Source organism: Cupressus sempervirens, chromosome 2 (assembly GCF_028749045.1).
Source record: "Cupressus sempervirens isolate cs-2001-9-10 chromosome 2, ASM2874904v1, whole genome shotgun sequence".
Classification (NCBI taxonomy): Eukaryota; Viridiplantae; Streptophyta; class Pinopsida; order Cupressales; family Cupressaceae; genus Cupressus; species Cupressus sempervirens.
The window spans coordinates 777,543,731-777,832,088 of NC_143119.1; the positions used below are offsets into that span (position 1 = coordinate 777,543,731).

The following is a 288,358-nucleotide window of genomic DNA, read 5'->3' on the forward strand; positions in this document are numbered from 1 at the left end:
TTACTTGAATGCCCTAAATAGGCTTAAGAGGTCACGACATATTAGATGCAACCTTAGATTCAAGTGTTTGGGAAGCCAAAATTTATTTATTGCTAGAAGATAATGTTATCAAGGAATGTGGTACAATTGTTGTGATTGTAACTGTAGACACCCAAAAATTGGCAAAGACCTAAAATAATGCAGATTTTGATCAAACAACACAAATTAAGACAAAATCAGATAACTAGATAAAAATAACAAACTTTCAAATCAATGGTAACATCAAGTCATTAATCAATTAAATCACCTATCAAATAAAAAATGACTTAAATCACTTTAAAAAGAGGAAAAACAATTCATAAAATCATAGAATGAAATAAAAAAAGAAAAAGACAAAATTTGAAAATAAATGGAACATTTAATAAATCAATAAAAGCATTTATCCTCACAAAAGTGAAAATCCTCCTTTTTACATTTAAAAGAATTGAAAAATCTTCTTGTATCCTCACAAACTAAGTCTATTGGACTCTTCCTCTTGGTGTCTTATGAGATATTTATAGCTTCACCATTACCCTCCAGTCAAAAGTAAAATCATGATCCTTACTTCAACCCCCTTTTGAAACCTTATAAATAAGAGGGAAATTCAAGAGCAAAAGGGAGCCAAGTTTTAAGAATCTGCACCATAGGCACATTTAGAGTTATCATCTCCTTTAGCATTGTTATTATAGAGAATTCATGTCATTTTGATATCACTTTAGCGTTCATTTCATGTCATTTAATATCATTTAGGCTTACATATGCACATGTTTCTAGCATTCTAGTGTTATTGTCTTCGTATAATCTACATTTTCATATAGATCTAGCACATACTTTGAGAGATTTACATTCATAACATACTCCTGTTCTAAAATTGTCACTAAGATGCTACCACTAATTAAAAGCTAATTCTTAGAGAAAGGTTAAGGAATACCCAAACAAAGAAGGGAGAAGATGCTACAATTTACCTCATCGATATTAAACTTGTCAAGGAAGAGCTAAAATTTGTTGGAGATAAACTGGATGAAGACAAACTAGTATGAGAAGCCTTGAATGGGTTTACTCAAGAGGATCTTAGACTAAGTCTTGTTAAGGGTCCCAATAGTATAAGTAAACTAAAGTGAGATGGAATAGGAAAATGTTTCCATAGCAAGAAAAGGGAAAGCGATGAAGGGGTTTGGCAAATGATCAAATCTAAAAGCTAAGAAGAAGAATAATCTATCTGAGATTAAATGCTATGGTTGTCATGAGTCTAGCCATTGTCTTAGTGATTTTATAGAAATGAAAGAATCAAACATCAACTTGAACACACACATTTGAGCTTCCTAGTAGAATGATGTGTTTTCGCTCATAGTTTGTATAGTTAGCTTTCCCTCACAGGAGTTTAGTACATTAATAGTGGGGAAAATCTTCATATGATACAAGTAAGAGGATACTTCTCTACTTATGAGGAGGAGGGCTTTAGAATTCAAAATTCTATAAAAACTTGTCTAAACTAAATCCAACTAGGAAAGCAATTGTTCGATTTCAAAGGGAGAGTGAAAATTTGATTCCTATCGATGATGTGTTGTATGCACTGAGATTGGGTATGAATTTGATTTCTATATCTACCCTTCATGTACTCTTTAAAGGCATCCATGTGCTAATCCAAAATAAGGAGAAAATATCACCTATAGCTATTGGAGCTAGAAGCGGTCGTCTTTACAGGTTATAGTTTGATATACCTAAAACACTTATTAGCAATAGTGATCCTAGTGACCAAGGATAGATATGGCATATGAGGACATTCCATATTCACGATGGAGTACTTAAATTGCTTTGTGAAATAGTGAGAAGTGCTCCAGAAGTGAGCACAAATCATGATGATGTGTGTAAGGAGGTTTGTTGGAGAATTTTGTGAAAACAACTTTTCCAAGGAGTGAGACTAGATCAAAATGTGATATTTATCTAGTACATCTAGATATACATGAACCAATGTCCACAAAGTCTCTCAGAGGATACAATTACTTTGTTAATTTTATTGGTGATTTCTCTAGGAAGACTTGGATATACTTCTTTAAGACCAACGAAAAGGCCTTTAGCCAGTTTCAAGAGTTTAAACAATTTGACAAGAAGGAAGATAAAGGTTTTTTATTCTGATAAAAGAGGTGAGTATGCAAGAAAATGGTTTAAGGAGTTATGTACTAGTGAGAGAATCAAGACAGAGTGTATTATCCCTTATAACCCACAATAAAATGGGGTTGTTGAGAGAAAGAACTACTCTATATTAGAGGGAGCAAGGGATATGCCTTATGACTAGAATATACCATTTTACTTATGGGAAGAGGCATCTAGTACAATAATATACATACAAAACAAGTTTTCGCATAAGACATTATAAAAGATTACACCAGAGGAGACAATAACATGGAAGAATCCAAATGTCAATGACTCTAGGATACTTGTGTGTTTGGCATATTGTAATATTCCAAGATCTATAGTTCTAAATTATATCAAATGAGAAAAAGAGGATACCTTGTGGGGTAGATTGAAACCTTTATGGAATATCAAATATTTATTATAGAGACCAAGAGGATTATAGATAGGTGTGATGTAAAATATTATGGAGGACAAGGTATTTAGGAGGTCTAGAGATTTTCCAACAAATGATCAAAGTGAGAAACCAACAAAAGCTCCACAAATTAATCAACCAAATCAGGGGCAACAAAAGCACAATTATTTTTACTATATGAGCATAGAATTAGGTGTTGAGAATTCATGTAAGATGGATAAACAAATGCAACATATCCAAGAGATGCATAAGGAGGAGGTTGATATTTCATCCTTTACAGTTAGCAGTAGGAACCAAGAGGTTTAAAAGACATAGAAGGATACTTGAGAGTTAGTGAGAGCTCCTAGGATGAGTACAAGACAACAAAGACAAACAACCTGACTTAATAATTATACATCATTAGTTAGTTATTCATAGATAGAAAGCCTTCCAACTATAAGGAGGTTGTACAATATTAGGTGTGGTGAGATGCAATGATTGAGGAATATACTTTAATAATGCATAATGATGTATGGGAGATTCATGATGTAGGGCATGAACATCTTTTTAGACCAATAGACAGGGTTGTGGTTGGATCACATTGGATCTACGAGATTAATCACAATGCAGATGGAAGCAATAGAAAAATACAAGGCAAGGTTTTTGGCTAGTGATTCTCTTAGAAGGCGAGAATAGACTATGACAATACATTTGCTCTAGCGAGAAGATATACTTCCATATGAGATGTGATCTTATTCACATCACATATGGTATAATAGATCCATCAAATGGATGACATGACAACATTCCTTAATGAGAAGTTGAAAGAGAAGGTATATATAGAACAACAAGAACATGACCAACATGTGCAAATTGAAGAGATATATGTACATACTAAAGGACCCCAAGGTATGGTATGAGCACATTGATAGTTACTTGCAAGGAATGACCTTTGTGAAGAGTAAGACAAATGCCAACCTTCATTACTTGGTGGTTGAGGGTGAAGTTCTCATTCTTGTTCTAAATGTGGGTGACATGTTTTTAATAGGTTCATTAGGGCTCATAGAGGAGTGCAAAAGGGACCTCGCAACACAGTTTGAATTAATGGATTTCAAATTTATGCACTATTGTCTAGGCATGGAGGCATGGCATACAAGTGTAGATATTTTATTTTGACAAGGGAAATAACCATCAAAATTTGAGGAGGTTTAGGATGGAGGATTCTAAAACCATGTCTACACCCATGATCACAAATTGGAAGATGATAGAAACATATAGGGATAAGGATGCATATCCCACATCATATGATAGTTGATTGGTTCTCTCATTTATTTAGTCAACACCAAGCCAGATATATCATTTATAGTAAACTCTCTTATATTGTTAATAAATAAGCCAAAGATAGTGCATTGGACAACGATAACACATATGCTACAATATTTACATGGTACAATGGAGTACAAGATTCTATATACTCGAGGAGGGAATCAACTTCATTGTCTATACTGACGTAGATTGAACAAACCATACAATGAACAAGAAAAACACTTCAAGGTGTTTTAATTTGGGATCAAGAGTTGTCTCTTGGTACAATAGGAAGTAGAAGTCCATGGCTCAGACTTCTACATAAGAAAAATATATAATTAAAGGGCATTTGGAAAACACAATGTTTGTAATTAGATTTGCAATGATAGAAAATATGTTTGCAGTGATAACAAAGACGCATTGAGAGCGTAGGATATAGTAGTAGAGGAGAGGAATCACAATAGTAGAAATTGAGGGTAGAATTCATGTATCTTTTAATTTGCTGAATTAAATAATATTTCTCTCCCATTGAATTGGGTTTCCCTTTGGGCTTTTTCCAGGGATAATTAGTCCAAAAATATTGTGTCTATTATTTTAGACATTTTCTATGTTCCTGAGATTTAAGTAGTGAAATTGTGGTTGCGTTATTTTTTAGTAGTAGTAGTAGTAAATTAACTTTTTTAGGAGTGAAATAATCTATTTAGATAAAACAATCAGTTGCAATAGATTTTTCACATGTATTGGATATAAATATTAGAGAGAACAAGATTGGTTACCAACAAATGTATTGTGGTCATTTAGGTTGCATAAATTATATTTTAAATAAGAATATGTTATTGTACTAACAATAAATGATTTTCTTTAGATTGTTGTAGATATCAAGTATCAAATGTAACACCTCTATAAATTGCAACATGCCTTCAATTTTTTTAAACTTGATGAGTGATGCTAGCATGTAATGTCTTCCAATACCACATGGGCTGGAGAGGTTCAACCTAACAACCTTTTGCTCTAGGTCATATGAGTGATTAACAAAGTTAGATCCCAAACCCTAATTTATATGAGTTATGAAAAATATATATTTAAAGTAATAATACAATTAAATTCCTTAAATTATTTTAGTCCCTTAATGTTTTTAAGTAGAAAATGACTCAAGAATTATAGCACCCACACATGTTTCGACTCCAGCTATCAGTTTTCATATAATTTCATTTGATTTTCAGATGTACAATTTTTAGTTCCTGATACTTATGCATTCATGTAAGTGTTAATATCACATTAACACTAACCAATCAAATCAAAAAATTTAAAAGATTATATCAAATCTCAAATGTTTATATCTTTTTCTAATTTTTCATAATTTTATAAATCATATTTTTCGTTGGTCCATATTATTTTTGGTAGGGGAGAAAAATAAATTTCTTCAACAAAAATACAAATATTTTCTAATCATTAATGTATGCATTAATTACAACTTTATCTTTTCTACATTTATGACAAGTTGATAAGATTTTATTTTTTTTCAATCATTTTATCTTCCACATCACACAGTATGTCTAATCAATATTAATTCTTAATAGCAATATAATTTCAATATGTTATATCTTTGTATTTGAATTTCTAATTTTTTAAAAACTTTGATTTTTTAATAAAAGTAGTTAAATTATTACTATTATTTTACTTTTATAAAAATAAACTAAACAATATTATTTTCTAATTATATTTTATAATAGTGTTTGTAATATGTATAATTGATAAGTGTTACAATTTATAAATTATATAATTTATTATTAGTAATATTTTTTATTTAAGCAATTTATCATTTAGTTTAAATATATTTAAAACTTAAATATATATTAGGCGGGGGCCCTAGCTCGGTTGGCTAAATCTTCCCTGTTGCAGGGGGTTGGTCACGGGTTCTAGTCTCCCCTATCCCCGTGGTACCGGTGGGCGTGCACCCGATTCCTGCAGTCTAATAAAAAAAAAAAAAAAAAACTTAAATATATATTTGAATATTAAATTAATAATTAAATTTTACATCAAAAAAATATACTAAAGAAAATAACCACAAAAAAGAAATAATTCAATTCTAAAAGATATATAAATTATTATTAAGTTTTTATAAACTATGTATTAAAATTAAATAGTTATATTCTATTTCTTATTTATTATATCATATTTATTTATCAACATCAAATTTATATGTATTACATTTATTTATTATTTACAAATGTACATATTAATTTATATAGATATTATTTCATAATTAAAAATAACTTAATTTTATGAAAATTTTGGAAATATAAAACATTAAATAGTGAATCTTTTCTAATTGTGTAAAATTAAACAATTAGTTTTACTTATAAAATATTTTTATATTTCAATACATTTCATTTTTCCTTATACAAATGTGAGTTTTAATATAAAAATTAAATTCTTAGTTTCATTAATTAAAATATAATATATTTTAATTTTTTATTATAACCATGATTTGATTTTGACTATTTGTTTTATTAATAAAAAATAATTATATTTAATTCTCTCTCTCACAAACACACATGCACAACTTATGTTGGTACCACTCTATCTTACTATTTTATCTCTCTTTATCTTCCTCCTCTATATTATCTATCATTTCTTCCTCGACATATATGTTTATGTTATTATTGTTCTATACTGCTATTTATCTCTATCTAATGATTAAAAATAGTGCGACTTTCATTTGATAATCAGGATGAGAATAATACATAGTTGGGGGAGTTTTCCCAACTACTTATGGGTCTATAGTAGCATGCATAACATGCTTAAACATATAATGTGATACTCCAAATGTTTCATCACTTTTTCAAATTCAATAATTCAAATATTGGTATGAATATCTTTCCTCATTGCATATATTATAAGTTGTCAATGTAAAAGGTGCAAATTTCTCTAAAGCATATGTATTGATCGTAGTATGATATTAAGTACTTAGTGCCATTTTAGGGACTTTGGCCTCTTATTCTTGGACTTAAATGTCCAAAGATATAATAATATAACACGAGCTTAACAACAAAATATGAGCCATCTTATGAGATCATAAGTGCAATTTTTCGGAGGAGAATTTAACAAAAAATATGAGTCATCCTATCAAATCACAAGTTCATTTGTAAGAAAAAATAATCCATTCACAATGTTAATTTAAAACTATTTAACTTTTTTTTTTCACTCATCTGCACCTCTACAACCATTATGCATTATGCAGGAATTCCTATGGCGTCTCTTGTTTTTCACAAAACAGAAACCATAAAACCGGTTTTCCAATTGTTGCGGCGGGGCATCTTTACTTCTGTTCAACGAAACAAGCTGAGGATCTTTAATAAGCTGAGTATTGAGAAGAAGCATTGGCTGAGGTGAGCTCATATTACCAGATATCATATTATTCCAATCCAATATAAGATTCTAAAAATACCAAACGATTTTTCTTTTGGGAGATCAAAAGAGTAGCCACAAAACTGTCTTACTTGGGAAATTGTCGTAGGATATGTTCTTGATCTAGGGCTTCAACAACACCTTAAATCTCTTTTTATGTTGAACTTTGCAAAATTTCTGCATTTTGCTTCTTGTTCATTTATTGCTCAATTCAACATGTCAAGAACCTAAAATATTAGGGTTCTTAAAATGCGAGGACTACGGTCAATCGAACACACGTTTTGCATCCTTTCGGGAATTCAAGTCTCGCATTTTATTCAGACAAGTAGGGTTTTAGATGTGTGCTATTAGAAAAGGCTTTTGGAAAAGCCGTGTACAAGTTTTCGGCTGTTGTTTTTAATTTCAAATCATAATCTATGATGAAGATGAAGAGGATATGAAAACGCTTAAACTAGTAATAGCATTGAAAGTTGTTATTAGAGTGACCCAACTCAATTCGCCTAAGGATCCATCTCTTTCTTGATCAAAAGTCCAGGTTATATGACTGTGCAAGTGACCCGACTCCAGCCGAATAGTAGGGGAGAACTATCTCTCCATTGATCATTGTTCTCGCGGATCTGACTGTGAAAGTGACCAATGATACAAATATTTATAGATATGCTGTTCATAAATCTAGTTACTTCCTTTAGTATTTGGTGGACAATCCCTAACTTACAGGTCTGGGAGTGCGTTCATTAGTACAAAAGAAATGTAAACAAATAAAGACTAAAATATCACATATCATCAGATAAACAACAAAACCATCTTAAATTTGAATATTAAATAAATTATAGAACATGCATGAGAAATAATATAAATGACAAAACCATCATATATTTGTGTATTATTTAAATTCTAAAACATGCGTGAGTGTCAAAACAATAATATCAAGTTTCAACAATAAAAAATTTTAAGTTTTGATCATCAAATGCATTCTCTAAATCACCAACGTCAGTATTTCCATCACCTAGATGATGTAGGTATGTTAGATGAACCAAAAGCAATGCTGGTACCAACTGCACTAATAGTGTGCACACTTTCTGAGTCCTAAAGTGCAATATGCTGAGAAGTAGAATTATCAAAGCGAATATGCTCTAGCTCTATAATCTACATCTTTGTATCCCCTTGCTTGTAGTCATGTTGTTTGTGTGAAAGGAATGCAAGTTGGATTGCACATGTACTAAATTTTTCTGCTCTTTTTAAGTGTAATTTATTGCACTTTTTATGGAGTGGATAAAAGAATAAGTGCTCCAATTCTTTTGTGATGTAGATGAACTAAGAACCTATGAACAGAAAGTGAAAAATCGAAGTTATACATTTATTAACAGCATTTTGAAAAAATAAAAATCTATAAACAAAACCTTAAGTACTATAGAATAATAAATTATTAATTGATAAACTAACTTGTGATAAAATTTTGATTGTGAGGGACTGCAGGTGTTGAAAGAACTGGCTAGGGAAGTACCACTAATCATGAGCATGCCTTTTAAACCTATCACGAAGAACCTCAACACTTGGATCATTGTAGTGCACAAAATCTGTGAACACGTTCGCAGTTGTATCTTGAAATTCATCTTCAAGGAAGAGTTCGAGGAGTGTTGCCTTGTACCCTTCTGCCACTTCAAAAGCTCTATATTTTTATAGGCGAGAAGCCTTCTTGGCACAAAACAAAGATGATTGTTTTAGTATTCAGGTATCAATGCAAAGCCAAGAACATGTAATGGAGTGATCATCTTGTTCCATGTCTCCTTAGGGTCTTGCTTTTTCACATTTTTGATGCTCTTCATCTTCTCAAGCATTAAGTTGATACCATCATATATCTCTTCAGTGCAAGGCTTGCCCATGTTAGTATAGTGAATCATGCTCAAGATGAGCTCAGTGAATCTAAAGAGATACTCCACACAATCTCAGTACAAGTCATCTACTATCCTCTACGCAATTTTTGCTACCATCTCAACGCTAATTTGTTTCCATATAGGCTAGTTTTGGCTAATCATCATATTAGAGAGTACCCCTCTAACTTTCACAAGTCATCTCATGATGATTATGTTATAGGCAAAATAAGTCTCTACAACCTATCATACAGATTAAAGCCAAAATGATTAAAAAAAAACTTTAAAGAAGTCAAATACACAACCTAATAATGAAAATCAATTAATGTAAATTTTTGTAGTATTTTTTTTTGGTCGATAATATATTTTTATATTATTAGAATATCATTTTTACAATATTACGTCTAGGCTTTATATTATAGCCTTCCTTTGCACAAACAAGTTTCATATCAAGAAACCACCTAACTATACATAATAACACTTCTATCCATCCCCTAAACCTTTTACCTTAAAAAACTAAAAACAAATACATCGTTGCAATTCATAATTGGCCATCGACATAAACATCAAAGCTGAAACAGAGTGTTCGCCACCTGTTCTTTTGTACTTTTTTCCGTTTTCCACTATCCATTCCATCACTCGGCCTTTGCTTTTCCTTGACGTCATTTCATTATCGCGCTTCTCTTCTTTTTTCTCCTTGGTCAACCAAAAAACTGCCCTAAAAACTGTCTTTTTTTCCATTGAATTGATCTGCATCGATGCTTTGTTCTACTATTCATCCTCAAAAAATTCCTTCTGCTGTCTCGTCTATCCTCCTCCATTGAAATTTAGACAGAAAAAATTTAAACTAAAATGGCTACTTTAGTTCTTCTTCATCACTCTTCCACCCTCACTGGGAATTACACCCTGTCCATCCTCCTAATCCTTCTTCTTCTTGCACTTCTCCACTTCCTTGGGTGAGCAATAAAAAAACCCCTAACCCTTTGATTGCTTTGCTCTAGGAAGATTCTTATTTCCTCCACCAACTTTGCCCGTGCCAGCTTTATCTTGGCTTTATAACTTTCCTTATCCACCCCTGTTGGCCACCAAAGAAAACCCACCCTGCCAATTCTGATGCCTTCCTCATAATTTTCGTAACATTCACTATAGTCAAAGCCTTTCCCCGGCCATGCCCATTCTAACAGGGATTCCATTTCCACAATTAAATTATCCGGAAACAAGTTTTTCATTACCCACTTCACCTCTTCCTCCGGACTTGCAATCTCTAACCCCCATGCCATTATTATTGCCGCAATATCTGCGTTAATCTTCCAATGATGGGAGGGGTTTTGAAAAAGCTCTCCAACTATTTCCTTAACGGCTTCCATCACTCCTGGCGTTGGGCATTTGAGCAGCAATTTCAACCTTTTGTCCTGCACCGGTCCAAACAAAGCCTTTTGCTGTCTACTAGTTCTAAAGGTAAACATCGCCTCTATTTGCCTTTCAATTCAGTCACTATCACTTCTTTAGATTCACTGTTCAGGTGGTTAGAGTAGAGTTTCTACCATTACTATATATTGCTTTCAGATTGCTTTCACACTAAGGAAAACGTCCCATCACCCATCCACACACATCAAGCGAACCCTTTTTTTACCTCTTGTCATAATGAAACCATTTATTGCTGATTTTCCATATCTCTCCATCAGTTTTCTGAGAGTCCTTTATGACGTCAGTCATCATTCCTTCATTTCTCAAAAGCATTTGACTAGTCTTAAACAGAACACCATTTAATCAATGCAAAAAACCACTTCATCCAATACTTCCCAATGGCTACAAGTTTCAAAAATTGGCTTTCCATCATCAATTAAACCTATTGCCCATTTTGAAAGAGCATCCGCGTCTCTATTTGCTTCTCTAAAAACATGACATATTTGAAATTCCTCAAACCCATTTAACTCTTCCATAATAGACGCTAACAAGTTTCCTAGGTGCTATGCGTGAATTGAGTTATTACTCACAACCTGCACAACAACTATCGAATCCCCCTCTAAAACAATTTATTTTCCTCCACATCTTTTTACACATTTTAAAGCTAACAAAGCTGCGTGGAACTCTATTTCATTATTTGTCCCATCCTGCAACTTTAAAGCTCCATACGCCACTGTCTCCCTTAAATAGTCCTTAATAATGCATCCTGCACCTGATTTCCCCGGGGTTTCCTTTAGAAGCCCCATCAAAATTCACTTTTAACCAACCTTTTTCAAGAGCTACCCATTTTGCATCCTCCCTTTTATTGGTTTTAGACATTTCTTTACCTTTAGCTCCTGCCTTTCCTATTTTAATCCCTGGCCACATTTTCCGAATTGCCTTGTCATAGTTCGTAAACACATATTTTGATAAATTTTCCTAAAGACTGCTACATTCATCACTTTTTCAATAGAATGAGCAATCCGTCTTAGAAGCTGATCAATTGTCTCTGATCTATCTTGAAATATCCTTATATTTCTTTCCTACCAAACCTCCCATATAAGAATTGAGGGACTTACTTTCCAAATGCAATCAAATAAGTTTCTTCCTCCTCTCGGCCATGAAATGAAGAAAGCCTTTAGAGAGGGGCTCCAAGGCCCTGCCCAACCTAATTTTCCTTGAAGGCAACTCGAACACTTTGCTGCTATGTCACAATTAACAATAAAGGATCAACACTCTCCTCTTCTTTTCCACACATAACACTTTTTGTAGGGCCCTGAAAACCAAATTTTCGCCTTCTATCCCTTGTTAGGATTTTGCCTTGTATTGCTAGCCATGCAAATGTTCCAGCCTTTAGGAGAATTTCTTTACTCCAACACAAATCCCCAGCTTCAAAACATTCCTCCCCCTTAGTGTCTAAAATTTCATATTCAAGCTTAACTGAAAATTTACCCTAGGCTGCTGCACACCAGCTAATCTTATCTTCCTTATTAATTATGCAAACTTTTCTTCTCTTAAATATCCCCCTTAGGGATTGTTGCTGTCCTTCAGAAAGGCCTACCACTGTCCAATCCTTCCACCATTTTTTCCAGATATGCCATCAATTTCCTCCATATAATTTTTCACATTCCTGCCCCACAACTCACATAATCTCTGTTTCATATCTTCATCCCCTATCTCCTCATCTAAAGATTTGTTTCCATTCCAAGAATCCTCCCAAAACTTTGTCCTATTACCATTACCCATGACCCATGAAATATGGTCTGTTATGACATGTCTGCATGACAGAATAAAATTCCATATTGCAGAACCTCTTATCGGATTTTGAATAGTTAAAATCCTTATATTCTCATTAGAATCGAAATATTTAGCTTTAAGAATTTCCTATCCACAATCGCTTTGCATCATTTGCCATTTGCCACACTAACTTAGACCCTAAAGCTGTATTCATTGTATGCCAGTCTCTAATTCCTGCCCCTCCAAACTTTTTGGGCTTGCATATTTTTTCCCATTTAAGTAAAGGCCACTTTTTCTCCTCCCCCGCTCCACTTCAAAAGAATTTCCTCATCTGCCTTTCCACTAAACTAATCATCTTCTTTGGGATTTTTAAACACATCATTGAGAAAATAGGCACTGCTGAAACCATTGATTTTAGCATCAAAATCCTTCTTGCAGAAGTCAACCACTTACCTTTCCATCCTTCCATCTTCCTCAAACATTTTTTTGCCAATCCCTTCCAAACTTCACTTTTATTTTGCCCTTGAAATAAAGGGATTCCCAAATACTTACTCGGAAGAATTCCCTGCCTTATATTCAGGATTCTTCCAATAGCTCTTCTTCTATAAAGAGGGGTGTTAAAAAAGAAGATTTCAGACTTTGCCCAATTTATTTTTTGTCTTGATACTTTCCCATAGATTTCCAAAGCTTTTTCAAAATTCTAGCTTCCTGCTCTGAAGCTTCACCCGTGAGAAAAGTGTCATCCACAAACTGCAAATGTGAAATTGGGTCCACATCCCTTGCCACCTTTACCCTTTTCCACAAACCTATAACCCTGCTGTCTTTAATTAGCCTCCCTAATACTTCAGCCAAAATTATAAAAAGGAAAGGAGATAAAGGGTCACCTTGCCTGATCCCTTTTTCTAACTCAAAAAAACCTTGGGGACTACCATTAACCAGCACTGAAAACCTTACAGAGGTTAAACATCCCTTTACCCAGCTAATCCATTCCTCGTTAAAACCAATTTTTTTTCAAAACTTTAAACAAAAAGACTCAATTTACCTCATCATAAGCTCTTTTAATATCTAGCTTTACCATCACTTTGCTGAGTTTGTTTGTTCTAATCGAGTGGATCATTTCATGGGCAATAATCACCCCTTCAAAAATTGAACTTCCTAGAGCAAATCCACTTTGTTCTTCCGGAATTACATCATTTAGTACCACTTTAAGCCTATTGGTGACTGCCTTGGAGATGATTTTATACACAATATTACAGAGAGATAGGCCTAAAATCCTTAAAGGATTTACATTCATCCCTTTTTGGAACTAAGGCAATAAAAGTATTATTCAAATCTTTAAGAACAAACCCCCCTCTTCTTGATTCTTCCACCATCTCCCATATTTCCTCTTCTATACACTCCCAAATGAGTCTAAAAAAACTACCTGTAAAACCATCAGGCCCTGGACTTTTGTCTTTTCCCAGACCCCATAAAGCCTTTTTCACTTCCTCGTTGGAGACTTCAGCATTTAACCTTGCATTTTGTTCATTTGTAATGTAATTCTAAATGCATTCCAACACTTCCTCATCGGAAGCCTCCATCTCATCCTCAACTCTTCCTCTGTCTTTGAAAAAATCTTCTACTGCTTTCTTTATGAAGTTTGGATCGCTAATCTCCTCACCCTCTCCATTTTTGATTGAAATATTTTTATTGTGGGCTCTTCTGATTTTAATTGAATTATGAAAAAACTTTGTGTTCCTATCCCCTTCTTTTAGCCATGTTTCTCTTGATTTTTGCCTCCAGAACGCTTCTTCTTTTAGCAAGGTCTTAGCATACTCTTTTTTTAGCCTCTTTTCTTCTTTAAAATCATCCTCATTCATCCCCTACTTGATTATTTTTTCAATCAATGTTTTTAGTTCTGCTTCCAACTCCCTTTTTCTTTTAAAAATGTTTTGAAAAGATTCTCTATTCCACACCTTCAGTTTTCCTTTTATATACTGAAGCTTCTCAAAAATTTTCAAGGCCATGTTTCCATCCTACTCAGGTGCTCCTGCCTGCCCACCAACTTTCTACCATCTCCTTGAATCCATCCACCCTTAGCCACGTGGCTCCAAATTTGAAAGGGCATCGGTCAGGAGTGAGTTCTTCCTGTATTCTTAGACTAATAAGGAAGTGGTCTGATCCATGAATAGGCAAAATCTCTGCATCAACAGACCAATCAACTTTTGTCCAATCTCCTCCTAAAAGGAACCTATCCAATTTTCTAGCAACATTTACAAACCCTTGTCTCCTATTATTCCATGTAAAATCCTCCTGTTTAAAGGGAATATTGATAAGTCCATTTTCCATAACGAATGATGAGAAGTCCTCTTGTGTAGTTGATCTCCAACCTTTACCTCCTTTTTTTTCTCCTGGGTATAAGATAGCATTAAAATCTCCCCCAACTATAGTGATTTCATCTTGTAAAATTTCGAACATTTCTGTTAGTGTTTTCCGAAGTTCCCTTTTCTCTCTGCTTTGAATTGGGCCATAAACATTAAGGTTATTGAATTCATATCCTAATTGCTTTGTGGAGACTTTTAACCACTGCCAATTCCTGCCCATCTACATTACAATTCCATGCACTGTCTCTTTATTCCATAAAACACACATTCCTCCTGAGGCTCCCGCTGTAGCCATCTACTCACTTTCCCATCTAAGCAACATTCTCCTCATCCCCTCTATATCATCCAACTTCATCTTTGTTTCTTGCATGAACACTATATTTGGTTTTGCTTGATCCAGGCCTCTCCTGATCAAGTGCATTTTGTTAGGGGCATTACAGCCCCTGACATTCCACGAAATGATCTTCATCCCTTCCAGGAGGGGTTCTTTCCCCTTCCCATTTTTAGTTTACTTTGACCTCTAGCACTTCCAGCTATCTGGATCAATGCATTGATTGTTCTTCTTCCCCTTTTTTGGCTATCCCCAATATTTACTTTATGTTTTTCACTTTCTGATTTCTCAATAGTTTGTTTTTCTTTAAGGGTCATTGTTCCTCTAGCCCAAAGAAGTCATCATCACCCTCTAAATCTCTATCTTCTTCTTCCTCATTTAGGCTCTCCTCCGAGCTTGATTCCCTTGAGCTTCCTTTTAGGTTTCTTATTGGAGAGATTTCAATATCCTTAAAACACTCTCCAATTCCCCCCTCCATTTCTCCATCCCACCCAGTCATATACCCTTTATTCTCCTCCCATTCCCTTTGAGATTCTTTTGGTCTTTCTGACACCATTACTATTTGGCATCCTTCCTCTTGGGGTTTTTGAGTTCCCTCTACTTCCCCTTTACCCCTTATTTCATTTTCTTCTACAGTTCTCTCTCCCACCCTTTTCACACTGTCTTCCTTGTTGGGTGGATATTTTGCAACCGACAGTTTTGGGTAAAAATTCAGTCGCAAAATAGGATGACCAGCCATAGCGTGTGAGACACAGTCTCTCCTACCTTAAAGGGAAGGGTCCCCCTTCTCACTGTTCCTTGGATCAACTCAAGGTAAACAAGAAATTGAGAGATTTATAAATAGGGTGTTACTATTATCTTTCTTTTTAACTTTCAAGAAAGGATCCACTTATTCGTAAGGCGAATAATGGGCAAGGATCTCTAATTACACTTCTATCATGAGCTGGAAATAGTGATACCGATAAATTTTAACTAACTCAAAGGCTAGCCAAAACGTACCAGTTTGGCTCCAAGTCCTGTTGTACTTTTATATGGTAAAATCTCTACAATTAGGGCACAAAGACTCCTAAAAGTAAGAACAATCTAACTATTTTGCGAATCAAGATGAAAATACAAGTTATAGACAAAGCTTCTAGCTATGGATTTTCACAATTGCTCCTATTCAAAGCTCGGGCTTCAATTGTTTTTTAACTCTTTTCTATCAATCACAAGATACAATATCAATAACAAAGATAGTACGAATCAAAGATAACTTGAATGAATTATAGACAAAGCTTACAATCCATAAAAGCAACAATTTCACTTAATCAAAGTTAAGTTTCAAATGCTCCTTTGTATTCACTTTTTCTCAAAATAGTGCTACACAAACAAAGTTCTGCTGGCACAATTTCTCCAGAGCTCTCTTGCATAAAGATAATGATGATTTTACAATAAGGGAGGCACTCCTTTATATAGGCAAAGAAGTTGAGGAAAAAGGGGAGCAAAAAGTGGGAGCAACTCAACCAACTTTGACCAAGTCTAATTATAGAAACTAAAGGGTTACATGCAACTACACATGCAACTCGCATTACATTTTTTGCATACATGCAATTCGCATTACATGCAATTACACTTTTTCATGTAATGCATTCTAAACAACTATGAAATAGAAATTACACAACAATCTTAAAGATTGCTTCTTAATGCCTTGAATTTCACAATGATGTCATGCACTGTAGGAAGATCATCAATCTCCATAGTCTTTGATATGGCTTCGATTCTCACTGCATTTTCATATGCTGATTGCACAACTTTGGAATTTGTTGTTGTATTATCTAACAAGTGTTTTGTCAAGGATTTGTACAAGACGAACTTGTTCATTGTGTGCGAACCAAAATCTTCGAAATCTACATCAGCATTGATCCTGATTGTATATTTTGAATTCACTCTTTTTGTTGCCAAATGATTATCAAGATTATCAGTAACACGGCATCCCAATTGCTCCAAATCACAAGTAAGGCTTGTTTCAACTGTTTGACAATCTTCAAGAGCCACTTGCAATTTTGTGATCAATTTTCTTAAGGTCTCTTCTTTGTAACCAATGAGTGCTTGAAATCTGAAAAACATTTCACATGACGGAAGAACGTCACATGAGACCATAGCATTCAGATCAAACTTAATGATTTCATCCCAATCCTCAAGGATTTCCTTCAGGTTATCTGCCTCTTGAGTCAGAGAAGAAATTAAGCTTAGGTCCATTCTGTTCATCTCTTTAATACACCTTAGAACTGCAAGTGTTTCTATGATGACTTGAACTCCTTCAACAATGATTTCCTATATCCAGGACTTAGCAGCTTCAATCAACCTTCTTTCTTTAGATGTTTGTGATGCAACAACAACATTTTGAGAAGATTGCTTCTGAATGACCTCATTCAAACGAGTTATTTCATGTTTCAACTGATTCTTCTTTTCCCAAAGCTCATGACTACTTTTTGATACATAACTGTTTGTCGAACAGACACCTGTAATGTCCAAATAAGGCATCTTGGACTCTTTTGTAATGGTATTTATTGTTAGCCAAAGTGATTTGGTTATAGTATTCCCAAACAGGTACTTGAAGACAATCACCTTTGGTAGAAAGACCTGAAAAAGACCCCATGGCAGCAGCAATGTAAACTAGATATGAATTCATGTAAAAAGGTACTGATGTTCTTACATTGCATATCTGCTGACAGATTGCAGTACTGATAAGCTCTCCCCAAAAGATGCGTTCTTTGTTCTCTATGATTTGAAACATAAATTTGTACATCCACGGCTCGAAATCAGAAGAATCCTTAAGACCACAGATCCTGCTGAGAAGGATAATGAGATCCTTATATTCTTGTTTAAAATTTGACCGATGAAGAATCTTTGGCCATCTGGAAAAATTGTTTCTCTTCTTGTCTAACCAGTAAAGGTTGACATACTTTTGATAACTGTCCTTTTGCTTATTCCAACAGGCCAATGATGATCTTTTGGTCAAATCAACACATTCTGATTTTCGAGGAACTTTGAAGACTTGTTCAATCACTTCAGGATCAAGGCTAATGATAACCTTGCCGTCAGTGTCTTTAATATTCTTCGTCTTTGGAGTCAAGCGCCGAGCACATCCGCAGACAAAATCAGGTTCTATGGCTGCCATGGGAAATGTAGAAACCAAATGGATGTTGCTTCTTTTAATACGTTTCATCTCATGTGTAGTTGGAGCTTCAATCCTTTGTAGAAAATCAGCTACATCTACGTGACCAATCTTGGTGTCTAGCACATTATCAAGAACAGACGTAACTGAAGAAGGAACTGCATGTGCCAATTCTTTGTCATATTGATATTTCATCTTGCCCTTGGATTTGGAAGGCGAGGACATTGCTCGTACTGCAACACAAAAATCCCAAAACACAAATACATCATCAGAAGGAATCTCTATGCAAGTGAATATCGGAGCAGCAGTGAAGATTCGGAAAGGAATGACTTTCAAAGATAAAGCATATGCATATGCAATGGAATGAAAAGTGAAATGGAATGAATGGAATGTGGAATGAAATGAAATGAAAGTGTGGATATGGAAAATGAAACAAAATGGAATGGAATGAAAATGTGTGAAGGTGAAACGCATGGGAATGCATGCAAAGTGAAAGTTGATGATTTCAAAAGTGACTTAAAGTTTTCAAAGCTTTATTGAATGAAACATGTGTATATGTAAATGCAATAAGTAATGGAAAGTGGAAAGTGAAATGAGATGTAAGTGCGAATGAAACGTACACTTTACGTGTATATGCGGATGCAGATGAAAGGTAACATGTAAAATATGTTATGAGGTGGAAATATGTATTTATTCATCTAAGTGCGAATGCGTATATGAAGATGGAAATGAAGGAATGGAGGCGAGATCATGAATTATATAGTCACTTTTGGAGAAAGAAAGAAGTCAAAGTACACGGAAAGCGAAAATGACATCTTTTTGTCTTTTCAAAATATGACTTTTAATCAAAATCAGACCTTTTGGATGCAATTACACGTAAGGCATTTCGTGTAATTGTGTTGTGCGAATGGAAGTGAAAAATGAGATGGATGAAAATGGAAATGGAAAATGGGATTATATGCGTGTTCTGATGGCGAATGAAGTGAAAAACATGTAATCTCATTTGTCGGATGGAATGTGAGATGTAATGACATGGAAACGGAATGTGAAAAATGATAATGCTTTTGCATGTAATGAAGGAAAAACAAGTTTTTGGAAAAAAACTTGCAATTTCTCCAAATGGAGAAAAACCGGCAAACAAACACACAAAAACAAAGCAAAAGAAAAAACATACCTTTGAAAACAACTCAAAACATGCCAAGATGCAATGCATTCCAAAGATGAAATTCGAATTTGGAACTTGGGGAAGAACCAAAGACATCAAAATGAAGAAGAAATTCATATTTAAAGGAAAAATGCACATTCTAAGGCAAAGATTTTTACAAATGACATACATTCAACAATTTCATGAAAAAAATCAGCAAGGATAAGCATGAATTAAAATGCAAGAAAGAAAAGGTCCACTTACATGAAAAATATGTGCCAAAAATGAAGGAAAAGATGCTCTTTGTTTGAAATCTTTTTCTAAAATGGTGAGAACTTTTCAAATCTTCAAAATTCGAATTATGAAGGGCAGCAAACAAGGAGATTAGTTAGCAAAATGCCAAAACATGTCCTAGATTAGCTCCTCCTTGCAACATTTTAAAGATTGCATGTTCTTGGGACGTTTTTGCCAAAACAAGCAAAAAAGGTGATCTTCCAAGTAAAACGTTTTGATGATTTAACACCAAAATAATGATCCTCAAGCAATGTAATCACCTAATAAGGTAAAAATGACTTGATTCCATACAAAAACGTGATCAAACTTGGCAGATTTATGGAGTTTTATGCAAACTCGTGCCCTAGATTGGGAGTTTCAAACACGTTTTTGGGTGCAATAAATTGATTTTTGATGAGGGCAAAATGATCATCTCTCCAAAACGTTTTGAATGCAACTGATTTCATCCAAATCCATGGAGAAAATCAAAAGTTATGATCAAAATAGGAGGTTTTTGGAGCAAGAACATGTTTTTTTCACATAATAGGACATTTTTGTATTCATTACATATTTAAAAACATGTTTGAAGACAAAATAGGACCTTTTAGAGTCCATTGCATGTTTTAAAATGTCTTGAGATATAATCTCACTTTTTGAGACTCATTGCATATTTTAAAATGTGTAAGACTCTAAAATCTCACTTTTTGGAGTCACTTACATATTTTAAAATGTCTCACCTTTTTGATGCACAAGCATAAAGACTCAAACTTTTCATGTCATTGCATCAAAAAGGTCCACTTTTATAAGCATTTGATGTAATGACATGAAAAAAGTCCTCAAAATGAGTTTTTATATGCATTAGCATGAAAAGTTTCCACTTTTCATAGTTTTTTACATACATATGCACATAAAATGTCCATTTTAAGGCTATTTTGTTATGTATTTCATTTATTTTTATAAAAATGTCAACAATTTGGGTTAAAAATAATATTTATGCATCATATTAATCAATATAATTTATAAATATTAAGTTAACGTGACATTTATATAAGTATTTGATTTAAAAGTCAAAAATTAAAAAAGTAACTATATAGTTCTATAGTCACTTTAAGTGAAAAATTAAAAAGTAACTCAACTTAAAATTATAACATAAAGTGCACTATAGTCACTTTAAGTTATAAATTTAAATGAAAAGAAACTTCAAAACATAACAAAAAGTGAGTAAATGTTATATTTTTGAAAAAGTGAATGTCAAAATGAAAATATATTATCATTTTTTTAATTTGTGTTGTTGCACCTAAAATGTCTACTTTTGAGGCACTAAAATGACCATATCTCTTGATTGACAACTTCGATCGACTTGTAGGTTAGACCAAATCGAAGGGGAAAATGAAAGGCATTACATGAGCAAATCCAAAGAACCAAAAAAAAGCAAACAAAAACTCAAAATCAAAGAATGGATTGTGAAGGCTTTAAAAATCAAGCAAAGGCTCGACAGAAAGCAAAACAAAAACAACTTGACGAAGGCATTCAGTAAAACAATTTGATATCCGAATTGAAATGAATTGATTGATTAACACGAAGCAATTGAATATCAAAATCAAGCTTAGAGAAACACGAAACTAGCTTGAAAAAGTTTCGTGCTGTTATTTGCATTTTGTGGTGACAAAATGCAGGACAACATTCCCTTAGCCTCAGTTACATCCTTATTTCGGCAGACTTAATCACCAACTCCCTCTACAAGTCTTCGTCACTCTTTTTTCACTTTGTGGTATATTTTTGGAGCCCTCACCGCTTTTCATATTTAATACTTTTTCTAGACCCATATCCATAATCTCGCTTTCCCTAGACCCTCGTTCCTGACAGTTATTTGCTCTTGTTTTCAGCATCATAACATTCTCCACTTTCAGCATTATCCCTTTTCCTTAGATTTTCACTCTCTACCTTCTCGATTTCTTTTATCTTGGCTATCTCTATAACCCTTTGGAGCAGCCTTACCTCTTCTTTTTCCTTATTATGTCCTTCTTGTTTACAACTTTCAGAGTCATGTTCCTCACAAAGGCAAAACTCGCAGACCTTTAACCTTCCTCCAAAGACATCGGCTGCCTCCAAACTACCCCATCAATAAAGATTGTAATTAGTTCCGGGATTGGATGGCTGTCATTCCACATTATACATATTCTTGGGAACATTTGTAAAGTTTCTCTGTCAACTATTTCTACTGCCTTTATAAATGTTCCTAGCTTGTTTCCAATCACTTTGTAACATTATTCTTGCCAGTTATCCTGAGGCAAATTTCTCAACCCTAATCATAGAGGGAGTTCTTTTATTACCTCCTTTGTTGGATCAAAATTCATGGTCCATTTCTTCATGTGAAACCCATATCCATCCATAAAATAAGGGCCACTATTCAAGATCTAGTCCTTATCGTGTGCTATATCAACGATCACCATACAAAAACCATTTTCCAGTGCTTTAAAGTCTTTCACTTCATCCCATTTCTCATGACACCATTTTTTAACCTTCTCTATTACAAGCTTTGGGCCTCCCCACTTTAGAAATAATGCATTTTTTTTCTAGAAAGTCACTCCTTTCCTTTATCAAACTGCTGTCCAGCATAACTTTCTCCACCGTGCATCTAGTCCATTGCTGGTCTTCACTCATTTGCTTCTCCTGGTTTTTCACTCCCTGTGGTTTTCTCAATTTTTTTGCTATATTTTTCAAAAACCAGATTCCCGCCCAAATTCACAGATGTGAATCTTTGCATCGAATGTCTTCTTCAACCATTTTCATTCTGCCTTTCTCTTCCATTTAGCCGTTTTTCCCCATTGTTTTGTTTCACTTTTTTTTTTCATTGAAAACTTTCTTGGAAGTTTCTGTTCCCATTTTGCCATCTTCCATTCCTATTCCCCCAATAAAACCTTCCTTCATGTCTTTTGAAAGGCTCCCAACCATTTCCAAACCTCCCAAACCTCTCATTATTCCTACTATTCAATATAAACCCTCTTTGATCACCTGGTCTCCAACGCACCGACATTTTTCAGTTTTTGTAGTATTTCACTTAACTATATAATGGCCTATGAATAAATCATTATATGAAGAAACATGGCAACTCAATACATATAGAAATACAAATTAAAAAAATGTCCACATGGGAAAATATTTGGATGACAAATAAAAGGGTTTTCAGTAGATATAATATCCCTCAGGATGAGAGTTGCAAAATATTTATAGTTATAATTTAATTAATAAAACTAAGATCAATAAATCATAACATTATAAAACTAAGATCGATAAATCATAACATTATAAATATTAGGATCAATACATCAATGCCATACTCAGCAAATTATATTGCAAATTTCTTAGACATACTTGTAAATAACAATATTAAGGTGGGCCTTTCCCAATATTTCCAAGAGTATGTAAATGAGTCCATCCTTACAACTCCCAACCCACCTTGAAGGCAGTCATCCTCTTTACCAAGCCCAAGAGGATATCGAAGGTGGGTCATCCATTCCACTTCTTGGCACATGGGCATAAAAGGCTAGCCGTTCATTCCATCTCAGGGTCGCATACTTGATAAGAGCATGAGAGGGGTTGCACCTTATCACTTGTCGTGGACTTGGAAGGAGTGCCATCCTTCCTATTTGGAATGTAATGTCCCCATTTTTAGCAAGTTCCTACAGTTGGCTTGGTTAGTTCACCATCGCGACCCTCTTGAGGTAACAGTGGGATTTGAAGGTCTCAGTTGTGGGGTTATAGGCTTTGTAACAACCTATGGTGTGTTTTGGTTTCGTTTGAGGGATTTACTATTTATAGTAAGTTGACTGTTAGTTCTAATGAGCTCAATTGAGTTAGAAGAGTTGAGTGATGCTCTCGTTTTTATTTTTGGCTTATGGTTTGTGCTCCAAGAATCTTGGAGGGAGCGTCTATTTATAGTAAGTCACCTCTTTAGTATCATAGCTTGTTGGAATTGGGTTGAAAAGTTTTAAATCATGGGCACAAGACACAATAGCCTTGTGTGTCAGAATATTATGTTATGGTGGAAAAGGTCATTTTTGGGAGCCAAAAACAATTAATAAATTATATTATAATGACACTTTATTATATTTTAATGTTGTGATGAGGAAGCTTCTTAAGTGGAGTTCATTTGGGAAACTTGTGCCATTTGGAGATTATAAATGTGAGCCCATTTGATGAGAAAAACATCCGATCATTTGTTAATCTTATTTTCTTTTGTTATTTTTGTGACACTTCTGAAGTCTTGATTTATTGTGCCCTTGCTGAGGTATAAGGGTTTGATCTGGAGAGCTGAGAAGTGCATTGGATCACTGCTGAGGTATAGTGATTTAATTATACTTTGGATTTGAGTTCAATCTCCATTTCTGTACCACAGTTGCTTTGGGGAATATCATTGGTGCTGCGAGTTTGTGTAATTTTGCCATCACTTCTCTACTGTTTATTCTGTGCTTGAGAAGTGGATTTATGCCAAGAGAATGTACTGGTTTAGAAGACGTTTAATTATCTGATATTGCTAATGGAAGTCCTGTGTTTGGGTTGGGCAAATTTGCTGTGCATTTAGAGGGCTGCCGTGCATTACTGTGGCAGTGTTTGCATCTAATTGTGACCTGCGATTGCTAATATCAGACCTGCGTCAATTTCCATAGGTCTGCGAACTTCTTTCAGGCCCTGCGATTTCCCTGCATTTTTACTTTTGAAGTCCTGTGAATTATTGTTCAGGCTCTATGATCTTCATAGAGGCCCTGCATTTGCATATATTGGTCTGCGATCTGGTCTGGATAACCTGCAATTTGTTTTAGGGGTCTGTGTGAGGGATGCAATCAAATTGTAGGCTCTGCAATTGAGTGGGGAGAAGCCTAAAGCCAGCATTAATAATTCTGATGGTGTGCATTGGGCTGGGCAAGTTGGAAAATTCATATCAAGCAAAGTAACATGTTCCGTTTTGTAATCAATAAATCCATTGCAGCTCTATTGTGTTCAAATAAAAATTCAGTTAATTGTTATAGAATACTTTACAATTCAAAATTATGAATGCAATGACACAAGGAAGAGTTATCAGTTGTTTAGTATTTGTCTATTTAAGAGTCCTAAAGTCTGATTTATATGATAACTGAATTGCTCGCCAAATGTTTGATGAAATGCCAATTGATTGAATTGTGAAAGAAATTGATGTTTTAGCTATAACCATCAGAGGGTTATTACATTGGAAGATACTTTTATAAATTCAAAACTGATTGTTCAATGAGTTTTATAGAGTAGCACTGATTGTTGGATTTCTCTTTATTTTCCTTTCTTGAAGGATTGATAAGTGGCCAAGTGGATGCGTAATGATACTTAAATTAATTGATTCTATAACGATTGATATTTGAATGATTTGGCGATAGAATGTTTGAATGATTGATATTATACTAAATGAATTGGTGGAAGAATTGCTTGTTGTTTGTTTGTTTGGTTCCTTAATTTCCAATTGATGATTGATGGATGATTGAATGATTTCCTTTGATTTGATAATATGATAGATTGGTGAATGATGATTGAATGAATGTCGAGTTTATAGAGTGATGAATGATGATTGAGTGAGTGCTGAGTTGATGTGTCGGTGAGTGACGATTAATAAGTGATTTTTGAATGCTTGGAATGATTTCTCCTTATGATGTCACACCTCTTCATTTTATCTGCCTTTTGCAAGAGTCAAATCCTTTCAAATTACCTTCCTTTGAAAGAGAAACCCTTTCAGAATTTCTGCACTTTGAAATAGTCACTTCCTTATTTTCTTCCCATTCCATTCTATTAATCCTTCCTTGATTCAGATGCTCTATTGGTTTTTCTTCCTTTCTTATATATCTCCCTCCAAGGAAATGATCTCCCTTTTAATAACTGATTTTTATAGGGGTCAGAACTTTTCATTTCATGCTTTTTGACCATTCATTAAGAAAATCAAATTTTAATTATATTATATATACATTTTTAAAAATATTTTTATTTTATTATTAATATTAATTTAAAGGATGCATCTCAGCTTAAGAAAAGATTATTTCAAATGATTGCTTGGGTAGCCTCACCTTTTTCAATTCCTCATTTTTCCATTATATTAGCCAAAGCACTACAATTGTCATGCTTATATCTTGTTTAACCATGCTCTGCACCTCGCTCTACCAACTAAATGTTTAAAATTAGTGCATAATTAAGACATATAGAGAGGAATGAGCTTGTACAAATACTTAACACATAGGTTTGGCCATGGATTTCTCAACAATTGTGAGCATCATTCTATACCTGTCATGATTTGTAACTACATCCTTCAAATTTAAGACTCAAGAAGAGTCTAGCAAATGCTAACTTGTACCTTTGTTTATGTACACATCTTTATGCAATGCAACCCTCCTTGGAAAAGCAAGGATATCAGTGCTATCATCTCAAGATGATTGTGTTGGAGGGAAATTGGTTCTAGACTCTGAGCAACCTTTTTAAAAGTAAAAAAAAGAAAAGTTGATGACATACCTGAGTTTTAAAAAATAAATTACTAAAGTGAAACATAAAAATGTACTGTTTCACTTTCCTTCAACAGCTCAGATTTCGAGAATGATTTGCATATGCCTTGCAACATGTGGTGGTTGGTGATAGAAATTTGAATCTTTTTGTCCTCAACGTACACTTGTTTAATCCAATTAGTTTTTCCCAAGTTTAAGGTAGTGGAAAATTTAAGTTGTTTAAAAATGTGTGAAAAACATGCCTCAAATAACACACCGACTGTCCTACAAACTTTTTGTATTATCTTTTGTGACTTGGTTATCATTGTTAGGGCTTCTCATTGGCGTCTTGAGGATATTACCAATAAACTGTGCATCCTATATCCAATCCTCACATTTCACAACTTTCAAACTTTTTGCCAATCACATTGATCAAGGGATGATTTTTTGCATCTTTGTATCTATCGAAAATGATGGAAACCACTATTTCAATCCACAAATCCCTAATGGGCTATAATAATTTATTCTACAAGTTTCACCTTCTTCTTCAATAAGATGCTACACATCACTTCAGAACCTAGGCCCTTGTACCCTTTTGTAGCATCTTTAATTTTCTTCAATGTTTCTTTTTGATATGGTGATGTTGAAAGTCAAACGATTTGTATATAGGCATCTTGTGATTTGTTGATCAACAATATCTTGTGATTTGTATATAGGCATCTTTTGATTTGTTGATCAACAATATCTGGGGATTCATATTGAAATGACCTCTCAAATGTTCCTCTTCTTCCCTTGTGTATGATAGGAATGTTCTCCTTGTTACCTTAGGTATACTAAGCTCTAATTGTTGTGTGGCCAAAAATAGGTGGCTTTCCACCACATTTTTAGGAATAGATGGCGAAGGAAGGGGCCTTATTGCTTTATTTCCTTGCCTTGTGGAAGGATGACTTGTTCTTTAGTCAATTGCTTCTTTGCTGTGCTCCAGATCTAATTTATTTCAACACTTTAGATTTTATTTTGATCGCATCTTTCTTGCCTAGGAAAATTTTGATTTGATTGCATCTTTCTTGCTTAGGCAAATCTTGATGTTCATTTCAGGAATTCCACAGAAATGAGCTTTCACCCAATTGTATGCGCTTGTATATTTCTTATCAAACCCACTAAAAACCCAAACATATCCCTCACAACTTGGAACTTGTTGGATGATGTCAACATACACCCACAATAGTGCATTTGGATATCTTTTGAAGCAAGGCTGGTCCATGGAGCTAGAACTGGCTGCCATTGTATCCCTTTGGCAACAAGTTTGGAAAACTGTGTATATATTAAAAATAGAAGAACAAATACAAAACAAGAGAGTTTGTTTACAAACGAAGAAATGAAGAAAAAACCCAAAAGAACTTACCTCTAATTTAAAAAGCTCTTTCCACAATCTCCTTGGCAGTAAATGGGTTCTTTCAACTTATTGCATTTATAGTATTAGCAATACAACAATTTTGGAATTATCAATGGTCAATCTTCAGCATTATTTATGCAATGACAAGCAAGGATGGAAGTTCAGATGTGTATCTGGCATGTGCTTTTTGCTTTCAAAACAAGGTAAAATCAGATTGATTTTTTGTTTCAAAGTAATTTGAGGTCAATTGTAGGGTTAGAGCTTTTTTTCTAGAATAGTCAACCTAAAGGTCAAAAAAGAAAAACAAAGTATTGTATACAACAGCATTCATCTTGGGTTCTCTGGGACTGCAGAATGACCTTGAATTTTCTTGGCCATGCTGCAGACTGAACCTAGACAAATATGGATCCATTCTGCAGGCCCTGTCTGGATCCAGAGTGTCCAGTCCGAGATTGAACCATACTCAAATCCAGACTTTTCCAATTGAACTGGTAACTTAGGCTTATATGAATCGTTGATGTCAGAAAATGCATTATGTAGTATATGTTTCTCAAAAGTCCAATTCATTAGCAATTGAAGATGGGCTCAATGTAAATTACTAACTGGAATTTTATAATATTAGGATCAATAAATGTTTCTGATATAGGGTCCTGCATCAAATCATTAATTATATTCAGTAATAGTCTGTCACATAAGGGGGCCTACATTTAAGTATTGATAATGTTCAATGATATTCTGACATGAAGATTGCTTCAAGAATAAAATAAGAGGTTCAACAAGCCTACAAAAGTCAGGGGAATGAGACGATCTTGAAGAGGTTGTTCAATTGAGCTTTTAGCCAGGTTATAGCAGAAAAGTGTAACTGAATGAATATTTAAAACAACGCTCATCATTGCTGAAACTTTAAGATAATGGTAGCTGAAATTGAGGAATTCAAAAGGAAACAATTCTTCTTCTTGTCGCCTTTGAAATATTTGTGCTAAGAACTATTAAATTATTACCTTAAGATATCTTTGAAAAACAAATCAGTCCAATCTATTTTCTTTTTGGATCTCAAACCTCACTTTCCTGGCTGAAGCTACACTTTCAGCTTTATCTGTTTTGTGCAAATAAGATCTGCTCTATCTGTCAGTCACTTTATTTTACAAGTTTAAGTTTTAAATCTGATTGAATAATAACCGAAATTACAATTGGTGACTGAAGTTTGAATGCTGACCGTAACCAGGCTTTGCAACTCTAATTGCAGTAAACCATTTAACTCAAATGCTCAGAGGGTGTAGATGGAGATGGAGAAATTGAAGTTTGTGCGGCCTAAATGTGTAGGTGGCAAGTTGGTTCCAACCTCCCACCTTTATGTTGCCAATTGCGGACCAGCTTTAGGCTTGTCCCTTGACACTATTGCAACTGCGTTTGGCATATTTGGTAGTGTTGCAAGTGTAAACACAGCTGATGAAACCGGCACTCGTGTCATTGTTACCTATCATGGTCTAGCTCCAGCCGAGGCTGCAAAAGAATTGTGGGATGGATATCCCTGCAGTTATTTTGGTGGGCGTGTTTTGCACATACAATATTCAGTACCATGTGCACCATGCAAGGTATGAATTTTTATTTGCACGTTTTTGGATATCATTTTGCTAGTTAACATTACTTTTCTCTTTCTGCATCAAGTTTTCCAAATTTTGTAACAAAGTTCTTTGGCCCCTTTCTCTCCTTTTTCTGATGTGATTTTGCTCGCACTAACATTAGTGTTCTCTTTATGCACCAAGTTTTTCAATTTTTTAGTTTTAAAACAGAATTCTTTGGCTTTTTTATTTCTGACCTTTTTGGAGGCAAGTTGTCTGAAATTGAGAAAAAAAGTAGCCATTAAGACTCAGACATTGCCCAAAGTAATCAATAGCGCTTACAAGTGCATGCATGCCCAAAAGAGCAGCAAGGGAGTGCTCGAGGGACCTCTGAATCAGATTAATGTGGGAGTGCTGATGCCTTATGTTGTAATTATTGTTTGTTAACTCTGCATAGATGGTGTTACTTCTGGTTAGTATCAAATGTTTACTGGTCTGCATTGCAATAAGTGCTCAACATGTGATTTGCCCATCAACTACCCCAAGAACCGTACTGTTAACATTATCTGTTCAATTTTGCATTTGAGATTGGATACGTGAGCTCTATGAACTTTTTCATTGTAAACTATGTCCTCATTTCTACTGTGCTTCTGTCCTGCATCTAGAATCTCATATTCCTCCTTTCTTTCAACAGATTGTGCATATTGTTGGAGTTCTTTTTGACAAGGAACATACTAGGCCGGTCTGGGCCTAATACCAGGAACATAAGATAGGGACAAGCCTAAGGATTAGCTAAGTCCTATACTCAGCAGGGTTAAATCTTAGTTCTGGACCAACTTCAATAGAGTCACTAGGGTTCCCTTCGTTTTAAACTCTGCAGGGCCAAGGTGGCAAACCTTAGGGATTGATATGACAAATTTTATGATATTCTTCTCTTCAAGACTATCCCCTATAGCAGAAAATGGTCAATATTCTTCTATGATTTGCTTATAAACTTCCTGATTATAGTAGCTAACTGTAACCAAAGAAAAGTAGATGCAAATAAGTAACAACCAGCAGTTTTAGTTCTTCATTACATAAAATGGTAAATTGATTGTTTGATTTTAATATGTGCTCTGCAATTATATGAATCATCAACTTGCAACTAAAATTAAAAAGTGCCAGTGTCTTATCCATTGTTATATAGAGTCAACACCAGCAACTTGAACCTATTTAATCAACTTGTAATTAAATTTGTCAACAATGAGCTTTGAATTTCATTCTTACCATATCCTTCTCATAAAACCTAAACCCTATCACTTACAGAAAGCAATTACTTAATTCTTTGACTTAACAACAATCAGTAAGAGATACACAATTCATCTGAATTGATTTAAACTGAAAGAAACTTGTTTATTTCAATCTCAAGATCACAGATATATAAGGAAGGAGACAAAACTCTAAGACATAGATATGCAGGATTTCTTTTTTGTATTGATTTTCTCTGAAAATGAATACAATACTGATAAAACTCAAAATACAACCTAGAACTTGACAACTGATCCTTGGTATTCACTGTATTCTCATGTATACAAGACTGATTACATTCATATCATTACAAAAACTTGGAAGGATTGTAGAAGAGACATAAAAATGGAAAATTCTACAAACTTCCAACCTCTACTCCTCATCTTGGAAATCCTTATATAGGGTTGCAACAAGCTACAGATGGGAGGACACATGTCAACACCTTAATGGAAAAGAAAAAGGCAAGACATATACAAAAAGATATACAAAGCATTCTTCTGCACTTGATCCAAAATTGGAAAGGTAGTTGAAAAGTCAGCGGTTGGCACTTTACTGCAGCAACTCGAACTTTAATCCTCTTTGTCTTCTTCTGCCCTCTGTTTCCTCAAAAGTCTCAAAATTTGAAAGGAGTATTTATGAGAGATTTATCCTTCTGATGAACTGCTCAGTGTATCTGATCTTATCCTTAATCTCTCGTTGCCTTTAATCTCAATTATATCTCAGCTGCTTCCTGCTGGTAGAGCTTTTATTTCTCCCACCGCTTCCCAAACATAAATCTCTCGCTTGGTGGGCCACTCTATGGTTTTACTTTTAACCTCTTCTATGTCCTTCATGGCTTTTGTTCACTTGGCATCGGTTGTGGCTTTAGACTCCACTATGAATTTATCCAAGTCTATTTCTGCTCTGAACAAGGAATCAATTAAATTATGGAAAGGGGCATCACTGCTGTCTTCAAAAATTTTCACTGTGGTCTCTTAAATCGATATTGCATAGAATGCATCAGACCATTCATGCCATTCTTTCAACATGCTACTATTATCCAAAATTGGTGGTATGCAGGGCTCAATTCCCTAAGATAAAACTTTTAGCTTTCCTTGTATAATTTGTAATTTCCCAGTAAAGAAACCAATTAATTCCTTAACTATCTCCAGGCTCTCCTTCACTATGATTACCTTATCAGACAAATTTGACTTTTTAGCCATCAACATAATAAGCCTCTCTAAGAATTGAGTACATGGCCCCCACAGATCAAATGTAAGTGGTAGCCATGAAAGTGCCTCATTGCAAAATTGCTTAGCATCTTGTAAAGAAACACATACTCTATGAGCCTGTTGTGATATACTCCTTAGAGTTTCCACCCTATGGCCAATCATAAACCTGAGGACAGATGTCCTTACCTCACCTCCTTGTTGAGTTGGTGGAGCATCAAAGCTCATTCTCTTGGGCTCTGTTGCATCCGTTGCCTCTTATTCCCCTTGGTGACCCACAATGCCTTAGCAGGCTCTTCTTCATCTATTTTCCTGGAGTCACATCAGGTTTAGGGGTGTCAAGACACACCCTCTCTTCTTCTCCTATGGGTCCCTCTAATATTTGGGCCATGATTTCAGCATGGTTAGTGACCATCTTCCTAATCCTATGAGGATAGGGGATATCCATATAAAATCCCTTGAATTTGGGATCTACTCCCTTCATCTCCCTCTCTACCCTCAACATATCATCAAGTTTGGATAACTTATCTGCTGCCTCCCCCTCTGCAACAATATTGGGGATAACATCTTCATGGGGTAGCTCCTTGGTATTAGGCAACACATAGTTCCTTATTTCTTTGAGAGCGTTATTCATCCAATTATTAGGATCATTCATCTTGTAAGAACCTATTGACAGGTTGTAGTGGTGGAGGAAAGAATGAATATGATCTAGGGCCTCTTTTCCAATTGCAAAGTTCCCCAATCTTGAAACATCTACACAAAAATGTGCCCTATGAACCTTAGGCCATAGATACTCCCTATTAACCATAAACAATTGCACATAAATTCAATAATGGCCAGTCTGGAAGGAATGAATTTTGGAAATATGTGGGGTGGCTGGGGACAACCATATACTCTCATCAAGGAAAAGGTTGGAAAAAGGGAAATGTCCCCCCATTTATGGTCTAACTTTTTACTCTCAGGGAGCAGGGTTGGTCTCAAAAGACTCTTAAAGATCTCAGGTGCCCTAAAGTAGCCTAGGTCTAGCATTTTCATTATGACAGTACTAAAATTATTGAAAAAAGATACAGAATCAGAAAAGTGATATGAACTATCCCATACCCATGTCCACAGCTGAACTGACAGCTCTCCATTTGCATATGAGGTGTGATCAATGAAGTTAGGGCTTATGTACCCCATGTTCTTGTATAGGATCAGGTGCATCAACAGTGAGTAATGATGGAATTTGAAATCTTTCATCTCTCCATTCTGAGCTAGAGCAATATTTTCCTTCATCACCTCCAAAATATATTCAACATAATCATATTCTCCTCCATGGAATGAGTTTTGCACATCCCTGACTATGATGAATTCTGCTCCATACACCATATTTGTTCCATCCTTGCCAAGCACCTTGTGGACACCATACATTGTTTTGACAAAATAATTCTTAAATTTATCCAAAGGCATCATTTTCTCCACCTTCTTAGGGTAATCACCCACACTTTTTAAGTCCATGGAAATATGCTGTAGCATAGACTTCCCTCTGTAGGCCTTTGTGTTTCTCTCAAACTTCTTCTGTAGATCCTCCAAGTCTACAGGCTAGCCCATGACACCGTCCAATCCAAATGCTTCAATGAATGAGGCACGGTCCAGTGTACATAGAATAGTTCTATCTCTTCTATGGAATGATTTGGTGGTTGGATTGTACGACTTGATTAGGGCCTTTACCAAATCAACATCAATGAAAACCTCTGGAAAGATCAATTTCGCCATTTTCTTTTTCCACAGATCACACACAAGGGTTTTCTTCTTTCTGTTGTGGTAAAAGTATCTGAAAAGTTCACAACCTGTAACCCTAAGACATGTAGCATCTCTACATAGAGCATACGGGTCCACAAAAGCATGATCATCTGCAACATTAGCATTTGAGGATTTTGGGAAAAGCTTAATCCATTCCTCAACAAACCTATTAGGTTTCTTTTGTCTTGTTTTTCCTCCCTTAGAAGTGGAGGTCTCTATAATTTCCATTTCTGCGGCCTGAATCTCTTCAACTTCCTTGTTAGACATTCTAATTGTATGTTGGAAAAAATTGGGCAAAACTATACTTAGGCATTGAAAGTAATAATTTGTATGCACTGAAAACTTCTCAACTGCTTGGATTTTCTTCTCTTTGTGAATAGTAAATTGTAACTGATCAACATAAAATCTTTATTGTTCAATGTACATCATCAATGTTCTTTTGCATTGATTTTTAGCATGCTTGAGCTTTAAACTCAGTTTCTTCTGTCACCTCAGAGGAGCGTCGTCATTACTATCCAGCATTACATTTTTTGTACATTACTCGAATCTCATTGGTCGAGAGTTGCTTGTCGTTTCTAGCTTAGAAAAGTGAAAAATATATTCTCCGGTCAAACCTAGGGTTTACGATCCTACGATCGACTTAAAAGTCAAAACCCTTCGTAACATCTTAGATGGGGAACATTTGCTCTACGATCTCATGAAATCAGACCCTTTATTGCATCATTGTAAACCTTGAGAAAGGCCTTTACGATATCACGACACATTAGTTACCGTAACATTAGAGCTTACCTTTATCTCCTTTACGATCTTACGAGAGGCGACTTATACTCACTAGCGTAGCATTTTATCTCACTTTCCTTTTCCTTATGATCTTACGATTGCAGTTTAGTGGACCATTTCGTAACTTCAGCAATCATCCCTTCTCACCCTTACGATGTTACGAGAAAACCGTTATCTTTCTTCATCGTAGCATCGTTGGCATTAACTTTCAACTTTACGATCTCACGATACACTACTTCGTAGCGTCGTAACACTTTATCCATGCCCTTGAGATCTTTTGATATACTGTTTGTCGTAAGATCGGAGAACGGGATCTGTCATTTTGCCATAAAACTTATGCAAAGACATCTTTGGCCCCACTGTCCCGACATGACATCCACCTTTTATGCGATGTAGTTTTGACCAATCAGGATAGAATGCATGTCATTTCTCTGACATTGAACTGCCACCTTGCTTTGTCAATTATTACCTTTACGATCTTATGATCATCATCACTTGTAGCATCATAAGCTTCAAATTTTTCTCCCCCGATTTTACGACTAGGGCCTTAGCGTAACATTGGAAAACTTTACAAAGACCGTTACGATGCCTCGATCACTCCTTTATTGTAGGATCAACACTCTTTTCCTTCTTCCTTGTATTTTCACACTTCTACAATCCTACAATAAACTATTTATCACATGGTCGTGATCCTTCTTTTTTGCCTTTACGATCCCACGATCAACTGTTTGTTGTAACATCACACACGATGGCTTAAAAACATTTCCATCATAACTTACGATGACATGACACAAGGGGAATCATAAGATTGGAAAATTGAGATTTTAATCCTACGATCACTCGCCAACCCCTTTGATCATAAGATCATAAGAGATGATTCAAATTACAAACAATCTCTCGCTTAGAAATAAAACCTAGGGTAAGGGCTAGATTGTGAATTTTTATGAAATTTTTTGTGAGAAAGATGAAAACACAATCGTAGGGCATTACTTCATTAGACTAGGGCAAGAGTATGATACTGGGTTGGGGCAAAAATACCATGTTAGGGCCATTCTCTGGAAATGAAAATAAATAAAACATAAACCCTAACACACAACAGTCTTTCAAAAAACATTTTCACCATAAAATTTGAAAATTTAGCTTAGTGAAAATAAGGGCTATCACATATAACTGTTTCTTTTCGGGGCCCATTTTACCTACTACCCTTCACTTTTGAGAAGCTGACCATGAGACGCAGGCAACAAGACAATCTTGTTGGCAAAGTAAGTATGAGGTTGTCTTTTATGGCAACATATACCTTGTATAAAGTGAGCAAAGCATGGAAATACAGTTCTGGCAGTTAGACTTAGAAAATTGTTTAAGTATCATAGAGGTTATTTGGCAGTATAGTCAGAGATTTGCTTGGCACAGTTTACAAAGGCAATTCCTAGTATGCCAAGTTATGAATGGAACTCTAACAAGTGCACAATGGACCTGATCACACACTATTATAGAAAACAACCAAAGGAAAGAATGACAGAAGATATCACAAAGATGACGAACAGTTTCCAAGCAGAAATAAAGCAAAAATTTAGGATTCTACCATCCTTAGTTGAGAAATTCAAAGATGAGATTCGTTTCATGGTAGAAACTGATGTTACATGCATGGAGGTAGTAGAACCAAGAGTGAAGTTCATTGATGCTATGGGATATGAAATGACATAGGAATTGATTGAGGGTTATGTGAAGATAATCTTGGAATCAAAAAAGGATAAGGAGTGTCCTAGATGGGGCACCTATGAAGAAAAAGTTAAAGAAGTAGGCAATCAACTGCACAGTAAGGACATTAAGAAAATAGTTGACAAGAAGATAGATAGTATACTGAAGGAAATTGGGATGAACAAGGAAGAATTCAGAGAAGCCATGGGAATAGCAGTGGAAATGAAAGTAAGTGGGCAATCTGACATTCTTGTTGCCAAACCATTAGTCATTGATAGTGGATCTACGGAGGGAGTAATAGTGGTAGTCCCATTTGTGTAGACACCTATTGCACCATATGCAACTGTTGCACTAGTGCAACCACAGTTTGTCCATCGGTTCAAATTAGAGAGGAAGAAGATGTTAGTATTATAAAAGTTTAGACAACCACACCACCAAGCACTGGAAGGTCTACGAGGTTACAGAAGTAAAACAAGAACCAATTGAGCCACCAAGACACAAACGAGTCAAAGAAATCGCCATTGGTCTAGGCAAGAAAAGAGAAACATTACTTACATATGTGGGAAAGAAAAAGAAGAAGAGCCTAGAACAAGAGGCAGAGAAATTAGAGTCTGAGGAAGAAGAATCTAAGAAAGAAATAGAGAAAGCTAAACCTGAAGTTTCCACTGGCGAAAGGAAGAAATGGGAACCAAAAGGTGAAAGATTAATTTGTATGATAATGATGCAGACTTTGCACAATTGAACAAGTATTACCATCTGTATGATAATTTTAAGAAATTTCAGTTGGACAACGTAGTTATTAGACACATGATCTTGTCTAATAAGAAGTTTTAAGACATTCAAGGTCAGATTCCCAAAGATCTGTATGAGAAATTAGTGAAGGAAAAAGAGAGTTGTTAAAGAAGACAAGGCAATAAGGAAAATATTGATTAAGAAACTATGTGAGATAGAAAATGATGAGCACCTTGAAAGAATAATGAAGAGTATTGAGCCTTTACTAAGAAACAAGAGGAGTCATATTGATAATGGGAGGAAATAATGAAGAAGTTAATAAAGAAACTAAACAAACTATTATAAAGGTTATGACTGAAGTACAAAAGATTGAACCTAGCACAAGATCAAAAAGCAAAATGATAGGGGAAGCGACCCTTACTCATTCCACAACACAAGTACACGTAGAAGAAAAAGATAAAGCAATTTCTATACCAGCAACAATAACAACTATGAAAGACACAAAGATGGAAGATGCATTATTCAATAGATTGTTAGAGATACCTATTGTTGGCAATATAGTCAATTAGATGTATTGATGGTTGTCATTTATGGCAACATATACTCAACATTTCATTTATGCATTTAGAGACAAAAAATTGTCTAATTATCAGACAGTTTGCAGGAGTACAATTTACAGATCTTAACAGTACGGACGATGTGTAGACAATTAGCTTAATGCGTAGTTGAGGAAAGGTGGTAACATTGTCATGATGATGTGTACCAATGCGCATGTGTGTACGGTCAATATGGTGCAAGTTATAGTAAGTTTAACTGTGCTGGTATTTAATAGTGCATAATAGAGCAGTACGACTTTAGGAATTATTTTGATTTCAAAATAATTACTAAGTCATGTTAAGCTGACTATGTGGGTATTATTTTATATTATGTCAAGTGTGTGAAGACATGGAAGCCGACTGAGCAACAATTTGTGAATGCGCAAGGTATAAGTAAAGATCTTATGTTGCGCAAATAGTGTGTAAGTGTGTTGCGCAACGAGTAGATGTGATACGCAGATACTGTGGAAGTTGCATGATTAGATGTGACATGCGAACTATTGTGAGAACCATTTGCAAGACTTATGTGATGCAAACTCTGATGTAAAGATCAGAGCAAGTGCGAGTTACAGTAGCAAGCAAGTATTGTATGTATATCTATTCTAGGAAGGAATTGAATTGTATAATTGCATGTTAGGGCAGTGGGCTCTTCTTGCATACATTGTAATTGATCTACCAACTCCTAATAGGGTTGTAACAACTCCCAATAGGGTTGAGGCTTCTAACAAGGCCTAGTCCTCTAACAAGGACTCAACACACTATATGTGCTTCATAGACTCCTAACAGGGTCAATATCCTTAATCAGATTCTATTATTTAGTAAATCATCTAGTGGGTATCATCCCCACTGTGGTTTTCCCTTGGCTAGGGTTTCCCTAGTTAACAGATAATGGTGTTATGAGTTATCTATGTGTATGGTTATATTTACTGTTCAACATTGTTGGTTTACTTTTATATGCAAGTTATAAAGTAATTAACAATATTCAGTTGTGGGCAAAAGTTTGTAGAATATTGATTCACCCCCTCTTCTTAGTATTATCTATTTCTAACAATTGGTAGTAGAGCCCAGTTACTTTGAAGAGGCTTAACAACTCAATTAAGATCCCAGTGAATATGGAATAGTTGAAGAAGAATCTTGAAGAAGCTCTTGAACAGATTGACCTTCATACTGAAGAGAGAGACAACTTGAAAGATAGATACAAAGATGCAAAAGTTTACATTGACAATTTGAAAGATGATATTGATGGTCTGAAATTTGGCAAGGAATCATTTGTGCAGACTAGTGTTAATGATGATACAGAAAATCTCAAGAAAGAGAATGAGATCTTGAAACATGAGTTGAAAATTGTTGAACTTAAGTTGAGTCTTAAGACTGGTGGCAATAAGAGTGAACCTGATCTAAAATATGAGAATGCAGACCTTAGATTCCAATTAAGTCAAGTGATATCTGAATTAGATTCTATTAAGATAGAGCATGCAGAGTTGGAAAAATACAATATCATCGTGAAAGGAGAATTGACACAAGCAAGACAACAGTTAGAGAAACTTTACATAAGTTTTGAGAAAATTGATGAACAGATATTTCATCAAAGACCTTATGACAAGATAGACCTTGGATATTTTCTTGGAGAGAAGTCAACAAAGAAAGATGAGATTAGGATAGAACCAAATTCTATAGCAAAAATCCCTAAAGAAAAGTTCAAGTGGTCTGATGAAGTTGAGAAAACTGAATTGACAAAGAAGTTGAAGAACGTAAGCAAGATGACTCATCCAAAGAGGTAAGACATGAATTCAAAGGTAGATGTTTCATATGCAATGAAGTTGGACATATGAAGAGAGATTGTACAAGTAGGTCTTTTAAACCCATTACTAATTTCTATTGTTATAATTGTCATGGTTATGGACATAAGGCAGTAGAATGTAAGAAACCTAAATTTGTTGATGATAATAAGACTAGTAGAATGTTTAGAAATAATAACCCTGTAGGTAATGGAAGAAGTAGATCACAGAGTAGATGTAATGATGGAGAGAAACCTAATGGTAAGAGGAAGTAGTTTGTTTGTTACAAATGTAACAATCCTGGACATATTACAAGGAATTACAGAGCACTTGAGAGTCAGAATGGGAGCAATTAGAGGAGATATGCACTTGTATGTCAGTTATGCAATAATTTTGGACATACAACAAGATTCTGTAGAATGGGCAGAGGGAACTTTAACAGGGACCCTAATCACAGAAGGAACAACAGGAATGATAGAAGGAATGAAAATGGAGGCAACAACAGTTAGAAAAAAGCAGTCAAGGAATATGTTGAGGAATTCAAAGAAGCATTTGTGAAGGCTTGTAATCTAGAGAGTTAACATACAATATTGGAAGAGCAATTCTTTGATGCACCTGATGGAAAGAAGTCACAGATTGTTTGTGACTCAACCTGCCTAAATTAAACTATTGCAGTAAGTAGCAGAGCATTAGTGGTTAGAACTGATGTTAGAGAGTGAGTTAGAGATTGCGCAGTTAATAGAAGGTAGAAGACATAGAGAGAAAGCTACGTTTTAGTGTGCAAGTCTTCATGTGATTGCAATAAGCAGGAATTGTAAGATCAAGGTCATTGGTAAACAAAGATAGTATTATGAGTTTGTGGTAGATATGCATTTATTAATGCAATTTGAAATGATTTAAGGATCGTGAACAAGATTTGATGTACCATTTGTTCATGCGAAGTGTCTTGAGCGAATTGAAGAGCGATTTGACAACATTTGATGTGTGAAGCAAGTTTGTGAAGACAAAAGTTGATAAAGCCCTAAAATCACGAATTTGAGGTATTTTATAGTGTATCAAAACCAATTTCTTGAAGCATTTACAGTTGTTGAGGAATGGCTAGTCAAAGAGTGCATGATGTTAGTGACAGACCAAGGTATGAGTTCAAGAAACACCCATTTGTTTCTTTACTAGATGATCCTATAGGTGCATTTTTGCAAGTTCCGGAAAATTTGTTACATGTAGAGGATATAAGGAATTATATACATTGCAAAATCAAGAGTATAGATAATGAGGAGATTCACAAGGACTTAGGAGTCCTATGTAATAATGACTTATCCTTGAAGTTTGAGTATGCGCACCTTGAAGATTTGAATTTGGTGAAGTATATGTTCTACACAAAATTCGACAGTCACGAGTGGACCTGAATCATACTGATCAGTGTTAATGATGATATGTTCTGGTTAGGAGATGTATAGGTCGTCATTGACAATGACCTAATCCACAAAGTCACAGGATTCAGAAATGAAGGTTGTAATCCTGTTAATGAGAAAAGTGTCAGGAAATTAGTGGAGACAAACTTGGAAACCAAGTTCGATGGAAGAAATATGAGGGTTGATCCTATTCAGGATAAAGCAATCAAGTTGTTGACTAAAATCTTAGGGTACAAGTTGAACCATGGATCAAGGGTAAACTCTGTACTAGCTGGATTCATTCATACAACATATGTGATGGCTGTTGAAAGGAGAAAAGCTAATTTGTGCGACATTGTCATAGTGCAACTTTTGGACAATATTGTGAAGATAAAGAAAACCAGTAGCGTAGTATTTAGATTTGAGCCCCTATTGACTCATTTATTCTTTTATGTTACTAAGAAATTTCTTGGAGTAATTAATTGGGATAGCAGTGAGTGTGCAATGAAGATTGTAACTCAAAGCTACAAATCTAAACCTGAGAATGTCAGAGACATTGATATTGACAGAATGATGAAGCAATTTTAGTTTGAAATGAAATTGAGGTATAGGATACCTCCCTCTATGGTAGAGAAGTATAAGGATGATTTGTGCTTCATGGTGGAAACTAATAACACATGCATGGAAGCAGTGATACCTAGAGTGAAGTTCATTGAGCCTATGGGCTATGAGATGAGCGCAAAACTTATTGAAGGGTATGTGTAGATCATACTCAATTCTGAGCATGATACAAAATGTCCTAGATGGGGGAGATATGATGAAAGGTCAAGAATTGTAGAGTCTAAGCTCCACAATAAGGAGAGTAAAAAGAATGTAGAGAAGGAGATAGATTCCATACTCAAGGAATCTGGCATGACTAGACATGAATTCGATGAGATAAGGGGAATTGTGTTGGAAATGAAGGCTAGTGGGCAGACAGAAGTGTTGGCAACAACACCTATTGCAGTGACAGGACCTTCAAAAGGAGTAATGGTGGCACAACAATGTGTGCAAGCTCCCATTGCACCATTTGCAGTAGTTGCGCGAGTGCAACCTACAAGAGCAAGCTATGAGCAATCTACGAGGCAGTCAGAGGTGGAAGCACCTACTGCGCAACATAGAGGAAGTCAGGGAGATTGGTGAAGGTTAAGCAAGAACCTGCACCTCAAGCAAAGAGAAGAGTAAAGCAGAGCAGCAATGGGCTTGGCAAAAGAAGGAAAACCATCTGAGTGAACAGTTCTGAAAGCTCAGAAGATGATGATGATGATGAAGGTAAACCCGTTGAGCAAGATGCATAGGAAGCCAAGACAGCCATAGGCAAGAAAGCATGGAAACCAAAGGTAGAGAATCTAAATGTGCAGATTATAAATGATGAAAATTTTGTTCAGTTGAATAAATTTTATAGCATGTATAGTAGTATGGATAGGAGACAATTAGAGAATGCCTTAATTAGAAATATGATTCTGAGGAATAAATGATTTGATAGTATTCAGAATAAGATTCCAAAAGACCTATACAATAAGTTGATCAATAGGAAGAGAAGGGTAGTAGAAAATCTGAATATGAGGATCTCATCCATAAACAAGTTATGTGATGTTGGATCAAAAGAGGAATCTAAGACAATTTTGAAAGGTATTGAGCCCTTGCTGAGGAACAAAGAAGAGCAATTCTTTTGATGGGAGGCAATTATGAGGAGGTTAGGCAAGAAACAGAGGAGGCTATAATGAAATATATGTCCTCAATACCTAAGGAGAGTGCGCAAGCAAAGGTTGACAGTCTAGTGTATGTATAGGCAGACACACCTTCTAGTGAAGAGGAAGAGGCAACACAGACACAACAAGCACTATCTCCACCTCACATTGTTATTAGTACTAAATCCATGCAAGTGGATAGTACGCACATAATTGCGGACACAAAGGAGAATCCATTTATAGCGTATGGGGCAAATATTGTTGGCAATATCACTGCCTATACTAGTTTTGATGATGAAGAGGAAGAGAAAAAGAAGGAAGAAGAAGAAAAGAAGAGAAAGGAACTTGAAGAAAAGAAAAGGAAGGAAGATGAAGAAAAGAAGAGGAAAGAAGAAGAGGAGAAGAAGCATAAAGAAGAAGAGGAAAAGAAAAATTTAGTGGAAGAAGAGAAGAAGAAGAAAGAGGCTGAGGAAAAGAAGAGTGCAGAGGAACAAATGAGAAAGGCTACTGTATTTTAAGTAGTATCAGCAGCTTGAACATCAGCAGCAATACCTTTTCCATCTGATGATGAAGACCGGAAAGAGCTAGTGGGTACTTTGAGCAAATTGTTTGAGAAAAACAAATCTGTAAGGTCTTTGGAGAAGACGCTTGCTGAAGTCTTGGAGCGCATGCAAAAGACAGTTTCTACAACTGTAGCTAATCTAGACTTGCAAGCTAAGGCAAAAGAGTTGGTGAAGACTTTTGATGAGGAATTCACAACCTTAACTGAAGTAGTAGCAGCGCACGCATAGAGTAATCATGATGCAACACTATTCAACACAGTGTACTCCAATGTGTGCAATGATTTAAAGGCACTTGATGAAAACATCAAGGAATTGAGATAGTGTATTGCTGAAGGAAAGAAGTTATATGGATAGTGTGCAATGTCCTATACTTATCTGATTTTGATGTAGAGATCAAAGGCCATGTGAGTGACTTCAGTCACTCACTACAAGATTGCAGCAAACTGAGATCAGAATTGAAGATTCTGAGAATGAGATTGAGAAGATCCATAATGCTGTGAGAAGCATTGAATTTGACAAGGAGAAAGTAGTAAGAAGATTCTCTGTTCTCAGAGAATATCTAACACCCAAAGTTGTAATTTTGTAAAGGCAATTGGAGGAATGTCTTTCAACAAAGAATTCCTATGACAAATTTTCCTATACTGACTTGAGTGCAGTTGAAGTGGCATCCTATGCACTTTGCATACTCATCAATATATCAAATACAGTCAAAGGCAACTGGAAGAAGGACTTTGACAGGCTGAAGATTGATTTTGCAGATTGCATATCTAGATTGACGAGTTGATCAACAACAGGCAACAAGTTTTTGTGATACAGTTTTTGACACCTTTGCCATTGATGTCAAAGGGGGAGTATTGTGTAGAGAAAATTGTATAAATGTAAATACATATGTAAGAGGGAGCTTATGTATGTATCAATGTAAAGGAGTGATAAGGAATTTTTGATTGTATAAATGTAAATATATATGTAAGGGGGAGCTTATGTATGTATCAATGTAAAGGAGTGATAAGGAATGTAATGATCCATCAAAACATGAATAAAATTGTTATGTTTTGAAGAAAATTTGTGTGTAGTTATTTTATTTGCTTTTGTTTTGTATGACATCATTTAGGGACTTAACCAATCTTCCCAAATTTTGCCATCAATGCCAAAGGGGGAGATTGTTGGCAATATAATCAGTTAGATGTATTGATGCTTGTCATTTATCGCAACATGTACTCAGCATTTCATTAATGCATTCAAAGACAAAAATTGTCTAAGTATTAGAGAGTTTGCAAGAGTACAATGTATAGATCTTAACAGTACGGATGATGCGCAAGTAATTAGCTTAATGCGTAGTTGAGGAAAGGTTGTAACATTGTCATGATGACATGTACTAGTGCGCATGTGTGTACGGTCAGTACGGCACAAGTTATAGTAAGTTTAACTGTGCTGGTATTTAACAGTGCAAAATAGAGCATAGTAGAAAACAAAGCTGTACGACTTTAGGAATTATTTTGATTTCAAAATAATTACTAGGTCATGTTAAGTCGACTATGTGGATATTATTTTATATTATGTCAAGCGTGTGAAGACATGGAAGTCGATTGAGCAACAATTGGTGAATGCGCAAGGTATAAGTAAAGATCTTATGTTGCGCAAATAATGTGTAAGTTTGTTGCGCTGCGAGTAGATGTGATGCACAGATACTATGGAAGTTGCATGATTAGATGTGACATGCGAACTATTGTGAGAACCATTTGCAAGACTTATGTGATGCAAAATCTGATTTAAAGATCAAAGCTAGTGCGAGTTACAACAAGAAGCAAGTATTGTATGTATATCTTTTTTGTAAAGGAATTGAATTGTATAATTGCATGTTAGGGTAGTGGGTTCTTTTTGCATACATTGTAATTGATCTACCAACTCCTAATAGGGTTGAGGCTTCTAACAAGGACTCGAGACACTATATGTACTTCATAAACTCCTAACAGGGTCAATATCCTTAATTGAATCCTATTGTTTAGTGAATCATCTAGTGGGTATCATCCCCACTAGGGTTTTCCCTTAGCCAGGGTTTCCCTAGTTAACAAATAATGTTGTTATGAGTTCTCTATGTGTATGGTTATATTTACTGTTCAACATTGTTGGTTTACTTTCATATGCAAGTTATAAAGTAATTAACAATATTTTGTTGTGGGCAAAAGTTTGTAGAATACTGATTCACACACCCCCTCTCAGTATTATCTATTTTTAACACCTACATCAGAAATGCCACAAGTTACAATTGGTACAAATACAATGCATGTGGACAACACTAGGATCACAATGGACACAACAAAAGATCCTTTCAAGGATTTTGGGCCTAATGTTGACAATTTGGTAGGTTACCCAAGTTTTGAAGATAAAGGTAAAAGGGAAGACGATAAAGATAAAAAGGATGAAGAGGAAGAAAGAAAGAAGGAAGAAGAAGAAAAAGAAGAAAAACTTAGGAGAGCTGTTGAGAAGATGAAGGACAATAGGAGAGTCATAGTCCATGAGACTTCTCACTTCAAGCCAGAGATGAAACGGGTTGTAACAGAGAAAAAGGAGGCACCCTTACAGCTAGAGACAAAGAGTAAAGAATCGATTAGTGACAGTGCAAACTGAAGAAGGGAGAAAAAAAAGACAAGAAATGCAAACTCCTCAGAAGGCAATGAAGGCAAGTGAACCTGGTTTTTCAAGGTCACCATCAACATTGACCGCTTTATCAGGAAATGGATTAGATGACGATGATCAAGTTGGCTTGATATCATCCCTGAGCAAAATCATTGAGAAGAACAAGAGAGTGGAGAATCTACAAAGCTCATTGATGGAAGTAATAGAGCATTTTATTAGTAAGAGTTACTTAATCAGAACCATAGGAAAGAGCAAAAGAAGTGATCAAGGCTTTGATAATGAGTTTACTCAATTATCAGAAGTGGCAATTACTAAGGCACAAACTCTTCATGATGCTGGAATGTTTAGGAAGGTTTGTGAGAACATAAGAGAAGACTTAAAGATTCTTGACACATGCATCAAGGAACTACAAAGCTCATTGATGGAAGTAACAGAGAAATTGTAGAGCATTTTATCAGTAAGAGTTAATCAAAACCATAGGAAAGAGCAAAAGAAATGATCAAAGCTTTTGATAACAAGTTTACTCAATTATCAGAAGTGGCAGTTACCAAGGCACAAACTCTTCATGATGCTGGAATGTTTAGGAAGGTTTGTGAGAACATAAGAGAAGACTTAAAGATTCTTGACACATGCATCAAGGAATTGAGGAGATGCTTGACAGAAGCAAAAGAAGTATATGGTAAATGTGCCCTATCACATACTTTTATCAAGGACATCTCAGATGAGCTAATAACCAAAATGGAAGAGTTAAAGACTCTTGTTAGTGAGCTACAAAGTCCTATGTACAAATCATGGACTCAGAGAGTAGAATAAGCATAAATCATGATGATATTGGGCTATTAGAGCTAAAGAAGGAAAGGTTATTGAAAACAATTTTGCTATTGAGAGAGCACCTTACCTTACAGATAGACCATGCATAGACACAGTTTGGATGAATGCCTTTCAGCCAAGGCATCATATGAGAAATCCATATACACAAATTTTAACGCAATATAGATTGCATCATATGGATTATGTGCACTGATAAGCATATCAGATGCTGTAAAGGACAAGTTTGTCAAGAAATTTTCGATCTTGAAGAACTTTGTGGACAACATTACACAGATATCCACCTAGCAGTCTTAAAGGTAGAAATTCAAAATTTTGATTTGTATATAAGTTTTGACACCACCTTTGTCATTGATGTCAAAGGGGCAGTATAGTAAGGAAGATTATATATATATATATATATATATATATATATATATATATATATATATATATATATATATATATATATATATATATATATATATATATATATATATATATAAGGAAATTGTATAAGGAGTTATAAGTAAGAACATAGTCAAAGGGGGAGTATCCCTATGTAAGATGGTCTAAATAAGAAAGTGATCCACATTTCGCAAATTTTGTATGGCCATGTAATAAATGTTACAAGTTTTGAAATTTTGTAATTTTGGAGTGTTTGGAACAACTAATTTTCCCACTATGTTACCATCAATGCCAAAGTGGGAGATTGTTGGCAATTTGGCTAGGTTAGTAAGTATGAGGTTGTCATTTATGGTAACTTATACCCTATATAAAGTGAGCAAAGTATGGAGATACAATTTTGGCAATTAGACTTAGAAAATTGTCTAAGTATCAAAGAGGTTATCTGACAATACAGTCAGAGATTTGCTTGGCACAGTTCATAGAGGCAATATTGGTACGTGTGGTTTTAGCTACAACATGTATAGTATGTCAAGATATCACAGTTGTATGCGCGAGGTTGTATGGATAGTACAGAAAGAGATATAATAGTTCTTCTAGTTGCAATGTTGAATAGACAAAATAGGATAGAGTTAAAGAATCAAGTATTTTATGTTAAAGAATTGTTTTGTTTGGCAAAACAATTACTTGACTAATTAGGGCCGAGATCCTAGATGTTAACCCTAAGTGGGCAAGTTATAGTTTTGCATTTTGTGAAGTGTGTAAAGGAATAAAGGCCAACTGGACAGCCAGATTGGTATAAAGGAAAGACTTTTTGAGAAAGTTTTTGTGAAGTGGTTATGCGGCACTGAAGTTCATATTTACACCTCTGTAATACAAACTATGATGTATGAGCAACTCAGTACGGATGTAAGATCAGTTTTGTGAAGAGCAACAAAGATAGATCAGTTATTGAAGATATCAGCAGCAGTAAGAGGTTTTGTACTCATCTCTTGTATTGAAATATATCATTGTATATTGCATGTTTGGGCAATGGGCTCAACTTGCATACGTTTCTGTAATTGTATTAACAACTTCTAACAGGGTTGAGGCTTCTAACGAGGCTTAGTTCTCTAACAAGGGCCGAGGCACTATACATGTAAGAGACTCCTAACAGGGTCAATATCTTTTACAAGATATCTTTGATTAGTGGATCATTGTGTGGGTACCATCCCCACTAGGGTTTTCCGTTGGCTAGGGTTTCCCTAATTAACAAGATATGGTGTTATGTGTTGCATTACTTCATGGTTTTGTTTACCATTTAGCTTAATCACTTTACTTTCATATGTAAGTTATAAGATTATTAATGATATCCAAAATTGGGCAAAAGTTTGTGAAATATTGATTCACTCTCCCTTTCAGTATTTCCTATTTCTAACAAATCTAAATCAAAACTATAGAGATGAATCAACTCAACACAAATTTAAGGGCTTGTAATCTACCCTTTAGACCTCATAGTAGGGTATAGAAAGCTCCTTCAATACTATGAATCGTATTTTTTCACATCATCATCAACAACTATAGTCAATTAGACATTTCTCTAGTCATATCCAGAGACAGGATTTGTTTTATAGAGATAGAGGAGGTAGTCTTTTATGTGAACTAAGGATTTGTTGGGAAATAAATAGGTCAAATACCAATGATTGTGAAGATAAATCTCTATCCATGAAACAAACAAAAGGATGAGATACAAGGCTTGGAACTTGTATGCAAATCTGAAATAAGCTTCCTTAATGTGGAAAACCGTGCTTAGATCATTTTTTTTAATGATGCCAAAAATCAGCTCACATATCATGCTTAATAAGCCAATCTTATGCGGACGTATAAGAGCTATATATAAAGAATATTATAACAAATAAGATAGCAACAATGAGGGACAAATCAACAACATAGAATCATCACATGGCACAACATTTACATAGAGAAACATGCTGTGATGTTTTCACCCCATCACCCCATGTCAAATGAGGACCCCCTTCTTTTTTGGCTTCTCGCTGGTAGGTTGAAGTGGTAGAGTAGATTGTCAATAATTCAAATTTTCTCAAGAGTCTCAAAATCAAGAAGTCCAAATAAAAAATTGACTAAGTATGAGAACAAGAGGGTAAGAGTCAAATGATTGAGTCGAGATAGTCATAGACACAAAAAAGGCAGGAAGATTGTCGTTAAAACTACTTGGTTAGATAGGAAGGTTGTTCCAGCTTGCCAAATGAAAACGTGGAATCCACTCCCTCAAGTGGTAGCTTGTTAGATGAAAAGGTGGAATCCACTCCCTCAAGTGGTAGCTTGTCAGATGAAAAGGTGGAATCCATTCAAGTGGAAATAAAATAAAATACAATTTATTGGTCAATGAGACCAAAAGGATCGATTTGAGCACAGAGGCTTTAATCTAATGAAATGAGGGAACAATTTGAACTCAAAATGGAGTTGGCAATGAAAACATTGAAATTTTGAAAGCAAACCATTTATATGGCAATCAAATACAAATGAAATTAAATATTACCATTTAATGAAGTTTGATCTTGATTAAATTTACCATGAAATTTTAAAAGGACACTATTATGAAAATAATTAAATGCCAAACATGGGTATTTATTAAATACAAGCAAATGGGTAAATGAATGGATTTTATGGGAGGAGGCTGTGGATTTAATTTAATCCAAGAAATCATTAAATGGTTGATACTGATAGCATTTACTAATTGTGATTGAATTTGAAAAGGAAATTAATTAAAATTACCATGCATTTAATTTTGTCTCCAAGAAAAAGCATTAAATGATTAATCAAGGCATTTGCTAATGGTATTGGCTTTATTAAATCACCAATGAGAGGGCCAGAAATTTAATTCAAATGAGCCAGGGTTTTAGTTGGGATACATGATTTGAATATTGAAGGAGTTTGAATGCAAGTGAAGGGGGCTAAGAGTTTATTGTGATAAGGCATAAATGAAATGCTAATTGAGCTGCAATTTTGTGAAGAGATATGATATTTATGAGGCAACTTAATTGTAGGAATCCAAAAGTTATGGGAGGTTGAAATTATAGGAAGCCGAAATAGTAGGAATCCAAAAATTGTGGGAGGCCAAAATTGTAGGAAGCTGAAAATTGTGGGGCTACCAAAATTGTAGGAAGCCAAAATAATAGAAATCCAAAAATTGTAGGATCCCAAGAGATGGGCAATTTCCACCATGATAATTACAAGTCAAATGTGATAAAAGGAATGTAATTACACTACGAAATCAAATTCGTGGGAGATATTGCAAACCTTTGACATCACACTTGAAGTAACAAAGGGATCTGGGCTTGGCAAGTCTCAATTTTGACAAAATCAAAGTACAGGGAATAGTGATCAGACATTCTAACTTGCGTACTGGGAATAGTGATCCAAATTTTGGCATCATACAAGGTTGGAGCTGAAAGAAGACATGGAAGAGCCATAAAATTAAACAACTCAGGGCTGTTGACATGTAGATTTTTAAGAAAATCCGAATTTCACAATGCTACAAATCATTAATTCTTGGCATGGAGTCAGATCTGTAGCTGGTGAATTACTTAAGAGCTAGCCACATCTATAAAAAACATTGGGATACATTAGGCTCAGAGATTTATATTCGGGATTTTGTGAAGGTAAAACAAAGTAGAAAGTCATCATCTTTTCGCTGATCTGAGAGGTGAATTTAGAAATATTCTATCTGCAGCAAAGTATCCCAACTTTGTTAAGGCTAATGTTGTGAAAATGTGGTTAGTAAGTGGCTTTTCAACTTCTAACAAAGTTATACAATTTGTGTTCAATCAGATTTTCATTGATATATTATAAAATGTGAAGGTTAGTCAAGTCAATCATGTAATGAATCTGAAATACAAACATCTAACATATTGTGTTGTGTGGCAGGTTAAAGGATGGCAGAAGCTAGTTATAAAGTGAAAGTTCAAAATCAATGACAAAGGGTGGCCAAGAGGTAGATGACTTGAAGCACAAGTTCGAAAGCATATCAATGAGGAGATTTCAAGATCAAGATGAAGCGAACAAGGCACAAATCCAAATGCAAATTCAAGAAAATACAAATCATGAAGAAGTCAAGAATGTAAGAACAAGCCAATGCAATGAGAAGATTTTAAAGGATAAAAGAAGTTTATGAAGAGCGCAAAGGGTATTATTAAGATTATTATATAAGCATTGTGAGGTGGCACACATTTCTTCAACCATTCAAATGATGCCAAGTGTCCCAATGGCAGAGCTCAATAATGCTTTGTCCAAATTCATTGAATTTACTGAATTAGGAAAAGTCAAAGAAGATTTGTTGTAAGCCCGTGTGGCTTTTAATTATTGGCTCATTGATTGGTGGCTTCTTCTATAAGCCTCTACCTAATCGCTCTCCTCAATGGCCCAGGAAAGCAATGTAATTTTCTAATTGGTCTAGAAGGTGGTGCTCTTTTGTAATTGGGCGGGCATTTAAAAAATTGTTTGTGGAGGTTATAAAACCCTAATTAGGGTTGTGTTGGATCACTTTTGGCCCTTGATTTCAAATCAATCTTGGCCACTCATTGTGCTGGCCCATTGGGGACTGTTATAAAAGGCTAAGGTGTTCTCATTTGTAACTCATTAGAGGTAGAGTAGAGTAGGAGAGACTTGGAGAAATTGCTGCCATAATACTACCAAAGTTATTCCTCCTTTCATTGTTGGTTTTCATGGTGAATGTTTGTAATGTTTGGAGTATTGCATGGTTTCTTCACTTTCTCACTTAGATTAGATTTTATTTCATGTTGTGTAGAAGTTGAAGTAGATGGATGGAAGATGTTGTTGAATGGTAATTCATGGTTAAGCTAGTGTCCATACCCTTTGCTACTTGCTGATTGTTAGTAACAATGCAAGGTCAGTTCGGGTATTAAAGCGCAAGTATATAACTTCTATTGAAAATGCTCATTTAGATTGCACCTTCATAGGGTATTTGAATTTGTATCGACAATGTGAAAACCATTACCACATCCTTAGAAGATAGCGCCCCCCTATGCCTAGTTGACATGATGAAACAATGATTGGTTAGTAGCTCACCCCACCATCAATATTATCTTACATTCTTAGAATTAGATTAGCTTTCTAAACCCTTTCCCTTAGCAGTGTTTTGCTTGGAGAAGTTAAAGTTAAGTTGGTATTTTGTTCAATGAGTGACATAAGATCCTTTGTGATAACCAACATATCACATCATAAAACTGAGTGAAAGTCCTCGATTAAGAAGGAACCTGTTGATGTCAGTTTTTGTACCACTACATAACATATTAGCAATTGAATATCTGATACAGAGTATCAAACACACAATTTCTCTCTTGAAAAGTTAATAGTTATGAAGACATAAGCAAGAACTCCAATGTTCCTTACACTTGTGGATACTAACTCAGTATATCGATGCAATTTGCTGGTAATCACGTAGGCGATCTTATGCTGTTTGTTTGAGGACGATTTGGACTTTGGTAGAATGATGGTGATGGTGATTCGGTGTGAATGCTAGATGATGTTGATGGTGATGGTGATGGAGGGTGAATGTTCTTATAATTTATGCCTTTCTAACTTTCCTCTTCAAAATTCCAACTCCTAAACTACTTGCTATTCTACTCCTACTCCTATGAATGGAAGATTAGCAAATGGACGGGGATCGAATGTAATGAAAGTTAACTAGCGGCTCTACCTCCATAGATGCAATGCTTCAAAGGAAAGTGAACTAGTTTACCACGCAAGGCTTCCCAACAAGCCGCTAGGATGCTAGTGGCCTAGTTATAAATCCCTATCAAACATCTACTAATACTACCATGCAACTATCCACCTACTCTTTATCTATCTTAGCAACTTCTTGAAATGAAACTTACTTTAACAACTTCAAAATAAAAATCTAGTTCTAACTATTGGAAGTAGAAACCATGCAACGACACCAAAAGCTCTTAATCACCATGCAAGTCACAACAATGAGAAAGAAAGCGATTTTTTGGCATTATCTTTGCAACAATTTTCTTCAACCATTACAAATGAGAGCAAATGGCCTTATATAGAGGCCAAAATTTACAACCGACGGTAGAGATAAAGAGGCAAAATTGACGATCTAGATTGAATTCTAGAAACCCTAATTAGGGTTGCCACCCCATCGACCAATGAGAAGACGCCACCACGTCAATGGAACAATGAAAAAAGTGGAAAAGTAGCAACCAATGAGAAGGCACCAAAATGGTGGCCAATCAGAATTAGACACTTGTCCTACCTTAGAAGAAAGAGAAATTGCCACTTGGGCGTACATCAAATGATCTTCTAATATAAATCTCCCTTTTTCTTTCGTTCTTTTAGCTAAGGCAATGAACCTAACTAGCATTTCATTGACTTCTTCCATGGGAGGGCAAGGTGTATGCTTTATCTTGAGCTTAGCTGATTTCATCATGTTGCTTGCTGCCTATGGTGTCTTCTCATGGTCCTTCTCATACTCTTTTGCATATTCGATAAAGGCATTGAGGAAGGAAAGGGTGCCCAAATGTTTCTTCTTGATAGCAACCTTTCCTAACTCGTCCAATCTCGATCCAAGCCTTGTCTCATTGATGTCCTCTTCTTTGATGTCTTCAAATTCAAGTGTCGCCCCAATGTTGCTCATAATAGTTGAAATGGAAGTGTCGATGCCTGGGCTATGATATGCAATTGCCTTCTGTATCTCCTCGAGTGTTCTCAATCTGGTAGTCAAGGCAACAAACCAAGACCCAACCGTACTCAATCCTCCATCAACCAATTTGGCCCTTTCCACATATGTCTTTGGAAGCCCAATGAACGCCTGTAGCCTGGGAATAGCTAAATCCTTGATTGGAAGGAAATCCTTCCACTCGTCAAATATTCTAAATTTGTTTCTAACAGTTACTAATGATCGGAATGTCGAGACAAAGGAAGGAAAGAAATTTCGCCCATCTTGGATTGTATCATGGATCCAATCCTTGACTTCATGTAGCTGAGCTGCTATCTCTTCTATATTACTCCTGCTGTCTTGAGGAAGGGTTGCCTGGTGTAGCTGTTGGATAGGCTGACAATCTCTCCAATATCTGTTCTTGGCCTCCAACTTTATGACCCTTTCATTTGCCTTCCTCAACCTTTCTTTGATTAAAGCTATACCCTCCTGGATCTCCTCACACTGCATGTCATCTGTGTTTCTTCCCAAATTATGCTCCACTATCTCATATTCTTGGGCCGCAATCTCATCCAATGCCTTGTTGACTGTTGGTATAGCAATCTGAACCTTTCGGTGACCATCATTGTTGCTCTTGATTACCTTTGCCACCATTTTTGCAATTTGTTTCTGGTTCTCGCTATCACCCTTCTCTATTAATCCTTGGATGTCTTCCACTGTTCGGGCAGTTACTACCTCGCCTCTTGGCATAAGCATTTGCCTTAACTATAGTGGTGTGGTGCATCTCCCTAAATCTAGATTTGGTTCGACTAACAAAGCATCACCAACGACCTCAGGCGCCTAACTCATTTCCTCAATATCAATCGGCCCATCTTCGTCATTAATAACTATCATGTCATCTCCACATTGGTTTTCTGAGAGAGGAGAATACTCGGTGCTATTACTATAACCACTTGACTCTGATTTAGAGCTCACTTCTACCACAGTCCTTTGGTCACTTGTGTTATCTTCTTGGCCTCTAGCCTCAATTATACTTTCCCTTGATGGTGCTGCATGCTGTCTCTTTGCTGGAGGTTCCGGATGGTCTTTGCTCTTCTCAACCTCCAAAGCTCTCTTCTTGCTTCTAACTGTTTCGTGTTGCCGACTACTTACTTCACCTTTCTGTCCGACTGATTCCGCTGGACCCTCTTTTGGCTTCATCTTCTCATAAGTAATGGGTATCCTTTGACTTTGTAGTTTCCTTAACTTTCCATTATACCACGACTCAGTATGAAGGTCTACTATCATTGTGACTGCTTCCAAGGAAGGATCCTGAGGATCATCCCAATCTACTAGATTCAACTCTGTTCCTTCTACTGTATCATAATCTTCTCTCAGCACATCTCCATCATCTTCCAGTTGATCAGGAATATCAAGGCCTCTTCATCTGATATCTCTCATCATGTTCACCGACAATCTTATGAAAGTCATCCTTGGCATTGGCCCAAAAGTCTTCTATAGTGGGAACATGTTTAAATGCGTTTCCGTGAGATACCTTGATAAGACCATTAGGATCGAATCCTTGCCTTGCTCTGTACCATCCTAGATGATACCATTCCAATTCCTTCTTTGCAACTGCAAAGGCGACACGATTGGGGCAACTATCATTGCCAATTCGAATTGAGAAGGGAATGCCCGTCTCACCCTTGAGTTTCATTATTTTGTCATGATGCTCAAGTTGCCTAGCCAATTCCATCAAAACTACCTTGTCGGGTGGGTACCTTGGAAGTCTCTTGGGACAAACTGTGCTTCTTGCTACTCTAATGTATGTGAATTGCGGAAATTGGATGAACCAACTTCCATACTTCTTTATCTTTGCTTTTGCTTCTGATTAGAGTCTCTTAGCAGGTGTCCCTTATAATACCCTTACTGTCTTCATGGCAAAGGTGTCACAAAATATTTTGTAATCTTTGTTGTTGTGCAAATGAAGCTGTGGATAGCATTCATACACCAAATATTGCCTTGGCCCACTGCCAATTTCTCTTAAGGCCTTAAGTCCTAGATTTTTATACAATCTAGCAATTAGGTAAAACCGATAGGATCCCATGTAGAATTGCTTTTGGTTTTGTATGGTTCTAAGTTGCAACTCTAGATTCTCGTTTATGATCCTAGCTCAATCAAATCTTCTTTTTCCTTTTTCAATTTCATCAATAAAGAAATACATCCAATTTTCGAATTGCATACCTTGAGCTAGGCCCATGATCCAGCTGAGAAGCATAATGAGATCTCTATATTCTGATTTGAAATCTGCCACTGTGAGTCTCGATGATCTGGTTACTCCTTTCTTTCTCTCGTGTAGCCAATCCTGTATTAGATGCATGAAATAAGCTTCCTGGTTATCCTGAAATGACTTGGCCGCTTGATCCATCATCACCGCTGTCATGCTCTTGTACTGGGGAATTTTAAATGCTTCTTCGATCGCCTGTCTACCAATGTTGGCCAATGCCCTCTTCCCTTCATAAAAAAGATGGATTTATTGATTAGATCAAACCTGGATGTGCACTCCATAGCCAATTCTAGACAAGGTAAGGTAGGAGGAAACGCTGTTGTGTGTACAATTCCACTTCTGTATATCTTCTTTGCCATGGGGGATTGTCCTTCCTTTAGTCTGCCTTTTACCTGTATTATATTTACTGTACCGACATTGGTATCAGTTATTCGCTTCATTTTCGAGAAGAAAGTTGTTTTGGGCATCATATCCTCTTTGTCTTTCTTAGTATTTGTTCCCTTAGGGTTCTTGCTTGCACTAACATTTACCATCCTAAACACTCATTTCTGCCTCTTCATTCTAAGTGATATGGACTACCCTTATCAATCTCCAACCTTCTTTCTATCGATGGATTCTACACTTATTTTTGCTTCGCCAAGTCCTATCACTACACTTATCAATCTCCAATCTTCAACCTAAGATAGGACTAACACTTATTTCTGCCTCGCCGTTACCTTAGGATGGACTACACTTATATCTCCCAACTTCAACCTAGGGTGGTCTAGCTTGTTTCTGCCTCTTCAAATGTCCTATCATGAATTCTACCCTTATCAATCTCCAACCTTCAACTTAGGATGGGATGATGAAGTGGTGGATGATGAATGCAAGAAGAACCAGGAGAAACAAAACTAGACAAGAACAAAAGAGCGAAATCTGTTTAAGCACCACTTTCAACTCTAAATGAATTGAATTTACCTTTACCAATGGCCGGGTCTTCTTTTGAATTTCGGATTAGACCTAAGAATTTCAAGCCCCTTGCAAATATTGATGCCCTAGCTGAAGAAATCAGAAATTTGTCCACTTGAAATTGCCCATGCATGTGCAAAAAAATCAAATTTTATCACTTGTTTTCTTCACCAACAAAATTGTCCAATCTCTAGGAGAAAATCACAGCCCCTCTAGAAAATTAGAATTTTGTCTTTCACAAATTTTGGCTCCACAAAAATCGCCTTAGGGCAAGAAATTTTGATTTGCCACAAGAAGTTGCCTAGGGCAGAAATGCAGCCTTCATGGAAAAAAATCAGATTGCCAACAATGGAAATCCACCTTTGCAAGAATGCCAAAATCTGGAATAAAATCACCTTAAGAAAAATCGCTGCCTCCTTCAAAATTCACCCAAGCATAAAAAAAATCAGAATTCAAACACACAAATCTGCTCCAAAATCGTTAGATAGGAGGCAGCTCCCAAAAATCGGCAAGCAAGGAAAGAGCTGCTCCAAGATATAATTCGCCAAAGACAAGAGAAGACTGCCCTTTGCCAAAATCGTCAAGAGTGGAAGAAGTTGCTTGATGGAATGAGAGAAGAAAGAAAGGGGAAACCCTTTTATACAAACTCCACACTCCTTCCCTAGGTGGCCGACTTGCACCTAGGAGGGAAAAAAACATTAATTAATGCACAATTCTGGCCTAGATTAAATGATAAGCTAAAAATTAATTTTGCCACAATGAAATTTGCATTTTTAAATTGCTGGTTAGACCAAAATTGCAAAAATAAAATAAATAAAGCCTTGGAGATGCTAAATGTTTCCATTTAATGACGATTAGTAATTAATATATCATTAAAATCGGATTTGGCAAGCCAAAAGCCATTTTTTCAATTGTAAATTACTAATTTCTTTAAAGACTTGAAATTTTCAAGGCAAATTTAATCCATTTAATGTCAATTTTTTGCAATTTAAATGCAAAATCGATTTTGCCATTCAATTTTAATTTTTAATTTTAACAAAAATAAAATCATTTCTCTAGAGTCTAAAATTGATTTTCCCATTTGATTTCACCATCACAAAATTAATTTTTTCACCGAAAAAATTGAAGATTTTCCAAAAAACCCAAATCTAACAAAAATTTCACTTTTTGAAAATAACTCAAGTTTATACAATTATATCCAAATTTTCAAAAAAAATCGTCTAAGTACAAAATTCACAATTTTATCTTGCCAAGTGTTCTTCTTTGAAATTTGTTCGGCCTAAGGATAAAATTAGTCGTTTCGAAAAATCAAGCTTAAAACCAGGTGAAAAATAAACCTAAACCTTCTCCCTCTTCGCCTGAAGGTGTCCAAGACATAAAATTTTCTAAGATTGGAAATTTTTTGGACAACTTCCAAAATTATTGCCAAGGCGACTGAAAAAAGGGGGTCCCCAAATTTTTTTTGGGGCGATGGTGTGAAAACCTTACAACGAAACCTTGGGGTTGATTCATTTGATCATACAATCCATATACATTGTACAACATATGAGAACCCTTACTTAAGAGAGTATTTGATATTTGGTGTTTCATCCTAGAACAATAAGTGCTTCATCTTGCATGTTGTAGTGGAAGAAAACTCACATTAACAAAACCCTTGTAGGGAAAAATTCCACCAAGAAGAGAGGCTAAGTATGCATTATCAACAAAGAAATGTGATTACGTTACATTCACTTCCATTCTTCTCTTTGTCTTCAACATAGCACCACCTAGGTATTTGTGAAAAACCTCTTTATGCATCACTTTTTGTCCTTGTTCCTTTAGAGAAATTCTACATTCAACAGTTCCTCATTAATTCTACATTCAAAATGCTCAAGTTATAGAATAGAAATAGCTCCAAGATCACCAATAAAGATGTCTAAAGATTACTCTTCATTCCTCATGATCACAACCCTTAGAATGCCTCTATGAAAGTAAAAAAGACACTGACTTTGGCTCCAATACTTGCATTCCAACTAGGGCACCCACTTTTGCAAGATAAACATTACATAAAGTGCAATAAATGATAGAATAACATGAGACACTTTTTGCATCTTTGAAGTGTTCACTTGGAGAAGCCTAAGTTCACTTATTTCTCCACTTCGTAAGTCATTCATTGTCCCATTCTAGGTGTCCATATGTGGGAAAGCAATATTATATAATTGTGTTCACAACCCACCTTAACCGCTACTAGTGGAACCCATCACCCTTATAAATGGATTACAGACAATAGTGAGAAGTAAATATTACATATTATTTTCCCAATACAGCCCAAGCACCTTAGGACACTTTCCAAGGATGTTGGAACCGTGTCATAGGATCTACAAGGAAGATGGCACCTTACAACTAACAAGGTTTAAGTACCCAAAATTTCTTAACACCTCAATGCAATCTATTAATTAGGTTTTCAAAAAGAAGATTAAGATGTATTTTTTTCATTTTAGAGTTGCAAGAAAAAATTTATTTGGCATTCAATCATCCCTGCAACATTCCCTCATTTGAAAATGTCTATACAATGGCTAGGGTATTTTGAAAAATTGGGGAGGGCTTGGGGATGTTTCCAAGGCATCTCCATGTCTCCAAAATGTCTTTGGAACAGGGACAACAAAAAAGTTGAAGGAGTTGTACTTGGGAAACATAGAGTTAGTTCCATAACAACTATAAGAACTCGTATAGTTGAGTGAAAGCTCACCAATGTGCTATGATCAACCAAGGAATCATAATGTGTCCAATGCTGAACAAATAGGGGCTGCCAAAAGTAGCAAATTCTTATGTATATCAAACAGCAAGAAGTAGATAGTGCAGTCAAGAGAAAAAATGAAAGTTCCATTTTTTAGCCCCTTTGTTTCTTGCAAAGGATATCAATTAGAAAGAACATTTCAGCACGATACAAGGGACATTGTCTCAAGCAAATTTTCTTGCATTTATGCTGATAGGCTTCCTTTCAGACTTGTGATATCACCACATCGGTAGTAAATGGTGATAATAATTAATCAAACATGTGCTTGTATCTAGGAGGTATGAAAAGTTGCACATGATCTTTTTAGAAAAGAAAGAGATATCACTGTAGCTAATCATGTATTCATGGGTGTAAATGGGATTGTCCAATGTTTTTGATGAATGAAAGATTGCAAAAGCATACACTTAATTGATGCCATTGCAATGTGTGCTAAAGGGGCACTACTTTGTAAGGCAATTGATTATAGAGGGGAAGCGAAGGATGCAAACTTCATTGCTTGTATCCTCATAGAGTTAATTGAGATGGTGGGTTCTTAAAGCATTGTCCTAGTCATAGCAAATAACGCTATAAATCATGGGGCACTAAATTAATTGGAGGCAATATATGGGCACATTTTTTGGGCTCCATGTGCTGCCCACATACTCAATTTGGTGATGCAGAACCCTGACATGTAGACTGAGTGGATCAAATAAATCTATACTATGGTTGAAGAGATTTAAATGTCTGACAAATCATCAGACCTCGCAAGCCATTTTTAGGTTCTCCAAGTTGGAACTGTTTTAGACAGCTAGGCAAACTAACGGAATCTTAACATCCATTCTTTTTATTTTCTGTAAAATTTTCTATAAAATATTAAGTATATCTTATACTTTTATTATTAATTTGATTCAATTTTTAACACATACTTGCTAAAAATTGATTTGTTTCTCACAGAATTTACTTCAGGGGAGTTGTGAAGATGCAAAATGCATTGAATGCCATGGTCATTAGCAAACTTTTAAGTGTATCGAGGTAATTAAGTTTAGAGAGGGCCCAAAATGTCAGAGGATTGGTCTGGATAATGATTGGTGGGCTTATGTAGATCATCTTTTGAGTTTCAATGAGTCGATATTTATTAGAAGCAAGAATGTTCTTAGCATCTGTGGGGAAGGCAGTTACGTTGTGATTGTCAAATTACTCTTACATGTAAATTATTTGAAGAAATGCCTGCATATCAAATATAAAAAAATTAGCAAGTTTGTTTTACAAATTTACTGGGAGGTTTATCACATCTATATTCACAATTCTATCTTTATACTTATGTCAACATCTACAGTATGAGAAGATTTGAACTCTTGGCTATCCCTACTAACAATTCTTTTCCTGAATTCGACAAGTATTCAGAAATGAAGATGAAAAAGCTATCTTTGCACAAGACAAGTCTGCTTCCATCTTCAATTTTGGCTCATGTTAAAAAGAAGCCATATCAGGTCATGTGGTGTACTTCTGATTTTTACTGCTCAGTCTCAAGACTCTTTTTTATTTGTTTAATTCTGATTTTGCAGCTGAGTGTGGGATGGCTGAGTCTCAGTGACAGGATTGCCAGGTTCTACAAGTATGACTGGACCTGGCAAGTACCTAGGTCCCATTACTGCTGGTCTTGGATGGACAAACTGGCTTGGGTCTCACCAATTCTAGGAAAGTTTCTGCAGTTATAAGTCTGATATAAGATGAGATCTCACCTTTTGTGCATGAAGAGGTTCATTTTATTATAGCTGTGCCTGTTTTAGTTTATTCCTGTGAGTACTGTTATGAGGTTTGTCATCTTGAATACTTCTTATTTTTGTAATGTTTTATTTGTGTTGTGGTTGATGCTTTAGGGACCTCCCTCATCTGCAAATTATCTGGCCATACTTTCAGTCTCATTGACCTGCTCAGTCACTTTTGGGCATTCACACTTTTTCTATGGTTTTATTATATTAAATCTTTATGTAATCTAATGCTGTTGTTAAGTTATAATATAGCAGAAGATTTGGACTATAGTTTTTGATTATTATGGCTACTTGTGGGTGAAATATATTTTATAAACAAGTATGACTGAGACAAAGGCAATTTGTCTTCTAAATAATTGTTCTGTTGGCATGAATGTTCTTCAAGCTAAATTGAGAATTAGAATTTGCAAGCATGCCCAGGCCTTGAAGGTTCTGATCCTGGTGTTTTGTGGTATTTTGGATTTCTAAAGTATGTTGCTATTCTTGACCGTTAACTGCCTATGCTTCATGAGTGTTTGTTTGCAGTCTGTTTGTATAACCTTTTCAAAAGGTACATTGTTCTTCAATATTTTAGATGAAATGAAGGGTAACAAAACTTTATGGAATTATCATGTCTTTTTCTTTGGTGACAATTGAAAGATCTAACTAGGAATTGGCCTCTAACAGACAACATTTGATTTTAGGTTGAAGAAACTTTACCAGTATTTACAGTGGCTTCAGAGATGGGCATTCCTGGGCTTTATTTAATTCATAACTTTGTTTCCAAACAAGAAGAACATGTAAGTTTATGATCTCTGTAGAACATTTAGATTTATTTTATTCAATATGAGAATATGAAATTACTTTACTGGATTTTATGTTGCAGTGGATGACTGCTTCCTTCATGCTCTACGATTTCTCTGGTCTTGATGCATTATGACATGTTAGATTTTCTTATAACCTTTACTACTGTTTATTGATGCTATGTATTCTAATTGATTTCCTTAGAAAATTCTTGCAGCGGTGGATGAAAGGCCCTGGCAAGGGCTTTTGAAACGGAGAGTTCAACATTATGGCTATGAATTCATGTATAAAGTAAGACATTGGTCTTTGTCTTTTTACGTTGTTAAAAAATTACCACCTTTTTACTTTGTCTTTCTATGTTGATTAAGTATGAAATGTATATTCTTATCGCTTCAGATGAAGAAAATATGCCCACAATGTAAATAATTGCTTGTGTCACACTGAATAGTTATCTTACAAGATTTGTGAACAGTGTCTACCACACAGGACTTATCAAGTCCTGGGCCTCAGATTCAGACTTTAGAGTAGAGATGAAAACATGGAAACCAAAGAAAAGCAAAAAGAAAATCTGAAATGTTAAAAAGGGCCCACATCACTTCTAAATTCTATTCATTTCATTTACAAACCCAAGCAAGAAGGAAACAAAGTGTTATAGTGTTGATCAGATTTATATGTTACAGGTATTTTAATTCTAATAAATGTTCTGCTAATGTATATGCTTATTTATTGCAGATTGAACATGTTAGAAATTTGCCCAGAAAATAAAGACAAACAGCAATGAGGAAGAACTAAAACATATACAATAAATACAAGAAATTACCCTAGGAAAACCCTTCCAAAAGTGAAGGGAAAAACCCAGCCAGACAACAAAATGTCACTTTATTGAGAATAAACGTTCAAGTGTACAATACTTATCACTTGATGCGATGTATATAACAAATAGGGAGACTCTTCACATTACAACCAAAGGTCTCTTTAGTTTTCCAAAACATGACTCTTTGTATTTCCATATGCATGCCACAACGCATGTCATAAGACATATGTCTCGATATTTAATATTACTATTTATCATAAATGTCCTTTTCAGCTGAAGGTTGTCATAATGATAATAACATCCATATTTCTAGAGATCAACGCTCCCTCGTAGCAAGAAGAGATCTTTAGGTAAATAGTCACAAAAGACTGCAACCAAAGATGTCAATGATAAATTCTGATCACATAGATCCAAAACATGATTCATGGAATCACTCAACGTGAAACAACTACAAGAATCACAATCAGCTTTCATCACAGACTCGCTTAATGTGATGCTGTCATGGAATCTCTCAACATGACAAATCTGTAAGAATCATAATCAGATTTCATCATGGATTCACTCAGTATGATGCTATCATGGAATCTCTCAACATGACAAACTTGCAAAAATCACAATCAGCTTTCATCACTCTCTCGCTCAACGTGTGGAATCTCTCAACATGGCAAACTAGTAGGGTTTTCAACCAACATTTTATCATGGACTCTCTCTACGCGCTACAGTCATGGACTCTCTCAATGTGATGACATCATGGACTCTCTCTACATGATGCTCATTATGAATCTCTCATTAGTGAAAGAGTTATTAGGTTGTCCTTACATATCAATAAAAACTCATAATCAACAAAAAAGGGGAAATCACGTCTTAGACTTGTTTCCAACAATAGTCTCAAATTCTACAATTTTAAAAACATTAAAACATGTATATGAAAGGGAAGGGATTTCAGTTAGGGCTCCCTCTTAACCAGGTATAACTTCCCTTGATCAGATCATCACAATAAGATAGCTGATACCAATTGTTTCCAGTTATGACATGTAAACTCCCTTTGAAGCTGGATATACTTCTTCTGAATATCACTTTCTCTAGATTATCAATTCAGTCCTAATCAGTTTCCCATCTCTTCATACAAAATCCTCTTTCATGAGAGATAACTCACAAATATCAACGCCAAAATGAACACTATTTATAATCAATATTCAATAGATTGTAGTCTAATCACAACATGTTCACAAATATACGTAAATAAATAAAGTCTTTTGCCTCTACAGCCAATGCTATGTTCATGCATTAAAAAACAAAAAACAATGCTGCAGGGTAATAATGGAAGGGGTAGCACAATAAAACTTATCTCTTCCAAGGAATTCCTGATTTTGATGATGTTGCCAAAATGTCATTTTTTCTGTTGTCGTCAAATCACTCCAACTGACCACCTCAATAATCCTGCTGAAGCTATGGCAACCAATCACAGCTTGTCAAAGTCAGTGCCTGCAAGAGATATTAGTAAAAAATTGAGCATAGAGAATGATAACAAAGCCTCCTCGATGAAGCTAGTGAAAGACAACATTTGTGGCAAGATCTGCAATAAACATGACACAGTTGGAACACTCTCAGTTTTAAAACCACACTTGGTAATAGCTTAAACAATTCCAATTTCTAAAAGCAAATTTCAGAAGTTTGACATTTTGCAAACGCTTGGTGCACATCTCTGTTTAGCTGTATTTGATGGTTGAAATGAATTTGCTCAGTTTTGGTATGTATGATTTTATAAGATCAATTACATTCAAGGGTGAATGCTGAAACTAATGCTAACTGGTCAATATATTGAATTATACCAATACCTCAAGCTGCTATTACAATCATCAAACATGGAGTCTGATTTTTCTTGCAAAATATAAATCTGGGAATTACATTCAATAATAATGAACCTGGATTATAGTTGGAAATGCCAATGAGGTTGTTGTGAACCTCCTTCCAATTGAACAGTTATCAAAATGCTGCCAGTCTATGTTTTTCAACGTTGAAGCCTTGGCGAGGCAATATGCTGACCCCAATACCAAAACGCAGATCCTTGTCACAAGCCGCTGGTCTCCCTAGCTAATTTTGCAAACTCCAATATTTCTTGCAGCCCCAAATTTGCAGATGCCTTCCTCCAATTACTCACATGGGTCTGCTGTTTGTGTTTGCAGGCGAATTGAAATGAAACACAGGCCAGAATATTGAATCGCAGTCACTATAGAAGTAACACCCAGTCTCCAAAGATGACGTCTGGACCTTGTGAAAGGTTGCAGTCGGGAGTAAAGTCCACACGCTGCCACAAGATGATAAATGACAGTCACACATGCCCAATTTTGAACCTCATCAATACCACAACAGTTTGATTATAATCTCAATGATTCTCTTTCAAAATTCCATAGAATACCTCCAACAAAATAATCTCCTTAGACACAGATTAAACAGTAGGATAAATGGCAAAGTGAGTTGCAAATGCTATCTGAAATTTATTCCCAGCACAAATGACTCCTTCCAAAGCTACATGTATACAGAAATGGAAGACTTAATAACTCTAGACTCGATATTTCTTAGCATTCAATCCAAAATACTTCTGCTGTGGATCGAAATACAACTAAGAACCAGACCCTTATACTTTTCAGCAAGGGCAACAAACTCAAAACCTCAGAAAAAGCCACAGAGGCAATGAAAGCAAATAAATATTCAAGCGTGCCTTCTCTAATTAAATGAGCTCCTATTTATAATCCTTTGTTGGCAAAAGTTTCCCAAATAACTCCACTTTAGAAACTGTGGAAGTTTCCCAAAAGAATTCAACACTTAAACTTTCCAACACACTATTAGAAATATCTCTTAATGTCATTATTAGAATAATATAAATATTATAATAATGCAACTTTAATAATTAATTAATAAATAAGAGCTTATGTAATTATTAACCTTATCCACTGCAGGTGATGACCAATTGCTAGAGCCACCCGCTGCACTGCCAAAAATAGCAGGTGATGACCAATTGCCAGAGCCACCCATTGCACTGCCAAAAATAGCAACTACAAAAAATAGACTTACGAAAAAGATCAAGTTCACTATTGGGACCCCCGAATCACCTTATCAACTCATGAGGGTCGCTATGATGAGCTAACTCCAACTACATAGTCTCGCCAAAAACGGGGACATTACATCTGTTATGACAAAATATAGTCCAGAAATGTCGGAAATGCAGTCAAAACAATCTTTAGAATATATCCATATTCGCTCTCCTAGTCAAAGTCGACAAATTTATAGATACAAGAGAATTTCGTCCTCAAAATCACCTTCATTGAAAGTTTACCATTTTCACCCTCCCTATTGTTCATATTGATCAACGACTACTGCAATAAGTTTTTTTTTCTTTAGGTGATAGGTGGAAAACTTTAGAACAAGGACATGAGCGCAAATAGACAACGACAACGACTTAAGCATTGGCCTTCCATCTGTTATTGATTTGGAGAAAAGAAAAGGAACTTCAAACATGTTTACAACCATTGTGAGTATGGTGCTTGAGCGGTTACATCAATCTTGATAGATTCTTTCGATGGGTTCATTCATATAAATAAATCACGGTTTCTCTGCCTAATACTTCAAATGCTAGTGAAAGCTTTATAGAATATGACCCAGAGCCATTACAAAGCAACTCTCAATGCATGTCACTTACAAGACAATAACTTTAATATTTCAATGCACTCCTGGTATAATAATGTTCCTCTCCTTTTAATCACTCTCGATTGCAAATACTGCTAATTTGATGCAAAAGAGAAAATGAGAACTTAATGAAAGTTATGCCGTTAAAATAGTAGTCATGACAAGATAACTCCATGCTGGAGGAAACATTGCTTTGCTGTAACCATGATGACATAACAACTATAATATGATAACCTGTAGAAAAATACGGTGATCCAACAAAGAAAGAAAATTCGGAATGAGCACAAGCATGAATAAAAGAGAAGGCCGACAACAAGAGTATGTGCTAGGTTGTTGACTTGGATTAGACGAGTCAGAGGGATTACACATTTTCAACTAAACTTGAACAAGGAGAATTTCTTAGTGGCAAGATCACATAAATCTCTTCCATAAAAGAAAAGTAAATGATCATTGCCTTAAAAAGAATTGCAGACAAAGATGGGCAAACGAATTCTCCAAAAAGCAAGAACCCAGCAAGAGAAATGATATCCCATGATAAACTTTATTCATCATAGGTGAATAGGGAGAGATGAGTGATAAGAGAACTGACACATAATGAATAAATGCTCCACAATTATGATCAAGCACAAAGTGTAAAACCACAGAGAAATTTCATAGGAGTACACCAAAACTTGAAGAAACATCTTATACTTGATAGAATAAAAAGCAACCATCAAGGCTAAAGTGATCTTTCTAGTAACTACCCAAATACAACACTTCTATATTGCTTTTATTGAATTAGGCTTTGATACCGTGTTAGAAATTTGCCTAGAAAATAATGATAAACAATGAGGAAGAATTAAAACAATATTATGGTAAAATAATGAATGTGTTATCAAACAAAGCTCATAAGTGGTCTATATATATAAGTAAACACAAGAATGTTTCTATAACGAGGAAAGAGAGAGAGAAATAGAAGTTTCCATATTGAACAGAGAGAATGTGGAAACATAGAAGAGGAGTGACCATTAGAAATAGAAGTAAATCTACACAAGAGAGAAACAAAAATAGAAGTCAATCCAACTTCAAAACAAATTTTTTGCAGGTGAATCCTTAAAAGGCATAAAAGGTAGACTTGGGCTGATCAGCGAGCTTTGCATGTTTTGCAATATTGGCCTATGGCTATGACCCTCCCTACTTCCGCTGTTCAGAAGCAATGCGAGTCCTGCATTCTTGGATCACACGAGAAAACTTGTGACAATAGTTGCACTGGATTTCCTTTGTCCTGTAGCTATTCTGAGACTGAGTAGATGACTAAGATGGGCCTTTATCCTTGTAAATGGACTGGGATGAAAATGCTTGTTCAGAGGAGGATGAAGGAGCACTACTACCAAATTGTTGTTTCCAACGGTCCTACTTCAGAAGTTTGGTATACAAACTTGGCAATTTGAGGTCAACATTAGTTGCAATAATGTTGAGTGTCTCAATAAAGTGCTCATAGGATGATGACAGACTTTTTGGAGTAATGACCACCAGATCCTCTTCCTCCATTGTACAACCAATGGCCTCAAGTTGATCTCTAATGTCCTTAATCTTTACAAGATGTTTCTGTAAGGACATGTGCTCATCCATAATAATAGAGAGTAGCTGATTCTTCAGAAAGAAAGCTCTGCTTTTGTCTGATGTCTTGAGGAGATCCTTTAGCGGTTTCTAGATCTCTGTAGTTGTTTTGCTAGACGGCACTTGATGTAGTTGATCATCACTAACTGAAAGCTTAATAAGCATAACCTCTTCTTGATTACGCTCATAAAACTTCTCGAGTAGCATTGATTGTGGTAGGACGAGTATTGGTACCCAAAACAATCGCCTGAAGGTGACAGTTATCAAAGATTGTCATCATTCTCTGCTTCCAGGTGTTGTAGTTCTTTTTGTTGAATCGATCATTGCCTTTTAAGAGAAGATTGGTGAGAGATGCCATGATATGTTTTTAATGCAAAAAAAAAGTGTATCTAAAAAAGGCATGAACTTTGAGGCATATTGAAGGAAGACCCAGAAGAAATGAAAGGACACCCAAAAGAGCTCAAAAATACCCAAAAAGAAAGAATCTAAAATTAGATTATGAATCCACTGGCTTGAAAATTGAGGCACATAAAATGATGCACCTAGAAAAAATTGAGGCAGACTTAATTGCGATCTGCAAAAATCCACCAAGAATTTGGAAAAAGTTTTTAAAAATGACATAGAAAGAGAGTTTCAAAAGAAACACTGATTGTTTTTGAAAAACCAAAAAAAGGTAGATTTGACGGTAAAAATGGTGGAAAATGAAATTTTGGCCTGAAATAAATGACTAAGGGTTGTAAAAACCCTAGACGACTCCAAAAACAATAGAGAAGGATTGAAATGCCGCTAAAAACAACTGCAACTTAGTAGAAAAAAGTAGCCACGAATTTGCAGATGTTGTTTGTAACAAAACGTTGACAGAAAAAACACTTCAGCTCCCAAAAACAATGCCCAAGACGGACACTGTAGACCAAATAGAAGATGCCCAAAAAAGCCAAACATAAAATGGTGCCTAAAAAGCCTAATCGGGTTTGAAGGAAATAAAAATGAATGCTTGCAAAAAAAGGAAGCAAGTAAAAAAATTGAACACGCCCAATTAAGTTAAAAAATTGAACACGCTCAGGCAAAGATTTTCGAAAATCTTATGAGTCCAAAAATTTCATGAAGAAATTAAAGATTAAATCAAAAAATAACTCAGGAAATTTTAAAAATGAAATTATTATTTTTCGAAAAAATAGCTCTGATACCAGAGGAAATGTTATGATAAATCAATGTTGTTGTAGTTGTATTAAACAAAGGAGATGAAAGCTGCTTATCTAGATTTAAGAAGATGATGCTTCTAAAAGTAACAATTGTGAACTAAAGATAGAAATAGAAACTACTTAATAAACTAAAGACTAACTAGGGTGGCCATTAAAGAAACATTATAATATTCTAACACACTTGCTTAATGGTCATTGTCTATCTGATGTCTTTTGGTCACAAATTTTTCATAACATTTTGTTGTTGCTAAGACCCTCCCTGGATCAGCAAAATGTAAATGTCCAAGAAGCCAAAATCCATCCAAAAAATAATAGAGATGGGAGCCCCCTTTCTTTAGAATGCTTTACAAAATGAGACAAGAGCCTGCCACTGAGATGAGTCTGCTATTAACCCTCCTAAGAATCAACAAAACATCTGACCAAAAATCATTACAAAATATCTGACCTGATGTTGGATAATGAAGCTACTCTTCCCTAGAGACAAAGACAAACACTGAGAATAACTTGCACAATTTTGTGAAAAAATTGACAAACCCTCCAAATGTTGTAGATGAGCAAGATGCCCTAAAACAAACTGCAAATAACCACGATTTTTGATGAGAAAAATCGACGAAAACCCAACAACTTTTGAGGTGAAATTTTGATCAAAACCCAACTTGATTTTTGAGGTGAAAAATCAGTCAAAACCAGACAATACAAAAGCTTCCTTTTTGAGGAAAAATGGTAAAACCTAACTGATAATTGTTTAGGGAAAAATTATAAACCCACCAAGGAATCCCACACAACTTTGTGAATTATAGAATCATAATTTTTTAAGGGCAAAGATTGTGGAAATCCATCAAAAAATTTTTTGACAGAAAATTATGAAAACCCATCATAAATTTTTGAGGGCGACAAGAGACAAGACTAAGCATAGTAAACTAGCTTATATAAGCAACATGCAACACTAAAAAAACATAGACTTTTGCTGCAACTAAGAAATCGTGGGATCAACATTCTTAACCAAGCTCGTGATTTCCAGCAAAAATCCTCGAGGATGAACCACAAAAGTTTCATAAAAACCTTGAAAATATATTTCTGGAAAATTTTTTAGATTAGAAGAAGCTCGAATTTTCCTTAAAAAAATTGCCAAAATTTGCCAAATTTTATGAAATTCCATCAATTTGCTTTGATACCATATTGTGGTAAAATAATGAATGTGTTATTAAACAGAGATCATAAGTGATCTATATATGCAAGTATACACGAATGTTTCTATAACGAACAAAGAGAGAAATAGAAACATTCTGAATAGAGAGAGAGAGTTTTCATATTGAAAAGAGAGAGAATATGGAAACATAAAGAGAAGTGACCATTAGAAATAGAAATAAATCTACAAAAGAGAGAAACAAAAATAGAGAGATTTACCCTATGAAAACCCTTCCAAAAGTGAAGGGAAAAACCTAGGCACACAACAAAAAGTCACTTTATTGATAATAAGAGTTCAAGTGTACGTTACTTATCGTTTGATGTAATACTAATTTATATAACAAATAGAGAGACTGTTCACATTACAACTGAAGGTCTCTTTAATTTTCTAAAACTTGACTCTTCATATTTCCATTTGCATACCACAACGCATGTCATAAGACACATGTCTCAATATTTAGTATTACAATTTAACATAAATGTCCTTTTTAGCTGATGGTGACCATAATGATAATAGCGTCCATATTTCTAGAGATAAATATCTCTATCGCAACCACAATCTCCAATAGAACAATACACTATTCAATGTCCTTTGTTGAACACAATATCACAATAATAAACTTGGATATATATCAATATCAATTTGATATTAATTTATATTGATCAGTTATAATCTTAGTATCGATGTCAATATGAGATATGTAATGCTGCTGAGATATATTTATGAGGAACTGTTGAATCTTTGCTTTGCTCTTGTTGGTTTCTGTACATTGCCAAGCATGAGAATGACCTCCAATCTGTATATGATCGAAGGACCATGTCTCCTGTGGAGAAAAGGCTATACGCAGACCATATGGTCTCACGTAGTGTCATGTCTCTATGTGAGACATGATTTGATACTTTATGTTTAGCAATAACAACCATTCATTAATAATAAATAATCTCAGCAAGATTAACATTAATCATAAGTGATATTTGCTGCAACCATACACACATTATTATTGATATGATAAGTTCAATATGATCATCCGTTATATATGTATATATTTAATAATTTGATTATCACTGGCTAAAATCATAAATAACATAGATTATTATGATAAACATAATCATCTTATGATGTTGCAGATAAACAAATCAGTGAAGGATAGGAAATCAAATGTTCAAGACAGATAGGCCAATTATACATTTGATTTCATTAGTTAAATTAATCCGACAGAAACTACAAATCATTAACATAAAATATTTGAAGCTAAGATACAATTTGTTGAAGCAAAAGCAAACATTTTGGCAATTGACATAGTTAAGGCATAATTTTTACTCTGTGGCTTCAACACTTAATTTATTGAAGGTTCTGGAGTCTAGGCTTTTGAAGATTGGATAAAATTGATGAAATTATAAAAACTGGCATGCATCCCAAAGGTTTGCTAATCTCAAGGGCCTTAACTTAGGTTTAGTGGCAGTAGCTCTACCTCTCAACCCTAAAAGAGGTGATGCCCCCAAATTCTCACGAGGAGCATTACCTTAAGTGTAAGAACCCCTGTTGGTTATATTTTCAATCCTTGTGGTTTGACGTTTTGTCAAACACTTACCATGCAAGCTTTGGTACTACTGTAAGAGCCTAACTCTTATGCTGAAGAATTCTGATATGTTTATTATTTTTAGAATAAAGTTTGGACAATGTATAATCTATTGAATTTTCAGAATTTTGAAATAATGATGAAATTAAATTCAAATGCACACATTGAACTGAATTAATTCTCAATATGCAATTTTGATCAATATTTACAATGCTCAAATGAGTATGCAAACAAGAACCTGTAGATGCAAATTGAAAATGAAATCTCCAACTTCAGGAAGCTTGGCATGAAACGCCAGCCCTCTAAGCCTTAAGCGATCACCCCTTGAAGCCCAGGCTGGCCCGTAGACACAAATTTTATGAGCACAATGAAATTGCAACACTCTAAATACCTCACGCCAGCACCAAACTACCCTTCTCAATTCCCATAGCAGCTATGAATGATCATGTGACTGCAAAATATGCTCGAACAGATCAAATGCCACACCCAACAACGTTGCTTTCCCACATGACAACAAATAAATACCTCAATCCAAATGCCCAATTCCATAAGAGATCGATCACAATTTAGTGCTTGATTACAACCCAGATTGCAGTAGATAAAACACTCGCACAACTCATTGGCATAGAAACCAGTTCAAAGTACCATCAGACTATAGAAATTTCCAATTCCTTTAGCTTAATCCTTCAAACACTCAAACTACCAAAATATGAAATGTCATCAAGAATCCATGAAATGAAATCCAAAACCCCTTTTGTAACATTCAATTCCCATTTGTCTTCATCTCCCTCAATTTACTTTAATTTCGTTTCACATAAAACAACTTTCTGTTATAATTTAAAGTTGACAAATAATAAAGTCACTTTATTAATTAAATTCCCCCATTGCTCCAAAATTAACCTTTTCACTGATATATTGGTATCTTGACTCACGAGGCTCCCGTTTCATGTGCCCATGATTTAAAACTTTTCCTCCCGATTCGAACGAGCTATAACACGAAGGAGCCCATTAAACAATTTCAATTAAAATAACAACTTTAGTAAATATAATTAAATTATAACCAATAGTGCACCCAACTTGTGAAATGACCTAACAACACTGGAGTTGAAAATTTGATAGCACATGAGAAATCCTAGTGATAAAAGATGATGAGTGGTCTTGATTGGGTGACTTAGTAAAAATAGATGCTCCCTCCAAGAATCTTGGAGTCCAAACCAAAAGTCAAAAGTGACATTTGAAAGCATCATATAACTCTAAATCATCTGACCTCATCTGTAATGTCCCCATTTTTTGGCTGACCTCGTGTAGCGTGCCGGATTTGCCTATCCTCGACTCTCGTAGGCAAATGGTGTGGAGAGAGAGTCAATTCTGCGGATCGGATGGTCATATTTTGCTCTTGAAGAAGTGTTAAGAGGTTATATTTCATTATTATGTGTTATCGGGGCCTACATGTTATAATTTTAAGTTGAGTTGCACTTTTTATTTTATAAAATTACTTTATTATAAAAAGTGCATCATAATGAGGTTTTATAAAGGATGTTTCTAGAAGTTCTAGCAACTTCTTAGAAAAAGTGAATAAATAGAGGGCTGAGCCTCTCATTTGGATATGCTTGGATTTGAGATTTCTTCTACTTCTTCCATTGTGGAGCAAATTTGTAGTCTCTTGGGTCTGCAAATTATTTGATCTTTGGGAACGAATCACTCCCTTGGATTGGCGACTTTGAGGGTGTGAAATATCACTTGAATTGTTGCATTTGAGGAGTTGGTAATTCAGCCATCTCGTTTGGACTTCATTGAGATTCAGTTATAAGGGTTTACTTTGGTTGGAATAAGGGTTTCAGTTGTGCCCTAGCATTTGTGGATTGATTAACAGGGTTTGTAGACATAGTTGTGCATTATTTTCAGACTGCCAGTCCAGGGTTTGGACCCACGTTTTTGGCTCATAACTCCTAATTGGCTTGACGGATGAATTTCATATTTTAGGGGGTTATTCAGCAACCCTAGACGCCCAGATTTATTGCTTTTGGAGTGACAAAAAAACGCTGCAATATTTTTATCTAGCAGCCATACCAGGCCGTACCTATACGGCCCTGTCAGTTAGGCAACAGCAGCAATTTTGTGAGTTGGTTTGGGGCAGATTGTGAGGTCTTCGTGTGGCATTAATTCAGCATTCATATCCGGCAAAATTGGAGCTATTCTAGGAGCACAAACTGAAGTTTTGATTGCCAAAATATTGCATGTTCTGGATTAGAACAGTCAGCACTGTCATTGCATAAATAGTTATTTCCAGTCATTAATAACTGTTGTAAAAGTTTCATCATTTGCATTCCAAATCTGAACTGGGTTATTGTTCATGTCATAACATTGCATTGTCAAGAGCTTGATGTGTTAGAAGTGCATAGTTGTGACAGTCTCTCATTGTAATCAGTTCTATTTGCTGTCATAAAATCAGAATTGCATTGGACTTCATATTTGAGTTTCATATTGTCATTTATCTCTTAGATTGGTAGTGTTATAATCTGGAATTGTTGTTCATACATTATTGACATCATATATTGAGGTTTTGTTGTACAACAATTAGTAATATTGCAGCCTTATTCGGTTACATGCCAACTGTTTGACAAAATTCCTAAGTCCAGTGTGAGGGTTTCAGTGGCCTTTATAGTAAGGGTCATTACATCATCGAAATCATGTGTTGACTTACTATAAATAGTAAGTCCCTCAAAACAAAAGCCACAACTCACAGTTGGCCATTGGAGAGCCAAACATCTTCACAACAAGGTCCTCTAATCACCAACATTAACCTATAAGGACCAATGATATGCTAAATCCATCAACTTTGATGCAACTCAAAAATGGGGACATTACATCAAGATCCATGCGAGGGGTGCTAACCTCAAATAGTAGTGATGATGATGCAAAACATGAAATCACTCTCAAACATCCTGACAATATTTGTATTTAAATGTTATATTTTATATAAATCATTTTTCCCTCCACGTTGAAAAAAATCTATTTTACCTCGAGATGCGTTTCTGGTCCTAAGACTCGGGTTTCAGATATTGTCCCTATTTTAGGGATTTGGGGACAATTGAAAACATTTCCAAGCCATTCCACCAAGGCAGGACAATTGGAAACGCATTCCTGACTCTTAGAAATGGTCAATGTGTATATAATGTTGACAGTCCTTGGGACTGTGTACCCATTTCCCATCTGTCCCAAGGACTGCTTGAAGTTTCCAATTTCAAAATAAAATTTAATTCAAGAAAACATTAATAAATGGCAAATTTTTACCCATTTGTGGGCCCCATGCATTGGAAGTCATTAAAATAATACAATATGGTAGGTTTAGCATAACACATGTTGAAAGGTTTTTTTCAAAGTCATTACTTGGAAACAAGTTACTCCCAACATGTGTCATACATATAAAATTTGAATTTCATGGATGAAATTCAGCGTATATTGTGAGTTAGGTTGCCTCTATGTGAGAGTTACTCCTAGGCCAACAACATTGATGTCTTCATAAACACTCTTCTTCAAATGTTTTCAGTGATCATCCAACCTATTGTTGGATATATAAGAGTAACTGAGAGGGGAGGGGTGAATTAGTTACAACAAAAATAATTCCTGGATCCCTTAGATGTCACTACAAAACATAAACAATGCAGAAACTATTGTTACTCGATCAACACACAGGCACTCGGTTAACATTAACAATATGTTGCAACTCGGTAACCATTGAAATAACAACTGTTACTTGGCAAATGTTGAACATACAAAAATATAAGATACTATTTTTTATTAACCTTAATTAACTTAATTGCATACACATAAAATAAATAGTATGAACGCAAGTGACACCAAGATTTAACGTGGAAACCCAATTTGGAAAAAACCACTATTGCAACTAGTTACTGATTTTCACTCTTTTGAAGTGAGCCTTGTTAGGAGCCAATCCTATTAAAGGTTACAGAACACATTGTTAGGTGTGACCTTGTTAGAGGATTTAATCACACTGTTAGGAGTGGCCTTGTTAGAGGTTTTTAGACACTTCAATCTAGAAATGCCACTTTGTTAAAGGATTTACAAATAGCTGTTAAGCCAACTCTGTTAAGAGATTTAGTTCACTGCTACAATGGTTAGAGAGCAACAATGATATGACCTGATTTCTGATGCAACTGTATTGCTGATTTCAGATTTCAATTTTGGCTCAAATACTTGATTCTTCCTGATCGAATGTATCTTTGCAACTCCTCAAAGATATTCTACTTATCCTCCCAATTCACTTCCTCTAAGCATCTTTTATTCTTCCATACACTCACACATTCAATCCTCAACTTGACCGTATATCATAAACATTGTCAAGTCGGCTTGAATACACCTTAGAATAATTAATATTCATCTCCTTAGTCAGCTAGAACCAACAAACAAATCCATTAAACTCAATATGCTAAAACAAGAAAATCCTTCATTAGCCGACCCAACTCGGTAGACACTAACTTAGAACTGATTTTCTTGTGCTAACCAAGTTCACTTGGTTAACATTGCATCTTCGCTAACTTTCTTTGGTAACTGAATGAGCTCGGTTAGCACTTGTTCCATCCAACTTTCCTTCGTTAATCGATGGAGCTCAGTTAACACTCAACTTCTGCTAACTTCTCTTTGACACCTGAGTGAACTAGGTAGATATTGTCTTCTAAACTTGGCAAACACTGGAATGGTCGACAGACACAGGAAACTGTCCTCATCACTCGAGTGAGCTCAACATACACTGACTGGTAATGATATGACATTTTGTGTAACATCAAAGACAACATACAATTAACCAATTGTTTTCAACAATCTCCCTCATTGGCATTAACGGTAACACAAACATGTCATAATACATTGAAATTTTAGTCAAAATAAAAATAAGGAAAATATCCTTAGTTTCATTCTAATTCTCATCTATGAGAACTCCCTCTATCAATGTGAGCTCCCTCTGACTTCAATTTCTCCCTCTGACTTCAGTTTCTCCCTCTGTCATCAAACTCTGTCTTCAACATCTTCTTCTGATAGAAAACTCTCTTTTGATATCGGACCAAGTTCTTCTAGTTTGACATCTTCAAACAAATATTTCTCTGATGTATGACTATGACAATAAGCTCTCCCTCTTTACAAAATTTCTGTGATATATGACTGAACTCTCCCTCTTTGACATCTTATGCCAAATACTATATTCAGTGAATATCAATGTACCTGATGTACAGATTCATATGTATTCTGCCCTTTCATTACTGCATCAACTTGATTGATCTTCAACATGCTCTGGTTGATGCATCACTAAACTTCATTTAGTGAGCTTCAGATAGGGAAATGACCCCTAACTTACCTCTTAGATACAAAAATGCATCCTTCGGTAATGACTTAGTGAATATGTCTGCAATTTGTTTTTCAGTATTCACATATTCCAATCTCACCTTTTTGTCTTGCACCAATTCTCTCAGAAAATGATATTTTATTGCAATGTGCTTGGTCTTGGTATGCATGTCGGGATTCTTTGATATATTAATTGCACTTGTGTTATCAAAAGATAACCATTGGATCCTTGATCTCTACCTTCATACTTGCCAACAGTTGCTTGAACCGAACAACATTGGAACAATTAACTGCTGTTGCAACATACTTTGCCTCTACTGTAGACTGAGAAATGTAGTTATGCTTCTTACTTGTCCAAGACACTAGTCTCTTACCAACAAAGAACGCCCCACCACTGGTGCTCTTCCTGTCATCAACACTTCTTGCGCAATCAACATCTGTGAAGGCTTTCAAATCTAAATTGCCTCTTTTCTTGTACCATAATCCATAGTCTTTAGTACCTTTCGGATATCTCATGATTCTCTTAATTGCCATCATATGATTTTTTTTAAGATTTGCTGAAAATCTTGCCACCATACCAATTGCAATAGCAATATCAGGCCTTGTATGCACTACATAGTACAGTTTTCCAATCATTGATCTGTATGTGGTCTGATCTACCTCCTTGGAATCATCATTTTTGGAAAGCTTATGTTCAGTAGACATAGGTGTTCCAACTAGTCTTGAATCTTCCATTCCAAATTTCTTTAGTATCTCCTTGATATACTTGGATTGAGTAATGTAGATATCATCTTTTTTCTATTGAATCTATAATCCAACAAAGAATTTTATCTTTCCAAACATGAACATCTCAAATTCCTTGCTCATTTCTTTTCAAAAAGCTTTGCACAAGTCATCATTTCCAGTAAACAATGTGTCATCCACAAAGATTTTTGCCAACACAATCTTCTTGTCTGGTCCTTCTTTGATGTATAGGCTGCTGATATCATTTGTTCTTTGAAAACCAATCTTCATCAAATAGTTATGAAGTCTTTCATACCAAGCTTTGGGAGCTTGCTTGAGATCATACAATGCTTTATGCAACTTGCAAACCATATCCTTTTTGCTCAGATCTACAAAACTTTCAGGTTGCCCTATGTAGACTTACTCTTCAAGAATTCCGTTCAAGAATGCAGATTTCACATCCATTTGATACACTTTATATCTTTTATGTACAACATAAGCAAGTAAAGTCTTAACACCTTCTAATCTTGCAACAGGAGCAAAAGTTTCACCATAATCAATACCTTCCTCTTGAGAATAACCTTTGCATACTAACCTTGCTTTGTTTCTTGAAACTTCTCCATCTTCATTCAGCTTATTTCTGAAAACTCACTTTTTGTCGATTACATTCTTATCCTTGGGTCTAGAAACAAGAGTCTAGGTCTTATTCCTTTCTATCTATTCTATCTCTTCATTCATTGCTTCAATCCAACTCTCATTATCCAAAGCATCTTTAACTGATCTAGGTTCAAATTCAGTTAGCAAACATGTACCTTTCAATTTGTTGCTTGTCATTATTCCATCTGACTTGTCTCCAATGATTTGCTCAAGTGCATGGTTCCTTCTGACATATCTTGCTAACACAAGTACCTTGGATTTATAACTTGTTTCACTTGCCTCACCATGATCTTATGCATCATGCTCGGTTCCCACTGTCTGTGACTTGGGTCCTTCAGATTGTGACTCGGGTTGCATTGACTGCAACTCGGTAGCCTTAGACTACGACTTAGGTCCTTCAAATTGTGACTCGGGTTGCACTGGATGCAACTCGGGTGCTTCTAGAGATTTTGGGGACTCAGGAGGTAAAGTCTGTTGACTTCCAATTGGATTAGACAATATATCCGGTTCAAAGTAAATAAACTTTCTGTAATCTTCAGGTTCTCTGCTGCTCTCTTCTTCATTTTTTCTGCAAGCTCATCAATTCTCACGTGTGCACTTTCTAGGATCTTATGAGTAGTCAGATTCAAACATTTATATGCTTTACTTTTGTTGGAATATCTTAGGAATATGTCTTCATCACCTTTGACATTCAATTTATCTTTCCTAGTCTCTTTCAGAATATAATATTTGCAACCAAATACTTTCAAGTAACTTACATTAGGTTTGTAGCCATACCATAGTTCATAAGGAGTTTGAATTTAGTCTTTCTTTAGCTATACTTTGTTCAAGGTATGCACTGTTGTACTGATTGCTTCTTGCAATATTTGATTGCAGCATTCTTTTCTATCATCAAAGTTCTTGCACAGTCCATGATTGATTTGTTTTTTCTTTTTACTATACCATTCTGCTGTAGTGTACCAGGGGCTGATATTTGTCTTTTGATTCATCTTTTATTGCAAAATTCGTTGAACTCATTAGAAATGAATTCACCTCCTTTATTTGATCTCAAATACTTCATCTTCTTTCCTATTTGTTTCTCTGTTCTTGCGAGATTAAACTTTTGAAAAGCTTCAGAGATATCTTTTAGATACATTATAATCATCATTTTAGAATAATCATCAACAAAAAGAATTAAGTACTTATCTCCACTATAGCTTTCAATTCCAATAGGTCTACAAAGGTCTGTATGAACTAACTCCAAGACTTCTTCAGAATAATAATTCTTGCTCTTGAAACTTGTCTTGCCATCTTATCAATTTGACAATTTTTGCATAGGCCCATATCAGCTTTCCTCAAACTAGGAATACCTCTCACTCTTTTGTTTTTGTTTATCTTGATCAGGTTATCAAAGTTCACATGATACAACCTCTTATGCCATGACCAACTTTCTTCTACTTGAGCAATGAAACATGAACTTTCACAAGATCTAGGTAGAATAAGTTCCCTTTTGTTTGGTTACCGGACCCAACTAGATTTCCTTTGCCATCTAGCAGCTTGGCCTTCACATTCATGAATTTTACCTTGAATCCAATGTTATTCAATTGTGCCACACTCAATAGATTATGTTTCAGTCCTTCAACCCACTAAACTTCATCACATCTAAGTTCATTGGTTAGTGAGATACAATCTTTTCCCTTAATGCAACATGTTTCATTGTTTCCAAATCTTACACTTCCACCATCATAGTGTTCTATATGTTCAAACTTTGTTTTGTCACCAGTCATATGATGTGAATAAACACTATCAATAATCCATGTATCATTTTTGCTAATGTGAGAGATAAGTGTCTTTTTATTTTCTTCATCATTATATTCATCTTTTACAGCAATATAGACCATTTCATCATCATCATTACTATCTGAATCTTTAGCCACAAAACAAGACTTCTTACCTTTATCTTTGTAGCTTTTGAAATCCTTCTCGCCTTTGTACTTGTTTTTCTTTTCATATTTTTCTTCTCTGTTTGGACACCTTGCAGCAATGTGACCAACTTCTTCACAAGAAAAGTAGAGTAAAGGAATTTTACCTTTGTAATTTCCTTTGCCTTTGGGATACCTTCTTGCAAGAAATGCTTCAATGACTTCATGATCACTGTCAGAACTGTCTTCATCTTCAGTTTCAGATTGTTTACTTTTAGACTTCGTAGTTTTCTTCTTGAGTGACAACTTGGCTTCAAATGCAGATTCAAGATTGCTAAAACTAGGAACATAATTATCATAGTTATCTAGCTCAAATGCTGTCAATCTTCCAACTACTGCATCCAATGTTATATCATTCTTTGGATTGCATCTCATCTCTTGAATTGCTGAAACTCTGATTTCATATATAGGAAGAAGTGTTCTAAGAAACTTACTTACCACTGTCTCATCTTCAATCTTTCCTCGTGAGGCTTTGATTGCACAAACATTGGCTTTGATTCTATCACTGTATTTTGCAATGTTCTCATCTTCTCTCATCCTTATTTGATCAAGTTGTCCTATGAGACTTTTAGCTTTTGCTCTTCTTACATTATCATCTCCTCCATAGATGGCTTTCAGCTTGATCCACATCTCATAAACAATACTACAGTCTTTGACTTCATCAAATTCGGCATAGTTGAGAGATGAAGCAATATCGATCATCATAATGTTATGATTCTTCTTCTCTGCAATTTCTTTAACAGTCATAGTTCTAGTAGGTGCATATTTTAGACCTGAATCACTGATGGTTGCCAATTGTAACTTCATAAGTTCCTACCATGCATTGAAGTTATCTTTGTTCAACTTGGGAATCTCTCCTCTATAAGACATCTTGATCTTTAGCTTAGGTCTTTGAAACCTTTTCTACAAGTACCAAAAACTCTGATACCAGTTGTTGGAAATATAAGAGGAGTAACTGAGAGGGGAGGGGTAAAACCAGTTACCACAAAAATAATTCCTAGATCCCTTAGATGTCACTACAAAACATAAACATTGCTGAAACTGCTGTTACTTGGTCAACACACAAGCACTCGGTTAACACTAACAGTATGCTTTAACTCGGTAATTTCTAAAATAACAACTGTTATTTGATAGATGTTGAACATGCAGAACTTAAGATATTATTTGTGATTAATCTTAATTAACTTAGTTGCATACACAAAATAAATAGCATGAACGCAAGTGACACCAAGATTTAATGTGGAAATCCAATTTGGGAAAAACCACCAATTGCAACTAGTTACTGATTTTTACTCTTGTGAAGTGAGCCCTGTTAGGAGCCAACCCTATTAAAGGTTACAAAACACACTGTTAGGTGTGACCGTGTAAGAGGATTTAATCACCCTATCAGGAGTGGCCTTGTTAGAGGTCTTTAGACACATCAATGTAGAAATGCCACCTTGTTAGAGGATTTACAAATAGCTGTTAAGCCAACTCTGTTAAGAGATTTATTTCACTGCTACAATGGTTAGAGAGTAACAATGATATAACCTGATTTCTGATGTAACTGTATTGTTGATTTCAAATCTCAATTCTGGCTCGAATACTTGATCCTTCCCGATTGAATGTATCTTTGCAACTTCTCAAAGATATTCTGTTTATCCTCCCAATTCCCTTCCTCTGAGCATCTTCTATTCTTCCATCCACTCGCACACATTCAATCCTCAACTTAACCTTATACTTATATCATTAACCAGGCGCCAAAAGAACTAGCGCGAAAGAGGGGACATGACAAATTATTATGTCTTGTGGTGATTTTGCTTATTGAATTATTATATGGTGTTATGTGGCATTCTGAACATAATTCCTGTTTTATTCTGCACATATGTATATGACTTGAATTTGTTTTTCTATGGATAAACTTAAAACAACCAAGCACCAATTTTTGTTTGGTCTGTGAACCAAACCTTTGAACCTGAACCTGAACTGGTAACTTAGGTGATGTGTGTATTAATGTAATTTATTTTATTTGCTTAAATTTTTGTTGTGTCCAGATCAAACTTCTCAAATTATTCTAGGTGGTCCTCTCACATGTGTAGGCATAAGTGTATTGGTTTCTATTGGAACACCTGAGATGTGATAAGGTCACTTATCAAATTGCCTTAGGTTTTTGATGCGAGAGCATCCTGAGTGTAAGGGAGATCTTGTATTACCCAAAAAATATTAATATCTGGTTATCTTTTCAATAAGGGTTTGGGCTCCCAATTTTTAGCTAATCTAAGTTTTTGAACTATTGTGTGTACCTATGCTTGTCCAAGGAGTTAATTTTCCTTTTCATGTCATCTTTTGTTTGGGAGTTGGCTTGGGATATGTTGGAGATTGTTTAGAAAAGTAAGTCTTGATGTTGGAGGTCACGCTATTATTCAAGTATTTATCAATATTGGCAATGCAAATTTTGATTGCTTTGGTTGGTTAATTGTTCTTTCTGCAGACACGAAATGTTGATAGGGAGCTAAAGTTGGGCCAGCTTCCATTGTTTTTATCAGATTTGTTAAACAGGATCTCATCTCTTCCAGAGGTTTATCAGGGAGACAATTATCTGCCTCTTGATCAGTTAACGGTATGTGGTTCTGATACAACAACATTGTGGCACATTCTTTTGTTATTCCCAAAAAATAATGAATTTGAGATGATTGTAATTTTTTAGAGTGCACTGGATTTCGATTTAGTTTTGATATTGAAATATTATATTATGATTAAATGACATGACATCCCCATCCCAACATCAGTTTAAATGGAACAATCATTTGGTCATCTTGTAAGTGTTCATTGTTTCGGCTTAAATTTTCCATCATGTGTTTTGCATTTTTCTAGAGAGAATTCACTTTTTGATCTTACTAATGTAGTTGCTTATCTACGCTGAAACAATTTATTGTTTATCTTTGAGTTTATCTTTTGCACCTGCTTGATTCTTTATACATTTTCATTATTAAACCTATAGTTGACATATTCATACTTACTTCCCAAGTCATTCATTGAATAATGAATGTGTTTACTGGGCTTTATATCTTTACTTTGATGTTTAATCTAGTTTGCTTGCAAACATCAAAATTAGCATCCTTCTCTACTGTGTGCATATAGTTGTTAACTAAAACTTGAACTAAATATACTTATTGGGCTGAATTTGTACAGGTAAATGAATACCCTCCTGGAGTTGGTTTGTCTCCACATATAGACACACATTCTGCATTTGATGGATGCATAATTTCTCTTTCTTTGGCTGGTCCTTGCACCATGGAGTTTAGAAAGTACAGTACTGGAGGCTGGTTTTCTTCTAAAGAAAATGATTCTGATCATGGACAACTAGATGTTGATATGAGTTATACAGAAGGTAATGTTGGCAATCAAGGCTCGACAAAACATCCAAAGTTTGAAAGAATGGCCCTTTTCCTTCCTCCAAGGTCTCTACTTATATTGTCCGAGGAGGCACGCTATGCATGGCACCACTATATACCCCATCACAAGGTATTGCAATCATTCTGTAATAAATATTTTTTTTAGAGTGTATCTATCATTTTCGCTTGTGCTGCATGTTGATTCCAGTTATTGGAGTATAATACTCAGAAAAACAGATATTATGATTTAATTAGAGTTTTACAAAAACATGGTTAGTAGAGATATATAGGTCCTATCTTAACCAGATTTATACTTCTTGCCATTGCATACTTGCATTTCCTTCCCTGTCAACTATTATGTTTGCTATTACAGGTGAAAAGATCCATGGCCTTCCACTGCTATGACACTATTTGTTATTATAATTCGATGTATAGAAATTTGTGTCATTGTCAAACGAGCAAGCTCTCTTAAATATTTGAAGAAACTAGGCATTTCATCAACCGAGCAACAACACGTTAATAAATTAAGTATATTATAATTATAAATTGCCAGACCAATAAATGATCAATGTAGGATATCTCTATCTACATCTCCAAAAGGTAAGCACATGTTGTAAGCAACTAGTACCAAAAGTTTCTTGAGTTTGGCTAAAGGGAAATTGGCACTAGTGTTGAGTTCGTGTCAGTCGAATGGAATGAATATTAAGAACCGAATGCTTAGTTGGAGTAAAAATGAGTTTTTAAAAATAATAAGCATTCCTTTTGGGGGATTCCTATTTGAGAGTTTTTCCTTCATATTATCAGAGAAAAGGAAGGCCTTAATGTATTTGAAATGAAGGTCCCCATGAGGTGACTGCACTTGTTTAAACTTTCTTTAAGGGCGTTTTGGAGCAGCTACCACAAATTTGGATCTATTAATTAGTGCATCCAATTCCCTAGGGAATGGTGAAAACAAATAGCACACCTGTTGAGGATTACCGTAGCAAGTTTTTTTGGTAGACTTACTTCGCTCAACACCACTGGATTCATTAGGAAGACTCAGTTTTCATTTACTTGTCATCCTTGAGCTTGGCTACACTACAGGCTAGCTGTGTATGTCTTTCAATGTGTGTACGTAGGTTGCTATCACATGAAGATAATTCCATAGGTGATGAATTAAGGTAAGTGATTTCTCTCTACATTTGGTACCACCTCTACATTTCTAAAGGAACTGTATGTTATTTCAGCCATGAGGAACCTGCAGGAAAGAGAGTGATTTGAATGGTAATGAAAAGCAAGAATAGATAGTTGCTGGGAGATTGAATGTAATGCTTATTTTCAAAGACCACAGAACAATTCCACAAGAATGCTAACTGGAGATGTTAAGAATTTGAAAGATCTGATTGCAAAATATCATTGCAATGTCATGTCTAATAGTCAATTGGAATAAATCCGAGATTATCTTCTTCAATACCAATAAGAACAAGCAGAGAGAAATTGAGAGAATTCTAAATGTGAAGGGCAGGATACATGGTAAAATTTTGGGATTACCACTGTTTGGGGGAACAAGTAAAGTTGCATAGTGGTCTAAGCTTCTTGAATCTTGCTTGGTGAAAATGGAGGAGTGCAAAAGCCATTGGCTATATTCTGCTGGGCGTATTTTCATGTTGAAGACAATCATATCTGCAATCCCATTTTATTCAGTGATGCGTATGAAGAGTCCTATAAAGATCATTAAAACAATTGAGAAAAAATGGAAGTCAAAGGCAAGATAAATCCTGTTGCTGGTATGGGATAAAATATGCAGACTAAAATGTAATGGCGTCGCAGGTCTAAGACAGTGGAATTTGATGAATGAGGCTATGAGGGCAAAATTAGTATGGATGATATACAAAAATCAAAACCAAAAATGGGTTGAAATTCTTATTCACAAATATCTCGATGTGTAGTCCAAAGAGCGAGTACTCACCATTTTGAATCCTCCATCAGGATCTTCTATATGGAATTGTATGATGAGATGCAGATTTTCAGACCACCTTACCTGGAAGTTGGGGGATGGCGAGGAAGCAAATTTTCGGAAAGACTCCTTTGAAGGACAACTGACATTGATCACGGCAGGTTCAACGGGGATTTGTGGTGGGTCACTGAAAGTGTATGGGGCAAGAAAGCAGCAAATTGCATCATTAAAGAACATTATATCAGCATAAAATGGAGATAGAAAGATGGAAGAGATCTAGGATTTTCGGTTGATGAAGCTGCTGAGTTGGAAAGTTTAATGAAGAGTAGGAACTTCATACTTTCGGGAGACAAAGATGAATTGATCTAGCGAGGAGCCAAGAAAGGGGAATATTCACTCAAAATAGGGTATAGTTTGGCAGAGGTAGCTGAACTTGAAAACCAAGAACTGGTACACCTTTCTTGGAATAAATTTTGCCTTCCAAAGGCTGGGACCTTTTCATGGTTGGCTAACAAGGGGAGAACTCTTACAAGGGAAAAACTAATGAGGTATGGTTTTCATGGCCATTTTGAATGTGTAATATGTAGAAGATAGGAAGAAACCATTGATCACCTGTTACTACATTTTAAGTATGCATCTCTTTGCTGGAATTATGTGTTGAATAAGGTAAGCATGCAAAGTGCATTCCCCTCCAAGCTAAAGGAGATGTTTCAGATTTGGAGACTGGCCCCTCTCAAATTAGCCTTCTCACGAATTTGGCAGATTTGCCCCTCTTCATATGGGACATCTAGAAAGAAAGGAACATATGTATTTTTCAAGGAAAATTAGAAATGGTGGAAAGGTTTTGTTTAAGAATTGAGTAGTCTATTATTGAACTTGTAAACTTTGTAGTGGCCTATCAAAATCCAAGTAAATATGTATTTAGTTTTTTTGGATTTTGTATTGCGGATAGTGGCCTAAGCTCAAATACATGCATGTTAATGGGCTTCATAGGGCTAATCCTACTCGCAATCCAAGCAAGGAAGTAGAATGGGAAAAGATGATGGCTGGATCAAGAAAAATTTTGACAGGGCATCCCAACGTAATGCGGGTCCCTCAAGGGCTAGGTGTGCAGCTAGAGATGCTACAAGCAACATATTGGTAGTTGAATGTAAAAGACTAGTTGATGGCACCAATAATGAAGTAGAGGTCCAAGAAGCCCTTTTGGTTGTGGAAATGGTTAATCAACTCAAAGAGAATCAATTCATCCTGAAGGGGACTCATAGATAATTATGAACACTATTGCCAGTGGTCAATCCTAGGTTTGGAAAATTGACAAAATCATAACAATAACTCAAAAAATGTTGATGGCATTCTGTAAATTCAAAATTTAGCATATGTATAGAAAAGGTAATTTAATGCTAGATTCATTATCGAAGTTGGCGGTGACTACAACATCTTGACACTTTAATTTGTGCATGTTGATGTCAATTCATAGGTGGTGATGATTATGGATTCTATACAAGACAAGTTGGCTATGCCGATGACATCGACTTGATGAATTCCACCTAAAATTTTGGGTTGGCGACGAGTGATGACATTGTGAAGCAAAGGCATTAGGGTTTGAATGTAGGAGGTATGAAATGATTTGGAGTGCAAATATTGAATGCTCACACTGTTGTAATTTGTGTTTACAAAAGAGGGAATTGAATGGTGTTTTTGTATTTGTTTTGGTGGAGGTGGTTGAGTATCGAGAAGCAAGGAGGCAAACTTGAGCATAAAGGCTGCGAAGAAGCAAATGCCATTATGAGGATGGATTTCAAATGAGTGTTTGAAGATTGTTTTGACTATTGATGATCCTTACTTCCTACTAATGGTGAGAGGGTTGTTTGGGATTGAAAACTACTTGCAGAATATTGATACCGCACCGATATTGATATTTTGTTAATGTTTTGTGCATGGGGATTGAAAGATGGTGGTGTGGATGATGTTAGTAGAGTGGTGCAACTAGAATAGAGGGTGGAGTTGGATGCTTTTCTTTGTTTTGCAAAACCATGCAAGGGTTTCATCACAAAAATTGGTGATTGGGTACATGTACCACATAACCCTAGCCATATCCATGCATCCATCTTGTGCAAACGAGAGAGTATGGAAGGAAGAAGGGCAAAATAAAGATGAATGTGACAGGTGATGAGTGATTATACTACAATGTGAGAATTGGTTCTTCAATCCGAGTTGAGGAAGGAGGAATTTGACAAAGAAATCCTTAAATTCGAACTAGCGGATTATTGTAGATGTGACAACATAGCCAGTGTAGAGAACCAGGCGATTGTTGGGTAACAAAATGGAGCCAATGGAGGAGTGAGGAGGGTTCAAGGTTGAGGGCATGGGCAAGAACAGAGGGTTGAAACTAATGTGGATCGAGGTTGCAATTGTGGGAGAGGCATTGCCAAGCAAGGTCGAGGAGGAGCACGTGTAGAGAGGTAGGTTTGAAGCTAACAGTGGCATGGCTTCTGTGTTAATTTTGAATTCCATGCTGATATGAAATTTCTGCAATTTATTTTTCTTTAGGTATATGCTTTTGTGTTTTGGCAGGGTCAAGTTGATGCCCTGGATGATGTTTGAGTCGAGAGGATTTTGCTTTGGGTAGCACTAGGCTGGTCATCTAGTTGATGCATTGTTTATTTGAAAGATTTTGATTCTTTTTTTGTTAAGAAACAAAATATGTTGTATGTATGTGAAGTATAGATGACAATATGTACATATGTAGTTGTAGGTGAAAATTAGGGTTTAATACAACAAGCAGTTAGTTGTAGGGGTGGTATCTATCAAAGGGCAGAAATTTTGATGTAAACTATAATTTCATTTAAATTATTGATAAAAAATACATATGTATCAAGAAAAATAATAATACTAATTATTGTGTATATTAATAATTAATAATTGATATTAATATTAATTATTATACCAATATTAGGAATATATATTATTATTAACTACTAAATCGTTATCTATTATATTATATATTAATAATTGATCATTAATTTGAAATTGAAATATAACTTTGAATATTGAAATATTACAATTTATATTTTGATAAAATTATATATGTTAAAATATATTTATATGGATCAAATACGACTTACGACAGTGTGCCCTTCATAAATTTGCTTGTCCTCAAGCAATGGTCATTTTTTACAAATCTTTCGTTGTGCCACTCTGATATTAATCAATAAATTCAATCTTGAGTTCACTCTTGTTGTTCTTTTCATTCTAGAACCACACATGGAACATACATTTGGAAATATGAAATATATGCATGAATATATGAAGACATGAATCATACACAAATTATACACATTAATGCTTGAGGACACGAAGCATACACATTAATGCAAGAAGATACAGAGCATACACATAATACACATTATTAAATTCTTTTCTAGTAAACAAAGAGTGATATATGTATCTTTCATAAACAATCAAGGTTTAGCTTGGTAGTAAAGTCTTGAGCGAGTGCCTACAAACTGCTCAACCCAACATTGTCCCACTATGACAACTCACCTCTTGGCCCACAAGAGGTGGGACCACCCCACAATGACAATTGCATTCCTTGAGGTGATTTACTTAGCTTCAGACAACTGGTAGACAGCAATTCCCAAACTTCATTCATTCCAATTGATTACAAGGGAAGATACATACACCTATCTAAATAATGTAATCCTAGTATTAATTTATAATCTATCTATAATATTTATAATTTGTTCACTCATTGTTGACATAGCCCTCCTCGTTTGGTAAGTTTGTATTAACTACTCTTCACAGGATGGCAGGATTATGCTCTAATACCACTTGTTATGTCCCCAACTAGGAAGCTTTCAATTTCCAATGATTAGCATACACAGCTATGTGTCTAAATCAATTCAACAAGAAATAATACAATGAATAGTTCATAATACATTTGGTAGTTAACATTTTCAAGCCTTGATTCCTTACTTCTCTCCTAAACTTAACCCTAAAGAGGATGTGGATTTACTTGTCATCGGGTGCTTAACACCAATTTATGAGTAGGCTCCCTCAAGACTTTAGAACCCCGTTCCTATTCTATCTTGGGATTCACCTACCTTGTGTGGATTTACTCCGCCTTTCCCTACATAACACCAACTTACCCGCTTAAGGGGCTGTAGCAAGGGATTAAGGAATATGCTACTAATAAATTACTTCAAATAAATTATGAACAACTAAAATTCTCTCTCTCTCTCTCTCTCTCTCTCTCTCTCTCTCTCTCTCTCTTTCTCTCTCTCTCTCTGTATAAAAACTCTGATTCATGATTCAAACACATGATAATTCCTATATTCCAAACATATTAGATCTCTCAGTTATATAATCCAGATTCCACACACACACACATATAAACTCTGATTCATGATTAATCAAACACATGATAATTCCTATATTCCAAACATATTAGATCATTCAGTTATATAATCCAGATTCCATATATATATATATAACACTGCTTTCATTATTATTATTAGATATATATAGGCCCATTAATTTATTCCTTATATCATTCAGATATAATATTCTTGAGTTCAAAATTTACCCATTAATAACATCATACTTTGCTGTTACATAATGCTTGCCAGCGTTGAATATGATTTCTGTCTTTCTGGTCTCTTCTCTGTGATCAATACTCAATTGGATATAATAGTTTGTGTCCTTTTTCTGTTTAAAAGTAAGTATAATTCCGATTAGCAAATATATATACATATGTATAGCAGACTATTTAAGAATCCCTATCCCTAATAGATTTTGGGTATGATATTACAATACTTACCAGCAATATGAATGATTCATTCTCTTTTTTCGGCAACACCTTATTCTGATCTTTATGATTGATATTGAGTATATATTTCTTATTTCATAATCTTGTTTCAGTCTTCCATATAATCCATCCCCAATGAATATTGTCTTCCCTTGTTCTGCTGTGCAGTCTTCCTTAGGTCCCTAATTGATTAAATGATTTTATGTCTTTTTAAGAACAACGATTTCATTAAGACATATCCCTTCATAAAAATTAACTCTCAAAATCACAACTGTTCAATCATAATCACGTATTATATTAGACGTGCTTCTTAACTAATCCAATCCCCTCCTAAAAGAATCAAAGCTTCTTAAACTTGTTATTTGACTAAACACTATTCTCTAACAATTCACCATAACCATTTAGAAATTAATCTCCACGTAAGCAGGAATAGCATGACATTTGTTTATGCTGCTTCATATTGTTATTAACATACAGCATCAATTGATAATAATACTAATTATTATATATATTAATAATACTAATAAATTGATATTAATATTAAATAAGATTATATCATTTTAAATTATTATATCTTTATCGATATTTTATGTTTTTTATTTTTTGTGATAAATAAGGGGCCGAAGCCAAGAGTTTGTATTACAATAGAATTTTAAAACATACAAATAGTTCCTTGGATCAAACCAGATAGTATCAAGCGAAAGCTGTAAAATCATGTAGAGAGACCAAAATAGAGCTCTATACTGCTCCTAGAAACAACTAAGAACTATCAACCAACTACTACATCTGCATAAGTTGATATTTCAAAATGTAGAGCTGATTGCAATAAACAGAAAACTCAAAAGATTATCTTACCTCTCATCAGCAATCAAGTAATTGGGAAGCAGTGTAACATACTACTTTTCTAACCATTTGCAACTGTTAGAAGTTGTAATCTTTCCTTGGTGTATTTATAAACCAAGGTTAGAACTCTTTTCTTTATTGTTATAATATATTAGGATATAAGCCAAGGTATCCTAATATATTTCTTTTTTGTCCTTTTTCCACTACATCTTATTTTGTCATCTAGTGGAATATGTGAGGACAAATATATATTGTAATTTCTAATTTTAGATTATTCCTCCTTAAGAGGAATCTCACACTTGGCCTCACACACTTATGAACGGTGGCATTCATAGACATGGGAGTTACATTCCAACTCCTCTCTCTCATCTCTATTTAAGAGATGACCCTCTTCTCTCATTCAACAACAATGAGGTTTCTTCCTCTTCTCAATTATTGTATGAGCCATTGCTCTCTCTCTCTCTCTCTCTCTTCCTTCTTAGGCTTTTCATGCCTCATTCATAATGTCACAAGGGGTTTTCTTTGCTTTCCCCTTTCCAAATATCTTGTCTCATGGTGTTGGAGCTTGAAGCTTTCTCTCCTATTTTATGGTAATATCTTTTCATGCATTTACTCACTTAGATTCTTTCCTGGTATTGTTTATTTACAGATTTCTTTTTCCATTTCTAACAGTAACAATTAGTAAATTACAACAATTACATTATTTTTCATATTCACCTAAATGAAAAACATTTATAACAACTACTCTACGTATTCCATTGAAAGAGCTTAATGGCTATAACTAGTCAACTGAATTCTAATTAAGCAAAAGAAATGGCTTAAATGAACTGCTTGCAACTTTAACATCTATCTAAACATATCTTCAGCTGAAAATGAAAGTACATAAAGTAAAATACCCGAAGAAAGAAGATAACATGAATACAAATCCTTTTGTATTGTGCAAGTCTTGGCATCTGGTAGAGAGGAGAAGCATGGTTAGGGACTTAACCTCCCAAATGCAGACCCTTAGGTATCTCCACACAATCTCAACTAAGAAAGACCCTCCCTACCCTCGATTAGGCATGGGACACCCCTGTGGTGTCATGGAGCATCCTGATGTTAGAGTGTGGGCTAGGCATTCAACTAGGCTATGGAGTCCTTCCCATCAGCCCATCTCCCAACAGCTAGCAACCTTGACCTCTAGTGATCACAACAACAAGCATGCCACTAAACCTACCTTGACTAGGGATTTACATGGACACTATGTGCCCGATCACCCACGGCTCGACTTGACAACAAGATAATACCATTTTGGTCACCATGAGCTAACTTGGTTTGTTCATTTGCTTATACTCATTTTATGCTTAGTATAGTACTGACTATCCCTCTTTTCCTTGCAGGTTTTATTCACATAATGATTTATTTTTAGCCTACACCCTTCATCTAGACCTTACCGGTCATCTTGGATGAATTTCGGTGTGGCTGTCTACTAAACTCTGGCTTATAACAGATGCGCAAGAGAAAAGTTCCTTGGTATTTTCATATATCTCCTCTTTATCTCAATGAGGACACCCTCCTTATCTCAGATGACATATGGATAATGCGTCTGTATAAGATTAGCACTGAACTGTATTCTTCCTCTTTAATTTGACTTATGATATTAAAACTCATTTGTGTACAGCAATTAAATATAACAGAATTAATTTCTTGTACTTAAGGAATCAATTTGCAGACATATCATTCCATACTGGAGCTTTGTCCGCCTAACTCCAATTCATGACATTATCAATTCCTTATTCTGGGTACTTAATCTCATTGTAATAACCTCAATAGGTTATAACTCCTTCAAACACCAAAAATCTTTATACTTCAGTTGTTTGACATTTCGTCAAACACTTTGCAAGCAAGCTCTGATACCATTGTAATAATCCTGCTCAATTCCGACCTTAAAATGCTGATTGAAGGCTCGAAGAATTTTGTCAAACACTTTGCATACAAGGGGTCATATGACTGATATAACTTTTCAGATTGTTGCAATGACTCTTGTTTCGATTTGCATCAAAGAGAATGCTTACAAAAAGACTCCAAATTGTCTAAACAATGACCTCACATGAATGTGTAACTAATTTTGACAATATTCAATACAAATATGTGACTTAAACTACTTGCAATATGCAGCTACAGAAACTAGTAATTAAGACAAGTACTTTGGATGCAACCTAAGATGACATTAATGCACTTACAACCAAGTGGCATTAATATAAACACTTAGTATGCAAAATTATAACATTATTTATGCCAAAAAGAGAATTTACAGCCAATTGATATTTTGTCAAACAATTGGAATGCAAACTAATAAGCTGATCATCAACTCTAGGTTTACAATATAGATAGTCTAAAAATTACAATGCTCTTTAATTGCAAAATCCTAGCCTTCCTTTGATACCAATAATACCAAATGACAAACAAAGACAAGTACAATATGGAAATAGTGAAGTGCTGAAGCTATATTTTGTACTCAGCTGAAAACCTAGTTTTCTCAGAAAATATGCCAAATGAGAAGTGAAGAACCTGATTGTAGATGGCTGTAATAAAGCTGCCCCTTCTGCTTTGCTTTTTTCTTATCTTCTTTTTCCACTTGCTTTATTCGGATTTGCTTTTTTTTCGTTTTTGCTTTTTCAAACTGCTTTTTCGGATTGCTTTTTTTGGAGCTGTTTTTTTCGGACTGCTTTTTCCGCCTGCTTTTTTCGGGTCTGCTTTAAAATGGCTTCCTATAATTTCAGACCTGCTAGAAATGACCTCCAATAATGCTGAAATGCTGAAAATGGCCTTAGGTCCAATGATGCCCTAGCTGAAGTGACTGAAGTATTACCTCCAATTGTGCAACCCTTCAGAAGATATTTCACTTCCTCAGTTATGCTAATCCAAGAGAGTTTTCGTTCCCAAAGATCAATTGACTATCTGAAACCACTTGGCTCCAGAATAGACTATGGGATTGAATCACAATTTGATGTCAAGAGAGAAATAAACAACTGGATGATTAGAATGAAGCCCGGGGTGCCTATTTATTCTTTTTCTCCACTTTCTCCAAAAACTTCTAGAACATTATTTTATTTTATCTATTAGTGACTTTATAAAAAATATTTTATAATTCAAGTCACTTTATTAAATTAATTAAGTATAAAGTTAGCTTTTAATATTTATTGATTTGATAACTTTATAAATAATTAACTTAATACCACTTATTTATTTAATTAAAATAATTAATTAGTCATCCTCATAAAATATTCATTATTTTGGATAACCTAATTAATTAAATTAATTAAATCAAATTGCCTCCAAAATGGGGACATGATAGTCTGCCCTTCCTGAAATTGCTTGTCCCCAAGCAATGGCTGAATAATAAACCAATCAATCCGCCTGGATCCCAAATGTAGTCATGAACTATATTGCTATCAATCAACACAGGCTCCTGCAATATCCTCTGCAATATAACCAAGAGGAATCCATAATCAAATTGACAATTACAGCTCAACCAAACTCCAAAATCACAACTGCCACAATCAGAAACCCACGAGACACAAACTTCTAGTACATCAGAACCCAAGTAAAGTGGACAAATCAAACTGCCAACACAGTAAATTCCATCAATGCATCCCACTGGCCTATGCGAAATGTACAATACAACTCTGCAACAATGGTGAACACTCCCGAATAAAACTGTACCAAGTATGGAGAGTCCACACACTGTACAACTCCTGTAGTCAACACAACTCTGCAGATCACCAACCACTATCTCATAACCATCACAACTCTCATCCCGAGGCATCAAACCGTCCCATAACTGATGACAAGCACTAGGAACCAAAGTACATCTCTGTATCATCATCTCATCAACATGGTCATCAAAGGTAAATTGATGAACATACCTCACAGTGTAATGACGATAGAATGCGCCAATCTCAGTCAGTGGCTCAGACTGCAATCTAGATGAAACTAACTGCAATTGATCATCCTCCGAAGACATCACCAAGGGAGTAGTATTACTAGCAGGAACCATGCCAACTACCGGCTCACCAACATCACACATGATCTTTGATACAACATCTTTAGTCTCTGTGCCATCAATACTAGAGGCCACCACCATATAAGGCATACCATAACAATCTGCTGCAGCACCCAACTCAACTGAGCCCGATATGCCAATTTTAGTATCAAGGATGGATGCATCCCCATCTCCACTGTCTCTGACAATCTCGACCATAGACATCCTCAGATCACCAGACACTACAGCTTGTGACTATACAGAATCTGGTAAAGACTCCAGTCGCTCTAACTCCACGGTCACCTTAGCCAAATGAAATTGTGACTCCTCGAAAGCCAACTGTGTATTCTCAAGAATCTCAGAAGTCACCTCGAGCTGCTGAGTAAGCTCACTCACCTCAACTTCCTTGGCCAACAATGCATCGTATGCTGTACTCCCCCACTCCATAAGATAATCTCTGTCGGCTACCAACTGCATATAATTCTGTCTCAAAATCAGAATAGCCTCCCATAAAGAGTGGATCTCTATCAAGGAAAGATAATTGCCTCCCTGCTCATCACTAATAGGAGAACCCCATCCATAAACTGCTAACAACTGACGAGCAACATCGAAATGCTGGCAAGCGATAGCAATGTCTCGCTCACTAACTCTCAACTGACTAGACACATGATGGCACTTGCTAGAGTGTCTCCTACAAACCACTTCTGATGCACTGTCTAAAGGAGTATCCTCGAAGTTACTGGTCTCTAGAGTATTACCATCCATATCCTGTGAATCAACTCCAAAGCTCATATCAACATACTGAGTATCAAAAACTGTAGCAGTGCTATCCAACTCCTCTGTACCAAAAGAAACTGCCAAGGAAACTAAGTCTTCAAAACTGCCCACTGTATCCTCCTGGATGTCATCAATGCCAATATGATCCTGGGGCTCATCTGTACACTTTGCCAAATATGAAAGATCATCAACACATTCCAGCAAGAATGATCGACTGGATATATGAACAAAGCCCAACACCGGTGTATAAAAACTAATACCAACATTGGACAAGCTGCTGGCACAAGAAAAGACAACACCATGCAATCTGCTAATCAAATCCATGATAGCACCCAAACAATCACTGCTACCAAAAAGTGTTAAAGATCTCCAGTCAACTGAATCCCAAACGCCAATGAAACAATCTCGAGTCCATATCCGTAAACTAGAATCAGCTGGTAACTCAAGCAAACTCCTCAGCTGAGTAATATGACCAATACCAACTAACTCCCCATACCTGTTTGACATTGTCCCTATATCCTGGATGTGAATGCAAGATGAATTCACAACATTATCAACGACCACATATGATTTACGTGCCGCAGAAAGCTGAGTATCAGGAGTGCAAGATGAAACTAAACTCAACTCCATGCCATGCTTATCCCCATGTCTCTCCCAGTCCTGTAATGCCAATGGAGTATTCACCAAAGAAGCTCGAGTGTCCTCAAGCTCGCGAGAAAGCCAGTCAACTTCCTCCTCCTTCCTCCTCAAGGCATCTGAATAGTCTCCGAGAAAGCTAAGAGGATGGTCACGATCTGATAGAAGATGTAAATAACTCAACTTCATCGTTCCCATTCCTTCCCTAATCGCCAGTAAGTCAACACAAGAAGAAACTGTCGTGACTTCTTTCTGTCTCTCCTACAGTTGAATCATCCAAATGTGATTTTCAATCAATCCATGCATCCTGTCATGATGAGATAAAGCCGCGACAATATCCTTGTCCCTTGTCTTCAGCTGGCTTGTCAAACCAAGTGAAGAGCTACTAGCCTCTATCTCATGTGAAGAAGCATCCAATTGTGCCTGATACTCATTTTCTGCAAAGTCTTGAATGCTCACTTTTTGATCAACTGTACTATCCTCAAACGTGATAGTATCCTCAACTGCTGTAACTTCATCCAGCCCAATTGTACTGTAATCACTATCTGTGTCAATCATGCAATCTGGTGTGCTTGTGATATCACCTTCTGATGCAACTGGCTCAACCTGCACAACATCTGTAACCCCTTCTGCCTGTGAAGCTGATGCAAATAAACCATTACCTGAAGATGTGCTAATGTCTCCCTGTATCGAATCTGCATGTCTGTTAAACTCCTCATACAAGTTTCTGCTTGTCATAGGGAAGGTACGATCCTTAGGCCTATCAATCAGGCTCTTTAACCACGTACGTGCCATAGGTGACAAATTCCTCTCTTTTGTCGAAACATACCATAAGTCTTTTCCCAAAAGTTTAGAAATTTCATCCTTCTCCTCAAACAGGATTGTGAACATAATGGAGTGCATTGATGCCAATACCCTGCTGGGATGGAACTCGTCCATAATATTCCAAAATGTATTAAACATCCTGTGAATGTCACCAATACAACCTATTGCTAGCATAATATTTTCAAATCTACACCTCGCAAATACTTCAAGTAATCTTGCCCTTTGTGTGAAATAAGGGTCCCGGATGTTGTCCAACTTTTCGAAGCTTTTTACCATGGCATGAAATATCTCTCTCATAATTTGATCGTCATAAGAATCAAGGCCAGCTATTATCCTCATGATTTCACTAATGCAAGAGAGAGCTGTAAGTCTTATTACCTCATCATGATGTCTCAATAATCGGGGCTTAACCAACGAACCAAATGCTGGAGATAAAGTTGTTTGCATAGCATCGGGTCTTGACTGATCAAACTTGCCTAAATAAGTTTCCAACTCCTCCAAAGTTCTTAGAAGGTCCTCTATTTGCTGAAATGGACAATTTAATTTCTTCTTTACATTGTGCATTCTTTCTTCCAAATCCTTGTCTCCTGTTAAAGCCATACTGATAATTTGAATTCAATCTGAAACAACCCAATCAGGCTGGCAGGAAACCGCTCTGATACCACTGTAATAACCTCAATAGGTTATAACTCCTTCAAACACCAAAAATCTTTATACTTCAGTTGTTTGACATTTCGTCAAACACTTTGCAAGCAAGCTCTGATACCACTTTAATAATCCTGCTCAATTCCGACCTTAAAATGCTGATTGAAGGCTTGAAGAATTTTGTCAAACACTTTGCATACAAGGGGTCATATGACTGATATAACTTTTTAGATTGCTGCAATGACTCTTGTTTCGATTTGCATCAAAGAGAATGCTTACAAAAAGACTCCAGATTGTCTAAACAATGACCTCACATGAATGTGCGACTAATTTTGACAATATTCAATACAAATATGTGACTTAAACTACTTGCAATATGTAGCTACAACAACTAGTAATTAAGACAAATACTTTGGATGCAACCTAAGATGGCATTAATGCACTTACAACCAAGTGGCATTAATATAAACACTTAGTATGCAAAATTATAACATTATTTATGCCAAAAAGAGAACTTACAGCCAATTGATATTTTGTCAAACAATTGGAATGCAAACTAATAAGCTGATCATCAACTCTAGGTTTACAATATAGATAGTCTAAAAATTACAATGCTCTTTAATTGCAAAATCCTAGCCTTCCTTTGATACCAATAATACCAAATGGCAAACAAAGACAAGTACAATATGGAAATAGTGAAGTGCTGAAGCTATATTTTGTACTCAGCTGAAAACCTAGTTTTCTCAGAAAATATGCCAAATGAGAAGTGAAGAACCTGATTGTAGATGGCTGTAATAAAGTTGCCCCTTCTGCTTTGCTTTTTTCCGATCTTCTTTTTCCACTTGCTTTATCCGGATTTGCTTTTTTTTCGTTTTTGCTTTTTCGAACTGCTTTTTCGGATTGCTTTTTTTGGAGTTGTTTTTTTCGGACTGCTTTTTTCGGGTCTGCTTTTTCGGCCTGCTTTTTTCGGGTCTGCTTTAAAATGGCTTCCTATAATTTCAGACCTGCTAGAAATGACCTCCAATAATGCTGAAATGCTGAAAATGGCCTTAGGCCCAATGATGCCCTAGCTGAAGTGACTGAAGTATCACCTCCAATTGTGCAACCCTTTAGAAGATATTTCACTTCCTCAGTTATGCTAATCTAAGGGAGTTTTCGTTCCCAAAGATCAATTGACTATCTGAAATCACTTGGCTCCAGAATAGACTATGTGACTAAATCACAATTTGATGTCAAGAGAGAAATAAACAACTGGATGATTAGAATGAAGCCCGGGGTGCCTATTTATTCTTTTTCTCCACTTTCTCCAGAAACTTCTAGAACATTATTTTATTTTATCTATTAGTGACTTTATAAAAAATATTTTATAATTCAAGTCACTTTATTAAATTAATTAAGTATAAAGTTACCTTTTAATATTTATTTATTTGATAACTTTATAAATAATTAACTTAATACCACTTATTTATTTAATTAAAATAATTAATTAGTCATCCTCATAAAATATTCATTATTTTGGATAACCTAATTAATTAAATTAATTAAATCAAATTGCCTCCAAAATGGGAACATGACACTCATAATCAATAAACATAATTTAAGAACATAATTGTTCAGAAGAAGGCATGACCTTGTCTACTAGTGCTAGCAAGTGTGATCACTTTCGATTGCTAGAAATGCTTGTACGACTCCTTGACTATAGTGCATCAACCTCAAGTGATATGGGAGCAATCTTAAAGTGAAGCAATAGCGATATGAATGGAAAACATTGGTAGGTATATCAGCAAGAGGATTGCAAACCTAGTTATGAACCACGGGAAAAATGAATTATACTCAAAATGATCAATGACAGTTTATATGCAATACTCAAATGGGCTCAAGGGCAATATGAATGTAATTCTCAATATGACAGTATGAATAAAATCTCAGAGATGACAATATGGAAATGCAGATAGCAACTGATACTTAAAATACTGATGTGTGGAATGTTGCTGGTAAGAATGAAATCGCAAATATAGAGTTTGGCTCGCTGCTCCAGCTAGATGAAGAAAGGGTGCTAAAGATGAGTTATGTTCAAGAGCCTCTAAAAGACTGATTACACATGTGGTTATTTCAAAAAAGAAAAAAATATCAAATAGGCCACTGGGAATAAAGAGGGCCCATGACATGGAATAATATTAAAACATTGCCAAAGGTTGGAAATAATAACTTTACTCTCAATGTGTTAATATACCATTCTATATCTACCTATACTTGTATGTGCATATATATATATAGATACGTACGTACATACATACATACATACATACATACATACTTACTTATACACACACATATGAGTGATATTCTAAGCATACGTATCTTGTGCATACGTCTTATTTTAAGTGGGTGTATACGTTCATGTATGTCTCTTTTGAATTTATGTATATATACATATATATGTATATATGTGTACAACTACATGTAGGTACCATGGTATTATTATATTAAGACATGCCAGTTATCACAAGAAGCTCTGAGTTCATTCTAATGTATATAGATAACAATTTTGTTCCATTTTAATTATTTTATTATCTTATTAAATGCGTAGACCACTTTATATGGATCAAATACAGCTAAGGCCAGCATAATGAAGAGTTCAAAGCATATAAACTCTTTGTTATAGAAAAGAGTTACACACAAAATTACGAATGGGTTGAGATGCTAATTTTGATGAAAAACATATGAAGGAAGTTTTAATGAACAGGATCTCTGATAGAGTGACTGTGATATAATAAAATTTCTGCTATTCAATATAAATGTTTGAATTTGTGTTCAATTTATCAATATTTATCCTTATGCAATTCTGTCTTGATTTAGACTGCAATATAAATCTGAATATCTGATGCATTGATCACAGAGGAAAATGATTGAGTTGCTGATGATACTAAGCACAATTTATATTGTGTGATGTTCTCATTCAGTGGACTCAAAAGTCTTATTTATAAGAAGGGTAAAGGCATGTCCACGGAGGGACACAACTCTATGTGGTATCCCTACGTGGACTTTGAAATAGTCAAACAGACTGCCACCGACCAAGTTGATAATTGCAACTGTTCGAAACAAAGCCAATGTTAATAATCTGTTTGTTATGCGAGGAGCCTGATCACACAAGGGCAGAAGTATATCACAAACTTTAAGATGGAAACTAATTTGATATATATATATATAAAATCATTGTTCTTGATATACCAAATTATTCCAATTCGACTGAAGCTACCATTTTAACACTCCGTCTTAGTGAGGGAGGATTGGATCATCAATTGTTTTCTCACAATAGTAATATTCACTTGATATGTGCATTGACATCATATTGTGATGTTTATCAAGAGAATAAGTTATTTGATATCCGACACTTCGGGACAACAACTTTATGTAGTCTATTAGATAACAAGAAATCACAATGTCACAATCTCTATTATGACAAGTATCATGATCTCCAGGACAACAACTTAATGAAGTCTGATCATTATACATTTGTTGTCACGACTTTTGGGACACTGGGACAACAATTTAATGAAGTCTGTCATAACAAAAGGTCAGACTATTGATAAGATCATCACCTTACAATAGTTACCTTCCAAATATATATATCGATGAAAGAGCATCACCTTTCATGACATATTACACATATATAAGATAGTAACTCCTTAATCATAAGATTAAATGAATGTACAAATATATATTACAACAATTAAAATTGAGATTCATATTTAGGAGTTACAATCATATTTGAATCATCCCAAGTTTTCCTTTGAAGTGCTCCAATTTAGGCTTTAGAGAGAGGTTTTGTGAATATATCGGCATTTTGTTCATTAATGCTGATGTATTCTAGCTTAAGAACATCTTTGTCCACCATATCTCGGACATAATGATAAGGAATTTCAATATGCTTGGATTGATTATGAAAAACTGGATTTACTGACAACTTAATGTAGCTTTGATTGTCACAATGCATTACTGTAGGTTTTAGTGGCTTGCAAACAATCCAACTAGCAACTTCCTTAACCATATTGCTTCTCTGGCTCCCATGGATGCAACTATATATTTTGCTTCTATGGAACTTAGGGCAACTGATGGCTACTTTCTGCTAAACCAAGATATCATAGCTGAGCCAAGATTGAAACAACATCTTGTAGTGCTTTTCAGTCAATGGAGCTGCCGACCTAGTCAGAATTTGAGTATGCATGAAGTTGAATCTCAACTTGATATTTCAGACCAAGTCCAATTATACCATGCAACTATTGTAATATGTGCTTAGTTGCCATCAGATGAATCTTCTTAGGTTCGCACATGAATTTACTCAGGGTATTGGTTGTGTAACAAATATCAGGATGAGTATTCACCAAATACATTAGAGATCCGATTATCTATTGGTGGTAAGTAGGATCAGTAGGTTTTGATTGAATTCCTTCATTTTTAAGCTTGTGAAGATTTGTTTCCATTGGTGTGGTTGAGGGCTTGCAGTCTATCATTCCAAATTTGATCACGATATCGACAATGTATTTTCCCTGGTTCAAGAAAATGTAGTTTTCTTTTTGCCATACTTCTAGATCCAAGAAGTAGTGTATGAGTCCAAGATATTCATGTTGAATTCAATAGCCAGATCCTGTTTGCATTTTATTATAAGATGGTCTTCACCAGTTATTAGTAAGTCATCGACATATAAAACAAGAATAATCATATCACCATTAGATATTTTTAAATATATATTAGGATCAACTTATTTTTGGAGTATCCTTATTTAGTGAGATAATTGTCTATCCTTTTGTACCATATGCCCTAGTGGCTTGTTTAAGGCCATAGAGTGCCTTTTTCAATTTGCACACATAGGAATTTTTGTCGTGGGTGACAAATCCTTTTGGTTGTTCTATATACACTTCTTTGATAACACCATTTAGAAAAGCAGTATTAACATCCATTTGATGCATCTTCCATCCTTTAGGTGCTGCAATGGCTATGATGGTTTTGACAGAGGTGTATTGAGCATCTGGAGCAAATGTCTCTTCATAATCAATTCTAGCTTTTTGAGAAAATCGTTGAGCTACAAATCTGGCTTTGTATTTTTCAATACTATCATCCGGAGCATGTTTGATTTTGTATGACCATTTGGAGGAGACAACAAATTTATCCTTAGGTTTAAGTATGACGTCCCATACATCATTTTTCAACATAGATTGATATTTTTCAATCATTGCATCTTTCGAGGGTTGACATGATAATACTTCTTCAACACTTGATGGTTTTGATTTGATTATTTCGGGTACTAGGGCAACATAGCATGAATGGCGTCTCGTTCTCTCTTGCTTTCTCTGAATACTTCATCAGGTTCTACTTGATTTTCTTCTATCATCTTTCTTGCCCGAAGTGGCCTCTTCTTATTGTTAGGGTTTTTAGCATTTTCTGTTGTAGAATAAGAAAGTGCATGATCTTCTGAACCACTCTCCCTTTGATTCTCAACTATGGGATTCTCATCTAATTTAGTAGTTGATTCTATGTTTGATTCGTCAATGTTCTTAGAAAGGTTATAGGCAGTGTCTTCTTTAAATTTTACATCTCTTTTGATTTCAATAGTACTTTGTCCAAGAACGTAAACCTTGTAACCTCTGGAGGATTCACTATACTCTATAAATATGCCTTTCTTCCCAGATGGTTCTAGTTTGGTTCTCTTTTCTTTCAAAATATGAATATATGCGAGACATCCAAAAATTCTTAGGTGACTTAAATCTGGCTTATTTTCTGTAAATACTTCTTCAGGGGTTATGTTCTCTAAGATTGAATCAGGACATCTATTTTGAATGTAAACTGTGCTATTAGAGGCTTTAGCCTAGAATGAGATGTGAAAATCTTTGTCATGCATCATGACTTTGGCAAATTCTATGATGGATCTGTTTTTCCTTTCTACCACTCCATTCCGTTGAGCATTATAAGGTACTGGAAACTCCCTCTTAGTCCCAGACTCCCAACAGAGGTGCATAATTCTTTAAAGTTTTCAGAAATGTATCAACTCCCATTGTCATATCTTAGTGTTTTGATTTTCTTCCCCCTTCAATTTTCAACTAGTGCCTTAAACTCTTTGAATTTGGATAACACTTAAGTTGATTCCTTAAGTTTTAGGAAGTAAATCCAAGTTTTCCTAGAGAAATCATCTATAAAAATTACATAATACAGGGACTCATTGAATTGAGGGACTGACACAAGACCGCATAGGTCGGTGTGAATAAGTTCAAGTATGGTTTTGGATTTATGTTCACTTTTGGGAAACGATCCTTTGGTATTTTTTTCCTAATGCATATTCCTTGCATGTTCCAATATGATTAGATTTTAAACTAGGTAAGCCTATTACAATCTTTTCTATAGATGGTAGAGCACGGAAATGAAGATAGCCAAGTCTTGCTAGATTTCATTTGAATTTGAAACTTCATGGTTTAAGGCTAGGTTTTGATGGTTACAAAGTTTGTATAAGCTTCCATCTCTAAGACCAATGGTGATTGCGTTCTTAATACTGGAGTTCTTTGGGCCAAGATAGAACTTTATCTTCTTGAAATGTGATACAATACCCTTGATCTGCAAGAACAGAGATTGAAACCATATTTCTTTTGATGCTAGGTACAAATAATGCATTCTTTAGCTGAAGAGTGACTCTTGTTTTCAGTTGTATTGACCATGTTCCAATTCCCTTTAGTGGATATGTAGAGTTATCCCCTATTATAACTTCTTCAGTGGAGTAACCTTCAAAAGTTTTTAATTTGTCTTTGAATCCCGTTATATGACGAGATGCTTCACTGTCTATTATCCATGTATTTTCTTTGGTGTTTAGTTCACTTGATAGAGTTAAATAAAATGCTAATTTTTCATCCTTCTGCTGGAGCAGCTTGAATTTTTTTCCTTTCCGGGCAGACTTTGTGAGTGTGACCAAATTTGTCACATTTAAAGCATTGTACTCTAGATCAGTCTCTTTCTTGTATGTTTGATTTCCTTTTCCTCTTTTCCTTTTGAATTGACCCTTCTTCCCTTTATTATTTGTATTTGTTTGAAGGGCTTGAATTTCTACCTCTTGATTTAAACTAATACCTCTTGAAATCAGTCTTGACTCTTCTTGTGTACAATCATTCTTAAGTTGATCGAATTTCGGCAATTCTAGTCTAGAGTGCATTCCACGGATAAAGGTTTCCCAGGACATGGGTAACCCTTTAAGGGCTATTAGAGATAGTTCTTTGTCATCCACCTGATTTTCGATGGTTGCAGGTTGGCCTTTTAATTCTTCAATTCTTAGGAAATAAGACGTAATAGTCTCTCCATTGTTCATGTTGATATAAAACAGTGGTTTTAAGGTGAGCAATCTGCTGGTGTTATTTATTTCAAATGTGTTTTTAATAGTCATGAACATTTTATAGGTAGTTTTGAGATTTGATATGGATGGTAGTATGTTATCTTTAACAGGAATCTATAATAATCTTCATGGCTTTATTATTATGCCTTTTCTAAGTTGATTTGTCTGGATCATTTAAAATTTTCAGGCATTTTCTTATCTTCTTCCACATACCCTTCTAATTCAAGTTCTTGTAAAATAATCATAATTCGAATTTTCCTTGAAACAAAATTTGAAGCACCTTCAAGTCTATCTTCCAGTCTTACATGGTTAACCATGATTGTAATTTAGACATTGAATGAGAGATATATGATATAGAAATCTGAATAATAACTGAATAATCTTTGCCGTATCAGTTAGGCTCTGATACCATGTTCATGAACAGGATCTCTGATAGAGTGACTGTGATGTAATAAAATTTCTGCTATTCAATATAACTGTTTGAATTTGTGTTCAATTTATCAATATTTATCCTTATGTAATTCCGTCTTGATTTAGACTGCAATATAAATCTGAAGATCTGATGTGTTGATCACAGAGGAAAATGACTGGTTGCTGATGATACTAAGTACGATTTGTATTGTGTGATGTTCTCATTCAGTGGACTCAAAGTCTTATTTATAAGAATGGTAAAGTCATGTCCACGGAGGGAGTACCATGTAGGGTCATGTCCCTACGTGGACTTTGAAATAGTCAAACAGACTGCCACCGACCAAGATGATAATTGCGACTGTTCCAAACAAAGCCAATGTTAATAATTTGTTTGTTATGTGAGGAGCCCGATCACACAAGGGCAGAAGTATATCATGAACTTTAAGATGGAAACTCATTCAATATATATCTTTGATACATACATACATACATACATACATACATATACACACACACAAAATTATTCCAATTTGACTGAAGCTACCATTTTAACAGGAAGAGAAAATGTTCTTGCTGTGCTGTTGTCTGTGAAGAAAAATCATACGAAGATTGTTGAAGGCAAATGGAAGTAAGAGTGTCAAAAAGGTAGTTAAGTTTCTGAACATGAGTTTTCTTAAGATTTTCTACTGAGGCAAACAACAGTAATAGAATAAAGACCATTATCCTTTCAAAGTGTTAAAAGCTTTACTTACGCTACAGATATGATCAAGGAATATATATTACATACTGCTTCAGGTTGGTTTACTTCATTTAAAAAAGATTAAATAATTCTATACAGAAGAAATGAGTTACAATGAACTGAAATATTCAAGGTGAGAATGTTAATGTTATAAGTCAGCATTGGGTTTTGAACTTTTATGCAATGAGACTTCTTTAAGTAATTTTGAAATCCAGATAACATGATTTATGATTATTCTGTAAGTTTCCAAAGAACAGATGATGTAATAATGTGCTTATTTAAATATTGCTGATCAAATGCAGAAGTTAGTAAAAAATTGAACAATTAGAATAGAAACAGTTACATGATAGTTGATCACATGTACGCACATGTTTTTCTGTTAAGATGCTTCACAGATTTTTGGAAAGAGTAAGGGCTTCTGTCGGTTATTTTGCCTTCTTGTCCCTTATTTCATTGCTTGATTGTATATCTCAACATGAGATCAGAGTTGCTTAGTTTGTATGTCAACAGCTATGATTTTAGCTGTCTTTCATTTAGTTTGTTTAGGATATCTACAAGCTCAGATGGCAATGCCATAAATTCACTTTTTAGATTGCCATTATATCTTTTCATAATTATTTGTTGTTTCCAGTTCCAACTCAAGCTGGGAATATCAATATGTGAAATGCTTTTTTCGTACTGCTAGTTTTGAGTAATATTAGAGTTTTAAAAGTTATACTCGTGTTTTGTTCATGAGTTCTGTTTTACATATTATATTAACGTGGTAAATTGGCATAACAACTCATATAATTTTAGCAATCCTTTCATGTGGTTTTCTTTTGACATCTACAATTTCTATGAACTTAGATGGTGATGCTATAAATTTGTCTTTCAGTTGCAGTTATGTTTGTGTTTTTTAAAGTTAGTATGTAATAGCTGAAGATGCGAAATCCAGTATGTCAAATTGAATTTTTGTAATTCCAAACCCTATGGTTGTTTTAATATTTTATTAGTCTTTTGCTACAAGTTTATTTTGATGGAAGCTTATGAGTGATATTCTGTAGGTGGATATTGTTAATGGAGAAAGGATCTCTAGAAGTTTGAGGAGGGTATCATTTACGTTTCGTAAGGTTACCTCTTGACTTCTCATTTTTATATTTTTCTCTTACTTCGACAAAGATTACAATTTTCTGAATTCTTTGTAAAAAATATTTGTACAGTTCCAAAGCTGCTGAGTCAGATGGTATTTTCTATTCAGCTATGTACTGATATTCACCAAGTGCTTTGAATGTTTGTACAGTTGGTATGGAGTGAAATACATTACAATGTATTTATGTTTGATAAAAAAAAATATTATGGTCAAAAGAGGAAATAAATTTTCAAAATTTCATTGTAATGTGATAAAAGTCAAATATGGGGAGAGGGTGACTGCATTCTAAAATATCTCTGTATAGGCACATGCAAGAATTACGATTGTACAATGCATGTTATAGGCAAAGAAAATTTCTTAAAAGTTTTTTGATATCTTCCATGTAGTAATTTGAAAGGGCTTGCATTTCCTCAAGAGGCATGCAATTTATCCATGTGCATGAATAGGGCATGCACCTCTAGAAGCATGCAACTTGTCGATATGCATGCATGCATACAAGTGGGTCTGCCTGTGAAAGACAACTACTGTGGTTTGATCCCATTCAGCAAAAGACCTTGAGAACAATACAAAATCTAGATTGAGCCATAGAGAAGCAGCCTGAAATCTATCGATCCTAGCAGCAATATTGTTCTTCCCTTACCTCCCATTAAACTAGCAAACCGGCTATATTGTGGCTTAACTTCCAATGAGTGAAGTTCCTTGGAAAACCCACCATAAGTTCTAAGTAGGAAATTTCTTGGAGAGGGACCTCTTGACGGAACCAGATAATAACCAATTTTTATTGACTAAGATCACTTATGCCTAATAAGATATCATTCAACTAAGAATGATTTCCTGCTGCTACATGTGGCGAGGTTCCATTTGTTAGACAACAAGCCCATTTGACTTTCCTACTCTCCTACGAGGCTACGATCTTGTATAAAGCTTTTACCTACGAAGTAGAATTCTTCAACTACCTTCCTTCTTAGAGCTTGATCCTCTTAGTTTTTCCTACCCTTTATGAAAACTTAGAGGTATTTACGTTTCAGTTTATTCTCCAAGAGTTTTTCCAAGTCTCATGAAATGGTAGTCTTGAAGTATTCCATCCTTATTCTCCACTTCTCCAAAGTGAAACTGGGTTTCTTTTACTTCTTCTTCCTTGTCTTGGGAATAAATCTTGTCCTCCACTCTCTAGATTCTTTGCTTCTTCGCATCACTTTCGAAGGTTCCGAGATTGAGATTGTCTTAGCTTATACCTACTTAGGGGTCATGTTCTCTAGTCTCCATTTTAGTACGAGGCCTGCTATCCAACCATGTATCTACAAAGGGTTTGGTTCCCTTGTTCTTCTTGAGAAACAATGCTTTAGGCATCACTTCTAGGATATCTCGTCCAAGATGACACTTCTTGACACTTTTGTGCGTCCCTCAATTCTCTATGGGTTTGTGGTTTGGAGGCCTTCTCTCTTGGATTCTGATTGGACATCTATTGAGTGGGTCTAAATCCTTTTCCTTCAATGGTTTATCAGATGTAGATGGTCCACACCTCATAGTATTTGTCTTTGTGTGTTCAGGCCATATTTGACCTTGTTTGGTTCCTCCATTGTTTCGTAGCTTCTCTAATTGCGGAGAGGGTCATTAGAGATATCCCTACCTTGTCCACTATTTGTCGAAGTCTCTTGTTCTCTTTGCTGCTCCTTTTAACCGGTCTCGTGGGTGGTTTGCTAGGGCAGCCCCCCCTTTTGAGTACCATCGAGATCTCGATAAAGCACCTTCCCGCATTCACCTTCTCTACCCTAGGAATGATCTAACCAAATGCGTTAGAGATGATATCTATAGATAGTTCATTCGCACCACATGGATCGACCCTCACGGGGGGCTTCATTCGAAGATGGTGTTCTAGAATAAGCACTTTTTAGAGATTCATAATGGTATTATTGTTCTCCCTTCTTGCACATCTCTTCACCAACAACACTCGTGCAGGATTCCTCTTGGGTGTTTTAGAATTGGTTCCCATCATCTCTGTATTGAGATTGACCACTTGTTAGATAGAGGTGATAGTGTTAGAAAGTAAAGTACACCAATAAAATTCTGTGGGGGTGGGGGTGGGGGTGAATCATTAATACACCTTAATCAACTTTAACAAATCTGAAACATGTAACCAAAAGATATAGCAACCATAAGATAACAACCATACAATGTGGCACAAGATATGTAAACTAGAGAAAACCTTAATCAGAGGGAAAACCCCGATGGAGATGGTACCCACAAAATGATGTACTATATAAGAGTTCCTTGTGAAAGGATGTGACCCTCTTAGGGGTCAAATAAATACAATCAGTACATATGAGTCCCTGTTAGGAGACTTTGAATCTCTGTTAGAAGATTCCTACCTTGTTAGGAGTTGTGCCAACCCCGTTAGGAGTTGAAAGGAAGACAACTAAATCCACTGTCCAAATTGCTTCAGAACTGTTCTCACTAAACAATTTAGGATAACTTATCCAAGAAATGAACTGATTGAAACAACAACTTATCTTTGCCAATATAGTTTCTTTGAAGTCCACAACTTATCCTCAACATCAAACACTTCTCCGATCTTCACAAAACCGCATCTAAAGCTCGCATAACATAACATCAATAACATATGACCGTATAAAATCTCATTGACCAAAACACGATATATAAAATCAAGGAAACATCTTTTCTTTATACCAAGTCCTAATAACTATTGGGTCGACCTTAAGGCTTTCCCAATGTACAATGCATAATATAGGACCACCATAAGATATTACAATTAGGTTCCACACACTACATTACAAGTTACATCAATAATGCAACATAGTTAGCCTCCAAGGAATAACCCACACGTTATCCTTCAAAAATCTTCATTGCATGAAAACCAAATCCCGCCACCTTGAACATAGCATCTTGAACATGTCTTTGACCAAAATTCAAGCCTGTTGAACAAGCTTCAATCTTGCCAAAAAGATACATCATGAACAACAACATACAATCTTCTACAAACTGTCTTGCAACCAATCTTTTGTAACTCACTCAAAACTTCATAATTCTGTCCTCGTAGTTAGATATAGCATCTATAAACATCCAAGAACATACTGCTAACTCCGCTGAAAGCAACTCAACAACCAAAAGCCTCGTTGAACAAAACCAAGTCATGAATTCAACACATAAGCACTCAATCATCTCCCAAAGCATACTGACAATCTCCATAGGTCATTCATGCCAACAATCTCCCGCTTTGGCATTGCTGGCAACATATGATGAAAAAGATCAAAGTCCCAAAAACATATCTTTCCCTCATAGATATAAATAGGTTGTATATAATTTTTCATGTTCTAATCTCTCCTATTGATCAAACAATGTTTCCATGTATACTACTCCGTCTTAATTGTCAAACTCAACAAACTTATTCATATCTCCAGTCATATGATGAGAGAAACCATCTACAATCCAATCAGACTTCATGTTTTCAACGTGTGATACTAAAGCTTTTTCCTCTATTACCTCTTCTTTCTCAGGAATTTTTTCTTTAATAGCAACAAATCCAAGTTCATCATCTTCATCATCACTTTTTAAGAAATTTACCATCTTAAAATTGAATTCATTATCCTCATCAACATAGAGACAATCTTGGGTAAACTTTGACTTATAAGGCTTCATAGGTTTTGTCTTCTTTACTTTTGTAGGACATTCATTTGAAAAATTACCAAAATCTTTGCAAGTCCAACAAACAAAAGATTTCCTACCTTTAGGTTCCCTCTTTATGATTAATGCAAGTCCTTCATCAATCTTCATGTCTTCTTGCTTATTCACATATTTTCTAGCATAATCTCCACTAGTGCTTGCACTCCTTGTAAGTTTAGCTCTGTCTTTCTTGTACACTAAAAGTTGATTCTATCCTTATCACTCCTTGGTTCTACTTCAAAGTTTGTTCAAAAGTTTGCAACTTCCCTAGTAAAGTTTCTCTTGTCAAACTCGGTGTCACAGATATAATCTCTCCAATGATCTCAACTTTGTGTGTATAACTAGGGGTCAAAGATTTTAATATATTCCATACAACTTCATCTTCGTCACAATTCCTCCAGAACTCTTGATTCCTACAATAATCTCAACACTTCTACCAAAATATGCTCTAATGGATTCATCTTCCATCATCTTAGCATTACCTAACATATTCTTCCAATTATGTAATCTAGATTTCTTTGCAAATTTATCTCCTTCAAATAGATTTTGTAACTTAAACCAAATTTCATTAGCAAGAGATATAAACCTTTTATCTCAACATACTCTTTTTTAGGAAGAGCTTATAAGAATGCTTCTCTGGCATACATATTGTACATGAATAGATCCTTTACTTCTTGTCTGCAGTTCTCCAAATCTTTCTCCTCAATAGCGTTCTTGCTTTCCCTTATAACCAACCAATAATTTGCTCCCATGCATAGCAAGTGAATCTTAATCCCGTCCTTCCAATTGTCATAGTTAACTCCATCAAATTTCAGACTTTCTTTCCTGAATGTAGCCATGGATCTCCGTAAGCTGTTAAACCTCTTCAAGGACTTGATGCTCTGATACCAATTGTTAGAAAGTGGAGAGTCCACCAATATAACTGGTGGGGGGAGGGGGTTGAACCAATTGTATGCTTTAAACAACTTTATCAACTTAAACAAATCTGAAACATGTAATCAAAAGATAACAACCATGCAATGTGACACAAGGTATGTTAATCAGGGAAACCCTTGGTAAGAGGGAAAGCCTTGGTGGTGATGGTAGTCACAAAGTGATGTACTAATATAAAAGTTCCTTGTGAAAGGATGTGACCTTGTCAGGAATCAAATAAATACAATGCATATATATGAGTCCCTGTTAGGAGACTTTGAATCTTTGTCAAAGGATTCCAACCCTGTTAGGAGTTGAAAGGAAGACAACTGAAGCCACTGTCCAAATTGCTTCAAAACTATTCTTACTAAACAATTCAGGATAACTTATCCAAGAAAAATTAACTTATTGAAACGATCACTTATCTTTGTCAATATAGTTCCTTCAAAGTCCAAAACTTATCCTCAACATCAAACTTATCCTATTTGTAGAGATCTATATCTACCCCTTCTTCTTGTATGAGACACTTCTAGAGGCAACAATACCATTGGCATTGTCACACTACCACTACCAAATCTATAGACTCTCTCTCTCTCTCTCTCTCTCTCTCTCTCTCTCTCTCCTTATTTTTGTTTGGTGTGGTGGGATTACTATCTTACCCCTTCCACCCCCTTGGATTGTTTGGGCCTTAGTCTTAGTTTGTTCCTTCCCTTCTTTTTTCTTGTTGATTTTTGGTCACAGTTAGGTGCTCTTGTTGTTGGGTTTTCTTTGTTGTTCCCTCAGTCCCTATGATTATTTGTGGTCACTTGTTGGACATTAATAAATTTTATTTGTATCGTTATTTTATCTTCTTGGGTTATATGAATCCTTCATTGCCTCAGTTCTTTCTTTTCACTAGTTTCTTTAACTGCGGGGCATTCTCAAATCAATGCTCAAATTCATGATATCTTATACATTTGAAAAGACAAGCAAGCCCTCATCATCTAAGTCTTGAACCCATTCAAATTTCCAACCTTTAAGGTCAAGCTTTTTGGTTTGGAAAATTCTAGTTCGACACCACTAATAGGCCTTTTGCGTGATGTGCTCTCAATATATCCACTAGAGTTCCTAGAGAATTTGCAATCACCTTGGAGGTACATGGAGATTTACACTCTTGGAAAAGAGCATTTGTGTGGATCCCAATAGGAGCCATTGTCATTATTTCAAGAATTGAAACCAGCAAGCCAATGTCTTAATAAAAAGACCCACGTTGTGAAAGAAGGCCCCCACACCAAAGCACCATCCTTTGATTCATTGGAGAAGACGGCCATGATGTACCCTTTATTATAAGAGCGAATTTCATACTTTTCCATTTGTTTTTCGGTTCTGTCTTGTCGTTGAAAACAACTCCCCCAAAGAGTGTTTAATGCCTAGAAATGTACAGATCAAGCGAGCCTTGGAAGGTAAAAATATTCTTTATGAATTTGATATATCTAAATTAATAATGGGGGAGTCCTCCATGGTTGGCAATAATGGAATATCAATTGTCAGCTTGAAACAAAAGTCTATTTCTTGTTAGATTGAAATATCTTGTTGAGACTTCATCATGGCCATCTTGGCAACTTAGTTGCACATAATGGTGAGAATAATATAACATGTGGTATACGAGAAACATCATAATGTATAATGATGGGAACTCAAGGATATAATGTGCATCATTATAATGCTATCTTCTAAGTTATTGGTTTGAGTTTGGTTCTAAGTTCGGGTTCGAAGGACCAGTTCGCTAATAGGGCAGAATTTTGAGAAGGGGTTTGGGTTTGTTCATACAAAACATGTAAAAATTATATACACATATTGATGAAGCCTAGAAGCATGAGTTAAAATGAGAATGTTACATAGTATCATAAGAACATATGATTTAAACAACAAAAACATCATTAAATTTAAAACTTGTAATCATAGCATCATGAGTTGTGATCATATCGTCATATACTTCAACATCAAAGATTCAAAACATTAAAATTAAATCATAACACGTTCATGTATCATTTTTTCAAGATGGGAATATTAGCAATAAATGACCCATCTCTTACTTGCCCCTCACAATCCATTGCTTGCAAAAACATTGTCCCTTTAGGAGACACCGCCAAGAGATTAAGGGACAATTTCTAGCAATTTTCCACCCATCTAAAACAATTGATACCCCTCTCTTAATGCATGAATCCTTTATGGGCTTCAAGTGATCATTGATCAACTTGACCTTTTGATCCAACAAGGTGGTTCGTACTCTCTCAAAACCGGGGACCTGATACTCTTTAGGAGCTTCATTGAAACTTTTCAACATCTTCCAATATGGAGACCAAACAATATTACAAGACAACCCATTTTCTTACAAGCATCTTGCCATATCAATATCGGCAATTTCCCGACAATGATTTGAAATGCTGTTTCTAGTGGTCCCTTTCTTTTGTGTGTAAGGGTTGGTTCATTTTCAAACTCAAGGGTAGCTGAGGTAGTATGAAAGGGGTGATCTTTTTTCACAACATCTATTGGAAGTTGCATTCCCTTTTCTTTTTGGCTTTTAATACTTTTATTGCCAGTGTCATCGGTTGCATTTTGCCTACATTCTTCTCTCTCTCTTCCTCATGCTCTTGGATATATTTTAAATCTGTTGAATTTGGTACAAGAGCATTTTTTTTCCAGGGCATTTCTTGACTTCTCTTTAAAGTAATCGACACAAATGGCCTACCACATGAAAATATGTATTATTCCTTTCTACATCACAACTCTGATGTTTCCAACAGAATGCACCACCTTTTGGAAGGGGTTTTACAATATCCACATACTTCCAGAACAAGAGAATCAGATTGGGGTTCTATTCTTTTTTTGATATTGCCTACTGAGGAAGAGGTAGATGGCATTGTTGTTCCTTTTCCTACAGCAAGAAATTTTATACATTTTCAATAAAACTTACAAGTAACAATGATTTTTTTGGAAAGAAAATGACTAGATCTTATGGACAATGAAAGAGAAATGAAAAACAATAAAAAACTTAAACAAAAACAAAAAGAAAATGGAACAAGAACTTACCTCTTCCACTCATTGTAAGCTTGCAAAGGTGTAGGAATGAGGCACAAACACTTTAAGAAGGCTCACAAACCTATCTTCCAACTCCTTGCACAACCAAACTTTTTCTCAACCACCAATTGCTCTTTCTCAAGACAAAATAACCTACTTGCACACCACAAATGAGAATTAGAAGCTAACATACACCTTTCATTTCCACCTTTTAGGGTTAAGGGTGTCAAAATCTTATACAATTTGCAAAAACAAAGTCACTTAAGTGACATCCACGAGTCTGAGTTTGTCGGAATTAGTGTGCAATTTGACCTATTTGGTCATGGTTCGTCGGGGTCCGTTGGACTAATCAGCAAGTTTGAGCTGGGTGTTAGATTTTTGAACCCTGCCTGGACCAGCAGGCGAATTGGACCAGAACCAGGTACCAGTTTGTACCTAGGCTGGTCCAACAGGGTAAATCGACAAACCTCTTCCTTGTCTTTTTACCAGATCAATATGATACAAAAATGACTATGTTTTTTATTTATTTGTATGCATATGATTAAAGATCTTATTGATTGTAATTGGTTATAGAGGTAATCAAGAATTAATAAAGTAAAAGCCTATCTTTATTCTTGCTTGTTTGGATTTGGAATATTCTTTCAAGAATGACTTTTTGGCACTTCAATTGCTTGCTTAAGTGTCTTTTAAGATTTAATGGGCCTGTTCTTATTAAAATTATTGGCACTCTGTCCTGTCAAGTTGCTTACTCATTTTGGCTTTTCAAGGGGTTGGATTGTAAAGTAACTGTCTAGTTTAGTGTTTTAAACCAGGTATAGACATTTCTTTCATCCTCAAAATTTACATGGGACCACATTGAAAACCCACTTATATAGTGACCTGGGACCATGGTATTAATGCTTTATTTGTTTACCTTGCGTACAAAGCAATTTGGCTGCGAGATTTTAGTCTCTTTTGTTCATTTTTGACGCAGTGCAAGGCCGGGTGTACCCCCAATGGAGGTGATCAAGCCCCCAACAAATAAGCACACAACGAAAAAAATAAACAAAAACACTAAGATTCAGATCCAAAACAACACTTATTCTCTTAATAGAACCATAGGATGCACATCCAACATGTCAGGCTGTAAGGCCTTCCCAGTTACAACCATTACAAACAAAGAAACAACTCAAGTCTCATATGTGAACTTCCATCTCCTAGCTCTCACCCCTGAGGATGCTCCTAGCTCTCCATGCTAACAACTTGCTACTCTACACGTCACAAGACTCGATACTTGTACCAAATCAAGCCATAAGTTGGCCTGAAAGATTATATAAAATAAATACTTAGGACAGGCCCAAAGTGTACAAACATAACTTACCCATATGATAAAATAAGACTACGTGACCTTAGACATAGGTCCACATGCCATCCAACGACTCAGATCCAAGATCGCATAAGCTAACTCCCGAGGATTGAAGATTGCCAAAACAATCTCCAACGTCTATCCAAGTAATGAAGAATACTCTACTGACAACCACCAAAAGAGCTCTAACTCAAACACAAATGCGCCAATAGTTATGCGAATATAGAAAAAGGTCCATAGAGAGGCCCCAAACATAACTCCAAGTTCGCAGACATAGGGTCCACTCAAAACCATGCTCGATGCTCCTGCATCAGACTCCCGAGGTAAATAGAAAAGTGTGTCCGATAATTTGATGCTAAAAGAAATATCTGAACCCAATTTTATCTTCACCAAAGGTTTCCACTTCATCAAAGATAAGAGAACACATCTACAAATCAACCATATTTGCTTCATCCGTTCAAACATCAAAATCATATGAATCTCAGCAACCCAATTAACTTGCCTATTCACACGAACCAATTGAACATCATAAGGCTTCGCAAACAATCTCTACAACTGATCATAACTAGCAATAGTAACATCCTCGATCGTGAAATCTATGCCAAGAACATCATGAAAACCCAAAACTAGGTCAGCAACAACATGCAGACCCGAATCCTGTAAAGACCTCAAGTTGACTCCAATGGAATTAACAAAACAAACAGTGAACAAGCTTCTTGTTTTTAATTTATAAATCAAAGTTATGGTGAGTAGTACAAGCAAATTTCTCATCAACTAGGTTTTTGACAATACCAATGATTAAAGAAGATAACCAAATTATGATACCAAATTTCCAATTAAAAGGTGATGGAACCTGATTTGAAATTGTAGACCATTAATAAACTTCTGCCAGCTGTAAGGAAGGAGCTACGCCATACACCAGTGATGACCCCTCACGCGATATGCCAAGGAAGTTTGCTGTTGCCGACTTTAGGGAATTATGAATACGGCTATCTCCCTGCGATATATATTGGCGGCCAAGAATAGCGTCCAAGAAAGACGTCTTTACAGGCGGATTTATGGCACCAAGCTGTGATTAATCTCTGCCTGCCAGAACTTCACATTAGCCGCCTCCCACTATGAATGAATATCATAAATTACTCCAGGCATAACTCCAGGAATCTCAGTCACTTTTCAGATGAGCCACCACTCTTGATTTTACTCAAAATCAATGTGCAATTGGATTGACAAATGGCAGACCCAACACTACCGATTTCTTCAGAATTGTTTAATCTCCTGAGCCACAGTTAGTACAGTTGGAGATTTGAATAATTGTCTACCTCAGCACAATTATCAATGGAAGAAAATTCAGAACTTCATCAAACCCTCAGGCAATGGTAAGAGCAAGAAAATATATATGATTCAAGATCCTTTTCTCTCCAAATGAAATCATATTTATAAGATTTTGTGCAACCTGGCTTCACCTTGACACTTCTCACTTAAATAACTCTTTAAATATAAAGTCTACTTACTTTATAATATAAAGCTCATTGAATAATCATTAATTCTCGAATTAATCAGAATAACCATGACTTCATCCAATTAATTTGTCCAAAACCCAAAAACAGAGTGATAAGTACTCAACAATGTCAGAATTGCCTTGACCAAAAATAGGATCTTGCCAGAAGTGACTTACTAAGAATAGTAAGTCCAAAAATAGCAAAGCCATATCAAAGACCCCCAAAAATGAACGTCAATTCACGGGGATCGCATTGATGGGCTGACAAATCAACAATTTGAAGACCTGCTAAATTGGGGACATTACAGTTCTCCCTCCCCAAAATTGCTTGTCCTCAAGCAATTGAAGTTCGGAATGCTGTAAAATATCTTTGGGTTCCCAGGTAGCGTCCTCATCCGGAAGGTTCTGCCACTTAACCAAAAACTGACGAATGGTCCTCCGTCGCAATTGCCTTTCTCTAGTATCAAGTATTGCTTCTAAAATCCCCTCCAATCTCCCTTTGTCATCCAACGGAGGCAAAATAGGAGAAGGTCTCACATGATGACCCAAAACCCCTTTAAGACGTGAAACATGAAGCACATTATGAATTTTGCTATCATCAGGCAACTGCAACTCATATGCTACCTCACCAACCCGCTGCACAATCCAAAAGGGCCCATAATATCACGACTTAAGTTTCTCAACTCCTCTCTTCTTGATCGAAGATTGCCGATACGACTGTAACATCAAGTAGACCATGTCTCCTACCTGATAGGTTCTAGCTGTTCTCTTCTGATGAGCATACTGCTTTTGCTGATTTTGAGCCCTCTTTATATTATCTTTCAATGTCCTTATTACATCCTGGTTGTCTCGTAGTAACTCCCTGACACTCGGTACTCTGCTATCACCACATAACATATCCACAAAACTAGACAGATTATAACCATATAGAGCTTTGAAAGGCGACATCTGTATAGTCATGTAATGAGCAAAATTATAACAATATTCACATGAGTGAATCCATTTTACCCAAGTCTTTTGTTGAGAAGAGACATAATTCCGCAGATAACCCTCAACCCATTTGTTCACTATTTCCGTCTGGTCATCAGTGTGCGGATGGTAGCTGGTGCTAGGAGTCAACTTAGTCCCACACAATCTATAAATCTCTTGCCAAAAATGGCTCATAAATCTACTGTCACGGTCACTCATAATGGTTTTGGGTAAATCGTGCAACCTAAAGATCTCTCTGAAAAATAATTCAGCCAATTGCACATATGAATAGGTAGTGGTAATAGGGAAGAAATGAGCATACTTTGTGAGTCTATCTACTACCACATAAATACAATCTCGCCCTTGGGCCTTAGGCAAACCTACAATGAAGTCCATGGAGATTCCCTCCCACTTCCCTTCAGGAGTAGGAAGTGGCTGAAATAAACCAGCAGGGTAGGTGTGTTCGTGTTTGTTCTATTGACAAACCGAACATTTTCGGACCTAGTGATGGACATCATCCTTCAATCCCTTCCATGTAAATCTCTCCTGGACCTGTCTATAAGTCTTGAAAAAGCCTGGATGACCAGCCATAGGAGAATCATGGAATGCCCATATAATAATCTTACGCACCACTGACTCTGGAATCGGATAAATCTGCCCCTTGTAGATAATTAACTCACCTGAAAGTGAATATTTGTCATCTTGAATACTACCATCCAAAATACTTGTCGTCCACTAATCCTTGGCGTATTCAGTTAATTAAATGCCTCCAATTCTCTGAAATATTAGAAACTACACAAAGGTGAGGTCTCCTTGAAAGAGCATCCGCAACTACATTTTGAGGCCCTTTGATATAGGAGATATCAAAATCATAAGACTGTAGCTTGCTGACCCATTTCTACTGCCTTTCATTCAGATCTCTCTGCCCCAAGAAATGCCTCAAGCTATTATGATCAGTTTCAATGCAGAACTTGCTGCCCACCAAATATTGCTTGAATTTAGCCAAAGCGTGCATGATAGCTAACATTTCTTTATCAAAAACGCTGTAAGTTTTCTCAGGACCCAGCAATTTCCTGCTCTCAAAAATGATGGGATGTTGATCCTGGGACAAGACAACACCAATACCCTCTCCGGAAGCATCACAATGCAAATCAAAAGGCCTCGAGAAATTAGGCAAGGCCAACACTGGACATGAAGTCATAATAGTCTTAAACTTCTCAAAACATTCCTGTCCCTGTGCTGACCACTAGAAAGTACCCTTACGGGTCAAATCTGTAAGGGGTGCAGCATGTCGTGAGAAATCGACCACAAACTTATGTTAAAAAGCACAAAGACCAATAAACCCTTGTAACTGTGTCAGCGTCTTTGGTGTAGGCCACTCTATAATAGCATGGATCTTATCCAGATCCATACGAACTCCATCGGCACTGATAATATGTCCCAGGTAAAGTAACTCTATCATACCAAGAGCACACTTGGACTCTTTGGCATGCAAAGAAGCATAATCCAAAATACTCAAAATTGTATCTAGGTGAACCACATGATCATCCCAAGTCTTACTATAAATCAGAATGTCGTCAAAGAAGACCAACACAAACCTACGGAGTTGACTATGGAACACCCTGTTCATAGTAGACTGAAAAGTGGCAGGAGCATTGGTGAGACCAAAGGGCATGACTAGGAATTCAAAATGTCCATAGTGACACTTGAAAGCTGTCTTCTCGATGTCCTGCTCTCTAACCCGGATTTGATGATAGCTAGACCTTAGATCAATCTTCGAAAAATATTTTGCCCCATGCAATTCATCAACGAGTCATCAATCCGTGGAATGGGATACCGGTTTTTTATGGTCCTCTTATTCAGCATTTCGATAATCAATGCACATCCGGAGGGTACCATCCTTCTTCTTCACCAGAACAACTCGAGAAGTGAATGGGGACTTACTTGGCCTGATATGCCCTTGATCAAGTAGCTCCTGTTTGGTTTTCTCAATCTCATCTTTGAGCCTCTTCGGATGGTGATACGGGGTAATCATAATAGGTTTAGTGCCTTCCTCCAGCTCAATAATATGCTCAATCCCTCGATCGAGTGGCCTACTAGGAGGTAAATCGTTAAACACCTTAGAGTGTTTAATCCTCAATTGCTGGATATCAGGATGATATTCTGCCTCTTTAATATTCTTTTGAGTTGGCATAATTCTGCACTCTACTGCCCAGTCAACAATATCCTCATGACAAACCAAGTGTTGCATATGCCTAAGTGAAATCTGCTTCAGCTCATCATTACGGATTGCTTTCAGAACTTGGGGCTGCCCATCCTTAATGAACCTCATCTCCATCTTTTCAGGCTCAAGTAGATGTCTTTAAGTGTGTGCAACCATGCCATACCAAGGACTATATTTGTCCCCCCCATGTCCACCACATAGAAATCTGCAGTGAAAGCATATGTATTAAGCTTCACAGGAAGATCTGTAATCATCTTGTTACACTTCAAGGTGTAACCATCAGCTACCTGTACCCATAGGACCTCAAAATCCTCAGTCTGCATACCCCTTCTGGTAGCTAAACGAGCATCAATGAAATTATGAGTAGCTCTAGTATCAAATAAAGCAACAATACTCTGTCTAACTATGAGCCCATGCATCCAGAAAGCACCCTCTTTCCTCACACTGGATAAGTGAGCTACTTTGAGGTTGGAGTCATCCACCTCATCATCTACATCATCACTCCTATGCTGATCCTAATCACTAGCCCCAAATGGCTCCTGAAAATCAGTACCGTCATCATCATCATAGAACCATTCCATCATCCTGTTTTTCCCCTTAGGCTTCACGGGACAGTCATGGTTGACATCATAGGGAATCCTGCAATAGAAACACAACTTCCTCCTCAAATCATTAATTGTTTCCTTGTCCAAGGGTGTTGCAGCAAGATGCTTTCCCTCAGTGTTCTCTCTCCGGGGAGGTGTCCTATCATAGGAGGACGTAGCAAGCTTTGAGGCAAACTTGCCTCTAGGTGTAGAGGCCTCTAAATTAGGGGCCTTTATCATTGCCTTCTGTAATGACGGGGGGTCTAATGACTTAACCCCCCCTCGAAGTGGCTTAGCAAGGTCCTCAATTAAAAGCATAACCCTCCTCCGCTCAGATATGTCATACACCATCACTGACAACCTCTAAAACTCACTGATGAATACCTCCAAACCATCTGTCTGTCGTAACTGAGCCAACTCAAAGTAAACCTCGGGATCTTTCTTGTCAAAACGTTCTATCAATTTGTCAACAAACTCCTAATATGATATGCTCTGGTCGTGATGGAGAGATACCACCAATCGTGCACAACTCCATCAAGGTGTAACACAACAAACTTGATGGCATCCTCCTCAGTCATAGGACGCAAGGCAAGATAAGTGTCGAGCTTCTGGACCCAAGCTCTAGCACTCATTCTACCACTCCCATCAAAATGAGCCAATGTCATCTTATTGGCTGCTTGCTAGAGCTCAGTATACTTGGGCCGCTATTTAGTAGCAGGCCTACCCTTGGAATGCTCACGCTTCTGTGTCAAATACCTGTCAAAACTCAAATTATCTTTTAATGCTTGAGGAAGAGCATCCCACTCATAAAAATGAGTCAAAACATCATCAACAAATGGAGCAGTGACAGTAGTAGTGCTAACTGTATCTAATTCAGGTCTCAGAAAAGTAGGTTTCTGTGGCTTGTGTTGAGCCCCAATATAACCTGTCCTGTCCACCCTGTCATCCATCCTAACATGATCCTCGATCCTGTGTTTGTCATCAGCCCTAGGCCCCGCATCCACACGTGACTTGTAGGAACCAATAGAAATATCTCGGTCTCTCTCTCTACTCCGCTCTCGTGGCAAAGTTAATTGCTGCAAGGTGTTGGACAACTGTTGGAGAACATCTGTCATCTGCTGTTGCCTGATTGCGATATTTCAAAATGCTTGCAAGGCATCTCTGTCAACCTGAGCATTTGTAGCACGTTGTTTGGAACCACTAGAACCACCCGGACTACCCACTGTGCCAAACTGAATCTCCAACTCTCCTTGAGGTACATTCTGATCTCATCGGATGTAGTGCATTCTAGGCACAAACCTTCGATCATCATCCATACTTCAGGAAACATAATTTTTTTCTTTTCGAAAAATGCCTTCGATAATTTTTGAGCCCAATTCCTACAGGCTGGCAGGAAACCGCTCTGATACCACTGTAAATACCTCAAGTTGACTCCAATGGAATTACCAAAACAAACAGTGATCAAACTTCTTGTTTTTTATTTATAAATCAAAGTTATGGTGAGTAGTACAAGCAAATTTCTCAGCAACTAAGTTTTTGACAACACCAATGATTAAAGAAGATTACCAAATTATGATACCAAATTTCCAATTAAAAGGTGATGGAACCTGATTTGAAATTGCAGACCATTAATAAACTTCCGCCAGCTATAAGGAAGAAGCTACGCCATACACCAGTGATGACCCCTCACGGGATATGCCAAGGAAGTTTGCTATTGCCGACTTTAGGGAATTATGAATACGGCTATCTCATTGTGATATATATTGGCAGCCAAGAATAGCGTCCAAGAAAGATGTCTTTGTAGGTGGATTTATGGCGCCAACCTGTGATTAATCTCTACCGGCCAGAACTTCACATTATCCGCCTCCCACTATGAATGAATATCATAAATTACTCCAGGCGTAACTCCAAGAATCTAAGTCACTTTTCAGATGAGCTGCACTCTCGATTCACTCAAAATTGATGTGCAATTGGATTGACAAATGGGAGACCCAGCACTACCGATTTCTTCAGAATTCTTTAATCTCCTGAGCCACAGTTAGCATAGTTGGAGATTTGAATAATTGTCTACCTCAGCACAATTATCAATGGAAGAAAATTCAGAACTTCATCAAACCCTCAGGAAATGGTAAGAGCAAGAAAATATATATGATTCAAGATCCTTTTCTCTCCAAATGAAATCATATTTATAAGATTTTGTGCAACCTGGCTTCACCTTGACACGTCTCACTTAATAACTCTTTATAATATAAAGCTCATTAAATAATCGTTAAATCTCGAATTAATCAAAATAACCATGACTTCATCCGATTAATTCGTCCAAAGCTCGAAAGCAGAGTGATAAGTACTCAACAATGTTAGAACTGCCTTGACCAAAAATAGGAACTGGCTAAAAGTGACTTACTAAAAATAGTGAGTCCAAAAATAGCAAAGCCATATCAAAGACCCCCAAAACCGAATGTCAACTCACGGGGATCGCGCTGATGAGCTGACAAATCAACAATCCAAAGACTTGCTAAATCGGGGACATTACAAATCCACAATAGTAGTAACACGTAAATCCTCAACCATATTAGCAACAAGTAAATCCATGTCAACAATATGTAAATTATTAACACAAATGAAACTCTCAACAATCTCATTGTCCACAACAAGATGCTCTGTGATTCCCATGTCCGATCCATCCATCTGCTTATTGAAACCAAAATATACCTCATCATCTTTAGTGAAGTCAATCTTTACCTCTTCCTCATCAACAAAGTGTCTTCTTCTCTGAACAATCCTCCTAACCGGTCAAACAACTCTCTTTCTGATCGGTAGATGCCAACTCAAAACAATATTGTCTTATTTCTTCAACCCTCTTATTGAATTTATTCTAAAACTGATCCAACTTATCCATCAGATTCCTCTCAAAGTGCAACTGCCTCACATCAGCGATTTGATTTCAAGACTCCTACTACCTCACACTTGGCGATTTGCCTTCCATCTTTGCAGCCTACCACAATTCGGCCATTTGTTCACTCAAGGAAAACTTCATCTCTCACATCAAGGTTTCATAACCAAAATGATCCATCTGCGAGTCCTTTGCAATTGCGAGCCAAAAACACAATCTACCACCTCACAAAAAAGGGATTTAGGGCTTCGCCGTTGATCAAACCACCACACAACTATCACAACATTGAAATCTGCTCTGATACCATTTGATCTAGTGCAAGGCTGGGTGTACCCCAAATGGAGGTGACCAAGCCCCCAACAAATAAACACACAACAGAAAATAAACAAAACATAGAGATTCAAGTCCAAAACAACACTTATTCTTATAATAGAATCATAAGATTTACATCCGACATGTCGAGCTGTAAGGCCTTTCCGGCTATGAACATTACAAACAAAGAAACAACTCAAGTCTAATATGCAAACTTTGATCTCCTAGCTATCACCCCTCGGAATGCTCCTAGCTCTCCATGCCAAGAACTTGCTACTCTAGACATCACAAGACTCTATACTTGTACCAAATTAAGCCACTAGTTGGCCTGGCAGATTATATTAAATAAACACTTAGGATAGGCCCCAAGTGTACAAACATAACTAACTTATGATAGAATAACACTACGCGACCTTAGACATAGGTCCACATGCCATCCAATGTTCTAGATCCAAGATTGCATAAGCTAACTCCCAAGGACCAAAGTTTGCCAAAATAATCTCCAAGGTCCATCCAAGTAATGAAGAACACGCTACAAGCAGCCGCCAAAAGAGCTCTAACCTGAACACAAACATGCCAGTTGTTATGCGAACATAGGAAAAGGTCCATAGAGAGGCCCCAAACATAACCCCAAGCTCACCGACATAGGGTCCACTCAAAACCATGCTCGATGCTCCTGCATCAATTTTCCATATTCAGCTTCAAACAGTTTGAAAACCCATCTCCAAAGAAGGAAGGAGAGGCCAGCGGCTTAGCACCTTCTTCTCCACCATTGTTGCCATCTGCTTTTGTCTTCATTCCCACCACATTTTTCTTGATTTGGTCTTTCAGAAGGGACCAACTTGCAACTGCAAATATTTTCCTCTCTTTCACATCAACTCCCTTTGTCCACCCCAAGGAGGGACTAAAGGGAGGTTGCCGTCTGTCCACTCTATGCTAATACCCACTTTTTGCACAGAAGACCTTTTCTGGCTCTTCCATCACCACTATCTGCAATAATGCTTAAAACCACTCAAATGCACTGAAGTCCCCATCTCCCAAATTTCTTCTTGTTTGGAGTTGCAGAAGGAAGTTTTGCACGGGCTGTAGGAGGTATGGGAGAACAAATAATCAACCCTGCGAATGGAGACAAAGAATAAATCAAAATGCCTTCATCTCCGCATTCAAGAATCCACAACAATAATAAATGAAAAAACATTTCAAACAACAAAGGGGAGGAACCTCTTCTTTGAAAAAATTACCTAGGAAAAAAAAATTCCCCCAATTCAAACCGTCAAAGGCAGGGAACCCTCCTACTTGACCTTCGATAAGAAACTTTCCCCAATTCGCTAAATTTCTCCTGTAAAATCATTTCCCACTTAGCACTTTTCACATCATCTTCAATTCTAAATTTCCATTCTTAAGAGTATGCAAAATGTCAGGTGTACAGGATGATTTAAAATAATCTGTAACTGTAAAAAAAGTGGTGTAAAGTATGATTTTCTTGGGGAAGTTCCTGTACATGAAGTAGGTATAGTGAGTTCAGATTAGAGCACGGGTAGATGCATTTGATGGTGCTAGTTCAATCAATGGGCAGCTAGCTCTTACCAGGGCCAGACGTTTGGTTAACTTGTCCAGCAGAGATCCACTGGTAGACAGATTAAGACAGCCGAGCTTATGCTTTAATGCCATTATTGTTGTTTTATGTCGTTTTGTAAAGCTTGATCTTGCTCTGTAACGCTATGCAATTATTTTCCCTGATCGGTGGGAAAGTGTTATAATTTATACGGAAACTTTTTAAAACTGTACCCACTTTAAATGTGGCAAGAAGATGAGCAGTCAGAGTTTGTTTGGTCGTAGCTATTCGATAAGTGTACAGAAAGAGCTAGGTTATTTGCTGCCATCCCTCCTTCCCTATATTGGTTTTCTATTATCTTCCCCTTCTTGGATGATTGTTACAATGTGGTTTTAATTGCTTCTCCCTATAGAAAATAAGATTTTATTAAGTTACTGAAGAAAATAAGATTTTATAGAAGTGATTTTGAAGATAAACTAATTTTTCCTTCTTTAATAGATGTATACTACTCACTCCAGTGTGGCTGGCACTAGCCAAATAATTGAATAGTTCTTTTCTGTAACGGGCTAAACGCCAGAAACTTGATTTTTTAATTTAGAATGGTCAATAATTGCTGTAGGATTCAGATATTATTTATTTCCAATTTAGATTGCAGATTTCGTCATGAATTTCAGAAAGAGTTTCTCCCTTCTGAATTCCTAGACCTGAATTTTGAATTCTTTTTTCAAAACTATCGCCATGCTAGAAATAATATTTTGTGTTAGACAATTCTTGTAGTGTTTTGTTTTGCTACACATTAATTGTTTTCCAATTTTTTTTGGGACAGATCATTTGTTTTTGTTTGATTCAATGTCTTGTAAAATATAGTAATAGTGGTGATTTAGAAGTTATTATTGTTTAATTCATTGAAATATATTATTTGGATGTATTTGACATACATATGCGCATATTCATATAAATGGTTAATTTTTCATCCTTGAGCTATTGATGGATGGGAATATCATCTATATTTTAAGTTTGGTCATTTAGGCTACTAATATTTTATGTGGAATCCTCCCTTCTTTACTCTTGCTTCTTTTTAGGTTTTAGCATTGGACTGGTGGTTTTAGATTTCAGCATTGAATTGTTGGTTAAGGATGAGGTACTCCATTGAATTGTCAAAAAGCCATTAGCCATTAGTGCCCTATTTCTGGAATGCCAACCCGAACTAAGAATTGCAACTGAAATGTATCATTCAGATTTCCAAGCAAGTTTACATTTATTATAATGTTGGCATTGGTCTCATTGTGACTTTAATCTTGTCCAAATCTAGTAGCTGACCTAATAAAATAGAAGAAATGTGAAAAATCACTTGATACCTATGTTACAATTCCTCTTCAAAAATCCACTGAAAGATAGGTAGTAAGATGGTTTGTTTTGATATTAGCTTAAATTGAATTCTAATTTTCTTAGAATATGCACTACTGAATGACAACTTTCACATGCCTTGCATGTCTAATACTCCTTGCACAAGGCAGGGACTCAAGCTTTCCTAGAGCTCTTGTTGGATTGATTTTATGTCTTGGTCTTTGAGCAGGTTCGATTTGGCCCCTGCAACTGTAGATTTCCACAGTATTGCGATTCCCAAATTCAAGCTCACGATATAGATAGGCAAATATAAAGCAATGGGGAAAGAATGGAACTCAAAGAAAATTGCTTATTAAATTGACACAAATTGTATGTGATATCGAGTCTTATGTTAAGACCTACAACATGGAGGAATTCGGTCTTGCAACTCAAATTTTTCCAAAAGCAGCCTATTATTATTCGAAGAACTGTTTAGTCAAATATTGAATGTTATCAGAGCTTGTTGTCTTGGGAAAATGCCGAAGGAATTTTGTCTTGTGCAGGGTGAGGAAATGGTTTGACAAATTATGAGCATTGACATTATATTTCAAAATGGCTAAAGATGACACAAAGGTATATCATGATTGATTGTAAGTTTTGAATAATGCTAATTTAAAGCTTCTGATGTCTATTTTATTCAGGTTTTTTTTAAGCTCATGCATAAATATTTGCATACAATTAAAAACATTACTACATGTTCTGTGTGATTGTTTGAGTGCATTGACACAGGATAATGCCTAGTGTATCCAGGAAAATGAATGATTAGAGAGGAATTTTAATGAGGTTCACGAGATCAAGTGGTCCAAAGAATCAAGAGACAAAATTAACACATTTTCAGATTTCCCCGTCAGCTTTTCTAGTATGAATTTTGACTAAGAAGCTTGTCATTTTGTGAAGTTCTCCTTGAAAAGCTCATTTAGACTGTCCACCTTTAAAATGTTTTCAAATTGTTTATGGATAGTCTCATATGCTGCACACTCCATGATGATGTGTTAGTTTCAACCACTTGATTAAACAAAAGTATCTGTATATCAGCTTTATAAAATCTCAATAAATGTTTTCTATTTTCTATGTAAAATTTGTCATACATAGGTAATGGTTTGGAAATTACATGGGCAGTTTTGTCCTGTGAATAATAATTTCATAAGTGTGAATTGATCATCTTTAAGAATGGTGGTCTCACAAGCAATAATTATAATTTCATTTTTCATGAAATAATAGTTTCATCCTGCTGGAAAGTGATATTTGTGTCATACAAAAGAGAAGCATGTCAACATTCCAAATCCTCAATTGCTTCTTTCCTTTTACCATTCATATTCCAATTTGAGTGGTGCAATATATTTCTAGTGCAAAGAAGAAGACTAGAGACATCAAATACAGGAGAGCGTTAGAGGAAGATAACTTGCCTCATTGTAATGGATGCATCAAAAGATCTTATGTGAGCCAAGAGCTTAGGGATAGAAGACCAAATATTCTCCATAGATCCTCGAGTTTTCCTTGGAAACCATTCATAGACTAATGAGTATGAGTTTCATAGTTTAGATCTTTTCTCATGTTCCTATTATCATACAAACTATTATGAGCATATAGGATGTGAGCAATTATTGACTACTGGAGTAAAATAAATATTAAAAATTGTCTTATTTTTAAACGCCAAGGTATATTTCCTAAAAGTTTTAGTAGTGGATATTTAGTTATATACTCGCTTCTTATGAGTGGGGTGCATGCCTCATACATGCACTATATTTTCTCCTCGAATGACATCTTCTAGTCTTCAAAAGTTGGGGGTTCTTGAGAAGGTTCTTTGCTTGGAGTTTTCATTAAAGGGTCCTCTTCAAACATGGTTTTTAGTTCAATTCTAAGTAACATTGGTGCAACATCATAAATTATTGTTGGTAAACAAGATTTGCACTCTGAATTCATCTTTGAAACTAACCACGTTTGCCCAGAGAGTAGTGACATCCATGCCAACAATTGGAGAGACTCCAATAAGCCACAACCTTTCTTTGTGTTTGAGAGTGACAACTAGCTTATATGATGGGGTTATTTATATTCTTTTGTGTACATTTTACCTTAAAGTACAAAACAAAGGCAAGATAAAACCAATGATAAAGGATAACAAAAACCTCAATAGAAGACATACAAACATTGGCTAAGATGTTACAAAACAAATACAAAGAGGGTGTAATCACAAGACAATTTTTTTGATATGTAATGATAAAATAAGTACAATAAAACCCGACATATGAAAAGAGATGAATTATACTATCAAATGCAAGGCCAAATATTAGGAAAATATGTTGTCAGGTTAATTGGATATAGTACCAATGATTTGTAGAGGTGCATACAAACAAATGCATCTTTGTTGTCTTTGTAAGGCTACAATCTCAAAACCCTTGTTTACATCATGCAGAATCAAAAGTCATTATAAATTTCTCCAAAAAATCCTCAATAGTTTTCCCCTATGCAAAAAGTCTCCTCTTTACAAGCTGCCTTGTATTTATACCATTTTGCATGATAATTACCTAGAAACTATACACTTTTGGGTTAGAAATTGCCTCACCTTTGCACAAAAATGGAAGTTAGAAATTACTTTATTTTTTCATAAGAGTCGTCCATTCTCTAACTTCAGTTACAATAAGTAACATAAGTCACTTTTACAAAAAGGTAATTAGAAACACACAACTCTAAGAAAGGTTGAGTTGTTGACAGTGTTGAGGTAGCCTTTCGTCTTCATCTACTTCATTTGTACTTGCACAATCATCTCACCATCTAGTCATTTGATGAGACAACATATATTTTACATCAATAACTTGACTTCATGCTCAAATTTTCTTCACTTGCATCTACATTTGCAAAGCAACACATTCTTCGATAAACATAATCATCCTTTGAATAATGGGAAGGGTTGCATGATGGTAGAACTGAATCAAACACACTCTTCGTCAATGGCATTGATTACATTAAATTGATTTGTTAGTAATGGGTAGATAACACCACTATTGAAATAACCATATCTACAGACCCTCTTTAGTGTCACTTCCTTTCCTCATTACACTTATCATTTCAGCATTTAGGACATATGCATGTCAATTTTTGCACAAAAATGCTATTAAATGTTGTAAAGAACCATTAATGAATCACAACCAAGTCCTACAAAAAACTTGAATTGTGCACAACAATTGTAGGGTGATAAAATCCTTGATAGATATTTGCCAATGGTGGCAATATGATAAGTTTGAAACAATATCTAGATATTTCATGGATTGTGGTAATCTATTATAGCTCAAATCAATTACCCTTTGTGCTTTAACAGATGCCCATAACCTACATTTGAGCTACTATTTGTGTGCACATTTTGGAATCATTTCAATTTATCTCGTGCAATAACATCGTGATTGCATTTTTGGAAAGTTTAATGTGTTCTCAAAATATCAATTTTGGGCAATGTTGTGGAGGAAGAATTGGAAAAGGTCATAAGATTTGGCTTTAAGCCTATTTGTCACATTTTCTTTTTAATTTATGAAACTTTTGCATTAAAACCATTTTGTATATATTCAACAATTGTTGCATTTCTTGATTTCTTGGAGGCAAGTCCACCAACACTTTGATGATACTATTGTCAATGCATCAACACTTTTCATGCATTTTGTATGAACCCATGTCTACTAGAGAATTCCTCATTTCTTTATGATTCAATGGTTCTCCATATCCTATTTCAAAGCTTTCTAGTTTGATGCTAGGCCACCACTTATATTTGGCTGAATTTTTTTGAAGGCTTTCAACAAATTTATTTTGTACGTAAACTATGATAGTCACAATTCGTGTTTTGACATAGGATCTTTAAAGCATTCAACAAAGAAATCCACAAGTCATGTTTATGATTGCACATCTTGCACACATGTTTATAAGAGAATTTCCAACTATAATATCTCACAAAAATACACCTCTATTATGCCTTGGATGAACGTGTGTATGGTGGTTTAGGGCTCCTATTATGGCATGAACAATAATAAATTTGATAGATCTTTTGGGTTTGTACTTGTGCATTACATTAGGTTTTAAAATAGAGACATTTTCAAACATGTTTGTTCTATAGTCATTTTTTAAAAAAAAGGATAAATACCTTGACCTAGAGCTATGAATCATTGAGGCCACAAATGGGGGGCCTCATCCCAAATGTGATTTGAACCTTAATAGAAGTAATAACAACACAACTTAACCATCACAACATGCCACTATTGACATGCTGGTTGCATTGCCAATTATTGCTCATGTATAACTTCTATACTAAAACTATAAGATCCAACAATAAGTTTTATTTGTTGCACTTCAATGGATGTTTGTGCATTTTCTTGAGGTTCCCATTTTGACACAATAGTGAGATGGAAATCGACAAAGAGTACAATTTGGATTGTCTTGAGAGTTTTTAAATTCTTGTGTATTTCAACAAGCCAATTTTGTGTATTTCAAGTGCTTTGTTTATGATTTCACTTTTTGAACATGTTCGCTAGAACATTTGTAACCACAACTTTTAATAAAAACTACTCTATTCTTTATTGTTCAGTAGATATGGATTCTTTGTCTTTAAGCTTCCATTTTAGTGTTGGTTCTTTACCATGCCTCCATGTTTGCCATGCACATTGACCATAACAGTGCTAGTAGAGGTTGTAGAATTTGTGTCAACTCTTGAAAATTGTTTACTTGAATGTTTCTAGTATCTTTTCAATAGATCCATTTTGTGTTTGTTCTACCATCATTTTATTTCATTCCTTGAAATGATGCCATCTCTTAAGGCAGTCAAACAAACAATTTACAAGAAATGTCTATTCTTTCACATTCACATTGCTTCAAGACACTAAGTGGAATAATTTACAAACATTGTTAAGGGTTGCACCTTTTTGTAAAGGCACTATATCAAATATTCTTGACACATTTTGCATTTTGTATGTGTACTTGCATAGTAATTTACAATTAACATTTTGATGGAAATCTTTGGTTCTTGGATGCATGCATGAGAAAACTTGGGCTCTACACTTTATAAGGACTTTAAAGCTTCTTCATCACATTCATTTTATGTAGTTTTCAATCATGCGATGCCATGCAAAAATCATTTTTGATGCATTTTTCTAAAACATATCAATGCTTTTTAGTCTTTCTTTAAGACATATCAATTGCCCCTCAACACATTCTTGCAACTGCATTCATCATGGGTAGTTACAAGATTTTTTAAATGGGATTTAGAAGTGCTTGAAATTTGAACATTCTTAGTCAAAGAAGTTAGAAATCCCCACTTTTTTTTAGCATTCATAATCTTTTGGTTTTGAGTACTCAAATTTTTAGCCTTCAAAATCATTTCTCATTTTTTTTGGTTAAATTTTTGAGCATTTTCAATCATTTTGGTTGTATGCTCAACTTTTGAGCATTTCTAATCCATGAGGTTGGAATTTTTAGTTTTTTGAGCATTCTAAGTGGGAGGAGATAAATTGAGGGACTTTTGATCATTTTTTCTTCGACCAACCTGTTTCAATGAAAAATAATTGAGGAAGGAAGGTGCATGATTTTTTAATATAAATTATTAAAAGTAATAATTATTTCTCATTAAAAACAAATAAAATTGATCATAGTGAGATTAAGGATTTGTAAAAAATCCATCAAAACACCCATGACAGAGTTTGCAAATAGGCTTCAAGCTAAAAAACATGTGCATACAACAACAAAAGTCTTGACAACAATTATACATTGTACCCTTGCACAATTTAGACCACAACTTTCTCCCTTGCCTAAGTATGTGGTGTTTGCTCTTATCCAAGGTTATTTTTAGTTAAAGGATTGAATATCTAATGCATTATGTCCACATTGTGACTAGAAAGGTTGTTGCATACTTAACACACTTCATTTCTAGCAACATTGTCCTGAATTGCTAGGTCAAGGGCACTTGGGGTGTAGTTGGACCTCTAATTTGGGACCCTTTCCAAATATATTGGTCTCAAATTCTTGTCAACTGTTCCTTGATCTCGACTTGTCAATATGACCATTCAAAGTTGGCTTTAATTAACAAAATACCTTAAGAACCTTATATACAAGAGTTCTTCCAATTCATTTTCACATCACATTTCATATCATTTACATCCAAGAGGCACTCAAGCATTCAACATTGAAGGCGACATTTCGTCCCATCATATTCTTTAGATTTAAGTATTGTGGCGACTTACAATAACCTTCACGCCAACATGTCTTCATGGTTGATTTCCTTTATGTCAAGTCATATTATTGTATAAACACTTGTGATTACATTCAAAGACCACTGCATCACAAGGTATAAGACTCAAGTGTTTTAATTTTAGATTTAGACTTTGCTACATTATAACATGCTTTCAATTAAGTAAATTTCAATCAAATTTCATGGCTAATTCCAAAGCTAGTATATGAACTAGGCAAAACCCCATCAACCCAAAATTTTCGTTATTTGTATGTCTGTAGGTGGAAGGATTAGACGACACATATTTGTAATCAAACATAGTAGACAAAAACCTAGAGACTTACATATTTAGGAAAGTAAGGTTGACATCACTCTAACTTACGTAGCCTTGAACATTCCGGGAAGGTTCATAGTAGCATGCTAATTCTAGAAACACCAAGCTCACATGCATTTGACATTTTTGGTTGGCATTGTTAAGAATATTAACCAAGATAAACCTACGGGTTTGACAGTACAGAGCGTACTTGCTCTTAATAGTAATATATCTCTAATGTTGGCATATATATATACATATATATTAGTAATATATCTCTAATGTTGGCATACATACATACATACATACATACATACATACATACATACATACATACATACATATATATATATATATATATATATATATATATATATACATACATACATACATATATATATATACATACATATATACACATATATATACATACATATATACATATATACATACATACATACATATATATATATATATATATATATATATATATATATATATATATATATATATATATATATATATATATATATATATATATATATATCTCCTATAAGTGCCAAGTTAGGAAGGGTTATGTCCCTTGAGGGACATACCCTTTAGAAAGGATATATAAGTAGGTTGTAAATGCAAATTATAGGACATAGTTACAATAGTCTACTCCTATAAGCATTTTCTATCCTGCAATTTATATTTGAGATTCTCTATCACAATAAAAGGTTAAATATTCATTATTGTATTTGCATTATAATAAGCACTAATTTCATCAATATTAATGCTACTTAGAAGATCATTCTCAGCATATAAGACTAGATTAAAAGTTTGATTAAGAGATAAGAATTTAGCAGAAACTTTACATGGTATCAGAGCTTTGGTAATCGAACCTAGGCTTTGCTAAATTTTAGTAATCAAACTTTGTACACATCACACAACAATATTCTATCTTCCATGGCTTACACAATCAGACCCAAGGACATGTTTGATGGGAAAGGGCACTTTGAAGCTGGGAAGTTTAGAATCATGATGATTCTTGAAGAGAACAATGTAAAACAATTCATTGATGGAGCATCCAAACAACCCTTAGTTGAACCTCACAAATCTATCTGGAGTAGAGGAAATAAAAAAGCTATTCAAATCATCTTGGATGGAGTTAAAAATGATATTGTACCTATGCTTATAAAACATCAAACTGCCTTTGATATGATGAATGCATTAGGAAATGCCTATGAAGTAAACAATGCAACCAGGGTTCTTGCACTAAAAAGACAACTGAATCACATTCAGATAAAGAAAGGAGAATCGATAAGTTCTTACTTCTTAAGAGTTTTCAGCATTAGAGATGAACTATCAAGCATAGGAACCATCATTAGTGACATAAAATTAACACTTATGGCTATAGATGGATTGCCCGATTCATGGGAGACATTCACACAAGGAATACGTGCTAGAGATTAGCTCCTGAACTTTAAGAAACTCAAGAATGATTGTCTTCAAGAGGAATTCAGAAAACTAAAGAAAGGAGTGAAACAAAAAGTAGAAGATGAAGAACTTCATGTTCTTATACGAACTCCTATAAAGGAAAGAATAAACATTTCAAGAAGAAAAAGGGGAATCAAAAGAATGGAAAGCCCAAGAAAGATCTATCTAAAATAAAGTGTTTCAAATGTGAAAAATTTGGACACTATAGATCTATTTGTCCTAAAAATTCCAAACAACAGGTAAATTGTACAAAGTCATTAGAGAAGAAGATACTTATGATACTGAGAACTGTGTTTTGTATTCCTCTCTATCAAATGAAATTTCAAATAAAGCATGGGTAATTGATAGTGGATCTTCTAGACATATAACGGGATACAAAGAAACTCTAGATTCTTTATCAGAAAAGGTTAACAATGAAGTTACCGTTGGTGATAACTCAACACACTCTGTTGAAGGAATCGAAAATTGTACTTTGAAACTAAAATTAGGAAATACTTTTCTTCTTAAAGGTGTACTCTATGTACCAGGGATTAAAAGAAACCTAATCTCAATTACATCACTTGAAGATGATGGACACAATGTTGTATTCGTGGATAGAAAAGTATTAACTTGGGCTAAGAACTCTTCCATCAAGAAAAAAAAGTTAATTGGTCAAAGAAAGGGATATTTGTATGAATTGAATACATAATCTAGTTGATTCATTCAAGCCCTAGTCCACGAAGCTGAAGATTCAAATGAAATATGGCATAGAAGATTAGGGCATCTAAATTTTAAAACTTTATCAACTATGGAAAAGATGGTTACTAGATTACCCAAATTAAATAAAGACCACCCTACTATTTGCAAAGGGTGTGCTCTGGGTAAAAGCACCAAAAGTCCCTTTCATGATAGTACTAGGAAAAATAATAATGTACTAGAATTAATTCATTTAGATTTATGTGGACCTATGTCTGTTCCTTCTCTTGGAGGATTTTGGTATTATATCTTGTTCATAGATGACTTCTCTAGGAAAACATGGATTTACTTTTTAAAATGCAAGGAATCAAAAGAAATCCTACAAAGGTTTAAAGAATTCAAAGCATTAACTGAAAATTTTTCAGGACATAAAATTAAAGCCCATAGAACTGATAACGGAGGAGAATATACCTCAGACTTGTTTAAAAGGTTTTGTAAAGAATCAGGGATTAAGAGGGAGTACACTATTCCTTATAACCCAGAGCAAAATGGGGTAGCAAAAAGAAAGAATAGGACAATCGTAGAAGCTATTAGGGCTATGATTTTTGACCAAAACCTAGAATATTATCTTTGGGCAGAAGCCTCTTGTACTATTGTATATATTCAAAATAGATGTCCTCACTCCTATCTTAAAGATAAAACACTTGAAGAAGTATTTACTAAAGTAAAACCCAATATAAGTCATCTTAGAATTTTTGGATGTCCTATATATATCCATGTTCCAAAAGAAAAGAGAACCAAGTTAGAACCCTTTGGGAGGAAAGGTATTTTTGTAGGGTATAGTGAAACTTTTAAAGCATATAGGATTTTCATACCTGGATAGAAAACTATTGAACTTAGCAGAGATGTAAGCTTTGAAGAAGATCTTGCATTCAAAAGAGCCATAAGTTCTGATGAACCTTCTCCTTTATCTAGTTCTGAAAGAAATAGTGAATTTGGTTCCCAGAAGGAGAACTTAGAAGAAATCGAAGATGAAATTCAAAATATGAACTTTGAAGAAAATTCAAAGAAAAGACCACTTTGGGTCATTAAAATAGTTGAAGCATCTCAAGACTTTGCTGCACCTTCCGGAATAGTCAGAGAAAGCAAAAGACCTAAAAGATTCTCTGGTTATACAACTAACATAAGTGATTTATCCAAAATAGAGCCAACCAATCCCTTTGATGCTATTAAACATACAACTTGGAAAGAAGCTATGACAGAAGAATACCAATCTATCATGAAAAATAATGTTTGGGAAATTGTACCAAGATCTAAAGGAAAATCTGTTGTTTCTTCCAAGTGCATATTTAAAATAAAATATGTTGCTGATGGTAGTATTGAGAAGTATAAAGCCAAATTTGTAGCCAGAGGATTTTTTCAGAAAGAAGGGATTGATTATGAAGAAACCTTTGCTCCTGTTGCCAAATATACCTTCGTAAGAGCAGTCTTAACAATTGCCGCATCAAAGGGATGGAAGGTATATCAGATGGATGTGAAAACAACATTCTTAAATGGAAAGATTTTAGAAGAAGTATATCTAGAGCAACATGAAGGATTTGAGACTCATGATCCTAACGCTTTTGTTTGTAGGCTCAAGAAAGCTCTCTATGGGCTTAAACAGGCTCCTAGGGCCTAGTAGGAAAGAGTTGATAAGTATCTCACTAGCTTGGGATTCTCCAAGAATGAAGCTGATCACAATTTATATTCTAAAAGAGATAAAGATGATATGGTAATTTTGATATTGTATGTTGATGATCTACTAATAACAAGTGATGATCATCTCCTAGATTAGTGTAAGAAAGATCTAACTAGAGAATTTGAGATGAAAGATTTGAGATTCCATTACTTCCTAGGACTGGAAGTACGACAAAATTCTGACAGTATCATACTAAATCAAATGAAGTATACATCAGATATTTTAAAAAAATTTGGAATGTGGAATTGCAAACCTATGTTTTTTCCAATGGAGACTAATCTACATAAACTTAAAGAAGCAGCTGTAGAATCACCATCCATAGATTCTACTCTCTATAGACAAATGATTGGGTCTCTTATGTACTTAATAAATACAAGACCAGATATTTGCTATGCAGTTAATGCCTTAAGTCCATTTATGTGTGAATTGAAGGAGATTCACCTAGTCACAGTTAAACACATTATGAGATACTTACAAGGCACTCTTAATCTCAGACTCAAATATGAGAAAGCTTCTTTAGACTTACATGGATTCACTGATTTAGATTGGGATGGAAGTGTTAAAGATAAGAAAAGCACTTCAAGATGCTGTTTTAGTTTGGGATCAACAATGATATCTTGGATATGTAGAAAGCAATCTTCAGTAGCACAAAGTTCCACAGGAGCCGAATACATTGCAACAACAATGGCCTCTTGAGAAGCAGTATGGCTAAGGAAGTTATTTGTGGGATTATTTGGGCAAGCTATGAATCCCATGATTATTCATTGTGATAATTAGAGTTCCACCAAGCTCTCAGTGAATCTAGTTTTCCATGAAAAGTTCAAGCATATTGAAATTCCTTACCATTATGTAAGAGATATGGTAGATCGGAATTCTGTAAAATTGGAATACATTTGCACTGCAGATCAGACATCATACATACTCACCAAACCTCTATCTAGAGTGAAGATAGAACACTTCAGGAGGAGACTTGGTATGGTTGAGTTGTAATCCATTTGTACTCTCTTGATTATTAATAAAATAATTTTATTTTGTTAGGCTATTGACTGTTATGGGCTCCACCATTTGTATTCATTATTTTAAGAGGCGACGATCTCTAAAAATAATGAACACTTGTATAAAACATTATGAGAGGTCACGATCTCTTAGATAATGTACTAAACAATAGAGTTCTACTGTTAGATCTAGATGAGTTCAAGATCATATTGTGATGTTGACATTGCTATGTTCATGGGTCACAAAATAGATAAAGGAAGAATCTTAGTATTCTCCAAGTTTATCCTGTATTCCGGTAGATCTTAAAACTTAGGATCATGTTGTGATATGGAAATACTAGTTTCTATGAAAACATAACTTGGATAAATGAAGAGATTACTCTTCAGATTTATACTATATAATATCACTAGTGGCAGTGATTTGTCATATCACAGGTTTAGTAATATGACTCTGTATCATGTGTTCTATGATAACTAAGAAGAGACAGAAAAATATAGAGTATTAATTCTTGTTGGAGTTGATGAAATCCAACTTCGAAGATGCCCAAGATCACCTGCATGCAAAAACCTATCAAAGAGAAGCCAAGGAGAGAAGAGCGTGGAGCTAGGGAAAAACCTTAAATGGACATGAGACAGAAAGAACATGCAAACACAAAAAAAAAAGTATTTACAATAGAATGCAATGTGTGATGAAAATACAATGAGGGAGCCCGAATATAAAGAGCTCTAGGAATCTTCCAGAATGAGCTAGAAGATGCTAGGAGATAAGTGTGACAACTAAGCATACATCCACATAAGGTGGAAAGTCCTCAAACAATGTGAGAGAATAAGTATGACTTAGGAGAGAACAAACTCCCGTATTGTCAACAACTTATAACAAACTCTTAGACTACAACTAATAAATGAAATGTGTTTACTTAAGTAAGCTTAAGTAAATAGAATAAATAATTAATAATTAATTATTTACTCTAACACCCCCCCTTAAGTGCAACTTAGGGAAATGCCTTAAGCTCACAAAACTAAGATGAAATGCATAATGGGTGATGCATAATGGGTCCTGACAACAAGACCATGTTAGGTACCCATGAACAATGCAATGAAATGCAACCTTTGAAAGTGGGGAAAGAGAGAAAACCACGTGGGAAAAACCCTCCCCCAAAAAGAGGTAAACCTAGTGAAGAACAAAAGAAGCCTCCAACTAGAGAAATTTCCCCTAAAATAGGAACAAGGAGTGATCATGAAGAGCATCACTGAAGCATGAAGAAGTTGAAAATCTACCATCAAAAAGAAAATTGCAACTGCTGATTTGAAAAACCTCCATGGAAGAAGAAGGCATGAATCGAGCGTGTCTATATGGTAGATGATCCATCTCACTGAAATGCATAGGTAGCCAGCCACTGCAATCGCCTTGTATATAAGATCAACCACTGCATATATAGCTCACACTAACGAACCATCGAACCAAGGATGCATTAGAACAATAGCATAACCCCCCCTTAATGCAAACGGGGTGTGATGACAGGCAACTTAGAAGGTGGGCCGAAGTCTCTTGTAGACGAACCAAGAACGATGAGAGAGGAAGAGGTAAAAACACCTATAAAGACACAGTCAAACTAACGTTGCATGGGGCTAATGTCATGGAAGGGACACTCACTTGACAAAGGAAGATGACACAAACATGGCAACTAGTATCCCCCCATGGTGCTTTATGAAAATAGTGCAAGTAAAACTGTCTCAAAACAACGTTCATGACCCCCGAAATGCAAGAGTGACACTTTATCTCAGTGCGATACATAAAAGTGCTTCAAAATGATAGCTACAATGATCAAAACTGAAAACAAGCTGACACAAAACATAGTACAGCTCAAAACAAAGGAAACCATGCTAGGAAAATGATCCTATGGCCTAAAACACTCAAGATATCCACCATATAGCAAAAATGCCAAAAATATGATAAAAAGAGCATGGGCCAAAAATTGAGAAAAAAGACCACACATTTCTGAAAAGGTGATAGAACTAGCTTTCCAAAAATATAAAGTTTTCAAAAAACTGACATGGGATGCAAAAGATATGCAAGTTGGAGTCAAAAATAGAACTTCAAACTTCAACTAAAAAATGGGCAATAAAAATTCATCAAAACTTAAAAATACCTACACCAATGTCTTCGTCTCGGAACCAGCTTTCTGGTGCTTCTTTCAGATCGGAAAAATACCTCTGTATGCTCAAGTTATGGCCAAAAAATTGAAGGTAGGTTGAAAATGACCCTGAAGGAGAGGCAAGAAGGTGCTGATGTAGTGCTGACATCATGCTGACATTAGCATTTCACTGTGTTAAATTTGATGGCCAGCGACCCGTCGAAAAGTGCCACATGGCGGTCCTGCCACGTGTCACACGCTGAGCGGCTGAAGAAGTCCACGCTAACTGTGATGCAGGTGCTAACTTGGTGGGTGGAGCTGATGGATGGCGGAGCAGGAGGTGGTGTCATCGTCAGCGGAGTTGAGCGTAGAGGGGGCATCGCCTACAGAGAGCGGAGGCTGGGTTGCGGCGGCCTTGGGGTGGCGTTGCCGGCTCCAGCCACTACAAGTTGTGCATAGGTGGCATGGCGGTGGACCCGCAGTGGCGCGCCCAAAAAGATATTTTTAAATTTTTTTTTTCGCTCTGTTCGTCCGTATGACTGCTTGTAGCGAGCTTTAAAATTTTTTTCGAACACCCTGTAGCCAAAAAAGATAAATTTTATATGGATCCTAGCTGAAAAGTGCCTTCTGAATCCATTGGTGGTGTCCGTTTGGGCTGAAAGTGCTCCAAAAATTTGCTGTTCCCTCGATTTGAAGGAAAAATGCACAAACAAACTAGGGTTTGTGACTTCAAATCATGGCTTCAAAAATCCTTCAACGAAGCAGCAACAGGGAGGCTCTGATACCATGTTGGAGTTGATGAAATCCAACTCTAAAGATGTCCAAGATCACCTGCATGTGAAAACCTGTCAAAGAGAAGCCAAGGAGAGAAGAGCATGGAGCTAGGGAAAAACCCTCAATGGACATGAGACAGAAAGAATATGCAAACACAAGAAAAAATGTATTTACAATAGAATGCAATGTGTGATGAAAATACAATGAGGGAGCTTGAATATAAAGAGCTCCAGGAATCTTCCAGAACAAGCTAGAAGATGCTAGGAGATAAGTGTGACAACTAAGCATGCATCCACATAAGGTGGAAAGTCCTCGAACCATGTGAGAGGATAAGTATGAATTAGGAGGGAACAAACTCTCGTATTGTCAACAACTTATAACAAACTCCTAGACTACAACTAATAAATGAAATGCATTTACCTAAGTAAGCTTAAGTAAATAGAATAAATAATTAATAATTAATTATTTACTCTAACAATTCTTGCTTATTCATCTGTATTGTTGTTGCTAGATATAATATCTCTGTAGGAGTATCAGGTTAAGAGGGAGTGTTAAGAATATTAACCAAGATAAACCTATAGGTTTGATAGTACAGATTGTACTTCCTCTTAATAGTAATATATCTCTAATGTTGGCATATATATATATATATATATATATATATATATATATATATATATATATATATATATATATATATATATATATATATATATATATATATATATATATATATATATATATATATATATATATATATATATATATATATATATATCTCCTATAGGTGCCAAGTTAGGAGGGGTTATGTCCCTTGAGGGACATACCCTTTAGAAAGGATATATAAGTAGGTTGTAAATGCAGATTATAGGGCACACAGTTACAACAGTCTGCTCCTGTAAGCATTTTATATCCTGCAATATATATATATATATATATCTCCTATAGGTGCCAAGTTAGGAGGGGTTATGTCCCTTGAGGGACATACCCTTTAGAAAGGATATATAAGTAGGTTGTAAATGCAGATTATAGGGCACACAATTACAACAGTCTGCTCCTGTAAGCATTTTATATCCTGCAATATATATATGAGATTCTCTATCACAATAAAAGGTTAAATATTCAGTATTGTATTTGCATTATAATAAGCACTAATTTCATCAATATTCATGCTACTTAGAAGATCATTCTCAACATATAAGACTGGATTAAAAGTTTGATTAAGAGATAAGGATTTACCATAAACTTTATAGGCATCACTCTAAGTGGCATTAACCTCTTTATTTTGGTCTAGATTTCAGACACATTCTTCTTTGTTTTCTCTTTCTAGATTTTGTAACCCTAGTATACATGCCTATTCTTAGTTTTACTATGCATGAAAAAACCCCCATTTTCTAACATCTAAATCCAACTCATTCCTCTTTATAGAATCATTTTCAACTCAAACAAGGAGTGTTGAATTGATTTTGTGTTTTGTCCCTTGAGCCAACTAGATCCATTCTCCTTAATATAAATTAAGGAATAGGTCTTTTTTCCTGGCTTGCATGCATAAACTAGTGGACCCACTTTCCAACATTACAATTGATTTCTAAGCTACTATATGTATTCCAAGGAGCAAGTTGTATATGTTTTCACTTAACCATTGCTTAAGAATGTGTCTGAGCATCTGAGAGGTAAGCTAGGGTTCATTACCCTATCAGGTCAAAACTAAGATGCTATGACTGCATTAATCCACTAAACTTGATGTTTACCTTTTTATGGATTGTTGTAATGAGGACTACTTCTTAGGTATGAGTAATTAGTTGGTTGATTGTCAGAAATTTTTTGGAGACTCAAAGTATGAAAGTGAACTTAGAAATGAGCGAAGTGACTTTTTCATTGTTGTCAAAGGGGAGAAGAACTATATTGGGAGAATAAAAACAAGCACATGATTGATCAGACAGAAGAACTATAAGACCACATTCCCAAGGAGGAAAGTATGAGAAGTACAAATCAGTGGTTAAACTAGCATAAGGGGAGCATTCGATCAATATCATATCATTTATTGTCGATGAAGTTGTTAAGTCATTTTTGTTGGTGTTGCCATCAATGCCAAAGGGGGAGATTGTTGGCACAATTGATTTAGATGTCTTCAAGAGTTGATATGAGAGTTTCTTGATGTTTGGAAGCATATGTTTGATGATGGTTGGATCAGTTATTGTGTTGTCATGATATCAACCTAATTGTTGGTTATGAATTTATTATTAGGAAGTTAAGTTCTTAATGTATAGTTGACAAATCATGTGTGCAACTAATTTGTGTGATGATTTAGAGAGTACAATTTGTATGGGAGACTCAAGGATGTTTCTAGTTTCTATATATGAAGTTTCATATATTGCACAAAAGTATTGAGTGACTTATTATTGATTGAAGTGAGACAGTTTAATCGGGTTGACCATTTTATGATGGACAATGAAAGATTTGATTTGTCTATCAAATCTATGTTGTTTCAAGTAATGAAATTCAAGATTTATGATGGTTACTAAGTTATTTGATTATGGTAAGAGTTATATTTGATTTGGTTTACAAGAATACATATTTTGAGTGGATTAAAGCTAGCTGAAGAAGGTTAATGAAGAACATGTTGAATGTTTAAGTTACTCAATACTTAATCTAATGTATATGTTGTTTCAAGTGATGAAATTCATGATTTATGATGGTTACTAAGTTATTTGATTATGGTAAGAGTTATATTTGATTTGGTTTACAAGAATACATATTTTGAGTGGATTAAAGCTAGCTGAAGAAGGTTAATGAAGAACATGTTGAATGTTTAAGTTAGTTCTTGAATCAATAACATGTAGGTCATTTCTAGAAGATCTTTTAGGTTGATAAGCCGGTTGATGATGTGGAAATGACTTGGAACCATTAATATTTGAAGGATTGTTTATACCTTGGTTACTCTGATGAAATATCTTGGAAGTGTGTATGTTCATTAGAAAGAGTGGCATTGTTAGACATTTGTTGGTACAATATGTCATTCAAGTGGTTGATCATGTAGTACTAGTTAATGATGGGTTAGGTTTTGGTATTACATTTTGGTCAAACATAGATGGATCTCATGGTGTAACATGTTTAGGGTTAGGGTACTTGATATTGAGAAGTATATGTATAGGGAATAATGTTATTTGAGAAGGATGAGTGAAAGTGTGAGAGTTGTGATTAGTTGAATATTCGTAAGGAGATGTAGATGGTGAACTAAAAATGATTTATTCAAGCAATATGGAAGCTTTATTTCTATATTATTCTACTTGGTTAATCCTAACATGTTAACAAGTTAAAAGCCTCTAACAAGGTCACTTTTAATAGGGTGAGAAAGATCTTTAGTAGGATATGAAATTAATTCATATAATTGAGTGGCTCATTAATTTGAGTTAGGAAGTCCTTTAACAAGGTTACTCCTAATAGGTTAAATATCTTAACATGTTTGAGGTAAATCCTTTAATCAAGTGACTCCTATTAGGGTCTTCTCTTAATCGACCATTATTTTGATCTCCTAAAAAGTCCAAGTCTTTAATAAGGTGCATTTTAGAAGAGTGCAAAATACTTCTTGGTATCCATTGACACTATGGCTTTTTCTATGACCAAGGGTTTCCACAATAATAATCTTTGTTCTATTGTATTACTTGTGTGGATGATTTTCTTGAAATTTCATTGATAAGTTTCACAAGTAATTAACATGGAATGAAGATATGTTAGATCTAATATTAGTTAATTAGTTCTGATAATTTGTGGTTAAATTTTGAAGTCAGTAGATTACTAATTCCCCCCCCCCCCCCCCCCCCAATCTTAGATCTTAAGCATATTAACAAAATAGATGATTGAACCTACCATGAAATGAAAATAAATAACCTTGACCACTATATGTTGAAAGGAAATGAGGTATATCAAAATTTTTACCACATCTACGAGCCCCTCATTTGTTGTTTTCACTTATACAAGTTCTTGGGTTAGATCATTGTTTTATTGGGGTTATCTAATTTCTTGATGGGATGAAACTTTTGCAAAAGTACTTAAAATGTCAAACCCATGAAACCCTTAAAATTATAAACCATTATTCATGTAAATCTTATTACTAATTTAAAAAAAGTGAAGGATGCAAACATAAATCAGTAAAACATCAAGACATAATGACTCAAATATTTTATGGTAGAAACCCAAATAGGTTGAAAACTATAGTGGGCTTTCCACCCACAATAAGAGTAGTACATTGTTAGAAGTATGACATATTACAATATGAGGAATGTACACATTTAGGCCTACTACCTAGATTTTTCTACTTACATATCCTTGGATGCCCACCATTAGGAAGTCATAATGATTTATAATCACAATCACAATTTAGACAAGTACAATCTAATACTGGTTCCATTGAAGTAGTTGGATCCCTTTGTACAATTATTTCTAGCATAATTAGACAAGCAATTCAATCTTTAGAATATGTATAAACAAACAAACTCTAGTGTCCACAAAAAATCTTCAACTTGCACAACCACATCTTCGATTCTAATGCATTCTCCTTATAACAATAATTAGGTTAGAAAAACTTAATGTCAAACTGAAAACTCGTTGGGCCAAACTCAACTATTAGGATATCTATGGTCTTGCCAAACATATCTTAGATTCATCTTAAACAACTAGGAATTGTAGCCATAACCCTACTTTTTCCTACAAATCTTTCATAAACTATTTTATCATATTTCTTTAATGTGTCAACCTAGAACATAAAAGGATTCTTCAAATTCATTGTAGTAGCTCACCTCGATCAATGTAAACCACCAACTCATTAGACACATGATATTAGATCATTCGAAGGCATCACAAAGCTCAAACATGAATTCTAGGTTGCTTCAAGAGTGAGGAGAGAACCTCCTTTTAAAGATATTTGGAAATGAGAAGACAATCAAGATTAAGAGATGAAATCATGAAAAATTATAGAGATTAAGACTTAGTTTATTCTATTAGAAACAACAAAAGAACCCCTCCTCAATGTAGACAAGGTGCTTCTCACCATATGGCATCTTCTCAAGGGGTCTTCTCCTCTATTACAACTTCTCCCATTCCTCATATTCTCATGGGGAATAACACTGCCCTAAAAGTTTGTAGGAAAGGTTTAGTTCACATTCAAGATGGCATATTCAATGATGTATTGTATGTTCCCTCTATGTCTGCAAACCTTCTCTTGATTTCTCAGATTACTTGCAATGGATCAGGGAAGATAGTTGAGTTCACTACAGATTCAATCTTCATTTGAGATACCACAACAGGTGACCTTATTGCTACAGGGATAGTTGATCATACCACCCATCTCTACACCTTCTCGCACTTTGGTCCTCCATCTCCACTATTGGAGCACAAGTCTTCTCTTTTACGAGAGCATCATGTGGTGTAGATAGGATACTTGAACCTTTGTATTGTTCCCAAGATTCTTGTTTTGACCACCACACCACATCCAATTGAGGTCTTTTCTCTTTAGCATGATTCTTCTTCAGCTCTACCTAAACCTCCAATTCCTACCATCAAGCCTCTAGGTGCACTTGTTGAGGATTCTACTGAGGACATTCATCTCCTCCTTCATGACAGTGTCATCACACCTGCATTGGGGATTCCCTTTTCTAATCATTGTTGATATCATTTGTAAGCATCTTTATGCAAATGCATTGAGGTAAAGTGCCACTCCATGCATTTTGGGATCCTTTTCATCATTGTGATTTATTGTACGCACACTATATTATAAAGTGCTATAGGGGGATAGTTGATTATCGTTTAGGCTCTCTTCCTTTGTCAAGTGAGTGTCCCTTACACAACATTAGCCCCATGATGTGTCGGTGACACACGCCTTTATAGGTGTCTGTACCTCACTCTCGATGTGCCTAATTCCTATGTTGTAGGAGTTTTTTGGCCCATTTTCTCAGTTTCCTATCACCTCACCCTTGTCTACATTAAGGGGGCATTCTTCTATTGTTTCTAATGCTTCCTTGGTTCAATAGTTCATTGGAGTAAGCTATGTATTCAATTTTTGATCCTATATACTAGGCGATTGTAGTGGCTGGCTACCTATGCATTTCGGTGAGATGGGTCATCTACCATATAGACACTCTTGATTCAGAGCCTTCTATTTCCATGGAGGTTCTTTAGATCAGCAATTTCTTTTTGACAAAGTTTGCAGCTTCTTCATGCTTCAATGGTTCTCTTCATGATCACTCTTTGTTCCTATCTTTTGGAACTTTCTTTTCTATCTCTTTTTGGAGTAGGGTTTTTCCCATGTGGTTTTCTCTATTTTTTGATTTCATAGAGATTTTGTTGTGATTGGGTACCTCATCAGGCCTTGTTGTTGGGACTCATTTTTCTACTTTCATAGCTTTGCTAGGTTAGTTTCCTCCTGAGCTTCGCTTAAGGGGGGGTGTTAGTGTAATTATTTGCTTACACTTATTAATTAAATCACTTTGATTTAATTAAATAAGTTTCCTATTACTCTATTTTTCTTAAGCTATCTCTTAGGTGCATATAATTAATATTTTATATTAATTATAATGTGCAACCTAGCTTTTTTCCTGTTAGGGATTTGATCTCCTTTTTTAAGGATTGATCTCTTTGTAATTTTAATTCAATTTTGAATATAGATATTTCTTTTTTGCTCATCACGAATGTCTCATCTATGGATTTGGTAATTCCTTCCTCCATAGCTTTTTGCTTCTCTTTCTGTGATCGGTGTTTGCATGTAGGTGATTCTTGGGAGTTGTGGAGTTGATCTTTCATCAACTTCAACAGATCCATGTGCTCATATTTCAAGAGGAAAAAGTAGTGGGTTAGACTAAGAGACAAAATAGTGAGTGGTTAAGATAAAAAGGCAAAAGCTCTGTCAAAAATTCAAAAAATTTCATCTCATTGGGAATGTGCATATTCAAGGTGTGATTTTGATGTATTTTTTATTTTATTTCTTTTTCATCTGCACATACAATAAAAGGAACTTTAATTAAATTAAATGGGGACTTGTTTTTTTAATTAAATAAACTTAGGATAAAGTGGTCAAACTTTAGGATATAATCGAATAAATGATAATGTGATGATTTGAGCAAGTATTAACTAATAATGCAAAACTAATTAGAGCATAATGTGGTCTAGCATATAAATTTGAATAATCAAAAGGGGCTTATAGTTTACTAGACCAAGAATAAGTGATTACATTTTCCCCTCTCTAAGTTAGTGTGCGAGTGAACACATTGAGTCAAAGAATGATGATGATGTCAAACAATTGATAAGATATCTGACTCCAAAATTTTTCAAAAAAAGTTTAGTGAGATAACTAACTTCAAACTTGATCAAAAAAAGATAAGCAAGGTTGATTTTGAACTCGATTGAACTAGAACCATAAAGATAATCCTGAATGTATAGTTTGATGTGAAGCGACAAAGCTAAACATTAGGACAAGATTAATAAGACAATATCATAGCTTATGTGATGTGATGAGAACTTATATGTCCGAAAATGGGTTGAAAATTTTCCTCAAGTAGAAATGTTGAAGGATCTCATCTCGATGTGAAGCGATGAAGTTGAGATGCCCCTAGCAATGACAATAAAATCAATTTGCAGGTGTTGAAAGATCGATGACATATTATTCATACCCCTTTGGGATCAAAATTGAAATGATGTAATGGAGAAGTAGAAATGAGATAGATCTAATAGAATCAAGATAAAATAGGGTCTAAGATGATTGATGAATGATTTAGAGAGATTTGAAGAGTGTTTGGACCAAATTTGACCACTTAGCAATGAATATTGCCCCTTTTTGACTAGGTTTGACAAAAAATATAAAGAGGTGATAATAGGTCAAAGAACATGAATTAGATCATATTTCATCAAGTGTGCCTTGTTAGATAAAAAGAATAAGCCTTATAAGGCAATAAATTGCATGAGTGTAAAAAGGTTTAAATCATGTTTTTGACTAGCGAGATAAATTTGAATTTGAATTTTGATCTTGAAAATAATTCTAGGATGTCAAAGTTAATTTAGGGTGCAATTTTCATAGAAATTGAAAACATTTGAAAATTACATCAAAAATTTATATAAGGGGCCCAAAAAGGTCATTTTCAAATTTTTTCATTTGTCTTTTTGTAAAGTTGAGAGCCTTCGAGATAAATGATGTGGGTCTAAGTACGATATCACTTTTTTGAGTTGAGCACGAGGCATAAATGGCCTCAGGAGTAGAGTACACCAGTAATTGAAAACTAAATTGAATTTCATTTTCATTTGGTAGATTTTTCAATTTGTAGGGCTAGAAACCTATTTCCTCATACAATGGGTGGGTCTATCATATGCAATGTTAAATTCTATCGCACAAATTTTTTCCCAGTTGTGGTTTATCATATAAGCTATTTCTAGGTTATCGCATGACATTCACCCATATGTTGTATGATTAAATGTCACTACCCGTATAGGTGTAGTTGATCTTAGCATCCCCATTCTTCTTTTTAGAGCTTTCTCCTTATTCATACTTAGGTAGAGGCTCAATGTAAACCTTATGATCAACATTAGTCTTATGTGCATCTACCCCAACTTATTGTCATCGATGAGATCTTGAAATGAGGTATTTAAGTCTCATATAATTTTTAGTTTAATCACCCTTGTTCCTATGATAGTTGCAATAGTGATCATCATTCCACCACTTAGGCTTAATCAAGATCATATGGTTTTGAGTTATCTGACAAAGTGACGATCTTTTTTGATACCAAAGTCTTCAACACCACTTCAAGTGAGTCTCCTAGAGGTGTAAAAGTGTGCTTAGGGTTGGAGACTCATGATGGTTTACTTTATCTAGGGTCTTTGGACTTGTTTGAAGCATTTGATTTAGAAGAAGCCTCTTATTTTTTTGTATCTTAGATGCCCGAAGTGAAATTGAAGATGGGATCCTTAGGTTTTTTTGTAGATGCATCAACTATATCACCATTCAACACATGCTTGTATTTTTGGAAGTGGGCCAGTCTCCCTCGTAGGATTTGTGACATTGCTTAACTGCATCCTATGGTTTTATAAGACTATTGGTTGTATTGGGCATTAAAAGGTCGATCTTTTGGTGCAACAGAAAATTTGTCCTTTCTAACATGTTCTTGTTCTATAATTGTGATTTATCCTTTTCTTTTCCATTGTTATTTTTAGATGTGTCCTTGTTTAATGTAAGTTCCCCTTATTTGACTAAAATGTCCTCAATTCATAGGGAACTTTCTATCATCATGGAAAATGTGGCAAATCATTTCTTTCTAAGATCATAGTGTAATTCGGGAACAAGGTTATTAAAAATGATGTCAATATTCTCATCCTTGGGAATGTGTCTGGGGTGTCATGAATAGAGCTTCCTTCATTGCTGAAAAAAGGTAGAAATGATTCACCTCAACATTTTTTGATGTTGCAAATTTAGCATAGTGACTGCATGTTGAATGATGTAGGAGTCTTGTTGTATGTTTTTTTGTACTACTTGGTCAAATTAATTAAGTGGAGGAGATAATTTGGTGAACCATCCCATAGCATTCCCACTAAGACTCCTAGGAAAAAGTTTCATGGGATAAGTGGGTTCATGCAAGAATTCCATACTTAGTGTGCAAACTCCCTAACATGGTCTTGCGGATCTCCACTACCATCATACTTATCATACTTTAGAAATTCAACCTCACAAGGAAAATGAGGCATATATAAATCATTATCAAAAGGAAACAAATGCATAGCATCAAGTGAAAAAGATGTCTTATGCTAGTCCTCCTCCTTATTCAAGTTGTTGGTGAACATATTTGTCTTCCTTTTATAAATTTGAAAAGAATAACTCTATACTTGGGTTGGAAAACAAATAAATTTTACAATAGTTGGGTAAACATATATTAATAGTTTCCCTCTAAATTATGAGAGGTAAAACTCCCTCTTGATAATTTTTCAATGAATTTCTACTTTAAGAAAAACATACATGCATACCTTTACCAAAAAGTTCTAAAGGATCTCTCACATACTCTTCGATATGGAGGAAGAATTTATAAAATATAAAATCTTGAAAAAATTGAGAAACACAAAGGTTCCTCAAATCATACAATGCTTGAAAAATAGGAAAAAAATTAGAGATATTAAACAATATATTGAAAGAATGATAACTTGAGATAAATAAAAATCAATATCACGAAGCAACTAATATAATACCCCACAAAGTAACTACTATACCCATGTTCAAACACAAATTTTCAAACTATGTTGTGTACACACACACACACACACACATGTATAGATATATATATGTATATATATGTATATATGTATATACATATATACATATATAGTTATATATATATATATATACATATATATATATATATACATGTATATATATAACTATATATATATGTATATACATATATATACATATGTATGTATGTATATATGTATATACATGTATATATATATATGTATATATACATATATAAGTATATATATACAAATATGTATATATATGTGTATATATATGTATATGTATACATATACATATGTATATGTATGTATATATATATACATATATACATGTATGTATCTATATATACATGTATATATAGATACATACATGTATATATGTATATATGTATATATATGTATATATACATACATATATATATGTATATATACATACATATATATATATGTATGTATATATATACATATATATGTATATGTATATATGTATATGTATATGTATATATATGTATATATATGCATATATATGCATACATATACATATGTACATATACATATACATATATACATATATATACATATACATATACATATATATATATATATATATATATATATACACACATATATACATATATATGTATATATATATGTATGTATATATATATATATATATATATATATATATATATATATATTGATGCAGGGAATTCCCCTTAATACTATAAACTCATAGTAGAAACATAGAAACAATAGCAAATGTGAGAATAAAATATGGACTACTTATTTGTGCTGCAAATGCGGAATTACATAATTCATAAATACAATATTCTAATCCACATATGCACCTTTAGTACAGTAATTTGCAAGACAAGCTATGAACTATCACCCCCGAGCTATTCTAGACAATGTTTGGGCCTTTCTTAAATAGGTAGTTTTATGCTGCCCGAGAAGGTTCTAGATGCTCAAACTTAATACCTCAGGCCGATAGACCCTAACAATACACATAGAGTCAGTCAAATACATCTTTGACAAATTATTTTAGAAATTTTGGTAGCCCAAATTTCGAAGGCCATAACTCATGAATTGTTGCTTTGATTGACTATTATAACCACTTTTTGAAAACACCAGCTTCTGATCTACAGGCTTGGAATTGTGCTAGCACCTTTCTATCAAGTTTTTGGACCTCATTCGGGCACTCTAAGGCCTCCAACGGTGAGACTGGAGATTTTTCTACAATTTTTTCCATAGAAAATTTGCAATAACTTCTCTGATACTTAAGCTGGAGCAATGAGATTTTTTATGGTAGGCTTATATGTCTAAAATGAACCTTTTTGTAGAAAATGAGAACATCCCAAGTTTAGATGACAAACTTACTAAAAACAGGAAGTTCCCATAAATATTAACCACCCTGTCTACTAGCCCTTATTAGAATAGAAAAGACTGAAAATAAAATATTTTTTGGGTGATGCAAGATTACCCTTATACCCAAGATGCTCCTACGTTAGACACCTGGGGTAATTTGAGAAGTGACCTTGTCATGTCTTAGGTGTTTAGAGGAAAACCAAGACGATTTACCTCCTCCTTTGCTAGTCATGATGAATCCTCAATTGGTCTCCCTTCCCATTTGACCAGATATTCCTCATAAGTCCTATTTCTGGTACTTTTTCCAATAGGACTGTCTAGTATCTCCTCAATCTCCTTTGTAACCAAACTAGCTACTAGAATGCTCCACTGCACTTCTGCAACTTCATCTCCATCACCTCCTTCATAATACTCTGTCAAATCTAAAAATTTAATACTGGTGAAATATTCAATTTAGCAAGAAACTCCACTTCATACACATTTTTAGAATCATCACTATCTTGTTCAGTCCAAACTTCTTCATCTTCAGCTTATTATATGTACCCACTGGAAAATGCTTCGTTCTCAAATGAACTATGACTACAGTCTTCATCTCCAATCTAAAATTCCTTATATCTCCTTTTTTCACATCTACCTTAGCCTTATACGGTGTATTCATCTTTATGATGTGCTTCCTCATCTGCTCATGGATGTTCTTCAAATGTTCAACAAAATCTTTTGCTTCATCACTACTTAACTCTCCTTTATCCAACTACCTTAGTTCAGAAGCATTTCTAGGACTACTCCAATATACAATCTGGAATGGTGATTTACCAGTACTCCTGTTGATAGAATTATTATATGCAAATTCCACCTGTGGTAAAATCATATCCCATCCTTTTGGTTTATCTCCAATCAAGCATCTCAACAAATTTACCAAACTGTGATTCATAGCTTCTATCTATCCATTAGTCTATGGATGATGTAATGAACTAAACTTCAAATTTGTCTTCAACTTCTTCCACAATGTACATTAGAAATACCCAACAAATTTGGTATCTTGATCTAAAACTATACTCTTTGGCAGACCATGTAATGCCACCACTTCTCTGAAAAATAATTCTGCTACATGAACAACATCACTAGTCTTCTTGCAAGGAATAAAATGTGCCATCTTTGAAAACCTGTCAACCACCACAAAAATAGAATCATGCCTGCGCTATGTCCTTGGTAATCTAAGAACAAAATCCATGTTGATATCCTCCCATGACTTCTCTGGTACAGGTAATGGATGATACAACCCTATATTCTATTTCACTCCTTTCGCCATCTGACATACTCGACAACTTTGTAAAAACTTTATCACATCTTGCTGTAACTGTGGCCAGTAATAACTTTTAGCAACCAAAGCTATAGTTCTATCTCTACCAAAATGTCCGACCAATCCTCCACTATGCTTCTTCTTGATAATATTCTCTCTCATTGAACTTCTGGGAATGTACAACTGGCTTCCTTTGAACAATATATTATTCTAGATCATAAAATTCAACCACTTTTTCCTATCAAGTGTAACAGGTTCTGTGCAAGCCTTCAATGCTTCACCAAAATTAGGATTATTTAGATACAATGTACTGAGTTCCTTGAACCCAACCTCCTTTATCTACATTTCTATTAGCAAAAGTTGTCTTCTACTAAGAGCATCTGCAACTTTGTTAGATTTCCCACTCTTGTGTTTCAAAACAAATGTATAACTCTGTAAAAACTCAACCCACTTCAAATGCCTTTGGTTTAATTTACCTTGACTATTCAAATATTGCAAAGCTTGATAATTAGTATACAAAAAAAACTCCTTGGAAAGAAGAAAGTGTCTCCACTTCTTCAATGCTTGAACTAAGCATAAAATTTCTATTCATAAACAAAATATTTTCTTTTTGTATCATTCAACTTCTCACTAAAATAAGCAACAGGTCTACCTTCTTGACTCAAAACAACTCTTATTACAGTACCACTAGCATCACAGTCTACTTGGAACACCTTGTTAAAATCAGGAAGTACTAAAATAGGTTGCTCAGTAAATTTTTGTCCCAATAGATTAAAACTCTTATCTGCTCCTACAATCCACTTAAACTCTTTCCTATTCCCTCTCATTGTTTCAGTCAAGGGTCCACAAATACTGCTAAAACTTCTTATGAACTTTTTATTAAATTTAGCTAGTCCATGAAAAGATCTTACCTCTGTCACACTCCTTGGAGTAGGCCATTCAAGGATAGCCTTCAATTTCTTTGGGTCCATTTTTAGACCTTCTCTTGAGACTACAAATCCCAGATACACCAACTCTTTCTTTACAAAACTGCACTTCTTTAAGTTTATCAACAACTTTTCCTCCCTCAACTTATCAAACACCTTGCAAATATGAATCAAATGCTCCTCTAATGTCTTACTAAAGATCAATATATCATCTAGGTAAACAGTGACAAACTTACCTAGAAATTCCTTCGGTACTTCATTCATGGCATCATGAAATTGCTTGGTGCATTGGTTAGCCCAAAAGGTATGACTAACCTCTCATATAGTCCTTCCCTTGTTTTGAAAGAAATCTTTTACTCATCACCTTCTTTGATACGAATGTGATGGTACCCACTCTTCAGATCTATCTTTGTGAAATACTGAGCTCCACTCAAACAGTCCATAATATCATCCATCCTTGGCAATGGAAATATATACTTTATTGTGATCTTGTTGATAGTGTGAGAATTTGTGCACATCTTCCATTCTCCATTCTTCTTTGGTGCTAATACTACTGGTACAACAAATGGACTTAGACTTTCTCGAATCAACCCCTTTTGCAATAACTCATGAACTTGCCTGTTCAACTCTTCACTTTTTGCTGGTGTCATTCTATGTACTGCCTTGTTTGGAAAATTGGCTCCTGAAACCAAATCCATCTAATGATTGATCATCCTCATTGGGAGAAATCCATTAGGTCCATTATCTAATACAATATCAAAAAACTCTTCTAACATATATGCAAATTCTATAGGTACCTCCTCTACTTATTCTTTACTATCTTTAGGAAAAATAGAAAAACACATATGCTCATGCTTCATACCTTTAAGAAATTCTTTTCCATCAAAAAAACATATTATGGAAGCACTACATACATTTTTTTCTTTATTCTTCAATGACTTCAACTTATGTTTCACTCCATCCTTAGAGTGTAAGTATTTGCTTGCCCATCATGTACAACATGCATGTCAAACTGCCATGACCTACCCAACAACATATGCCATAAGTTCATAGGTATAATATCGGATAGTACCTCATCTTGGTAGCTTCCAATCTTGAACTTCACTGAGCACTGCTCATTGACCATGACCTTGTGGTCATCTTGCACCTAAGTTATACTATATGGATGCGGGTGTTTCTACCTCTTCAGCTTCAACTTGGTGACCATCATTTCTGACACTAGAATTTTAGTACTTCCACCATCAATTATCACATCACAACACTTATCTTCACATCTGCACCTTGTGTGAAACAAGCTCCTTCTTTGCTTAGGTTCATTCTCACCACTAAATAGGACTCTTCAGTTAACTAGGACTTCTCCTCTTTCAACATCTTCAGAATGTAAGGATCTAACATTTTCATCAACATGTGCAACTCTCACTTGACCTTCTGTTCTTTGATATGTCCTTCCTTAGTGTTAGGTACATTCAAATGCTTTATGCCCTTCTTCTCCATAGTGAAAAAATTTTCTACGGAAGCTTCCTCTTCCAAATCCTTGTCCTTTGCCTCTTCCTCTCTGATATCTATTGTTCTAATCATGGAAATGATTGAAATTATTTCTCCTCTGGTTTTGACTTCTACTGCCAGCCTCATCCTTTTTCTTTTGATCATCATTATGACCACCATAAGATTGTCCACTAGATCTTCCATTTTGACCTCTTCCAATATTCTTATTGTCAAACTTCTTGCTCAGTTTCTCTTCAACTCTTAGGGAAAAATGGTATGCCTCCTCAATACTTCTCATTCAAACTAGACTTAGCTCATCTTGAATGCTGAGCCTTAACCCATTAAGATAATGAGCAACTTTCTCCTTATTAGATTCTGCATGTCCCGTTCTAATGAGAACTCGGTAGAGCTCTTTGGGATACTCTTGAATAGATTTTCCTGCTTGCTTCAACCCTTGCATCTTCTTCAATAGATCAAGCTCATAATCTACAAGAATGAATTCTCACTTCAATTTATCTTTCACCCAATCCCATCTGGTGATTTTTTTCTTTCCCTTTCTATTTCACTCCAACTAAACCTCCTGCTACTAGATCTTCACATGTCCCTTCAGTTTTTCCTTCACAAACTTGACCCTATCAGGATCATCAATATCTTCATACTCAAAGTACTCCTCTAGTTCATTGATGCAATCAATTAGCTCCTTTGGATTAAGATTTCCCAAAAATGTGGGAACCTCAAATTTAGGTCTTCTTTCAATCTTTGAGATGGCCTAAAAAGCCTCTCTTCCTCTAGGTTTAGAACTACCTCTGCTTTGGCATTTTCTTCTACTTCATCCTCATCCTCACTTTCATCTCTTATGGGAAGATTCATTCCTCTATGCATTTTTTCTCCAATGCTTGCATTTGTCTTTGGAGGGTTGGGAAACCCTTATGTGTAACACCTACAACTCTTCCACCACACTCTCTTCATGGGGGCATTTTCGTGCTTCCATTGAAACCCTAGTGCAAATTGCCTCACAATCAGTGATTTGTCTACATGCTTAGCCCAAAACATGGTCTTGGTGCAAACTGCCTCACAGTTAGTGATCTATCCACACACTCAAGAACTCTAGCTCTAATACCACTTGATACAGGGAATTCCCCTTAATACCATAAACTCATAATAGAAACATAGAAACAATAGTAAATGCGAGAACAAAATATGGACTTCTTATTTGCATTGCAAAATTTATAAATACAATATGCTAACCCACATGGGCACCTTTGGTACAATAATTTGCAAGATAGGTTGTGAACTATCACCCTCGAGCTGTTCTAGACAATGTTTGAGCCTTTCTTAAATAGGTAGTTTTATGTCGCCCGAGAAGGTTCTAGATGCTCAAACTTAATACCTAGGATTGACAGACCTTAACAATACACATAGTGTTGTCCAAATACATCTTTGACAAATTATTTTAGAAATTTTGGTAGCCCAACTTACGAAGGCCATAACTCATGAACTGTTGCTCCAATAGCTCCTGATCTATAGGCTCAAAACAACACTAACACCCTTTCGTCGAGTTTTTGAACCTCATCCGGGCACTCTAAGGCCTCCAATGGTGAGCATGAAGTTTTTTCTGCAAATTTTTCCACCAAAAATTTGCAATAACTTCTCTGATAGTTAAGCTGGAGCAATGAGATTTTTTTATGGTAGGCTCATATCTCTAAAATGAACTTTTCTATAGAAAATGAGAATATTTCGAGCTCATATGACAAACTTACTAAAAATAGCAAGTTTCCATAAATATTAACCACCCTGTCTACTAACCCTTATTAAAATAGAAAAGACTAAAAAATAAAATATTTTTTGGTTGATGCAAGATTGCCCTCATACCTAGGATGCTCCTGCATCATATATGTATATATATATACATATATATGTACATAGATATATGTATATATATACACACATATATGTATATATGTATATACACATATATACATATATGTGTATATACATATATATGTATATGTGTATATACATATACATATATATGTATATGTGTATATACATATACATATATATGTATATGTGTATATACATATACATATACATATATCTATGTATATATATGTACATATATGTATGTATATGCATATAAACATATATATACATATATACATACATACATACATACATATAAGTTTTTGAGCTCAAAGTCTCAAAATTATCAAAACTTTCTTTTTCGACTAATCAAAAAAGGAAAATATTTATTTCAAACTACTGTTAGGATACTTTTACTAGTTAAAATCTAACTCTTAACCATCCTTATGCTCAAAACCCCTCCATCTTGGTTATAAAGTAGTTGTAAAAATTAACTAATCAAAATAGTCTTTAGAATGAAAGTTTTCAAAGACAATTGCCATGCAACTAATACACTTCATTGAGCTTATCCTCTTCTAACATGGCCTGCTTAACCAACTTCCATCTCCTAAAGGCACTTGCAAATTCTTGAACTGTGCGAGAATGTAGATTCTTCAGACTTAGCAACTTTGCATTGTTCTTTTTATCTTCTTGGGTAAATGTTCTTGGTTCAGATACAACATAGACTCCACATTAGCCACTATGGTAAAACCTTGAGGAGTTGGACTATCGTTATCTCTGATCTCAAACATGATGTCTTGTAAACTTTTAATTAAAGTCTTCGAATCTATATTTCCATCTTGAAACTGTAGAATACCAGTGAGATTGATTATTTGCATGTCTTTTAGGACCTCCTTATGCATTCCTTTGATTTCATTCTTGATTGCCTATATTTCTTCTAAAGGGGCAAAAAATAAAGAGTTTTTCCAATTCATATTGCTTTTCAATATAAAAAACATGCAAGGGTCTACAATTTTCATGGGATTTTTAGTAAGGAAGTTTATCACTCCATACTTCTCAACTTCTTGTACTTGAAAAACTATTGCGCAACATCAAGCTTCATCTACTTCCCACACAGGCATAAGGGTTTGGATTTCTCTAAGAAACATCTCCCCTTTTGTATATGTAGTAGTAAATTCTAGAATGAACTTACTTCCTTCCTCTATGACAAATCCTATCCAACTATTCATTGCCTCTAAAAAGAACTTTCATCTTTGCATTTTATTGACCGACTATTGGATGTTAGAAGAATTAGGATTGAATGATTGAAGAACCTATATTAGGGGGAGCATGCCAACATTCATCAGGGAGTCAATATATTCAGCCATAATTATGACCAGTCACTTTAGTTACCTCTTCTCCTAGCTATGTTTCTCAGACTAATTTAGAATATGATTGGATGAGAATTTAAAAAGATGATTACAAATATCCTGACCGAGGGCTCCTAAATCCATGGTTGTGATTTCAAAATATTCATCTTCCACTTCATGTATGCCTTCTTTCTGTTTATAAGTGGCTATTTCTACAATCACTTTCCCCGTTATAGGATTCTTGGTTAGGTGAGCATTGTTTTTCACCTTTTTTTTTTAGGAGTGTGAGTAGCGTACTTAGTGACTATGTCCTTGACTGCCAAAGAGACTAGCTTTAGGCTACATTTTTTGTTGTTTGAACTTGATAACTAGGGAGGTATAGTGCTTGCAACTATCACTCCTTTTTTTTTTTAATAGGAGTCATAAAGCTTGGTTGAATCACATTTGTACTACCTGTTGGAATATTCAAATATGGAAAGAATACTTATGAGAGGGGGGGGGGGGGGGGTGTGAATCATAAGTATCACACTTTAGCCAATAAAACTTTCAGGTGGAAGTAAATTGCATACATGTAAATACATCAAGTAAACATGAAACTAAACACATGCATCAATAACACATAACACTGGAATTTGCTAACCCAGAAACCCTCGAGGAATAAGAAGGTAAAATTGGGGTGGGGATGATACCCACAAAAATTACTGCAGCAATATTGTTCAACCACTTCTGATGGTCTGCCCTATTAAAGGCCTGACCTATTAAAGGATTTACACTGTGTCAATAGTGACCTGGTTAAAGGATTTCAAACACTTAACATGAAGTGTCACCCTATTAAAGGATTTAATCACCTTCTGATAAGGATCTACAAATAACTGTTAAGCCAACCTATCTACATAGGATTTTCTTTCTAATACAATTGGTAAGAGAGTATTAGGTGTTATAAACCTGATTGTTTGCAATCCTTGATTACTGAATGCAAGCACCTTATTCTGGCTCTTTCTCTAATTTTGATCCTCTAAGATCTGATTTCTGTTTGTCTACCTTGCTTTGTTCTGATCAATTGATTAATGAATTGCTGCTCTTACTTTCTAAGTCTCCTCTCGCCAAATACCATTCTGTTTTTCCTTTTTAATTCTGCTCTACTCCTCTCATCATCTTTTCAATGAACCTTTCGTCTTCCTTAAAAAGACTTCAAAGACTTAGGGTTAGTATGGATCTACGATCCACATTGAATCTCAATTTCCTGCTCAATACTTGTCTTTTTCTAATTGGTTGCATGCCTTTCCAAGTTTTCCAATTGGATGCATGTAAATTGCATAGGAAATGCAAAAGATTCATTCTTATCTCTATATCTTTCGAGATTTATCTTATGTCGGCTACAAAAATAGTTTACATCATAGTTTGTGCAATACAAACTCTTATGCTGATATCCTAAGTTACTCGACTCCTGAGGCATTGCTGATGCTCAACACATGCTGTTTCCTGAATAGCTCAGCACCTAAACAAAACTATATCACTTGGCACTTGTTAACACTTGGCACCTATTGTTACTCGACACTTGTTAACACTCGACACTTGTTAACACTCGGCACTTGTTAACACTTGGCACTTGTTAACACTCAACACTTGTTAACACTCGGCACTTGTTAACACTCGGCACCTACTGTTATTGCTCGACACTTGATATAGCTCGGTACTTCATATTACTCGGCACCTACTCTTTGTTCGGCATTGTTTAGTGGAAAAATGGTTAAGTGAATTGACACCCAGTTGTCAAAATTATTCTTTAAACTAACAATCTCCCCCTTTGACATGAGTGAAAAAAACACTTAACTAAGATCCTTATGACTCCTTGTTAGTTGATCCTGTATGTACACTCAGTGATTTCTGTCCTGTTTCTGCATTCTGACTAATCAAAATTTTCTATCTCAAAATTTTCTCCCAAAATTTGCTATCTCAAAATTTTTCTCCCAAAATTTGCTATCTCAAAATTTGCTCCCAAAATTTTCTATCTCCCCCTTTTATCATACTTATCATAATTTGCTCCCAAAATTTGCTATCTCCCCCTTTTATCATAATTATCATTTCATTCCTGTACTTAACTCCCCCATACTTAATCTCTTCTTATCACTCCCCCATTCTTATTCTCCCCCTTTTTGACACTTATGTCAAGGGTCTTACAAGGAAATGCCATACTTGGCAAAAAATGTACTATTTACTTCAAGGAGTACCTTCAAAGCTACATCCCAATTTGCTAGTGCGACATCCAATGACTTATGCTGGATGGCAATCTCTGCTACTAGGTGTACAAGTCCATCAGATGAAGAAAGATTGGGGTCTTTCTTGAGGATTGCCTCTGCATTTATCTGCTCCTTGTGAAGTAGTTCCAAATGAGGAGTTATTGAGGATTGAATTTGCATCAATTTAGCTTTTGTGGTTGCCTCCTCTGCTGCTAAGAAAACTAACTCTCTTTGTGTGTGAAGCAATTGGGCAAAATGCTTCTCACTCTGAGCTAGATTTGTGGGGAGTTGCATGCTAGAAATCTTCAGATTGTTCTCCAAGCTCAGTATTTTCTGGCTATTGTCCTGTGTGAATGTGGAAAAATCACACAACTTGTTGTATAGGGAAAAGATGTTTCCTAGTATAGTTTTAACTGTTTTAATTTTCTTTGCTAGTTCTACTTGTGATAGTGCTATATCACTGGATATCTTATTATTTACCTTGCCTTGGAACTTCCTTTTTGACCATTCGAGAAATTTGGCATTTGTTTCCTAGTCTTCACTAGTCACCTGGTCAACTATAATAGATAGTTGCTCTATAATTGGTCTTGACTCATTTGGAGACTGTAAGTAGAAAGCTTCTATGAATATGTCTTTGATTTCATTCAAGGTAAGCTTATGCTTGTGTTCTTTTCTTAGTGCTTCTTGTCTCCTTCTTCTGTCCAATGCACTCTGAATTTCATTGATATTTTCTTCAGTGAGAGTGCTAGATTCATAATATGGGATCTTTATTTCTTCATCAAGCTCAGGAACTCCATAGTGAAGTTTCCTGACTACCTTTGATGAGCTCAAGCCTAGTGTCCTAATTTGTAGTTGTAACCCATCAGTACTCGGCTGCTAAAGAGTTTCTGTTGGAGTACCTGATTTTTTTAATGCAACCAGTGTTTGTATTGTAGACTCCTCCTTCTTTGTCTCATCTTTTTCTTCAGCTTGAGTATCCCTTTTATGATCGCTAGGTGGGGTTGAACTTGTTAGTTGTTCAGATGTTTCTTTTATTTCCCCTGCTGCTGTACTCAGCATTTGAAGTGTATAAGTGACTACACTTGGTGGAGGTGGTGGTGGAAGAAATAGAATACCAGTAGTTTGTATGGTCGAGGGTGGCACTTGTGCTTTTACCTTGACTATCTTTGTTTTAACTTCTAGATTCTATAATTCATCAACACTGACCAATACAGGATTTGAACTTAATTTTGCTACTAGTGATGATTGGTCAAGGATTTCTAAATCCTCTGCAGTTAATCGGTTGATGTTTGGATTTGAAGTGTCTGTAACATCTTTTATTTTTATAATATCTGCAGGTGTGATGGTGGCATGAGGAGGACTAGGAGGAGATACCTGTGTGTCTTGCACACTTTGATCTTGTGGCTCAGCTGTATCTTTCTCTTCCTCTTTCTCCTCTGTATGTGCCTTTTCTTCCTTTTCTTCTTCACTCTTCTTCTCCACTTGTTCCTTCTCTTTTTCCTTGGTTTCTGAAACCTTCTTTTCCCTTATCTTGGCACTTGCCTCTACCTTATATTCTTCATTATACACATCTTCTATTTTCTTGTAAACTATTTTTCACAATCTTGTGGATTTTGTAACTACCTCTTCAATTTTATTCTGTAATATGCTGAATGCTCTATGCTTGGGAGTGAATCTATTATTATGCCTTTTTACTGCATTTGTTACTTGATCTTTAGACAAATCAGGCAACAATCTAGCTAATGTTGACTCCCTTATCTCCCTTTCTATTTGTAAACAATAATACCATTTATCATCTACAATTTTGTACAATTCTTTAGGCATTGATTCATCTAATTCTAGAGGTGTGTGCTTATATTCAACCATCATAGCATACACAGATTCCTCTAATTTATTTTGCTCTTCTTTGGTAAGCTTAGAAAAATTTAGGTTCTTTAAACCTTTCAAATCATCATTCCTAATTTTTGAACATAATTTATCAACAGCAGTCTGAGGTTTGTGTCTTACCACTTGAAATTGACCGTTGTCCTTTGACTCTATCTTCTCCTCGTCTATTTTAGGCCGGGCAATAAATTTTCTTTTCTTAGACTCGACAACAGTCTTCTTTGAGTCTTTCTTCTTTCTTTTTGCCTCCTCTTGGGCTTTTTGTGCTGTAGCCCTTGTGGTAGGTCTCTTTGGTGTAGGAGCAACTACTTTCTTTCCCTTGGATTGAGTAGCAGGAGGAGTTGTGGCTTTTCTTTTAACTTGTGCTTCCTTAGCTTCTTCTTCCTCAACACTTTCCTCTTTATCTTCTCCTAACCCTTGAGTCAGACCTTGAGGTTTATCTCCCTCTTCTTTAATGTCCTCTCCTTCCTCTTCTGCTGTACCTTCTTCTTCAACACCAAATTTTCTCTTGATTTGTCTCACCATTTTTTCTTTCTTCTTTATTGTAGAAGCAGTCTTCAAATCTATTATCACCCTTGATTTAACAACATCATAGGTTCCAAAAGCTTTTACATTTTTATCAATTTCTTTTGCAAGGAGGGCTGTTATCAGTGCAGAAGCTTGATCAATATCAAGTTCATAACGTAGTGGTATAACTGCTTGTATATAGGTATAATCTATATCTACAAGAAAACAAATGTCCTTTTCATATTTCTCAGTCAATGAGACTGGAATCGTCATTCTTTGTTTCATGGACTTTTTGAAGTCCTCAAAGTAACTAGTCATTTGGGCATCAAAATTTTCACCCATCTATTCAATGTATCCATTGATTTGTTCAACAATTGTTTTGTCTGGACTCCATCTTACCTTACCCACAGAAGGGAATTCTTTCATCAGATAGAAAAATATACACACCAAAACTGATCCAAATTTGCACTGAGCTCCCTTGCTCTTCCTTATAGCTCCCAGATTTTCATTAATCTGTTGAAACATGAGCTCTGCTAGATCATAAGTGTGATCCTTTTTAATTATCTTGTATGCAACATCAAATGCTATACATGGTACACTGTTTAACTTGCTTGATTGATAGAATTTGTGTGAAATGATTCTCACAGAAAAATCTAGTAGGGGATCTGTGATTGTGTCAATAGTCATTCCTCTATTATTCCATTTAACACCTATTTTTTTCTCTATTACTTCCCTTTTGTCACTTCACAGGGTCTTTGGCCGATCTAGGGTTGGAATACCAGTAACCCTCTGAACAATTTTCGTGGTGAATTTTAATGGCCCAAACTCTAACCAAAAGGCTCCATCATGTATTCTACTCAAAACTATCCGTACCCATTCAGTTTTGAAAACAATCAGAAATTCTAGGGTTTTGGTTAATCCTTTTCTTTCTATTATTGAGAACTCATCTTTTAGTCTTTTGTTCTCACATAGTTTCTCATATGCATTATAGATCTCTAAATCTCCTATGGCTCCAATTTTGCAGTTATAACATCTGCGAACATCTTGGACCATAACAAATTTATCAAGAATAACTGATAATGCACCTACGGGATCATTCTTGTATGCTACTTCTGGAATGGGCTTGAATTCAGGTTGTTTAACTTCATTGCTGACCAGCTGTATTTCATGACTCTCTCTACCCTTAGTGGTTCCTGACCCAGATGCCATTGTTTGCCAAACTAGGGTTTACTATTTAAACAAGTTTATAAATTCTTCATAGCTTGACACTTAAGTAAAATACCTCAAATCGATGAAACTTGTCCTGAATCGCTGTTGAAATCTTCACAAATGGCTTCTGAGTTGACCTTGATCTTCTCTGCTCTTCTCGGTTTTGCTTCTCATTTGAATGGTGGGAAAATGATCAAAAATTGAATTTATGTACCCTTCAAAATAGAGTAATTAATGCTTAGTGCATTGACAACTGTCTACTCGGCACCTGAAGGGTTTCAACATGACTCAGCTCCTATTGTGTTTCACTTTGGTCGGCTCCTATTGATGTTTCACAGCTCAACATCATCTATCAACTCGATTGCTATTAGCAACTTGGCATCTGAAGACAACTTTGACAGATCTTGCAAAACTCTCAATTTTGACTTAGCATGTTTGCTTATGCTGATTTCTTCTTTGCAGTTCTTCTATGTCTGGGAATTGATGTATGATGTAACTTGGTTTATCAATCCCACACACTTATTCTTGCTTAATTTGATGAAGTGTGATCACTTGACCTATTAGGTGGAGTGATCTCTGCACTTGATGTGCTATACTCATCTTTCTTCTTCCATGTCTTATTCATTTCACTTCTGATATGTCCAACATCTATCTTTGCCTTTCCATTGCTGAACTCAGAACTTGATGCCTTTGACCTTGTTCGGCAATTCCTGCTGACATGACTAGTTTTTAAGCAACTGAAACATGTAGTTTGACTCAACCATCTTTTATAGTTTCCCTTGAAATGCATTCTTATGCAATTCTGGGGTGTATGTCCATATTCTTGACAATAGTGACAACTGTACCTGGTGTTGTAATCCAAAAATTCATGGTTTGATGTCTTTGCTGGTTGATTTGATGTCCATATAGGTTTTGATCTACATTCAAATGCCCTATGTCCATACTTTTTGCAATTATAACAATGTCCATCAAATCTCTAAGTTCTTGTGACATTGGATCTGTAATTTTGTGTGATATGTCCTTGCATGTTGCACTTGTGACAAAAACTCTTGTTTTTGGGTGTGTTTGATTGATTGAATCTTCTACTCCTGCACATATTTGCTGTATGCCCCTTCTTATTACAGTAATGACAAGTGGGTTTTGAATTCTTACCTTTGTTACTTCTTTGTTCAACACTCTTTGATGATTCCCCAACTTTAGTGCTATTGTATCCTAGTCCTGATGTATCATGGGCAGATTTTGGGGATTTTAGCAATTGTTCAAAATACTTGATAGCTTCACTTGACTTGTTGAGATTCTCTGCTACCTCTTTTTCTCTGTTCAATTCATTCTGCATTTGTTCATTTTGCATCTTCAAAGTAGAGATCTCAATATCTTTCACATTGAGTTCATGATGAAGGTTCATCATTTGGGCAAGTGTATCCATCTGCATGTTTGAGATCCTTGTCAATTCAGTACATTTTTCTTCAAGTCTGTTTGCAAGATTTCTTTTGTCATTTTCCTTCATGACCTTATCATCAACTACTCTTTTCTTTTGTTCAGTAATTTCACATATCATTATGGCCTGTGATTCATGTTCCATCTTGAGAGATCTTATCTCCTCTGTTTGAACTTTGTTTTTCTCCATCAGTTCTACTATTGCTGCATCAAACTCTTTAGTGTCTTCGTTGGAAAATATGTTGGTGGTATCAATCTCCTTGTAGTTTATCTCATTTTTGGCTATGGCTAGATCCTTCCTTTTTTTTAATGAATCTCTCAACTTGTTTCTAAATTCCTCCAAGCTATGCAGAGCAAGTTGCACATTTATCACCTGATTTTCAATTTTTTTTAAAGTTTGAAAGCTTCCATCTTTAGATCTTTTCCTCCATGCTGTTAGGCTTTTCCTTGTGAGAACCTGGATTAGCTCTGATACCAATTTTTGGAATATTAAAATATGGAAAGAATACTTATGAGAAGGGGGGGGGGGGGGGGTGGTGAATCATAAGTATCACACTTTAGCCAATAAAACTTTCAGGTGGAAGTAAATTGCATACATGTAAATACATCAAGTAAACATGAAACTAAACACATGCATCAATAACACATAACACTGGAATTTTCTAACCTAGAAACCCTCGAGGAATAAGAAGGTAAAACTGGGGTGGGGATGATACCCACAAAAATTACTGCAGCAATATTGTTCAACCACTTCTGATGGTCTGCCCTATTAAAGGCCTGCCCTGTTAAAGGCTTTACACTGTGTCAATAGTGACCTGGTTAAAGGATTTCAAACACTTAACATGAAGTGTCACCCTGCTAAAGGATTTAATCACCTTCTGATAAGGATCTACAAATAACTGTTAAGCCAACCTATCTACATAGGCTTTTATTTCTAATACAATTGGTAAGAGAGTATTAGGTATTATAAACCTGATTGTTTGCAATCCTTGATTACTGAATGCAAGCACCTTGTTCTGGCTCTTTCTCTGATTTTGATCCTCTAAGATCTGATTTCTATTTGTCTACCTTGCTTTGTTCTGATCAATTGATTAATGAATTGCTGCTCTTACTTTCTAAGTCTCCTCTCGCCAAATACCATTCTGTTTTTCCTTTTTAATTCTGCTCTACTCCTCTCATCATCTTTTCAATGAACCTTTCATCTTCCTTAAAAAGACTTCAAAGACTTAGGGTTAGTATGGATCTATGATCCACATTGAATCTCAATTTCCCGCTCAATACTTGTCTTTTGCTGATTGGTTGCATGCCTTTCCAAGTTTTCCAATTGGCTGCATGTAAATTGCATAGGAAATGCAAAAGATTCATTCTTATCTCTATATCTTTCGAGATTTATCTTATGTCAGCTACAAAAATAGTTTACATCATAGTTTGTGCAATACAAACTCTTATGCTGATATCCTGAGTTACTCGACTCCTGAGGCATTGCTGATGCTCGGCACATGCTATTTCTTGAATAGCTCGACACCTAAACAAAATTGTATCACTCGGCACTTGTTAACACTCGACACCTACTATTACTCGGCACTTGTTAACACTAGACATTTGTTAACAGTCGACACTTGTTAACACTTGGCACCTACTGTTACTCGAAACTTGTTAACACTTGGCACTTGTTAAAACTCGACACCTACTATTACTGCTCGACACTTGATATAGCTCGGTACTTCATATTACTCGGCACCTACTCTTTGTTCAGCATTGTTTAGTGGAAAAATGGTTAAGTGAATTGACACTCAGTTGTCAAAATTATTCTTTAAACTAACACTACCCACCACTTCTGTGTCCATTTCTTGATTTTCTAGTAATATAAGGTTATCCTCCTTATCTAGTTCTAGATCCATAAAGTTGGGTTCTTGAAATATTGTCTGAATTGGTGCTATAGACCTAGTCTTAGATCTCGTCCTAGGAGGTGTCAAATGAACTGGTAATGCTTTGGTTTCTAGTTTAGGTGGGGCCACTCTCTTTTTCTTCTTAGCTATGGAATTGCTACTTGCATTATCGAATAGAAGGGGAATGTTGGAAGGAGAAGATTTAGAGAAAGAAACACCCTTTTTAGACTTTTCAATTTATATTGGACTGGCTGATTTGACCCTTTTGTCTCGTAACCAATTATCTATGCATTCTAATATGAACTTGGACCCAAGGTTTATGTTTTTTTCTTCATTTCTATCCCAATAAAACTCAAGAAGGACTAGTTCAATTGCTTCCTTCCATCCTAGTTCAATGACTTCATAACCATCTTCAACAAGCCCTTCTATTTTGAGTTTTAGTTTCAACAATATGATTTAAGGAATGGTCAAACTTGAGTGATCCCTTTTTGTGAGTTCTTTCCCACTACTATAGTATTCCCACAAGTCTTCTAAGTGAGGTGTTGACTTAATCTAATCCCCTACGCCAAATACCAATTTTTGTTATCAAAATTCCTTCTTTCGTGATAAAACCCCAAATTGAAGTTTAATAAATTACTTCCAATTGATGAAGCATTGATCATTGTATTGCAAGCCAAAGAAAAAAGCTTAATGGGGAACATGGATTCCTATTTTTCCTCAAGGAGATTGTCTTTGACCACATAAAAAATTTGCATACATACTTCGGTGAGAACGAAAATATCTAGTGCATACCTTGGTAGTTTAATTGGTTCTTGCTCAAAACCACCTATTCTTATGTAAGTGAACCTAGGTAATTGGATATAGAAACTTCCATAACTTTGAACTAAATTTTGGGCTTCTGAAGACATTCCCTACATCGAGGTTTTGGCAAGATTGAGATGTAAATTTCCCAAGAAAACATCAGGCACTTTCTTGAAATGTTCCAACACTTTGTCTTTTCTTAATAGAGGACAACATTGATATATTGTGATGTCCTCACTCCAGGGTTCATGAGGAATTGCGGTGAGATTACACAAGCATGCAAGACAATAGGTTAAGTAGGAGGACATATAAAATTCCTTTTTGGTAGCTTGTGAGTGCTTGAGTTTTTTTCTTAATGATCTAGCGATCAACTCAACCCAATCAAGGATATTCTTACTAGTCAAAATGATATCCATGTAGTGAAATATTCATTCTTAAAAAATAAGGACATCAACTGAACCTTTGGCTCTATGCAACAAAACCATCAGATCATGTATATGAGGCTTCATTTGATTTTTAGTTAGTATTTTGGGTAGTCTTGAACCTACCATGTAAAAGGTCTCAGTCCACTTTCTAGCTATCTGGTTATGATTCTTTGGGGGCTCTTCCTAAAATTGGACCTCAAAATAATATCTATGTAGTGAAACATCCATTCTTAAAAAGTAAGGACATCAATCGAACCTTTGGCTTTATGCAAAAAAACCATTAGATCATGTATATGAGGCTTCATGTGATCTTTAGTTAGTATTTTCAATAGTCTTGAACCTCCCATGTAAAAAGTCTCAGTCCACTTTCTGGCTATCTGGTTACGATTCTTTGGGGGCTCTTCTTAGAATTGGACCAAGGACTGAGTGGGCCTGAAACAAGCAAAGGAAGACTTAAGGAAATTTTAGAACATATGCAATGGTCTCTCTAGTAATATAAAGTAAAGGTTCACCATCTTTACTCAATATGTTTTTAGATTTGACATCATAATGGTTAATATAGTATTGAAGTATTTCTAGACTTTGTAGTGCAAGGGGAAAAGAAGTAGCCTCAAGAATCCCTCTTGTCAAAATTTTGAGACATCCTTTAACCTTTGCTTGCTCTAAAAATATTTCTTGCAACTTCTCAACCTTGACTTCCATCAAATTTGTGTAATAAATTATGGGTCGTCGGTATTCAAGACTAGAAATGTTTCCAAAGAAATGCATTAACAGACTTCATACTCACAAAAAGAACATGAACTTTCCCAATTCTTCCTTCTTGAAGAAAAATGACATAAAAGAAGTGGAAAGGAAAGCTTACAACCCTTACCTGTGAATAGCTAAAAACCAAAAATACCTCCCTTTCTTTGTTCACCGCTTTAATTTCAACTTTATAAAATAGAATGAAAATAAGCTCAGACCAAGTTTTAGAAAAGTTCACATCGGCAAAAGTACTACTAAAAATATGGGTATTAATGGCAAGATTATTTTAGGGAAGTACACACGCTTCAAGAAGTTATGATGTCCTTTCATTAAATGTTCACTTTGAGGAAAGTGTCTCAATCATCATTAATATTCTTTTGAATATTTAGATTTAGTTTTCATTAGAATATTTGGCTTTCCCACTTACACCACTAACTCACCAGTTGTACTTGACTGTATTGATTCTGAGGAGGGGCTTTTACATCTTCATTAGAACATCACCCTTTATGCTTTAGGTACAACTATCACATCAATAATTGATTTCACCTCTTGGTGCTGACTTTCAATGATGGAACTCATTTGAACCTCTTTGAACTTGAGTACAAAGTGGTTTGAAGTGGCTCAAGAGCATTCTGTGACATATTTTATAGATCGCACTTGTAAAACAAAGGTTAGTCCAAAACCTTCGATGAAACTAGTTTTAACTCCTTTGAACCTTGGTTCAAAGAGGCTAAAAAGACTTGATCATAAAAATTTCACCATAGATTCAAAACTATACACCTAAGACAACACAAAAACTTGGAGGAATTGACATAACTCATGAAAGATAAACTTTGAAAGGTGAGATCATAATAGTGATGAGGTGATAAAGCTTGGACAATCTTAGTTTAAAAAAGAGAATCAAAGAGAGAAAAGACTAAATATGGTGACTCAAAAACTTAGACTAACACAAGTGTAACATTTCCTTCCTCATGTCTTCAATTTTTGTTATTATTGCAACCTCTAAGTGTAATGGTTCTTCATTTTGTCCTCAACATGAAAATTGTGTGGTGATTTCACCCCTTGAGAGGCTAGATGCATAAAGTATTTGTCTCTATCTTGGTTCAAGATCAAGTTCATGAGCTTTCACAAAGCTTTTTCTTGCTAAAAATGTATAATATTTTCCTTGGTGATCTCTACACCAGAATCATCATCTTGGAATGCATGTCTAGTATGTTGTAAACCATGTCTAGAAGTGTGATGATTGTAATATTGGTTGAAATGTTCTTGGTTTCCTTGTCCAAAGTGTTTGTCTCCTAATTGTTTCAAAAGGTCATCAATATTTTTATTCCACTCTACCTTTGGTATAGTGAGGAAGGACCACACCTCACTTTGATACCATTGATGAAGGTACACTTTGATACCACCAATGAAGGGCCACATTGGCCTTACCAACTCATAATAAAAACCACAATAATATGGAGACAAAGAGAAGACAAAATTCTTCACAAAGCATGCTATTATTATACTTGAAAATCCTTACAATATTATCCAAATGAGAGAACTCAAAACTCTTACAATATGAGAGAGCTTCCAAACCAAAAGCTTCCAACTAGCTTGCACATCAAGAGCTTCACAAACTAATAACTTCCAAAAGAAGAGTCTTCAAACCAAGAGCTTCACCAAGAGTTTCCACCAAGAGAACTTACACAAAGAAGAGCTTCACCAAGAAGAGACTTCCTCTCAAGATCTTACACACTAATATCTTTCACCTCCAAGATTGCTTATAAGAGATTACACCATGAGAGCTTGATTAAAAATGCTCACATGCCTTGCTTATATAGGCACTTACCATGAAAGATATTACAAACACAACCAATGTGGGATAAAAGGTAAATGCAACTACCTTACAACAAATATTTAATTCCCACCCCAATTACAACTAAGCAACACCATGTGGGCCAATTAGAAAATTACATTTCCTTTGTGGACCACAAAAAATATTAAATGCATGATTGAAGGAACTTTCCACAAACTTCTAAGATGCCACCTACACACCTCGATCAATGAAATGACACTTATCTTTCTTAAATGAAAAAGCCATTTTCTCCATTTTTTTGATTTTTTATTATTTTTCCTCCAATTTTTGTCACTTTCTCTCTCCTCCAGATTTATTATTATTATTTATTTATTTGTATTTTTATAAAAGTGATGCCCCTTTATTTTTTTGATGCACAATGCTCTTGCATTATACACCCATGCTAGGAATTTCTTTGTGAATATGGATTCACAAAATGAAGTAGCCACTGCTAATATTTTTTCTTCTTCTCTTCCAAGACCTAGCTAGAACAAGTATGCTCTGTCAATAAATTTCCCTCTTCCTTCTTTTCTAACATCTAGCTTGAACAAGTATCTATTGCTGCCAATACTCCTCTGTAATTAACTCTATCCAAGTATAACTCTTATCCTCTTCTAATTGTGTTGAATTTAACACACTTGTAATAAGCTCAACAACACCATACTATTCTTCCTTTGCATACCATACATCACTAACAAGTTCCTCATGTAAACCATCATCATTTAAATTCATCTCAAATTAAACATCCCATAATTCATAGAAATCTACCCTTTTCACATATTCATCTTCGCTTGCTTCTTTTATGTCGTTAACAAGGAATATAAACGCTTTACTTGTTTAGCCTTTAACCAAGTCATTGTTCTCTTCCACTACTATTGTAGTCTTCAAATCATCTTCATCTATTTTGGGTTCACAAATTGGGTCATCTTCAAGCTCTTCATCTTCTTTGGTTTCAAGTTCACAAATATTTTCATCTTCATCCTCTTGCTCTTCTTTTGTATTGCATGTTTGATACTCCATTGGATCTTCTTTCTTTTCCACATTTGAATAATACTCAACATCTCTTTTTTGGTGAAGAATTCCTCTCTTTCACAATTATTCTTCTAATTCATTCACTTGCTTCTACAAATCAACAAATGCAACTCATAATGCCTCTTGATTTATTGCCCTAATTTTCTTAGGTCTAGGAATCCTTAGAATCCATCCAATCACAAAAGTCAACTTCTTCTCTCTCTTATCCATGCTCAAGTCTCTATAAGAAAAAAATTGTGGAACAAAAGAACCTTATGCAAACTATCTCACAATCAATGATTTGTCTACACATTCAAGAATTCCTTGACAAATTTCACCCAACCCAAGGTCCTAGTGCAAACTGCCTCACATTCAACACTCTATCTACACACTCAAGAACTTCAACTCTAATACCACTGAGGAAGGACCACACCTTTATCTGATACCACTAATGAAGGTAGGCTCTAATAACATTGATGAAGGGCCACACTAGCCTTACCAACTCACAATAAAAATCACAATAATATGGAGAGAAAGAGAAGACAAATGCTTCACAAATCATGCTTTTATTATAATTGAAAATCCTTACAATATTATCTAAATGAGAGAACTCAAAACTCTTACAATATGAGAGAGATTCCAAAAAGAAAGCTTCCAAACCAAGAGCTTCCAACTATCTTGCACATCAAGAGCTTCACCAAGAGCTTCCACCGAGAGAATTTCCACAAAGAAGAGATTCACCAAGAAGAGACTTACTCTCAACATCTTTCACCTCCAAGCTTTCTTACAAGAGATTACACCATGAGAGCTTGATTACAAATGCTCATATGCCTTGATTTTATAGGAAATTACCACCCAAGATATTACAAACACAACCAATGTGGCATAAAAGGTAAATGCAACTACCTTACAACAAATAATTAATTTCCACCCCAATTACAACTAAGCACCACCATGTGGGCTAATTTGAAAATTACATTTCCTTTGTGGACCACAACAAATATTAAATGCATGATTGAAGGAACTTTCCACAAACTTCTAAGATGCCACCTACACACTTCAATAAATGAAATGTCAACTATTTTTCTTAATTTTCTTTTTATGCCACCCATGCACCTTAGTAAATGATTTAGCCTTTTTCTCTATTTTTTCCATTTTTTTGTCACTTTCTCTTTCCTCTAGATTTTTTTAATATTTTTTTTAAACTTTAATTTTTTTAATAAAAATCATTCCTCCTTTATTTTTTTGAGCATGATGCTCTTGCATCATATAGTCAAAGAAACATTGTCAGATCTAGGTGAAGAAGAGGATAACTCACTAAAGATATTAGGAAAGACATTAAAACCCCAAGATGCTGACTTTATTCTAGGTGACTTATCAAAATTTTCCTCGGGTTGCTTTCCTTGGTGAATCTAATATCAAGTTGTGACCAACATAAAAGAAGGTGCAAGAAGATAATGGGAAAACATAGAATAAACTTGAGTTCAAAATAGGTAAGAAAAGTGTGCACTTGTCCAAAATGATGATGTAAAAAGAAAATATAACTTTTCATAAGATTCCCAAGTTGTGGACTTGTTATGCCCTATGTACGACACTTGTGAACAAGAAAATGTAAAAACAATTAAAAGACTTGATAAGAAAAGATGTCAAAAAGTGATACAATCTATGAAGAAAGGTTGTAGTCAAGTAATTCAAGGAATATTTTCAACTAGAGACAACTCTAACCTACTAGAATAAACCAAAAATTACAAAGGACCAAGTACAAGCTTCCTTAAGAAACTAAGATCAAGTTTCAAGCGAGAGAGAATGAACAATAGTCATGTGATAGAACTACAAAAGCTAGGAAACATACAAGACCCAATGTGATAAATCACCAGAAGGTAGGCGATAGACTCTAAAAAATGATAGTACTAATGAAGCCAAGTGATTGATCTCAAGAAGCAGGGCAATAATTCAGATACTAATCAACAATAAAACATGATGTCATACAATATTTCTTAGAATTTTAAGTGACCAAATTAGAATTTGGAAATATAAAATGCTTTAAATTTTGACTCACCATTTTGATGATTTTAGTAATGTGTAATAGGTTGATAACATTTAAGCTCAATTATAATAAGTTTGTGTTCAAAATCACTCACTTAAAAAAAAATTATGACACACAAAGTACTCTTAAAACAATCTAATAGGGGACAAACGAATCTCGTAAGATTTAAAAATTTGGGAAGTCTCGAAGATAGAAGCCCTAACTATCATGAATGTGTATGTTCAAAATACTTCCATAGGTCTAGCATAATTCAAAGACATCAAGAAATATCTATCTAAAGGTTGTGACTTGTATCAAAACCTTTGTCCATGACTTGGTATTCCTTCACCTTACACAAAGTGATTATGGATTTGTTAAGGACTTAAAATGTCCTTGGGAATACATATGGTGAGTAATCTTGGGGTGATTCGGTGAGTTCACTTGGATCTATCCTTGCATAAAAGTAATGGTAAAACTAAAATAGGGTTTCCTCTAACCTAAGATTCTTAGTAAGGGTTCCATTTGTAGCACCCTCCCTTGGTCCCAATACATGATTAAAGCCTCACAACTCCTAGAGTACTTAGATGTGATGGTGTCACAAGCAAGCTAAAGACCTCAAGGGCCCCAATCAAAAATAAGCATACCTAGATTAGTAGTCTTTCAATCAAGATTAAAACCACAAGGGCCCCACTAATTGGATAGAAATACTATGTCCTTTGAGACTTTAGTCTTAATGAGAGGCTTCTTTATTATAGTGGGTTGGATTAGTCGGGTTCAAGTGTTCCTAGTTGGGTCATTCCCACAAGATTTTTCTCTCAACGACAACCTTTTGAAGGACCTAACCACATATGGATAACAATTGAAGGTCTATATTTTTTATTTTCCTCAAAGAGGGAAATATTATATACTCTCCTACTTCACAAACTTCTCCCAAACATACCAAGAAAAGTTCATTAAGGTCATTAAAGAGAAACCTTCTCTCAAATGAATTTATATGATCAAAAATCTAATGGTATAGTTTTCTAATTGTCTTCAAAAGATAAGAGAATAATTCCCTTCCAATAGAAAGAACCCCTCTCATGAGCTTTAAATTTTCCCAATGATAATGAAAGTTATTAACAACAAGAACAATGTATTTTTTTCTTCCTTTTCTTAGAAAATGTACCTAAAAGATAGTGTGTATATATATATATATATATATAATATCAAAATGAAAGAAGAATAAACTTACAAAACCACATGATTAGATCCAATAAGTTTCTATGAAAAACTAGAAATCTAAAATGCAACTAAAATGATGAGCAATTAAGCTACAAAATCTAAAATATGTAGGATGTGAAAACTATACGATGAAATTAACTTCACTAGGGTATTGTATGAAAAAATTATGGAAGCCAGTCAATAGAACTTGCATAGGTGACAAAAGTCTAGAACCAAGATAATAGTCACATGAAAGCTAGGCGATAAAATTGTAGAAATGGGCCAATATACTATCGACGAAAATCAACTTCCTGATAACTAGAAAAATGTCACAAATAGGCCATAGTTCTTTTGTATGATATTTTGGTTTTGAGAACAAAAAATAGTAGACTTGCGACAATGAAAACAAAAAATACAAGAAAATAGGGCTAGAAACTTGGTTCTAGCCCTACGATGGGTGCAAAATGTGTGTGTTAAAAATGTGACCACTTCTATAAACCCTTCTATTTAAGAAATGTAATGGATATGAAGTCACAAATTGTGGCTTATATCTTCCTATATATGCCATGCAAGGATCAAAAGGAAATGAATGGTGACTCTCAAATGAACCCAATAAAGGAGACTCTTGCAAGGTGCACCATAGAATGGAAGCTTCTAAGATAAAATGCAATACAAATGCTAGTATCTATGATCCTCAAGATGAATGTAAGTGTAAAGAAAGTTAAATGAGATATGCAAGATTAATCTAAGACAATATGAAAGAGTACAAGTAAAGTAAATCTAAAATAACAAGATGAACAATTACTATTATGTTCTAATTTGACTAGATGTGTTAAGTTTAATGCAAGAAAAAGAAATTCTAAGATATATGAGAATGTAAAGTTCTAAGCTATATGAGATTGCAAAGATGCAAGTGTTCAAGAAAATTTTGGACAAAAAAACAATAACATGAATTCTTGGTGGCTTCAAGAAGGAGGAGATAACCTCCTTTTAAAAAGATTTGGAAATGAACAAATGGTCAAGATTAAGAGGAAAAAGCATAAGAAATAGTAGAGATTAAATCTTGGTTGATCTATGTGTTCATATCTCAAGATGAAAAAGGAGTGGCTTAGATTAAGAGGCAAGCCAATGAGTGGTTGGGATAAAGAGGCAAAAACTCTCTTGAAAAGTCAAAATATTCCATCTCATTGGGAATGTGCACACTTAAGGTGGGATTTTGATTTATTTTCTATTTTATTTTTCAGTTTCATGTGCCTATAAAATAAAAGGAACTTTTATTTAATTTAAAAGGGATTTGATCCTTTAATAAAATAAACTTAGGATAAAGTTGTCCAACTTTAGGATATAATCAAATAAATAATTATGTGACAATTTGATCAATGATTAATTTACTATACAAAATTTATTAGATCATAATGTGGTCTAGCATATAGAGTTAACTAATTAGAAAGCAACCTTATGGTTTACTAGACCAAAAATGAGTGATTACAGTTCCTAGTTGGGTGATCATAGATGTTCTTTCTCACATGTGCATGACATCAAACTCTTCAACTTTCTTTCATTGTTAACCAATAAATAAATAGTATTTATATACGAGACCATAAATCTACCAAATTGTCATGTTATTTGTTGCTTGATCTTATGCTATTCCTTGTAGGTCTTTATTGAACACATTCTTCTTACCATGCTTACTCTTGTTGACTCTCCATGTTGTCTACTCCCCTTGAGAAACAAACTTCATACATTAATCTAGTTTCAAGATATTTTTTTGAATATATTGGACTAATAAAACTTATTTCATCTTAGTTCTAATCAACATGGGTAATGACCCCTAAGTTTCCTTTGAGATACACAAAAGTATCCTTAAGCATATTTCTATTAGACTTACTTCCAAAAGAAAATCTTCTATCCCAAGTTGTCTTCTTTTTTTCCTTCTTCATATTCTTCTTGCTCTTGGATTTATTTTTGGTGCTTCATTTATTTTCTCTTGTCACTTTTCTTCACTCTACTTATCTTCAAGTATTTACGCTTCACTCTATTGTTCCTTCTTCTTGTAATACATTTTTTCATCCTATTGTTTCTTTTAAACTTGGTAATATGTCTAGATACATTATACATTAAGCACATTATAATCTTTTGTTTATTGTCATCATCTCTCATAATAACACATCTACTTATCTTCCTTTTGACAATATCATCTATCCTTCTCATACTACTACATATTCTTGAGTTAAGGTTATTCCTTTTTTTTTCTTTACGATTCTTCTTTGTGTAGGGATGATTTATAATTCTACAAAACTATTTCCCCTTCTTGCAATTTGCAGCTTTATGTACATAAATACCACAAACAAACAACTTATCTTTGAATTTGTGATACTTAGGTCCTCTTTTCAATATATTTATGTTCTTATTATTCTTGTATTATTTGTTCTCATTGTTCTCATTCTTCTTTTCTGCTATGTTCTTCATCTTGGTCTTGTTCTTCTTTTGTCTTTTAGCTTCAAACTTGTCTTGTCCTGAATTAGAATTTTTAATTTTTCAATTCTAACACTATTGTTCTCATTCTCAAGTAATGCCTCAAGTTTAGCTTCATTAAGAATGAGATTCTCAACATTTTTGTTTGTGGTTGCAATCTCTTTCTTGATAGCTTTGGTCCAATCATCATCAATAGCTTCAACTTCTAATATTAGAAAAGTTTGATGTTTTTCAATCCCTTTTTTTTGAACTCATGCATTCCATTCATCAATGATATGTCCTTCATTACATGATTCAACTTCACATATCTTGGACTACTATGCCTTGTCTCATGCTTCTTAACTTCTTCATCTTCTCCACTTCTATGTGTATGATGTAGTACAAGGTAGGCATACTTCCAAACGAGATGACAAAGCCCCCAAAAAATACAATACAAAAAAAAAAACAAGATACAATTGAAAATAAGACACTTATAAACAAGAGATCTTCATATAGAACATTGAATAGTTATTGATATGACAACTCACATTACAAAATGATAAACAACATGTTAGGCTATAAGGCCTTCCTGGTTAGGGCTAATCGCATTCCCAATTATAGACCAAACTCACTATTCTTGAGTTCTACCTTCTTGATCATGAGTAATCACCAAGATGATACTTGAATCATTCATTCCAAGACTCTAGGACATTACATATATAACCATCTGGGCACACATGTTGGCCTAGAGTTGACAATCTCCAATAAAAGAAACATGCATTACACTATATGAATGACCATCAAATAATTAATGAATAAATATATAATAGATGAGATAAAATTATGCAACCTTAGGTATAGGTCCAAGAGCATATAATCTAACTCTTAAATATAGAACCTCACCAAATTAAATACCATACATCATATGAAGAATGGCATAGGAAATCAACACCCGAGAAGGTTAAGTAAAACTTCCACTAGTTGTAACATTTAATTTTGTGCACTAAGGAAAATGATCCATGATATGTTCCTAAGTGGAGCGTAATCAGACCTAGAGGTTATTTTTTCCCCACTTCATTTGGTGTGGTTTCTCCCCATATTTTCTACATGGGTTTGGGGGCAACAACCCTTGCACGGTTTTGGGGCAGAGCCATAGTTTCACTCCCTCTCATGGTATAGGGTGGGGTCGAGGGGCAATACCATTTTTGGGGTTTTCACGGGAAATGTCCTTGAAAGCTCAAATGACTTTATTATTTTAAAAGGCATTGGGAGCTATTTTTCTATTGGATGACTTATTCAACCCTAAGTTTTGTAAGCAACAAAAACCTTGTATAAAATAGATCAGGGTTAGGGATTTTATGATGTATTATCAATAAGTAGCTTCTTACGGAGGTATTGAGATGTAAGAGATTGCAGATTGTAATTAGGTTGATATCACAAGATAATAATAATATTGGACTTGTTGTTGGTGGACCTAGCTTAGGGATTGGGTGAATCATGTTAAATCTTTGTGTCTTGTGTTCTCTTCTGTGTGTTTTATAATTTTTTGATATTGGTTATATTTGCATGTAATTTTTATTTATTTCTTGTTAATCCTAACATGATATATCCACAATACAAAGATAAGCTTGTAAAATCTAGAAAAGACAAACAAAAGTTCACCAAATCAAATTGTCAGACATATAACTATAAAATAGAAAACAATAAATATCTTTTTTGTGATGCAAGATTGGAAATAGCCCAAGGATGATCCTGCATCAACACCCAACATAAAAAAATATGTTTCATAAGTACTTATGAAAATATGAAAGAATTTAGAAAATAAGTCCCATGCTTGTTTTTAATCCACAAATCCTCTTCATCAATCAACATAGAAGTTTGTCCCAACTCACTGTTACAACCAACTAGGTCATTAGTTATCCCTAATCTACTACTGTTTCTATAATTACAAGGATCAAATGAATCATATCTCCTATATGCCTTCATTTGATTAGAATATTTTTTTCTTTTACCTCTGCTTTTAATCATCAAATTAGTAGATAATTTCAATTTAGGTTGTCCTTCATCAGTAGGACCCTCAACCAAATATTTTATTATCTTCAAACTAAATGTCCTAAAAATACTTAGGTTCTTTGTTTCAAGAACTTCCTCATCCTTCAAAGGAGCCAAAATAAACTTCTTACCATCTTTCTCAAATGTAATCATATTTTGTCTGCAATCAGAAGAGATTATTCACTAGTGAAGTTAAATCAACATCAAGAGATTCCACTTTCATTTCTTCCTATACTACCAAGTTTTGTTTGTCAACTTTCACACTAGGACATTCAAAATCTTGGTGTCCATACTTACTACATTTAAAACAAGTACCTTTGAAAACAAACTTCTTATCAAAACTAACATGTTTACTCTTATCAACATTAGTCATAGGTTTATCTTTCTTTCTTCCTAGAAATTCTACAACCTTCAATGCATATTGATAAGCATCTTCAACTGATCTAAGTTTAACATACTCAATTCATCTTGAACATTAAATTTCAAACCATTAACATATCTAACAACCTTATCTTTAGTAGATTCATGATGTTCAGATCTGATTTGTATTTTGTAAAATTCTTCAATATAAGTCTTCATAGATATATCTTTTCACTTCAAGTTCTACAATTTCTTAAACAATTCAAGTTCATAGTCTTTAGGGATGAATTTACCTTTCAATCTAGAAACCAAGGGTTTCCATCTAGTAATATTAGGTTCATCATTATAATCTCTATACTTTTATAATTCTTTCCACCACAAGGTAGCATGACCCTTCAATTTAGGTTGTGCTAACCTAAGCCTCTATGGATCTACAATATTTTCAAGTTCAAAATAACCCTCAAATTCATTAATCTAATCTATCAATTCTTTAGGATCTAAACAACCAAAGTAATTTGTAACTTCCATTCTATAACTCTTACCAACTTGTGCCATAGCCTTCAATAATCTTTCCTCTTCTGTAGAGGTCTCTACTTTAGGTACTTCAAGATCTTTAGAAGCTTCAACCCATTTTTCTTCTATTTTAGGATTCCTTCTCAATCCATTCAAGGTATTTTAGATCTCATTCTTCATATCAGCCTTGAATTCTTTAAACATATTATCTAACCTCTTAGGATTCATTTTTCTTGGTGACACACTGAATTAGAAAAAGGTGCAACTACCTCAAACTTTGATGATCTGTACACCAATAAAGGAACAAAATGTTTGTAATAGGATTCCAAACAAAAATTGAATAAGTCCTCTATGATTGAAAGCCAAAACATCAATCTACCACTTCACAACCAAGGATCCAAGTCTTCACATTCTCTCCAAGCTTAACCAAGATCTAATCAACAACAATAAGATATGAAAACCTATGATAAGTACCAACAAGATCAAAGCTCTAGCTCAATAAGATCAAATAGATCAAACAAGATTCATGTCAAACATCTAGATATGATAAGATCTACCTTTAGATCAAACAACCTTTGGCTTTGATACCATATGCTATAGTACAAGTCAGGTGTACCTTCAAAGGAGATGACAAAGTCCCCAAAAAATACATCATAATGGAATATAACAAGATATAATTGCAAATAAAATACTTATAAATAAGAGATCTTCATATTCAACAATGAATACTGATTGATAAGACATATCACATTATAAAATGACAAGTAATGTGATGGGTTATAAGGCCTTCTTGGTTACAACTAATTACATTCCAAGTTATAGACCAAACTAGCTACTCTCAAGATCTACCTTCTTGATCACGAGTAACCACCAAGATTATACTTGAGTCTTGCATTCTAAAACTTTGAGACATTACATATAGGCCAACTTAGAGTTCACAATCTCCAATAAAGGAAACATGCATTACAATAAAGGACTGACCGTCAAATAATTAATGACTAAATACATAATACACAAGATAACATTATGAAACCTCAAGTATAGGTCCACATGTTTTTTCAATTGCATAGACCCAAGAGTGTGTAAGATAACTCTTAAGTATAGAACCCCACTGAATTAAATATCAGATATCATATGAAGAACATAATAGGAAATCAACACTCAAGAAGATGAAGCATAACTTTTTCCAATTGCAACATTGAATTCTATGCGCACTAAGGAAAGTAATCCATGATATCTCCACAATATGAAACGAAGCTTGTAGAATGTGGAAAGGAAAAACAAGAGTTCACCAAATCAAACTTTTAGACATGTAACTATAAATAAAAAACAAAAAATATTTTTTTGGGTGATGCAAGATTGTCAACAACCCAAGGATGCTCCTACATTAGTATGATTAATCTTCTCTACTTTTTATCATGCTCATACTCTTGTTATATACTTATTATCTTTTTCTTTGATGATCACCATCCTTTTGATTCTCACTTCCACTATACCTTGTTAGATTTTCAATACTTTCTTTTACCTTAACACTTGTGCTTTGTATTATCTTCTTCAAACTTTAGTTGTATACATATGTGCTCTTCTTTTGAAATAATATCCAAGAAATATACCTTCATTATTACTTGGATTAAACTTAAACTTTCTTTAATCATTTCTCTTTATATAACATCTACTACCAAAAATTATGAAGTACATCATAGTAGGAACATGTCCATACTAGCTATAATAAGACATCTTACTAGCTCCATGTTTGATTTTTTTATGGTTAAGTGTGTAGATTTTAGTGTTGAAAAAACTCTCTCTAAAACATCTTCAAGAATTTTTTTCAAGCATAATAGTCCTTTTTTGTTGGAAGTTCATTGGGAAACTAAGATACTAAGAGGCGAGGGGTGGGGGTAAATCAGGATCACTAGAAATTTTAACCTTCAAAATAAGTTAATTGCATTCACCTCATAATCCATCTCATATCTAGATCATGCATAACACAACTTAAAACTTCAAATGCTGAAATAGATCTAACTATGTATCACATCCATCAACATGAAAATGTAAACACATAACATAAGAGATCTTGGTTACCTAGAAACCCTCCAAGATGAAGGTAAGATTAGGGTGGGGATGACACCCACAAATCTTCACTATTGCAATAACAAATTTTGCATGTGAGGGCTACAAATTGGATCACTTCTGATGATCTACCTTGTGAGGAGTCTACCCCATTAAGAGCTTTACAAGACTATTAGGTCTATCTTGAGTAAAGGATTTAAAGCTCATAATGAAGTAAGTAATTTGTCAAGAGATTTCCATAGGCCTATTAGGACCATTCTGTTAAGAGATTTACCCTAATTCACTTGCCAAAATGATTTAGTACTAGATCCTTTGGTTTGCACTTACAATGCTGATTACATATATTCTCTTTCCTTTCTTTGATTTGATCTTCTATTTGGTATAACTTTACTCTTCTCTTCATTGCTTTCAATCGCTATACTCTGTTACTTCACAATTTCTCTTGCATATCCCAAAACCTAACTCCGTTGCATATTCATTCACAATACTTTTCTTCACACAAAATAGGGTTTGGATCTTCCCTTATAAAGCCATTTGTAGAGTCTTCTAGAACTAGATCAATGATATGGATGTTTCCTTTTTAGCCTCTTCATCTGATTGGTTGTCCTCCATAGGGATTAATGATCCACATCAAAACACATTACAACCACTGTAAGAAACTCTATGATCACTAAATGTTATTTATATGTAATCTCAAAATGGTTTACCTCAAATTTTGTGTCATTTCAAACATTCTTGTTCACACTGTGTTACTCAACACATACTATCTCTAATGCTTGGTCGTAACTCTTCTTCCTGCTAATACTTAGTCTCAACTAACTCATTACCTTCTATATGACTCGACATGCATATGCTCTATTTTCTTGGTAATATATTGAAATTGACTTACATATGAATACTCGGTGACCAAAGACTTTCTTGGCTCCTATAGATTTCAATATACACAAGATTATTTACAAGTCTTTAAAATACATGACTCGACCTATATAGAGTAATTTGGTCGCAGTGATGACCAACCACCTATGCCTTATTTATGATAGTGTTTGACAGTAACAAACAAGAAAACTAGAGAGATCAACAATATCCCCCTTTGACATTAGTGAGAAAAATAGTTTTTCATGATTACACCATTACAATATAATTCAAAAAATGATAGTACTCCCCTATGCCTATGAATCGGTCCATATAGGAGTCCAAAACTTATACAACATACTCATATATACAATACTTATATTTCATTACATGACTCAAATAGTATGATGTTGATTGTCATACCTTTGTGCTGGCTTTTGTTGCCCATTCGAGCTCTACATCTCTAATTTGATTAGTTTTAATCTATTCTTCTATCTTATCCCCCTTGATTTGGTCACTCATGTCTACTGTTGTAGTTGGAAGGATGGAATCAAACCATATTTTTCAATCAATGGATTATGAGTTTGGATAATCAAGGCAAGAGCATGATCCCATGTGGTTCTTATTGAATCCAAAACTTGAATCTTGATCTCCAAATTTGTAACTCAGTCAATTAAGCTATCATTAATAGAAAGATTATGATCTATTTAGACTAAATCCTTTTCTAAATTCAACTCATGTTGCATGATCTCCAAATGAGGTATTAACATGGATTGTATGGAGATAATTTTGGCCCTCAGTCAGCTATCTGCCGTGTGTAGCTTGGCCAACCTCCCTCATGCAAACACTAATCTATTGTAATGTATTGAACTTGATCCAGCTGATTGAGAGATAGAGTTTCCTAAGGATTTTAAATCAGTCTCAATCTTCTGAATGCTAGCTTGGAAGTCATTGGTGAATTTGGACACATTACAAAGAATATTGTACAAAACTTGTATTTTCTTCACAAGTTCTTTGAGATTCTATACAAGTGCCAACAATTCAACCTTTCTAAATGCAATCATAGTAGAAAATTTCTCAAGTACCCTTTTCTCAAACTTTTTCTCTAACTAGGCCATTAATTTCTCATTTGCTTCTATATCCATAGTGTTGACTTTCTCAACAATTTGTACTAACTAAGAGATAATAGAAGCCTCTTCATCAATTTTATGAATATCAAATGCATCAATAAATATGACTTTAATATCATGCAATACTTTCCTTTGTTGTTGCTCTCTTGTTATCCCCTCTTGTCTCTGTTTCCTTGCCAAAATGTCTTGCAAGATAACTATTTTTTCAAACGTGATATTTTTCAAATCCCAATCAAGAAACTCAATAACCTCCTGCATAGTAAGAAATTTACTTGGAGAACTTATCTTCTTCTTCTTCCCTTTTCTCTTTTTAGGAGTGGTATTGCTTAGCACAACTAGGGGTTGTGTGGGTGAAGGTGTTTCACCACTCAATCTAACTTGTGCATCAGTGCTAGAGACAAAAATAGTAGCACTCAATGTAATTTTTACTATAGGGGCTTGCACCAGTTGTGTAGATGTGGGATTTAAAATAGCCAGGGGTGGAGTGTGAGCTTGCACACTCGATTCTATCTTTGAGACTTCATTCTTATCCACTTCCTTTTCTTTTTCTTTTTCTTTCTACTTCGTCTCTATATTTCTCTCTACTAGAGGTCCTAAGACTTGTGGTCTATTCTAACCTGTAGTAGACTGATCTACATTTAATTATTTATTTTTCTTATTTTGCTCACTTGAAGCCTTAGTTGCTTCTTTTCCCTTTGGTAACTCCTCAACACATGGTTGACTTTGAGCAATAGGATTGACAACTAGAGTTTACGTCTCTCCTTATAGTTTGGGATAATCCCTTATTTGTTGTATCACATGAGTGTTAGGTTTGGTGGAAAAAATAAGGGATACATTACTCTAGTCCTGTGTGCTTAGCACACCTATGTCTTCTTCATCATGTAAACATCTTCAATAGTTACAACATCCTTTTCACTTTCCTATACCTTTTTTTCTAATGGCTTCCTCCAGTGTATCAAGATCATTAAATATATCTTGTTTAGTTACCTATTCAACTCCCTTACCTTTACCATCCTTGTTTGTATCTTTAGTAGCTATTAATCCAAAAATAATTTTCTACAACAATTTACATTGTTTTACAAAATCTTCAATTTTATGTTGCAAAACCATAAAAGCTCTATATTTTAGGAAAAAATATGTTCCTATACTTCTCCAAGAATTTTGTTATTTGATTAGATGTTAGCTCAAACATGATATTAGCTAACACTCCTCTTATCTACCTCTCAGTCTTTACTACATTTTGCCATTTGGCATCAATTCTACTATATAATACATTTCAAATATTATTTCGATTCTCTATAGGTGTGCTTTTAAACTTAGCTATCATGTCTAACATGACTTCCTCTACTTGTGACTTATTAGTAACACTTTTTTACACACCTTGTCAATAGATTTAGGCTTTGTATGTACAATGACTCACTAGTGACCTGGTTCATTAGATTTTATTTTTTATGTATCTTCTTCTTCATCATCTTTTTTTGTTATCAGTTTTCTTCTCCTTGGTCGGCTGACAATTTTCTCTTTACTGCACTTGTGTCACTAGAGCCTTCACTTGGTTTTGTAATCCTTGCAACACCCCTTTTCAATAGTGGCTCGACACTTGCTATTGTTTCTACCTTGGGTCTTGGTCTGAGTAGTGCACAAGGAGAGATGGGCTTAGATATTACTTTCTTTATAGTCTTCTTCACCTTAGGCTCTATGATTTTGACTGTTGTGGCCTTCTTTGTTGGTGGAGAGACAAGTGCTAAGGCTTTACCTTATTTTTCTACACTTTCTTCCTCTTCCTCTATGTCACCATCACTATCTTGATCTTCTCCAAGACCTTGTGTGATGATCAAAGGTCCACCTTAATTTTGTGTGCCTAGTTTCCCCTCTACTTGTTTAATCATTTTCTACCTCTTCTTGTCAGTAGAAGCAATCTTAATATCTACTATTATTCTTGATTTTTCTTCTTCATACTTGCCAAAGGGCTTGACCTTTACATAAATTTCTTCACCAAGTAGTTCAATAATTACTGCACTCACATCATCAATGCCAATCTCATACCCAAATGTTTAAGCCATACTACCCTTGGCTTAACTGCTTAAACACATGTGTAATCAGTGTCAACTAGAAACCACACAACATTATAATATTTCTCTATTAAGGATGTAGGAATCCTTGTTCATCTTCTCATTTTCTACTTAAATTCATCAAAATATCTATCTAACATTTTCTTAAAATTGTCTCCTAAATTTGCAATATACTCATTTATTTTCCTATTAGCACGTTTTCCTTACTCCCATATAACATTTCAAATAGTAGGAAAGTAACTTTGCACATAAAATAAAATACATATTATCAGTGATCCAAACTTACACATTGAATTCTTATCTTTTTTGATCGATAAAATATTCTTTACCAGTTGCAACCATTGGAGCTCGACAAGATCACATTCAAGGTCTTTTATTACAATCTTCCAAGCTTGATCTACTACAATACATGGAACATTGTTTAGTCAACTTGACTACTAGAATTTATGTGCAATCACTCTCACTGCAAAGTCAATCAATGGATTAGTAATGTTAGAAATTGACAATGCTACATCCATTCCACTTGGCCTTGGTGTTTTCCTTGACTACATCTTTGGTCTGACATCACATAATCTTCTTCTTATAAAATGTTGGATATCCTATGATAACATGAATAATCTTCTTCATGATTTTGATTAGCCCATTCTTTAGCCATAACTCCATGTCATGAATTCAACTTAGCATGGCCTTGATCCATTCAATTTTGAAATTTCATGGAAAATCTAGGGTACACATTAACCCTTTCTTCTCAATAATATTGAACTCATTCTTTAATAATCCTTCATCAAAACACTTTTGGTATGCAAAAAAAATTTCATAATCTTCTACTTCACTAATTTTACACGTGTAACAACTCCATACATTGTGAATCATAATAGACCTAGTTGGTATTGATGATAACACACCATTGCATCTCCCTTCATAGAAATTTTAGGAATAGCATGGTATTTAGGTGGATGAAAAGTTTCACTCTTCACCAATTAAACATTGCTTACCTCTTCTTCTTGATTGTTCATAGCTGATGATGATCTAGATGCCATTTTTGTGTTAGGGTTTCAAAATTTTACTTTCTGAACAACTCAAGACAATTGATAATTAACACTTGATCACACTTCAACTTTGAATTCACTTTCAATCACCTTAGAAATTTCATCACAACTCTCTCAAATCGCCCAAGCTCTCAAAATCTGAATGCAAGGTGTGTAAAATGCTTTCAAAATTTCTCTACATACCTTCATTCATTCAAATTAGGGTTCTCATAACTATTGTGTACTTAGTTAGGTGGAATCTAGTTGTCTTAGTCATCATTATACTTTTAACCCAGTCTCCATTAGACAACTCTGTCAATAACATCTAACTCAACCAACAGATTAGTTTGGTCATTATGAATAGTTGGTCTCTATTACAATGCTCAATCAATACATATAGTATTATTGATGCTTGATACCCAATAATGTAAATGATTTCATTACACAATTCTTTACATATATATGTTCTAATGTATCTTATCTTATGTAGATATGAAATTTGATATAATTCATGTTGGGAACTGATGTAAGATAAGTCATTTGAATATGCAGTTCCTTACACACCTTCCTTGATCAATTTGAGGTGGTGTAATTGTTGGAATACTTTACAATAACTAAGAGGTGGGGTGAATTAGTTATCCAAGGTCCAAATATATAGATAAAAAATTTTAGTACTTAATAAATACATGTGTATGCATTGGTCATCCAATATCTCAAACCTTAGTATATTGTTATCCTAGGTCAAATGAACTTTGCAAAAATATGAACATGAAATAACACAAAATCATTCACACAATTTGACACAACAATTTTACGTGAAGCCCAATTTGGAAAAAACCACCAGTAACATGCTACCAATTTCCACTCTTCTAAAGTGAGCTCTATGTGGAGCCAACTCTATTAAAGGCTATAATGCACACTGTTAAATGTGACCTTGATTAAAGGATTTCAATCACCCTATTAGGAGTGAGCCTTGCTAGAGGAATTTATAACATTCCATTAGAATGTCACCCTGTTAAAGGATTTACTCATGAATGTTAGGTCAACCTTAATCCAAAGGATTTATCTAGACTGATACAATTGTTAGAAAGTAATGGTAGGACTTGATATGATAACAAAACAAATCACTTGCAAATTAAAAATCTCTTATTCATCTCTCCATTCTACTTGGCATTCATTCCACTTTATCTCTAACAAATTGTTCACCCTTCACGCCTTCACCTCCTTAAGCCTTCATGCTTAGTATGCCAATTGTAGGTTCATTCCTTCAGCCACCAAATTAAGCAACACCTCTAAACTTCCTTGTCTAACTCTAGTTCACACTCTAACATTTTTCTTCTAGCCTATTATTTTTGTATATAGATAATTTTGATCTTTTTCCACTTCACAACAATCATACATCTTAGTGCTATTTCAGATTCATCAAATCTACCCTCTTTTCCATTTTATCCCCTTCTAGAAACTTCCCTTAAAATCCTCTTCATATTAGCCTTCAAATAGTTTATCATGAATTCTAGGTCACCACCTCATTATTCTTATCTTCAACATGCTTAACACAATTCAAGAAATCAACTTTGTTAGCTCAGATCTGTCAAATCCTTGATCAAACTCTTTATACTGTCACTTGGAAATAACATTTTTTTTTCTCGGAAATAATAGTCTTCTAATGCTTGGTCAACACTAGATTTCTAGCATACACTAAGTTTAACTAGTGCTTGACACACACTAAACTTCCTTTTCTTGGCACATACTAAACTTGTTCGGTCGCAACTAACATTCTACTTGGCTTGCATTGACTTGCTTGGCTTGCACTATTTTCTTGTTTAGGCCTAGCATACACATTTCTTTTCTTAGTCTTCTTCTTGTCTTTTCTCAAGTATCCTTTCATTGTAGCCTTAAGTAGATAAACAATACACTATATCATCAAAGTCTTACTTGGTCTTAGTGCTCCTTTTATACACCTTATAACTCAACCTTTCTCTAGGTACTTTTGTTATCCTTTCTTTTTAAATCCTCTTCATCAATCAATGAAATGATAGCATTCAGAACCAAATTAGAAATTGTCTCACCAACAAGTAGCAGGTTTGACATCAGTGAAAAAATAATGATTGTTCCATGATAGGTTTCATAAATCTCCTTCATTTCTATACTTCAACAATCTTCTTCAACAATCTCCCTCTTTGGCATTGATGGAAAACCAATACCAACAACAATACCAAAAAGCAACTTAATACCTTGTATTGAAATTTCTCCCTCTTTCAGTATCTATCCTTCTTCTATATAGGCTATAGTCTCTCTTCTTCTTTAGTGTAAACTCTTCCTCTTTCTCTTTCACATCTTTCTCCCTTTTTCTAATCTCTCTCTTTTTTGGTAAAAATCTCCCTCATACTTGCAGTAAAATCTCCCTCTTTGACAACAATGCCAAAGACTTGAAATCTTCTCATATAGATATCAGTAATTCAAGTTCTCCCTCTATCACCTTGCATGTGACTATAAATCTTCTACTTTAGCTCCTTCCTTACTCTAGGTAGCTCCCAAAGTAAGATCTACTACATTAAGTTGTAAATTATGACACTCAACTTAGTTGATGTAGGGCACTAATCTTGCTTCTTAGGTAGCTTTGGATAGGGGTATCACCCTAGTTTACCTCTAAGATATTCATGTGCATCCTTAGGTAAAGCCTTTGTAAATATATCAACTATTTGTTCCTTTGTATTCCTATATTAAATTCTCATTTCTTTGTCTTGAACCAACTGTCTCAAGTAATTATACTTGATTGCAATGTGCTTTATATTTGTATGAATCACATGGTTCTTGTATATGTTTATAACACTTGTATTGTCACAATAGATTACTACAGGTTCAGTGATTTTTTTCTTTATTCCTTTGAGTAACTATTTGATCCACACCACATTTGTACAATTCATTGCAACAACCACATATTCAGCTTCAATAGTAGATTGTTAAATATAGTTTTATTTCTTGCTAGTCTAGGTAACCAATCTTTTTCCTAAGAAAAATGCACCACCACTTGTACTTTTCCTATCATCAATGTTTCCAACCAAATAAAGATCTGTATAGGCTCTCAATTCAAATTTTTCATTCTACTTGTAGTATAGACCATAGTCTTTTGTACCTTTTAAGTATCTCATAATCCTTTTAACAACCATTAAGTGATTCACTTTAGGATTTGCAGAAAACCTTGCACAGTCCCAACAACTAGTGCAATATCAAGTTTTCTATGAATTACATATTGTAATTTTCCAATCATAGACCTATACAATGTTTGATTTACTTCAATAGAACCATCAATTTTTGATAGTTTATATCATGTCACCATGGGAGTACTAACTGGTCTTGAATCCTATATACCAAAAGTCTTCAAGATTTTGTTTACATACTTGGATTGGGTAATGTAAATACCATATTTCATCTGATAAAATTATAATCCAACAAAGAACTTTATATCTCCAAAGATAGACATCTCAAATTCTTTCATCATTTCATTTTCAAATGTCTTGCACAATGCATTTTTTCCTCCAAATATGATACCATCAAAAAATATTTCAGCTAGTAAAATTCCTTTACCTCCTTCTATCTTCAAGTATAGATTGCTAGTTTCACCAGTCTTCTCAAATCCAATCTTCACAAGATTGTTGTGCATTCTTTCATACCATGCTCTAGGAGCTTTCTTTAAACCATATAAAGCTTTGTGTAATCTATAGACAATGTTTTTATTGTTTGGATCAAAAAATTCTTTAGGTTGTTCAATGCAAAGCTCCTCTTATAGTATACCATTCATAAATGTTGACTTAACATCCATTTGATAAACTTTGAATCCTTTATAAGTAGAATAAGAAAGAAGAGTTCTTACTCCTTCCAATCTTGCAACTAGGGAAAATGTCTCTCCATAGTCAATTCCCTTTTCTTGTGCATAACCTTTGTAGACTAATATTTTCTTAGTCCTTGTTACTTCACTATTCTCATCCAATTTGTTTCTATACACCCACTTTGTTGCAATAACATTCTTTTCCTCTCATCTTTGTACTATTGTCCAAGTTTTGTTCTTCTCAATCTAATCAATTTCTTCTTTCATGGCTTGACTCTAGTCTTCATTCTCTAATACATCCTTCACTAATTTAGGTTCATGTATGCTTAAAAAACTTGTTTAATACCTTAATCTATTTGTTGTCATTGGTCCATCCTCTTTTTCTCCAATGATTTGTTCAGTAGGATGATGTCTTCTGACATATTTGTATAATCTTTGCTTTGTTCTTCTTTCTTCAATAATAGGTCATTCATGAAGTTCAATCTTAGGTTCACTATTTACTTCTCAATTAGATAACTCAACATTCCTTTCTTGTAAATTGATCTTGGCATCAAAATTTACCTTGGCTTCGAATTGTAACCTCATTCCTGAATGCAACTTGACATCCATTGTATGTGACTCAACAGTCACTGATTCTTGTTGATTAGCAACTTGGTTCACAGTATCATCAGTATTAGTAGACATGCCTTCATAGTAGTAAATAAAGGTTTTGTAATTCCCAAGTTCTTTCTTTTGATCATCTTCATGTATTTCTGTAAATTCATTAGATTTTATGTTGGCACTTTCCATAACTTTGTTAGTGTTAGTATTTAAACACTTATAAGCTTTACTTTTTTTGGAGTATCCTAGGAGTATACCTTCTTCACTTTTTGCATCAAGTTTACCATTTTTTTTTTCCTTAAGAATGTAACACTTGCTTCCAAATACCTTAAAATATTTGACATTGGGTGAGTATCCATACAATATTTCATAAGGTGTGAAATTTTTACCTTTCTTGACTTGTACTCGGTTCAAGACATAGACAATTGTACTGACAACTTCTCTCCAGTATTTCAAGGCAACATTCTTCTCCATCATTAGTGTTCTAGCACAATCCATCATAGATCTATACCTCCTTTTAGCTATCCCATTTTGTTCAGGGGTCCTAGGTGTATAAGTTTGTCTCTTGATTCCTCTATCATTGAAAATGTTATTGTATTGATTCGATAACTCTTCATCTCTATTAGATCTCACACATTTCAAGCTTTTATGAGTTTCCTTTTCAAATTTTTCCAGATACCACTTAAATTTTTGAAAAGCATCAGATTTTTCTCTCAAAGACATCATTGTCATCATTCTAGAGTAATCATCCACAAATAGAATAAAATACTTGTCACCTTTATAGATTTGCACATCAATTGGTCTACATAGATTAGTATGAACTAATTCCAAAATTTATTTTGAAGTATAAATTTTACTCTTAAAAATAGACTTTGTCATCTTTTCTAACTAACATTGTTTGAAAATCACATTATTAGGTTTCTTCATTTTTGGAAAGCCTCTCACTCTTCTCATCTTACTGATACTAACCAAGTTGTCAAAATTTACATGACATAATCTTTTGTACCATAGCTACACATCATCAAATTTTACAACAAGATAAGTAGCTTCTTTCATGTCAAGATAAAATAAATTACATCTAGTTCGATCTCCATTTCCAATGTGTTCTCCATAAGAATCATAGATCTTAGCCTTCTTGTGTTCAAATTCAACCTTGCATCCTGAACTATTCAATTGTGATACACTCAACAGATTATAGTTAAGTCCTTCCACATAGTAAGCATTGTCACACATGATCTTTTTTGTCAATCTTATTGATCCTTTACCTTTCATTGGATAGGGTGCATCATTACCAAATCTAACACTATTTCCATTGTAATGCTCAAGGGTAGTGAACTTACCTTTGTCACTAGTCATGTGATGAGAACATCCACTATCAACAATTCATCTTTCACTTTTGGCTACATAAGATACTAATGCAGTTGCCTCGTCTTCATCTGAATCATCTTTCATAGCAACATAGACAACTTCATCATCATGATCATCTGATTCATCATTAGATTCTTCTTCAACAATGTAACAAGCTTTCTTTCCCTTGTGTTTATAGCCTTTGTTACTCTCATCTTTTCTACTTCTAGATTTGTCTTCATTTCTATTGTTTTTCTTCTTAGGACATCTTACTACAATATGAACAACTTCATTGAAATTAAAACATATGATGGGTAACTTACCTTTGTATTTTTCTTTTCCTTTGTGCAATCTCCTAGCCAACAATGGTTCTAGTTCTTCTAGATGTTCTTCATCTGTTTCACTGCTATTAGCAACATGCTTGACCTTTTTCTTTCCTTTAGGTTCTTTAAGTGTCAGTTTAGCCTTGAAACTATAATCAATATTCTCAAATTTGAAATTAAAAAAATTTGAAAGTTCAAAATCAATGTGTCTACCAACCTATCCTTCAAGGGTTAGATCACTACCAGGAGTACACCTTAGTTCTTGTATAGCAGAGATTCTAATATCATAGATAGGCATCAGGGTTCTTAACACTTTTCTAATCACAATATCATCTTCAATAATTTCATTTGATCCTTTGATTGCATTTACAACATCTTTTATTCTTGCACAATACTAGACTATAGCCTCACCTTCTTGCATTATCATTTCATCAAATTTTCCTATTAGACTTTTTACTTTGGCTCTCTACACATTCTTGTCTCCTCCATAGATCTTCTATAAGGCATCCCACATCCCTTTAGAAGTGGTACATGTTTTGATGTCTTCAAAATTTTCATAGCTTAGGGAAGATGCAATCTCCAACATTGCCTGATTGTGTTCTTTCTTGTATTTTAGTTGTTCAACAGTTAGGGATCCAACTATTTCAACATGCTCAGTGCTGATAGTTGTTTGTTCAAAATCTCCAAGTCCTCTTACATGTAGCTTCATCAAACCTTTCCATGCATAATTTTTTTTCTTGTTTAACTTGGGCACCTCCTTTCTATACATCTTGAGCTTTAGCATCAAGTACCTTCAAAAATTTTCCTTCACAAGAACCGAATCCTTTGATACCAATTGTTGGAATACTTTAGAATAATTGAGAGGGGGGCTAAATTAGTTATCCAAGGTTCAAATGTATAGATACAACTTTTTAGTACTTAACAAATACATGTGCATGCATTGATCATCCAATATCTAAAATATTAGTATTTTATTGTCTTAGGTCAAATGAACTTTGTAGAAATGTAAACATGAAATAACACAAAATCATTCATACAATTTGACACAAGAATTCTACGTGGAAACCTAGTTTAGGAAAAACCACTAGTAACATGTTACCAATTTTCACTCTTCTGAAGTGAGCTCTATGTGGAACCAACCCTGTTAAAGATTACAATGTACACTGTAAAATGTGACCTTGATTAAAGGATTTTAATCACCCTATTAGGAGTGAGCCTTGTTAGAGGAATTTAGAACACTCCATTAGAATGAACCCCTGTTAAATTATTTACTCATGACTGATAGGTCAACCTTAATCCAAAGGATTTATCCAAACTGATATAATTGTTAGAAAGCAATAGTAGGGCTTGATCTGATAACAAAACACCTCACTTATAGATTATAGATATCTTATTCATGTCTCCATTCTACTTGGCATTCATTCCCCTTCATCTCTAAAAAATTGTTCACCCTTCAAGCCTTCACCACCTTGAGCCTTCATGCTTAAGATGCCAACTACATGTTCATTCCTTCAGCCAAAAAATGAAGCAATACCTCCAAACTTTCTTGTATACCTTTGCTTCAAACTTTGACATTTTTCTTTTGCTTTTTATTTCCTTATATAGAGAATTTTGATCTTTTGTCACTTCACCACAATTGTCAATCTTAATGTTAGGTTAGATTCATCGAATCTAACCTCTTTTCCATTTTGTTCCCTTGTAGAAAATTCCCTTACAATCCTCTTCAAATTCATCATCAAATAGTTTATCTTGAATTATGTGCCACTAACTCATCATACTTATCTTCAACACGCTTCACACAATTCAAGAAACTGACTTTATTAGTTCAAATCTATCAAAAATTTGATCAAACTCTTTATACTATCACTCGATGATAACATGTTGTTTACTCAATAATAACAATCTTCTAACGCTCGGCCAACACTAGGTTTCTCAACATACACTAAGTTTAACTAGTGCTCTGTTGGTAAATAGATTGTTCTTTTCAATGTAACTCTTAGATGCCTGAACCTGTGAGAAACAATTTGATACCAATAGTTGGATAATCTATCATGAGGTTGATAGATTTCCTCTGAATTAAAAGGTACAACTCCCTTACCAATATATTTAATGAATCATTTTTTTATTCTTAAACTAACTAGGTGCGTTCTTAACCTAAGAATGGAAAAGGAAAACCAAACCAGCCCTAGATAGAACTAGCTCAAGCAGTGAAATACAGTTCTAACCTAGCCAACTCCAAGAATTCACAATACCTATGACTCCTTGGATTTGATGATGTGATGATGTTGCTAGTTATGAAAATGCAATGACATGAAATGAAAATGAAGATTAAACATCTTAATCTTTACAACATGAACAAATGACAGTACTCTAATCTATCACCCATTTTCCATTTGACTAAGAATGCAAGACAGTGCTCAAAACTGATCGTAACAATGCTCTGATTGAAAGTAATTAGAAAAAGTGATACTCAAATACTCTGATCCATAACAAAACCTTTCTTGTTTTAAAAATAACAAACACAACACTCTGATTATATTTTCTTGCAATCTACAACCAATTCTATTACAAAAATTGAATATCAATCTCCAATGCATAAATGATAATACAGAAATTAAATGCCCTCTCCTCTACTCCAACAATACCTACTTTCATAGAAAAGAAGAACCCCTCTGAATTGAAAAGGTTTTACAATAAATAGATATTCTCCATGTGACTCATCAACTCTTCGATGCCCATTCAATTATGTAATCATTTAGTTTGTAACTGATTCTTGGTCTTGGATCTCTTCATCTTCTTCCTTTTGAAAACTAACATACTTATAAACTATGATTTATATGGATGCAATTAACATATTTGAATGATGTTTGGACAAGTGATATCAAAATATATTAAATTCAAATCAAAATGTTCCTTTGCTGGACAGATTGAAAAATAAGTTTGCCTATAAACTTGGATCTCGTTGGGGGGGAGTATATCTTTTGACTCCACTATTGGATCAAGCTTAGCTTTGGATATGTTTTCCAAACCTAATTTTCTTCATGCTAACTAGAGTGATTTTTGAAATAATGTTGGAGTAAAAATATATTTGATACTGAGTGCCAGTCCATATGATTGTTGTAAAATAAGAATTGATAAAATGGAGTTTCCATCAACTCCACTTTCACATGCTCTATAATCTAGACGTCTTCAATTTTTTGAAGCTATTTTATAGTATGCTATCCTTCATGCTTACCATGTTGGTTCTTTGCTGAATTTTGGGAGTGAGTCTCTGGAAGGCCTTTGGCAAAAAATATCGAACACTCCAATTTGTTCATGGTGGAAATTTCACTTTTGACTGCGAAAGGTGTAGTGGAAAATGAGTTTTCCACTAGGAATGTTTCCTTTGGTGGAAAATCTCGAGTCAACTATTCCATTACGAAAAATTCAAGAAGTGCTTCTCCATGGCAGAAAATCACTATGGAGGGTCATTTTTCACTACTTTATTGTGGTTATGATTTCATGCTGATTAATTCATGGATTATCTTGACAAAAAAATTTTGATGTTAAAACTCATGCCTCTCAATGTAACCTGAGATTTTTCCTTTTCTCATCTCATGTGGAAAAATGAGCTTTGAAGTAAAAAAGTGTAGCAGAGAATGAATTATTTTCTTCTTTAAAACTTTGTCAGATTTTCACCATTCTGCTTCCACATTTGCATATTTGGACTCTGAAACAATTTAGTCCTTCATAGAAACTTTCTTAGAATCAAGGAATACATTAGCAAAAATTTATCATGGGTGGTGACTTAGAAGTTTTAAAAATTGGGGTACTTTTAGTGTGCCTACAACTAGCTTTGAATGGGGATTATGTGCTGCAAAGTGCATAAAGAATCTAGTATCTCTAGCAAAAGACAAGTGCCTATCCATTGGGCTACAGAGCTTAAGCACAAATATGACCATTAAAGAATTGCTTGTTGGGAGGGTGGAGAGGAGCAAAGCAAAACCAAAACTGAGAAAGTGAGAAACAATAAGCTAAGCACACCAAAACTATGAAAACAAAAGCTTATTTACAAACACAGGTGAGGAGGTCTCACCATAATGAAAGAGAGCAGGAAGAAACTCATACATGACCATTAATCGGCAAGGAGAAGTATGATCCTTTCTGGAAAAGAGACTTGTGCTCCAACAAGCTACAAAAAAAGCATTTCCTTTCCATGACTTCATAACTGTTGAAAGTGAATCAGAAAGCATGCTGAAAATATTTGGCCCACAAATATTTTCCAACTAACCATGCTTTGTCATAAATTTTTGATTCGTCTTTATCCTTTTGAATGTAAGATTTAGAATCATTCCCAATCTCAAACTAAAACTTAGACATCTCTAAGGAAAATATCATATCATCTTTATTATCCAAACACTTGAGATTACCATAATCAAAATAATTTCTAGCATCCATGGTGCTCTCAACATACAAATTTTCTTCTTCAGGGTAAGGATAAATCTTGACTAAGATAACTTCATCACCCTTTTCTTTCATCAAATCTTAAAACATTTCATTTAAAATAGATAAATAGATTTGATCAATACCTAAAATCTTGATAGGAGCATTACCATTAATTGACAAAGAGAAGTATGAGCCTTTCTCGTAAAGTGGGTTATGTTTTCCAAGGCTGAACCAAAACCAAGACCTCTTGGGAAAATCTTCATGTCTGAATGCCACATTAATATAGTGCTAGAAATTAGTGAGCCACAAAAATTTCCCAAACAACCATGCCTTATCATAGACCTCTAATTTTTTCAAATTCATCTGTACATTACTTCTCATGTATTCAACCATTCTTTGTTGAAAAGAAAAATAATCTCAAACTTTTGGAAAAGATGTTGCAACATATTCACACTCATAACTTTTAACTTGATCATTTAATATAGAAATTTCAGAATCTACATCAAGACTGAAATAGCACGAGTCTTCTTCACACATAGGGTCAATCCAAAATGAAACAACTTTATCATCCTTTGTAGCTATCAAGTCTAAAAAATCTTTATTTGAATTTAAAACTTCAATAATTGAAATAGTTGTAGAAGAAGACTTACATTTAGCCGAAACCGAAGATTGATTAACTTAAATTTCATGACAAAGGAAAATGTAATCTAGATCTTCATCATCTTCATGATGCTGCAACACATTGTAAGGCATTGAAGATCTGTGTACAAAATCTGTTCTTACACTTTCTTCTTCAATAAAATTTTAGGCTTAAAAGAGTGATTATCAACACATGTTTCAACCAATTTCTTGCTACTATCAAGGATGCCTTTCTCCATGGAAATTTTTTCTTCCAAAAATTGAGGCACTTTTTAGTTTTCAAGAACCAAGCAATTGACTGATTTTTGTCCTTCATTTGTTGGTTTTTTTATAGGCATATTTTTTGAAACACGTTTATTTCTTCTTTGGCCTTGGACATTAATACCTTTGAATCACATAGTTTAGTAGCAGGGCAGATTGATGATCTTTGAAGAAACTCAAACTCTTCTCCTTACCTTTGGCAATACTTTCTTTAAAAGTAATCCAAAGAAATTGCAAGTTTGGATCACTTTCAGCATCTATTTCTTCACCAGTAGGTATTCTTTTGATTTTCTTTCTTGGCTGAACTTCTTGTTCTTAAGACTGAAAAATTATAAGAGTTGTGTTCATGTGGAACTTTTGAAACCTCATCATCATCTGCATTCAATTCTTTTCTTAGCTGCAATACCCTTCTCTCACAATGCTATAACAATTTTGTCTTCACTTCCAACTCTTTCATCTTGTGATATCTAGCACAAACACTTCTCCATAATAGAATTGGTACATGGTCATCTTCAATGCTTGAATTCATTTTTCTTCCACAAGTGACACTTTCTCTAAAGGCATCAAACATATCACACAAAATTGAATCATGCATTTGATGAAGTTCAATCAAAGAAGGATCTGGCCTTCTTCCTTTCACAATTTTAATGAGCATGGTCTTTTAATAACAAAGTCACCAATCTCCTACAAGTAGAGATAATAATTTTTTTTGAAAATGAAAGCACTCAACTCTTCAACTAGAAATGATGAGAATCAAAATAGAGTCACCAATCTCAAGTAGAGATAATAATAAAAATTAAGGAAGTAAAACTTTAGCACTGATCTTCTTTTTTGCTTCCCTAGCAGAGTCACCAAATTTTTTTTGGTAAATAGATTGTTCTTTCCAATGTAACTCTTAAATACCTAAGCCTATGAGAAATAATTTGATACCAATAGTTGGATAATCTATCATGAGGTTAATAAATTTCCTCTAAATTAAAAGATATAGCTCCCTTATCAATAATATTCAACGAATCTTCTTTTATTGTTAAATTAACTGGGTGCATTCTTAACTTGAGAAAGGAAGAGGAAAACCAAACCAATCCTAGAAAAAACTAGCTCAGGTGGTGAAATATAGTTCTAAACCTAGCCAACTCCAAGAATTCAAAATACCTATGACTCCTTGCATTTGATGATGTGATGATGTTGCTAGTTATGCAAATGCAATGACATGAAATGAAAATGAAGATTAAACATCCTAATCTTTACAACAAGAACAAATGACAATACTTTGATCTATCAAACATTTGCCATTTGACTTCAAAAACCATAGCAAAAAATGAATTATCTACTTCTTTAAGACTTTGTCAGATTTTCACCATTCTCCTTCCACATCTGCATAGTTGGACTTAGCAACAATTCAATCCTTCATAGAAACTTTCTTAGAATCAAGGAATACATTAGCAAAAATTTATGATGGGTGGCAACTTAAAAGTTTTTAAAATTGGGGCATTTTTAGTGCGCCTACATGCTCGACACACACTAAACTTCCTTCCCTCGATACACACTAAAATTTCTATTGAGATATGATTGAAAAAATCATTATTGAAAGAGGGATATTATTGAAGAAGACTATGTGTTTCAATCATTGTTTTGTCACTGATGTCAAACCTGCTATTTGCTGGTAAGACAACTACTTATAAGATTCAAGTACTATCACTTATTTGATTGATGAAGAGGATTTGATCAATAAGATGTAACAAAAGCACCTAGAGGAAAGGTTGAGTTAAGATTTTGTAATGAAGTACAAAGATCAATTAAGATAGTGATTACATGATGTATTCATAATCTACTTAAGGTTGCAAATGTTGGCTACACTAAGAAAGTTTAAAAGAACAAGTTACACAAAGTTTTTCTACCAAGCTTGACCGAGTGGATAGTAGGTGCCAAGAAAAGTTAGTGCAAGCCAAGCAGAAAGTCAGTTGGAGCCAAGTAAAGTTTAGTTGATGTCAAGTGATTTTACAGTTGATGCTAAGCAACACAGTATGTGCCGAGCATCAAAAGGTTGATAATGTCGAGCTGCTACATTATGATAAAGATCAAAGATTCATCGAATATAAGCTGACAAATTTGTTTTATTGAAACTTGTGAACCAAGAGGAAGATAAGGTTGATGAGTTGGTGGCAAAAAACTTGATGTAAACCATTTTAAGGCAAATTTAAATGGATTCTAGGAGAGGTTTCCAAAAGATATACAAGATATGGGATAGATACATTGTATCCTACTTATTCCATCCAAACCTTAAATTGGTTGATGAAAAATAAGCAAAAAAATATCCTAATTTCCTCTTTATAGGAATGTCTGGTAATGAAGTAAAGCTGTCATGTGTGAGAACCTAAGGAAGAGAAGGAGTTAAGGATTTTGCTTCATCAAGTGACCCAAGAGAAGAGTCTGCAATGGCATATGAAGCAAGAAGGCTTAAGAAGATGAATGCTTGAAGGGTGAAGAAGTTGTCAGAGCTGCAAAGTATGAAGGCCAAGTAGAATTGAGGACTGAATAGAGATATGTAATCTACAAAAGAAGTTGTAAGTTGTATTATATCAAAGCTCTACTGTTACTCTCTAAGAATTATATTAGTCTAGGGTAAATCCTTTGGATATAGGTTTACCTAATAGTCATTCATAAATCCTTTAACCTAGTGGCATTCCATGTGAATGACCTAAAGTCCTCTAACAAGGCTCACTTCTAACAGGGTGATTGAAATTCTTTAATTGAGTCACATTTAATAGTGTGTATTGTAACTTTTAATAGGGTTGGCCTTTCATAGGGCATCACTTCAGAAGAGTAAAAAAGAGTAGCATGTTACTAGTTATTTTTCCCAAACAGGGTTTCCACATAAATCATTGTGTCAAGTGTGTAGATGAATCTATTATGTTTCATGCTATACATTTATGCAAGTTGATTTGACAGTAACATACAAGTTTTTGTGATTGCATGGATGCATGCATGGGTATGAATGTTTTATGGGTTCACTAAGCTATGAAAAGTTTTATTTATACATTTGGATCTTGGATAACTAATTCACCCCCCTTTTTAGTTATTCTAAAGTATTCCAACAATTGGTATCATAGCTATCTGCTTAAGAAGACTAGTTTCAAGGTACTAGAAGCACAAAGATCAAGATGTCAAAAAGAGAAGTACCCAAGCTCAATAGAGATAATTTTGCTGCATGGCAAAGTTTGATGAAGCTAAACCTTTGAGGACTTGGAGATCATGCACAATCTACCATTATAGTGTAACATGTTGATCCAGTTGGAGTCCTAACTACTAAAGATATGATTAAGAAGAAGAAAGAACACAATTAGGTGATGTTAGAGATTGCCTCTACCCTAAGCTATGATGAATTTGATGATATCAAAGGCTGTGACATTGCAAAGAAAATATGGGATGCCCTACAAACTATCTATGGAGGAGACAAAAATGTTCAAAGAGCCAAATTTGAGAGTCTCAGAGGTAAGTTTGATGATATGAGAATGAAAGAAAGTGAGAATATTGCTCAATATGTTGCTAGAATAAAAGAAGTTGTTAGTGCAATAAGAGGAGCTACTAGTCATACAGATGATGATACTGTATTAAGAAAAGTCTTGAGAACACTACTACCTATTTATGCTATTAGATTTTCTACAATTCAAGAACTGAGGTGTATTCCTGGAAATGATCTAACCGTTGAAGGTTTGGTAGGTAGACTCACTAATTTTGAGCTATCTAACTTTGATAATTATAAAATTGAGAGTCTTGAATCTACTTTCAAAGCCAAGTTGTTATTGAAGGACTTTGATGAGGTGAAGCAGAAGAAGAAGAAGAGAAAAATAAAATATGTGTCTAGTGGTAGTGATACAGATGAGGAAGATGTTGAACAATTAGAAACACTACTAGCAAGAATATTTCATAGAGGAAAAGGAAAGTTCAAAGGTAAGTTACCCATCATTTTTTTCAATTGCAATGAGGTTGGTCATATTACTACAAGATGCACACAGAAAAAGAACTACAGAGATGACAAGTACGACAATAGAAGAGAAGATGATAGAAAAGATTACAAAGATAAAGGGAAGAAGTCATGCTACATTGCTGAAGAGGAAAACATGAATGATTCTGATGAACATGATGATGAAGTGGTGTATGTTGCAATGAAGGATGGATTGAATGAAGATGAGGCAACTTTACTTGTGATTTGTGTGAACAAAAATGACAAATGGATCATTGACAGTGGATGCTCACATCACATGACTGGAGACAAAAGTAAGTTCATTACCTTAAATTGTTATGATGGAAATAGTGTAAGATTTGGTAATGATACACCATGTTTGATAAAAGGAAAAGGTTCTATCAAACTCATAGACAAGATTTTATGTGACAATGCTTACTATGTTGAAGGACTAGACTATAACTTGTTGAGTGTGTCACAATTGAAAAATTTGGTATGCAAGGTTGAATTTGGAAACAATATTGCTAAGATATATGACACAAATGAAAAACTAATTGGAAAAGGTGATCAAACTAGAATTAATCTATTATATCTTGATATAGAGGATGTTGCTTGTCTCGTTGCAAAATTTGATAATGTATGGCTTTGGCACAAAATGTTATGTCATGTTAATTTTGATAAATTGGTTAGTATCAGTAACATGAAGAAATTTAGAGGTTTTCCTAAGTTGAAGAAGCTTGATAATGTAGTGTGCTAACAATGTCAACTAGGAAAAATGACAAAGTCAAGCTTTAAGAGTAAAGCTTATACCTCTAAAGAAATACTAGAGATTGTTCATATTGACTTGTGTGGACCAATTGAAGTACAAAGCTACAGAGGAGATAAGTACATAATGCTATTTGTTGATGATTATTCTAGGATGATGATAGCTATGTTTTTGAAATAGAAATTTAATGCATCTCAAATGTTTAAGTGGTACTTAGCAAGAGTTGAGAAAGAAATAGGTAAAAGTATGAAATGTTTGAGACCAGAAAGATGAGGAGAATTTACATCAAATGAATTTGAGATGTTTTGTAATGAAAGAGGAATCAAAAGACAAACATCTACCACTAGGACCCCTCCACAAAATGGAGTAGTTGAAAGAAGAAATAGGCCTATAATGGACTATGATAGAACACTCATGATGGAGAAAAATGTTGCTTTGAAATAATGGAGAGAAGCTATAAGTAAAACTATCTATACTTTGAACCATGTGCAAATCAAGAAAGGTACTCATTCAACAACTTTTGAACTTTGGTACGGATATCCACCCAATGTAAAATACTTTAAGGTATTTGGAAGTAAGTGTTACATTCTTAAAGATGTTAGGAATGGAAAGCTTGATGCAAAAGTGAAGAAGGCATATTCTTTAGCTACTCCACAAGAAGTAAAGCTTACAAGTATTTGAATACTAACACTTACAAAATTGTGGAAAGTGCAAATGTGAATTTTGATGAATATATAGAAATACATGAGGCTGAACCTATGAAAGAACCAAAAGAATACAAATCATTATACTTTTATGAAGGAATGCCTACTGAAAAAGATGCTGCAAATCAAGTTGCAAACTAACAATGAGTTTCAGTGACTACAAAATCACATCCTGTGAATGTTGAGTTACATTTAGGAACTAAGCTACACTTAGATGCCAAGTTATAGAATGAAGTAGTTGCACATTCTAATTCTAAAATAGTACATAGGAAGGAGATGCTGAGATACCTGACAGAGATATGCATAGTGATTTTGAAATTGGAAGACAAAGTGAAGAAACAAAAGCTGAGCCAAGATTGTCCAAATATGTTAAAAGACATCATCCTAGTGATCAAATCATTGGAAATAGAGATGTTAGGCCAATGACAAGAAATATATTGAAAAGTGAATCATGTTTGTTGAGCATGAGGGAACCCAAAATAGTGAAAGATGCATTATAAGATGTGGATTGGTATAAAGCCATGGAAGAAGAGATTGAACAAATAGAAAAGAACAAAACATGGAGTCTAGTTCCTAGACCAGAAGACAAGAATGTGATTGGCACCAAGTGGGTATTCAAAAATAAGCTAGATGAGAATGGTGAAGTCATAAGAAATAAAGCAAGATTAGTTTGCAAGGGTTATGCACAATAAGAAGGAATAGACTATGGGGAGACATTTTTCCCTATTGCTAGAATGGAAGGAGTAAGAATTCTACTTGCTTCTACTGCATACAAAGATTTCAAAGTTTACCAGATGCATGTTAAATTTGCATTTTTTAATGAGATATTAGAGGAAGAAGTTTACATAGAAAAACCAGAAGGTTTTGTTGATAATAACAATAAGGACATGGTATGTAGACTACACAAAGCTCTATATAGTTTGAAACAAGCACCAAGAGCATGGTATGAGAGACTTCATACTTATCTTGTGAAGAGTGGATTTGACAAGATTGATGATAACAACAATTTGTACATAAAGATAGAGAAAGGAAAAGGTATTTTTTTATCTGAAATATTTGTTGATGATATTGTTAGAATTCTTTAGAATAACTGGGGGGGGGGGGGGGCGGGGGTGAATCAGTTATCCAAGGTCCAAATGCCCTAATAATACTTTTTCTCAAATTATAGTGAGCCCATAAACTTTTCATCCATCCAAGCTTAAAATAATCGTCCTAGCAAATTATAGTAAATCAATATGCAACAATAAAACATGCAAGATCAACACATGACACAATGATTTATGTGGAAACCCAATTTGGGAAAAACCACCAGTAACATGCTACTTGATTCTCACTCTTCTAAAGTGATGCCCTGTTAAAAGCCTACCCTGTTAAAGGCTTACAACACACTGTTAAATGTGACCTTGTTAAAGGATTTCACCAAACTATTAGGAATGGGCCTGATCAAAGGACTTTAGAACATTCACTTGGAATGTCACCCTATTAAAGGATTTACCTCATGGCTATTAAACCAACCTAAGTCCATAGGATTTAAAATAACTTTTACAATTGCTAGAGAGTAACAATAATGGATTTTTGATCTGATACAACTTACAACATACTTTGCAGATTTCAGATCACTCTTCAGTTTAGTCCTTTTGCTTGGCTTTTAATCACTTCAATTCTTACAGCTTGTCATCTCAAGCTTCGTCTCCTTGAGTCTTCTTACTCATCATACCAATGCAATCATCCTTGTGGTAGTGTATCCAAATAGAGTTTTTGTGCTTTCTTCTCCTTAGCACCTTCTTCAACACTTCATGCTTTTATGCTCGACCATCTTCTCCTCTCTTTGCTTCATGACCTTATGACTCCTTAAATAGGAATCTGATTTGCCTTTTCCACTCAATTCTCCCTCTCCAATTTTAGGGTTTCAAATGGATTAGGTAGGATACAATGTATCTACCCCATATCTTGCTCTTATCTAGAAAATTTCATCTAGAGTCCAGTTGTATTCTCAAAAATGTTCTACATGGTGTTCTGTGCCACCAGCTCATCACTCTTATCTTCCATTTAATTCATAGATTTCTAGATAACAACCTCGTCGGCTTAGATCTAGTGAATCTTCAATTTTTGAAATAATGCAGCAACTTGGAACTATTGGTTTATTGATGGTCGACATCTCTGTGTTACTCGACACTTGTATCTGCTCGACACTTGATTCTGCTCGGCACTTGACACTTGATTCTACTTGGCACTTGATTCTATTTGACACTTGACACTTGATTTTGCTTGGCACTTGATTCTGTTTGGCACTCGGCACTTGATTTTGCTCAGCATTTGAAGTTCACTCGACACTTGCTCGGCTTCAACTAGGAATCTGTTTGGCTCCTTAATGATCTCAGTTAGTCTTTACAAATGACTTAGCTAAAACCTTACATCTTTGATATGTTTCAATGTGCCTATTCTCTATGTCTTAGAGTATGTCATCAATACACTTTTTCATCAATGACTTAGCTAATCCTTGGACTTCATTACAACATCATAACTTCAACCTTTCTCTAGGTGTTCTAGTTACATCTTATTGATTGCCTCCTCCTTGTCAATCAACCTATTGATAGTATTTGGATCACTAAAGCAATTGTCATTCCTGCAAGTAGCAAGTTTGACATCAATGAAAAAACAATGATTGAGAACATTCTTTACTAGTTCCATAAGATCATTCCAACAATTTTCCTCATTATCTTTTCAATCATTTCCAATAGATATCATATTTGGAGGTCGAGATGCTTTATGTAAGGATTTTTCAAATCAGATGAAGCAAGAATTTGAAATGTCTATGTTTGGAGAGATCAATTTTTTTGTGGGCTTGCAAGTCTATCAGATGAAATATGGTATATACATCACTCAGTCAAAGTATGACAAAGAAATATTGAAGACTTTTGGATTAGAGGATTCCAAACCAGTAAGTACACCTATGGTGATAAGACACATGTTGTCAAAGGATGATGATTTTGTTTAGGTGAATCAAACATTATATAGGTCTATGATTGACAAATTGCAATATGTAGTACATAACAGACCTGATATTGCATTATCTATAGGGATAGTTGCAAGATTCTCTATTAATCCCAGGGAGAATCATTAAATGGCTGTGAAGAGAATAATGAGATATCTTAAAGGAACATAAAATTTTTCTCTATACTACAAGAAGAATGAAAAGTTTGAACTGAGAGCCTACTCTGATGCTGATTGGGTTGGAAACATTGATGACAAAAAGAACACTAGTGGAGGAGCATTTTTCTTAGGCAAGAGACTAGTTTCTTGGACTAGCAAGAAACAAAGTTGTACTTCATAATCTACTACTAAAGCTGAATATTTTGTTGCTACTATAAATTGCACAAACATTGTATGGATCAAACAACTACTCAAAAGAATGAAGGAAGAGATCATAGAACTAGTGATACTTTATTGTGATAATACAAGTGCTATCAATATATCAAAGAATCTAGTGATACACACAAAGACAAAATACATTGAAATCAAGTATCATTACTTGAGAGAGTTAGTTCAAGATAAAGAGGTGAAGATGGAATATGTCAACACAAAGGAGGAAATTGTTGATATCTTCTCAAAACCATTACCTAAGGATGTTGATGAATATCTAAGAGGTAAATTAGGGGTGATGCCCCTATCAAAGGCTATTTAAGTAACAGAAGGAGTGCTCTACATAAAACAAGCTGATGTTCATATGTTACAAATTGATGCAGAGGATCTTACTTTAGGAGCTACCTAAAGTAATTATAGAGTTGAAACTTCAAATTAGCCACAAGCAAGGTGACAAAGGGAGAAATTAAAGAAACTATAAAAAGCTTATATTTGCATATTTTAAGATGATAAGTTTTAGGTATATGCCTTTGACATTGTTGTCAAAGAGAGATCAAGTACATTAAATTGATCATCACCAGAAGAAGAGATCTACTAATCACAATGGGAGAACGTACATTAAACTGATCATCATAAGAGGAAGAAAGTCTTAAATAGATCTGTTGATTAGAAAGGGAGAAAGATCATCATTAGAGGGAGAAATCATAATCTACTTAGTAAGAGAAAGATACAAGAAGAAACTTAGAGGGAGTTATAAGAAAGAGTTTTGTAACCTAATTAGAAGATAGAAGTTGTTGATAGAGGGAGAAATTTTACAAGATTTCTTTTTAGTATTGTCTTACTATTTTAACCTAGTTAGTTTGGTTGAACAAGATGTTTATCATTTGATTGACTTGGTTGATTAGTTTGGTTTGCCATCAATGCCAAAGATGGAGATTATTAAGATATGATTGAAGAGATCATTATTGAGAGAGATTATTGAAAGAAGGAGATTGTTGAAGAAGACTATGTGTTTCAATCATTGTTTTGTCATTGATGTCAAACTTTCTATTTGCTGGCAAGACAACTACTTATAAGATTCAACTACTATCACTTAGTTGATTGATGAAGAGGATTTGATATATAAGATGTAACAAAAGCACCTAGAGGAAAGGTTGAGTTATGATTTTGTAATGAAGTACAATGATTAGTTGAGACATTGATGATATGATGTATAGATAATCTACTTAAGGTTACAAATGTTGGCTACACTAAGAAAGTTTAAAAGAATAAGTTACACAAAGTTTATTTTCCAAGCTTGACTGAGTGGATAGTAGGTGCCGAGCAAAGTTAGTGCAAGCCAAGCAAAAAGTCAGTTGGAGCCGAGTAAAGTTTAGTTGATGTTGAGCATCAATAAACTTTAGTCGATGTTGAGTGATTTTATAGTTGATGTCGAGCAATGTAGTATGTGCCAAGCATCAGAAGGTTGATAATGCCGAGCTACTGCATTATGATAAAGATTGAAGATTTACCGAATCTAAGTTGATAAGTTTGTTTTCTTGAAACTTGTGAACCAGGAGGGAGATAAGGTTGATGAGTTGGTGGCACTAAACTTGATGTAAACCATTTTTAGGTGAATTCAAATGGATTCTAAGAGAGGTTTCTAGAAGAGATACAAGATATGGGATAGATACATTGTATCCTATCTAATCCATCCAAACCCTGAATTGGACGATTGAAAATAAGCAGGAAAATATCCTAATTTCCTATTTATAGGAATGTTTGGTCACGAAGCAAAGCTATCATGTGTGAGAACCTAAGGAAGAGGAGTTAAGGGTTTTGCTTCATCAAGTGACCCAAGAGAAGAGTCTACAAGGGCACACTAATCAAGAAGGCTTAAGGAGATGAATGCTTAAAGGGTGAAGAAGCTGTCAGAGTTGCAAAGTATGAAGGCCAAGTAGAATTGAGGACTGAATAGAGATCTGTAATCTACAAGATAAGTGGTAAGTTGTATTAGATCAAACCTCTACTATTACTCTGTAACAATTTTATTAGTCTAGGGTAAATCCTTTAGATTAAGGTTGACCTAACAGTCATTGTAAATCCTTTAAATGATTTGCATTCCATGTGAATGGCCTAAAGTCCTCTAAAAAAGCTCACTTCTAATAGGGTGATTGAAATGCCTTAATCAGGTCACATTTAATAGTGTGTATTGTAACCTTTAATAGGGTTGGCCTTTCGCAAGGCATCACTTCAGAAGAGTGAAAATGAGTAGCATGTTACTGGTGGTTTTTCTCAAATTGAGTTTTCACATAAATCATTATGTCAAGTGTATTGATGAATTTTTTATGTTTCATGCTTTACATTTCTACAAGTTGATTTGATAGTAACATACAAGTTTTTGTGATTGCATGGATGCATGCATGGGTATGAATGTTTTATGGGTTCACTAAGTTGTGAAAATTTTTATTTATACATTTGGACATTGGATAATTGATTCACCCCCCCCCCCCCTCTTAGTTATTCTAAAGTATTCCAACAATTTCTCGATCACAAATAAATTTTTGCTCGGCCTGCACTGACTTGCTCGGCTTGCACTATTTTCTTGGTCAGGCTTGGAAGATACATTTTTTTGCTTAGTCTTCTTCTTGTCTTTGCTCAAGTATCATTTCATTGTAGCCTTAAATAGATAAATAATACACTATATTATCAAAGTCTTACTTGGTTTTAGTGTTCCTTTTATACACCTTATAACAAAACCTTTCTCTAGGTACCTTTGTTATCCTTTATTTTGACATCCTCTTTATTAATCAATCAAATGATAGCATTCTAACCAAATTAGCAATTGTCTCACCAACAAGTAGTAGGTTTGACATCAGTGAAAAAATAATAATTTTTCTATGATAGGTTTCATCAATCTTCTTCATTTCTATACTTCAACAATCTTCTTCAACAATCTCCCTCTTTGGCATTGATGACAAATCAATACCAACAACAATAAAAAAAAAACTCAATACCTTGTATTGAAATCTCTCTGTCTATTAGTATTTGTCCTTCTTCTATATATGCTAGAGTCTCTCTTCTTCTTTAGTGTAAACTCTTCCTCTTTCTCTTTCACATCTTTATTCCTCTTTCTCTTTCACATCTTTATCCCTCTTTCTAATTTCTCTCTTTTCTGGTAAAACTCTCCCTCTTTGACAACAATGCCAAAGACATGATATCTTCTTATGTAGATATTAAAAATTTAGGTTCTCCCTCTACCACCTTGCACGTGACTATAAATCTTGTATTTAAGCTCTTTCCTTACTTTAGGCAGTTCCTAAAGTAAGATCCACTACATTAAGTTGTAAACTATGTCACTCAACTCAGTTGATGCAGGGCACTACTCTTAGTTCTTAGGTAGCTTTGGATAAGGGTATCACCCCTAGTTTACCTCTAAGATATTCATGTAAATCCTTAAGTAAAGCCTTTGTGAATATACTAGCTAGCTGATCCTTTGTATTGATATATTCCATTCTCACTTCTTTATTTTGAACCAACTCTCTCAAGTAATGATACTTGATTGCAATGTGCTTTGTCTTTGTATGCATCACATGGTTCTTAGATATTTTTATAACACTTGTACTATCATAGTAGATTACGATAGATTCATTGATTTCTTCCTTCATTCCTTTGAGTAACTATTTGATCCACACCACATTTGTACAATTCATTGTAGTAACCACATATTCAACTTTAACAATAGATTGTGAAATAAAATTTTGTTTCTTGTTAGTCTAGGTAGTCAATCTTTTTCCTAAGAAAAATGCTCCACCACTTGTACTTTTCCTATCATCAATGTTTCTAGCCCAACAAGCATCTATATAGGCTCTCAATTCAAGCTTGTCATTCTTCTTATAGTATAGACCATAGTCTTATGTACCTTTTCAGTATGAACTAATTACAAAACTTATTTTGAAGTATGAGTCTTACTCTTAAAACTAGATTTTTTTATCTTGCCTAACTGATATTGTTTGAAAATCACATTATCAGGTTTCTTTAGTTTTGGCAAACCTTTTACTCATCTTACTAATACTAACCAAGTTGTCAAAATTTACATGACATAATCTTTTTTGTAATGCCCCACCCGGAGATCCTTAGAAACAAGGATGAAATACAAGTGAGATAATTTTTTTTAAAAAAAAGTGTAAGTGTACATGACAACAATATACATGAATAAAAAAGATTGCAATAGAAGATTGAAAATCATCCAAACACTAACGGATCTCCAAACACCACTACTAACCAAAAATACAAGCAAGAAAACATAAGAGATCAACCACACTATAAGATAGATGTTGAATCCTAAAAATTGGCTAAGTCTAAAATCTTGAAGCCCTGAAATTTGGCTAAGTCTGAATTTCTAAAGCCCTAAAATTTCCTAGAATCTTTATCTTAGCCTGTAGAGGTCTGGAACCTATCTCAAAAGACTTGTCACATATATTAAAATATATCTTAAGAATAAGGAATTAAATGATATATTTTGAACCCCTTAGGAATTTTTTTTTGAACTAGGAAGGTATAAAACCCAAAAGGGTGTCCAAAACCATCTTCCAAACTTTTCTCCAACAAGCCTAGATAGCCCCTATTTTTTGCATGAGAATATTCTTTGCTAGAATTCCACATGAAGAAGTGCATCATGCCATGTGAAGAAGTGCCTTTTCATGCAAAGAAGTGAATTTTTACATGAGGAAGTGCATGGCCATACACCGAGAGACCCCAAGACTGGTGTAGGGTTTTATGCGAGAAACTACCAAGCCATGTGAAGAAACCCAACATGCCACGCGAAGACTTGCATCCTTGCATGAGAAAGTGTATTCTCACGTGAGATACCAAATCAACATGCAAGAATGAAAAGCAACAAAAGCTAAGAAATCTACGAAACAAAGTTCCTCCACACTAGGGAGTATCAGATCCACATTTCGAGGCAAGAACACTCAAACCATATCTGAAGGATGGAAAGCTAGAAATAACATCTAACCATCTAATCATAAAACAAAGAAAAAGAATATAAGGGAAACATCATAGAGTATGAAAATAACATCGCAATGAGCAGTAAAATAAACTAAATGCCCAGTTCCTCCCAACTGTCAATAACATCATAAGACCATCGTGGGTCCTAGCCATCCCCCACATGTAGCATCCCAAGTCACCAATCAGATCGTCGGTACTATTGTAATAGGGACATCACTACTAAAACATGTTATAACATAAGCATAAGAAAATCTAACATGCTAGAAGTAAAGAATAAGATAATCTTACATGTAGATACCATTACCTATCACATGCTAATCATCATAATACGAAAATGCATCAAATCTAACATCATCTAAACATAATATACAAGCATTCTAATGAAAGCATAAATCACAAGAAAGCATACTCCAGAACTTGAAGTACCAAGTGACAACATCCAACAACGGTCGTGCTAGAAAAAAAGGCCATCTTTGTACATCAGTCCCTAGTAGTGGTATAGATCGCTATGCCTCCCAACCATGTGACACCTATAAGTCCACACCCACTGTGCTGATGGAGATAATGATTCAACCAAAAACACATGCAAAGAAAAAATCCATGGCTAATACACATGCCAAGCAGTATGATGACTGAATCCAAGACATAGAAAATGCATAAAATATATGTCTTGGCCAGACATCTCAATGGGCTACTCTGTAGGGATTGACATCATGGAGAGTCACTTGGCATTGAAAAGTCCAAGCTTGGATCATGCAGATACAACATCCCTTAATGGAAAGGCTCTCACACATGCATTTTATTATCTTTAATTTTATTACCACCCAATATTTTCTTTAGTTATCACTTAATTAAAACTCCCTCTACCATACCTGTAGTGTCATGATTGATAGGCTTCAAGATAGAAGCCCCCTCCATATGCTACCCTACCCTAACCATGCTCATCCAACGATGAATGTTTGTAGGCATGCAAACTCCCAACCCAACCCCAATGATCATAACTTCTAAAAGTACCATGGAAGATTGGGCCCCACATGTCACTTGAAAAATGTATGCATACATACTCATGTGTGGCACACCCACATTATGAAGATCATAACACAAGGATTGGATGAGAACACAAGCATAAAATCAGTCAACTGAAACAAACTCGGGGGGATAGATGCTACACACATCCCAATGAAATAGTGGTCTGACTGATATCCAAATAGATCGTCCAGGTCCACAAACCACATTGTGCCAAGAAAACTCAAGAAAATAGGGCAGCATGCAAAAGAGGTAAAAACCCCAAAATTTAGAATTTTTTTGAAATTAAAACCCATTTGGCCTTTGGGTACAAAAACCCCAAAAATCCAAAAATAAATGAATTCATACACCGTATGCAAAAATGACCAGCATAACAACTCAAAATCCCAAACTCCCATCTTGAAAATAGGGAAAATGTTCATACTCGACCAACCGAGTAGAACTAGCGAACAAAAATGGAGAGGAACACTAGTTCTCAGCCTCCTAACAAACTACTACAAGAAATGGAAGCTAAAACAAAGTGAAAAAAAATAAAACAAGAAAGCCCTACCTAACAAAAAAAGGGTAGAAATTGAAACTCACACAATAAAATAAAATGCTCGCCAAATCTGCCAAAAATTATGGCAAAACAAGGTCTACTCGAGCTGAATCCAACGAGACCAACCTTGCGAAGATCCCATGCTCACAGCTCCTAGAATGAACAAAAGATCAAATCCTTCAGAAGAGGATTCTCAAAAGAGCTCTCCAAATTCTAAAATCCAAATTTTAAAAGTGAGGAATTAAAATCCTCTTTCAACACTTATTCACTTTTTGAGTGAATAGTCGATTAGGGTGCCAACTATAGCAGCTAGACTTTGAATCAACTCAAACAAAAATGGGTTATTCTCCATAATGGAAATTCACCTAAAGAAAAGGTACCAAAAATTAAATCTGAAAATATTTAAAGCTTGAATACCCAAAATCATAGAAAAACACTTAACACTTTTGTGATAGAGAAAACCTCTAAATGCATAGACACATCCACTAGTCTAATCACATAATGCAGATGAGTTTAGATTTACTAATCATCAAAAGATTTAATTTAAACAATTAAAATAAGGATACATTGACCATATAGGGATGACATTGGTAAAATATGAACAACTAAAATCACTAACTCCATAGGCCACTGCCAGGGATTTAAATCTTGCACAGTAAAACACACGATCAAGTGCAATTGCTTATAATATAATAGCCAAAGAAATTAATGCATTAAATAACTAATTAATCCATTTACACAACTCACATTCACAAAAAGCGTAAAGATGCATGAATGAAGCAAATCACCATAACATAAAATCCATCGCATAATATAATCAACAAATATGTCCAATAAACCATAAAACTAGATATCATCATAGATCTATTGTCATCTCAAAATAGCATCAATATGAAAATATGATAAACTGAACAACATAGCAGTATAACATCTATGGTACTGAATCAAAGTATAACATCTAACCCTCAGGTCATCTCAAAGTACATATAATAAGAGTACCAAGTATCTCTCGAATCAAAATAGACAAGGTACAGACTACAAACACAAGAGGCACTACACTTTTGTGACATAGCCACACATAATCAAATTATACAATAAGACAAGTAGCTTCATTCATGTAAATATAAAATAGATTACCTCTAGTATAATCTCCATTTCCAATGAGTTCTCTATCAGCATGATAGATCTTAGTCTTCTTGTGTTGAAATTCAACCTTGCATCCTAAACTATTCAGTTGTGACAGACTCAATAGATTATAGTTAAGTCCTTCCACATAGGAAGCATTGTCATACATGATCTTGTTTGTCAATCTTATTGATCCTTTACCTTTCATTGGACTAGGTGCATCATTACCAAATATAACACTATTTTCATTGTAATGCTCAAGGGTAATGAACTTATGTTTGTCATCAATCATGTGATGAGAACGTCCACTATCAATGATCCATATTTCACTTTTGGTTACTTAAGATACTAATGCAATTGCCAACACTACTTCTAGTTCTTCTATATCTTAATCATCTTTTTCACTATCACTAGAAACACGCTTGACCTTTTTCTTTCCTTTAGGTTCTTTAACTATCAGTTTAGATTTGAAAGTACAATCAACATTCTTAGATTTGAAATTATCAATATTTAAAAGTTCAAAAGAAGTGAGTCTACCAACGAGTCCTTCAAAGGTTAGATCACTACCAGGAGTATACCTCAGTTCTTGTTTAGTAGAGACTCTAATAACATAGATAGGTAGTAGGATTCTAAATACTTTGCTGATCACAGTCTCATGTTTGATAATTCCATTTGCTCCTTTGAGTTCATTTACAACATCTTTGATTCTTCCACAATACTGGACTATAGTTTCACCTTCTTGCATTCTCATTTCATCTTATTCTCCTCTTAGACTTTCTACTTTGGTTCTCAACACATTCTTGTTTCCTCCATAGATCTTCTATAGGGCATCCCACATTCCTTTAGAAGTGGTACATGTTTTGATGTCTTCACACTTTGGATAGATTAGGGAAGATGCAATCTCCAACATTGCCTATTCGTGTTATTTCTTTGGCTTTAGTTGTTCAGTAGTTAGGGATCCAACTACTTCAACATGTTCAATGGTGATAGTTGTCTATGCATAATCTCCAAGTCCTCCTAGATGCAACTTCATCAAACTTTGTCATGCAGGAAAGTTTTCCTTGTTTAACTTGGACACCTTTCTGTAAATCTTGAGCTTTAGCTTCAAGTACCTTTAAAATTTTTCCTTCAGAAGCACCAAATGCTCTGATACCAATTGTTGGAATACTTTAGAATAACTAAGAGGAGGGTGAATCAGTTATCCAAGGTTCAGATGTACAGATAAAAAATTTTAGTACTTAACAAATACATGTGCATGCATTGATCATCCAATATCTCAAACCTTAGTATATTAATGTCCTAGGTCAAATGAACTTTGCAGAAATGTAAACATGAAATACCACAAAATCATTCACACAATTTGACACAAGGATTTTATGTGGAAACCCAATTTGGGAAAAACCACTAGTAACATGCTACCAATTTCCCCTCTTTTGAAGTGAGCTCTGTGAGGAGCCAACCCTATTTTACAATGCACACTATTAAATGTAACCTTGATTAAAGGATTTTAGTCACCCTATTAGGAGTGAGCCTTGTTAGAGTAATTTAGAACATGCCATTATAATGCCACCCTATTAAAGGATTTACTCATTAGTATTAGGTTAAAATTAATTCAAAGGATTTATCTAGACTAATACCATTTTTAGAAAGGAATAATAGGACTTGATCTGATAACAAAAAAAATCACTTGTAGATTATAGATCTCTTATTCAGCTCTCCATTCTACTTGGTATTCATTCCCTTTCATCTCTGACAACTTGTCCACCCTTTAAGCCTTCACCTCCTTAAGCCTTTGTGCTTAGTATGCCAACTACAAGTTCATTCCTTCGGCCACCAAGTGAAGCAACACCTCCAAACGTCCTTCTCTATCTCTAGTTTGCACTCTGACATTTTTCTTCTGGCCTATTATCTCCTTATATAGAGAATTTTTATCTTTTGCTCCTTCACCATAATCATCCATCTTACGCTTAGGTAAGATTCATTGAGTCTACCCTCTTTTCTATTTTGTTCCCTTCTAGAAACTTCCCTAAAAATCCTTGTCAAATTCATCTTCAAAAATTTATCTTGAATTTTGTGCCACCAAATCATCATACTTATCTTCAACATGCTTCACACGATTCAAGAAATCTACTTTGTTGGCCTCGATTCTTCAAATCTTTGATCAAACTCTTTATACTGTCACTTGGAAATAACATGTTTTCTTGGCAATAACTATCTTTTGATGCTTGGTCAACATGAGGTTTCTCAACATATACTAAGTTTAACTAGTAATTGACACACACTAAACTTCCTTTGCTCGACACATACTAAAATTTCTTGGTTGCAACTAATTTTCTACTTAGCTAGCACTGACTTTCTCGACTTGCACTATTTTCTCATTTAGGCTTTGTAGACACATTTATTTGCTTAGTCTTCTTCTTGTCTTTGCTCAAGTATCCTTTCATTGTAGCCTTAAGTAGATAAATAATACACTATATCATCAAAGTCTTACTTGGTTTTTGTGCTCCTTATATACACCTTATAACTTAAGCTTTCTCTAGGTACTTTTGTTATCCTTTCTTTTCAAATCCACTTAATCAACCAATCAAATGATAACATTCAGACCAAATTAGCAATTGTCTCACCAAAAAGTAGTAGGTTTGACATCGGTAAAAAAATAATGATTGTTCCATGACAGGTTTCATCAATATCCTTTATTTGTAGATTTTAACAATAATCACCTTCTCCATTAGATTGGGTGATCTCAACTTTACTATTTCCACTGTTTGTAGCTTCTACCTTTTTTTTCCAAGTTTGATTCATCACCTTATTTGTTTTTTCTCCATCCACTTTGGCTTTTCCCTTGACATGTTCATTGTTTGGTGTTGATGCTCGAGTCCTGTAGTTTTTGCTCACATGTCCAGTCTTGTGACAACCAAAATAAACTATGCTTCTATTCAACCATTTCTTGTAATTGCCTCTGAAATCTATTCTTATGAAATTCTCTAGAATATGACCATATTCTCCACAATAATGACAACTATACCATATATTATAATCCCAATTGTAAGAGTTACCTTTCTTAGGTGCATTTTCTTGTCTTTTGGTTGTCAAGTCAGATTTTTCCTGTAATTTACATTCATGTGCACTATGTCCATAATTTGGAAATTGTAGCAATATCCCTCAAATCTAGGTGCAATAGATGTATATTTGACCTTTGATCTACATTCATGTGCTTCATAATGTTGTTTCTTGCAATTAAAATAGTTACCAATAAACTTAGGTTTAGGGTTTTCCTTACCAATCTTGTTTTTGCAAATGTTTGTTGTGTGTGGAATTTTTCCACAATGATAGCATGTAGGTTTTGCTTTTGGTTTTTTATTTCTTTGATCTCTACTCTTGGATGATTCTCCTTCTTTAGGAGATGAATGGTTCTTGATATGTCCTAATCCAGAGGTATCACTAGATGACCTTGATGATTTCATCAGTTCTTCAAAATATCTTATTGCTTCACTAGGTTTGTTCATCCTTTCCAAGAGTTCCCTCTCAGATCTTAACTCATCCCTCAGTTGGTCACTTTGTGATCTTAGATTTTCTATCTCCATGTATTTTATATTTGGTTCTTGATTTGCAAGTAGCATGTGATTCATCATGTCTAGCTGAGTGTTTGTAAGCTTTTGTTTATCAAATGACCTTTCTTCAAGTCTAATAGTCATTTGTCTTTTGTCTTCTTCTACCATAGCTTTGTCTTATTTAGATTTCTTCTTCTATTTGGTCACTTCACATAGCCTTACTAATTGGATTTCATGTTCTCTCTTCAATCCTTTAACTTCTTCATTCATAGTGCTATTCTTCTCCAATAGATCTATAGTAGCTATTGATAATTGGCTATATGTAGATATATAAATATTGTCATTAATGGAAACAAATGTTGTATTTTCTTGTAGAAAACCTCAAAAATAAAGATACTTAGCTTTTTGGTACTCAAAAAATTATCTAAGTATGAAAATGGTTTACAATAGTGTATTGTTTTGTATGCAACTTGTTGTCGACGTCATATTATGACTAGCAAGGTTACATAGAGGAAGAGTGAAGTGAGTTGAACATGTGGTTAGCATTTCTTATAGTAATACTAACTCTCGCACTTGTTATTCAATTTATAGTGAATGTAGTTACATGTTTATCGGATTAGAATAGAGAACAACATTTGAAGTATAACGTATTTATATGATGTTATTTTTGAGAGAGATGTTATATGGAAAAAATATACATGTTGATGATGATGTGTATAACTTTAGACATCAGTACAGACTATACAGAAAAGGGATATTTAAAATTTACTAGTATAATCATGTACATAACAATGAAATGAAGGTAAAGGAATTATTTTGTTTGAAAAATAATTACTTGACCAATGAGGGATGACATCCTAGATGTTTATTCTAAGTTAAAAGTTTATTTTGGTCCTAGCCAACCTAGCAGAAATTTTTTAAAAAGCCATGATATTTATGCAAAGACATCTTGTGAAATTATTTGTGAAGTTATGTATGAAAGATATGAATGCAAAGTTTTCTATCATATGCAAAAGAGGGTTTTTGATAACTTGATTTTGTGATCCAAGATCGAGCTAAGGTCAGAGATTAGCAAGAAAGAAGGTACAACATACAACATCTATATTTATGTATTTGAGGAGCTTAAAAGATAAATTACTTTTTTGGGCAGTGAGCTCTCTTCTTTTAATTTAAAGTTCATATTTGGGCAGTGGGCTCTTCTTGCATACAATGTACCACAACTCCTAACAGGGATTCAAAGTCTCCTAACAGGGCTCTTATATTGAATGTGATTGTAGACTTCTAACAGGGTCCATTCTCTAACAAGGAATATATACATATCTTTGTGGGCATCATTCCCACTAGGGTTTTCCCTTGGGTAGGGTTTCCCTAGTTAACAAAATATGGTGTTATGAGTTCTATTTGTGTATGGTTACTCTTACTATTCAACATTACTTGTTTACTTTATTATTCATGGTTCAAAGTAATAAATAATATCTAGTTGGAAACAAAAGTTTGTACAATATTGATTCACCCCCCCTCTCAGTATTCCCTATTTCTAATTGGTATTTGATAGAAATAATAAAATTTAAATGAATAAAAAATAAAGAATTATAAATTAATCCAAGAGAGTTTGTGATGAACATAATTACCATACTTATAAGAGCTTTCCAAGAACAACGTAAGAATGGAGACACTGATTTTGAAAGGGTAAAGCAAAGAAAACCCCTTGTGAATCATATGAATAAGGCAAATGCCTAAGAATGGAGAGGGAGGGAGGGAGGGAGGAGAGAGAGAGAGAGAGAGAGAGAGAGAGAGAGAGAGAGAGAGAGAGAGAGAGAGAGAGAGAGAGAGATAACGTGGAGCCAAAGGGCTCATTACATGAACTACATCACAATTGTGTGTTGTTAGAATGAGAGAGAAGCATCTCTTATAAAGAGATGAGAAGAGGAATTATTTGTAACTCCCATGTGAATGATTTCCACATTCATAAGTGTATGCATAACAAGTGTCATAATCCTCTTAAGGAGGAATAAACTATTTTCCTTAATAAAGGAATTACAAAAAGGACTTATCCTCACATGTGGACTAGAGGAAAAACAACATAAGGGATACCTTGGTTTATCCCATTTAATAAATACAACCAAGGAAAGATTAAAAATTCTAACATGCTGATCAAATTAGTATAAGGAGAGACATGCTGATCGAATTAGTATTATCATAATTTTTGTTAAGACATTAATAAGGAATGGATTATGAGGATTTAACAATATATTGCCTTCAAATTTGGATCAAATCATCTAAATTTGGAGGGAAAACTCCAATAATAACATCCTCTTCATTGAGGAACAAAATGGAACAACATGGAGGGAAACTCCATCAACCTTTCAAAGAAGAGCATATAGAATCAAATGGAGGGAAACTCCATATGAATATCAATCTTTCAAAGTGGAACAAATAGAACCAAATGGAGGGAAACTCCATAAAGATATTATCCTTTCAAAGTGGAAAAAATATAACCAAATGGAGGGAAACTCCATATAAAATGAGTGAACACCAATATAGGATGGAGGGATACTCCATAGGCCAGATAAGGAAACTATGTATCAATTATATTGAGGGGACCTACATAGTTAACCTTGAAAAATTGGCTCCCTATGCAACTCAAAAAAAACTTCATATAAATCAATGGTATAAAACCATAAAGTGCCAATATGGGCATAGAACGATGCTGTAAAAGAGTAAAATTGCAACTATGTGTAAATCAATAGATCACAGTGAAGGCAAATGTGTAAGATAATTCATAATCCAATTAGAATTAAGGTAAATGTATAGATCCAAGGAAGACCAATGATAAATAAACAATATATGGATATTAGGTATAAAACTCCATTGAGGGTAAACATGAGTACTTAATTCATTTTGTGAAGGTATATATCAATTTCTAAATCGTTATAGTCATTAAAAAATTATATATTTATTTGGGTATATATGTGTGCACCCATATATACTTAAATAAATATATGTAAATGATAAGTCACAATACTTTTAAAAAGTATGATTTACAAAAAAAAGAGAGAGGATCTTTTTATAAAAATATATTTCACATATAATAAATATTTGAATAAAGACAAAATATGTTAAATAGTAATTATCTATAGAAGTTGAATAAAGACAAAATCTAATTATAGGCAAAGAAATGTATTATCATTGCGAATGGCATAGGAATGACTTGCCAAAGCAAAATAGAGTACTTTTTTGTTAAAATAAACATAACCAAATTTTCAGAAAGCTAAAAAAGCTTTGGTTAAACATATTACATAAACAACAAAAAAAACTCTTATTTTTTATACATGCATGTATAGAGACGTTAAAGAAATGATAGAAAAGTTAGCAATTACAAAAGAATATAACTAGAATACATAGTTGCAAGTGAGCCAAAAAAAAATCCACTAACATGCATTGGGCAGTCAATAGTGTAATTGAAGAGAAAAGATAAAAAAACTTCTATAAGCTGCAAACAAAGAGAATGAAGTTGAGAGAAGCATTTAGAGTTTTACTCAAAAAACTTCAGTCGAGTTGATTCTAGGTGAAGGTAAAGCATATGAAAGTAGAGTATGCAAAAGTATCTTTTTGTCATGAGAAAAAATTTATATTTCTTATGTATTTTGAATGCAAGTTGTAGAGAGGAAATGGATCACAAAGTGCTAAATCTCTAAGTGATGATTCCCATTTTAACATGGGAATTTCCTCTAGAGTCAACATACCTAAGGAGAGATTTTGATGAACTATTTCAAGCAATGCCTAGAGAGATGGAGCATGCAATAAGGAGCATAATAGGAGATGGGGTGTTGAGGCCAAGGGCACCATGACCTATCTATTAGACTCAAATATTGTCCATATTGTACTCAAACATATATGATATGTTACCTGAGTACAAGACATTGATGAAGATTTAAGAGATCTGTATTAATCCATCATTTGTGAATGCAACCATATTGGATGAGGCAATTAGTAGTTATATGTTGCATGGTTCAAAGGCACGAGTGGGAGGAATTATTCCCATCAAGAAGTTTGATGAGGATATGGTATGAATGACCCTTTTGGATACTATGAGGATAGGGTTGTGGCTAAGGAATCACATGTATTTTGAAAGGGAAATGATTCATATTGCAGGGCTACTACCAACAAATATGGTGGCTAGGGTATATGCATTATTTGATGCAATCTTAGTGGTGGTTCGATACTTTGAAAGTTGAAGGGTTCATCCTCAGATGAGGGTCTCTTCAAGGGATGACAACATAGGGGTTATAGTGGAGTCAGTAGGTTTTACAAACTAGGTGTAGGGGTTGGGTCTAGAGAAAAGGGTTATGAAAGAAGGGTTAGGCATGCAATTGGTTTAGGTTTTAATTATGATATAAGGAGAGAGAAAGAAAAGAAAAATTTATGTACTTATTTTTATTTGAAATAGACTAATGAAAGGATGAAAAGTATTGTATTAATTGCCTACATGAATTCATTTTAACATAGAAAAAGATGTTTTAACTTTAGCAACAACTTCCCTTGTTGACAATAATTCCTCTTTATCTAAGGAAACATTGCAAATGAACGCATTGATAATGATAATTGTTCTTCCCTCATGAGACTTTGAATAATAGTCTAAAAATAATAATCTAGAGTTAAAAAAAAACTTGTCAGAGAATAACTTAAAATAGATGTTGTTATAGATGAATAATAATGCATACCTGCAAAAAAAAATGTTAGAGGAATAATTCTTCTGCAACACAAGGAATCAAATTGATGCACTATTATTATTAAATTACTAAGGAATCTGCAAATATCCTTTAGAAGAAACTTTAAAGAAAACTATTTTAAAAGACTTGAAGTCAGACGTATCTGAATACGAATTATAATTATAAAAGCCAAATGAATAAGTTACAAATAAATTAGTAAGATAATAATTTATAACTCATAAAAAAATGAATTAAACTAAAGTAAATAACCAAAATTTTATAAATTAATTTTATAACGGAGTTGTAAATGTGATCAAAGGCCAAGTATAGAGGTTTTATAACCTACAATATGACCATTTGAAACTTATAAATAACTTGATTAATAAAAGAATTGCTCAAGGTTTATTATTAAAAAATAAAATAATAAACTTTAGATTAAAGTTAGCTTAAGGAATTATAAATAAATAGCTATATTAAACTTTACGAGCACAAAAAAAACTCTTTTTGAAAAACTTTATATTAAACATTGAAACTTGATATTGTAATCTATAATTTGAAATTATTTATATAACCATTCTAAAATACTTAGAAATGAATTAAATATTAAAAAAAATGTAGGTTTGATAAATGAAAAACCAATTCTTTTTTTATTAAATTCAAACATTAAACCTTGGTATGATTAATAGTGAATAAAAAACATAAAACAACCATACAAAATACTTTACTAATAAAAAACTTAAAACATTATATTAAACCTGGCTTTAAAAAATAAATAAAAAATAGCTAATTAAAAGCTATCTAAAAAAAACTTAAAGGATTACGCTAGCCACTTATGCATGCAAAATAAAAAAAGGATAGCAACTGCCAAGGCACAGTTAGAAATCATAGAGCTAGGGTTTTGTAACTTCAATTTAGAATGGGGCATGTGAGAACCAAGATTATGAAAAAGTCATCTCAGTAGGTCATTGAGAGGTACTATTTTGGTATGAAACTTGACTTCCATACCAACAAGAACATTGTGGAGGAGGTTGCTATCATTCCCTCTAAGTGGCAAAGATGACACAAGGAGACATGCAATGACTAACAATAAGAAGGAGGTCACGACATGCGACATATAGCAGAGATTTGAATAGGGTGGTTCTACTCCTGTGCTTAGATCGAGAAGATTGTAATTTGAATTGTAGTCTTCGATCTAATATTTGATTTACAGGTTGTGAATGGCCTAAAAAAACTAGATTATTTGCAATTGCATGCATTAATAGCAAGCATTAACAAGAGTTAATAGCCACAAGAAGCAAGGAAAGAAAACACAACAGCTTAAAGGAGGAGGCTAAGGAATCATGTGAACTAGCACAAGAGATACGTGATCTAACATGACAAAAATGGAGGTATGCAAGGTCTGAAGCAAGGTGAGTGCAGAGCTATGAGATAGAAAATGAAGATAATACTTAGAGGCTCTCATGCAAGGGGTAGAAACAAAGGAATAATGGGTAGCAATAATAACAAAAAAAAGCATAGGCCAAATCCCCAACCTTGTACAACTTCAACTTTATTGTGATATTTGTATTGTGCATGCTATGAGTAATGAGAAGTGGTAGAGGTACGACAAGTAGATAATGCAGAGGGAGGCAATGACAACAAGGTTGATGCAAGGTGAATAATGCAAGTTTGGAGATATAATATGAAGGCATGGTAGGGACTTCGAGAGCCTAAATACATACAGATCTGGGGAGCTCAAATGCATTTAATAGTAGATCTGGTATAACATCAACATATTCTGCGAGCTTATAAAATGATCACTTTGTTCCCCCCAACTACAGATCTCATAGAAGAAGCATACCAGTTTTCATGGCTGAAAAAAATGTAGGCATCTGAAACCTATCGATATGCACAATATAAATCTTAGTTTCCCCATTTCTACTTAGAGAAACGAAACCAAACACTTCAAAACAACACAAAAATACTTGCACTAAAATTATCTAGCAACAAAATGGTCAACGACAATGGCAATCATGGGTATTGGATAAAAAAAATAGTATATGTATAAGGAAAAATGATTTGCAAGTGTCCTTCCTGTGCCAAAATGGGATATTTGGAAGAGGGGAAGGGTATGTGATAAGCACAGTAGTGGGCTTGTGATAAAACAACAAGATCAGAATGAGATAGGCTCATGCAAAAGACAAAGATGAGCAGAAAAAAAAAAAAAATTGAAGAGATCAAAAACAAAATAAAGAACAAAAATAATAAAGGGAAAAATAACACAATTAAATAGGTGAGGGAGAACCAAAGATAGAGGGAAATTAAAGGAAATTTCTAAAAAAGAGTCAGGATTTGAAAATAAAAGGAAAGTTCTAAAAAGAAAAGTATGAGTAATAAGGAAAGTTTCAAAAAATGTCCAGACTTACTAAAAAAAATTAGGGTTAAATATTATTTTAAAGATAAGATTAGAGAAAATAGGATATATTTAAAGATAAAATGAATGGGAAATGAGAATTTTAATCATAAATTAATTTTTTTTATAGAGAATTTCTATTATATATATATATATATATATATATATATATATATATATATATATATATATAGAGAGAGAGAGAGAGAGAGAGAGAGAGAGAGAGAGAGAGAGAGAGAGAGAGAGAGAGAGAGAGAGAGAGAGATTTATATATTTAAAAAATTACTAATGGGAGAAAATTATTTAAAATAAAATAAAATGGATGACTATAATATAAGATATAAATAACATTATTTTTTATTATTATTTAAGTGTTCCCTGAAATAAAATGCTAGGGAATCATAATATAATTTTTATTTTTAAATAAAAAAATATTAAACTCAAATTAATAAATGCTACTAAGAGCAAAAAATAATAATTTTAAAATAGAGTTACCTAGGTTGAAATAAGGTGAGCTCCAATCCACCATCACAAAACTCAAAACAAAGATTAGTTTACTCTGATACCATGTTAGAAATTATAAAATCGAAATGAACATAAAATAAAGAATTATAAATTAATCCAAGAGAGTTTGTGATGAACATAATTAACATACTTATAAGAGCTTTCCAAGAACAACATAAGATTGGAGACACAAATTTTGAAAGGGGAAAGCAAAGAAAACCCCTTGTGAATTATATGAATGAGACAAATGCCTAAGAATAAAGTCGAAATGAACAAAAAATAAAGAATTATAAATTAATCCAAGAGAGTTTGTGATGAACATAATTACCATACTTATAAGAGCTTTCCAAGAACAACATAAGAATGAAGACACAAATTTTGAAAGGGGAAAGCAAAGAAAACCCCTTGTGAATTATATGAATGAGACAAATGCTTAAGAATAAAGTCGAAATGAACAAAAAATAAAGAATTATAAATTAATCCAAGAGAGTTTGTGATGAACATAATTACCATACTTATAAGAGCTTTCCAAGAACAACATAAGAATGGAGACACAAATTTTGAAAGGGGAAAGCAAAGAAAACCCCTTGTGAATTATATGAATGAGACAAAATGCCTAAGAATGGAGAGAGAGAGAGAGAGAGAGAGAGAGAGAGAGAGAGAGAGAGAGAGAGAGAGAGAGGAGCCAAAGGGCTCATTACATGAACTACATCATGATTGTGTGTTTTTAGAATGAGAGAGTGTTGTTAGAATGAGAGAGGAGCATCTCTTATAAAGAGATGAGAAGAGGAGTTATTTGTAACTCCCATGTGAATGATTTCTACATTCATACGTGTGTGCATAAAAAGTGTCATAATCCTCTTAATGAGGAATAAACTAGTTTCCTTAATAAAGGAATTACAAAAAGGACTTGTTCTCACATGTGGAGTAGAGGAAAAAAAACACAAGGGATACCTTGGTTTATCCCATTTAATAAATACAACCAAGGAAAGATTACAAATTCTAACAGTATCAAAGCACAATTACTTGGAAGAGGCTTAACAACTTGAGTAAGATCCCTATGGATATGGAACCATTGATGAAGAACCTTGAAGAGGCACTTGAACAAATTGATCTTGTTACTAAAGAAAGAGATAAATTGAGAAATAGATATGAAGACTCCAAAGTGTACATTGGACAATTGAAGGACAAGATTGAACATCTCAAATCCAAGCCTAAATCTACTAAATCTAAAATTGGTGATGATGAATATTCAAAAATGAAGATAGAGTACAAGATCTTGAAGAATGAATTGAATATTACCAATCTAAAGTTCAGTTTGAAGAATGATCCTAACAAAGTTTAATTTGATTTGAAGACTAAAAATTCAGATCTTAGAGCCAATCTAGAAAATAAGACATTTGAACTTGAAGCATTAAAAGTAGATCATGAAGAAATTCAAAAGTACAACACTATTGTGAAAGGTGAACTAACTCAAAGAAAGGTACAACTTGAAAATCTTTATTCTAGCAGAGAAAAGCTTGATGAACAAATGTTAGTACAAAGACCTACCTATTGTTGGAATTTACAAATGGGAAGATTTGCTTCTAAGAGGGAGGGGGGAAGGGGTGAATCAGAAGTAACTAACTTTAACCCTTTAAAAAATTTTTACTTGAAATCATTCACATGCATCTACCATATCTAATTAACATAAAAGTAAAGACATGCATGAAAATAGATAACACAAGATTTTGGTCACCTAGAAACCCTCCAAAATGAGAAAGTAAAATTGGGGTGGGGATGAAACCCACAAATTATCACTACACTAGTAACTATTTAAGGTTACAAAGTTTGACCACTTCCAATGGTCTACCCTATTAAAGGCTTTACACTCTGTTAAAAGTGACTTGTCTAAAGGATTACAAACACTCACTTGGAATGCTACCCTGTTAAAGGATTTAGTACCTCGTTGAAAGGCTTACAACATGGCTATTAGACCAACCTATATCCATAGGATTTTCATTCCTAATACAATGGCTAGAGAGTATTAGAATGTATTGACCTGATGACTTACAATCCTCAATTGCTGATTCCAGATCCTTGTTCTGCTCAATCTAATTTGATCCTTCCTGATTTGATATGTCTTTGCTTGAAGTTCTAATGCTATGTTCTAACCAACTAAATTCTATAATACTGCTCTTCCTTCTAAGTCCTTATACCCCTCTAAAATTTTCTAGAATCCTCCCATATATCTCTCTTACACACACTAATTATGGGGTATTGTCCTTCTTTTTAAAGGCTTCAAATTCTTAGGGTTAGGGATGAATCTAAGATCAGTATTCTTCCATATTTTTTTCTCAATGCTTTCACTTTTCCTATTGATTGCATGCTTTCTCCATTTTTCTTATTGGTTGCATGCTAATTACATAGGGAATGTAAAAGATTCAATCTTATCTTTACGATCCTTCGAGATTCATCCCGAGTTAACTCAAAAATAGTTTACATTTGAGTTTGTGAAGGCACAAACTCATATGTTGATTCTTTGTTATTTGACACTTACTAATTGTTGATGCTCGACACATATAGGATTTTTGTCTTGCTTGGCTCCTATAGTAACTCTGCCTTGCTCAACATCCATAGTAACTCTATCTCACTAGGCATCTATAGTAACTCTGTCTCGCTCGAAATCTATAGTAACTTTGTCTCGCTTGAAATCTATAGTAACTCGGTACCTATAGTGACATGGAATTTGAATCTTGCTTGGCACCTAAAGTTTACTTGACATCTATTGAATCTATGACTCGACACATACTATAGCTTGGCATTTATATTATACTTGACATCATCTTGGAAATTGGTTAAGTGTGTTGACACTCAATTGTCAAAACCAATCCGAGACCAACAATCTCCTCCTTTGACATGAGTGGCAAAAACACTTAACTAAGCATTATGAATCTAGTCTTTATGAGTATAATATGTATCCCATTTGACATATGTACAAAACTTCAAAAACTTGTTCAAAATTTTCTTGAAGACTATATACCTCAAAAACTTGTAACTCCCCCTAAGCTGATGTGCCATTTCTATATCCAAAATCCCTTAAGCTAGATTTGTCTCATGTTATTTCCATTATCTGCCTTATCATTCATTTGCCTCTATTTCTATCTACTCTATTTCTAGTTTGTATCTACTCAGTGTCTGCTCCCCCTTTCACACATCTTCTTACAGTTTTTGTATCCTTTTGGTTGTATCTCCTTATTTCTCCTCAAAATTAAAAATTTGAATATCTCCCCCTTTGGGTATTCTTCCTCCTTTGGGTCTTCATTTATTATCTCCCAAAATATAATATCTCCCCCATTCTTATTATCTCCTATCTTTATCTCCTACTTTTTGACACTTATGTCAAAGGGTCCTAAGAATGAATGGAATACTTAGCCAAAAATGTTTTATTTACCTCCATTATTATCTTTAGAGAAGCATCTCAATTGTCTAGTGCTATTTCCACTGCTTTGAGTTGGATGCCTATTGCTGCTGCAAGGTGTACTAGGCCTTCTAGTGTAGAAAGATTAGATCTTTCTTTAGAACATTCTCTGCATAGGCCATCTGTTTGTGCAATACTTACATGTGTGGGATGATGGTAGACTAGATCTATATAAATTTGGCCTTAATATTAGCCTCTTCTACTGTTAATACAACTAACTCCTTTTGAGTGTGAAGCATTGTGGAAAAATGCTTCTCACTTTGAGTTGGGTCATTGGGTAGCTGTGTGCTAGATATCTTAAGGTTCCTCTCCAAGCTCAATATTATTTGGCTGGTCTCTTGTGTGAAAGATGAGTAATCACACAATTTGGAGTACAATGAGAATATGCTCTCGAGTACTACTTTCACCTTCTCTATCTTCTTAGCCAGTTCTTGTTTTGATAGTGCTATCTCACCAGATATCCTTTCATTAACCTTCATTTGAAACTTCTTCTCCGACCATTCAAATAATTTAACATTGGTATGAAGGTCTTCATTTTGTACCTAGTCCACTATGTTGGACAGTTGCTCCATAATGGGATTTTTTTCATCAGGTACTGGCAAGCTGAATGCATCAAGGAAGATGTATTTGATTTCTATTAATGCTTGCCTTTTCCTATACTCATTCCTAAGTATTTCTTGCTTCTTCTTCCTCTCTAGTGCTCTATGCCGAGTTCATTTTCTTGTATTCATAACTTGGTATGATTATCTCTTCGTCAAGTGTAGGGTCTCCATAATGAAGTACCCTTGCTACCTTGGTGGAGCTCGAGCTTGGTGCAGATATTTACAGTGGTACTGCATTAGTGCTTGACTACTTAGTAGGAGTCCCTATAGTAGGAAAATTAACTAATGTTTGGATTTCCTCTTGCTCTCTCTCCTTAGGGGTTTTCTCCTCTTCCTTGTCTTCTTCAATTCTACCGTGATCAATTATAGTGATTAGAGGAGATGCACCTTGGCTTTGTGCTGTAGGATTAGTAGTATCTTTTTGTCCTATTTTCTCCTTATCTTGCTCCTCGATAGTTGAAGTTATTGTAACCATGGAATCAACCTTAGAAAATGAGTCTTATGCTTCTTGCTCTTGTGGTTGATCACTTGTAGCTATAGGAGGTTCTTATGTGTTCACGTTCTCCTTGGTTATTTTAGCTACAACTTTCTATAACTCTTCTACACTCACCAAAATAGGATTTGTACACAACTGGGATTGCAAAGTTGTTTGGTGAAGGATCTTTCTAAGATCCTCTGTAGTCAATGGGTTAATGTTCTAACCAATAGTTTTAGGAACATCTTTCACAATTACTATTTCTATAGATGTAGGTGCTATATGTGGAGGACTAAGTGGTGGCATTTATGTGTCTTGGACACTCTATTCCTGATCCTGCTCTTCAGCTATTGCCTCATCACCTTTTTGTGTCTTCCCCTCCACTGTAATTTCTTCCTTCTCTTTCTCTCCTTCTCCCTCCTTTTCATTTTCCTCTTCCTCTTCATAATTATTTCTTCCCTCAAAGGGATATTATTTTCCTTCCTTGACTATTTGGAGACCATATATAATTTTCCACATGGGAGTGGACTTCTTTACAACATCTTCAACTTTATTTTGCAAAATGTCAAAGGCTCTATATTTGGGTGCAAATTTTCTCCCATGTTTCTTGCTAGCCTTAATTATTTGGACTTTTGTAAGGTCTAGCATTACACAAGACAATGTTGACTCTCTTATGTGTTTCTCTATGTTGAGGCAATAATGCCATTTATTTTCAACAATTGAACTTAGCTCCTTAGACATAGAATTATCAAGTTCAAGTGGAGTAGTCTTGAACTTGGCCATCATAGTGTAGATGGATTCTTCCACTATGTTCTACTCTTCTCTACTAAGCTTATTAAAATCAATGCCTTTTAATCCAGTTAAATCTGCATTATCCATAATGTTATCACAAACATTTTCAAGGTCAAATTTGGTGGTGTGACTTACCACTCTAAATTGTTCATTGTCAGATTTTGTCCTTTCTTCATCTAACTCTAGGGGTGCCACATATTTTCTTCTTTTCTGCTTTGCTGGCCCTCCTTGCTCTATGGCTTTCTTCTTTTCCTATTCCTTTTCCACTTTTGTTATTGCCCTTGTGTTTTCCCTTGTGGTAGGCTTGGATGGGCTCGACTTAGCTACTTTATTTTTTCCTTTTGACTATGCTATAGGCTATTTCTATGGCTTCCTCTTCTTCGGTTCTGCTTTTGGTGCTTCCTACTCAGCACTTTCTTCTTCTTCAACGTTCTCACCCATGCCTTGGGTTAATGCAAGTGGTTCTTGACCTAGTTCTTCTTCATCATCATCAGCTTCTTCATCTTCTTCTTCCTCTACCTTAGCTGCCCCTTCTCCAAATTTGGCCTTTAGTTTCTTTACTAGTTTGTCCTTTTTCTTCAATGTGGAGGTAGCCTTCAACTCCATGTCCACCTTTGATCTTACCACATCATAGGTCCAAAAATGTGATGCTTTCTTACTTACTTTTTATGCTAATATTGTTGTTATAGCTGCAGATACCTCATCTATATTTATCTCATATCCAAGAGGTCTTAACCATCTAACCCTTGGTATGACTACTTGAATATAGGTATAATCAATATCTACAAGAAAACATACATCATTTACATGTTTCTCAACCAATGAAATACATATCCTCAATCTCTGTTTAATGGACTTCTTGAAATCCTCAAAATAACTTGTCATAAGAGTTTCAAAATTAGCTCCCATTTGTTCAATATACTTATTCACTTGAGCTACAATGGACCTATTATTTTTCTAGCTAACTTTACCAAAAGATGGAAATTCATTTTGTACATAGAAAAATATACAAATCAAAATTGCACCAAATTTGCACTGTGCTCCCTTAGTTCTCCTTATTGCTCCTAGGTTTTCATTGATTTGTTACAATTGCAATTTTGCAAGATCATAAGTATGATCATTTTTGACAAGTTTGTAGCCAACATCTACTATAGTGCAAGGTACACTGTTAAGTCTAATAGATTGATAAAACTTGTGAGAGATAACCCTAATAGAAAAATCAACAAGAGGGTCTTGGATAGTATCTATAGTCATTCCTCTCTTGTTCCATTTGGCTCTTGTGTTCTTTTCTATTTCTTCCTTGGAATCACTTTTGAGGGTTTTGGGCCGATCTAGGGTTGGATACCCTATTACTCTATGAATAATCCTCTTTGATATCTTGATTGGGCCATCTTCCAACCATAATCTTCCATCATGAATCCTGCTCAACACTATCCTAATCCATTCAATTTTAAAGGCAGTGGGGAATTCTAGGGCACGAGCCAAACCCTTCTACTCAACAATTTTGAACTCTTCCTTCAAAAATCCATTATCACACAACTTATCATAAGCTTCCCTCATCTCCATATCTCCTATGGCTCCAATCTTACAATTGTAACACCTCCTAACATCTTGGACCATAACTACCTTAGGTGGAATAACAGATAGGGTTTCGACTAGGTCATTTTTATATGCAAGTTTAGGGATTAGCTAGAAATTAGATTGTTTAATTTCATTTGAAATAAGTTAGACCTCAAATGGCTCTTTCTCTTATGGTTTCCTAGAACTGGAGGCTATTTCTTCAATCTAGGGTTTAAACACAAAGAAAATGTGAAATTGCATAGCTCAGCACTAGTGTACACAACTTGGAATTGATGAAACTAAGCTAAATTTGTGTAGAAATTTTCTCAAATACTGGATTCTCTACTTTGAAATCATTCTGCACTCTTCTTCATTGTTTCTTTATGTTTGTAATGAGGAAAAATGGTTCAAAATGCGATCATCTACCCTTATTTTGCAGCATTTAATGCTTAGTTTATTTACAGATATCTACTTGGCTCCTTAAGCATTTTTGCATTACTCAGCTTCCATTTTCTTTCAAACACTTAGCATCCACTAGAGTTTCCCTTCAATCGACTTCCACTACCAACTTTGTTGCAACCAACCACTCAGCTTCTACTAACTTTAGCAAGCAACTCAGCATGGATTGGGATTTTACTCGGCATCTAAAGGCATCTTTACTTACTTGGAAATACTGGTGAAAACCTAAAGTTTTAACTTTGCATCCCTATTCATGCTGATCTATCCTTTTTAGTACTTGCTTGTCTTGGAACTGATGTATGATAAAGCTTTTTATATCAGTCCCATGCACCTTCTTTTTCTTATTTTGATGAAGTGTGATCACTTGACCTTTTGGGTGAAGTGATCCCTTTATTGGATGTGTTGCTTCCATCTTTCTTTTTCCAAGTTTTATTAATTTCTCCTCTGATGTGTTCAACATCTACTTTTCCTTTTCCTTTGTTGGACTCTGAGTTGGGTGCCTTTGACCTTGTTGGGAAATTTCTACTGATGTGACTAGTTTTCAAACAACTAAAACATGTTGTTTGGCTCAACCATCTACTGTAGTTTCCATTGAAATGTGTTCTTATACAATTTTTAGGGATGTGTCCATATTCTTGATAGTAGTGACAACTATTCCTAGTGTTGTAGTCCTAATTGTAGTGGCGTCCATGATTGTTTCCCCTTGCTGATTGATTAGGTGTCCATATAGGCTTTGGTTTGCACTCAAAATCTCTATGTCCATACTTCTTGCAATTGTAGCAGTGACCCTCAAATCTTGGTGTCTTGATAGTCCTAGTTTTGCAGTCATGTGCTTGATGTCCTTGCTTATTGCACTTGTGATAGTGACCCAGGCTTTTAGGTTTGTCATGGTGATGAGTGTTCTTGCTCCTACACACATTAGAGGTATGTCCCTTTTTACCACAAAAATGACAAGTAGGTTTAGTATTCTTACCTTTGTCACTTCTTTCTTTTGTAGTCTTGGATGATTCTCCTTTCTCAGTGCTGGTGTATCCTAGTCCTAAAGTATCATTGCTAGCTCTTGGTGATTTTAGTAGCTATTTAAAGTACTTGATGGCCTCATTTGGTTTGTTGAAGCTCTTTGCAATCTCCTTCTCAAATTTTAGGTCATTTTGCATCTTTAGTGTGGAGATATCAATGTCCTTGATATTCAGTTCATGATGTGCATTCATCATCTAGCTTTGGGTGTCCAACTATGTGTTGGAAATTCTTGTAAGATCAATTGATTTTTCTTCCAGTCTAGTGGAAAGTTTTCTCTTGTCTTCTTCTAGCATAGCCTTATCTTCAATGGCTCTTTTCTTATGTTTAGTCACTTCACAAAACATCATGGCTTTTGATTCTTGTTCAATCTTCAGTGTTCTAATCTCTTCTGCTTGGACTCTATTTTTCTCCATCAGGTCTGCTATTGCTGCATCAAATTCTTTGGAATCTCCATTCACAAACACTTTTGAGGTATCAATATCCTTGTGTTGTGTATCATTCTCAGCTATGGAAATCTCTCTTCTTCTCTTTAAGGATTTTCTCAGTTCTTCTTTGGCTTCTTCCAAAGCATGTAGAGTGAGTTTTATATCAATCACTTGGTTTTCTATGACCTTCCCAAGTTTGTAGACTTCCATTTCCATATCTTTTCTCCAAGCTATAAGGCTACTTCTTGTGAGAACTCAGCTCTGATACCAATTGTTGAAATTTACAAATGAGAAGATTTTCTTCTGAGAGGGGGGGGGGGGGGGGGGATGAATTAGAAGCAACTAACTTTAACCCTTTAAATTTTTTTTAGCTGAAATCATTCACATGCATCTACCATATCTAATTAACATAAAAGTAAAGACATGCATGAAAATAGATAACACAAGATTTTGGTCACCCAAAAACCCTCCAAAATGAGATGGTAAGACTGGGGTGGAGATGACACCCACAAATTATCACTGCAATAAGATGTAACTATTTAAGGTTACAAAGTTTGATCACTTCCAATGATCTTCCCTATAAAAGGCATGCCCTATTAAAGGCTTTATAATCTATTAAAAGTGACCTATCTAAAGGATTAAAAACACTCACTTGCAATGCTACCCTGTTAAAGGATTTAGTACCTTGTTGAAAGGCTTACAACATGGCTATTAGACCAACCTATCTCCATAGAATTTTGATTCCTAATACAATGGCTAGAGAGTATTAGAATGCATTGACTTGATGACTTACAATCCTCAATTGCTGATTCCAGATCCTTGTTCTGCTCAATCTGATCTGATCCTTCCTGATCTGATATGTCTCTACTCAAAGTGATAATGCTTTATTCTAACCAACTAAATTCTACAATGCTGCTCTTCCTTCTAAGTCCTTATACCCCTCTAAAATTTGCTAGCATTGTCCCATATATCTCTCTAACACACATGAATTATGGGGTATTATCCTCCTTTTTAAAGGCTTGAAAGTCTTAGGGTTAGGGATGAATCTACAATCAATATTCTTCCATAATTTTTGCTCAATGCTTTCACTTTTCCTATTGGTTGCATGCTTTCTCCATTTTTCTTATTGGCTGCATGTTGATTACATAGGGAATGCAAAAGATTCAATCTTATCTTTGAGATCCTTTGAGATTCATCTTGAGTTGGCTCAAAAATGGTTTACATATGAGTTTGTGAAGGCAAAAACTAATATGTTGATTCTGTGTTACTTGACACTTACTGATTGTTGATGCTTGATACATATGGGAATTTTGTCTCACTCAACTCCTATAGTAACTCTGTCTCACTAGGTATCTATAGTAACTCTATCTCATTCGACATCTATAGTAACTCTATCTCACTCAACATCTATAGTAACTTGGTACCTATAGTGACTCAGCATCTGAATCTTGCTCAACACCTAAAGTTCACTTGGCATTTGTTGAATCTCCGACGTAGCACATAATATAGCTCGGTATGTATATTATACTTGACATCATCTTGAAAATTGGTTAAGTGTATTGACACTCAATTGTCAAAACCAATATGAGACCAACACGTATGATAAGATTGGTCTTGGTTACCTATTTAACATGTTTGCAAAGAAACCTGAAAGTGGATCAGATCTAAAAGAAAAAGAAAAATTATGATGATAATATTGAATCCATTCAATCTTCTAATAAATCTAAAGAAGTTGAACAAGACAAGGAAACTAATAAATTGAATGAACTTAAGCAAGTTGAATCTCCTAAAGAAACTAGGTATGAATTTTGAGGTAAGTGTTTTTTGTGTAATGAAATATGTCATATGAAAAGAGATTTTACAAATAAGTCATTTAATCATGTTACAAATTTTTATTGTCATAATTGTCATGGCATTGGTCATAAAGAAATTGATTGTAAGAAACCTAAATATGATAATGATAAAAGGAATAGTAGAATATATGGAAATACTAACCTTGCAGATAGAAGAAGATCTAATGAGAGGACATCAAGAGAAAGAAGGCCTTATGAAGAAAGAAAGAAGATCATGTGTTATAAGTGTAACAACTTTGGACACATAGCCTAGAATTATCAAGCATCTATTGATCAATAGAATCCTAGAGGAAAAACCCAGTATGTCATTTATGAAACAACTTTGGACATATAACAAAGCATTATAGAGTGGATAGAAGGAACAATGGAAGAAACTTTGGAAACAAAAGGAACAATGAAAGAAACTTTAGAAATGACAAAAGGAATCATGAAAGGAACTTCAAAACTAAGAAAGCTAATGAAGATCACATAAATGTAGTTAGTGAACTTTAAGAAGTACTTGCTGAGACATTTGTAAAGGGATTAACTATTGGATCTGAAGAAAAGTTAGATGATGCAAAGAAAGGAAGATTGAAGTTAGTGATCGAGTTTGACTCAACCAAGTTGAATTAAGCTTGTTCATAGCACCAAAATTTGAAACTTCATTTAGAGATTGAAATATGAGTAGTGAGGTTGGGAAAATATGTATCTATATGATTTTAGATTGTAGTTGAGCTTGCTTTCAATTTGGAGCTTATCGGAACAAGTTACGAAGGAAATAAGAGTTATTGTTATAATGGAGAAAGTTTATTCTATGAATGAAGATGAAATCTATGTTTTCATAGCAAATTTCATGGAGCAAAGTTTTGTAGAGCATTTTCATGATGAAAGGAAGCTATGGTTAACCTTGGGTAGCATTTGAAGATTAGACAGATGATTTTGAGCAGATATTTGATTTCAAAATGAAATTAACATCTTTTTCAATTTAGCAAAGTATACAATTAATAAAAGTTCAAGTTGGATAAATAAATAGAGTAAAATTTTTATCATTTCCACATTGTGATCATCTCAGAAGTTTAGAGCACTTAGAAGTGATTTGTCAAAGTGATTTCGAGCAAAACCCTACTTCAAAAAAGGTATTTTACCATTTTTCGTGCAAAATTTCTTCGATAAATTTCTATTTGGTGAAATAATGGATATGACAATAGTTCAAAATATTGAGAATATTGAGAAACCCAAATTGAAGGTTGTCCCTTTGAAACCATTAGAAGGAAACCTTAATTTGGCTCTATCAACAACTTCAAACAACGTAGTTTACTTGGAAGACATAGGAAGTTAATTGTCTAGTAAGTTTGAAACTATTGGAGGTGAACTTATGAACAAGGACATGGAAATTATTTTCAACCATGATATGACTGTAAAGCCTAGATTTGAACATCTAAAAGATTTGGATTTATTCAGATATTACTTTTACTGTGAACTTGATAACAAAGAATGGATTCAAATTATATTAACTAGAATTCATAATGGGTAGTTTTGGAGGAGACTTTGAATCCCAATTAGGAGATTTAGGTGTGATTTATGTGCCACCTTTATTAGTTGGTCAAGCATCAGTTGTATCCATTACAACAACCCCTATAGAGCAAAGCATCCCATATGTTGTTGTATCATTCGAGAAACCAAGTGAACCCAAAAGGAAGTCTGAAAGGCTAGTAGAAGTTGAGACTCGCAAGTCAAAAAGAGTCAAGAAACAAGCTACTAGACCTAAGAAAAGGAAGAAAACATTTTTGACAATTGAAGATTCTAGTGAGGAAGAAGAAGGGGAACAAGAAGTTAAATAGCCTGAAAAGGTTATTGCTTCTAAGCAGGCAGTAGGTAATAAAATGCAATCTTGGAAACCAAAGATAGAAAAGATTAACACAACTATTGGCAATGATGAAAACTTTGTGCAAATGAATAAGTTTAATGATTTGTAAAATGATATTGGGAAAGAGTAGAATGATATCTCTACTATGAGATATATGATTCCTAACAATTTAAAACTTGAAGACATTGAAGGCATTGTGAATTAGAAAGCCTATGACAGACTTATAGCAAAGAAGGCACCAGTTCGTGAAGAAGACATGAAACTTCAGAAATCCATGATAAGAACTATGTGCAAAATTGATGATGAAGAAGAAATTAGGAAATTGATGAACAATCTAGCACCTTACTTACGAAATAAGATTAGGCCATTTTTGTCTATGGGAGGTGAGAAGAATGTCATAAGAAGTGAAATAGCTGCAACAATTGATAAGATGATGTTTGAGATAAAGAAAACACCTACCATTGTAGAGAAAACTTTGGAAGTGTCAGTAAGTGGTGATACAATGAAAATTTATCAAACAAATATTACTATTAATATTGAAGATAATCCTTTTGTAAGATGTGATCAGCCTGAGTCCCATTATGAAAACATTCTAGATTAGTTAAAACTAATTGAAGAAGAGAAAAGGAAGTTAGAAGAGGAAAATAAAAAGATTGAAGAAGCCAAGCTAAAGTTTCTTGAGGAAGAGAAGAAGCTAGAAGAAGAAAATAAAGAATAGGAAAGGAAGGAAAAAGAGGAGAAGGAAGAAAAATAGAGTAAAACAAGGGAGGCAATAGAGAAGAAACAAAAGGAAGATGAGAGTAAAGCATCTAGCTCATCCACTCCGCTATCTCTTGCCGACCTTATAGGTGATGATGATGATAAATCTGACTTGATCTCATCTTTGACCAAGTTGATTGAGAAGAACAAGAAAGTCAAGAGTCTACAAAGGATATTAATGGAGGTGACTAACAGATTGCATAGCACTCTGGTAGCCAAACATATAGAATTAGACCCCAAATAGAGAGCCAAAGAAGTAGTAAAATCTCTTGATGATGAATTTAGAGATTTGTTAAGTGTTGTAGAGTCTAAGGTTCAAATTTCTCATGATGCTAATCTTTGTAGCACTGTTTGTTAGAACATAAAGAATGATTTACCGAGTCTTGATACTTATATCAAGGAACTCTGAAGATGTCAACAAGATGGAAAGTTACTACACATCAAATGTACTTTATCTCACTAGTTGCTAAAGATTTGGATAACAATATGGAAGGGACGTTGAGTGAGCTAGAAGCTCTAACAAGTCAGTTACAACAACCCTCTAGTAGATTTGATGACTTTGAAGGATAGGTTGTTGGTGTTCACATTGACATTAGGAAACTACAACTTGAAAAAGAGAAATTTTTGAGAAGATTATCAGATTTTAGAGAATCTATAGCTCAGAGACTTTTAACCATTGAGAGACAATTTGAGGAATGTGTCAAAGCAAAGGACACTTATTCCAATTTCATATATTTTGATGTTAATGCAGTTGAGATTGCATCATATGCCTTATGTGAAATTCTCACTACTGCTGAAGTAGCCAAGGACACATGGGATAAAGGTATGGATAGTCTAGAGACAAATTTTGATGATTGTATAAAGATGATATTAGGTTGAGGTAGCGAGACAAAATTTTTGACTATTTTTGATAGTAGTTAGACATAACATTTTGATAGTTTTTGGACATTTTGACCTTTGTCATTGATGGAAAAGGGGGAGAAGTTGTATGAGAAAATTGTAAATAAAGTTATACATTTTTTAGTCATATCAAAAGGGGGAGCATTTGTAATAAATAAAAATGAAGCATTTGTAGTAGATAGTAAGTATAGTAATGTTGTAAGTTTTGGAAAAGTTTTTGATACTTAGCCAATTTTCCTACTTTTTTGCCATCAATGCCAAAGGGGGAGATTTTTTACAATTAGCTATATGTTGATATGTAAATTTTGTTATTAATGGAAAAACATGTTGTACATACTTGTAGAAAACCTCAAAAATAAAGATACTTAGCTTTTTGGTACTCAAAAAATTGTCGAAGTATGAAAATGGTTTACAACAGTTTATTTTTTTGTATGCAACTTGTTTCCAATGTCATATTATGACTAGAAAAGTTACATAGAGGAAGAATGAAGTGAGTTGAACATGTGGTTAGCATTGCTTGCAGGAATACTAACTCTGACACTTGTTATTCAAGTTCTAGTGCATATAGCTATGTGTTTATTAGACATGAATAAAGAACAATATTTGAAGTATAACTTGTTTATATGATGTTATTATTGAGAGAGAAGTTATATGGAAACAATATACATGTGGATGATGATGTGTATAACCAAGGGAATTAGTATGGATATTATAGAAAAGAGATATTTAAGATTTACCAATATAACTATGTATAGAACAACATAATGAAGGTAAAGGAATTATTTTGTTTGCAAAATAATTATTTGACCAATTAGGGATGACATCCTAGATGTTTACTTTAAGTTGAAAGTTTATTTTGGTCCTAGCCAACCTAGAAACAATTCATGAAAAGGAATGGTATTTATGCAAAGATATCTTGTAAAATTATTTGTGAAGTTATCTATGAAAGATATGAATGCTAAGTTTTGTATCATATGAAAAAGAAAGTTTTTGATAACCTAATTTTGTGATTTGAGATAGAGCTAAGGTTAGAGATAAGTTGGAAAGAAGGTACAACATACAACATCTATATTTCTATATTTAAGGAACTTAAAGGATAAATTACTTATTTGGGCAATGAGCTCTTCTTGTTATTGAAAGTGCATGTTTAAGCAGTGAGCTCTTCTTGCATATAGTGTAACATAACTCCTAATAGGGTTGGAATCTCCTAACAAGGATTCAAAGTATCCTAATAGGGACTCTTATGTACTGAATGTTTTTATAGACTCCTAACAAGGTCCATCCTCTAATAAGGAATATATATATCAGTATATCTTTGTGGGCATCATTTCTACTAGGGTTTTCCCTGGTTAAAAAAAATGGTGTTATGAGTTCTATTTGTGCATGGTTACTCTTACTATTCAACATTATTGGTTTACTTTCTTATGCATGGTTCAAAGTAATGAATAATATCCAAGTGGTAAAAAAAGTTTGTCTAATACTGATTCACCCCCACCTCTTAGTATTCCCTATTTCTAACAGTAGCTACATCACTTTCACTAGAATTTCCATTGTCAAACAATCCTTTGGTATCAACTTCTTGATAAAGTGTGTCATTCTACTAAATAGCCATATCCTTTCTCTTCCTTAGTTCCTTTCTTCTTGCTTCAAGTTGCTATAGTATGAATTCAATGCCAATCATTTGATTTTTAATAGTCTTTCCAAATTTGTAAGCCTCCATCTCCAGATCTCAACTCTCAAGTGGTTAAACTCTTTCTAAGATAAAATCACTCTGATACCAATTGTTGGAATTTTATTGGGCAACTGAGATACTGGGGGGGGGGGAGGTGAATCAGGATCAGTAGAACTTTTAACATTCAAAATAACTTAACTATATTTACCACATAATCCTGTTGGTCATTTTTGCTTTCTCGCCAAATTACCATATTTGAATTCAAATGTAGTAATGTTCACATATTTGAAAATTCAAATAGAATGGGGTGCAAAAAATGCTTTATGCTAAAACCTTAGGTTATATTCCAATTCCTAAGTGACTACTCACTTTAATATTTCTATGGGCCTCTTCCCCATCATTAGATCTTTTCATAATCCATGACCATTGCTTTGTCGTTGTATAGAAGTACTTGTTCTTTATTTTATGTGACATAGTGACATTGTGATGTGTGTATCTAGTGATGTCATTCCCTTAGTGGGTTGCAAAAGTAAAATTTTGTTAGATAGGTTGGCATACATATGGGTTCTAAGTGGTTTGGATCCTAGCATGGTTAGTAAATTGATGACATGTTTCTGGGTTGGTAGATGAGGGTAGATCAACATCTCTAATTATGTTGCTATGGAAAATTGAGCGATCTTTAGTTATAGTGACATAAAGAGGTCTTGACATGTGTCCCCAATGGGCCCCTTTTTGTTAGATCAAAGGAGGTGAAGGATTAGGGTTATGATAATACGACCAAGTTTTATGTTACAATCTTACAATCCAGTGTAAGACCATGAAGTCAATCACCAAGGTTGCTAATGTTACGATATGCAACTATCGTAACATCATAGAAGCCTATGGTCTTAAGTGATGGTAAGAAAGATTATGACCTTATGATATGCAATTGTCGTAAGATCATAGGAGCAACTGAGGAAGTCTTTTGAAGGAACAAAGAGGAAGGTTTTTTGTAGCATCATGGTAATTTTAAGATCGTAAAGAAACTTTAAAGGGAACCTAATGTTAAGATAGGTTGATGATTGTAGGATTGTAGAACCCTGGTTGATAATGGTAGAGATGTTTTGCTTGTTTGAGCTAGAAAAGAAAAGAGTCTCATCCAATAGAATTGCTGGAAAAGTAAAGAATGAACGTTGAATATTATTGTCTTACCAATACATCTAACTTGGTGTGCTAATAATGAAGAAGGAATAACTCTTTAATGGCAGATTAGATTTTTGATCATCTACAGATTGCTTTCAGTATCCCCATGGCAAGTAAATGAAAAAGGAGCATGCACTCATTACTTGGTTATCCACCTACCCAACAATATGTTGATTGGCATCATTTCCATCACTTCAAGGTTTACTCTAGTCAGGGTTTCCATATTTTCATGCCTTTGCAAGTGTACCAAATCAAAACTATTGTTTGGATTGTCTTGATTGTTCTCTAAGAAATTAATGGTAGAGGTTGTGGAGTAAATTCAGTTAGAAATATCTCAGTTATGCTTAAAATATAAAGGAAAATTTTTAATTCTTTCTTAGGGTCAACTTTTCTCTATATCTTTGATATTGCTCTGCAAGTTCACTATAAATTTCCTTTGCCTCTGCACCTAATGACATCCTACCTTATCTCCTTCAACCATTCAAGACTATGTAAGATCTATTTGCCTCTCTTCAATGTTTTGTGGATATCTGCAATTTGTATGAATGTATCTCTTTTACCTATGGATGATATATAAGTGAATCTCATCTTCCTCATGTCATTTATTTGGGTTTTCTAATCTGCATGTGATTGTTAGATTTAGACAAGTCTAGATGTGGATATCTTTTGGTGTCATGATGGTTCAAAAGTGCATGTATGGGTAGAGATTTGTTTGAACACTCTATTTTGGTGCATCACCCCTTGGGTTAAAATAGGTAGGTTTGCTTCTATGCATTCCTTCTCCCTTTTCATCTCCAAGAGTAGTTAGGTGCACCTTGATAGTAAAGGAAGTCTATCTTCTCTAGAGATACAATCTCACAGTTCAAGTCCCATAACTTGAAGATTGTTTCCATGTTTCACAAGGTTGTCCTTAGGTAAAAACTTTGGACAAGGGTGCAAAATTTTGTGACAACAATTTTTGGCATAGCTAGTGGGACTAATTTAGGAAGATTTCAAAGCCTACTAGTGTCAAAAGGGAAGAATTTCAAGTTGATGTTGAGAAGATAGTGTTTCTCTCAGTATTGCAAGCCTTCAAGAGGCTCTTTTCTACAAGAACTTGGTGACTCTACACCCTTCATATCTATTTTCTAGATGAAGTTACAGTGATTCATGCCCAAAGTTGAAACAAGGGCATCTTCTAGAGATAATTTTTAGTACCAAGAGCTTTCATTTTCTAATCCTAGAAGAAGAAAAGCTAGAATATATTTATCACCAGTTAGGAGTGTAGAGGAAATACATACCCTTGCAAGATCAATTTGTACTCCTCCTATTATGAGATTTCAACCTAGAATACCATTAGCTCATATCAATAGACCACTTGCTTATATGGCTAGAGCTCAAGCTTTTGCCACCTTTAATGATGCAAGTCCTCTTTTTTCAGCCTGAAGCCATGACATACCAGTAATTGCACTTAAAATTATACCTAAATTTACTAGTGAAACTTCCATCTCTCCCTTAGAACACATTCAAGAGGTTGCAAATGTTTTCAATATACATGGTATTATAGAAGATGATCTGACTATTGGACTCCTAGCTTAATCTTTAAAAGGGAAGGCCCTACAATAGTACAAGGGCTTATCACATGGTTCTGTAATGGATTGGGATGGACTACAAGCAAGACTATGTAAACATTTTGAAGACAAAAGTGACTACTTGTCATTTTCAGAACAACTGACCACCATAAAAAGAGCCCCCCATGAGTGTATGACTGATTTCAACTATAGATTTCAAAAGACATGGGACATAATACATACTTTAGTGAAACCTACTATTGGGTGGTCATTTTTCATGAGGTCAGTGGCAAGAATCCATTGCACAATTCCTCTCTTGAAAAGCTAATCTTTTGGGATCAACTCCAAAGTTTAGTATTTGTCTTGTGATGTACCAAAATCTACTTAGTTGAAGATAAATGTGATTGTTCTCGAGGAGGCCTTTGCTGGTTTTGTTTTAAACTTGGAATGAAGTCAATTTATTTTTTGTCTCAAAATAACAGACAAAAGAACAATAATTTTGTATTTTCTAATTTTTTTTAATGAATGCAGTTCTAACAATGCAACTAGAATGAGTTCCTATTCTAACAAGGGGTTAGAAAAGAAAATAATGAAACTCAAAGAAAATAACATGAAATTGAAATAACTTGAAATTGAAATCCTAAATAGACATAATCTATAGAAAACAACATTTTGCAAGTTAAAATTTTGAATAAATTGGTAGGAAACCAATGAAAACAGGAGCAACACTTCCTAGAATCCACTGATGCAATCATCGATGAGAAACTTTAGCAATCATATGATATTTCACCTTTCATCAAATTGCAAGGCCACAAAAAGTGCGCTCATGCGAGACAAAAGGCTATACAAACACAATCAAATGATCTCTTCTAAAGCTCATTACGTCAACAAAATTAATAAATCTATAGCAAACACCAAAACTAAAAGATCACACAACTAGAAACAACACAATAAACCTTTGGCTCAATCACAATTCCATGAAAAAAATTCACAAAATAATGACACATTCAGGGAAGAATGACTACACTCCAAATGCGAGCACCAAAAGCATAATTTTATTGGATAATAGTAGCATATCCTTTGATGCACAGAACTAAGGCTTAGCACTTCTCATTATCTCCTTTCAGAACCATCTCAGGATATGTTTTCCTATGGATCTGGCTCTTGATGATGAAGGGGTGTGTTCAACTACCTCCTTCCCTTTATTACTCTTACTTGGAGTCATCTCCTATTGTGAGGAATCTCCTTCTGTAGCTTCAGTCTTTGTAGATTTTGTAACTTGCTCCTCAGCATCCTAGGAATGTTGTTGTGCACATTCTACCATTTGTCCTTCCTCTGACACTTCATTGGTAGCCCTTTGTTCTGGTTTCTCTTTTGATGATAGTTCCTTCTGAACCTACTCCTCTTTTGAACTTAGAGGTGGAGGAGTTACTAAACCCTTATCTACCACTATAATCTATGGTGGAGATGGAGGAGTGAGATCAGGACCCTATGTATCTGGCAACATCTGCGTCTAGTCTTCCTATTGAACTTCACCTGTAGGGGTGTCCTTAATCAACTCTATACCTATGAGCATGAAATCAAAATATGACATTGAGAAAACACCACTACTCTCTTCACTCTTCTCATCTACCCACTTTTGTACTTCATCTTCTGAAGAAGAGAGCTCTAAGGGTTTTGTTTGAGTGGATAACAGGGTACCCGTGGAACTCTTTCTTCTTTGTAATTCTATAGCTCTAGCTAGCCAAGTTCTTCCCTATAGGGGTACTTGTTCTTCCTCTTCCTCCTTTGAATTTGTTTCTTCTTGTTCTTCATCTCCTTTCAGAATGCTTTAAGGAATAGAGAGATTAGGCACTAATCTTCTACTAATCCTTTGCCTTTTCTTCATCCAAATATTAATCCTTTTCTTTTGTTTCTTGGAGGTAGAAGGAAAAGTAGGTTCATCTTGCATAGGAGGAATTGAGATTTGTGGAATCTCTCCCTCTTCTAGTTGGCTAGACACAATGGGAGGCAACTATGGTTCATCTTAGACTAGGGTAGCTCTAGTATCTTGAGACCCTTGTGGACTCTATTCTTGCTACTGGGAAGACACCTATTCTATTTGAATCCTTTGAGGAGAGGTCCTCTTTCTTTTGTTCTTTCCCTTCCTTTCAGGAGGGTGATAATATCCCACTGGGTGATCAAGTTGGTAGATTGTCTTTGGCCTGATAGGGGACTAGAGTGCAAAGATAGGAACCATTACTTTCCTTCCTCTACCTCTTTTTGGGTGGGCATGTGCATGGAAGATTATTGTGTTAGGAATTGGATCAAGTGGAAAAATTTTCTTGATCCAATCCATTGTCATTCTAATAACATGCCTTGCTTGATGATGAATATCATCGCCTTCTTCCCTGTGAACCTTGACATTTAGAATAGGTCTTTCACCAATGTTATTCGTGTTGAACAGGGGATCCAATAATTCCTTAGAATCCTATTGCCTTATCTCCTCTAGGATGTTCAACTGGAGAGCCTTTTTTGCTAGATACAAAGTCATCCTACAATAGTCCCTAATGTGGACATCATAGTTGTTCATGGCATTCATCCAATGATCTTAAATAACATCCTCATGATGGAAGTCCTTTCCTACTAGGCTTTCCACTTTCCCCACATTATCAAAGTATGGTTGAGGATAGTTGTATTTTTCAAGAGGATAGTTCTCCCATTCCCACTCGAAGGTTAGAATATCTTGTTTCTGCTTCACTTGATATGACCCAATGACCGATGGCCATTCCTAGCAGGGTCTTCATTGCCTTTTTATCTTCTCATAGGCTGACTCAATTTTCTTAGAGATCTCCAATAGTACCAACTTGTCACTTGGGTATCTCAGAAGCTTCTTAGGATTAACAGATGCACCAACTACTTATAGATATGTGAATGTCTTGAACTAGATGAAGTAGGCTCTAAGAGCTATGATTTGTGCTTTAGCTTCATCAGATAACCTTTTCCCATAGTCAGCCTCAATGAATCAGATGATTGCAAAGATGAATGCATCATTCACAATCCTGTACTCCTTGCTCTGCACTAAGCGCTTCTTCTTCACTAGCTGAGGATAGACTATGTATGGCCAGGCATTGGGGTCTTGCATAGTGCCTTTCCTGTACAAACCAGGATAGTTCATTGCCCTTTTTGCAAGTAGGTACACCATATAAGAAGTCATGTAAAACTTCTTCTTATCTTTTACCATCCTTAGTTGCTCACACAAGTTTTCACTGAGTGTGGTGGCCCAATCCAATGGTATCTTCACCTATTTGATGGTCTCAATGAAGTTGACCATGAATGTACTGAGGTGACCTGCTATAGGTAAGCCCATAACCCTACTCAAGAGAATGATAGAATATCCAATGTCTTCCTTCATGTATCCCGAAGTCATATCCACCTTTTTGGTTATCCTTCCCCGAGGAGGCTTCTCAATGAGGTATGATGAATGTATGATGTCAATGGCCTCTTGCTGATGTTCCCTGTACCATCTTTTAGCTACTTCATAGGAGAGTCAGATGAACTAGTCTACTCTAGGAAGATGAAAGATCCTCTCAATATTATCAGATCGCAAATCCAACACCACTTCTCTAGTGACACTTTTAACTACCCTTTCATTAGGACCGAAATAGTGGGATCGGGTCATGATTAATTCAACTGACTATACTGACACAGGATATGATGTTGCACTCACTAATCCAAAATAGATCAATGTAGACACCAAGGCTGACCTCTCCATTGGCTTGTTGCAAATTCTTAGGAAATCTCCTAAATCCATGTGCCCGAGGTTAGTGTCCCTAATCTCATTGTAATCATCGTGGAATCTTGACTTTGAAGGTACACCTTGGAACTGGAACATGACTAGTTTGGGTGCTACTCTGGATGTGGATGCCATTTAATCACCTGCACATTGTGAGAAAAAGAAAAAGAAAATGTTATTAGTCAAAGGATAAAACACAAAAACTATGAATTAAAATAAACATAAAGAAAAAGAAAAAAAAAGCCCCTATTTGGGCATTTTTCTTATTTTCATTTATTTTTATTTTTTTAAATTTTTTTCCTAAAAAAAATCCTTTTTAATTTTTTTTTAAATTAAAAAAAATAAAAATAAAATAAATAAATATATATTTTGAAACTTAAATAAAATAAAATAATAAAAATAAATGAACGTGGGGATTTTTGAGAGGCACACGGTTCATGGTGGTGCCACGTGCATGATGTGTGCTATGGACTTGAAGATCCAAAACGTTGCACAATAAGGTGCTTCCACGCAAAGCATAAGGAGTGGCCGTGGGTGCCACCATGCGTTATTAAAGGGTAAACAAAGGCACAATGCATGGTGTGAAAGTGGCCATGGGTACCAAAGGCACCATTGCACATGTGAAGTTAAACAAAGGCGCAACGCATGGTATGAAAGTGGTCACGGGTGCCAAAGGTTCCACCACATGTGCAAAGTAAACAAAGGTGCTGCTGCTCAAAGGTGCAATGCATGGTGTGAAAGAAGCTGTGGGCACTAAGGGCACCACCATGCATGAAGTTAAATAAAGGCACTGCCACTCAAAGGCACAATGCATGGTGTGAAAGTGGCTGTAGGTGCCAAGGGTGTCACTGTGCGTGCAACATTAAAAAAAGCTACCGCCGCTCAAAGGTGCAACACATGCTATGAAAGTGGCTGCGTGCGCCACTGCACACGTGAAGTTAAACAAAGGCACTACTACTCAAAGGTGTAATGCATGGTGTAGAAGCAGCTGCAGGTGCCAAGGGCACCATCACACATACAAATTAAACAAAGGCACCACCACGAGTCTCACCTTATTTGATCTTTGTTGAGTGTAAAATAAAATTGCAAATGTGTTGGAAGGATGGGTGGGGGGTTTTATAACCCTCACCGTGTGATGCACCTCGGTGCATGTGTGTGCGCATGATTTGACTTTTAAAAAAAATAAATTAAATTTTCTAATGTTTTTGGTGGTGTTTTTTCACTTATGATGACTCATACTTTAATAAAATTTTCTTCTGCCGACACTCAAACAGTGAGTCCGAAGTTGAAAAAATTAGGGGGTCCCCATTCTTAGGGAGGAATGGAGCATGTGTTGTGGATACCACAAAAAATAGCCTCAAAAAAAGGAAGAAATGAGGAAGGCATTTCTTCATCAGCAAACACTCTTCCAACGTGTGTCAAACACAAACCAAACTTTTAACATCTCGAGCATCTTTTGAATGATTTTACAATCAAAATCTTAGAATTCAAAACATCCAAACTCAGTGTGTGCATTGTGTATTAATTCCTTTTGATGCACCAGGATGTAGTCTATCAAAGTTTTCAGATGACTTGAAACAATCTTCCACTCCTCCTAGCTCATTCATTCAGAATCTCGATGAAGGCTTTTTGTCAATCAGTTGCTTGACATGATGAGAGAATCAGTTCGAGGGCTCTTGACAGGATGCCATGTTCTTTTAATTTCCTGGCTATTTGAATAATTGCTCCATGACATTTAGAACATTACTTTTGTGGAAACAATATTTTGAAGACACATCTTTTCCCATTTCAGGTCTTTTAGAATCCTTCAGATTTAACACCATATATATATATATATATAAAATTCTATGCTCTCTTTCTTCCTTTTATTTTCTTTTGTATCCTAACTACACTTAGACTGTGTAGTCAGAACATCAGTGTTGTTTCTTAGATTCGATCTTCTTGTGAACATCCCTTATGTTCCTCCTTTAGAACTTTTAGAAACTCTAACGCCAAACAATGACCTTAACAACCTCTCTAGGAGACCCCTCCTATTTGAACTAGTTGAAGTTAAGATCATCTCTCGTCATCTTTGACTTCAATTCAACAACACCTAAAACAATCAAAATTTTAAATTTGTAAAGTGTTGAGAACTTGTTGTTCTAGACCTCTAATTTCTAGACTGAAAATCTCCTATTTCCACAAGAAATGTCTGATTGCTTGGCTGGTATAAGACACACAATCATCCAAATGTCTTAACAAAGAAATACCTCTTCCTAAAATTGGAACCAAAGAGTGATTAATGAAATCTTAAGAGAAAATCTCAAGTACAACTTAACCCCTAGGACTGACACAACTTTGAAAGAAAAAACACAACTGAAAGCAAACACACAACATGAAAGCAAACAAACTTGCAGAAATAAAACTCTAAGCTAAACACAAAAATAAGATCTAACTAATTTTTTTTTGTCTTTTAGGCTTTAAAATAATGCTTTAGAAACTACCCATTTATGGGCAAGGGTAGAAATTCCCCCTATAAGGAACTAAGCCTAAAAGTGTTTTCTCTCAGAATTTCTATGATTTGATAAGGGCCTGTCCACAAGCGTTGAAACTTGGTATGGCTGCTCAGCTTTTCTTTCATCTTATTCTAGAGTAGAACAAGGTGAAAAATCCTAAATGATTTGATTGTGGCTATCTTGTCAAACCATCTTTTCATGAAAACTTGAATTTTAGCCATGTGCTCCAATGCAGCTATTCATTTTTCATCCATCTCTAAAAGATTCATCAATCTAATTTGTACTTTGTCAGCATCTTTAGCATACCCACTCATGATTTCAAAATTGAAATTTTGAGATTAAGTGGGAACATTGGTTCTTGTCTATAAACAACAAAATATGGAGAATTTCCCAAAGCATTTTTGACTCTCACTTGATCTATCCATAAGGCATATTTGAGTTGCGTATGCCAATCCCTAGGGTTCTCCTTCAACAATTGCCTTATTACTGTGATCAAGTTCTTGTTTGTGGATTCTGTTACCCCATTTCCTTGTGGGTAATAATTTGAAGAAAACTTGATAATGACTTATTTTCGAATGCCCACTGGGTCAAAAATAAAGATGTGAAAGGAGACCCATTATCGCACACAAGAGCGAATAACATCCCAAACCTGGTAACAATATGTTCTTCCAAGAAGTCTATCACCACCTTAATAGTGCAATTTTTGAATGTTTCCACCTCGGTTCATCATGTGCAATAATCCTTAGTCGTGAGAATAAATGCATGTCTAGTTGATGATGGTGGGTTAATCGGACCAATGAAATCTAGCCCCCACTTTGCAAAGGGGCATATCTCATACACAGGTTGTAAGGGCATTGCTAGATTCGTTTCTTTGCTAGCACTGGTTTGATAGATATGACAAGAGCGTACATGCTCAAAAGTGTCTTTGAATATCGAGGGCCAAAAATAACCCGATCTTAGAATCATGTGGGCCATTGCTTCTATCAAACCATATCCTACACCATACTTATCATGAAAGTGTTCTAAGACTTCTTTTGCTTCTTCATGACCTAAACATTTCAGATAAATCCCTTCATAGTTTCTCTTGTACAACTTATTTTCATGCAACATATAAGATTCACACTTCATTTTAAGTCCCCTACATTGTGAACTATTCATCCACTTTGGGCATTGGTCTTGTAGGAGATAATAAACAATTTCTTGATACCTGTTGTCACAAAGGTTTGCACCCACATCCAAATTTTTTACCTAAGGACAACCTTGTGAAACATGAAAACAACCTCCAAGCTATGGGACTTGAACTATGAGGTTAAGTCTCCAGAGAAGGCCGACTTCCTTTATTATCAGGGTGCACCTAACTACTCTTGGAGAGGAAAAGGGAGAAGGAATGCATGAAAGAAAATCTACCTATTCTAATCTAAGGGGGTGAAGCACCAAAATAGAGTGTTCAAACCAATCTCTGCCCATACATGCACTATTGAACCATCATGACACCAAAAGATATACACATTCAGACTTGTTTTAATCTAACAATCACATGCAGATCAGAAAACCTAAATGAATGACATAAGGAAAGAGAGGATTCACTTATATACCATTCATAGGCCAAAAGAGATATAGTCATGCAAGATTGCAAATCTCTACAATACACCAATGAGAGGCAAATAATTTTTTCACTTTACATCAATGGCTGAAGGAGATAAAGAAGAATGCCATATGGTTCAGAGGCAAAGGGAATTTACACATGAAATTGTAGAGCAATATCAAAAAAGTCAAAGAAAAGTTGACTTTAACAAAATCTATAAAAATTGCCTTTATAGCTTAGGCATAACTGAGATATTTTCCAACTGAAATTACTCCTCAACCACTACCATTAAGCCCTACAGAGAATAATCATGTAGATCTAGGGAAAATCTAACTTTGACATAGACATAAATGTAATGAAATCTAATCTTTTGCTGAAAAAAAAGGGCCCCGAGAAGATAAAAATGACACCATTAAATATTCTGATTAGGTAGATAGATCGACTGGGGTGGTAGAGCATTCTCCTACACTCATCATTCATTCAAGGGTGGTTAGAATTGATCATGAGGATTAGATCATGCAAGAAAACTTGACTCCATTCATTTTTGGCCCAAGAATCAGCAAAAAATAGCAGTCAACCAAACTCTGCAAGAAAAATAGGCCACATGGACCAATCAATTTATTCTGTTCTGCCACCCTGCAAATTCCCCACACAGTTGACCATATCTTTTAACTAACTGTGCCACCTCCTCAAACCTTGACCACGTTGTAACTGCTAGCCATTAGCCCTAATTGCATTGCCTTCATTGTTAATACCTTGGCTGAGCCCACAAGGACACATGTCCTTCAGGTGCTTTCCCACATTCCTTAATCTCCTTGCATCTTGTTACTATGGGGAAGTGCCAGCCCTTGATCCTCTTTAAATCTATGGTGATCATAAATTCTATAGGATTGCATACCTAGTTAGCCAGATAGGCCAATGAAACATTTTGTTGTACTTTGACTCACCTAACAACTGCCATGTAGGATGAGCTATCATCACCTTCTGAGAAAGGTGGGCCCATGATGTCACACTAGCCATGCATCGCAAAGGGGCATGCTCGCATTGTTTAACATCCTTGCAACTTCATCTTATGGGCATGCACCAGCCACTAATCTAATCACATTGGACAGTGCACATGACCCATATCCTTTGAACCTATGTGAATATCCTTTGTGACACCATCTAAACACATGTCATTGGGGCGCTTACTCTCATTTTCAGCAAGTCTGACGAAGCCCAGAATGTGGGAAAGTGGGCACCAATCGAACTGCCAATTCACCCTACCACCTTGTCCACCCTATCTCTGTTGGCTCAAAGAAGATGGACCTACCTACCATGCAGTCAAAAAGTGCTTCCCTGCATTGTTAGGAAGTCTAATAGAACTTAGAATGCGAGAAAGCGGGTGCCAATAGAATCACTAGCTGGACTATCCCTCCTCCTTTTTGTGGCCCACACAAAATGAAAGGACCCACCGATCCATGTGGTGTAGAGGGGCTTCCCCACATTACATAAAGATAGTACATTTTCAAAATGCAAGAAAGCGCCCATCCTAGATTGCCACAGATCTGACGGCGTGGAAAGTTGCAAGGTGACAAAAATAAATTTAGGGAAGAAAAGAAAATGCCATAAGGTTTTAAATATTTAATTTTTTCTTATTTCAGGGAATTTTAAATATGATTAAATATGGAAGGTGACCGTTGGGTAGGGGGAGGTATTCGAATTCAAATTTTGGTGGGGACAAAAATAGGTAACATTTCTGGCAACTTAGAGGGGATGCAAGCCAGCTATGCACATGACCAATGGCCTTATGCATCCATTGGGCTAAAATGTCAACAAAGAATGTGGATCCTGTGCACTATGAAACCTTAACCCTACCTTTGTGAGGACAAAATCCTAAAAAAACTTGGCCTCTGTCTCTGCAATTGGAACTGGAGACCAAAAATTTTTGCAACCTTCAAAACCTCAAAGATATTGGCTATCTCACAAAGAGAAACTTGTGCTTGTGCACTTCTTGGAAAGCAGGAAACCAAAAAAAAGAAAACTACACTAATTTATACAAATATTTACAAAGAGAGGGGTCAAACAAACCCATTGACTAGTTTGTTGAAATAGTTGCCCTTTGTTATCAATTGGTTTCTTGTTCCATGCATAATGGTAGTTAGGTGAATCAGTAGGTGTGACAAGCACACTACTGCATGAAACACCTCCTTCCTAATGTTGAAAATAGTGAAGATTTCCAACACTAGGGTGTTTCCTTGTGGAGCAAAACATACCTGCTTCTCCTTGTGATAATATTCCTCATGCTCTAGAGTGAGCATGACTAGGGGCAACTTGTAGATTTTTTTCAAAGCTAGATACCTTATGGGGCATCCTCTTGATGGTGTAGGGCCATAGGAATTATCCTTGACCACTTGACTATGCTCTACAATGGTAGCCTTCAACTAGTTTGGAAGTGGCTCCTCCTCTTGTTTTTTTTCCGCATCTTGTTCATGCTGCCCATGAACTACTTCCTTTGGATCTATTGGTATGGTGTGACCTTCCACTTGTTGCTATTATGGAACATGCTCCTCATATATAGGAGATACTGATTCAATATTCATGGAAGAGTAGAGAGCATCCAACTCATTCAAAAGATCATCCTCATCATTGATCTCCTCCATTGTAGTTTCAAAGATATGAATAGGTTGGGGGGCAACCTCATGTAGGTTAGCATATTCCTCCTAAAGGACAAAGCTATCCTTGAGGCCTTCTTGTCCATCCTCCACATCATAGAGAGTTTTCTGTTGCAACAAATGGTCTTCTTCTTTCTCTAGCAGCAGATCCTCATTCACTGGCAAGGGCTCAAAAGCCATGACTTGTTCCTCAAGGGAAGGAACAACCCTATTGTCTTCTTCTTCTTCCTTAACAAAAGAGGGAAGCTCTTTAGATAAGAGGGTTGGGTCCTCTTCCTTTGGCTCAGTAGTCTCCTCTTTGATCTCCTTAGTAGACTGTAGCTCCTCACATGGAATCTTTGTGAGTTTGGACTCACTCTCTTGAAACTCCATATTTGGACCATCAGGATTCTATACAATCGACCCACCTAGAAATAGGGAAATAGTGATAGGTTCGAGGGGTTCATGACTAGTCCAACTCTCTCTTATAGGGGGTGGAGGGGCTACAATAGCAGGCTCTTGTGAGGGAGGGGTCTTCTTAAAGCTTGGCATGACATATTTTGGAGAGGGGGGGTATCTGCCTCCTTGACTTGAAAATGAGCTAGCTGGAGCCTCATTTCCTCCTTATTTGCTGCAACAACTTGCCTTACAAGATTCTCCTCAAAATGTCTCTGTCTCTCCCTCTATTCTTCTTTTTGCCACATTATATCGGGAACATGATGAGCCAACTCAAAAATATCGTAAACCTCAGTCAGCATGCTACAAACAAGAGGATCATCTTCCCATGTTTCCTTGTCATTTTGCAACTCAACATCCCACGTAGCCACAATGAGTTTAATGTGAGAGAAACCCCCATAATCTATATCTGGGTATGGATTTTCAATACTGCTAAAAAACCTTCCAAGTTTAGCAAACTTAAAACCCAAGCTATCTAAGCGATCATAGAGTAATTTTGCCTTTGATATGCAAACACTACAGGGTTCCAAGGGAGATTAGACATGTTGATATAGAGAGTGAGAGGGATAAGGGATAGCCTCTTCATGATATGGGGGAAAGTGGGAAGGATTTCTATGCAAAGAATCCATGATAAAGAATTCAACTAAATAATCTCATAGAAAATCATGAAAACATAAAAGATTAGAGGTGATCTTTACACATACCAACACTGTTTCTGCTTGAAACTAGTAAATTTGCACTAGAGTCACCATGGTGTTTGATTGAATGCCTCCAAAGGCTAGTAAAACTAAGAATAACACCCAAATTCTTAGTGTATTAGGATCAACTAGCTAACCAGCAGACTTATATAGTTGAATCTTCTTTGTCCCACCAGGCGTGCCAAAAATTGTTGTCACAAAGGTTTGCACCCATGTCTAAAGTTTTTACCTAAGGACAACCTTGTGAAACATGGAAACAACCTCCAACTTGTGGGACTTGAACTATGAGGTTGAGTCTCCGGAGAAGGCCAAATTCCTTTACTATTAGGGTGCACCTAACTACTCTTGGCGAGGAAAAGGGAGAAGGAATGCACGAAAGAAAATTAACCTAATCTAATCTAAGGGGTTGATGCACCAAAATAGAGTGTTCAAACCAATCTCTGCCTATACATGCATTATTGAACCATCATGACACCAAAAGATATACACATTCAAACTTGTTTTAATCTAACAATCACATGTAGATTAGAAAACCCAAATGAATGACACTAGGAAAAAGAGGATTTACTTATATACCATTCATAGGCCAAAAGAGATATAGTCATGCAAGATTGCAGATCTCTACAATACACCAATGAGAGGCAAATAGTTCTTGCACTTTACATCAATGGATGAAGGAGATAAGGCAGAATGTCATACAGTTTAGAGGCAAAGGGAATTTACACATGAAATATCAGAGAAGTCAAAGAAAAGTTGACTTTAACAAAACTGCAAAAATTGCCTTTATAGCTCAGGCATAACTAAGATATTTTCCAACTAAAATTGCTCCACAACCACTGCCATTAAGCCCTACAGAGAATAATCATGTAGATCTAGAGCAAATCTAACCTTGGCATAGACATAAATGCAATGAAATCTGATCTTTTGCTAAAAACAGGGGCCCTGAGAGGATAGAAATGATGCCATTAAATATTTTGACCAGGAAGATAGATCAACTAGGGTGGTAGAGCATTCTCTTATGCTCAGAATTCATTTGAGGGTGGTTAGAATTGATCACAAGGATTATATCACACAAGAAAACCTGACTCAATTCATTTTTGGCCCATGAATCAGAAAAAGTCATCAGTAAATCGAACTCTGCAAGCAAAATAGGCATGTGGACTGAACAGTTTATTTTGTTCTACCACCCTACAAAGTCCCCAAGCAGTTGACCATATCTTTTAACTAACTACACCACCTCCTCAAACCTTGACCATGATGTAACTGCCATGTGTCATCCCTAACTACGCTGCCTTCATTGTTAATACCTTGGTTGGGCCCACAAGGACACATGTCCCTCAGGCACTTTCCCACATTCCTTAATCTCCTTGCATCTTGTTAATGCAGGGAAGTGCCAGCCCTTGATCCTCTTTAAATCTACGGTGATCATAAATTCTACAAGATTGCATACCTAGTCATTCAGATGAGCCAATGAAACACTTTTGTTGTACTCTGACTCACCTGACAACTTTCACAGAGGAAAAGCTATCATCACCTTCTGAGAAAGGTGGGCCCATGACATCACACCAACCATGTGTCACAAAGGGGCATGCCCACATTGTTTAGCATCCTTTCAACTTCATCTTGTGGCCACTGATTTGATCGCATTTGACGGTGCACATGACCTGTATCCTTTGAACTTGTGTGAATATCCTTTGTGACATCATCTAGACACGTGTCACCCGGGTGCTTGCACACATTGTTAGAAAGTTTGACAAAGCTCAGAATGCAAGAAAGCAGGCACTAATCGAACTGCCAATTCACCCTGCCACCTTGACCACCTTGTCTGCGGTGGCTCAGAGAAGATGGACCCACCTGCCATGCAGCCAAAAAGTGCTTCCCTATATTATTAGGAAGTCTAATAGAACTTAGAATGTGGGAAAGTGGGTGCCAATAGAATCACTAGTTGGACTGTCCCTCCTCCTTTCTATGGCCCACACAAAATGAAAGGACCCATCAATCCATGTGGCACAAAGGGGCTTCCCCACATTACGTAAAGGTAGTGCATTTTCAAAATGTGAGAAAGTGCCCACCACAGATTGCCAGAGATCTGATGGCGCAGAAAGTCACAAGCCGACAGAAATAAATTTAGGGAAGAAAATAAAATGCCATAAGGTTTTAAATATTAATTTTTTTCTTATTTTAGGGCATTTTAAATACTATTAAAAATGGAAGGTGACTGTTGGGTGGGGGGAGGTATTTGAATTCAAATTTTGGTAGGGACAAAAATAGATAACAATACCAAATGTCCATCATGACCCCTTGATTAATGTCAACTTGTGATACAACCATCTTCTTCTGATCATCCTTATCCATTTCATCATCAAACTTAAATTCCTTTTCATTTCCATCTAGGTTATCAACTATCATCTTTGATAGCTCTTGACCTCTAACTAATCTCATAGATTAAATTTCAAGATCAAATTCTTGAAGTATGGCCATCCACTTTCCTATCCTTTCACCAAGTTCATTCTACATCAAAAGCATCTTTACTATTGGATCAGGTAAAATTGCATACACCTTGCTTCTCAGTATGTAGTGACAAAACTTCTTTATTACCTTGATTAATGCAAAGGATTATTTATCAAGGTTTGAATAATTCAATTCTAGATTCTTCAAAGGACAACTCATAAAAACAATTGGTCTTTCATCTTCCTTTCCCCTTTTTTGTGTCAGGCTCCCTGCACAAGAATGTTCGAAAGCAAAGGAATAGATCTTGAAAGGTAACTCGTAATCTAGACTCACCAAAACTGGGGCAGTTGAAATGGCAACCTTGATATCTTCAAATGACTTCTTTATTTTAGGCACCCATTCTGTCTTAGCCCCCCTTTTGAGTAAATCATTAAGGGGATGAATTATCTCTGCAAATCCACTTATGAATTTTTGAACAAAATTTATCTTCCCAAAGAAAGACTTTAGTTCCTTTCAACTGTGTGGAGGTGCTAATTTCAAAATAGATTCAACTCTATCTAGATCAATGGAGATTCTAGCTTTGGAAATAACATGTCGTAGGAGCTTTCCTTTAGTAATGCCAAATGAACATTTCTTGGGATTGAGAGATATGTCATATTTACGACATCTGTTGAATACCTATCTTAGATCAACAATGTGGGTACTTCAATCTTTTGAGAAGATAGTCAAGTCATCCATGTAGATGACTATACATCTATTAATCAATCCTTTGAAAGCTTCATCCATCACTCATTGAAATGTGGCTCCTACATTAATCAATCCAAAGGGCATCCTTTTGTAGGTAAAGGTCCCCCACTTTGTTTTGAAAGCCATCTTTAGCCTATCTTCTTTGTCAACCATCACTTGATTATATCCTAAGTATCCATCTAGGAAAGACATCATTTTTGAACTGTTTACAATTTGTAGAACCTCATCAAGTGAGGGTAGAGGATATTTTTCCTTCTAAGATGCTAGATTCAAGTTATGAAAGTCAACACAAAGATGAATCTCACCCATCTTCTTCTACATGGGAACCAAATTTTCCACCCATGTGGAATGATGAATAGGAAATATGATCTTAGCATCTAGTAACTTCTTTACTTCTTTCATGATCAGTGGTTCAATGAGAGGATTTATCGGTCTTTGTCTTTGTCAGAATGGTTTGGCATTGGGCTTCAATGGGATGTCATGTGTGATAATCTTAGGATCATAAGTCTTCAACTCTTCATAGCTCCATAAAATTACATCCTTATACTTGGTGAGCATGTCTTCCCTTTCTTGTGAGTTGCATGCTTTTCCTATCTGTACCATTCTTGGTTTTTCATTAGTACCCAAATTGTATTAGTCACATTATTTGATTCCCTTTTCTTGGGTTTCCCTTCTATTGAGTGCTGATTCATCATGGTAAAAGATGCATTCTAGTTCAACCATTCCCTTTGGAAAAGTGTTAGTTCTAAAATTTAGAATCCCATCTTCATCTTTAAGCCCATCATCTTTAGTGTTTCATCAATTTCTTGTCCCTCAAAATGGCGACTGCACATGATAAACTCAAGTATATGTTGATCATCTTGAAAGACCTAAAAGTTTGTGATATTATCAGGAATGGATGGAATAGCAACCAATTCCACTGAAAATATTTTCAACTTGGCTCTTTCAACTAGTTGTAAAGCACTTGCTGAGATGGCAAGAGTATCTACTACCATGTTCTTTCTTCTTTGAATGGATTTGATGTTTAAAGCTTCAAAGTCATCCAATATATCTCGTACCCTTTTTCTATAAGCAAGTAATCTTTTATTGTTGCAAGAGTATATGGATTTTACTTGTTGTATGACCAATTGAGAATCCCCTTCACTTTTAAGAGCCGTGACTCCTTTCTCTAGTGTAAATAGAAGTCCTTAAATTAATGCCTTATATTCTGCAACATTGTTAGTACATCTAAACTGTAACTGATATGCGGCATAGAAAAACCTACCTTTTGGGTTGACCAATTCAATACTTTCACTGGCTCCCATCTTGCACCTAGAACCATCAAAGAAGAGAGTCCAAATTGAATTTTCCTTGGGTTTCTTGACTTTATGCTTATTCATCCTTAATTTCTCTTTCACTTGAGCCTTGTATGACTATTTCTTAGGAACCCATTGTAACATTCCTTGCGTAGGACTTGATGAGTCCCCTTCATAACCTGTAGATAGAGGAAGTGTATGTTTTTCTTATTTATCTTGAATTTCCCCTATCAATGCTTTGATTTCCTCAACTTTAGGTTTAAGATGAATGACTATTGAAGTCCATCCATTACCTTTCACATATCATCTTCTCCTTTGTACTTTGATCATCCTAGGAGGAAGAGAAGACAAACCTCCCCCATCTAAAAAGGTATCACTGTATGACACATTTAAATCTTCACTTTCTTCTTTGATCTTCTCAATAAGGTTGGATGAGTCCACTGAATTTTGGTTTTCTGTGAGTTCAACTGTTAGGATCCTTTTATCCTTGTTTTCCATTATGTGGGTCAATACCTTCACAACTGTTTCTTGACATGATGAGCATTCAAATTCAGAGTGACTAACTTTGTGTAACCAACAAAATCCTAGAAGGTGGAGGATATTGGGATTAGCTTCCTCTCCTAAACATTGCAAATTAGTCACTATATTGTCTATGAACTATGTCATAGTTTCACTTTTGGGCGTTGGCACCATAGGTTCTTCATTTTGATCTTGAGGTGTATTATTTAGAATCATATCCAATACCATCACTTTGTAGGAACCCAAAACTGATTGTAAGAATGCTATCTCATTCGGGGCATTATAATCTGTGATCATTATTTTCAATTTGGGCTCAACATCTATCTTGATTTGGTTGTTCAATCCTTTCCATTGCAACCACAATTGAGTGAAGTCTGTAGAAAATCATCCTCTTAGACATTTCATCCATTCTCTGCTTAGGAGTAACCCATATGTTTCTGGGATATCAACCACATGTATATCAATAACATCCTAAATCCGAGGGTCAACTGTCAACTATATCTGCACATCTTTCAGTACACCAATGACTTTCACCTCTATTTTATCCAATTGTATCACCACTTGATTAGAGGGTTGAGGACTAACTCCTAGCCTTTGAGCTATTGATATTGGCATTCCATTACATGAAGCTCCTGAATCAATAAGGTAATTGTGGAGATTCTGCCCATATATCTTGATGCTCAGCAAAAATAGGGGTACCTCAACTTTGTCTTTGAACATAGTGGGCATCACTTCTGCAACATTCACTTGTTGAGATATTGTCTTTTGAGGGACAACATTCATAGTGTGGGAAACCTTTGTATGATCCAATGTCTTCATGAGCACTTCTCTTTTTTGTGGACAATTTTGTAACATGTCAAACATGGACATATTGGCTTTGGTTCTCTTCACATATTCTACCGCATTGTACTTTTTAGTGGACCAAGTAGGCTTCTTTAGTATCATTGGTACGTTTACTTGATTCTAATTTTGTTGTCCTCCCTACATTAGTCTTACCAGTGGTAGATTATTACTTGCTCTTGGATAAGGTGGAGTTGGTTGTAAACCTAGAGGAATCCTGTTTGTCAAGGGGTCCTTTCTATTTTTGAGATTTATGTATTCCGATTGTCATTGTGAAAAGCAAACATCTCATCATGCTAAACATCAGGTTCTTGACTAAATGGGAATGAGAATCCCTTACTTTCTTATTGCTCCAATTGTGTATTCTATGTAGAATTGTAGGATTCCAATAGCATAGCATTGAATTGTATAGGAGGAGGATTGTCACTTACCTGTGAATTTTGATTCATCTCCTAAGTACCACTATAGTAAGAACCATCATTGTTAAGTGCATTTTGGCTATCATTCTTGTTGTTGTTATCAAAAAGAATATTCCATTATTCAGAGGGGTGTTCCATTTTCAGTTTTGTCTTTGGAAGCCATTATTTCGATCCGGAGGATTGAAATTTTTTCCTCCATTGTTGTTTCCTGCATTGTTGTTGTTATTGTTCTCATTGAAGTTCCTGTTGTAATTCTGACCAAAATTGTTGTTGTAGGGGCCAACATTGTTTCTTTGGAAGTTGTTATTTTTTCCTTGTGACAACCTAAGACATGTCAATTCATTATTCATCTGTGACATAGTCTTCTTCATTAGACCAACCTCCAAAATGAGGTTATTGTCTATTTTCATAGGAACTATGGCCTTCTATTCAAAGAAAGCTATCTTTGGAGGCTCATACCTTGGATATGTTATCGCTTGATTTTGTGGAGTAGGTGCCTGCTATAATGAAACTGGATTCATAGGTATGAACTGGCTAGGCATCGTGGGTGCTCCAATAGGGTATGTTGCTATTGTAGGGACTACTTGTGCTAGAAGCATCATTCCTCCTCCATTAGGATTAGCTTGCTTCGTGAACATGATCACTTCCACAAAGACATTATCCAATGTGTCAATATTTGCTGTAGGAAGTATTCTCAGAAAGATTGGAGTAAGAGTGTCCATAGAATTCAAATAAATCTGAATAGTGGCTTCAACCGGTATGGTGTATGGTGTTTCCAACTTGTGGTAGGCCATATGAAAGTGATGGTTGAAGCGTGAAACTATCTCAGCTGGGTCCCTTTTGATTGATATGAATTGTTGATGTATCACAGCTGGATTGATGAATGTTTTGAATTTTTTGAATGTATCCCAATCTCCAATGCATCCAGGTGGCAAATTGACATACCAATTGAAGGAAACTTCTCCCAAGGAGTAGGGAAATAAATGAAGAACCATGTCCTCATTAGAAACTTGTTTGCAATTGCAAATTTCCTTGAATACCTTGACATGATCTTTAGCAGTTCGAGTCTCACCATAGATGAAGTTGGGGAAAAACTTCTTGGGATTCTTAGGGAGGTCATGGAGTGCACCTCCCAAGTTTATTAGCGAGTCCATGAAATTTGTGAAAAAGGCCATTGGAGGGTTTAACGGTGGTTTTTGATGAGTAGCTATTGGAATATGTGGTGGTCGACGAGGTGGTTGTAGCAGAGGTGGAGTTGAAGAAGATGACGAAAGTTTGAATAGAAGTGGTTGAACTCGAGATGTTCCCTTGTCACTACGTGGTTTACAGAAGTGGGTAAGCTTGAGAAACTCATGTGCACTTGGTGTAGACCTTAATGCTCGCTAAAATGGAGATTTTGGATCAATATCCTCTAGCTTGCACCAATTCTTGGAAAAAGTGCACCTCTATAGAAGTACACTTTCTCAGCTCCCTAAATTTTGTGCACCACAGAGTTTTGCACAAATGCACACCTATGAAGCTATGGACCTACAAACTTGCATAGCTATAGACCTATGGACCTACGTATCTATAGAGCTATAGACCTAAATTTTTCAAAAAATTGGGAATTTTTTTGAACTTTCGTGAAGCACAGATTATTGTAGAAGTGCAAAATTCCAAAACTTTAACAAATTTTCTTCCTTCCTGAGAGTCAAAAGTGGCCCTCCTTCTAGCACCACTTTTTTTGGGTGGTCATTTTGCATGAGGTCAATGACAGGAATCCATTGTGTAATTCCTCTCTTGAAAAGCTAATCTTTTGGGATCAACTCCAAGGTTTAGTATTTGTCTTGTGATGTACCAAAATCTACTCAGTTGAAGATAAATGTGATTGTTCACAAGGAGGCCTTTTCTAGTTCTATTTTAAATTTGGAATGAAGTAAATCTATTTTTTGTCTCAAAATAACACACAAAAGAACAATATTTTTATATTTTATAATTTTTTTAATGAATACAGTTCTAACAATGCAACTAGAATGAGTTCCTATTCTAACAAGGGGTTAGCAAAGAAAATAACAAAATTGAAAGAAAATAACATGAAATTAAAATCCTAAAAAAACATAATCTATAGAAAACAACACACTATGAGTTAAACTTTCGAAGAAATTAGTAGGAAACTAATGAAAACAGGAGCAATGCTTCCTAGAATCCACTGAGGCAATTGTCGATGAGAAAATTTAGCAATCATATGATATTTCACCTTTCATCAAATCATAAGACCACATAAAGTGTGCTCATGCGAGACAAAAGGCTATGCAAACACAATTCAAGGATCTCTTCTCAAGCTTGTTATATCAACGAAATTCATAAATCTGTAGCAAACACCAGAACTAAAAGATCACATTACCAGAAACAATGTAATAAACCTTTGGCTCAATCACAATTCCATGAACAAAATTCACAAAAAAATGACACATTCAGGCAAGAATGACTACACTCCAAATGTGAGCACCAAAAGCATAATTTTATTGCATAATAATGGTGGTCCTTGTTACATTTTACAATGGGGTATTTATAAGAAATTGTCTCCTCAATTTGTGTTGAGAGTGAGAGATATATTCATGCAATAAAATGATTTTAAACATTAAAACAAACTAAATATATACAGACTAACAATTAATCTGGTGCTTAGAGGGATTCCATCCATATTTTATTCACTAATTGGATGCATGAGCCCTTTACATGTCAAAAACATAGAAAGCATGAGAGAGAAAGTAGGAGGAAGCCTTTAGTCAAAGTAGGAGCATTTGGAAGTGCCAAAGATAGAAGCCAGTCCTTCACTAAGCGTGTGTCAAAGTTAAACTGCCGTCATTATGCATTTTTGTTACATGGAAAGTGCTATTCTTGGAACTAATAGTTAAATGTCAGTGCACCTCTAAATTGTGGAGTTACAGACCTGCGTATCTATGGACCTACAGATCTATGTACCTATAGACCATGACAAGGTCAAAAATCTCAAAATTTTACTTAGTGTCAAAATTGAAATTCTGGCATCTGGGTTTTGTTCTTCTTCATCCCAAAGCTATGTTTGGATGTTTGCCATTGAATTTCTCTATCATCTTAGTAATATTAGCCTCATCCAAAATATCTAAAGCCTCATATTTATCCTTGACCTTTTATTTGTAGTTGTCCACCTCAATTCAAGTCTTTGCAAAATCTCTAAACTTGGTGTCCAACTCTAACAAGGCTTCTTCTATCCTAAAGGCTTGTTGGATATCCTCATCATCAACAACCTCCACAAAAATCTTATTGAAATTCTCCATTACTGTCTCTATAGGTAACAACCTTTCTCTTTGTTCATCTTCAAAAATATCCAAGCATGCATCACTGTAGTGTCTCCTACTTCCAAAATTTTCTCTCAAGCTTGGTCCTTGAGTTGATGGATCTCTTCCTGTAATGTCTCCATTACTTTATTGCTATCCGCTATTTTTTCTATACAATCATCAATCATGTCTAATTCTTCCCCAATATATACATCAACCAAAACCCAGTATCTTTGGCCCTTTATGGCTTGTAGAATCTACAAATACTTACTCCAACCATGTACCTCATCCATAATACTGAAGTCCTACTTCAAAATTGCTATGATCTTATTCATGCTCTCTTGCGTAGCATGCAGTAACTTCAAATTCCCTATAATGATGGTGACACCTTTCTCCTCAAAAATTCCTCACCATTCCTAAAAAGCTCTCAAAAATGGATCAAGTTGCACACCTCCCCCTTCTCTAAGTATAGTGTTCAAAGTATGCTCAAGGTGTTCAAGATTAAGAGGATCAACGACTTCGGTTAGATATCCCTTTAGGATCTCAACTTGCCTTCAAAGTGTTCAAAGTTCAATCTCATCTTGCTCCATGCGCCTAAGGACCTCTTTGACTCCCAAGATCATCATTTGTCAAGATGAATCCCATTTAGGACTTCCCAACATAAAGTCCTTCATCTCATAATCTTTGAAGCTAACACCTTCTACATTTGTATCTTCAAGGGGGAGAGCCACTTGTGCAAATAAATATTGGTTTTGCATGGTGGTGAAAAATGCTAATGGTATCACCTCATGTGGTGGTGACTTAGATTTGTTCAAAATCTCTGCAATATCACAAATGTCATCCTCTGATGCACATAATTGAGGCTTATCACTTCTCATTATCTCCTTTCAAAACCATCTCGGGATATGTTTTCCTATGGATCTAGCTCTTGATGATGAAGGGGTGTGTTCAACTACCTCCTTCCCTCTATTACCTCCTAAGCATCTTGAGAAGGTTGTTGTGCACATTCTACCATTTTTCCTTCCTTTGACACTTCATCAGTAGCCCTTTGTTCTAGTTGCTCTTCTGATGATAGTTCCTTTTGAACCTACTTCTCTTCTAAACTCAAAGGTAGATGAGTTACTAAACCCTTATCTACCATCGTAATCTGTGGTGAAGATGGGGGAATGAGATTAGGACCCTGTGTTTTTGGTGGCATTTGCATCTAGTCTTCCTATTGAGCTTCACCTTTAGGGGTGTCATTGATCTTATTCCTGATCAACTCTATACCTATGGGCATGAAATAAAAATTTGACATTGAGAAAACACCACCACTCTCTTCACTCTACTCATCTACCCACTACTGTACTTCATCTTCTAAAGAAGAGAGCTCTAATAGTTTTGTTTGAGTGGATAGTGGGGTACTTGTGGCACTCTTTCTTTTTTGTAATTCTATAGCTCTAGCTAGCTGAGTTCTTCCTTGTAGGGGCACTTATTCGTCCTCTTCCTTTGATTTTTCTTCTTCTTCTTCTTTATCTCCTTCCAGAATGCTTTTAGGAATAGATGGATTAGGCACTAATATTCTACTAATCCTTTGCCTTTTCTTCATCTAAATCTTAATCCTCTTCTTCTATTTATTGGAGGTAGAAGGAGAAGTAGGTTCATCTTGCATAGGAGGAATGGAGACTTGTGGAATCTCTTCCTCTTCTGGTTGGCTAGACACAAAGGGAGGCAAATATGGTTCATCTTGGACTAGGGTAGCTCTAGTATCTTGAGACCCTTGTGGACTCTATTCCTGCTGCTGGGAAGGTGCTTTTTCTATTTGAATCCTTTGAGGAGGGGTCCTCTTTCTTTTGTTCTTTCCCTTCCTTTCACGAGGGTGATAATATCCCACTAGGTGATCAAGCTAGTAGACTGTCTCTTGTCTAATAGGGGACTGAAGCACAAAGATAAGAACTGTTACTTTCCTTCCTCTACCTCTTTCTAGGTGAGCATGTGCATGGAAGATTACTATGTCAGGAATTGGATCAAGTGGAAAAGGTTTCTTGATCCAATTCTTTGTCATTCTAATAGCATGCCTTACTTGATGATAAATATCATCACCTTCTTCTTTGTCAACCTCAATATTCAAAATAGGTCTTTCACCAACTTTAGCTACATTGAATAGGGGATCCAATAAGTCCTTAGAATCTTATCACCTTATCTCCTCTAGGATGTTCAACTAGAGAGCCTTTTCTGCTAGATACAATATCATCCTACAATAGTCCCTAATGCAAACATCATAGTCATTCGTGGCATTCATCTAATGATCTTCAATAACATCCTCATGATGGAAGTCCTTTCCTACCAGGCTTTCCACTTTCCCCACATTATCAAAGTATGGTTGAGGAGAGTTGTATTCTTCAAGAGGATAGTTCTCTCATTCCCACTTGAAGGTCAAAATAACCTATTTCCACTTCACTTGACACAACCCAATGACCAATGGCCATTCCCAGTAGGGTCTCTGTTGCCTCTTTATCTTCTCATAGGCCAACTCAATTTTCTTAGAGATAGCCAATAGTACCAAATTTTCACTTGGGTATCTTAGAAGCTTCTTAGGATTGACATATGCACTAGCTACCCATAGATATGTGAATATCTTGAACTAGATGAACTAGGCTCCGAGAGCCATGATCTGTGCTTTGGCTTCATCAAATAACCTTTTCCCATAGTCACTCTCAATGAATTACATGATTGCAAAGATGAATGGACCATTCCCAATCCTGTACTCCTTGCTTTGCACTAAGAGCTTCTTCTTCACTAGCTGAGGATAGACTATATATGGCCAGGCATTGGGGTCCTGCATACTGCCTTTCCTGTACAAACCAGGATAGTTTTTTTCCCTTGCTGCAAGTAGGCACACCATATAAGAATTCATGTAAAACTTCTTCTTGTCTTTTACCATCCTTAGTTGCTCACACAAGTTTTCACATAGTGTGGTGGCCCAGTCCAATGGTATCTTCACTTGTCTGATGGTCTCAATGAATTTGACCATGAATGTGTTGAGGTGACTTGCTATAGGTAAGCCCATAACCCTACTACAACTATGCCTTATTATGTTACCTCAGAGCTTTTAATAGTGATATTGCCACTACAATTGAAGCCATGGGAGGAGATACCTTACCTGATGCTTATGTAATAGAAATAAGGGCATAAAACATATTGGTACAAGGAGGAAAGTTAGCTCAAAGGCATCCTATGCCTTCCTTCCCTGATGTCCCAAATCACCAATCAACAATTGAACCTATTCCCACAACTTCCACATCACAACCCCTTTCTCTAGTCCCTCAAGCTTCCACATCTTCAAATAGAATAGATGAAATCAAGGAGATGATGCAGTCTATGATGTTGAACATAGATAAAAGATTGCACGATAGGAGAAGAAGTTGGAAGACAACTTCTCTATGATGTAGAAAGTGAGCAACAAGGTGGTGACTTTGGAGAGATAGTAAGATCAAGGTAATAGGTCCTCTCAACTGAAATATCAAACTTTGAATAATAGTAGGCCTCCAAATCATAATTATGGGAACAATTCTTTTGATCAGAGTAGGTAGAATAGTCATGCTTCTACCTCAAGTGCAAATCAAAGTAGGGTCATAGTCCCTCAAAACAATATGAATCAAGAACAAAATTTTTTCCCTTCTTGCAACTACTCCTATGCCTATTGCATGTGTCAAAAGGTTGAATCCTTTTTATCTCTAACCACTCAAGGGCCTATAGTAGGATAGTCATATAGTGAAAGCCAACCCAAGGATGCCCTACATATGTAGAGATAGGGTGATTGCTCCTTCATGAATCATCAAGTGGAAGAATATTGTAATATAAATAAGGACTCTATTTCTTATAATAATAGGAGCAAAAGAAGAGCTATTGAAGATGCTCCCCCTCCCCCTCCTAATCAACAACATCAAATTTAATACCTCATATACAAGTGGAAAATGATCAATCCAATGCTCTTTAGCAACAAAGATAAAATGACAATAGAGGAGATGTGAATGGCCCCCAAGATATTCCATCTCAACCTCCTATACATACAACTCCCAAGATTGCTAACATAGCACCTAATGCCCCATTTAGTGTGGTAGAGAAGATGAAGAAGAAAAATCTAAATATTTTGATGTGGGATGTTGTTGCTACTATACCCATTCAAAAGAGACTACTGCAGTAGTAATTGGAAAGTATTGAACCAAAGGATCAACCATCTAACATAGGAAGTTCCACAAGCTTAGTACAACCATCAAGGGAGGTAGAAACAAGTAAAAATGTTATACCTCCCCCATTTTATGTCTCTCTAATCATAGGGGATAAATTATTCCACAATTTCATGATTGATTTAGGGGCTAGTAGTTTAGTGATGCCTAAGTATGTTTTTGATGCTTTAGAAATGAAATATGAGCACATTGTTAAGGATGTGTTATAGTTGGATGGTAGTACTATCAAGAATATAGTGATCCTTAGGAATGTGTAAATGGCCCTACATACATGCCCTGGTTGTATTGTAACTCAAGATATATTAGTGGTTGAGGTTAAGCCACACTTTTCCATTTGTCTTTCAAGAGACTTCATTGTCCAAATAGGTGGTTACCTATCTTCTAATTGGTCATATATGGTTTTTAGAACAAGATATGGGACTAAGGCTTTAATTAGAGTAGAAGATTTGTCCCTCATTCATATTGAGCACTACATCCCTAACCTCATCAATATGAATTTCACTATCCTAAAAGTGGATGAGAATGGCATAGTAAATGAGCCTACAACTTTTCTAGCAAAGATAACTGATTTTATCTTAAATGAATAGGCTAATGCATATGAATTTGATCCCATATTAGAAACCCTTGAGATAGGCCTTGGAACATACTATGTGTCAGAAAAGGATGCTCTTGTCCCTAACCTTATGAAAACCAAAGATGATATGAGTGGGATATGGAGTATGTATTTTGATGGATTGAGGAATAAGAATAGGTTGGTGGCTAGTGTGATATTGATTTCTCCTACACAAGTAAAGTACTACTTCTCCTTTAGACTCCAATTTAGTTGTACCATTATTGTGGTTGAGTACAAATCCTTGATTCAAGGTCTTCTACTGGCTCAAAAAAGAGGAATCCAAACATTAAGTGTATATGGAGATAGCGAGTTGGTGATCAATCAAGTAAGAAATCAAAATATCACTAAGAATGGTTTGATCAAGTCTTATAAACATAGAGTATGGAATTTTCTTGAAATTTTTAATATATTTAATATTCAGAGCATCCCTAGAAAAGAGAATAGACATGCTGATAGACTTGTAATAGTAGGTGCATCTTATGATATCTCAAAGAACCTTGAAGCTAAAAAGAAGTATCAAATTAAAGTGGTAGTTAGGCCTACTATTCTTGAAAACAAAACCAATTAGAATGTCTTTGAATCTAATGCACAAATTGTAAGTTTATTGCAAAGTGAAGAAAAATTCTCAGAGAGACCAATCTAGGTTGCATGATTAGTATGGGGATCAAATCATCAATCTTTGTTACAATAAGTTGCCTAAGGGTCTCATCACCTTGGAAGGTATCTTCAATCCTAATGACCAAGAAAGAGACAGAGGCATGAACCTAGTTGCTGACAAAGATGATTACACACTAGTTGTGATTGCTAATGGAAAGACTTCAAACATGGGGAAGGTATGCTTTGAATCTAAGAAAGATAATTTCATTCATCTATTTTAAGATTTTAATGATATATTTTCTTGGACATATGATGATTTAAAGGGTTTTGACCCTAGCTTGTTCCAACATACCATAGATTTAATTGATAATGTCAAACCTATAAGACAAAAGGAGAGCCTAGTGAACCCTAAGATTGAACCATTAATGAGAAAAGAACTATCTAAGTTGATTGAGGTGAATATTATTTTTCCTATCAAGAACTTATCATGGGTAGCAAACCTTTTCCCTATCAAGAAGAAGAATGGAGAGATATAACTGTGTGTCAACTTTAGGGACCTTAACCAAGGTTCCCTTAAAGATCATCATCCCCTTGCTTGCATGGAACAAATATTGTCCAAGGTCAGTGGTTCAGAGAGGTTTTCATTTCTTGATGGATTCTCTGGTTATAAGAAAGAACTGGTCAAGGAGGCTAACAAATATAAGATTGCATTCACCACTAAATGGTGTACCTATGCTTATAGTAAAATACCTTTTGGGCTAACAAATGCAGGTGCCACATTCCAAAAGTCAATGGAGATGGTCTTCAAGAATATTATTGAATTTTTTTTTATTACTCTATCTTGATGATATTATATTATATTCCAAAAGTGTGATAGATCATTTTGGCCATCTCAGATAGGTATTCCTAAGATGTAGAGTGTTTGGAGTATCCCTTAACCCAAGCAAGTGTGTCTTTATTACTAATCAAGAAAAGTTATTAAGACACATTTTATCAGAGAATGGTCTAACCATTTATCCAGAGAGAACTAAAGCCATACTTTCTCTCTCCCTTCCTAGTCATAAAAAAGGTTTGCAATTTTTTTTGGGAAGAATAAATTTTGTAAGAAGATTTATCCCTAATTTAGCTACCATGGTGAAACCTCTTACAACTATGCTTACGAAGAATATAGTCTTTTCATGGACCAAGGAAGGGAGGGTGAGTTTGAAGAGATCAAAGTAACCATAGCTTCAACCCCTACTCTCATCAATCCAAGTTTTGATAAGGATTTCATTCTTTATACCTTAGGAGGTGAGTCAAGTATCTCTACTATCTTGACTCAAACAAATGATAAGAATGAAGAACAACCTATTGCCTTCTTTAGTGAAGGGCTTAAGGAGTATGAAGGCAAAGACACTTATGTAGGGAAGCAAGCCCTTGTAGTCATAAGAGCTTTAAATAAGCTCAAGCACCTTCTATCACACAACAAGATCCATTTTCTAGTAACCCCATGCCAATGTGAAGGACTTTCTTTTGAGCAAAGATATTACTGAGAAGAGAGTTGAATGGATCACTAAGGTAATGGAGTATGATGTTGGAATCTAGATTACTAACTTGGTAAGGGGAAAAGGATTGTGCAAATATATGATCTCATCTTAGGAATCAGATGAGGAAGTTACTATGGTATTTATCGAACAATAAGAAGTAAGAAATGATAATCCAAGAAGTTTGATGGATGACATGAAGACCTTCTTAGTAGTACATGGATATCCTCAAGGGTTAGATAGAACTAAAAGGAGATAGTATAGGTTGTGGTCAATTCCTTATGCCATAGTTGATAGTATCCTTTTTAGGAGGGATTTCAATGGAGCCTTATTGAGATGCATTAATACAAACCACAATGAAAAATTGATCAAAGAGCTTCATGATGGTCCTAATGGTGGCTACTTTTCAGCAAGGACAACTACAATGAAGATTATGAGAGCTAGTTACTACTGGCCATCCTTGTTCCATGATTGTTAAAAGTATGTAAGGAAGTGTAAAAAATGTTCTTCCTTTTTAGGTAAGCAAAGGCTTGCAGCTCTTCCACTTCATCCCATTTAGGTAGATCAACCTTTTGCTCAATAGGGATTAGATTTCATATGCCCCATCAATCCTCCTTCCAGCTCTTGTCATAAATGGATCCTACCTACTATAGATTTCTTTACTAGATGGACAGAGGCAATTGCATTGAAGGATGCTATGAAATCTCTAGTTGTTGAGTTTTTTGATGGAATTGTGACCAAGTTTGGTGCCCCTTCAACCATTATTTTAGATAATGCAAAATATTTTGTAGGAGCTCAGATTTGTGCATGGGCAGTTGACCATAATATCCACTTGAGCACATCCTTAAACTACCATCCTTAGGGAAGTGTATTGGTTGAGTTATCTAAAAAAAACCTAATTAGGATTATGAAAAGGACTATGGAGGATAACTAGAGCTGTTGACATAAAAAGTTGAAGACAACATTGTGGGCTGATAGAATAACACCTAGAGCATAATTTGAAATTCACCCTTTATGTTGGTATATGGCAAGGAAGAAAGGCTTCCAATTTCATTAAAATTACATCTGTAGAAATGGCTCATCAATTAGAGCTAATGTAATATGACTCCATGACAACCAGATTGGCAGAATTGATGGAGTTAGAGGAAAAGAGACAACAAGCCATGTAGACCCTAGGAGCACATCAACAATGAATGAAAAAGAGCTTTGATAAGAAGGCTAAGCTCAAAATTTTTAGAGAGGGTGACCTTGTGCTCAAGTGAGATATAGAAAGGGAAAAAATAGGGAGGCACTCAAAATTTGATGCACTCCAGAGTGGTCCCTATGTGGTTGTTAGTTGCAAGTAGGCCAATGCTTTCCAGTTAAGAAGGCCTAATGGTGAAATTATACCTATTCCAACTAGTGGAATATATCTTAAATCCTACTTCTAATAAAAGTGAGTATTTCATGTATATAGCTAGGTTAGTTTCCTTCCCATGGTTCCCTTTTTTCCAAGAAGTGCACGAGCACATGTGTTTTTGAAAAAGTTGTAGAGGATTTTGGTTCCTAGTTTTAGTTACAAAGAGGTAGTTTGAAGTTCCTGGACATGTTTTTTGTGATTTTCAAGTTTTACTTGGCAAATCTCCATGATTTCTATGACTATGTTGCCCAATTGATGCATAGGCTACTAGTCTATGCATAGCTGGCTTGCATCCCCCTCGAGTTGCTAGATTTGTTGGTCATTTTTGCCTTCTTGCCAAATAGCCATATTTGAATTCAAATGTAGTAATGTTCACATATTTGAAAATTCAAAAAGAATAGGGTGTAAAAAATGCTTTATGCTAAAACCTTAGGTTATATTGTAATTCCTCAGTGGCTGCACACTTTAATATTTTCATGGGTCTCTTCCCCATTATAATATCCTTTCATGATCCATGACCATTTCTTTGTTGTCTTGTAGAAGTGCTCATTCTTTATTTTATGCGAAAGAGAAAAATTGTGACACATGTATCTAGTGATATCATTCCCTTAGTGGGCCATAAAAGTAAAAGTTTGTTAGACAGGTTGGCATATGGATGAGTTCTAATTGGTTTGGATCCTGGCATGGTTAGTAAATTGGTTGCAAGTTTCTAGTCCAATAGATGAGGTAAAATCAATGTCTCTCATTATGTTTCTATGGAAAACTGATTGATCTTTAGTTATAGCGACATAACGAGGTCTTGACATGTGTCCTAAGTGGGCCCCCTTTTGTCAAATTATAGGAGGTGAAGGATCAGGGTTGCGATAATATGACCAAGTTTCATGTTACAATCTTATAATCTAGTGTAATATTGTGAAGTCAATTGCCAAGGCCATTGATGTTATGATATGCAGCTATCATAAGGTCATAGTAGCGTATGGTCACAAGTGATGGTAAGAAAGATTATGACCTTATGATATGTGGTTATTGTTAGATCATAGGAGAAAATGAGGATGTCTTTCAAAGACATGAAGATAAAGGTTTGTTGTAGCATCATGGAAATCGTAAGATCATAAAGAAACTTTAAAAGGAGCCTGATGTTAAGATAGGTTGATGATCGTAGGATCGTAGAACCTTGGTTGACCATGGTAGAGATGTTCCACTTGTCTAAGCTGGAAAAGAAAAGAGTCTTCATACAATATAATTTTAGGAAAAGTATAGAATGTATGTTGAATATTATTGTCTTGCTGATACATCTGACTTGGAGTGCTGATAGTGAAGAAGGAACAAATCTTTAATGGCAGATCAGATTTTTGATCATCTATAGATTGCTTTTAGCATCACCATGCCTAGTAAATGCAAAAGGAGCCTGCACTCATTACTTGGTTATCCATCAACCCAACTGTGCATTGATTAACATTTTTTCCATCACTTTAGGGTTTACTCTAGTCAGGGTTTCCATAATTTTCATGCCTCTGCAAGTGTACCAAATCAAATCTATTGTTTGGATCGTCTTGATTGTTCTCTAAGCACTTAATGGAAGTGGTTGTGGAGTAGATTCAATTAGAAATATCTTAGTTATGCTTGAACTATAAGGGAAAAGTTGTAATTATTTCTTAAGGTCCACTTGTCTTTATTTCTTTGATATTGCTCTACAAGTTCAATATAAATTCCCTTTGCCTCTACACCTAATGAAATCCTACCTTATCTCCTTTAGACATTGATTATTGTGTAAGATCTATTTGCCTTTCTTCAATGTTTTGTGGCCATCTACAATTTACATGACTGCATCTCTTTGACCTATGGATGATACATAAGTGAATCTCATCTTCCTTTTGTCATTTATTTGGGATTTTTGATCTGCATGTGATTGTTAGATTAAGACAAGTCTAGATGTGTATATCTTTTGGAATTATGATTGTTCAAAAGTGCATGTATGGGTAGAGATTGGTTTGGACACTCTATTTTGGTGCATTACCCCTTAGGTTAGAATAGGTAGGTTTGCTTCTATGCATTCCTTCTCCCTTTTCCTATCCAAGAATAGTGAGGTGCACCCTGATAGTAAAGGAAGTTGACCTTCTCTAGAGACTCAACCTCACAGTTCAAGTCCACATCTCTAAGGTTGTTTCTATGTTTCACAAGGTTTTTCTTAGGTAAAAATTTTGGAGAAGTGTGCAAACATTTGTGACAACAAATCCATATCATATCTAGATCATGCATAACATAAATTAAAACTTCAAATGCTGAAATATATCTAACTATGTATCACATCCATCAACATGAAAATGTAAACACATAGCACAAGAAATTTTGGTTACCTAGAAAGCCTCCAAGATCAAGGTAAAACTAGGGTGGGTATGACACACACAAATCTTCACTAGTACAATGAAAAATTTTTCCTGTTAGGGTTACAAATTTGATCACTTTTGATGATCTACCTTGTGAGGGGTTTTCCCTATTAAGATCTTTACAAGACTATTAGGTGTACCTTGATTAAAGGATTTAAAACTCACAATGAAGTAAGTACTCTATCAAGAGATTTACATAGGTTTGTTAGAACCACTCTATTAAGAGAATTACCTTGATTCACTTGCCAAAATGATTCAGTACTTGATCCTTTGGTCTGTACTTACAATGTTGATTATGAATATTCTCTTTCCTTTCTCTAATATGATATTTAATCTGATATATCTTTACCCTACTCTTAATTACTTCACTTAGTCACTATACTCCGTTACTTCATAATTCTTTGTGTAGCTCCCAAAACCTAATTCCTTCGCATATTCATTCACAATACTTTGCTTCCCACAAAATAGGGTTTGGATTTTCCCTTATAAAGAAATTTGTAGAGTCTTCTAGAATTAGATCAATGATCTAGATGTTTCCTTTTTATCATGTTCATCTAATTGGTTGTTCCTCCTTCACAAGGGTTGATGATCCTCAAAAAAATGTGTAACAACCACTATAACAAACTCAATGATTATTAAATTTTATTTATATGTTAGATCAAAATGGTTTATCTCAAAGTTCATGCCATTTTAGAAATTCTTGTTTACATTGTGTTACTCAACACATACTGATAAATGGTGCTCCCCTTAAAACCATAAACTCATAACATAAACAAAGAAACAACAACCAATGCGAGAACAAAATATGGACTTCTTATTTGTGCCACAAATGTGGAATTATAGAATTCTCAAGTACAATATGCTAACCCACATGGGCACCTTCATTACAATAATCTGCAAGACAAGTTGTGAACCATCACCCAGAGCTGTCTTAGACAATGTTTAAGCCTTTCTTAAATAGAAAATTTTATGCCACCCAGGAAGGTTGTAGGCATCAGAACTTAATACCTAGGGCTGACAGACCCTAACAATATATATAGTGTCGGCCAAATACATCTTTGACAATTATTTTAGATATTTTGAGTAGCCCAACTTTGAAAGGCCATAAATCATGAGTCGTTGCTCTAATTGGCTATTATAACCACTTTTGGGAAATGCTAGCTCCTAATATACAAGCTTAGAATCATTCTAGTGCCCATCCATTGAGTTTGCAGACCTCATCTAGACACTCTAAGGCCTCGACCAGTGAGCCTGAAGATTTTTCTACAATTTTTTCCACCGAAAATCCACATTAACTTTTCTAATACTTATGCTTGAGCAATGAGATTTTTATGGTAGGCTAAGAACTCTAAAATGAACCTTCCTATAGAAAATAAGAACATTCTAATCTTATATGAAAAACTTATTAAAAATAGCAAGTTCCCATAAATAATAACCACCCTATCTACTAGTCCTTATTAAAATAGAAAAGACTGAAATACAAATATTTTTGGGGTGATCCAAGATTTCTTTTACACCCAATATGCTCTTGCATTAGACACCTAGGATAATTTGAGAAGTGACTCCATCACATCTTAGGTGTTAAGAGGAAAACCAAGCTTGTCTTGCATATTATTGTAATGAAGGCACCCATGTGGTGAAGCATATTGTACTTGAGAATTCTATAATTTCGCATTTGTGACACAAATAAGAAGTCCATATTTTGTTCTCATTCTTCAAATTCTTCCACAATGTACACCAAAAAATACCCATCAAATTTGGTATCTCAATCTGAAACTATAATCTTTGGCAGGCCATGTAGTCGCACCAATTCTCTAAAAAATAATTTTGCTACATGAACAACATCACTAGTCTTCTTGTAAGGAATAAAATGTGCCATCTTTGAAAGCCTATCAACTACCACAAAAATAGAATCATGCCCATGTCGAGTCATCAGTAATCCAAGAATAAAATCCATGCTAACATCCTCCCACAACTTCTTCGGTATAGGTAATGGCTGATATAATCCTGCATTTTGCTTCACTTCTTTCTCCATCTGACATACTCTACAACTCTGTACAAACTTCTTCACATCTTGCTACAACTATGGCCAATAATAATTCTCAACAGCCAAAGCTATAGTTTTTTCCCTGCCAAAATGTCCAACCAATCCTCCACTATGCTTCTCCTTGATGAGATTCTCTCTCATTGAACTTCTAGGAATGCACAATTGGCTTCCTTTGAACAACATACTATCTTGGATCATGAAATCCAACCACCTTTTCTTATCAAGTGTAACAGGTTTTGTACAAGCCTTCCATGCTTCACCAAAATTAGGATCTTCTGGATACAAAGTACTAAGTTCCTTGAACCCAACCACCTCTATCTACATTTCTGTCAGCACAAGTTGTCTTCTACTAAGAGCATCTACAACTTTGTTAGACTTCCCACTCATGTGTTTCAAATTAAATGTACAATTCTACAAAACTCAACCCATTTTAAATGCCATTAGTTCAATTTTCCTTGACTATTCAAATATTGCAAAGCTTGATGATCACTATAAAAAATAGACTCCTTAGGAAGAAGATAATGTCTCCACTTCTTCAATGCTTGAGCTATAGAATAAAATTCTTAATCATAAACAAAATATTTTCTTTTTTCATCATTCAACTTCTCACTAAAATAAGCAATAGCTCTACCTTCTTGGCTCAAAATAGCTCCTATTGCAGTACCACTAGCATCATAGTCTACATGAAACACATTGTTAAAATCAAGAAGTGCTAAAATAGGCTACTCAATAACTTTCTATTTAAAAATTAAAAATCTTATCTGCTCCTACATTCCACTTAAACTCTTTCCTACCCCCTCTCATTGTTTCAATCAAGGGTCCACAAATACTGCTAAAACTTCTTATGAACTTTCTATAAAATGTAGTGAGTTGATGAAAAGATCTTACCTCCATCACACTCCTTGGAGTAGGCCATTCAAGGATAGCCTTCACTTTCTCTAGATCCATTTTCAGACCATCTGCTAAGACAACAAATCCCAGATCCTAGGTACACCAACTCCTTTACAAAACTACACTTCTTCAAGTTTATCAACAACTTTTCTTCCCTCAACTTATCAAACACCTTGCGAATATGTATCAAATGCTCCTCTAATGTCTTACTAAGGATCAATATATCATCTAGGTAAACAATGACAAACTTACCCAGAAATTCGTTCATTACCTCATTCATGAGCCTCATGAAAGTGCTCGGTGCATTGGCTAGCCCAAAAGGCATGACTAACCACTCATACAGTCCTTCCCTTGTCTTGAAAGTAGTCTTCCACTCATCACCTTCTCTGATACAAATATGATGGTATCCACTCTTTAGATCTATCTTCATGAAATACTCAGCTCCACTCAAAAAATCCTTAATATCATCCATCCTTGGCAATGGAAATCTATACTTGATTGTGATCTTGTTGATAGTGTGAGAATCTATGCACATCCTCCATTCTTCATTTTTATTTGGTGCTAATACTACTGGTACAACACATGGACTTAGACTCTCTCGAATCAACCCCTTTTGCAATAATTCATGAACTTGTTTGTTCAAATCTTCACTTTATGTTGGTGTCATTCGACTGTGCACTGTTTTGTTCAAAAAATTGGCTCTTGGAACCAAATCCATCTGGTGACTGATCTTCCTCATTAGGGGCAATCCATCAAGTACATTATCTAATACAATATTAGAAAATTCTCCCAACATATCTGCAACTTCTACAGGTACCTCCTCTACTTCTTCTTTACTATCTTTTGGAATTATAGAAAAAAACACATGCTCACACTTCATACCTTTGAGAAACTTTTTTCCATGAACAAAAAATATTTTGGCAATACTACATACCTTTTCTTCTTTATCCTTCAATGGTTTCAACTTATGTTTCACTCCATCCTTGGTGAAAGTGTAGGTATTTTCTCATCCATCATGTACAACATGCCTATCAAACTACCACAGCCTACCTAGCAACATATGACATATATCCATAGGTATGATATCACATAATACCTCATCCTAGTAGCTTCCAATCTTGAACTTCAGTGAGCACTGCTCATTGATCATGACCTTGTGGTCATCTTGCACCCAAGCAATATGATATGGACATGGGTGTTTCTGTCTCTTCAGCTTCAACTTGGTGACCATCATTTTTGACACCAAATTGTCAGTACTTCCACCATTAGTGATCACATCACAACACTTATCTTCACATCTACACCTTGTGCAAAAAAAAATCCTTCTTTGATTAGGTTCATTCTCACCACTCAAGATGAGTCTTCTATAAACTAGGACTTCTTCTCTTTTAGCATCTTCAGAATGTGAGGATCTGGCATCTTCAACAACATGTACAATTCTAGCTAGACCTTTGGTTCTTCTATCTATCCTTCCTTGGCACTGGGTACATTCAAATGCTCTATGCCCTTCTTCTTTGTAGTGAAAACATTTCCCATGGAAGCATCCTCTTCTGAATCCTTGTCCTTTGCCTCTTCCTCTCTGATCTCTATTGCTCTGATCATGGAAATGATTAGAATTATTTCCCTCTAGCTTCATCCTTTTTCTTCTGATCATCATTATGACCTCCATAAGATTTTCCACCATGATCTCTTCCACTATTCTTTTTTCAAACTTCTTGCTCAATTTCTCCTCAACTCTTAGGGAAAATTGGTATGCCTCCTCAATACTGTTCATTCAAACTAGACTTAGCTCATCCTGAATGTTTGGCCTTAACCCATTAAGATAACATGCAACTTTATCCTTATCAGATTCTATATGGCTAGTTCTAATGAGAACTCAGTAGAACTCTTTGGTGTACTCTTGAATAGATTTTCCCACTTGCTTCATTCCTTGCATCTTCTTCAATAGATCAAGCTCATAATCCATAAGAATGAATTGTCACTTCATTTTAGCTATCATCCAATCCCATCTAGTGATTTTTTCCTTTCCCTTTCTAGTTCACTCCAACTAAACCTCTTGCCACCAGATCTTTGCATGTCCCTTCAGTTTTTCCTTTGCAAACTTGACCCCATCTGAATCCTCAATATCTTCATACTCAAAGTACTCCTCTAGTTCATTGATCCAATCAATCATCTCTTATGTGTTAAGATTTCTTGAAAATGTGGGAACCTCAAACTTAGGTCTTTTTCCAATCTTTGAGATGGCCCTAAAAAAGCTCTCTTCCTTTGGGTTTAGAACTATCTCTGCTCTAGCATTTTCTTCTACTTTGTCCTCATCCTCGCTTTCATCTCTCATAGGAAGATTTATTCCTCTTCAAATTTTTTCTTCCAATACTTACATTTTCCTTTGGAGGGCTTGGAAACCCTCAAGTGTAACACCTAAAGCTCTTCTACCATGCTCTCTTTGTGGAGGCATTTTCATGCTTCTGCTGAAACCCTAGTACAAATTGCATCTCAATCAGTGATCTATTTACACACTGAGCCCTAACCATGGTCCTAGTGTGAACTACCTCACAAGCGGCAATCTATCCACACACTCAAGAACTCTAGATCTGATACCACTTGATAAAGGTTGCTCCCCTTAAAACCATAAAATCATAATAGAAACAAAGAAACAATAGCCAATGCGACAACAAAATATGGACTTCTTATTTGCACCACAAATACAAAATTATAGAATTCTCAAGTAAAATATGCTAATCCACATGGGCACCTTCATTACAATAATCTACAAGACAAGTTGCAAACTATCACCTAGAGCTATCCTAGACAATGTTCAGGCCTTTATTTAATAGGAAATTTTGTGCCACCCAGGAAGGTTCTAGACATTGAAACTTAATACCTAGGGCTGATAGACCCTAACAATACATATAGCGTCAGCCAAATACATCTTTGACAATTATTTTAGATATTTTGGGTAGCCCAACTTTGAAAGGCCATAACTCACAAACTGCTACTTTGATTGGCTATTAGAACCGCTTTCCAAAAATTCCAGCTCTTGATCTACAAGCTTAGAACTATAGTAGCACCCTCCTGTTGAGTTTTCAAACCTCATGCGAGCACTCTAAGGCCTCCAACTATGAGCTTGAAGATTTTTCTACAAAATTTTCCACCAAAAATCTGCAATAACTTCTCTGATACTTATGCTTGAGCAATGAGAATTTAATGGTAGGCTTACAACTCTAAAATGAACCTTCCTATAGAAAATGAAAACATTTTGACCTCATATGACAAACTTACTAAAAATAGCAAGTTCCCATAAATAGTAACCACCATGTCTACTAGTCCTTATTAAAATAGAAAAGATTGAAATACAAATATTTTTTGGGTAATGCAAGATTGCTTTTACACCCAGGAAGCTCTTGCATCACATATTATCTCTGATACTCAGTTGTAACTATTCTTCTTGTTGATACTTGGCCTCAACTAACTTAACACCTTCTATATTACTCAAAATCCATATGCTCTTTTTTCTCAACAATATATTGAACTCGGCTTGCATAGGAATACCCGGTGACAAAAGACTTTCTTGTCTCCTATAGAGCTTGACATACACAAGATTATTTACAAGTCTTTACAAGTACACAACTTAGGTTGTATAGAGTAACTCAATTGTAGTGATGACTGACGAACTCTATCTTATATATGACTAAATGTTTGACACTAATAGACAACAAAGCTAGAGAGATCAACATTGTTGTCTCTAGAATTATTATGCTTGTGTTCTACTACACCATTCTATTATGGATTCCTAGGAGTAGATAATTGTCTCTTAATTCAGTGTAATTCACAAAATGAGTTAAACTCATTTGATGTGAACTCTCCACCTCTATTTGATCTCATCTTATTTATTTTTAAAGTTGTCTCATTTTAAACCAATACTTTTAAGAATTTAAACTAATCAAGAGGCTTGTATTTATCAATCAAGAGGCTCAAATTTATCCTTCAACAAAGGTGCCCATTTAATATTTGAATAATTACTTATCAGTAACATGAAGTATTTATCACCTTGTATACTTCTTGTCTTAGTAGGGAAACACAAATAAATATGAACAAAGATTAAGAAATATATTTGAATTTTCCTAATTAGAATGAAAAGTAGATCTTTCTTATTTATCTAGTTGGCATTCCTTGCAAAATTTGTTAGTAGTATGCTTAATCAAATGTGGATATATAACATCATAAGTAGAACTTATAGAAAATATATTGTCAAATTTCATATGAGATAATATTTTATGCCATAACCTACTTTCATCTATTTGAAAAATCAAACAAATGCTCTTTCCACTATTCAAAAGAAATATGCTACCTCTTGTCTTGGATCTAATAGAAATATGATTTTAATAGTCATTCAAGATCTTGAACATATAATCCTTGAAATAGAATCCATATCCTATTTATATCAAGTGATCAACACTTAGAAGATTACATTTCAAACCTTCTACATACAAAACATCACCAGTGTTATTTTTCCCATTCAAAGTAATAGAATCTCTAGCTTTGATCTTATTACTAGAGTTGTCACCCCATCTCACTTCACCACCTTCATAGTTCTTATAGCTTAAAAATTTGATTTTATCACCAATCATAAGATGAGATGATCTACTTTCAATCATTCATTTATATTCCTTTACAAATTGAATGAATAGAGCCTTTTATTCAACAACATCAGTAGTAGATCTAGAATTCATAGGATTGTCATCCTCTTTAATGCAAATGAATATGTGCTCATCATTATAAATCATCATCCTTGTCAACTCCTTCATATTCTTCATTCCTAACACCTTCATCATTAAAAGCATAATAACACTTCCTTTCCCTAGGTTTAGATTCATACATGGGAACTCTATTAGGACAT

The 288,358-nt window shown here is 35.0% G+C and overlaps 1 protein-coding gene across 3 annotated transcripts; it reads left to right on the forward strand.

Annotated features, from left to right (window-relative positions):
- The first annotated feature begins 7,102 nt into the window (after positions 1-7,102).
- On the forward strand, positions 7,103-128,996 carry TRM9 (RNA-binding (RRM/RBD/RNP motifs) family protein). 3 transcript variants are annotated; one of them, XM_089815572.1, is made up of 9 exons: positions 7,103-7,242; positions 27,859-27,964; positions 28,699-29,068; positions 61,539-61,634; positions 61,843-61,929; positions 82,878-83,006; positions 83,579-83,911; positions 107,840-107,905; positions 128,535-128,996. In XM_089815572.1, exons 3-9 carry the CDS (start codon positions 28,754-28,756, stop codon positions 128,616-128,618), a joined length of 1,110 nt encoding a protein of 369 aa, XP_089671698.1. In that variant the 5' UTR covers positions 7,103-7,242; positions 27,859-27,964; positions 28,699-28,753; the 3' UTR covers positions 128,619-128,996. The 3 variants fall into 3 exon arrangements, with proteins under 3 accessions (XP_089671698.1, XP_089671696.1, XP_089671697.1); XM_089815570.1 differs by lacking the exon at positions 27,859-27,964; XM_089815571.1 differs by lacking the exon at positions 27,859-27,964 and having other exon boundaries at positions 28,720-29,068.
- Positions 128,997-288,358: the final 159,362 nt, after the last annotated feature.

Bases quoted from the DNA above. Each gene is read 5' to 3' on its own strand.
- TRM9 (XM_089815572.1), top strand. From the start codon at position 28,754: ATGGAGATGGAGAAATTGAAGTTTGTGCGGCCTAAATGTGTAGGTGGC. The intron at 83,007-83,578 runs GTATGTGGTTCT...GAATTTGTACAG, and splicing joins TGCCTCTTGATCAGTTAACG to GTAAATGAATACCCTCCTGG. The intron at 83,912-107,839 runs GTATTGCAATCA...GATATTCTGTAG, and splicing joins ACTATATACCCCATCACAAG to GTGGATATTGTTAATGGAGA.